The sequence below is a fragment of the Camelina sativa genome, chromosome 20 (genome assembly GCF_030686135.1).
Source record: "Camelina sativa cultivar CO46 ecotype springtype chromosome 20, ASM3068613v1".
NCBI classification, from domain to species: domain Eukaryota; kingdom Viridiplantae; phylum Streptophyta; class Magnoliopsida; order Brassicales; family Brassicaceae; genus Camelina; species Camelina sativa.
In genome coordinates, this window is record NC_141899.1 from 8,362,068 (window position 1) to 8,601,643 (window position 239,576).

The window sequence follows — 239,576 nt, forward strand, 5'->3', positions numbered from 1 at the left end:
GCTATTTTATAAATTTACACATCGTATTTTTTTTTTTTTTTTTTTTTTTAGTTTAAGCACAATATAAAATATGTGTATGTGCTTTTAAGTGTATGTTAGAAATTGCAAATTAGAATTGGAATTTAAGTTTATAAGTATAAATTGCAAATTAGAATTGGAAATTTTTAAAAAAAAAAATATTAAGTGTGCCGAAAGTAGCCAGCCAACTCTCGTAAAATTGACAGATACAAAAAAGAGCCCACCACACCAAAGTCATTTGTTTTGCTGTAAAGAAAGAAGCTTAACAACAACAATAACACATTAGCCCACTCTTCTGCTTCTTCTTCTTCGCTCGCCATCTTTTTTTTGTATAGTCAACCATTTTCTTCTCTCTCTCTCTCCAATTCCAAACCTCCGTAAGGTAACCTCTCCTCCGCTTTTCCATGGCTTCCCCACGTCCTCTCTCTCATTTCGTCTTACGAAAGTGTTTATTTAAAAAAAAAAAAAAAAATCTTACTTTTTGATTTTATTTTGTCCGTGATCTGTTTTGCTCGTACCACCCCGGTGAGTGACTTCATCACCGTATACAGATTCTGTGTATATTGGTGTTTTACAATTTCTGGATCTGATCCTCGATCTCTTTTGTCTATGATTCGCTTTCTGAGCTCTTGTGCGTTAGATCCGATTTTAAATGTTATGATTTGATCTGAAAATTTTGTATTATGATTTGAGTTGGATTCATCATCTTGTTTGTTTATCTCTCAATCTTCAAATTACGATTCAATCATCTGATTTAATTCTTTTTACAGAAACGACCTGGAAAAATAAAATAAAGAGATGATCAGTGATCGGTCGGAGTTCCGAGTTCAGATTCGGAGATTAATTGTGGTTATGATCAGAACGATCTACAGATGGATTTGCAATCATCCCTTTCTTCTGGGCTTCGTTGGTTTTTTGTATTTCCTGCATAGATATTGTCCGCTTCTGTTTTCTCCGTTGGTGACTGCATCTCCTGTTTTGGTGTGTACTTTTGTTTTGCTTGGCACGATTTTGAGTTTTGGAGAGCCAAACATTCCTGAGATCGAAAAAGAAGAACCTGAAACTACTACTCTCCACGAGGCTGCTGCTCTTTTTAGAACAGAGGTATCGAGAGATGCTGGTAATGCTAATGCTACTGTTTTTGAGAGAGGTGATAAGAGTTTTACGGTTGAGAGTTTTGTGAGCAAGGAGGAAGACGTAGTAGTTGAGGATGGGAATGATGATGATACGGATAGAGTTGGGGAAAGCTTACTCAGTGAGGTTGAGGACGATGTTCGACCGTTTGATTACAGGCCTTTGGTTGATGAGACTCTTGATGAGGTTAAACGGGATACTCAGGTCAGGTTTGAGGAAAAAGCATTTATTTTGGAGTTGGACAAGAGGGGTGAAAGAGTTGGAATAGACTGATTGACAATGATGGGATGCTTGGTTCGGTTGCAGAACGATCAATCGGTGGATCTTTAGATGATATGGTTGATGATTCGAAGGAAGATCAGTTGGATGTATCTCCAGTTTCACCTTGGAGACCAATGAGACATGAGGAGGATGAGGATGATGATGCGGACCGTGATGACTCGCTGGATTCTGAGTCTGATGGTGCTGAAAGCTCTTCACCTGATGCTTCTATGACTGACATCATCCCGATGCTTGACGAGCTTCACCCGCTTTTACACTCAGATGCCCCAGCTCGTGGTATCGCAGATGGTGAAGGATCAGATGCATCTTCAGAGGGGCCACACAGGAGTAGTAGTGATGAAGGGATGGAGTCTGATGTTGACAGTGAAAGTCAAGGAGAAGAAGGCGACAACGAGAATGATGAGGAGGACGAGGATGATGAAGAAGAAGAAGAAGACGAGGAAGAAGAGGTAGAGAAAAAGAAGGAAGATAAGGACGATGAAAGTAAATCAGCAATCAAATGGACAGAGGCTGACCAAAAAAATGTTATGGATCTAGGAAGTCTTGAACTTGAAAGAAACCAACGGTTGGAGAATCTTATTGCCAGGAGAAGGGCTCGCCACAACATGAGACTGATGGCAGAGAGAAATCTTATTGATTTTGACAGTGCTGATATTCCCTTTAATATGCCGCCCATCTCAACTGCAAGGCAGAATCCGTTTGATGCTCCGTATGATTCCTATGACGATATGGGATTACCACCTATCCCTGGATCTGCCCCGTCCATCATGTTTGCGAGGAGAAACCCATTTGATCTTCCATATGAGCCAAATGAAGAAAAGCCAGACCTCAAGGGTGACGGTTTCCAGGAAGAGTTTTCTTCTCAACAACCAAAGGATGCAGTGTTCAGAAGACATGAAAGTTTCAGTGTGGGCCCATCGATGCTTGGAGGTCCCAGGCATGATAGGCTACGACCCTTTTTTGTGCTAGAAAGATTAGCAAATGAGGGATCGAGCTACTATCCATTTGAAAGGCAGCTCAGTGAAGTTAGTGAGTCAAAATTAAGTTCTGTTCCTGATACTGAATCTGTGTGCACAGTACTGGAGGATGACGAAAAGAAGGTGGATGCTGATCGAGAAACCGAAATCGCTAAAGATGATGTGGCTTCTGACAATGATGAAGAAAAAAGCCATTCAGCTTCTGATCATGATGAAGAAAAAAGCCATTCAGCTTCTGATCATGATGAAGAAAAAATCCATTCAGCTTCTGATCATGATGAAGAAAAAATCCATTCAGAAAAAAGCCACTCGTCTGAAGATTCTGACTTCGATGAACAAGCTGATAGCAGGAATCTTCATCATGATGTGGCTGAGATAATACTGGGACGTGCAGAAACACACCAAGATCAATCAAACATAATGGAAGGAGAAACTTCTGATAAGAGAAAACTTGATGAAGAGGAGTCCAGTGATAGTGATTCATCTTTATCAGAGAAAGAAGAAAAGATACCGGATATTAGTGAAGATGAAGCAATGTCGATTTCGGAGCGGAAAGTTGATCTTCATGAAGAATCAGGTGCTTCTTCCAATCCTTCTTTTGGAGAATTAGAAGTCCATGAGGTAAGGGGGATGGAGGATGATTATCACCATGATGGACCTCGTGCTGAAGAATCTTTCATTACTGCACATCCCTCGCTTGATGAGTCTGCATTCCAAGCTCTTTGTGGTTTGGTGGACGGCCACCACGAAGAACCTGTTTACGATTCGAGTCCTCCCTCAGGCAGTAGATTCCCATCATTTTCTTCTGTATCATCTGATTACAAACCAGAACTACCTGGAAAGAATGGGGAAGAAGTAGAAGAAAATGAAGAACGTGAAGTTTATTCTGAAAGTATAGGTCATGTGGAAATTCATTCCACTTCTGGTGAGACTGAAACAAGTACAAGGGAAGTAGGAGAGACTAGCACACATGTTACAGGAGAGGTTGGAATTGATGGTCAAAATAACTCAACTGTTTCAGGGTCTGAATTTGAGGATGCCATTCTTGATCCATCTTCTCTGACTTTTAATATGAACGAGAATGCTGATCACCAGGAGGATGATCCTTTATCTGTGTCTAGTCAAGTTGACCTGGAAGAGCTGCATGAAGATGTGAGAGAGGCTGTAGATACCAGAACGCAAGATGTTAGTGCATCTTTGGTGGAATCTGTTTCTCCTACAGAAGAGGAAGTAGTATCTACAGGGATGGTTGAACAACATCTCCCAATTGAGAATACATGTTCACCTTTAGGATCTGGTGATACGAGGGAGCATGTGGCAACACTGGAAGAATCACCTGATGTGGTACATGACATAGCTGAAACTTCTGTAAACAGGTCAGTAGCTGAAGAGATAGTGCGCGAGGAAGAACAAGCAGGGAAACAAAAAGATGAAGCCAGTCCTCAAACATTCAACGCAGACATCCCAATAGACAGCTATGCCACTTTGTCTTCTGGAGCAGTTGAGTATGTTGAGACACATTCATTTAATGACGAAGATGTTCTGCAATTGGAACAGGAACCAGTTCAGTCATCAATTCCTGATACAGAGGAAGAAACTCACCCTGACCAAACAATGGATATCGAAGTAGACTCTGTAAATGCCAGTGCCCAAAATGTGGGATCTGAAGAAACAACTCCATCTGAGTCAGATAGAGAACTGACCTGGTCAGATAAATCTGTGGTAGAACAGTCATCTCTTGAACCTGGTGAAGATGAAGTAAGTCAACTTACTTATTTTCTCTCATAGATACACATCATTACAACACTTTTCGAATGAGTATAATATATTATTTTCTGCTGCTATCGTCTAAGTTTAAGATAGTCTATGTGATATACTTAACTTCACAACATACTGAATAATAGAGGGAATATACGGTTTCAATTACTTCATGATTCATTGATTCATGTGCAACAACATACTTTCTTCTTATTGGATAATGGTATGTTATCTAGATTTGTGGTTTCGTAGCTGGAACTGGAAATAACAACAGGCTGATACCTCCAAAACTTTTGGACTTTTTTGCTCTTTCTACAATATGTTAATCAAGAGATCTGTTTCTTACTGTGCTGCGTTATTGCAGGTACCAACTCGTGCAGGTAGTGTTGTCTTTTCCCGCAACATCACCTTCCATGAGTATCACGATGCTCCTGAAGATACAGAGGAGTTATCTTGTTTGACGTCTGATGCATCCTCATCTCCAGCAGAATCTCCTGAGTACACGACACCTATGGTTGGTGAAGGCTCAAGGGCAGAGTTCTTTCGAGATGGTGTTTATGAGGAGCTTGACTATGTGGTGGAACGATTAGATCAGCTTCCAGACTTGCATGCAATACCTGAAAGTCCTCCTGAAGTTATCACTGAAGAGGCAGACGAGATCAAAGAGATTGATGAAGGATTATTATCTGAACTTGATACGATTGGAGACTTTAGTATTAAGGAAGTTGTGACAGATTCTGAACCGGGGCCATCTTCAGTAGGACCAGACACTGCCAACGAATTGACCGAAGCTCTGCCTGTTCTTGAAGCGAGATCGGTTGAAGACATAGATTCTGCTTTCCAGCAGATCCATGAAGGATCTGAGGTTGAGGATGTTATTCTTCCAAGCGCCGTTCAAGATCAGTTGGCTCAAGAAAATTATGGAAATTCGACAGAGACCAATTCAGATTTAGTAGTTGTGGAGGCTACATCGAAGGAAGATCTAGATACTGCTATGAATCAGTCTGTTGTAGAAAGCATGGGCGTGCAAATAAAGTCACCTGAATCAAATGGTGGGTCTGGAGAAACCAAGTGTGCAGTTGAAACCGAACCATCAGAGTCCTTGGTTAAAGAAAGATCTCTTGATGATACAGCTGTTCCTCTGAACAACACACCCGAAAAAGAAGAAGAAAAAGAAGAGGAAAGTAGACCAAAAGAGATAACCACATCTGACGTCTTGCCTGTTGAAACTCGATCCCTGGAGGAAATTCCCAAGCCTTCTGAACCAAAAGCGGAGATGTCAATGGAAGTGATCTCTGAAAGAGTGGTGATTCCCACAGAAGCCGCTGGTCCTAGTAATGTAACGCCAAGTGATGAAGTTGTGATAACCACATCTGACGTCTTGCCTGTTGAAACTCGATCCCTGGAGGAAATTCCCAAGCCTTCTGAACCAAAAGCGGAGATGCCAATGGAAGTAATCTCTGAAAGAGTGGTGATTCCCACAGAAGCCGCTGGTCCTAGTAATGTAACACCAAGTGATGAAGTTGTGATAACCACATCTGACGTCTTGCCTGTTGAAACTCGATCCCTGGAGGAAATTCCCAAGCCTTCTGAACCAAAAGCGGAGATGCCAATGGAAGTAATCTCTGAAAGAGTGGTGATTCCCACTGAAGCCGCTGGTCCTAGTAATGTAACACCAAGTGATGAAGTTGTGACCGAGGAAGCGAAAGGTGAGACTGAGAGCAAAGCAGATGCGAATTTACAGGGTCCTGAGTCCAAAGAAACCCCAGCGAAATTGGAGGAAAACATTGCAGAGCAAAAAAGGAAAGAAGGAGAAGAAGAAGAGTAAGTCCAATTCTTCAAGCTCGAGCACAAGCTCAAGGTCTAGTTCGAGTGACTCAGACTGAAAAATCGAAGGGTAATACATCTCAACTCAAGTAAATATATCTTTGTGACATGGTAATGATAGGGCACTTCTGGAGTTTTGTGTTTTTCATTAGACTGTGTGCTCTGTTTTAAAAGGGGCAAGAAGAAAGCCGCTAATCATATTTTTGTGTACCAAGTTTTCTCCTTTGTGTTGGTTTTTTGTTTGTCTGTGTTCCCTTTTTCTCTTCTTTCCAGCTTTCATATTTATTGATTCGATTGATTTGTATCTCTTGAAACTATTTTGAAGTTTTTCAGGGTTTTTGGTTTGTGACTTCAAATATTTTCTCCTCTGTTTTTTTGGGGTGGGGTTTGTTCTAAATTATTTTTGTATTGGAATTTGAGAAATGTGAAGTGTACTGCCGTTTGGGTTTTCCTATGAGCTTTGTAAAATAAATGGACTCTATCTGCGACGGTAATGCTGTTGAACTGACTATATTTTTTTGGTGGTTCCATATTCAGTTGTAAATCTATTATTTACTAGGAAGCATTATTGCCTTGTGTTTGAGATTTTTACGTAAATAGAACTTTTGAGTCTAGATATATTCATATATAATCATCAACAACTTTTTGATTCACAGCAGAATGTGTGCGTGTATAGCTTTGATTAATTCACATGTCTAAAAGCATGCCTTTTCATAGTTTAATCATAAAGTTTTTATAAGGCAGCAATATGAAGAATACTTTTGGATCTTGTGATTCGTGTATTAAAACGATTTAAAGGTACTACATGATTTACCAAACTTAAGCTGGCCAGAAAAAAAGTTGGTAAACACGTATTTTATTGATCCAATCAATAATTCGTTATACTAATACAATTGATACGATTTAGTTCAGTAGTTTAGTTCTTTAAAGTGTTTTCTTTTTTGAACGTTTGGATTGTTAAAAAAAAAAACGTAATTCTGTCTGTCGGACACCAAGTAATATTAAAAAAAGTGGAAGTATCACTTTCACTTTCAATAAATGGCTGTGTGATTATCTTTATTAGTGTGTGTACATACTTAGATCTACATCCACCGACAACTCAGTCTCGAGGAAGCATATGCAACTGTCCTGCAGACTTAAAGTCCTATGTAATTAATTCTTGTTCAAATTTATTTCTTGTGATTACCGGTTTTGAAAGTTTTAACTTACACAAATCATCAAACATACTATATACTATATAGGGAATTTAGTCTAATCTACCACATTTAATATAAAATTTTCCAATTCTACCACAATCATAAACTCCTTTTCTATTCTACCACAAGTGGCATTACAAATGTTGAAAATACCCTTATGGTACTGTAGCGCTGAACAAAAGAAAAATCATGTTTGATTTTTTATGGGTAGACAAGTTCCGATTTGTTGAGGCTGTAGACAAAAACTATTTCTGTAGACAAGTTGAACATATAGATAACTTATCAAATTCATTGAGATAGACAAGTTCCAATTTATTGGGTCAATGGACAAGTCGTGAAACTAGTACTATACAGGTATAACTTGTCCACAAACAACAAAACCAACTTGTCTATAAACAATAAAACCAACTTGTCTACCAAAAAAGAGAAGAGATTTGGTCCACAGGAACTGGTTGGATTGTGGACAACGTCTTTCATAGATGTATCATTAGATCTGGTCCATCTCCTTCGGCTTCAATGAAGATTCACGGCCATTGAAGATTGTCGGTGGCAACAGCAACAACAACAACAACGCTAAACCATCGGCGAATAAGCCTCCGACGGGACAATAGCCGCCCTTTCTTTAGGTATAGCAGCGGCGGAGGCCGGAGCAGTTATAGGAGCTTCAACGTTTCTCACTTGAGCATTCTCTTCCTTCTTCTTTCTCTTTCTACATAGACAGAACACAATCAGGAGAAGCAACAACAAACCAACAACACATTCGATTACGATTCCGGCAATAGCTCCCGCGGATAACTTGTCGCTATCTTTTTTCTCCGGCGGCGGATTGGGTTCTTGAGCAGCGTCACCATCACAAAGATTCGAAGAAACATTGAATTGCTGAAGAGGAGATACAAATAACGGAGAAGAACAAAGTTTTTTTTATTAATAACAAAACAATGGTCATTGTTTGTAAGGCTATAATGGTCATTGTGAAAAACACTTGTGGTAGTCCTTGAAAGAGATTTTCAAATGTGGTACATTGGAAAAAACGAGTTTCCAATATGGTAGACTCGTTAAAAATCTCTACTATATACTTGTTTATAATTATCCATTCTATGTTACATTAAGCATTTTTTTTTTTTGGTTTAATCGGTTTCATAGAAGCATTTCGCTGACGCCGACTTTTTAAAAGCAAAACTTCAAATTTTGTTGACTAATTTGGTTTTGTTAGCAGTAACGTCTTATTGATCAATTCCTTTTAAACTCGAAATTGACCTACACTATTTCCCATACAAAAAGGAGGAAGATACTCCAAAATTAGTTGTGGAAGTGGTTGAAGCTGAAGACAATTTTATATTCCAAGCTTAAGAATATTCCTGTTGATTTCGCAAAAGAGCTTATATAGAATTCAGAATTGATGATAATCACTACGTGAAACACATATATAGTTACCAAACTTTACCTTAAGGATTTAAGAAGAAACACAAAAAAGTATGAAGTTGATAAAGGTCAAGAATCAAAGTTTGGTAGCCAAATTTTATCAGCAAAACAAAAAAGATTAAGACCATTCATCCATCGCGTATACTCAATACACCGTGGGTCCGTAAACCTCTGTTTCTTTACCTACTCTAACTCTATTTACCTGAAAAATGTTACCACTTGTGTGTGTTTTTTAGTTTTTACCAAATCTGACACAACAATGGGGACTAATGGCCAGACAAGATCGTCCACACCGGTTCAAGTAAAAAAAACTTGTGTGTTTACTGATTTGGCTACCAGCACAATATTCGAGTTTCTATTAGTATATTCTTTCTTCAAATAGTAGTAGATAGATGTATATAATTGATATAGTCAAAACGCTGCGGAACAGGCCCTTAATAAACGATGTCGTATAATATGTAATAGAACTGTGAAAAAAAAAAAAATAAGAGTGAATCTTCACCAACCTCCGTGGGTCCCATTGCCACCCACTCACTAATCTATCCCACGTATACACCAACTCCTCTTCACGTTTTTAATCCTCTTTTTAAATTATTTTAATCTCTTAATTCACTTTATTTATTTATATTTATGCGTTAATTAAATGATTAAACATTTATAATCCTTATTCATTTTTTAACCTCCGAAAAATCTAATAGACATTTTCAGTTAAGATATTTTCGTCAGTTAATCAAGATTTTATTTATAAATATTTTCTTTGATTTTGAAAAAAAATAAAATTTCTTTGATGTTTTAAAAACTAAAAATACATACCCAACTAAAATTCGTTTTTAAAAAAAAAAATGTTATAAATAAGTTCATAAATCAATCCAATAAAAAAGTTAGGAAAGCATTTCGTAATTTAATTATTCAATAAAGATGGAAGTATTGATTTCAAGTTTTAAAAAATTAAAAATATGATATATTTTCTATCTTCTTAGATCTACTAATAGTACCTGTTTGAAAAAAAAGATCTACTAATAATACCCACAAATGATTATTTCTACATTTGTGAGAAATACTGTACTCAAAATTGACAATTAAGAAGAAAAAAAATATTTCCTACTACAACAATACTCAACTTTTTGTCGAAAAATAAATAGTAGTATCAATTTCAGAAAAAAATACACATAGGCCAATAAATAATAAATGGAAATTAAATATAATAATAATAAAATACCGAAAATATCACACCACCAGATCTACACATATTTTTATTTTCCTTTTTTTTTTTTATTATTATTTTTTTTACACAGAGAGAGAGGCCAACGATCTATCATTTTGGAGAGTGTGTGTTGTGTTTTTGGCTATAAATAAACACACACAGCCCACTCTTCTTCCTCGCTCTCTCTTTCGCCTTCTCCTCTTAGCCAACCCTTTTTTCTCCGATTCTTCCTCCGTGAGGTACGTCTCCGAGTTTCTTTGGCTTCCCTACGTCTCTCTTATTTAGTTTCTTTTCTCTGTTCGTTTCATTTTCGTCTCCTCGTTAGTGATTCGTTTCTATCTCGTTTTTTTTTTTTTTTTTTCTTTTTGATTCCGCGATCTGTTTCGTTCGTAGTTTATATACCGAGATCTGATCGGTGAGTGAGTTCATTGGACTCAGATCTGGCTATTTCATGTTGTTCGATTTGTAGATCTGGATCTGATTACGATCTGTTGTCATCTTTTGAAAATGATTCGTGTTTTCTCTGTTCTTATAAGTTAGATCTGATTTAAATCATCTCGTATCGATAAAAATGTCGCATGTGAATCTGATCTGAAATTTTTCGATTCTACTCTCAAGTGTAGTGGACTCATCTTTGTTTATCTCAATCATTGAACCGACAAAAAAAGCTGCATAAACTTTTTTTTATATACACGTGAATTGTAATTCTATCAGTTTCGTTTCGTGCTTTACGGCTTTCTTGGAGTTTGTGAATTTATTATTTAATAATTAAACAAGTTAAACGTATTATTATATGATATTAATCTTTTTTGATTTGGTGTTTGTGTAAATGCAGTTAAAAAGTAAATCAAAATGGCTTCACACATTGTTGGATACCCACGTATGGGCCCTAAGAGAGAGCTCAAGTTCGCTTTGGAGTCTTTCTGGGATGGCAAGAGCACCGCTGAGGATCTTCAGAAGGTGTCGGCTGATCTCAGGTCTGCCATCTGGAAACAGATGTCTGAGGCTGGGACTAAGTTTATCCCAAGCAACACCTTTGCTCACTACGACCAGGTTCTTGACACCACCGCCATGCTTGGTGCTGTCCCACCAAGGTATGGATACACCAGTGGTGAGATCGGGCTTGATGTTTACTTCTCCATGGCCAGAGGAAATGCCTCTGTTCCCGCTATGGAAATGACCAAGTGGTTTGACACCAACTAGTGAGTCTCCACCGCTCTGTTCTCTTGCATTGACATTGCCTTTTTTTTTTTTTGAGTTTGTGTACTAATGTAATATTGCTTTTGTTGATGCAGCCATTACATCGTCCCTGAGTTGGGCCCTGAGGTCAACTTCACTTACGCTTCCCACAAGGCCGTAAATGAGTACAAGGAGGCCAAGGCAGTACGTATCTTTCTTTACTATTTATCTATTTCGTAGGCAATGACTGTCCGCTAGATGATTAATTATTAGAGATCATAGGCATTGAGGATTTAGTGTTTTAGCTTAGATTTATTGAGCCGTGTTTCACTGAATATATGCTGATATGTTAGTTGATATAAAAGTTGTTACAAATTCATCTGTCTCTGATAGTCTTATGTATACCTAAAGTAGTTTTTGTTTTCCTGCTATTTTAAAAATTCTAGTCTGATATACTTGATTTTTTTGCAGCTTGGTGTTGACACCGTCCCTGTACTTGTTGGTCCAGTCTCTTACTTGTTGCTTTCCAAGGCTGCCAAGGGTGTTGACAAGTCATTTGATCTCCTTTCCCTTCTCCCAAAAGTCCTCGCCGTCTACAAGTAAGAAATCACTTTGTTATTTCTTTTTAGTGTGCCATCCATATCCTTGATGTTATGAATGATCCTCTAAATGACATTGATATGATGTCTTTAATTTGTGTACAGGGAAGTGATTTCTGAGCTTAAGGCAGCTGGTGCCACCTGGATTCAGCTTGACGAGCCTGTCCTTGTTATGGATCTTGAGGGCCACAAACTCGAGGCCTTTACCGCTGCCTACGCTGAACTCGAATCAACTCTTTCTGGTTTGAATGTTCTTGTGGAGACCTACTTCGCTGATATCCCTGCTGAGGCATACAAGACCCTAACTTCGTTGAAGGGTGTGACTGCCTTTGGATTTGATTTGATTCGTGGCACCAAGACCCTTGATTTGGTCAAGGCTGGTTTCCCCGAGGGAAAATACCTCTTTGCTGGTGTTGTTGACGGAAGGAACATCTGGGCCAATGACTTTGCTGCGTCTCTAAGCACCTTGGAGGCACTTGAGGGCATTGTTGGTAAAGGTAATACGTTCTTTCAGAATCATCTGCCTTTTACCCGACACTATTGGGGAGTACTGAAAAACAAATAATTGAATTGTTTATCTGATATCTTTTTGTATTTATGCAGACAAGCTTGTGGTCTCAACCTCCTGCTCCCTACTCCACACCGCTGTTGACCTTATCAACGAGACTAAGCTTGATGATGAAATCAAGTCATGGATGGCGTTTGCTGCCCAGAAGGTCGTTGAAGTAAATGCATTGGCCAAGGCTTTGGCTGGTCACAAGGATGAGGTATTCTTTGCACCCACATGCTTCTCTTTCAGTGGACTGTTGAATTATCTGTAGAAATTATTTTGAAAACACTAGAAATCTAATATTTCTCTTCTTTCAGGCCCTTTTCTCTGCCAATGCTGCGGCTTTGGCTTCAAGGAGGTCTTCCCCAAGAGTCACCAACGAGGGTGTACAGAAGGCTGTAAGTTTGATGTCAAACCTACACTGTTCTCATTCAGTGATTTAATTTTTCTAATCTTATATTGATTGTGATTCTTGTTATCTCAGGCTGCTGCTCTGAAGGGATCTGACCACCGTCGTGCGACTAATGTTAGTTCTAGACTAGATGCTCAGCAGAAGAAGCTCAACCTCCCAATCCTACCAACCACAACCATTGGATCCTTCCCACAGACCGTAGAGCTCAGGAGAGTTCGTCGTGAGTACAAGGCGAAAAAGTTAGTCTCCTAAATTCAATTCTTGGTCAAACGTGTCACACATTTCCTTAAATTCTTGTTGATGCTTATGGTTTCTGTAATTTTTCGTTTACTAGGGTCTCTGAGGAGGACTACGTCAAGGCCATCACGGAAGAGATCAAGAAAGTTGTTGACCTCCAAGAGGAACTTGACATCGATGTTCTTGTCCACGGAGAGCCAGAGGTGAGAATCTTCAAATCATTCTACGTTATTGCCTGTGCCCTTGAAGTGGTGGGAATGTACAAAAGTTAGTTCTTGTATTTACTGTTTCTGATGCGACATGTTTTCACAATTTGTAGAGAAACGACATGGTTGAGTACTTTGGGGAGCAGTTGTCTGGTTTTGCCTTTACTGCAAACGGATGGGTACAATCTTATGGATCTCGCTGTGTCAAGCCACCAGTTATCTACGGTGATGTGAGCCGTCCCAAGGCAATGACTGTCTTCTGGTCTGCATTGGCTCAGAGCATGACCTCTCGCCCAATGAAGGGTATGCTTACCGGCCCCGTCACCATTCTTAACTGGTCCTTTGTCAGAAACGACCAGCCCAGGTACGTAAAATTACTATAATGTGAAACAAGCATAGCTACCAAAAAAAAGAGAAGAAAATGGCTAAGACATGCTTGGAAACTTTGTAGGCACGAAACCTGTTACCAGATCGCTTTGGCCATCAAGGACGAAGTCGAGGATCTTGAGAAGGGTGGAATCGGTGTCATTCAGATTGATGAGGCTGCACTTAGAGAAGGACTTCCACTCAGGAAATCCGAGCACGCTTTCTACTTGGACTGGGCTGTTCACTCCTTCAGAATTACCAACTGTGGAGTCCAAGACAGCACCCAGGTTTGCTTAAAAAAACAATATACCTAGTCTCACGTAGCGTAATGCTTTCATGGATTGCTCATAACTTGTGTTCTTCTGGTGGTGTTTTTTTTTTGGCAGATCCACACTCACATGTGCTACTCCCACTTCAATGACATCATACACTCCATCATCGACATGGACGCTGATGTTATCACCATTGAGAACTCCCGATCTGATGAGAAGCTTCTCTCTGTGTTCCGTGAGGGAGTGAAGTACGGTGCTGGAATCGGTCCAGGAGTGTACGACATCCACTCTCCAAGAATACCATCTTCAGAGGAAATCGCAGACAGGGTGAACAAGATGCTTGCTGTCCTAGAGCAGAACATCCTTTGGGTTAACCCTGACTGTGGTCTTAAGACCCGTAAGTACACCGAGGTTAAGCCCGCCCTCAAGAACATGGTTGATGCCGCCAAGCTTATCCGTTCCCAGCTCGCCAGTGCCAAGTGAAGAAAAGTTTGATTTGAACGTTTTTTCCTCTTTCTCTATAAAATGGTTGTGTTTTGTTTGGTTTTTAATAACTTTCTTAAAAAGAATATTTTAGAAGTTAGATTATGATGCATATGGTTTTTTCCTTCTCGTTGAGAGAGAGAGAGAGGATATAGCATCCTTTGGGATTTGCTGCAATGTTTGTGATTTTCTTTTTTTTGTCTCCTATATATTTCTTTGATGGAATGTCTTTTTTCTAAAGTCTCTTGAAAAGGAATAAGAGGATTTATTCTTATACAAATATTTCTGTTTGCGTCTTCTAAATTTGTGTACGCTACTGAAACAATTTGGGAATTTTGATCGTAGGAAAGTAAGAAAATATTGGTCTGAAAGAAACGGCCACTCTCAGTACTGCCACCTTTTTAGGTCACAGTCCACAAATATTCTCCGTTAACCTGACGTCAAACATTTTGGGCGCGTGGATTTCTTTTTACTTCTTCATCCAACGCAATCAGTGTAGCCGCTTTGTAGCCTGTTTGTAATTGTATTACTATTCTATGTGGCTCTTGTATCAAGATTTTTTTTTGTTTTCTGCAAGTTGCTTTATTGCGTTGGTCAAAAAAAATAAAATCTAGTAATTGCCCCCACAAAGAGAGTGGTGGTTGATGTTCGGTTGCAGTCTCATGGTCCACCACTTTGGCTCGTAAGATTTTTCTTTTGCTTTTGGAGAAAGGCCATATCGTAGTATTAAAATGGATTATAAAAGCAGCAATCACTGTCACTGAATGATGATGATATTGGATTGTAGCTAAGTGTACATGCACAGAAACCAGGTTTTATCTTTATTAAGCTTTACGAATCTCGCTTCTCGAGTCAAAACAAAAAGGTTTGTAACCCAATCTCTCTATAAAAAAAAATCTTCCGCACTTGCATATAAATTTTAAATATTGTTTCCTTCCTCTAGGATCAGAGAGAAGATCAACCTTTCATCAAAGATGGAATATTAGAAACTTAGAAACTTAAATTAATTTAAGCTACAAAAAAGTTTATGTCGAAAGAAAATGTGTACAACGTACAGATGCTAAGACAATATCAGAGTAGTGAACTCTTAAGAGCTTCAAAAATTGTAGGCCTTTTTATGGCAACAGAATCACATGAGCAATCCTTCTGAGTTGTTTAGAGCTTCTTTGGCTTTCCTGAATTTCCCAGAGATTGCCTTGTTATTTTTCACAACATATTCCTTCACAAAGAATTTGATTCCATCGCGTAGAGCTTCATAGTCTGGATTCAAGGCTATGCGCGTGAACAAGTTCCACACTAGATTCTCGGGTTGCTCAAAGATGGCCTCAAACAACATTCGAAAGTGCATGATTCTTTTTGGAGTTAACTCCACTGGATTTGCCAAGTCCACCGATTTGAGAACCGCAAGAGAAAGATTGAAGGACACAATAATCTCTGTCACGAATTTCGCCAGATTCATCGATCTCTGGAGTGACATTGACTCCAGTTCTTTAAAATGGTCCCAAATGCAATACTGCAGGAAAATTGTGATTAAAGATATAAGCACCTAGATGAGTAGAGAAAACAAAATCGTAAACATAGTCAACTTCAGCTATATAAGATAGTAGAAAAGTACCTGCAGAGTAAACTTATGATTCTTGTCGTGCTCACACAACTTTGAAGCAAGAACTGTGTAGTACTTGTTAAATATTTTCTCCTGTAAACAGCACTCAACTAGAACCCTCATGATTTCTCTGTCCTGCTTTCCTGGCAGATCCAATCTAAGAAGTTTCTCAAATGCATCAATGTAGTCCTCACTACTCATGATCACACAAAATATAGCTTTTCTGGAATCCGTATTCATCCTCTGTGCATCAGCAAGCTTTAACATTTTCTGGGCCTCAACAACCTCTGCATCCATCGTTTGTGCTACATCTTCAACGGTGTTAGTGTTCACCACCAAATCGCCAGATAACCACCACTGACCCAACTTCTCAGGGTCAAGCAGCTTGCTCCATGTTAGACCTCTTAATAATACTTCCTCCACTCTCAACTGTGCAAATTATAAGAAAATGTTTACAAACTGACTGCATTTTAGTTAAACTTACTCATGCAAAAGGACGGTAATAACCAGAAGTATACATATTTATGATTATCATGATAGTATCCATTAAATATTACCTTCTGAAGCCACTTCTTTACCCTCATGTTCTGGACGGAATCCTCTTTGGTTCTCAGCTTGTTGTTCTTTATTGCAGAAATGGTTTCAAGCATCTTTTCCATCTGCAAATTTCTTGTAAGAAACGACTTTTAAAAATCATAGAACATTTTCTTCTAAAAGACAATCTTTCTTAGAATCCCTACCAACATGTTTTTCATTTGTGTCTGGCCTTCCGAGGAGGTTTTCATTTCATTTGCCTTGCTCTGGATGCTGATGATGAATGTTTTCATAGCAAGAGGATCATCACTTCTTATTTTCATTCCACAGCCTAGTCAGAGCATAATCAAGAACTAAGAGATGGAACATAAATATCTCAAAACGAAGGATAATAATAATAGTAGCAGTAGTAAAGCTTACAATCTAAAACAGTTGTGATAATGGAAGCATCAACTTTAGTCAGTCGTTTCCCCAATGTCATTAAGAAATCATAGATAAGATCACTGCAGAACAAAAATATAGAGATTCATAATCCATCCGAAAATAACAATTTTTTTTTTGTTTATGTTATATGAGAAGATTAGAGATTGTTTTGGGTGTTTGGGTAAGAATATATAAATATATCGCTGTCAAAAAAAAACTAAAGCTAATAATATACGCCAATCACTCATCAAGATTTTGACTAACATTTGTGTTTAGATAATCGGTTTGACAACCAGATAAGCAAAACAGCATTTGACTCAATTCTGAAAAATTCAAAACAGTGAAGAATAACTACACTTTCTTATAGCGCTAGGCCGCTAGATTAAACTGATATAATGTGTAGTTGCAGAAAATTTTACCTGGAGCAGACTCCCAATATGCAAAGATAAGAAAGCAAAAGAGAAATTCCATTTAAAGTGAGACTGTCTTCTTTCTGATATTCATCCTGAAAAATATATTTACAGATCGTGGGTAAAGCATTATTTCAAGAAATACGGTGAAAAGAAATGTAATTATGGAGAATCAAATCTTACGGATATGACTGAGCAAACAATTCATACAGAACAAAACTCAAGGACATACCTCGAAAGATTTAGCTAGTGATGCAATAAGCTTTGCACTAAAATCCATTCCAACTAGACACGCCATGCCAGCTATAAAAGAAGCAAATACAGAGTACCTTAACAAGGAAATAAAAAACGTCAGACACATTTCAAGTAATATGCACGTCATTGTAATCAAGGAGTTCCACACATGATTATATGGCTAGCAGTATCATGAGCGGAAACACAGAGAAGTTGTACAAATCTTAACTGTTCATTGCCTCTGGCATACATTGTCAAAACCTCTTCACAGAAAATCTGAGAGGACACACTTCTCGCAGCAGTCTACATTAGCAAGTATTACAAAGGTTACTACAGAGCGAAGCAAATATAACATGTAACTTGTAAGCACAAAAACAAAATGGAGTTTTAGCAACTATGATGATCACAAAATATCAACCATGCAACTACTGGAGGAAAAGCTGCGAAGGATAGAAGCTTACACGATAGATTGAGGCAAGTTCTGCTGTTATTGTTTCCACATTGGATTCAGCCATCTTATTAAGAAGACCTGTAACACAAACCAAGCACATCAAACAAAGAATACAGAAATACAAACACAGAGGATAAACAGCTTTCGTTAGCTATACCTTTTATCCGTGTACGCATTTTAGTGTGTTCTTCAGATTCGCTTTTGGCCTGAGATCTCAAATGAGGAGCAACATACTTGCTGCTGCTCTCTGGCTTATACTCATGCAAAGAAGGTTCCACGTTGTCCAAGCTTGACGGTGTAATAGTCTCTGACTCACCATTATCTGTGATTTCCATCGGTTCATTTTCTAATTCTTCATCCACTGACTTCTTCTTCTTACGTCGTTTACGGTCTCTTTTTCTTTGAGGCTCTTCTTCGCTTTCCTCATCAGAAAAATCAGATCCTTCATGCTCCAAAAAATCTTCATTTTCTTGCATATCATCAATCTCAAGGTCCTGTTCTTCTTCGGACCTCTTTTTCTTACGTTTCTTACGAGAATCACCAAGTTCAGATCCCATAGAATCAAATACAGATGGAAGCCCTTCGAACAAATCATTCATCCCATCATCCAAGCCCCTAAGCTTTCCTTTCTTTACCTTGAGCTTCTTTGCGAGCCTCCTCTCAAGTTCAGCATCCTGGTCACGAGATATCACAGTTGGTGTATCCATTTCAAGAAACTCTTCAAATTTCGTCTTCTTCTTTGGTCTATTCAGATCTTTCATCCTCTGAAATTTTTGCATCTTCTTCTCCTTTTTGATTCTAATCTCTTCTTTCTTATCTAAAAAAGACTTTCCATCATCTTTGTTTCCTCTAGGCCTGCTTGATTCCAAATATTCAGTATCACTATCACTTGTCTGGTGAAAATCTTCAGACTTGATCACGTCACCAGTCTTCTGAACTGATGATGATACTTGCTTATCCTTTTGCGACTTCTGAGATCCAGCAAACAAACATTACTCATCAACAAACCCCTTAAACAGGAATCTATACAGTAGTTATAAAAACAAAGATTGCCTCATCATACCTGACGCTGAAGCCAAGATTCATGTTTTTTCTGGTTCTTCTGCAAACGAGCCTCTTTACGCTTTTCATGACGTGTGCCCCCTGCCGAGCATCAAAACCAAACAAAAAGGACATTCTTTAAAAATCATAGCTCCAACTGATAAAATAGCTAAAAGCATCACTAAGACAAAAAAAAAACATCAAGCTTACCCATGTTAGCTGCCTCCAACAGATTCTGCAAACACCAATAACAAAAAATCAGAAATTTAGCTTTCTGCTAAAACATAGAAGTGCGAGAGAACACACAGATCAGATAAGTTGACCATTTAGCCCTTATAAGCAAAACCCTTGTTTTCTTAAACCTTAAAACTTAAGCATTCACAGCAATTCAAACCAAAACAATGAAACCTAGCCGACAATGTAAAAGGCAGAATGTATAATTGCAAAAAGAACCAAAAGACGTGATTAATTGAAAACGCCAGTTCTAGAAATCGAAACAATGATCAGAAACAGACCAATTCAGAATAAAGCAACGAATAAATCGACAGAACCCAATAGCCTAAAAACCACATAGAGAAAGATGGAACAATACTTGAAACACGTGAGTTAACTCTTTTCGAATCTTGTTCGTTTTCGCTCAATGTTGATGATTGAAGCAAGTAGGAAACGAATGCTGAAAGGAGTGACTTTTTTTTTTTTTAGGTTCGACGAAGATGAAATTTGCAGAAAATTAGGGTTTTTTTTTTTTTTTTTTTTTTGTTGTTGTTGAATTTTAAAAAAATTATAACGAAGAAGGAGAAGCAAAGCCCGCCAAGTTGTTGGGCCCTAAAAACCCATATAAACTTTTTCCACGACCATTGACTTAATGTCAATTTCTCTACATACAATACAATGTAGACACAAGATTTGTATTATTGTGTTTGTGTCCACAAGAATTGTCAATTTCTCTAAATACAATGTAGGAACCAGACACAAGGCATGTGTTATTGTGTTTTGTGTCTACAAGATTAAATAAGAACTTATGAGCTGGTTTAACATAACCTTAAAGACATTAACCGTACCAAACAGTGCATAATGATTCCTCTTTCCCTAGATATAGAGATGAGACCCATATCAGCTAGGGTTTGTATCCCTTTCTCCACGTCCCAGTCTCTCTCCGAAAGCGAGAATATGGCGTCTTTCACGTTCACACCGAAGCTTATATTTTCTGTTAACAGATTAAACAAAGTTTTGTGTTTCTCGGATAAACCATCATACGCAAATCTAATTGCTTTCTCAATCTCTTTGTCGTCAAGATAGGTTTCTAGTTTAGCTGGTGTCTTTAGCCACTCCTCTTTGCTCTTCCCACGTAAAGCCGATCCTAAGACCTTGAGACCAAGTGGAAAAGGAGCAACAAGCTTCGCTACTTCAATGGCATGCTCCATGCAACCTCTTGGTGGAGAGCTCTGCCCAAACGCAGAGTATGAGAAGATTTGTTGAGCCTCTTCGCTTGATGGGAAAGCAACTTTGTAAATCTGATTGATCCCGTTCCTCCTAAATGTATTTAGGTTTACATTCGTCACAATAACCTTACTTCCGAATCTAAGATCCTGAATTAGGTTTTCCAAAGCTTGTAACTCCCATGAACATACATCATCAAGAATGAGAAGAACTCTCTGGTTCTTTAACCTAAACTGCGCCTCTTGTAAGTCTGGTATCTTCATTTCCCGATGATCTAACACTCCAGAGAATATCTCGTTTTCCAAATGATTTTGCAAGCCAATGTGGTCAAGTGTGAGCAGCTTATGCGTTTCCTCAAGATTCTCCTTATAAAACTTGAGCTGGAAGTTACAAGACACTTGTTTGTATAAAGCTCTAGCTATTGTGCTTTTGCCAATACCAGCAGGACCCCAGATCCCCACCATCTTAACCTCATCTGATTCTAAACATATCATCGATTTCATATGTTCTACATGAGTTTCAATCCCAACTAACCGATCAAAGTCTGAAGAAGGCAACTCGTTTGAAACATCCATGACAATTTTCGATATCATAGCCGCTTCACTAGCCCTACAAAAGACAGTTACATATATGGAGTTAGGACACTACTGTATATCTCAATACAAAAAATGGTGAAATAACTTCATTATACCATGAAACAGAATGTTCTCCAGCAATAACCGCAACTTCAGTCAAAGCTTTTCTCCATCTCTGCTTTTCTTCCTCTGTCTTACCACCACAAGTTTCCTCAAAGGCCTTCCCAAAGTCTCCTGTCTGGTTCCTGACATCAGATGGATCCACGTCGTAGAAGATTGTCATAACAGTCTGTCCTAAAGTAGACCTGCACTCCATAATTAGCTGCAGCTCGTTTAGACACCAGCATGAAGAGGCATAATTCTTAGAGAGGACTACCACGGCGATCCTTGATTCCCTAATGGCTTTTACGAGCTCAGAGTTGATAGACTCGCTCTTCATGATCCCATTGTCTATGAACGTGATTATTCCATTAGTTTTTAGCCCTTCAAGAAAGTGTCTGAGAAAGCTTCTTCGGACGTCTTGACCGGAAAAGCTTGGGAAGACGTCGTAACTGTATTGACGTGTGTATGAGGATGGTGAAGAAGGAGGGATGAACGGATGAATAAAATTGTAATCAGTTCTTGATTCTTTTAAGATCAACGACATAGACTTGAGGATTCCTGTGAAGAACATGTTTTCTGCTTTGTACGATGACCAATAATATCGTTGAAAGAAGACTTTAGGATGAATAGCTTCTTTCTACATAATATATAAGTGCCCCTACAATCAATTTAATCTTGTACGTGCTTACACGTTTTCAAACTTCAGCTGATGTTTAATCAATGAAATAAGACATTGCACGTTCGAAATCTTCCAAGAAAATAAGAGTTTTTAGTCAATAAACTTTGTTTCTAAAACAATCAGCGTTATGTGGCTGGTGACATAATGGACTATATAGAGTTAGTCTAGTCGGGACAATCAAACTGTAAGCTTACACATAACTACTTTTACATATGTTTTTCAACCGAACAAAGGATTTAAGAAGACGATTCCGGCCTTTTTATTAATCACAATCTAAAGAACTTTTACAAAGCAAAAAATAGATTTTTGCAGACAATGAAAATCACGGTAATAACTACTAAGAGATCTCCTAAAAACAAAGTCTTCATCGGAGTAGGACAGAAGCAAAAAAAAACAGAGGAATTGAACAAACACAGAAGCAAAAGCCAGAACTGAAGAAAAAAAAAAAAAAAACAACTTGGTCGAACATGATGCAACCTGGTAAGCGTGTTCAACCAACAAGAGTAATAAAGATGCAATGCATGATAGATACAATAACTAGTAAAAAAACATTCTATCGACTTTTTAAAAGACACCAAGAACAAAGAGTCCTCACGTCGACTTTGAAGTAAGTGGAACCCCGACAGCGATCCTCACACCCACTGCAAATCGGTCGAGTGCTACTCTTGTTGCCAAGAACTTCCGCCATGTCACGATAGTTATATTTAAAAGTAGAGCCAGGCTTCATATAAACATACCATCCGAATAAGCAAGGTAGATGAATAGTGATACAACATTTGTTGCACGTGTAGAACCATTCTGTCGGCTTCACTTCCTTTTCGCATTCTTCACACCAATACTTGTCGTCCGTGTCTTCTCCATAACAAAGAGTGAGAGGATGTTTATCATATTTGTAGTGTAACTCATTTGGAATCGTAGCGCATTCATAACAAATGGAAAACTCGCATAGAGTACTACATTGTAGACGATTCTTGGTAAGACCTCTCTTACAACCATTGCAACGAAAAGGTTCGTAGTCGTAATTGAATGGAGCGATGAATATAGGATGTTCATGGACTTTGTTCGTGCTATACTCAGGAACTAAAAAGCAGCAAACATCTATCTTAAACCAGTTAATCTGGCAATCCTTTTTATCGCACTTATACTTGAAACCAGTGGACAGTCGAGAACAAGCCGAGCACTGCAGTTTGCCATCATTGGGTAGAGGGTCGAGGATGATAGAATGATTATGCAAAGCATGATCCACTTTCTTAGGTAGAGAAGCACACACTACATGGAGAAAAAAGTCACATTGCATACAGTTGTAGAAATCATGCAAGTGGATAGGAAGGACACACGCCTCACATTGTTTCCTTGCGTCTCGTACACTATCATACTTCTCGAGATTTAGATGATGTACGTGACTAAAATGTTCTATCAAACCATCACCTACCTTCTTGAAAGGTGAAATATCTTCAATTTCACCGGTTTCTTCCGGTTCCCATTCGAGTTCTTTCCCGTCCCATGTCATCACATGTGTTGCACATTTCGTATGGACTACGTAAGAGCAATCCTCGTCTTTACAAGAATACTGACCATATTTAATGTCGACGGTCTTGTAGCAAACCCGACATAATGACTTTGGGGGTGGAAGGTAAGGAGAATAAGAGAGACGGTGAGGATGGCGCGTGATCTTTATGACGCGTGGTAAATCAACACAATGTTGATGGACCATATAATTACATTGGAAACAAGCATAACTTGCTTCCGAAGCATTGACCAATCCACAAGCATCACAAGGAACTAATAGTGGACGGGGGAAAAGGGCGAGTGAATGGTGATGGCCTTTTGGGTTTTCAATAGTAAGAGGTGGTTTGGTTTGTGTGCACATGGTATCCAAACAAAAGTTACAAATAGAACACCGATAGAAAACTGTCATTCTTGGATGTGAACTTGGTGTTGGTATGTAATTCCCACACCAAGTACAGTTATCAAATATGCTACCCCATCCAGACTTACCAGGATCTGCAGATGTGCCTTGGTCTTCATAAGGGCCTTGGTCGCTTATATTGCTGCCGTCGATGATATTTTCATGCTTTCCATAGGTTAAAAAGAGAGGGTGTTGGAGGTGAAAAGGATGTAATATTTTTCTAGGAATATTTACACATTCTTCGTGAAAATCCACTTGGCAGATAATGCAGTGGTAATGGAAACCTCGAGAAGATGTGGATACTTGTTTCCCGCATGTAAAGCAATTGGACTTATTGTTTTTGCTGAGTTTAGGGAAAAGGGTGTGAGGAAGAGTCGGATGAGCCAAACGACATCCTTTTGTATATAAAGCAGCAGGGTGTAGATGCCTATTACTCTCTTCCATTTCTTTTCTGCTTTGGGGTTGATGGATGTTTCTGCAAATTGACAACCACCCTCTATATACTTCAAGAACTGTGAAAATCTGTTGAGTAAAAGAATATTTTTCTAGCTAAATTTTCCTAAAAAATTATTTGTTTTTTCTTCTTACAAAAAAAAGTGCTTATTTATGGGCTTGTAAATAAAATATGATTTATTGCAACTAGTGACCATATGCAACCAATGGATGAATTTTGATTAAAAGAAGCTGTGTTAATTAGCAATAATCCAAATACATGATCTTATTACTTAATCAAGATATGCCACTTGCAAAGGGAGGGCACATGGTCACTTTGACTAGTCAGATAAGACTTGACACGATAATTTAGATAAGATCGTCATTTCATTTTGTAAGGGAAGTTGAGTCCAATGAATGACAGTAAATGTATGAGTCAAGTGAGCTTGATTCGCTAGGCCATTTACTTTTCCAAAACTCGTCCTGAAAAGACAAAATAGGTAATAACAAAATATACATCCAATAAGTGAGAACGTGCATTTGCTTAGAAGACCACATCGGTTTGGATTAAATAAAACTGTGAGGGTAAAAGTTAAGAATGTTTTTGCTCTGCTGACGTGGCAAGGGTGAAAAAAGGCGATTAGGGTTTCTTGCGTTTTCGTCAAGGATGTTGCCGTCGGCGACTTTGCCGCGTAGTTCCAAGGTGGATCTGGTGTCGGGGGAGGGTCTTGTGAAGGATGGTTTGGGAGGTAGTAGTTCAGGGGGGATCGTTGTGTCTCCGGTAGAAGTTCAATCTGTGGATGGTCCCGGTCTTCACTCGGGATCGACGGGGGTTCAAAGTGGGAAGCGTTCTTTTTTACAAGTAGCGACAAAACGAGTGTTCACAAAGCAACGTTTTGCTGTAACGGAGGTGGATGGCAAGGAGAAGGTTGTCGTCCCAAAGGAAGTGTTTCAAGGGGCTAAACCATTATGGGAAGATTTTGTGGTAGGGAAGTTTCTCAACTCTAAAGCTCCTCATGTTGGTAAGATTCACATGATAGTAAATAAAATTTGGAGGTTAGGCGACAAAACGTCGTTGATAGATGTCATCGCGGTGAATGAATCAACGGTGAAGTTCCGTATTCGCAATGAGGGTATGAGGCACAGGGTGTTAAGTAGAGGTATGTGGAATATCACTGATCTGCCTATGATTGTCTCGAAGTGGTCTCCCTATGCGGAAGATGCTCAACCGGTCTTGAAGTCTATTCCTCTGTGGGTTACACTCAAGAACATTCCTCCCACGATGTTTACTGACAAGGGTATTGAATTTTTAGCAAGCGCAGTGGGAGAGCCCATTCGGCTGCATCCAACGACTGAAGCATGTTCTTCTTTTGAGGAGGCAAAAATATTGGTACATGCTGATTTAACGAAAGAACTGCCCCGCGAATATGTTTTGGCGGGTGAAGAAGAGGGTGAAGTTGAGTTTGTGGTCACCTATAGTTACCCTCGGCTCCCACATCGGTGTACGTCTTGTCACAAGTGGGGTCATCTCAGTTCATCCTATCTGTCAGTGGTGGATAATGGTTTGGAGAAGCAACTTACAGCAGCGACTCAAGTTCAACCTGCTCAGGATAAAGCTCTTGCACATACGCAATCTAGCTCTGTTTTAGCGGAGGTCCGTGCATCTGCAGACTTGGCTGTTTCCGATCCTTCTGCTGCAGGGTCTGTTCGGTTGGATGAAGTGGGGGTTTCGGGTAGTGGGGAGGATGTGTGGATCACACCAAAAACAGGGCGAGGTAGTCCGGGGAAAACTCAGCTGGCTCCTACGCTTGGTGAGGGCTCTCTTCTAAAAATCTCTTACTCGGTTCTAGAGGAGGATGCAGACTTAGGAGATGTTCCGGGTGAGGATTCGGTGGTAGAAGGGGTCTCTCGAGATCATCCTGATAACCGAAATGTAACAATCAGACAAACAGGTACAGCTGCAAAGCGGGGTAACCTGTTGGACCCCCCAGTGAAGACCTACTTGCTTCGTGGTAATCGAACAGCTGTTAAGCCTACTTCAAACCTTCTTGCTCCTTCTGCTGGGCTTCCCCCTAAAGATCAAAGCACGAAGCCTCTCCTCAAACATTAATATGTCGGGTTTTTGCTGGAATGTCTGTGGTTTAAATCGATCTTCTATGCATTTAGCAATAAAAAAGTGGGTGGAGGGAAGTAATTTTCAGTTTGGTTGTTTGTTGGAGACTCGAGTGAGGGAAGGGAAAGCTCAACGGTTGGGGCGTAGTTTGTTCCCTGGTTGGACTATTCTAACGAATTATGAACATAATAGACGTGGTCGAATTTGGGTTCTATGGAAAGGATCTGCAAGGTTGGATCTGTTTTACAAAAGTGAACAGCTCATAACCTGTTCCGTGAAGTTAGCGGACAAACCTCATGAGTTCTTCTGCTCTTTTGTTTACGCACAGAGTACGGCAGAGGCTTGGCGGGAGTTATGGCAAGAGATTAAGGATCATCATGATTCCCCTCTTATCCGTAACAAGCCGTGGATTTTAGTTGGTGATTATAATGAAACGTTGGATCTGTGTGAACATTCACGGGTTGATGATCACCCGATCTTGACAGGAGGAATGCGAGCATTTCAATCTGTTGTTAATCATTGCTCACTCTCGGATATGTCTTACCATGGTCCCCTGTTCACATGGTGTAATAAGAGAGACAATGATTTGATCCTTAAGAAACTTGATCGGGTTTTGATCAACCATGCTTGGAAACAGGCGTTTCCGCAGGCTTATAGTGTGTTCTCTGCGGGGGGTTGTTCAGATCATTTAACTTGTCGAATCATGGTATCTGGCGGGGTCGGTGCACCAGACAAACGACGTAAGCCTTTTAAGTTTGTCAACCTCTTGAGAGATATGGAGGAGTTCTTACCCATGGTTGGTTCGTACTGGGAGAGCACTCAGCCTCTGTTTTTGTCTACTTCTTCTCTCTTCCGGTTCTCAAAAAAGCTGAAAGCTTTAAAGCCAGGACTGCGATCTCTGGCTAAGCGCCGTATGGGTGATTTGGTTCGGAAAACAAAGGAAGCTTATGAGGTGTTATGCCATGCGCAACAAGCTAATTTGGGGAATCCCTCTCCCCAAGCAATGGCGGAGGAGAATGCTGCTTACAAGAAATGGGAGTTTTTGGCTGGCCTAGAGGAGAAGTATCTCAAGCAAAAATCTAAGTTGCATTGGCTTCAAGTAGGTGACCGAAATAACAAAGCTTTTCATAGAGCAGTTAAAGTGAGGGAAGCCGTGAATACTATAAAGGAGATACAATGCCATGATGGTAGAGTGGTAGTAGAAGCTGATGAAATTAAGATGGAAGCTGAGAGGCACTTTCGTGAGTTCTTGCAAGTTATCCCTAGTACTTTTGAGGGCTCATCGGTGGAGGAGCTAGAGTCTCTCTTGCCTTTCCGCTGTTCTGCGACTGATCAACTAGCTCTCACCAGGGAGGTTTTGGGTGAGGAGATTAAGAGGGTGCTCTTCTCAATGCCACATGACAAGTCGCCTGGCCCGGATGGGTTTACTGCTGAGTTTTTCAAGTCCACTTGGGGAATCTTAGGAGCAGATTTTGTTTTTGCGGTTCAGTCGTTCTTCGCTAAAGGATTCCTACCTACAGGGTTAAATGCTACCATTCTGGCTCTCATCCCCAAAAAAGTGTCTGCTGTGACCATGAAAGACTATCGGCCTATTTCCTGTTGCAATGTTGTTTATAAAGTAATCTCTAAGATTATTGCAAACAGGTTGAAGAGGGTGTTGCCGAAGTTTGTGTCAAGCAATCAGTCTGCTTTTGTGCAAGACATGTTGTTAATTGAGAATGTGTTGCTGGCCACTGAAATTGTTAAAGATTACCATAAACCCTCTCTCTCAGGACGTTGTGCTATTAAGATTGACATATCGAAGGCGTTTGACTCTGTTCAGTGGTCCTTCCTCTCCAAGGTTCTCTCTGCTATGCACTTTCCTCCCACATTTATCCAATGGATTATGTTGTGTGTTACAACTGCTTCCTTCTCGGTTCAAGTGAACGGTGAGTTAGCGGGGTTTTTTTCGGAGTTCTCGTGGTTCTGCGTCAAGGTTGTGCATTGTCACCGTATTTATTTGTCATATGCATGGATGTTCTCTCCAAACTTTTGGACAGGGCGGCGGGTGAACGGTTGTCTGGTTATCATCCACGATGTCGCAACTTGAATCTCACGCACCTTAGCATCGCGGACGATTTGATGGTATTGTTTGATGGTAAGCTTCGATCCATTGAGGGTATTATCAAGGTAATTGAACAGTTTGAGAAGATATCAGGTCTTTCAATTAGTATGGAGAAGTCCACGCTCTATTTGGCAGGGGATGTTGCTCGCACTTTCGACTCTGCTCAGGTCCCGTTCGAGTTGGGTGTTTTGCCTGTCCGTTACCTGGGCCACCCGTTAGTTACAAAATGTCTCTCCCTTACAGATTGTTTGCCGTTGTTGGAACAGCTCCGAAAAAGAATTGGATCATGGACAGCGCGTCATCTTTCTTTTGCTGGACGGTTTAACTTGATCTCTTCGGTTCTGTGGAGTGTTTGTAATTTCTGGATGGGTGCATACAGTTTGCCTAGTGCTTGTCTCGATGAGATAAATTCTATTTGTTCTGCGTTTTTGTGGTCGGGAACAGAGATGAATCCGCGCAAAGCAAAGGTTTCATGGTTGGCAGTTTGTAAGCCAAAGGTTGAGGGCGGGTTGGGGCTGCGGTCACTACAAGAAGCTAACTTAGTGTGCTCTTTGAAGTTGGTCTGGCGGTTAGTTTCGCAGGGTGACTCTTTGTGGGTGAAATGGGTTAATACCAATCTGTTGAAGCAGGTTTCTTTTTGGTCAGTGAAGAGTACCACAACACTAGGCTCTTGGATTTGGAAGCGTTTACTCAAGCATCGGGATCTAGCAAAGACTTTCTGTAAGGTGGAAGTGGGGAATGGGGAAAAAACATCTTTCTGGTATGACAACTTGTCGGGGTTAGGCACTCTCTCGGATGTGGTGGGGGATCGGGGAGCTCTGGATATGGGGATAGCTTGGCAGAGTACTTTGGCTGAGGTTTGGGCCCATCGTAGAAGAAGAAGACATCGGGTTGATCAGCTTAATGCAATTGAGGAGGCGTTGCATCTGGCGTGGCAGCACCGTCAAACACAACCTGATCGAGCGGTCTGGCGTGGTTGAAATGACATTTATCGAGCGAAGTTTTCTACTCGTGACACTTGGAATCATGTCCGAACAACCTCAAGCACGATTGCTTGGCATCGCGGGGTGTGGTTTGGTCATGCAACTCCCAAGTTCTCTTTCTGTGTTTGGTTAGCTGCCCTAGATCGTTTATCCACAGGGGCTAGAATGGTACCATGGAATGGAAACTCTGCTGGCATGTGTGTCTTCTGTCAAACTACTATGGAAACACAGGATCACTTGTTCTTCCAATGCTCTTTTGTCTCTTCAGTCTGGTCGGCACTTGCAGAGGGTCTGCTTACAACACACTATTCGACTGATTGGTTGACTCTGCTTGGTTATCTATCTGACCCACGATTGGAGCTGGTTCGGGGGTTTCTCAGCCGCTATGTGTTTCAGGCGGTGGTCTATGCGATTTGGTGTGAACGCAATGGTCGACGGCATGGCGACGCACCACAGAATGCAGTGGCTATTATCTCCTCGATCGACAGGCAAGTTAGGGACCGTCTGCTATCTATTGGATTACTGGGAGATCGAAGATTTGATGAAGCTTTGCAGCTCTGGTTTCAGTCCCGTTCCTAGTCTCTGTTTTCTAACTGTATTTCTATTCAACTGAGTCAGTGAAAATGCTCTACAACAGTTGCACCTAGTTGTAAAAACAGTTAATTTTTCTTTTGAATATAATTTAACATTTTATTCAAAAAAAAAAAAAAAAACTGTGAGACTTAATGCCAACACACACTGCAGAGGATGTTTCCCTGAAGTTGGGAATTTTGCCAAATATGCCACATTTTTAAAAAAACTTTTGGGAAATGCCATATTTGCTTCATCTTTCTAAAAATGCCACATTTTTACTGTTCACATATGATTAAAACACAAAAATACCCTTGTATGAAAGAGAGTGATTGTCGTGGACAAGATCTGATGGACAAGTTATTAGAGAAAATCATAGACTTGTCCACGCATTTTATTTTTATAACTTGTCTACGAAATTATATTAACGAAGTTGTCCAAGAGTTCAAATTAGTTATCCATATTATTAAAGATAAATTGTCTATGAAAGATAATTAGACAAGAAGGGTAAAGTAGTCGAGATGGTGGACCAAAAGAAGATGTCGATGATGATAAACCAAAAGAGGATGATGAACCAAAAGAGGATGATGTGGATGAGGATGGATCAAAAGATGATGTGGAGGATTGGGTTTCTCCATATCATCTTGTCTGTCATCCGCATCTTGTCCATCATCCACACCTTTTTATATTTTGTATATTGTCTATCATCCGCATCTTGTTGATTATCGGTATATTGTCCATCATCCACATTTTGTCTATCATCGTCATTTTGTCTATTATCCACATCTTGTCCATCATTCGTATTTTGTCTATCAACATCATAGTATTCATCGAGGGACATTTACGTCTTTTCAAGTTAAGATTGTGACATTGTAGAAAAGAAAAGAAAAAAGTGGCATTTTGACTAAAAAAGTTACTGTTCATGGCAATTTTATTAATTAACTCATGTTCTAAGGTTCGAACTTACGGTGGACCAACTACAATGATATAGCCCTTGGTTGAAGTTTACTTTCAACTTTTCAACTCCGTACTGCAATAATGTGAAAACTCATGAATAAAACATTGAGTTTATAAAACACCTGAGACTATAGTCTATACCTCTATAAAAATCCACTAATGAACTAGCATAAACTTAATACCAATGAAGAAGACACCAAATTACAACAATCCATTATGTCTGCAATGCGTTACCACGTCCACAACCAATATCGTTTTAGAACACTAACACAAATCTGTTTTTTTTTTTTCCTTGAGTTAAAAAAAAAAAAAAAACAACATCAGTTTTTCTCAACCCTTTAATATTTGGTTAATCAGTAATAGATGAGTGAATCCATTGAAAGAAACAGGAGCTTGATTATTAGCACCGCCAGTGTTTGCTGTTCAAATTAGAATCAGAAAGAATATCCATACCTAACATCAATGTGATGGTATCTTCAGAGTTCTACTCATCATCAAATCCTCAGATTCTTGCTTGTTCTCTCAAGTCCTTCTGCAACACTTGACCATTCTCGTTTCTTGCTTCTACTTGACTCTCCAACGTTGTTGTTGTTGCCTTCATTGTCCTCGAGTGGAAGAGACGATAGCTCAGGGTGAGCTTTCGAGTCATACTCACAGGAACAAGGCTTTAAGAGTTTTACACCACACCCCAGTATTTTGGGTGTTACAGTTTCTGGATAGTTTTTCTTCTCCAAGCATTTGAACTCAAAACGCATTTTTCTTTCAGGGATGTTGTCTTCCTCCAGCGTGAAATAAGAGTTGAGTACAAACATATGGTTTCCACGAAGCTGACAATGTGCATATATCTCTGGCCATTTATACACAGTGATAAAGCGTCTGCCTCTGACGTAACAAGATATTTGGAAATTACTATAAGGCACAGCATCAACCTCATCTCTCCGGTGGAGCACAACGCAAGCCTTAAATCTCAACGATCCATATGACTTCCTCCGGTTTAAATGAATGGTTAGAGAACTTCTTCTAGCTTGATGAGGAAAGTAGTCGGGAACGTTACTACGAGGTAGGACCGCATATCCGCAAGCCCATTTCTCAATGATTAGTTTACGCGCTTGTTGGTCTAGGTTCCAACAGTTAATGAACTTGAGAATGAGCTTTGGGTCATGAGATGAGCCATAGGGGGTGACAAACTTTCAAGAGACGCACAATTATCTGCGTGCAGTTCTGACAGAGAGCCCGGAAGCTCTGGCAGCCATCTCAGATCTATGCAGTTTGTAAGGTCAAGGTAATGAACCTGCCGTACAACATGATGTGTAATACTCTCAAAATCATTCCCAAGCAAACTCAAGTGTAAAGGGAAATCGTGAGTCTCCTCAGACGTAAATGTAGGTAAGCTGTTCTTGTCAATGTAGTCCAATGTCAAATCGAACTCATGCCACAAGTAGAAGCTCTGGAAGATTTCTGCTGGGAAGGATTTTACATTCATGCAGCCTGTAAACTGAAGTAACTGGAGCATTCGTAACTCACAAATTCTTGGCGAGATCTTACGCAGCTTCACACAATATGACATCGTTAACTGTGTGAGCCTATAGAGATCCGAGATCCACGGAGGAACTTCTCGTATTCCTGTTGAATCCAAATGTAACTCAGAGACCGTGTGCGGAACAAGTGGAAACTCTGTAACGTTTTCACAACCAGTCAAATCCAATGTATGAAGAAAATCCCAAAGGTCAAGAGATGGAGACACTTGTGGTATCATGGTAAAGGACACATTAAGATGTTCAATGTCACTAGAAATCTCTGGAAAATCTTTGAGTTTTGGGCAGTAGCTAACGTTGAGGTAGCTTAGAGACTCCAAAGCGTAGTTTGCTGGAAGAGGCTCTAAATTTCTGCAGGCTTGAAGGTCTAAGAAATCCAACATAGTAAGTGTCCAGATAGAGGGAGGAAGCTTCAGCAAACTGTGGCAATCCCTCATATCCAAATGCTCCAAATTTACTGCTTCTGAAAGATTAGGAAGTTCTTCCAAGCTCGTAGAGCCACTCAATTCCATCTTTTTTAGGCTTCTATGCATCTGAAACCAAATCCAGGGAACAAATTACAAAATTGTTGTTATTTGGAATAAACTCATATCATTCACAGGTGAAGCTTGTCAAGAAACTTACTGGGACTCCTTCCCAAAGCTTCTTTAGTTTGCTCTCTTTCATCTTGATTTCAATGAGACATTCTGGACGTAAGGGAAAAGACAAACTTTTCATAGGACATGATTCCCAGTGAAGTAACTTGAGTTTACGAGGTAGAGGCAAACAGTCCAACTCTTCATGTAAATGCAGTGTGGCCTTGTCGGACCACCATTGTTTATAGAATCTTATAAATTGGAGATTGTCCATCCCTCTAAAGGCTTTCTCCTCTAGGAACAACTCGCGGCTTTCAGACATGTTTAATGATATGCCTAAGACACTTCCTGTACCCTGAAAAAAATATGTCATGACGTAAATTATAATAATTTGATATGCCTATGTGAATGAGATGATGTATTTATATTTACACATATTTACTTACAGTGCCATCAGAAAGAACATCACGAATCTCCTCAGATTCTAAAAGGAACTGACGTTTCCCAGGCTCATCAGCATTTTTTTCTCGTGCGATTCCTCTTCCCATTTGTTGTAGCAAATGGTGCATCATGATATGTTTGCCACTTGATATAGACAAAAGCGCTCTTTCGACAAGAACACCAAGTCCATATTTAACGTCAATAATGCTATTTTCAAGAAGCTGAATCACCCGACCCTCTTCTTCACCATTGAATAAACACACGATATGGAGAAATATAGTTTTACATATATCACCATCACCTAAGCTATCGTAGCCGACTCTTAATATCTTAGAAACGTCACCATGAAGATTGGCTTTTAGGTGACGCAGTTCATGTGCCCACTCAACTTTGCTTTTACGTCGTAGTGAAGAGCCTAAAACACATAGTCCTAATGGAAGATGATTAGTGACTTGTGTAACTCCAACTGCAAGCTCCATGAATCCTTCCGGAGGAGAATCTTGTTTGAAAGCGGATCGAGAAAAGATTTGCAGAGCTTCATTGCCAGATGGAAACTTCACCTCATATATATGCTCGATATCATGTCTCTTGAAAAGGTCTTTGTTTTCAGTGGTCACGATGATCCTACTTCCAGCGCCAAACCACATAAGTTCATTTGCTACAGCTTCTAGTTGCTCTAGTTTATCAACATCATCAAGAACAATAAACACTTTCCAGGAGTTTAGCCTCTCCTTTGCCACACCTAAATGATTTATCCTCATATCCTTGAGGTTGAGGATTTTAGAAAGAAAATATTCTTGCAACTGCAACTTAGAGCTGTAGTTTCCTTTGACATTCTCCATAAAAACACTGAGCTGAAAGTCGCTGGAAACTAGATCGTATAACGCTTTAGCAATTGTGGTTTTCCCAATTCCTGCAGGACCCCAAATCCCTACGACTCTCACTTCATTAGATTCCATGCATAACAAAGAATTCATCTTTGCTATATGAGGTTCCATTCCAACTAAATGATCAAATTCCCTCGACGGTGTGGAGTTCAACATGTTAGTAACGTCTGTAGCAATTTTTAACATCATAGCAGCTTCGCTATCCCTGCCAGGAGAAAAATCATTTCTTTATCAAACTTGGAACAAGAGTTTGATACACATACAGAGAAATTAATTAGGAGTAAAAGATTTTAACTTTTAACCTTAGAACAACTATGTCTTTTCTTATATAATTTCGAAATTCACACAGGATTATAAGCTGTATCATCCTATGTGACAGATATTGTAGATAGCTATTGCCTATCAACAACACATTCAATCAACATTCATGCAAATATTTCCTAAAAATTCAAGATAGCAAATGAAGAAGTCTCATAATACTAACAAAACTGATCCACAAGGAAGATGAAACACTAGTGGAGAGAAGAATACTAACCAATTATGTGAATGCTGGCCGCTTATGTTGGCAACATCAGTCAAAGCTTGCCTCCATTTCTGCTTCTGCTCCTCTGTTTTCCCCACACAAGTTCTCTCGAAAACCTCCCCAAAATCTCCATGTTGTCTTCTTACATCAGATGGATTCATTTCGTAGAAAATTGGCATCACCTTTAGACCTGTAGTGGTTCTACATTCCATAATCTCCAACAACTCGTCTAAACACCAACTTGAAGAAGCGTAGTTCCTCGTGAGGATGACGATCCCAATCCTCGATGCTCTTATAGCTTGTACAACCTCAGGGGCGATGGACTCGGTCCTCCTGATTTGATTATCTACAAACGTGTTGATTCCTTTGCGATTAAATTCACCGAGCAAGTGGCTGAGAAAGTTTCGACGGACATCTTGACCACTGAAGCTTGGAAAGACATCGTATCTCCGTTGACTAGGGGACAATGAAGAAGAAGACGAAGAAGCAGACATGATGGATGATGATACCTAAGCACGAGGCCTAGACAATCCAAAAGCCTAAACCAAAGTCTAGCTTCTTTCAACTAAGATCCGAAAAAAAATAACTACGAAGAGAATTTCATTGTAACCAAATCAGCCCGGAGAAACCATGGTACTCATCTTCTGTTTATATTATTGAGTGAAGAATCTTGTTAAAAGTCAAACCCTTCATCTCCATTATTTCCTGAAGATTTCCACAAGCTGGTTGACTTGAGATTATTTATACCAAGTCTCGTCTTGGAAGGTATCACGAAACTTCTGAAAAGTCAAACTCTTAAGAAACATGAAGCTGATCATAAAAAACTCAGATGTTACAGGGAAATGGTAAAGTGGATTTAACTGTATTAAAATGAAATATTCGTTAAAATATGTCATCAGCCATGACGATTAGTTCAACAAGTTCAGAGAATTGGTCAGAACAGAACACAACCATAGTTATGTGTTTATAACTTTATATAATCTCAAACATACCTTCAATGGTCAAAAACACAAAAAAAATTCCAAATCTATATGACTATGTTCCAAATCCATTCTCAACCAAACCAAGGCCTAAAATGACTGAAGCAACTGATAAATTATAAAGTAGCAGAGCAGCTAACAAAAAAAAAAGGAAAAAGCAGAGCAACCACCTTTTTCATGTCAATCTATGGATAAACTCATCTTGCTATGTTAGTCTGTCCCATGAATGTGGACTAAGCTAACCCATTAGAATTTTAAGGTGAAACCCATGGGGGTAAAACACCATAAAAGCTCCCTGCCGAGTATCAAAACAAAGAAAAGGAGATTCTTAAAAATCCTAGCTCACGCAGATAAATGTCTAATACCATTTACTAGAGAGTAGTAGAGACTAAAACCAACTTACCCATTTCAAATGGTTCAACAGGTTTTATCAACAACAAAAGAACAACTTTGTCACTCCATGTTAAAAAAAGAAAAATAGGATAGAGAAAGCAAATCACACCTTTGTTTTCCACTAAACAGCACATCTCAAAACGAGGGTCTCACTATCGTGTAATAATGAGTTGAACCAATAATATCTATAAACGATAAACTTGAACCTTATCTGACTATATCTGAACCCCTTGATGCCAAGATTTTAAACCAAAGAGATGCACTCTAATTTTAGTAAGCTCAAGTATTCACAATCATCTGAAATTCAATATCGTCGACAAAAAAAAAAAAAAGCTCAAAAATTCACAACTCAAACCTACAATCAGACATCACCTAACGAATCGCACATGAATAGAGAGAAAAAATAAAAATTAAATCGAAGCACGATAACATAATTATATATGAAATCGATGGAAGCCATTACCCATCACAAACCAAACCCTGGTTGAAATTTTTCAAGCAGAAGAACAAAAGTGCTTAATAGAAAAAAAAATCGAATTTGTTTTTTTTTTTTGGCGAAAAAAAGGTCGAACTAAGCTATGTTCCTTTAATTACAGTATTACCCTTTGACTGGGTTATACTTTAAAGAAACCAAAGTACCAAATTACAGTATTACCCTTCGAATGTACTAAATAGTGTATCATGAGTTTTCCTTGACGTATCAACAAGGGTTTGTATCCCTTTCTCCACGTCCCAGTCCCTCTCCGAAAGCGAGACTATAGCCTCGTTCACGTTCTTACCCCAAAGTCTAGAATCTCTTAACGAACCAAGTATCAGTTTATGTCTGTTATCCAAACCATCGTATGCGAAATCAATAGCTTTCTCAATATCGGTATCGTTGTCAACAAAATTTCAACTGACCCTAAGCCCAATCCTCTCCGTAGCGGATGTATGCTTTTTCGCTTTATATAAACACCGACATTTAAAAAGGGTTGTGCATGATGATGCTCTCTTAAAAGTCAGTTCTCTGTTTAACCTCTTTCTTGTGCTGAGCTGATAGATAACATGATAGTTTTCTGCATAACCTTTGAAAAGCCTTGTCGAATTATGTCTGAATATTGGAGATCTCAAGTGTCTGCATAAGATTCTATTTTGTTGAGTCGAGACAACCAGACATCTTCGCTATTCTGCATGTTGATGAGGGTAAGGAACTCGATCATTGCATCTGCCTGTAGTAACTGGAAGGATCGAACAACACGTTACTTAGCCTGCTCTGTTCTGCAAGTGGTGGTCTATACTATTTGGCATGAACGAAAAGCATGGGGAACTTCCGAAGCCGGCTGCACACCTCATCCACGTTATCGACAAACAGATGAGAGACCAACTCCTTGCTATTGGCCTCCTGGGGGATCGGCGTTTCGACAACGGTCTCATCACTTGGCTAGAGACAAGTTATTGATCTCCTCTTCTAATCTGATTTCTATGTAAGACCATCAAAAACTCAAAGCCTTGAAGCACCAGTTGTACAAACGTATTTTTATTTTTGAATATAATTTAACATTGCATTAAAAAAAAAAAGATGAGGGTAAGGAATTTATTAAGGCTTGTCTAAAAGTAATCCAAAGATTGCTTAAACTCTATTATCTTGTCGGTCCAAGACAACATGATGTAAAAATTTTATCGTATGAACTGGTGGGTGAATGCATGTAATGAAGATTGTTGGATGATGCTCAAGACTAACAGATTGACATAAACTCTATATCGTCTTGATTGAAGAAGTTAATGGACCAAATTAGAGTCACAAATAACATCAATTTTAAAGATATATATACACACATGAAGAGTAAATGTTGGTTACTTCAGATTTTTTCCCCAATCTTTCTCAGTTAGTAATTCTCCGATACTTGCTTGTCCTCTCTAGTCCCTCTACAACACTACACCGCTCTCGTTTATTGCTTCCCCTTGTCTCTGCAACGCTGTTGTTGTTGCATTCAACTTCCTCCTCGAGCGAAGTAGTTGACAGCTCAGGGTGAGCGTCTGAGTCATATCCACAGGAACAAGGCTCCAAGAGTTGTACACCACATCCCAATATATTGGAGAATATGGTGTCTGGATATTCTTTCATTCCCAAGCATCTGAAATCAAAAAGCATCTCACTTTTGGGGATGTTGTCTTCCTCCAGCGTGAAATATGAGTTGAGTATAAACAGATGGTTCTCCAAAAGCCGATCCTCTGAATCATCCACATCTATCTCTGGCCATTTATACACGGTAGTGGAATGTCTGCCTCTCACGTAGCATGATATTTGGAAACGACGAAACGTCCCATCATCGAACTCATCTCGTGGGGGGAGAACAACACAAGCCTTGAATCTCAAGGATCCATATGAGTTCCCCTGGCTAAAAGGGATGGTTAGAGAACTTCTTCTAGCTTGGTGAGTAAAGTAGTCGGGCATTTCACTACCAGGTAGGACCGCATATCCACAAGCCCATTGCTGGATGACTAGTTTACGTGATTCTTGATCCAGTTCTGAGCAGTTGATGAACTTGAGAATGAGCTTTGGATCGTGAGATGAACGAGAAGACTGAGATAACCTTTCAAGAGAAACACAATTATCCGCGTACAATTGTGACAGCGAGCCAGGAAGCTCTGGCAGCGACTCAAGTTCTCTGCAGTCTCTGATATGAAGGAATTTTACCTGCTGAACGACGGAATCTGGAATACTGACGAAGTCATTCTCACTCATATACAACCTTAAGGGGAAATCTTCAGTCTTCTCAGGAGTATAAGTAGGCAAACTGTTCTCGCCAATGTTGGCCAATGTTAACTCCAACTCATGCCATATACAGAAGCTCTGGAAGATTTCTGCAGGGAATTCCCTTACATTGTAGCAGCCTTTAAAATTAAGTGACCTGAGTTGTCCTAGCTCACAAATGTTTGGCGAGATCTCTCGTAGCTCCGTGCAAAATGCCATCGACAACTCTTTCAGCCCATAGAGATCCGAGATCCATGGAGGAATTTCTTTAATTCCTGACAGGTGCAGATGTAACTTAGAGACAGTATACGGCACACGTGGAAATTCTGTAACGTTTCCACAACCAATCATTTCCAACGTACGAAGGCAACTCCAATGCTCTACTGATGGAGGCACTGCTGGTATCGGGGTAAAGGACACACTGAGTTTTTTAATTTCACTAGAAATCTCTGGGAAAGCTACATTTTTTGAGCATTCACCAATGTTGAGGTAACTTAGAGAATCTAATGCATAGTTTGCAGGAAGAGGCTCTAAATTTCTGCAGCCGTAAAGGTGTAAGAAAGTTAACCGACTAAGTTTCCAGATAGAGGAAGGAAGCTTGACCAAACTGTGGCAATTCTGCATATCCAAATGCTCCAAATTTAATGCTTCTGAAAGGTCAGGAAGTTCTTCCAGACTAGTGGAGCCACTCAATTCTATCTTTTTTAGACTTCTTAGCATCTGAAAGCAAATCCAGGGAACAAATGTCAGAACTGTTGTTTATTTGGAACAAAATCATATAATGCAGATGAAGCTTGTCAGGAAACTTACTGGGACTCCTTCCCAGAGCTTCTTCAAGTTACTCCATTTCATGTTGATTTCAATGAGACATTCCGGACGAAACCGAAAAGACATATGTTTCATAGGACATCCCTCCCAATGAAGTAATTTAAGTTTACGAGGTAGAGGTAAACAATCCAAACCTTCATGTAAATGCACTCTGGCCTTATCGGACCATAGTTTATAGAATCTTAGAATTTGGAGATTATGCATCCCACTGAAGGCTCTCTCACCAAGGAACAACAACTCCCGGATTTCAGACATGTTGAAAGATATGCCTAAAACACTTTCTGTACCCTGCAAGAAACACCCAGGAAATGAAATAAACAAATTGACTAATTACAATGAAAGATATGCCTACAACACTTTCTGTAGACTTGAGATATTGACAAAGCTATGAATGTTATATATAGACTTACAGTGTTATCAGAAAGAACATCATAAATCTCCTGGGCATCTATAAGGAATTGACGTTTCCCAGGCTCATGAGCAGATTGTCTACGAACAATTTCTCTGCCCATTTGTCGTAGCAAATGGTGCATCGTGATACGTTTGTTACTCGATATATTAATAAGAGCTCTATCGACAAGGACACCAAGTCCATATTTAATGTCAAGAGTGCTGTTTTCAAGAAGCTGAATCGCCCGATCCTCTCCTTCACCATCGAATAAGCATGCAATATGGAGAAACATGGTTTTATATTTATCATCATCACCTAAGCTATCGTAGCCGACTCTTAGTACCTTCTCAATGTCACCATGAAGACTAGATTTTAGGCTAGGCAGTTCACGTGTCCACTCACATTTGCTTTTACCTCGCAATGATGAGCCTAGAACACAAAGTCCTAATGGAAGACGATTAGTGACTTCTGTAACTCCAACTGCAAGCTCCATGAATCCCTCTGGCGGATAATCTTGTTTGAAGGCGGATCGAGAAAAGATTGGCAGAGCTTCATTGCCAGACGGAAAACTCACCTCATAAATATGGTTGATACCATGCCCCTTAAAAAGGTCTTTGTGCTCAGTGGTCACAATAATCCTACTTCCAGCACCAAACCACCGAGGTTCATTTGCTAAAGCTTCTAGTTGCTCAAGTTTGTCGACATCATCAAGAACGATAAACACTTTTTGAGAGTTTAGCCTCTCCTCTGCCACACCTAAATGATTTATCCTCATGTCCTTGAGGTTGAGCATTTCCGAAAGAAATTGTTCCTGCAACTGCAATTTCGAGCTGTAGCTATCATTTCTGTTATAATTTCCTTTAACATTCTCCATAAAAACACTAAGTTGAAAGTCGCCAGACAGTCGGCCGTATAAAGCTCTAGCAATTGTGGTTTTACCAATTCCTGCAGGACCCCAAATCCCAACGACCCTCACCTCATTAGATTCCATACATAACAAAGAATTCATCTTTGCTATATGAGCTTCCATTCCAACTAAATGATCGAAATCCCTCGACGGTGTGAAGTTCAATATGTTAGTAATATCTGTGGCAATTTTTAAAATCATAGCAGCTTCGCTATCCCTGCCAGGAGAAATATCATTTCATTATCAAACTGGAATAAGAATTTGATACACATACAGAGAAATGAGTTCACAATATCATTTCTTTATCAAACTGGAATGAGAATTTGATACACGTACAAAGATCAGGAAAGCTTTAACTTTTTACCTCAGAACAACTATGTTCTTCCTTGGACGATTTTTGATATGCACACAAAAAACATAAGCAGTATCATCCTATGTATATCTAGATTTCTATTGTTTAACAACACAATCAACAAAAACTTCAAGCATGTTTTTCCCAAAATTCACTCACGACTAAGAAAACTGATCCACATGAAAGATGAAACACAAGTGGAGAGGACTAACCAATTATTTGAATGCTCGCCGCCTATGTTAGCAACATCAGTCAAAGCTTGCCTCCATTTCTGCTTATGTTCCTCTGTCTTCCCCACACAATTTCTCTCGAAAGCCTCCCCAAAATCTCCATGTTGTCTTCTTACATCCGATGGATTCATTTCGTAGAAAATTGGCATCACCTTTAGACCTGTAGTAGTTCTGCATTCCATAATCTCCAACAACTCGTCTAAACACCAACGTGAAGAAGCGTAGTTCTTCGTGAGGATGACGATGCCAATCCTCGATGCCCTTATAGCTTGTACAAGCTCAGGGCCGATGGACTCGGTCCTCCTGATTTGATTATCTACAAATGTGTTGATTCCTTTGCGATTAAATTCACCGAGCAAGTGGCTGAGAAAGTTTCGACGAACATCTTGACCACTGAAGCTTGGAAAGACGTCGTAGCTCCGTTGACTAGGGGCCAATAAAGAAGAAGACGAAGAAGCAGACATGATGGATGATGATACCTAAGCACGAGGCCCAGAGATTTTTAAAAGCCTAAACCAAAGTCTAGCTTCTTTCAACTAAAATCAGCAAAAAAGCTTTGTAAGAGAATTTAATTGTAACCAAATCAGCACAGAGAAACCATGGCACTCATCTTCTCTTTATATCATTGAGTGAAGAATCTTGTTAAAAGTCAAAACCTTCATCTCCACTATTTCCTGGGGATTTCCACAAGCTGGTTGACTTGAGATTATTTATACCAAGTCTCGTCTTGGAAGGTATCACGAAACTTCTGAAATGTCAAACTCTTGAGAAACATGAAGCTACTCACAAAAAAAAAAAAAACTCGATCTTACAGATAAATGGAATGTAAAGATAAACTAAAGTAGATTTAATTGTTTAAAAATGAAATATTCGTTAAAGGTGTCATCAGCCAAGACGGCTAGTTCAACAAGTTCATAGAATTGGTCAGAATAAAAAACACAACCATAGCTATGTGTTTCTATAATCTCAAGGGGAATTAAACATGGTCAAAAATACAAAAAACTATATCTACATGACTCTAGAATTGCTCCTATTGTCAACCAAACCAAGACTTAAAATGACTGAAGCAACTGATAAGTTATTAAATAGCAGAGCAGCTAAGAAACAGAAAAAAGGCAGAGCAACCACCTTTTCTCATGTCAATCTATGGATAAACTCATCTTGCTCTGTCAGTCTGTCTCTTAACAGGTTAAGAACATGAATGTGGACTAAGTAAGGCTAACCCATTAGAGTTTAAGGTGAAACCCATGAGGGTAAAACACAATATAGAGCAAATCACACCTTTGTTTTCCACTAAACAGCACAATTCGAAATGAGTTTAACCAATAATATCTATAAACAACACACTAGAACCTTATCTGACTATATCTGAACAAAGAGATGTATTGGTTATCTGACTCATCTTGGTGCCGAGATTTTTTTAACCAAAGAGATGCATTCTATAGCAAAACCCTAATTTTAGTAAGCTCAGGTATTCACAATTATATGAAATTCAATATCGTCGAAAAAACAAAATGCTCAAGAATTCACAACTCAAACCCTACAATCAGAATCAGACATAGAGACAAAAATGAATATAGAAATTGAAGCACGATAACATAATTATAGAAGAAATCGATGGAATCCAAATCCTTGAAGAAGCCATTACCCATCACAAACCAAACCCCTGGTTGAAATTTTCCGAACAGAAGAACAAAGCGCTTAATAGAAAAATCGAATTTGTTTTTTTTTTTGCGAAAAGAAAATCGAATTAATTTATGTTCCTTTAAATTACAGTAGTACCCTTTGACTCGGTGATACTTAAAGAAACCAAAGTAACCTTTTACACATGGCATGTACCAAATAGTGCATCATGAGTTCTCCTTCCTCAGATATAGAGATGAGAGACGTATCAACAAGGGTTTGAATCCCTTTCTCCACGTTCCAGTCCCTCTCCGAAAGCGAGACTATGGCCTCGTTCACGTTCTTTCCCCATAGTCTAGACTCTCTTAACGAACCAAATATCAGTTTATGTCTCTTATCCAAACCATCGTAAGCGAATCTAATAGCTTTCTCAATATCGGTATCGTTGTTAACATAGGTTTTAAATTTAGCCGGTGCCATGTTCCACTCTTCTTTGCTCTTTCCACGTAAAGCCGAGCCTAAGATCTTAAGACCAAGTGGAAAAGGAGCAATAAGGTTTGCTACTTCAACAGCTTGCTCCGAGTAACCTCTTGGTGGAGAGCTTTGCCCAAACGCAGAGTATGAGAATATCTGTAGAGCCTCTTCGCTTGATGGATACGTAACTTTGTATATCTGCTCGATTTCGTTATTCTTCAACGTAGATAAAATCTCATTCGTCACGATCACCTTGCTTCCAAAACTAAGACGCTGAATCAGATTCCGCAAACCTTGTAGCTCCACTGAACTGACAGGGTTAAGAACGAGAAGGACTCTCTGGTGCATTAACCTATCGTGCGCCTCTTTTTTGTTAGCTATCTTCTTGTCTCTATGGTCTAACATTCCAGACAGCAACTCGTGTTGCAATCCCGTTGTGTTAGAGCCAGTCTTCCAAGCTGGCTCTCTAAAAAACTTGAGTTGGAAGTAACTTGAAACTTGGCTGTATAAAGCTCTAGCTATGGTCGTCTTGCCAATACCAGCAGGACCCCAGATCCCCACAATCTTCACCTCGTCGGATTCTAAACATATCTTCGATTTCATCTTTGCTACGTGAGCTTCAATTCCAACTAAATGATCAAAATCCGTTGATGGCATCTCGTTAGAAACATCCATGACGATCTTCGATATCATCTCAGCCTCACTAGCCCTAAATATACATTACATATATAAAGTTATAACACTACTAATACATGGGTTTGCATTGTATGAAAGTTTGGAACATTACCATGAAACAGAGTGTTCTCCAGCAATAACTGAAACCTGAGTCAAAGCTTGTGTCCATCTCTGTTTCTCTTCCTCTGTTTTCCCATAACAATTTTCCTCAAACGCTTTTCCGAAATCTCCAGTCTGCTTTCTCACATCAGAAGGCTCCACGTTGTAGAAAATAGTCATCACAGTTCGTCCTAAGGAAGCTCTGCAGTCCATGATCAGCTGCAACTCGTTTAGACACCAGCTCGAAGAAGCGTAGTTCTTAGATAGTATCACGATAGAGACCCTTGATTCTCTGATAGCTCTTACAAGCTCAGAGTTGATTGACTCGCTCCTCATGATCCCATTATCTATGAACGTTTTGATTCCCTTATTTTTCAACCCTTCAAGAAAGTGGCTGAGAAAAGTTCTACGGACATCTTGACCAGAGAAGCTTGGGAAGACATCGTACCTGTATAGACGAGATGATGAAGAAGAAGAAGAAGAAGAAGAAGAAGAAGAATCCATTCCTATGGAAAACACTTTCTTTTTGGGTACAGTGATGAGTCTGATGACCGAGGACTTGTTCTTTTAGTTATGCAAGTGGGTTCCAAATAACTATGTATTTAAGAATTAGTTTATATTTTACGTGGTTTACACGTTTTCTAAGACAGAGGCTGACGTTTCTACAATACAAAATTGCACGTCAAAATCTTGCAAGAATGGAGACAATTTTGAATTTGACTACTATCATTTTTAGCCAATGATCTTGCGACATAAATAGGCATCCTTATGGTATGGTATGGAGAGAAAAAAGCATTCACTTGGACTGCGTCTCTCAGTGTTCATGTTCATCTGAAGCATTTACTCGATCTCTGCTGCTTTCAACTCCCTCCAAAAAGTCCTAAGCTCCTAATGAGATTGATAATGATCTCTGGTACCTAAAAAAAGCTAGCTGCATTCTTGAAGCCTAAAAAAGAAACCACTTTCATAAAATTTTGCAAATAATAAATTAATTAGCACGGCATTTTACTACTAGAATCTTAGTATACAGAACCAACTTGCTTTGAACATCGTTTTCAGTATTAGACTCCACTACCACGAGTCGTGAAGACTGAAGGCAATCATGGAAGACTCAGTTATGCTCAATTAAATGGGGTTTAATAAAAGGGAATTACAGCTCCTCTGTTCCTGGATTCAGTTGCTTATGAATTATGTAAGCCTGATAGACCTTTATAAACAAAAACGGGTTTCTTGAACCAAAAGTGTGTAACTCAAGCGTATTCAAGGAAAGGTATAAACTTCTTTATTAGTCAAAACTGGTGACGATACCTCGTATACTAATTTTGCGTTATCGGTTGTGTATCACTGAGAATATGTGTAATCTAGACTAAGTTAAGAAATCTTAGATACAGTTGGTGATGGATGAATATGTTTATCCTCTGTTTTTGGACTCATCAATGCTCTGTTTTTTTGGTCTCGTTCCATGCTAGTTTCTTTTATTTAAGCAACCCTTCACATCAAGACTTCCGAGATCTCTTGTTTTAAACTGAGACCAAACTGACTGAGACAACATGTCATCCAAACTTATGTAAGTGCGCAGAGCGTGTAAACACGTAGAAGATTAACTAATCGTAGGTGTGGTCTTATATTATTATTTAGAACCTATACCCATATGCATAGGGGGAAAAAACAAGTCTAGTTAAAAAGTCTTGAATAGTTTTATTGGTAGTCAAACTCATCAGCATTATACAAAACCTATATTCTTAATAGGAGTGACAGGTCCAAACTCGATGTTGGGGAATTAAAAAAAATACTCCCTCCGTTTTAAAATATAAGATGCTTTGGAGAAGTTTATTGTTTCATAATATATGATGTTTTCAAATTTCAATTCAACTTTTAGCTTAGTTTAGTACTTTATATTATGCAGTATTGTTTCTGATTGGTTGAACTTGTTAAAAGTAAAGACTTCTTAATCTGCGTACTTTGTTTAAAACATTCTATATTTTGAAACGGAGGGAGTATAAAACTTGTTATGCAAATAACTTGGTCTTTAAATTCAAAAAAAAAAAAAAATAATAACTTGGTCTTATTTTATGTCATTTCACAATATTCACCAAAAAAAAATTGTCATTCCACAAATGTAAGTCTACCACTCCAAAGCATTGACTGTATCAAATCATGCATCATGATTTCTCCTTCCTCAGATATAGAGATGAGAGCCAGATCAGCTAGGGTTTGTAACCCTTTCTCCACGTCCCAGTCTGTCTTGGCAAGCGAGTAGATGGCGTTGTCCACATTCTTACCCCAATATCTAGAGTTTGCTAACGATTTAAATAAAGTTCTGTGCTTCTCAGACAAACCATCGAACGCAAATCTAATTGCTTTCTGAATATCCGTGTCGTTAAGATAGCTCTTGAGTTTAGCTGGTACCATGGTCCACTCCTCTTTGCTCTTCCCACGTAAAGCCGAGCCTAAGATCTTGAGACCAAGTGGAAAAGGAGCAATAAGTCTAGCTACTTCATTTGCATGCTCCAAGTAACCTCTTGGTGGAGAGCTTTGCCCAAACGCAGAGTATGAGAATATCTGTAGAGCCTCTTCGCTCGATGGAAAAGCAACTTTGTATATCTGCTCGATCCCACAATGCCTCAATGCAATATATATATCTTCAATCATCACAATCATCTTACTTCCGAATTTAAGATACTGACTTAAATTTTGCAAAGCTTTTAGCTCTTCAGTAGTGACATTATCAAGAATGAGAAGGACTCTCTGATGCATAAACCTATATTGCGCCTCTAACATGTTAGGTATCTTCATGTCTCTATGATCTAATATTCCAGATAGCAATTCGTTATACAATTCCATTCTGTTAGAGCCAGTCTTCCAAGCTGGCTCCCTAAAAAACTTGAGTTGGAAGTTGCTGGAAACTTGATTGTATAAATTTCTAGCTATGGTGGCTTTGCCAATACCTCCAGGACCCCATATCCCTACAATCTTCACCTCGTCGGATTATAAGCATATCTTTGATTTCATATTTGCTACATGAGCTTCAATTCCAACTAACTTATCAAAATCCGTTGATGGCAACTCGTTAGAAACATTCATGACGATCTTCGAGATCATCTCAGCCTCACTAGCCCTAACGACATGACATATAAATTTAGGAGACCACTAAATTAAATGGACACGAAAACAAGACTGGATTGGAACATTACCATGAGTCGGAATGCTCTCCAGCAATAACTACAACTTCTGTCAAAGCTTGTCTCCATCTCTGCTTCTCTTCCTCTGTCTTCTCATGACAAGTTTCCTCAAAGGCTTTTCCAAAATCTCCGGTTTGTTTTCTTACATCAGAGGGATCCACATCGTAGAAAATAGTCATCACAGTTTGTCCTAGAGAAGCTCTGCAGTCCATGATCAGCTGCAACTCGTTTAGACACCAGCTCGAAGAAGCGTAGTTCTTAGAGAGGATCACGACAGCAATCCTTGATTCTCTAATAGCTCTTACGAGCTCAGAGTTGATAGACTCGCTTCTCATGATCCCATTATCTATGAACGTTTTGATTCCCTTGCTTTTTAACCCTTCAAGAAAGTGGCTGAGAAAAGTTCTGCGGACATCTTGACCAGAGAAGCTTGGGAAGACATCGTAGGTGTATTGACGAGTTGATAACGATGAAGAAGATGAAGAGGACGAAGAAAAAGGAACAGAAGAAGCCATTTGAGGGTACATAGAAGAATCACTATCTTTTCTTGATTTTCCCCAAACCGACTTGAAAATTCCTTTCAACGACATGTAATTTCTATGTAAATTTGAGTGTGATGGCAAATAAGATCATTGGACTTTTAGACTTTGCCTATGCAAATGGGTTTTAAATACCAATACAAATTATACAATAGTCGATCTTCTACCTATATTAACGCGCTTTCTGACTTCAGCTATTGTTTATAGAATATATAGAATAAGATATAATAATATTGTACGTTCAGAATCTTGCAAGAAAAAACAGAGTAGTACTTAAATGAGTGAAATACTGCCAAAACTATTTTAGAAATTACGTAACTTGGAAATTACCAAAAAATTTGTTTACTAATACTCTAATAGTCTAATACTTTGTATATCTGTTTGCGTACAGCCATGCGAGACTTGAAAAAGTCTTCCCATAGGTTTTGTAAGTGAAAAGAAACATTGACAGGGACAAGAAATCAGCATTGTATGAAAAAAGAAAGAAAAAACAGAGCAAGTATACGTTGACTTTTTTTAAAACATATATTAGAGTCATTTGTTTTTTGTTAGGTTTAAGTCTTTTTTTTTCTTTCTTTTCTTAATGACCAAATCCCTAGATTCAAAGGAAGCTTCATGTCTAATTCGACGAGATGATGAAGAAGAAGAAGAAGAAGAATCCATTCCTATGAAAGACACATTTTTTTCGTACAGTGATGAGTCTGATGACCGATGACTTTGTTCTTTTACTTATGCAAGTGGGTTCCAAATAACTATTTTATTTAGAGTTAGTTTATATTTTACGTGGTTTACACGTTTTCTAGCTAAAACAGAGGCTGAAAATTGTGTAACTCAAAACTATTCAGTGAAGAAGAAGGATATCAACATATCAATCAAATCATTGATTGCGCATGTTAAGGTTCTATATATGTATAGTCGTATATATTCTAATTTCTCATTGATTACTTTGTAATACCCTAGCTAGCTCTACCCTCTGTATAAATTCAGACTCTTTCAATGATAATAAACATGCATCACTTCTTCAGTATAATTGAAACTTTTTGATTCTTTTACCACAACTTAATTGAAACTAGTTAACCTTTTACACATTAACTTAACGAGATAATGCATCATGATTAAATCCCCGTCCCCCCTAGATATAGAGATAAGAGCCAGATCAGCTAGGGTTTGTACGCCTTTCTCTATGTCCCAGTCTCTCCACTTATACGAGTTTACGGCGGAAAGCGAGTATAAGCCGTTCTTACCCCAATAAAAAGAATCGCCTAACGAGAGAAACAAAGTTTTGTGATTCTTAGATAAACCATCGTACGCAAATCTAATAGCTTTCTCAATATCCGTGACGTCAACATAGGTTTTGAGTTTAGCCGGTGCCATTGTCCACTCTTCTTTGCTCTTCCCACGTAAAGCCGAGCCTAAGATCTTGAGACCAAGTGGAAAAGGAGCAATAAGATTAGCTACTTCATTTGCATGCTCCAAGTAACCTCTTGGTGGAGAGCTTTGCCCAAACGCAGAGTATGAGAAGATCTGTAGAGCCTCTTCACTCGATGGGAAAGCAACTTTGTATATCTGGTCGATCCCATTATGCATCAATGTGAAAAAATTTTCATTCGTCATGATAACCTTACTTCCGAATTTAAGACACTGAATCAGATTTGCCAAAGCTTGTATCTCCTCAGAACAGACATCATCAAGAATGAGAAGGACTCTCTGGTGCTTTATTCTAAATTGCGCCTCCTGCAAGTCAGGTATCTTCATGTCCCTATAATCTAAAATTCCAGAGTGTAACTCGTTTTCCAAATGATTTTTCAAGCTAATGGGGTCAAGATTAATCCTCCTAAACATTCCCCCAAGATTCTCTTTGTAAAACTTAAGTTCGAAGTTGGTGGAAACTTGATTGTACAAAGCTCTAGCTATGATGGTTTTGCCAATACCTCCAGAACCCCAAATCCCCACTATTTTAACCTCATCCGATTCCAAGCGTAGCATCGATTTAATCTTTGCTACATGATCTTCAGTTCCAACTAACTGATCAAAATCCATTGATGGCAACTCGTTTAAAACATCCATGACAATTTTTGATATCATTGCAGCTTCACTGGCCCTAAATGACATGGTATACAAAGCTTAGAACTTAGAATTACTAAATCAACCTGAAAAAAAAGTCCTATGAAATACAGTACAGAGACAGTGCTAAATTAAATCCGGCAACGATTAAAATGGTTGTGTTTGTTGAAATTGACAGTATGATAGTACCATGAAACAGAGTGTTCTCCGGCAATAACTGCAACTTGATTCAAAGCTTTTGTCCATCTTTCTTTTTGTTCTTCTGTCTTCCCATGACAAGTTTCCTCAAAGGCTTTTCCAAAATCTCCGGTTTGGTTTCTGACATCAGAGGGATCCACATCGTAGAAGATTGTCATCACAGTCTGCCCAAGAGTGTCCCTGCACTCCATGATCAGTTTCAGCTCGTTTAAACACTTACTCGAAGAGACGTAGTTCTTAGAGAGGATCACGACGGCAATCCTTGATTCTTTAATAGCTTTTTCGAGCTCAGAGTTGATAGAGTCGCCCCTCATGATCCTATTTTCTGTGAATGTTTTAATTCCTTTGCTTTTCAACCCTTCAAGAAAGTGGCTGAGAAAGGTTCTCCAGACATCTTGACTGGAGAAGCTTGGGAATACATCATAGATTTTTTGCCGAGTTGATAAAGAAGAAGAAGATGCCATGAGAGGATGAAGAGAATTTGTATTTCTTCTTGATTCTCTCAGAATCGATCGACTTGATATTCATTTCAAGAACATGGTTTCTCGAAGACTTAAGACTTGTTATTTGCCTATGAAAATGGGTTCTAAAAAAAAAATTAAAGAAACACCTACTATTGGGCTCATGTTACCTATTTACACGCTTTCTTACTTCAGCTGATGTTACACAATAAATTATGGTATTGTTCGTTCAAAGTCATGCAAGAGAGAAAAGTTCTGGTTTTCCTTTTTCACCAAGCAAGCAATATAAAAAATAATTTACGTTGGAGAAAAATAAACATTTAAAAGGACTGGGTCAAGCTTTGTTACTTCTTAAGATTCTGACTTATGCGTTTCTCTGATCTGTGCTGGTTTCATCAGTTTACAACTCAAAAACAATTATAAAAGTATTTCCGTTATGGGATCCCTAGAGATAATGTTCGTCTAGGTATCTTGACCACCAAATTATTTTGATTGTAAGTTACTCTAGGCTCTCTTTTCATGTTTAGTTTCATAGCTAGGTTTTCACCTCAAAACCTATTGACAAATAATGGATTGACTCATATCCCTTACATACTACTCAAGTCTCTTCCATCTTTCAGATATGTGACCATCCTTCACATTCCCTTTCGAAATAATAACTCTTTTAATCTCGACAAAATCCATCAAATGTTAGTATGGCTTTTGTGATTGTTTGAGTTAAAAGTTTATAAAAATTACTAATACAACATCAAAAATAAGAAAAAACTGTGTGTTAGAAAGGCATATGCTAGTATGCTATGATGATCATTGTATGTGTAACTCACAAAAGAAGAAAGATAAAACCATGTAATAAGAGCTCTAACTCTAATGCTGCACAATTACATGGAAAATTAAAAGACTAAAATTTTTCATAGTACTCCATGGTTCAAGCTACTAAGTACTAATCGGGCCACATGAATTTTTTAGCACAATACTGTACCAAATAATGCATTATGATTCTTCCGTCCCCTAATTTAGAGATGAGCGCCATGTCAGCTAGCGTTTGTATCCCTTTCTCCACGTCCCAATCCCTCTGGGCAAGGAAGAATATGGCCTTGTTCACGTTCTCATCCAAATCAATTCCACTTTGTAACTCGTAAAGTATATATTTATGTTTATAGGATAGTTGATCATATGCAAATCTAATTACTCTCCAGATATGCTTGTCATCATAAGGAGAGGTTCTGAGCGTAGATAGAGTCACTATCCACTCATCTTTGCTCTTTCCACGCAAATACGAACCTAATACTTTGAGACCAAGTGGAATTGGAGTAACAAGCTTCGTTACTTCAACGGCATGCTCCAAGTAACCTCTTGGTGGAGAGCTTTGTCCAAACGCAGAGTAGGAGAAGATCTGCATAGCCTTCTCGCTCGATGGGAAAGCAACTCTGTAGGTCTGGATCTCGTTGGACCCGCATTCTCTCAATGTATCTATATCTTCACTGGTCACAATCACTTTACTGCCGAATCTAAGACCCTTAATTATATCTCCCAACGCTTGCAGCTCCTCAGGAAGCAAATCATCAAGAACGAGAAGGACTCTCTGGTGGTTTAACCTAAATTGCGTTTCTTGTAAGTCAAGTATCTTCATGTCTCTATAATCTAATACTCCGGAGAGCAAGTCCTTTTGCAAATAATGTTTCAAGCGGATAGTGCCATGTATAAGCACTTTTTTCTTCCCTTCAAGATTCTCCATATAAAACTTAAGCTGGAAATTGCTGGAAACTTGATCGTACAAAGCTCTAGCTATGGTGGTTTTGCCAATACCTGCAGGACCCCAGATCCCTACTATCTTAACCTCATCGGATGCTAAGCTTAGCATCGATTTCACCTCTTTCACGTGAGCTTCAATTCCAACTAACCGATCAAAATCTGTTGATGGCAGCTCGTTAGCAACATCCATGACAATCTTCGAGATCATCTCAGCTTCACTAGCCCTATGAAAATACAGAACAGTGCTAAATTAAATACGGAAACGATTAAAATGGTTGTGTTTGTTGAAATTGGGAGTATGATAGTACCATGAAACAGAGTGTTCTCCGGCAATAACTGCAACTTGATTCAAAGCTTTTGTCCATTTTTCTTTTTGTTCTTCTGTCTTCCCATGACAACTTTCCTCAAAGGCCTTTCCAAAATCTCCGGTTTGTTTTCTGACATCAGAAGGATCCACATCGTAGAAGATTGGCATCACAGTCTGCCCGAGAGTGTCCCTACACTCCATGATCAATTCCAGCTCGTTTAGACACCAGCTTGAAGAGGAGTAGTTCTTAGATAGGATCACAACGGCAACCCTCGATTCCTTAATAGCTCTTATGAGCTCTGAGTTGATAGATTCGCTCCTCATGATCCCATTGTCTATAAACGTTTTAATTCCCTTGCTTTTCAAGCCTTCAACAAAGTGGCTGAGAAAGGTTCTGCGGACATCTTGACCCGAGAAGCTTGGGAAGACATCGTAGCTGTATTGACGAGTTGGTAGCGATGATGATGATGAATAAGAAGTAGAAGAAGAAGAAGAAGATGCTATGGGAGGTTGAAGAGGATTGCTTTTTTTACTTGGTTTTCCCAAAATCGACTTGAGAATTCCTTTCAGGGACATGTTTTTTTTCTATGGAATTTTGCATGTGATGACTCTTATAGACTTTGCCTATGCTAATGGGTTTTAAATACCGATACAAGAGCACAATTAGAATAAGTTGATCTTCTAAGTTTTACCTATTTACACTATTTCATACTTAAGCTGATTTTATAGAACTTTATTTTTTTTTATCAAGGATCTCGCGACCTAAAGAAGTATTTATTTGGAGAAAAAGAGCCAAGAATTCAATAGGACTGAGTCAAGCTTTACTTCTTTAGATTCTTGTGTAGCCTCTCAAGGCAGGACTAAGTCAAGAGTCCTGCACTGAATCTTATATTATGGCAGACCGATTCACATGAGTTATCTCAGCTTCTTGATTTAATATTAACTAGAGAAATTGAGAATGATCTCTGGGTAGTAACAAAGACCTAGAAATTGAGAAGTTGGAGATTTTCCAACTTAGAAACAAAAAGAATATTATTTCTTGTTAGTCTACTAACTTTGTATATTCTGCTTGCATACCGTTTTTCAGATGATGTAAGAAGGTTTTTTTTTTTTTTTTTTTGTTAAAAAGATGTAAGAAGGTTGCTTAAGCGAAAAGAAACTTTCAACGAGACCACAAAAAAAGAGTATTATAGGGCGGGGAAAAACAGAGCAGGTATGTTATTTAAAATTATATATTTGAGAGTTTAAAATTATTTTCATAAAGAATTTTTAACTAAAAACTCCTACATTAAGCTGAACTCCTCAACTGAGTTGAAAATGTCAACTTTGCATGAGGTATGAGGAGAAACGAGTCTATTGATTATTGATGAGCTTTATACAATCGGCTTTCTTCTCCCAATGATGACGTCGAACTGAATCTTTTCATGGAGAAAAATTAAGAACCACTTGGCGATGGATGAAATTTTTAATCCTCTGTTTTTTGGACTCCTTATTCCTTAATGCTCTGTTTTTCTTTTGACTTGATAGATGTAAATATTTTTGCCTAAGCAATCTAAACATTGAGGTTTCAATATGTCATCATATTTTGGCTTGATACTGAGACAACATGTCAATATGTCATCATAACTTTGGTAATCTAAGTTCGTAGACCGTATCAGAAGAACCTCTATATGTCATCATAACCTTGGAAGACTAGAATTTTCAGGCTACAAACCTATACCCATATGCATAGGCAAAAAACCATGTCTAAAAAGTCACGAATTATTTATCTTGGTCCCAATTCAAGACTAAACAAGTTCGAACTAATTAAATACTTGTGTCAGAAATTATTATTGGTAGTCAAACTCATCAACATTATACAAAAACCATATTTCTCAATAGGAAATTACCAAACTCAATGTTGGGGAATCAAAAAGAGACTAAACAAATTCCTAAATTCCTTCATGTGATCATATTAGTATATTGCATATGTATAGTTCCTAAGCAGACAATACATCCAAACATAATATATCTTGTCTTACATTGGAATATGGGTGAGGTTGATTGAGAGTAGCTATTTAAGCTTAAGGTCGGTGAGATTCGAGAAAAAAGAAGAGACAAAGAGACCAATCACTTTTTGAAGAAAGAACAAAAGCAATTTGCTTAAAATCTGACATATCCTTGGTGGCATTGAGTGTCTTCGACCACCTTCAATCTCCTTGTGTACACTAAAGTCTAAAGCTATTAAAGAACCATAAGAGAGAATCTTCAATTAGTCAAAAGCAACTTAGGAAAACAAAAGCCGAAAGTAAAAGAATTACGTAATCTATATAACCCGGAAAGAGATATATATGAATGTATTTCCAATTAACAAGCGAAAAAAGGGAAAGCAAAAAGACTGCAAAAGAAATAGAAAACAAAGTGTGAATTGACAGGAGTTGCTTCTAAATCAAGTTAAGTATCCCACGTATTAGAAAACAGAGGAAATTGTTTATGGCTTAACTCAAAATAAGCAAACTCTTTTACACTCGATACAAAAATAAAAATTCACAAATCCCTTTACACACTGATTCAATTGCACAGTTTTAATGAATGTGCATGCAACACATCTTGGACATCTGTCAACTATTTCTTTAATTCTTACAGTATCTTCAGTGAATATCGCTATAAAACTACAGTTCACATTCATTACTATATTTTACATTTGTATATGAACACAAACACAGGCTCATTCCTATCAGATACACCTAAAACTAAAAGAATTAATGTCTCTTACTTTTTGACTCGTCGCTTTTGATTCTTTCCCACTCTTTTCTTAACATAAGCCACTAATCCTGCAAATCAAACCTCTTCTGTTTTTTACTCTCTCCTCTTTCTCTCATTTTTTTCACAAAGCCTAAACCTTCACGCAAATTCAGCTCAATCCCATGCATGCGTTGAAATAACAGTTTCAATAAGACAAAAAAAAACATGGCAACAAATCGAAAACTGGTAGTAGAAGTAGTAGACGCAAAGGACCTTACACCAAAGGATGGCCACGGAACGTCAAGTCCTTACGTTGTCGTCGACTACTACGGCCAGAGACGAAGGACACGAACCATAGTCCGTGATTTAAACCCTGTTTGGAACGAGACGCTCGAGTTCAGTCTCGCAAAGCGACCTTCTCATCAAGTCTTTACCGATGTTCTTGAGCTTGACATGTACCATGACAAGAACTTCGGACCTACCAGAAGAAACAACTTTCTCGGTAGGATCCGACTCGGGTCGGATCAGTTTGTTGGGAAAGGAGAAGAGGCTTTGATATATTATCCCTTGGAGAAGAAGAGTTTGTTTAATCTTGTGCAAGGTGAGATTGGTCTAAGGCTTTACTACGCCGATGAAAAGCCTCCTCCTTTAAAACCTGCGATAGCTCCTCTTGAGACCGTGGTGGAGGAAAAAGCAGAGGAGGTGAAGACGGAAGGTCCAGACGAATCTCAGCCAAAACCGGAGACTAATGACAATACTCCTGCTGAAGTGAAAGAAACAGAGGAACCATCACAACCACCGCCGCCTGAGAATCCGCAAGCCGAGGATCCTAAGCAAAACGAGGAGGCCTCACCGTTGTTACAGGAAAATGCTACGGTTGGTGAAGAAGATCCAGCGCCGGCGGAACCAAAGAATGAACCAGAGGCGAAACCAGCGGAAGAGCCACCAAAGAATCAACCAGACGGTGAAGATATTATGCTTGAGTCAGAAGATTCAATGAGCTGGGCTTCAGCGCCACGATCACCGTTACCAGAAGTTACCATATCGAGATCAGTCTCCGGTTCAATACCAGAAACCAAAACCGGACCGCAACCACTACGTAGAAGCTTGTCGGAAACTGCAAGTTACACTTCAGAGATCTCCGACGTCTCCACCATAGAACGATCCACGTTTGACCTAGTGGAGAAAATGCATTACGTCTTCGTCCGCGTCGTAAAATCTCGTTCTTTACCAACCTCAGGTAGTCCAGTCACAAAAATCTCACTCTCAGGCACAATGATCCAATCAAAACCCGCCAGAAAAACAACTTGCTTCGAGTGGGATCAAACCTTCGCCTTCCTCCGTGACTCGCCGGATTTATCATCCTCTCCGATTCTTGAGATCTCCGTGTGGAATGATTCATCGACAACGGGAATCGAAACTAGCCAATTCCTCGGTGGAATTTGCTTCGACGTTTCGGAGATTCCGCTCCGTGACCCGCCGGATAGTCCGTTAGCGCCGCAATGGTACCGTCTCGAAGGAGGCGGAGCTCACCACAGCGATCTAATGCTTGCCACGTGGACAGGAACTCAAGCTGACGAATCATTCCCCGACGCGTGGAAGACAGATACAGCTGGAAACGTAACCGCACGAGCTAAAGTCTACATGTCGTCGAAGCTGTGGTATCTGCGCGCTACCGTGATCGAAGCTCAAGACTTGTTACCGCCACAGTTAACGGCGTTTAAAGAAGCGTCGTTTCAGTTAAAAGCTCAGTTAGGTTTCCAAGTTCAGAAAACCAAATCCGCCGTTACTAGAAACGGAGCTCCGTCATGGAACGAAGACTTACTCTTCGTAGCCGCCGAGCCATTCTCCGATCAGCTTGTTTTCACATTGGAGTATCGAACATCGAAAGGACCAGTCACCGTCGGGATGGCTCGCGTGCCGCTCACCGCAATCGAGAGACGCGTCGACGATCGCTTGGTTGCTTCGAGGTGGTTCGGATTCGAAGATCCAAACGACGAGAAGAGAGGAAACAGATCTAGAGTACACCTAAGGCTCTGTTTCGACGGCGGTTATCACGTGATTGACGAGGCGGCGCACGTGTGCAGCGATTACCGACCTACGGCGAGGCAGTTGTGGAAACCGGCGGTGGGAATCATCGAGCTCGGTGTAATCGGTTGCAAGAATCTGTTGCCGATGAAGACGGTGAACGGGAAAGGTTCGACGGACGCGTACACGGTGGCGAAATACGGTACTAAATGGGTCCGTACCCGAACCGTATCGGATTCTTTAGATCCGAAATGGAACGAGCAGTACACGTGGAAAGTATACGATCCGTGTACGGTTTTGACCATTGGAGTCTTCGATAGTTGGGGAGTATTCGAAATCGACGGTGGGAAAGAAGCCACGCGTCAAGATCTAAGGATTGGAAAAGTTCGTATACGTATATCTACGCTGGAGACTGGTAAAGCGTATAGGAATACGTATCCGCTTCTGATGTTAGTTAACGGCGGCGTGAAAAAACTTGGAGAGATAGAGATAGCCGTTCGATTCGTGAGATCAGCTCCACCGTTGGATTTCTTACACGTGTATACTCAACCGTTGCTGCCGTTGATGCACTACATCAAACCGTTGAGTTTGTTTCAAGAAGAGATGTTGAGGAACACTGCCGTGAAGATCTTGGCCGTACATTTGTCACGGTCTGAGCCGCCTCTGAGGCCGGAGATCGTGCGGTACATGCTTGACGCCGACTCTCATACTTTTAGTATGCGTAAAGTCCGAGCGAACTGGCTCCGGATAGTGAACGTAGTTGCTGGAATGGTTGACGTAGTGCGGTGGGTTGATGACACGCGTTACTGGAAGAATCCGACATCGACTCTCCTCGTACACGCGCTTGTCGTGATGCTGATTTGGTTTCCCGATCTCATCGGTCCGACATTAGCGTTTTACTTGTTCGTGATCGGCGCGTGGAATTACAGGTTCAGGTCACGTGCTGGTCTACCGCATTTTGATCCAAGACTCTCGTTGGCTGATGCAGCGGATAGAGAAGAGCTCGACGAGGAGTTCGACGTCGTCCCGAGCAACCGACCTCCGGAGATGGTTAGGTCGAGGTACGATAAGCTGCGAGGGGTGGGAGTTCGAGTCCAGACGATTCTTGGTGAAGTGGCTGCGCAAGGAGAGAAGATGCAAGCTTTGGTGACGTGGCGTGACCCACGAGCGACGGGTATATTCGTGGGGCTGTGTTTATTCGTGGCGTTGGTGTTGTATCTTGTGCCGACGAAGATGGTGGCGATGGCGTCAGGGTTTTATTACTTCCGACATCCTATTTTCCGTGATCGGAAACCATCTCCGGTTTTAAACTTCTTCCGGCGACTACCTTCGTTATCTGATCGGCTCATGTGATCGATCTTTATTAGTATTTTTTTTTCTTGTTTGACGCTGATGTGTATATATTTTTGGGTCGTTTAAACTTATAATGGGCTTTATTGGGTTATAAATGGGCCACGAAATAGGGATTTTATATGATTTTCCTATACAGTACTACAGATGCTTTATTTGACCATGTGTATTTTTGGGTAAAGAAAGAGGTGTTTGGAAATGGACTAAAAAAGAGGATGAACCTACTTTTTTTGAGCAGAATGGTAAATGTGCGGAAATAAAGTAAGTACGTACCGAAATCGTTGTTGGTGGTGGTGACTATGAAAAAAAAAGAAGGCAAGTTATCCACTGCTCAACCTTTGTCAACTACCAACCAACCAACCACGATTTATTCTCGTATTTGGAAATTTCATAGGGCCCTCCTCAGTCAAAAGCTGCATCAGTTTTAGAAGACTTCTAATCATAATACATCCTCTGTTAATGATGTTTTAGAAGTCTTTTGTATTTCATAATAATATAAAATAAAATATTTTCAAATTTTAAAATAATTTTTAGATTAATTTTATATTTTATATTATTTATTTTATACAGTCTTGTATAATTAAATAAATATTTTTTATTATGTGTATTTTTAGAACGGATGAAGTATTAGGAACAATAATAATATTTAAATAAACCAAACTACATGTACGCCTCAACTTTGACGGTCTAAAAAAGAAAAAAAAAATCCAAAAAACATCTGATAGGAATTAAAATACTAACTGGAACACTTTTTTTTTCTTAATTTAATTTTAAGTCAAGTTCGACAACCCTTTTTAATCCAACAGTTATAAAAAGATTTGGGGGCTGTTATTGGATAGATGATTTCTAATTCCATATGGAATTGTAAATTCTAGAAATCAAAAGACATTGATTTTGAAATAACATGTTTTATCCTTGGATTTGGATCCTTCTATTTTACACTTTCAAATCCATACAAATCCATTTAAAACATAATGTGGATTTTGAAATCCAAAAACAAATCATTAAATGAATAAGATGGGATTTGAACAAGTATTTGTAAATCATAAAACCAATAACACATAATTTTGATAATTATTTTAAAATCAATGATTGAATAACACATGATTTTTGGTTAGATTTCTAAATCCATTAAAATCATAGAACCAATAACCCCTCTTGGTTTAAAGGCACTACCGCACTAGACACGAGGAAAGATCATCTATTGTAGAAATCTCTTCCTCGTTCATTTTTTTTTTTGTCGAGTTTGTGTGTTAAGCAAACGAATCGAGAGATGGTTTTGGCGGTGGCGGCTACGAGCTCCATTGTTTCCGGCATCAAGCTTTCAGGGATCTTAAATTCGTTCAACGCCGTACATGATATGTCCATTACTAGTTGCGGAAAAACCAACCTGACCGGAGTTAGAATTTACTCGGCATTGAATCGCCGACGACTCTCATCGACCGGAGCTGTGTCCCCAATTCGTGGGCACGCCCAATCTTTCTTTAGTCGCAGGTAAAAGTCTCGATTTTTTTCGGTTTAGGTGTCTTTTAAAAACACGTCCTTTGAAATTTTTTGTGTGGGTTATTTTGATTTGAATCTAAGAAATCTAATTGTGCGGTGCTCTTGATACCGTGAATTGCTGCAGCAGCTCTTTCTCTTGCTCTCAGAATCTCAATGGCTTTACTGCACCTGAAGCTCTGCCAACTGCTTGTGAAAATGCTAGCCTTTCTTCCATCAAATCTTTCAACCAGGTGATTTTTCAATTTGAGTTTGTGGTTCTATCAAATGTTCCCGAGTCTTCTTAATAAATCTACTAGTTAACGTCTGTATCTGTTTTCTGAGTTGGATTGAGTTATTATTTGCTTCATGCTGACTAAACATGTTTGGTCATGTCTGTGTGTTCTTCAAATTTCATTGTTTTGTATGGCTTGATGGTATTATGGACTTGATTATTAATAGGTTTAAAAGAATTGTAGTTTTATTGAGCTTCCAACAGCTTTTGAAGACAGAGATTTAGATAAGAAGATTACTATGTTCTCATTATGTGTTTGCTCTGTTTTATGATTATTTCTCAGTTGATTGAAACTTTGATTGATCGAGTGGATCTCTCTGAAGATGAGGCGGAATCATCTCTCGAGTTTTTGCTGAGCGAGGCAAACGAGGTCTTGATTAGTGCCTTCCTAGTTCTGCTGAGAGCTAAAGGAGAGACATTTGAGGAAGTAAGTATCAATTAAGTCAATCTAAGGCATATGATACATACTTCACTTTAGTAAAACATCTACCATTTATATAATCCGGTGTTTGGTAGGTTGTGGGGTTGGCTAGGGCAATGATGAAACATGCCAGGAAAGTTGAAGGACTAGTTGATGCTGTCGACATAGTTGGAACAGGTGGTGATGGAGCAAACACAGTCAATATATCAACTGGATCTTCAATACTTGCTGCAGCTTGTGGTGCAAAAGTAGCAAAGGTATAACGAGTGAGAAAATCCTTAATAGAAATGATTTGAGTTTAGCATGCGAATATTTGCATTAACAACGATAAATGATCTCTCATCTGTTCTTTGGTCATGTAATTATGGATATTTATTTTGCAGCAAGGGAACCGTTCGAGTTCTTCTGCATGTGGAAGTGCTGATGTACTAGAGGCACTAGGAGTGAAGCTGGACTTGGGACCAGAGGGCATTAAAAGATGTGTTGACGAATCCGGGATTGGTTTTATGATGTCACCTATGTATCATCCAGCTATGAAGATTGTGGGTCCTGTCCGGAAGAAGCTTAAAACAAAAACCGTTTTTAACATATTGGGACCTATGCTTAACCCTGCTAGAGTGTCTTATGCTGTCGTTGGTGTATACCACAAAAATCTGGTACGTTTACTTACTGTTGAAAATAGCTAGTTCATCAATAAAAAAAGAGACATTTAAAATTTACTGTTGCTTGTGTGGTTTCATAGGTTGTTAAGATGGCAAAGGCGCTGCAGCGATTTGGAATGAAAAGAGCACTGGTGGTTCACTCATATGGTCTAGACGAAATGAGTCCATTAGGTAAGATTATCCCTTCCCAAAATTGATGACTTTGATTATCCTACGATTACTAACTAATCATGGCTTAACAAAAAAAAAAACAGGAGGAGGGTTGGTTTATGATGTAACGCCGGAAAAGATCGAAGAATTCTCATTCGATCCATGTAAAAATTTCTCTTTCAACTGTCTTACCTTTTCTATTCCCTCTCTAAAATGAAGATTGCAGAAGCAACTTGGTAAAATGGGAGAGTTATTTATTTCAAAGCTCGTCTCTTTTGACAGTGGACTTTGGTATTCCTCGTTGTACACTTGAGGATTTGCGAGGTGGAGGTCCAGACTATAATGCGGATGTGTTAAGACGTGTGCTTTCAGGAGAACGTGGAGCAATTGCCGATTCATTGGTATATATTGTTTTGCAGATTCAAACATTCTCTTTCTCCCTGAAAACTTTCCTGCTTTTTTCTTGAACTTCTGTAATTTCTTCATCTTTTGTCACAATCTTGTTTCAGATCCTAAACGCAGCTGCAGCTCTTCTGGTTAGCAACCGAGTTCAAACACTAGCTGAAGGAGTAACCTTGGCACGTGAAGTACAATCGTCTGGGAAAGCTATCAAGACGCTTGATTCATGGATAAACATCTCGAACTTAGCTCATAAATCTCAGTGACCAGAGAGGCTTATGCATTGTTTTTAATGGAACAGATCACCCTTGCAATTGTAGATGAAAATCAATGCTCTGTGCCAAAGTAAGACGCTGGAATCATTTGTAACTTTAGTTTCTTTTTCAAGCAATAAAGAGCAGAGACCACAGAGAGATAGATACGTTATCATCATGTAAACATAACAACAATAATATTTAGTACAATAAATGAATCAGTTTTACTCAAACTGAGATCAGATTTATCAATGGATACAAGATCACACTTAAGCAGTAAGTAGATAGAACACAATTATAAAATTAATCCTAACATTGAACCACAGACCATAATGTTGCTCTAAACACAAGTTCTTCACTCAGTCTCCAACTACACCTCACACATCATCAATCATCAGGGAGTCTATTCTTTGGAGACTTTGACACACATCTCGGTTGGTTCGATGAGCTTGAACGTGCAAACATCTCCGACCTCTAAGCCTAATTCTTTGGCGAAACGACTCCATCCAGCAGAGAATCTTGACTGCACATCAGTGACAAAATACGTAACCTCCCATGACTTCTTTCCCCTCGGATGATGAATCTTGAACACCTTTGTCTCATTTGGCATATGCATGTCCGCAAACTTCTTCGGGATCCCCTAAATCACAGTTTTGTATTAGATTAGTTCACATATATAAATACAACCATTTTTGACAGTGTGAAACTGGTTTTGTCTTGCTTATCTTACCAAGAACAGGAGGTGTGATTTCTTGATGGTGATCTTGAATTCTGGAACACGAGATGAGGTGCCGGCTTCAGAATCATTAGAAACAGTATCCACCTTCCTGTTCTTACGCTTCTTGGATTTGGTGGTTTCCTTGGTTTCCCTTTTTCTCAAGTTAAGCTCCTGTTTCTGCTTCGATCTCCCACTTGTAGATTCAGCCGTTTTGAGAACAGGATGGCCTGATTCAGAACAAGACTCTGTCTCTACTTCTTTCTTCACATCTATGAAGATGCTCTTCCTCTCTTCTCTCTTGTTCCGACCTGTATTCATCAAAATCAACCACAAAATGAATGAACGACTGTCTTCTTCTTCTTCTTTGTAAACATTTAAAAAGCAATCACATAGATGAAGACTTACCGGAACTAGAAGTAATGGTAGAAGATTGTCTTGGTCTAAGCATCTCCTTACCATTTGACTCGTAGATGTTTACACTGAAGCACATATTTGCCTCATGAGTGAAGGTAAGATACTCATTTTCACCCAAACCATTGTCATTCACAAACTGGTTCCATCCACGATCTTCCATGTAGTGAAAAAATGGGTTCTTGGAGATTTTGACTTGCCATGAGCATCCCCACGGCACTGTTAAGACCATCTTAAACGACAAAGACTTCTCGGAGATGCTTCTTATTAAATGATGAGGAATCATTCTCTTCAGAGGGAAAACAACAAAATCAAGAAATATCAACCCACCTCTATATTTGCCTTTTAATTCTATTTTAGATTAAAATTTACTTCAACCCATCTTTATTTCTACTTCTATAATAGATATCTATATTTTTTCCTCTATATATAAAGGAACTCTATTTTTTCCTCTATAATAGAGTTGAACTTTTTTTATTTATAAAGTGGTTCTTGAACTTTTAACACTTTTATATTTATGATCAAAATAAATAAAATATATATTTAAATAGTTTAATAATAATTTAATGAAGTGGAGGTTTTGTATTTAAATAATATTTATGAATGTTAAAAATTTAAATAATATCATAATTTTATGAAAGTTTCACAAATACTAAAATAAATGGGTTAATTTGTAACTTTTATAAGTAGAAGGTATTAATAGTTAAATAAAAAAGGAATCTCTACGGAATATTCTTTTTTAGAGAAAAAAATAGAAGTATCCATTGGAGCAAAAGTCACCTCTATTAGGGCATCTCCAACCCACCTCTATATTTGCTTTTTAACTCTATTTTAGAGTAAAATCTACTTCAACCCATCTCTATTTCTACCTCTATAATAGAGATCTCTATTTTTTCCTCTATATATAGAGAAACTCTATTTTTTCCTCTATAATAGAGTTGAACTTTTTTATTTATAAAATGGTCCTTGAACTTTTAACACTTTTATATTTCTGATCAAAATAAATAAATTATATATTTAATGGTCCTTAAACTTTTAACACTTTTATTATTTTATATGATGCAATGTATTTCTTTTAATAAATGTGATATTTAAATAATATTTATGAATGTTAAAAATTTAAATAATATCATAATTTTGTGAAAGTTTTTCAAATACTAAAATAAATGAGTTAGTTTACAACTTTTATAAGTAAAATGTATTAATAGTAAAGTAAAAAAGGAATCTCTACAGAATATTCTTTTTAAGAGGAAAAAATAGAGGTATCCATTGGAGCAAAAGTCACCTCTATTATAGAGTTCCCCTATTTTAGAGGTAAAAATAGGGAAAACCATTGGAGATGGTCTTATAGAGTTCCTCTATTTTTAGAGGTAAAAATAGAGAAAACCATTGGAGATGGTCTTTGTCATATGTATACGTAATATTTGGCTCGATCTAGTTCAGAAGACTGTGGATATTTTGTAAATGTACTTTGAGCAAGCAAATAATAAAATTCAACATTTGTTAGAAGCAGAGCAAATCATTAATACTAAAAGTTTGAATACTCTCTGTTTATATTAAGGTAAATAGATATATGTATACCATATATCTCTATAAATTTAAGAAATTGTAAAAGTATTGTTGTGAAAAAAATATTTCTATATATGGGTTAGAAACTTAGAATAAGGAAGAAAACCGAATCAAACCGGATATGAAAATCTCGGTTAAGAGTAATAAGAATCCTTAACCAGGGGCAATGCAGCGAAGGCAATTAACAAAAAAAAATCCGGATTAAAGTTCGGGGGATTGAACCCGACGTGAATCGAGCACGCAACCTTCTGATCTGGAGTCAGACGCGCTACCATTGCGCCACGGATCCGGATGCTTAATACTCAACTTAGTCGCATTTATTCATAATCAGTTATACTGAAAATAGATCTTCAATTGGTTTGGTGTTTTGTCTTTCTTTTTCAATGATCGATCCAAAATGTATTGCAATGTATCGTGTCTTTCGCATAAAAATGGCATTTACACAATCACACTCTAAACTTTTAGAACAACTCTTTCAAGAAGAAAGAGCAAAAATACTCAGCTCAGCTATTTACAATTAGCAAGTCTATTTCTAAACTAGGAAGAACAAAAAATGTAGGATCATCATCAATGGAGACGAGAAGTCACATTGATGAAGGTATCTTCCGGACAAGGAATCGTTAAGCTACCCATCGGATGGTTGAACCCAAACTCTTCCTCGGATTTACTGAGCAGAGCTTGAAACGAAGGCTGGCTCAAATATGAGATTGGCACCAAATATCTCTTCTTCTGGCTCTCCCCTACGTACACCGCAAGAAACCCTTTTGGTGCTGCCGAAGCTGCTACGGTGGAACGGCTTAGAATCTTCTTTGCTCCCAACAGACTTCTCACCAAGGCCATTGCTATTTCTTCTGGTCTGAAAAGTTTGAAATCTTTTTAAAGCTTTTGAACTGAAGATGTATGAAAAGATTCAAGTTATTGGATTGCTTGTTTGGTTGATGATGATAGAAAGAATGAGTTAAGTGTGTATATATAGAAAGATCAACGAAAGGAGTAGCAACTTCTCTGAAAAATCATTGAAACTTGTGGTTTACAAATGTGGGACAGACTAGAACAGAGTACCACATGGTTCTGTCTTTACAATCTGGAAAAGATGAATTAATGCAATTTGTCTACTTGGATAATCTCCATATGAAATTCACAAGGGCTTGTTTTCTCAATGTTTCTGAGATAAGACGTGCCCTATATATATTTTTAAGAGTTAAAGAGAAGCAAGTTCTGTGATGATTAGGTGGCTGGTTCTTTGTCCTATAGTACTCTACTCTTAATGGATTTAATTGAAAGTTGAAGTGGGGACCTGATGTTGTTTAACAACATAACAACAAGTCTCTGTCACTGTTTAAGTTGTTCTTATGATATACACACATGACAAGACTGAATATCTCATATCTTCACTTAATTTATTATACAGACTTGGAGAAAACAATCACTTATGAGTTGTGAAGTGAAGATAATGCTCATTAGCGTGCGTTTCTTGTCATCTATCATACTTAAAAAACAGAACCATGTTCTCTGTTCTAGTCTGTCCGACACTTCAGGATCACAAGTTTCAAGGATATTTCAGAGAGGTTACAACTTCTTTCTATATATACACACACTTAACTCATCATTTCTATCATCAACCAACAACTTGTATATCTTCAGAAGCTTCGAAAGAATTCAAACTTTCAGACAAAGAAATTGAAATGGCTTTGGTGAGAAGTCTATTGGGAGCAAAGAAGATTCTAAGCCGCTCCACCAGAGCAGCCTCAGCGACGGCGGCACCAAAAGGGTTTCTTGCAGTGTACGTTGGAGAGAGCCAAAAGAAGAGATATTTGGTGCCAATCTCATACCTAAACCAGCCTTCATTTCAAGCTCTGCTCAGTAAATCCGAGGAAGAGTTTGGATTCGACCATCCGATGGGTGGTTTAACGATTCCTTGTCCTGAAGATACCTTCATCAATGTGACTTCTCGGCTCCAATGATGATATTTAAAAGATAAACTAATGTATAATATAGGTTAGCTTACAAAACTCAAATGTGAAAACCAAATTTTGTGTACGAAACAATGATGTCAATATGAATCACAGATGGTCATTTGACAAAAACTTCATCTTGCTGTTGTATATAAACAAAGTCTGCGGCGAGAAATTAAGTTGTGAGAGCTAGCGTATATATGTTTTTGCATCCGGTAGACAAAAACCATTTTATACCTTCACTAAGATTCTTATCTTCTCTCTATTTAACCTAAGATTACCAACCATCGATCTCAGTGATCTTATTCCACTATCTGATTTTTCAATTTTTGTTTTTGTTTTGGTTATAGAAACTTGAAAACATAAGGGAAAACAAACGAAAACATTGAGCGATGAAAGGCGCTGAGTTACAAAGACATGAGACTCTCGATATGATTTGGGAAAACATCTATGCTGTATATACTGAATTTATCAAGTCCATAACGGCATCTAAAGTCATCACCCACAATTCCTTCAAACAAAGCTTCTCTAATACTGTTACTCCTCAGATCGAAATACAGAATATAAAACGACTTAGATAATGACCATCGTGTAAAGATAAGCTCACCGGCATCACTAACACCACTGAAAGATAGGTTATTCCCCCGTAATGGGTCGTCTATCTCAGAAAGAGGTAAAACGAATATTTTATGCTTCCATATGTGTCTATCTCCATCTTTCAAAATCCAAAGATTAATAGAAGATAAACTTGCAACCTTAACTATGGCTACCCTTCCCTTATAAGGTATCATATGAATTTGCAACCTAGAATAAAAATCTGGGAGTTTTATCGAAGTGAACTTTTCAGATCTAACATCAAAGCTCATTATACGGCGTTCACCACCATCACCAATACGAAGATAGGCATCATAATAGAGAATTCCATTAATGCATTGCCCATGATGATCTCCAATAGGAGAATGTAAAGGAAAATTACCTTTGGATATTACTCTCCATGATTCTTGAGCTCCCAATGTAAGAACCCTAGGCTGTTCGGAATCTTGTTTAGATACGCACAGTACTTTGTGTTTATCCTCCAATGGATCGTATCCTAAATAAGACATAACGTAACTCCCTTTATCTATGTTTGTGTTTGTTGTGGGGCTTGGCAAGGTTGTAAAGCGTCTCATGGTTGGATTCCAAATCACTGATCCTTTTATTCCTTTTATTAAAACCAAGCCATGGACAGATTCCGAATGATTCCAGAACCAAGAGTCTTCGTTTGTCATCTGATAAATGTAGGCCGGAGGATAAGACCCGTCAGGATTCTGGTGTTGAGGAAACGAGAAAACGAATCGCTTTAGGTTTTTTGAGAAGGTGACGAGAAGACTCGGTGGCAGAGCCGAGCGCCGTGTCGCGAACAATTTGGTAAAACTTGGTAATGTGGTGAAGGAAGACCAGAGTTTTGACACGCAGAGAGATCTAGCAATCGACTTCGGAGGAAGTCTTGAGAGTATATCTAAGGCTAGATCAAAAGGAATCGAGTCTCGTTGACATCTATCATCATCTCCATCATTATCATGTGTTGCTCTCTCCATCTTTGTTCTGTTCTCCTCTTGCTCATCCATGGTCGCTTTGCCCAATTGTTTAAAGAGTTAAAACCCTAATTTTGTCAACCCTAATTGTTCTTTTGTTTAAAACCCTAAGTCTTTCTTACATTTTTATAGTCCCCTTTGTATTTTATAATAAAAATTAAAAAACGTATTCTTTTACTAAAAAATTGAAAAAAAATTGTGGAAAACTATATACATATTCCATATTTGTTTTAAGGGTGTCGTACGCTGCAAGAAACCCTTTAGGCATCCCTGAGTGAATTTAAAAACCTCTCTGAAATCTTTCGAATCTCTTGGTATGTAAGAGTGAGACAACATAAGAAGAGTGTTTTACGTGGTTATGTCATCCAGATGCTAACGTGATAAATGAATGTACATCCAAAAAGAAGAGCAACCATAAGCTAATTAAACGAGACTTCATGATCAGGGTTTGTTTATGATCGTTGGCTACATATGCGTATGGTAGTTGGTTGTGATTCTCTGGTTGCCTTTGTCCTGATCTTCAATATGAAGAAAGAAAAGTGGCGCACTTGAGAAATGCTAGAAACAGACCGTACCAGCCTCGGATATTAAGGACTTATATATGCAATGGTGGTCTGTAGCATCCGCATGGTTATATATATAACATGTTGTGATAGTAAAACCAAAAAAAAAAGAACGTGTTGGGATGGATTCAACTTAATAAATTTCACTAGAAAAATCAAAGACATAAGTCATGTCGTTGAAAGGAAAAACAAAGAAAGTGCAAAATTTGCAACAAAGACACGAAGGGCACTACTAATTTACAACAAAGACACGAAGTTCTCCATGTGATTTGGGAACACATCAAAGTCGAATGTACTGCTGTACTTACTGTTGTAGTCACCAAGTCCATAACGGCATCCGAATTTATTACCAAAAATTCCTTCAAACAAGGCTTCTCTAATAGTGTTTCTCCTTGGCTCGAAATATAAAACATTAAACGAGTCTGTCAATTCCATTGGTGTAAAAACAAGCTCACCAGCATCGCTAACACCCTTTAAATTTAGGCTACAACTACTCCTCCATCCTCTCCTAGGAGGTAAGGTAAAGCTTTTACACGTCCATTCGTGTCCATCTGCATCTTCCAAAACCCATAGCTTAACAGATATATTCGGGGAATATCCAGTATCAACTAAGGCTAACCTTCCTTCCTCATAAGGTATTATCATAGAAGAACTTGAAGGTGAATAACCCTCTGGATAATTTATAGGATTGAACTTTTCAGATCCGACATGAAAGCTCATTATACAGCATTCACCACCAATACCTAAAAAGGCTCTATAATAGATAACTCCATCAATGCAACCATAATATCCAGTACAAAAATGTATAGGGGAACCTTTGGGTATGAATCTCCATGATTCTTGAGCTCCCAATGTAAGAATCCCATGCTGTTGTTGTGAACTTACGAGCAGAACTTTGTATTTACCCTCCAATGGATCGTATCCTAAAAAAAACTGTCCCCGTATATTGAGTGTTCTTGTGGCGCATGGAAAGTGTAAAACCTGTCCCGTGGTTGGGTTCCAAATCTCGTTTCTTTTGAAAAGAATAAAGCCCTGGATGGATGCTGATGATTTATAACAGTTCTTCCGTCTCCAAGTGTTTGCGTTTTGTATCTCATAACTGTATACCGGAGAATAAGACCCGTCAGTATTCTCGTGGTGAGGCAAAGAGAAAACGAATCGCCTTTTCTTTTTGAAGAAGGTGAGCAGAAGACGACGTGGCCGACTCGCGAATGAGCTGATAAAACTTGGAAGCGTAGTGAAGGAAGACAAGAGCTTTGATACGCAGAGAAACCTCACAATAGATTTTGCAGGAAGTCTTGAGAGTATCTCCAAGATTAGATCGAGTGGAATCGGGTCTGGTTGAGATCTGTACTCTTCCTCTTCTTCTTCTTCATCATGTGTTGCTCTCTCCATCTTTGTTCTATTCTCCTCTTGCTCAGGTCGCTTTGCCCAATTGTTCAAAAGTTAAAAACCCTAATTTTGTCAACCCTAATTGTTTTTCCCTTGTTTTAAACCCGAACTCTTTTTTATTACAGTTTTAGTCCCCTTTAATTTGTATCCTACTATATTAACTAGGTATCGTGCCCCCGCGATCGCGGGGAGCTTATTTTAATAAAATAGTTATTACAAATTTTTTTAATTATTTATTTTTATTAAGATAATTAATAATAATGTCAAAAAGTAGAAACTTTTGAAATTTTCTTCATAGATTAATTGAGAAATATTCTTAAAAACAATGTTACCTTCACATGTAATTAAATAAATAATAATTAATGCTATAGACATATGATTAAAAAAATCTTTACGATTAATTAAATAATGATTAATACTATAAACATATGATAGATAATTGCATTTTTTAAATAAAATTTGATGTACTCAAATCCACATATCTAAAAAAAGAACATAAAGAAGAGTTGTAATGAAAATATGACATTTTATAAAAGAAAATGTTAGCCGGTTATAGTTAAATATAAACAATCAAAACAGAAATATACGATAAAAAAAAAACAAACCAAAAATTGCAGTTGTTAGACAAATAACTTTAATTTAATTAAATGACAACAAAATTTTTTTTAATTATATTTTAGTATCATAGACACAACTATAAATATCAAATTTTCCAAAAGTTGCAAAGGATTCACGATAGAAATGGAAAGCTTTAATGGTTCATCAAATAAACTAAATTTATTGTGGTTTAATTAAAAAGGTTGTAATAATTCATTTAAATATATTTTTCTAATTAAAATCTAGTAAATAATAATTTATGAAGATTTTATCCAAGTGATGTGATCTTAAATATTAAATATAGCAAATGTTGCAATGATTCAATTAAATAGGTTAGAATAATTTAGTTTAATATATATTAATAAATAAAAATCATAGTTTATGAAGAATTATACTCAGATACTGAATATAATTAATAATTACTTCATCTGTCTCTAATAGATTGATGTTTTAATATTTTTCTTGTTTCTAAAAGATTGATGTTGCACACTAAGATACTAAATTATTTTTTTTACTTTTTATTTTTCTCCACATGACATGTTATCTAAGGTTTATATTTTCTCTTTCTACCAAAAAGTATTTATAAATTAACTTATACATAAAATTTAATTTTTTCTTAATATATGTGAAAAGGTCAAAACATCAATCTATTAGAGACATAGGGAGTACAATGATTCATAAAATAAATCAAAATTGCAATAGTTTTCTCACAGTGATGAGAAGTTATTTTTACATCATTGTTAAAATTATGTATGTTGATAAATAATTTATAGAGTAGAGAATAGACGTTAAAAATTGAATTTCAATTTATTTTGATTCATCATATTATGAAGAGAAATAAATTTTTAAAGAGACGCAACCGTAGAACTTTCTGTCAAAAAAAAAATAAATAAAATATTTGATGAAAAGGTATAACGAAAAGATGCAATTGTTATTTGCATTTATTCAGATTTATGAAAAAATAAATCTGTGTTGAATAGAAAATTTGAAAATTTCACAAAAGAAGAACTTATATATAGATGTTTAAAGATTTCTTAAAAAAGAACGAATATATAGATATCTAAAGATGTAAACATTTGAATAGACACAATTCTTTGTAAGAGACACACCTTTACATTTTGTAAAGAGACACAACCAAAGAAGTTTCTGTCTAAAAATAAATAAAAAAAATATTTATAAAAATGTATAAAAGATGCAACTGTTCTTTGCATTTATTCAGATTCTATGAAAAATCATTGTTGAATAGAGACACAACTTTTTATTCAACAGATGCAACTTTTTTAAAAGACGCAACCATAGAATTTTTTGTCAATAAATAAAATATTTTATGAAAAAGTATAACGAAATAAATAATTTATAGAGTAGAGAATGATGTTGAAAATTGAATTTCAATTTATTTTGATTCATTATATTATGAAAAGACGTAAATTTTTAGTGAGACGCAACCGTAGAAGTTTCTGTCAAGAAATAAATAAATAAAATATTTGATGAAAATGTATAAGGAAAATATGCATCTGTTCTTTGCATTTATTCAGATTTATGAAAAAAAAATATATGTGTTGAATAGAAAGTTTAAAAATTTCACAAAAGAAGAACATATATAGATGTTTAAAGATTTCTTAAAAAAGAACGAATATATAGATATCTAAAGACGTAAACATTTGAATAGACACAATTCTTTGTAAGAGACACAATTTTACATTTAACAGACGCAATAAAGAGACACAACCAAAGAAGTTTCTGTCTAAAAATAAATAAATAAAATATTTATAAAAATGTAAATATCAACAGCTTTTAAATAGAAAGCATCTTTATTACCATAATGAAAAGTCAAATCCAAAAACTCACTATGTAATCCATCTAACTCTTGGAAAAACACTCTTGGTATTTTCATTAAACTTTTATATTTAAAATTAACTAAAAAATGTAAATTAGATTCATCATTCCAAAAATCTTTTGTTAAATTAAGAATTAGAAGAATTTCTTGACTTTTAAAAGAATGAATGTTAGAAAATAATTTAGAATGTAAAAACCGTCGAGATTGAAACTTTAGTTGATTTTGTGTCATGACCAAAAAAATGAAAACAGTTCAAATAGACAAATATATATATATAGATTTCAAAAGATACGAATGTTCCAATCAACACAACTTTACAGTGAACAGTTGTACCTTTTATAAATAACTGTTTTAATGATCCATCACGACTATTCAGAAAATAGTCAAAAGGTACAATTGAAAAAACACAACTGTTAATCGCATTTTTTCAATATTCAAAAGGTACGATTGAAAAGACACAACTGTTGGTCGTATTTTTTCAGATTGTTATTATTATATAGATTGAGAAGTACAAATATGAAGCTAACCTTAAAATATGTAAAAATTTACATTCAATTGCCATTAGAAAAATTAATTAAGATTAATTAATTAATTAAATAAATATAATTAATTAAAAAACGAAAATCCAGGACACATCAAATAAAATAAAATGTAGAAAAGTAAAAAAAAATCTATTAGAATCAAAACTAATTTTTATTTAAAAAACAAAATTTAACAGCTAAGATATTTCTCAAAACTTTGTATTTCTCAAAATAAATGGATAAATTAAAGAACAACAACAAAATAGCATTATATTAAAAAAACAAAACAATATACAGTATATGTATGTATGTATGTATTCACAAATTCAACAAAAATTTTGGTGGCCTCCCGTATATCTCGTCGTATGTAAAAGGTGAAGGCTTATTCAATTTTTTCACCTTTTCTCTTGTGCTTCCACGATTTGATTAGTTTTCTGTTTAATGTGTTTCTATTCCAAGTTTTTTTTTTTGCTTGGAATCCTATCAAGGTAGAGGCCAAGCAATGGAACAAACGTTAATTAGTTCCTTTTAAAAGAAAATTGGCTCATTACAACTGAACTATTAATGAAACTTGAAGTAATTAGAGACAAAAAAAACAGAAATTAAAGCATGAGAACTATTGTAAACACCTCTGGAATTTTTGCCATTCATATTCTTTCTCTTTTGTGGGACATGCAAGTCAAAGATAAAGTGATAGTTAAAAGCGTTTAAATTTATTCATAAAATAAACCTTGGAAAATTAGGCATGCCTTTTTACTCTGGAATTTGCCGCAACCTGGAGAGTTTTAAAAGTGAGTGAATCTCATATACATCAAAGTTCTCAGTAAATGAAACAAAAGTTAAATCAAAAAGTTCAGAACTTTAAGATGTAAACCTGACGGATAGGACCAGCCAGAAGATATTTCAAGTTCTTAGCAAGAAGACCAATCTCCGTCGATATCTCAGAGCAAAATCTTTTCCATAGGTATTCAAAAAACAAAGACAAATCAACTCAAATAATCTGAAGAAAAACAAAACCCAGGATTTAGAATTAGGAGAGAAACAAAATCAATGAACCTTGGAAGATTCACGACGAATGTAAAAGCGTCATCTTATTCTTGTTGATTTTGTTGTAATCTTCTTGACTTGTGACAATCAGTTCCATTTAAGTAGAGAGCAACGCAACAAATTGGGTCAACATCATCATTAATCAACCTCCAAAAAGAAACTCAATTTGCCAGAACCTTCTCTTTTTAATGGTGTTCATGTAACTTGATCTTTACAAAAATTCTTGATGTAAAGAACTATAGTTCTGCAAATTCAAAAACCCAATAGAGAAAACATTTGGATTTCCCTAATTAGATGTTCATACTGTCCATAATGAGTGGGGTAATCTCTTGAACCATCTCTATACTTTATTTCTTTTTTTATTTGATGATTTTGGTGTTTGAGTTTACTAAATTGTAATCAAAGGTTCTTTTGAAGTCTTGGCTTTATTTTATTTTCAATAATAAATCACAAAATGTATCAACATGATCCTGCAACCTGCACAATCAAGGCATTTCACTTATAACCATTTTTTTTCTTCACTTTCTCACATCTTAGAGAACTATATATTCTGTCCAAAAAAAAAAAAGAGAACTGTATCAAGGACAAAAAAATAATATAATCCAAAATGTACCAACTTAAACCTGCATAATAAAGAAGCTCATCGTTTTTTTAAGGGTGTCGTAAGCTGCAAGAAACCCTGTTGGCATCCCTGAGTGAATTTAAAAACCTCTCTGGAATCTTTCGAATCTTGGTATGTAAGAGTGAGACGCATAAGAAGAGTGTTTTACGTGGTTATGTCTCCTGATGCTAACGTGATAAATGAAATGTGTATCCAAAAAGAAGAGCAACCATAAGCTAAACGAGACTTCATGATCAGGTTTTGCTTATGATCGTTGGCTACATATGCGTATCAGCGTATTGTTCTTGGTTGTGATTCTCTGGTTGCGTTTTTCCTGATCTTCCATATAAGGAAAAGTGGCGCACTTGACAATAGTGGTCTGTAGCATCTGCATGGCATGTACAACGGTGGTATTTAAAGGGTTGGTAAGGGATGCTTTATGATAAAAATAAATCATAATACATAATAAAAGTTAAAATCGATTTTTATCTCATATGTGTCAGCTTTCGCTTGTGAAATTAACAAAAGAAAGAAAAAAAAAATTCCACCGAAGCTTTCGTTTTCTTCCTCTCTGATCTGCTGACCGGAGTTTCATCGCGGACGCCGAATTCTCACTCTCTTTGGTGCTGGTGACTTCGTTAGGTAGATCTTTGTGAAACCCATATGCATTAGGGACTACAAATCTTAATCGGATACACATATAGTTTAGTTAGATTCAGAAACCTCACAATCGATTTCAATTTTTTTTGTGTTTCAGATTTTCTTCTTCCTAAAAATGAAGGTTATTATACTATAATGCTTCTCTGCTACTCGTTCGCCTCCTCTTCTGGGGATACGACTATTCACACGAACAATCAGTAAGTTTTTCTATAGGTTAAGGGGTATTTTTTATTAGTTTGCCCAGGGACATGTAATATGTTTAAGCCGGCACTGGTTCCATTGACTGCTGAAGAAGACTATTCCTCAGCTGCTTTAGATGATTCATTCAGAGTAGTTTGTAAACAAGTTGACACGCCTTTCACTCTAGAATCTTCTCTATATACATGAGAATTGTGGTTTTCACCATCAGGCGCAATACTATCATCTGCAACAATAGACATGGTTTGTGGATCCTCCTGTCCAGAATGTGCTGATATCTCAACCAGATCCGGATTGGCCAATGCATCTTCACGACAAGATGAGGGTGAGAGGTTACTGCATCTTGTGTGAAGATCTTTTGGAGTATCTAACATTAGAGTTCTATTTTCTAAACTGATTTCAGAAGTTGAAATATGTTTAAACTGTTTAGGAACCCAAAATTAGGATCTACCATTGGAACATGCCATTTTACAGTTTTTTAAAAAAGTTTTTAACTTATTTCCAAATATTAAAATTACAAACATGCTTAAAAATCTTTTTTTAGCATTCACTGCTCTATATAACATGTTTGTGATAGTAAAACCAAAAAAATAAAAATAAAAAACATGTTGGGATGGATTTAACTTAATAAATTTCACTAGAAAAATCAAAGACATAGAGAACTTTCATAAATTTGAAGTGTCGTTGAAAGGGAAAACAAAGAAAAAAGCATTAAAGAGAGAATTTGAGCGATGAAGGGCGCTACTTTACTACAAAGACATGAAGTTCTCCATGTGATTTGGGAACACATCCAAGTTGACAGTATTGCTGTACTTACCGTTGTCGTCACCAAGTCCATAACGGCATCCCAATACATCACCAAAAATTCCTTGAAACAAGGCTTCTTTAATAGTGTTTCTCCTTGGATCGAAATATAAAACATAAAACGAGGCTGTCAAAACCATTGGTGTAAAAACAAGCTCACCAGCATCGCTAACACCCTTTAATAATAGGTTATTACTACCCCTCCATCTTCTCGTAGCTAGAGGTAAGGTAAAGCTTGTATACGTCCATTCGTGTCCATCTGCATCTTCCAAAACCCATAGCCTAACAGATTTATTAAGGAAAAAATATGTAGTATCAACTAAGGCTAACTTTCCCTCCCCATAAGGTACTATCATATGAAAACCTGAAGATGAATAACCCTCTGGATATCTTATAGGATTGAACTTTTCAGATCCGACATGAAAGCTCATTATACAGCATTCACCACCAACACCTAAAAAGGCTCTATAATAGATAACTCCATCAATGCAACCATAACATCTATTACAAAAATGTATATGGGAACCTTTGGGTATGAATCTCCATGATTCTTGAGCTCCCAATGTAAGAATCCCATGCTGTTGTAAATTTACGACCAGGACTTTGTATTTACCATCCAATGGATCGTATCCTAAAACAGACTGTCCCCGTCTCTTGAGTTTTCTTGTGGGCTTTGGCAAGTGTAAAACCTGTCCCGTGGTTGGGTTCCAAATCACGTTTCTTTTGAAGAGAATAAAGCCCTGGACGGATGCTGATGGATAATAACATTTCGGCCGTCTCCAAGTGTTTGTATTTTGCAACTCATAACTGTAGACCGGAGAATAAGACTCGTCAGTATTCTCGTATTGAGGGAACGAGAAAACGAATCGCCTTTTCTTTTTGAAGAAGGTGAGCAGAAGACGACGTGGCCGACTCGCGAATGAGCTGATAAAACTTGGAAGCGTAGTGAAGGAAGACCAGAGTTTTGATACGCAGAGAAACCTCACAATCGATTTCGCAGGAAGTCTTGAGAGTATCTCCACGATTAGATCGAGTGGAATCGGGTCTGGTTGAGATCTGTACTCTTCTTCTTCTTCTTCTTCATGTGTTGCTCTCTGCTGGATTTCTCCCCTGTTCTCATCTTGTTCATCTATGGCAGCTTGCTCAACAATGCCCTGTATCAGCGAGGAAGATTGTGATGTTCCGTGAATCTCTCCCGTTTTCTCTTCCTCTGAATCCATGGCGGATCAATCTTCAAACCCTATGTTTTTATCCTTTGCTAGAAAGCCTAGAAATATATTATTAATTACCTTTAGATAAACCCAAAAGTATGTACTAACATTACAAATTAGGTCGAAATAGGGATTATTCCGGAACCGAAATAAGGCAATGGAAAAGGAAAAAAATGAACTGAACAATACTTGGGTTCACCCATAGGGCTGAACCTCTCCATTCACCCCTTTATAAAATAAGTAAATAAAATTTGTATATATTATTATAAAATTAAAAAATTTAAACCGCTCTTTAATAAACCCAAACCGACATATATAAAATCTAAACCCTAACCATCTCATTTGTGAACCCAAACCGATATATAATTTCGTTCTACTTGTAAAATCTAAACTCTAACCATCTCATTTGTGAACCCAAACCGACATATAATTTTGTTTTAATCGTGAAATCTAAACCCTAACATCTCATTTGTGAACCCAAACCGACATATAATTTTGTTCTACTTGTAAAATCTAAACTCTAACCATCTTATTTGTGAACCCAAACCGACATATAATTTCATTCTAATTGTAAAATCTAAATCCTAACCACCTCATTTGTAAACCCAAACCGACATATAATTTCGTTTTAGTTGTAAAATCTAAACCCTAACCACTTCATTTGTAAACCCAAACCGACATATAATTTTATTCTAATTTTAAAAATCTAAACCAATCCAATATTTAAATTTCCTTAATTAAAAGTATACAGAATTTGTTTCCTTAATTTGATTTGCTTTTTAATTTAATTTTGATTTATTTTTTAAATGAAATATTAGATGGAAGGTTCTGATTGGCTGAGAGAAGAGGGGGTGAATGGAGAGGTTCACCCCTAGGGGTGAACCTAAGTATTTTTCAAAAAAATTTCGGATATTAACGTTCGGCTAATTGAACCCGACGTGAATCGATCACCATTGCGCCACGGATCCAGATGATTATTCCTCAACTTATAATTGTACTTATTCCGTTATTAGTAATCAATTATACTATAAACACCATTGTGTTTTACGTGGTTATGTCTCCAGATGCTAACGTAGGCATGTCAATTAGGGCCAAAGCCCGCGGGCTGGTCCGGTCCGGCCCTGAAAAATAGCGGGCTCGGACTTTAATATATATGTCCAGAAAAAATCGGGCTTTTCGGGTTCAGCCCGTTTGGGCTATAGGGTTTTTCAGATTTAGGATCGGGCTCGGACCAGCCCGAAAAGCCCTTTAATAAATATATTTGTACTTTTTTTCTTAACATATTTGTTTGATTGTAATATATGATTAATAATTTATTGTAATTAAAGTTTTAAACTCTAATCCTAGTTTTTATATTTACTTAATAACTATACTTAATACTTTAAAAAAATTTATCCATGATATTTTATATGAATTATATATTAGTTTATTTAGTTAAAGTATCGAAATTTTGTTTAGTCTTAATCTTTTTATTTTAAATTAAGTTGGTTGTAATGAATATAGATGAGTTATTAAATTTTTGATTGATTTTTTTATAGTACACCTTCAAACACTGTTTTTTAAGGCTTATAAGTTTGAATTTTTTATCAGTAAGATAAGCCCGAAAAAGCCCGAAAAGCCCTATAACCCTGTTAGGACCGGGCTCGAGCTTTGAAATATAGGCTCGGAAATATTTCGGGCCAGGCCGGGATCAAACATATGCGGGCTTTACGGGTTTCGGGCCGGGCCGAGCCAGGCCAGCCCGATTGACACCCCTATGCTAACGTGATAAATGAAATGTGTATCCAAAAAGAAGAGCAACCATAAGCTACACGAGACTTCATGATCAGGGTTTGCTTATGATCATTGAGTTTGTCCTGATCTTCAATATGAAGAAGGAAAAGTGGCGCATTCGACAAATGCTAGAAACAGACCGTACCAGTTTCGGATATATATGCAATAGTGGTCTGTAGCATCCGCTTGGTTATATAACACTAGATAATGACCCGTCCGATGTGCGGGTTTAAAATTTTGCAAAAGAAATTAAATTTAATAAAAATATATTAAAATCTATTGTATATTATTTATAAATTTGTTTTGCTATAATACACTGAATTATATCCACATACAAATCTTTTATGTATGTTACCATTAAAAGTGTATGTAACACCCGCAAACCAATTTTTGGTATTTTGGTAAGGGTGTCGATCGACACCTTCTCGTGAGGCATCGATCGACACCAATTGTGACCGGTTTGGTCGGTTCAATTTTATTTGTCCGGTTTGCGTGGTTGGTTTAGGGAATCCCTAAATCGTGTGTAAAAGGGGAAAAACGACCCTAGGTCGTATTATTTGTTTGTACTCGCCGCTTTTGAGAGAAAAAGAAAGGAGAGAGAGTTCTTAAGCTTTTGGGAGAAGTTTGGGAGATTACTTGCTGTTCTTGAGAGTTTTGGAGCTGGGAAAGAGTTAGAAGCTTGCTAGGAGTGAGGATTTCGTTCCTACTGTTCAGAATCTTCCTGGAAAGAGGTGAGTACTTGACCATGGTTGATTTAAGCATGAGATCTCTCTTGTTTGTGTGTTTTCTTTGCTGTTTGTGTTGTTTTGTTGCTTGGGTTCGTTGCTTTTGTGATTCCTAGTGATTTCTGAGGTAATTGGGTGAGTTTGGAACGGATTCGGAATGGTTTGGAATCGGGATTCGTCGTTCGTGCTCGCGCAGTTCGCGTCTGCAGATATGGCATCGATCGACACCATTCGAGCATCGGTTGACACTGTTGGTGACAGCATCGGTCGACACCCTTGTGGCATCGGTCGACACCCTTGGTTCAGCATCGGTCGACACTTTCTGGGGCATCGGTCGATACCAGTCTCAACCGAGACTTGTTTTCCTGGTTTGATGTATTGCTTGTGTTTTGTTTGCTTGCATAACTTGAGGGTCTCATATGCTTGTGTGTATAACCTAGTAGATGGGAGGACGGCCTCACTAAGTATTTATGATAATACTTACGCATCTCAATTGTTGTTTGTGGTGTGCAGGTAAAGGAAAAGTGTGATCGTGGAATCAAAGGCAATGAGGAGGAGGGTGTTCTAGAGACTTGATTGATTGTGGTCTAGCTGATGTTAGGTTGCTAGATTAAGTCATTGGAACATTGTTGGATGTTAGCTTTTGGTTATTTTCTTTGTTTGGATTATGATGTTATTGGTTATTGGATTATTTATGTTGGAATTCTATTGGAATTGTTTTATTTGGTTATCCGCGGTTATTGATTGTTGTTAGGATGTTAGTGGGTATGGGACCACTAGTAAATTAAGGCATAAAAAAAAAAAAACGGGAAGGGTTGTTTCATTTTGGTATCAGAGCCCTTACGGTTCTAGGTCTAGGGTTCATTGTGTTTTTTCTGCTGATGTTTAGGATTCCATGCTATGATTGGTTGTGTGAGTTGGTCAATTGTGTGTGGCATGAAGTCCTAGAACATCCTCTTCGAGCCTGTGTTGTGATTCCACGGTAAGATGTGTTTTTGTGTATTAGAATTATTGTTTGCTTAGCCTTCTGTTCTTGGATGATACAGATGGTTAGGGGTGAGGATGCTGTTGGTCGCGGTCGTGGTCGTGGGCGTGGTCGTGGTCGGGGTCGGGGACGAGGTCAGGTTCCTGAGGCCAGTGTGAGTGTGACCCAGAGCATGGCCAGTGAGGAGGTGGCGGAGTCACAGGTTCATCCTAGTGTGTCTGGAGACCAGGCTAGTTTGGGTGACGGCAGGGCGGATGGGCCCGGTGTCGGTCACGGTGTTGCCCCGGGTGTGGGGGTTGCAGCGGGAGGTGCTCCAGGCAGGGAGGATGTCTTGATGGACTTGCTAGCTCAGGTTTTGCAGTGACTTCCAGCAGTTGTGCCGCCAGTGGTTGGTGGGCAGGATCCAGTAGTGCCACCAGTGGTTGGTGGGCAAGATCCGGTAGTACCGCCCGTGGGTGGTGGGCAGGGTCCAGCGGTGCAGCCTGTGGCGGGTTTGCAGGCAGGTGTGCAGCCGGGGGCCGAGGTAGTGGATGCTCAGTATGTGCGGATGATGGAGCAGCTGCGGCATGTGGGAGCAGGGTATTTCTCAGGAGGTACCGATCCGAGTGTAGCGGATGAGTGGAGAGAGCGGATGGAGGATATTTTCCTTTCGCTTAGGTGTCCCGACCGGTACAGGGTGGATCTGGCAGTGTTTTACTTGTCAGGAGATGCTCGTGTGTGGTGGAGGTCGGTGACAGCACAGAGGGTGCAGAGGGGTATGTCTTGGGGAGATTTTGTGGGGGAGTTTAACTCCAAGTATTTTCCTCAGGAGGCTCTTGATCGTATGGAGGCCCGGTTCTTGGGTTTGACTCAGGGGGACCGTACAGTGCGGGAGCTGGATGCAGAGTTCAGTCGGCTTGTGGGGTATGCAGGCAGGGCATGGGAGCCAGAGTCGGCTCAGGTGCGGAGGTTTTTGTTGGCTCTGCGGGATGATTTGAGGACTCGGTGCAGAGTGAGGAGCTATGCTACGAGAGCAGAGTTGGTTGAGGTTGCAACTGGGATAGAGGAGGACTTGAGGTCACAGGTGGTTGTGGTCGGTTCTTCGGTGCAGCCACAGCAGTCTCAGCCGCTTTCTGTTCCTAGCAAGGGCGGCAAGCCTGCGCAGGGGCAGAAGAGGAAGTTTGATGTTATGCAGAGATCGAGGCACGGGGGTGCGAGATGCTTTGGGTGTGGTAGCAGGGACCACAAGGTGACTAGCTGTCCACAGAGAGGTGAGCAGCGGGCAGTGACAGAGCAGCGGGCGGTGACGGAGCCGCGGATAGATACTCGAGTGTGTTACTACTGCAGAGAGACGGGGCACATCAAGCCTCGTTGTCCCAAGTTGCAGCAGAGAGCTGTAGCAGTGTTGCAGGCTGGAGCTCAGCCAGGGGTGCAGCAGGGTGTGCAGCACGGTGTGCAGCCGGTGGGTTGGATCGAGCCGACGTCTCAGGCGTACGCGACTCAGGAGCCCGGTGGCACTAGTGCAGGAGCGATCACAGGTATAACTTCTGAGATTCGAACTTAGTCAATTCAAAAGTTCAGATTATATTTGTTTTTGTTTGTGGTCAAGTGTTAGGTTCTCAACACATGAGGTTTGTGTAGGGACCTTGTTGGTGGGCGGGTTTAAGTCCCATGTTATGTTTGATTCTGGATCTTCTCATATCTTCATTACTCCGGAGTGTGCCGTGAGTGCGGGGATCAGAGGGGATTCTGGAGAGCGTTCAGGAGTTGTCAGAGTTGCTGGAGGCAAGTTTCTGAGGGTTATTGGACGAGCTGGAGGAGTTGATATTCAGATCGCAGGAGAGTCGTGGCCAGCGGATTTGCTTATCAGTCCAGTGGAGTTGTATGACGTTATTCTTGGTATGGATTGGTTGCATCGGCATAAGGTGCATTTTGGATTGCTATCGGGGTAGAGTGGAGTTTGAGCATCCAGGAGGGAAGTTGGTTTTTCAGGGTATTAGACCGACTTCGGGGAGTCTCGTGATCTCAGCCGTTCAGGCAGGGAAGATGATCGAGAAGGGCCGTGAGGCCTATCTAGTTACTATATCTATGCCAGAGTCAGTGGGGAAGTCTACGGTTAGCGGTATTCCGGTTGGGGAGGACTTTGAGGATGTGTTCCAGTTATTGTAGGGATTACCACCATCTCGGTCGGATCCTTTTACTATTGAGCTGGAACCGGGGACGATGCCGTTATCCAAGGCTCCTTACAGGATGGCTCCAGCAGAGATGGCAGAGCTGAAGAAGCAGCTGGAGGATTTGTTGGGCAAGGGTTTTATCCGTCCTAGTTGTTCACCGTGGGGAGCTCCGGTGTTGTTTGTTAAGAAGAAGGATGGGAGTTTTCGGTTGTGTATTGACTATCGGGGTTTGAACCGAGTTACTGTGAAGAACAAGTACCCTCTCCCGAGAATTGATGAGTTGTTGGATCAGTTGAGGGGTGCTACTTGGTTCTCCAAGATCGACTTGGCTTCAGGTTATCATCAGATTCCTATACATGAGGCAGATGTGAGGAAGACAGCCTTCAGGACGAGATATGGGCACTACGAGTTTGTGGTGATGCCATTTGGGTTGACAAATGCGCCAGCTGCGTTTATGAGATTGATGAACAGCGTGTTCCAGGAGTTTCTGGACGTGTCAGTCATCATTTTCATCGACGACATCCTGGTATATTCTAAGAGTCCTGAGGAGCATGCAGTACATTTTTACTCAGCCTGAGCTGAATTTGAGGCAGAGGCGTTGGATGGAGTTAGTAGCGGATTATGATTTGGACATAGCTTACCATCCTGATAAAGCTAATCTGGTTGCAGATGCCTTGAGTCGGAAGCGAGTGGCTTCGGCTCAGGAGCAGGATATGGAGGCGTTGGTAGGTGAGATTAGTGCATTGAGTTTGTGTGCTATCTCACAGGAACCTTTGGGTTTGGAGGCAGCTGATAGAGCGGATTTGCTGAGTAGAGTGAGGTTAGCTCAGGAGAGCGATGAGGGGCTGGTGAATGCCTCTAAGGCTGCGGGTGCAGAGTATCAGGTTTCTGCTAATGGTACCATCCTTGTGCATGGTCGGATCTGTGTGCCCAAGGGTGAGGATTTGAGGCAGGAGATACTGAGAGAGGCTCATTCGAGCAAGTTCTCTATTCATCCAGGAGCGACCAAGATGTACCGTGACCTCAAGCGGTATTATCACTGGGTCGGGATGAAGAAGGACGTAGCTGACTGGGTGGCGAAGTGTGATACTTGCCAGCTGGTGAAGGTGGAGCATCAGGTTCCTGGTGGTTTATTACAGAGTTTACCCATTCCAGAGTGGAAGTGGGATTTGATCACGATGGACTTCGTGGTAGGTTTGCCTGTGTCGAGGATGTTTGATGCTATTTGGGTCATTGTGGACCGTTTGACTAAGTCCGCGCATTTTCTGGCCATCAAGAAAACTGATGGAGCAGCGGTTTTGGCCAAGAAGTACGTGAGGGAGATAGTCAGATTGCACGGGGTGCCTGCTAGTATTGTGTCTGATAGAGATTCCAAGTTCACTTCAGTGTTCTGGAAGGCATTTCAGGCGGAGATGGGCACGAAGGTGCATATGAGTACAGCCTATCATCCTCAGACGGACGGTCAGTCAGGGAGGACGATCCAGATTTTGGAGGATTTATTGAGGATGTGTGTGCTGGATTGGGGTGGTCATTGGGCAGATCACTTGAGTTTTGTGGAGTTTGCTTATAACAACAGCTACCAGGCTAGTATTGGGATGGCTCCTTATGAGGCCTTGTATGGGAGGCCGTGTCGTACACCATTATGTTGGACTCAGGTGGGGGAGAGGAGCATATTTGGTGCAGATTTTGTTCAGGAGACCTCGGAGAAGATTCGGGTTTTGAGGCTGAACATGAAGGAGGCTCAGGATCGGCAGAAGAGCTATGCTGATAAGAGGAGAAAGGATCTTGAGTTTCAGGTTGGTGATAGAGTGTACCTCAAGATGGCCATGTTGCGGGGTCCGAACAGGTCATTGACAGAGACTAAGTTGAGTCCGAGGTACATGGGACCGTTCAGAGTGGTTGAGCGGGTGGGACCAGTGGCATACCGGTTGGAGTTGCCTGAGGTTATGCGTGCGTTCCACAAGGTATTTCATGTGTCAATGCTGAGGAAGTGTCTTCACGAGGGTGATCAGTTGTTGGCTAAGATTCCTGAGGATCTTCAGCCTAACATGACTTTATAGGCGAGACCAGTGAGGGTGCTCGAGAGGAGAATCAAGGAACTTCGGAAGAAGAAGATTCCTTTGATGAGAGTCCTGTGGGACTGTGACGGAGTAGAGGATCAGACTTGGGAGCCCGAGGCGAGGATGAAGGCAAGGTTTAAGAAGTGGTTTGAGAAGCAGACCGCGGCTTGAGCTTGTCTAGCCGGGTCCGAGTTGTAGTCCGTGGCTGGAGCGGGTACGGAGTATTCCAGCCCATCTCTCTTGATATTTGGACGCTTAGGGGTGGTTGGTTGTGCGACTAAGTATCAAGATGAGGTGGTGCTCGGGATGCGGGTTGTTGGCTCCGGTTGTTGTATTTTTTTGGCTTTTTCTGATGTATGTTCGTTGAGATTGTAACGATTATGACATTTTTGAGATTAATAAGATGAGTATTTTTCTTTATGTTTGACTGTTGTTGTCATGGGGAAAGAGAAATAGCTCGGGTGTCTATTTTTGGAAAGTTTCCATAAATAGAAAGTTTCCACAAAAGGAAGGTTTCCATAAATAGGAAGTTTCTAAAAAGGGAAAGTTTTGTGGAAATGTTGAGGTAGATCTAGCCAGTAGATACTCGTTGGCATCAGTGTTTGATTTTGCTCAAGGCCGTGCGGGCCCAACTCACGTGATACCGATAGCTCGATGGACTTTGTGGCCAGAGAGTGGGAGTGGTATGTTGCTTCGGATGACGATCCGAGAGCGCGCTTGAGGGTGACGACCCAAGAGCGGGATATGTGAGGCTCCCTGGATACCATAGCTGTGAGCCGCGGCTCGGCAGTGAGCCGGTATGTCTCGAGGGTTGCGACCCGAGAGCGGGGGGAGTGGGCGTGTGAGACTCCCTGGATACCGTAGCTGTAGACTGTGGCCTGGCAGTGAGCCGGTATGACTCGAAGGTTGCGACCTGAGAGCGGGGGAAGTGTGTGTGTGAGTGACTTCCTGGATGCCGTAGCTTAAGGCGGTTGGCCTGATAGCGAGCCGGCATGATTCGTTGGTTGCGACCACGGACGGGGGAAGCACTGAGTTGTGAGCAAATAGTATTTATGATGCGAGTATATTGGCTAGAGGGAGACCTCGAGGGTCAGTCGGAGGTGTGCGGGCTGTTGCGACAGTGGCACGGGAAACCTTGGCTGACGGTGTTTAGTCCGGTCTGGGGACGTGCGGGCCGTGCTGACGGTGGCACGGAGGTCCTTGGCAGGTGGACGGTATTGCGGGATTCGGGGACGAATCCATATTGGTGGGGGAGAATTGTAACACCCGCAAACCAATTTTTGGTATTTTGGTAAGGGTGTCGATCGACACCTTCTCGTGAGGCATCGATCGACACCAATTGTGACCGGTTTGGTCGGTTCAATTTTATTTGTCCGGTTTGCGTGGTTGGTTTAGGGAATCCCTAAATCGTGTGTAAAAGGGGGAAAACGACCCTAGGTCGTATTATTTGTTTGTACTCGCCGCTTTTGAGAGAAAAAGAAAGGAGAAAGAGTTCTTAAGCTTTTGGGAGAAGTTTGGGAGATTACTTGCTGTTCTTGAGAGTTTTGGAGCTGGGAAAGAGTTAGAAGCTTGCTAGGAGTGAGGATTTCGTTCCTACTGTTCAGAATCTTCCTGGAAAGAGGTGAGTGCTTGACCATGGTTGATCTAAGCATGAGATCTCTCTTGTTTGTGTGTTTTCTTTGCTGTTTGTGTTGTTTTGTTACTTGGGTTCGTTGCTTTTGTGATTCCCAGTGATTTCTGAGGTAATTGGGTGAGTTTGGAACGGATTCGGAATGGTTTGGAATCGGGATTCGTCGTTCGTGTTCGCGCAGTTCGCGCAGTTCGCGCCTGCAGATATGGCATCGATCGACACCATTCGAGCATCGGTCGACACTGTTGGTGACAGCATCGGTCGACACCCTTGTGGCATCGGTCGACACCCTTGGTTCAGCATCGGTCGACACTTTCTGGGGCATCGGTCGACACCAGTCTCAACCGAGACTTGTTTTCCTGGTTTGATGTATTGCTTGTGTTTTGTTTGCTTGCATAACTTGAGGGTCTCATATGCTTGTGTGTATAACCTAGTAGATGGGAGGACGGCCTCACTAAGTATTTATGATAATACTTACGCATCTCAATTGTTGTTTGTGGTGTGCAGGTAAAGGAAAAGTGTGATCGTGGAATCAAAGGCAATGAGGAGGAAGGTGTTCTAGAGACTTGATTGATTGTGGTCTAGCTGATGTTAGGTTGCTAGATTAAGTCATTGGAACATTGTTGGATGTTAGCTTTTGGTTATTTTCTTTGTTTGGATTATGATGTTATTGGTTATTGGATTATTTATGTTGGAATTCTATTGGAATTGTTTTATTTGGTTATCCGCGGTTATTGATTGTTGTTAGGATGTTAGTGGGTATGAGACCACTAGTAAATTAAGGCATTAAAAAAAAAAAAAAAGGGAAGGGTTGTTTCAGTGTATTTTTTACACCTAGGTATATTGTATGTTACAAATATATTATTTACCACCACCTAGAAAACGTCTATATAATCAAATTAAGCCAACTATTATATGTCTCTTTACATTCATTTTTGCATACTTTCTTTAATCACTAAAATTGTTGGCTCAAAAAATTTAATAAAAAACAAATTACATCACAATACACTTATGGAGAGAACCTCGGTTCTGCATTCCTCCCTTATGGAGAGAACCTTGCGTCCAATCTCATTCACCATGGAGAGAACTTTCGCTCTGCCTTCCTCCCTTGGAGAGATAACTTTGCATCCAACCTCCCCCATCTTCCTCCCTTGGGGAGATAACCTTGCGTCCAACCTCCTCCACCATATAGAGAACCTCGGCTCTGCCCTCCTCATGTGTGGAGATAACATGTTCACGTCTTTTAACTATCTCAAAGTGGCTTGCTCCATCAAACAATGAAACTAAATATCCTTTTCAAACTTCACAAAATCTTTTGATAGTAACTAATATTAAATTTCTCAATGTACTCATGGAAGTTTCTTTGACACACCATGATGTAGCCTCTGTCTCCAAGCTCCTATGGATCTATCAACAAAGATTTATGTTTTCTAATCTATCTATGTTTGTTGTAGGCTTGTATTTGATTAGCCTATTTTATCCAACCATTAGGTTGATGACCTTCTCCTCTTTATCTCCTTTTGAGATTGAACGAATGGTAAGAATTATGTTTGCACAAAAAAAAAGGTCTATGACCAACCAATCAAGGTTGAAAAAATAGAGGAAAAGTAATTTGACATAATTAATAAAATAATAGAAAATTATAAGCACGGTAATATATGAATCTCAAATAATTCAAAGATGAAAATATAAATTAAATAAAACAATCTAAAACTATTATAATAAATCTTAAAATACAGTATTAGAAAAAAGATGCATATATTAATCTTCCATTTTTTTTTGTCAACACATTAATCTTACCTATTCCAAACTGAAAAGATAGAGTTAGAAGTATATTTTGGTTTAAAAAATTAAGAAAAATTTGTCTTCCCATTAAAAAAGTTTGACCAATAGAACAAAGTTGAAAGCAATATTTTTGAATAAATTATTTTGTTAGATGAATAATATGAGATGATCTATGTTTATATAGAAGTGAGTATTTACATTTTTTTAGAATTAATAATTTTCTGTATATTTTCCTTAATCCCTTTTGTATTTTATGAGAAAATTTATTCCAATGAGCTCATTATGTTTTTAAAAAATTTCTTGCTTCCCACTTTCTTGTAAGACGTACTATCTTTCGATGATAAGAACGCTTTCTGTTTAGTTGATATAGTGTTATATACTCTTTGTTGTTATCTTGCATTTGTGTATTCATATTTTTTTATACAACCTGTCCTGCAAATTAATAGAAATGATAATAACAACGTGAAAATTTTGTTAATCTCAAAAACCTTAGTTATTAATTATAAAAAACTTTGTTAACAATTCATAGTTAAAGATTGCGTAGTATGCATTATGAAATTGAGAAACGAAACAAAATTCAAAGAAACGACGACGAAAACATGTGGTAATATCTAGGAATCTTTATATATAGTTATTATGATTAGACAACAAACAAATTGCCTTCCAGACTTGTTCAAGAACAATGATGTGTCAAATAAAAGGTTAATAAAAAACAAAAAACAAAATTTTACCAAGAAAAACAAATCTAGTCGAAATTATAATGTTTCGTGAAAAATATGTCATCATATATTTGCTTATATAGTGGGGTGTATTTACAATCCTTTTCCTTTTATGATTAACAAATTTTTTTTAATATAATAAAATGACAATGATCTTATGCATCGTTTTACCAAACTTGAAACCTGTGATTTCTGATCGTTAAAATTGACACGTGTCACGATCTGATGAATTACTAACTTGGATATTTAATCGTTAAAACTGACACGTGTCACGATCTGGTGAGTTTTTAACTTTGATCTCCGATTGTTAAAACTAACACATGTCTACTAACTTTAAGAACCAAACTTTATATAATAAGATATTGTGATAGCAAAACCAAAAAAAAAAAATCATGTTGGGATGGGTTCAACTTAATAAATTTCACTAGAAAAATCAAAGACATAGAGAAGTTTCATAAATTTGAGGTGTTGTTGAAAGGGAAAACAAAGAAAGTGCAAAAAAAGCATTAAAGAGAGAATTTGAGCGATGAAGGGCGCTACTTTACTACAAAGACACGAAATTCTCCATGTGATTTGGGAACACATCCAAGTTGAATGTACTGCTGTACTTACTGTTGTCACCAAGTCTGTAACGGCATCCGAATTCATCACCAAAAATTCCTTGAAACAAGGCTTCTCTAATAGTGTTTCTCCTTGGATCGAAATATAAAACATAAAACGAGTCTGTCAAAACCCTTGGTGTAAAAACAAGCTCACCAGCATCGCTAACACCCTTTAATAATAGGTTATTCCATCCTCTCCTAGTCCTAGGAGGTAAGGTAAAGCTTTTACACGTCCATTCGTGTCCATCTGCATCTTCCAAAACCCATAGCTTAACAGATATAGTAGGGTAATATGTAGTACCAACTAAGGCTAACCTTCCCTCCTCATAAGGTACTATCATAAAAGTATACAAATTGGAACTACCCTCGGGAAAATGTATAGGATTGAACTTTTCAGATCCGACATCAAAGCTCATTATACATTTTTCACCACCAATAACAAAAAAGGCTTCATAATAGAGAACTCCATCAACGCAACCTAAGTATATACCAGGAAAATGCGAAGGGAAACCATTGGGTATTAATCTCCATTGAGCTCCCCATGTAAGAATCCGATGCTGTTGGGAGTTTATGACCAGAATTTTGTATTTACCCTCCAATGGATCGTATCCTAAATAAGTCTGTCCCTGAAACAGGAGATTTCTTGTGGGCTTTGGTAACTGTAAAACCTGTTGCGTGGTTGGGTTCCAAAACACGTTTCCTTTGAAGAAAATAAAGCCCTGGACGGATTGAGACGGATAATAACTGCAGCTCCGCCTCCAAGAGTTTGCGTTTTTCATCTCATAACTGTAGAACGGAGAATAAGAACCGTCAGTATTCTCGTGTTGAGGGAACGAGAAAACGAACCGCTTTTTATATTTCAAGAAGGTGAGCACAAGACGCCGTGGCCGACTCGCGAATGAGCTGATAAAACTTGAAAGTGTAGTGTAGGAAGACCAGAGCTTTGATACGCAGAGAAACCTCATAATAGATTTTGCAGGAAGTCTTGAGAGTATCTCCAAGGTTATATCGAGTGGAATCGGGTCTGGTTGAGATCTATACTCTTCTTCTTCGTCTTCATCATGGATTTCTCCCCTGTTCTCCTCTTGTTCATCTATGGCAGCTTGCTCAAAAATACCTTGTATCAGCGAGGAAGATTGTGATGTTCCGTAAATCTCTCCCGTTTTCTCTTCCTCTGAATCCATGGCTGATCGATCTTCAAACCCTAATACTTTCTTCAAAACCCTATTGTATATGGTTTTGTATGAACTATTTTAGACTGAAAATTTTAAACCAAAACTTCCGGTTAAGAGATACCGAACCAGAGAAAGGAAATAGGCAATAGAAGAATTAAAAAAGAATCCGGATTAAAGTTCGGGGGATTGAACCCGACGTGAATCGAACACGCAACCTTCTGATCTGGAGTCAGACGCGCTACCATTGCGCCACGGATCCGGATGATTAAAACCTCAACTTAATTGTATTAATCGTAATCAATTATACTATAAATAGTTATAAATAGTTAGTTATTCAATTGGTTTGGTGTTTGGTCTTTCATTTTCAATGATTGATTGATCGATCCAAAATGTATTGACATGAATCTTGTCTTTCGCATAAAAATGGCATTCACTCTCTAAACTTATAGAACAACTCTTTCAAGAATAATTAAAGAGCAAACATGCTCAATTATCTACAATGAATAAGTCTATTTCTAAACTAGGAAGAACAAAAAATGTTGGATCATCATCATTGGAGCCGAGAAGTCACATTGATGAAGGTATCTTCAGGGCAAGGAATCGTTAAGCCACCCATCGGATGATCAAATCCAAACTCTTCCTCGGATTTACTGAGCAGTGCTTGGAATGAAGGCTGGTTTAAATATGAGACCGGCACCAAATATCTCTTTTTCTGGCTCTCTCCTACGTACACCGCAAGAAACCCTTTTGGTGCTGCGGTGGAACGGCTTAGAATCTTCTTTGCTCCCAATAAACTTCTCACCAAAGCCATTGCTATTTCTTCTGGTCTGAAAAGTTTGAAATCTTTTTGAAGCTTCTGAACTGAAGATGTATGAAAAGATTCAAGTTATTGGATTTGCTTGTTGTTGGTTGATGATAGAAAGAATGAGTTAAGTGTGTATATATAGAAAGATCAACGAACAACCTAGCTCTCTGAAAGATCATTCACACTTGTGGTCTTGAAGCGTCGGACACACTAGAACAGAGAACATGGCTCTGTCTTCACCGTTTGGAAAAGATGCATTAATGCAATTTTGTCTTGAATGATAATTAATTGAGTGTGGGACAAGAAACTAGAAACAAACTCCATGTGCAATTCACAAGGGACTGTTTTCTCAATGTTTTTTTAAGATAAGACATGCTATAGTCAATAATAATGACCAGCTAGTTTCTCTTCTCCATGTTCTGTGATCATCCTATTCTCTAATCTCTGTGGTCTAAATTGTTTTCATAACAACTTCAAAGTGGGGACCTGAAGTTTCCCAACAACAGAACCATAAGTCTCCGTCACTGGTCAAGTTGTTTTTTTTTTCTTATTATATCCACAAATAGAATCACACATGAAATTTAGTAAAAGAAGATTCTTGTGCAGTGGTCAAAGTTGTTCAATAGAGGGGCTATGTTTCGGTTCGTGGTAAAGTCAGAGTCTGAGACAAGAAGTCAAAGGCATGTGCTTTGATTAAAGCAGAGCCAAGTTCCTTCTTAAGCCAGAGATCAAGGTATATAACTTTCTTGAAATGCACCATTGTTGTGAATATCAACCTGTTATTCAATTTTCAAGACTTAAAAAAAATCATCTCTCACTTATCGATTCCAGAAGAGTAACCAATCTTTCGTTAGCGAAAACGGAATAAAGAACACTCATGCTCACATACAACTGAATTTCGGTAATGAGATCTTCAATACCTTGCTTGTCTCTGAACCAACATAATTTAAGTACCTAAGATGTTAACATTGGTGAGGAAATCACTGTGACATTAGCCTTAAGATTAAGATCAAGTATCTTCATGAAGTTAAGCAAATCCTCTCGGTGATAACGATACACCTTATATGTATACATCAAGATGAAGTATTATTGGCGCCATTGCTTCTTACAAAAAGCATGACATAATTTTGAGTTTTGTAACGTCTTGAACAACTCTTTTTCGAAAGAAAAGCAAATATTGAGTATTCTATCCGTAAATCGTGCTAACTAGTGTTAGTTTTTCCTTTTTCCAAATATTTGTTCTTTTCCGACCTGGTCTTCGTTAACGTACACCGCAAGAAAACCCCTTTGGTGCTGAAACTGTCCTTTTGCTTGTAGCCTCTACAGAAAATCCGATAATTATCTTTGCACCCAGTAGGCCTCTGAACCAAACCAGTTCTTGTGTCTTAAGCTTTTGAGAAGAAAAAAAATTGATGCTCAGATTCAAGCTTCGGGTTCTTGGTGGTTTGAAGAGTTAGTTCTATCTCTGGGATGTATAAATAGATTAATGGACTTCAAACCACTGGATGTTTTCAGCACTTCACAATATTATAAATGCAGAGAATAATAACTTAAACCCTTGAAAGAGATCACTTGTTGTTCTGTTGTTGAGCCACTTCAGGTCCCCACTTGAAAGTCTTATTAAAATACACCTCTGAGATGAGAGAATATGATCATCACAGAACATGAAGAAAAGACACTTGCTGGGCCTTATTATTAACAATAGCATGTCTTATCTTATAAAACATTGAGAAAACAGTCCCTTGTGAATTGCAAATGGAGTTTGTTTTTAGGATCTTGTTACAAGTTCCATTAATTATCTCATCAAAACCAAATTTCATTAATGCATCTTTTCCAATTGGTAAAGACAGAACCATGTGAACTCTGTTTTAGTGTCTAGTCTGTCCCACACGCTTCAGTACCACAAGTTTCAATGATTTTTCTCAGAGATGTTTCAAGTCCTTCATTGATCTTTCTATATAAACACACTTAACCCACTCTTTTCCATCATCAACAACCAACAAGCAATCCAATAACTTAAATCTTTTCATTCATCTTCAGAAGCTTTAAAGAAAATTCAAACTTTTCAGACAAAAGAAATAGAAATGGCTTTGGTGAGAAGTCTATTGGGTGCAAAGAAGATCCTAAGCCGCTCCACCAGAGCAGCCTCGGCGGCCCCTAAAGGGTTTCTTGCGGTGTACGTAGGAGAGAGCCAGAAGAAGAGATATGTGGTGCCAATCTCATACTTGAAACAACCTTTGTTTCAAGCTCTTCTCAGTAAATCGGAAGAAGAGTTTGGGTTTGATCATCCGATGGGCGGTTTAACGATTCCTTGTCCTGAAGATACCTTCATCAATGTGACTTCTCGGCTCCAATGATGATTATTCAACATTTGGTTCTTCCTAGTTAGAGATAGACTTGTTCCTTGTAAATAGAGGATTTTTATTCTTTCTTTTTTTTTTTTCTCTTTCTTCTAGAAAGAGTTGTTCTTAAATTTTTTGAAATGGATGCCATTTTTTATTCAATAGACACGATCATGGTTCATGTTAAGAGTTGTTCTAACAAGGAAAGAAATTATTTTTAGCTAAACTGAACAGTGCAATAGATACTCAAGTTGACCAAAAGAAAAAGAGATACTCATGTTAAGAGTTAACTCAAAACTCAAAAGTAAACGGCTTCTGCTTCAATTTTAGTTTATGATTGCATTACTATTCTACCTTTCGTTTTACTTTTAATCAACCAGTAATTTTCTTCATTTAGGTAATTAATCTTCAGTTCAATTCTTGTTTAACAGTAATCTTCAATCAGGTAGCAAATAAACGCAAATAATATGGTATAAAATAATAGCACCAGAATCATCATGAAGAAATATGCTTCATTTAGCTAATTAATTTTCAGTTCAGTTTCTGTTGAACAGTAATGTTCAATATGGTATAAAATAATAGTACCAGAATCATCATGAAGAAATTAGTATAAGGTCTAAATATCTTTTGTATAAACAATATGACATGTTGTCTTGCCTTTTTTTGGTTCTGTTTCTTGAGATTTGCTCTGTTTCTCTCTTCCACCATTTGCTCTGCCTCTCTTTAATAAATTTATGACTTACAAAGCATCTGTTAGTTTGCTAAGGATGCAAGCTTTATTCAGATACTTCAGTGTATCATAGATTCATAATACATTAGATGAAACCATATTTTATCCTCAAACAAGAAAATTGTTACTGTTTATAAGAAATTGAAAGCTCATAAGAACTTTAATGATCTATCATCTCTATGTCTTTAAATAAACAAGAAAACTTATGATATTGTTGTTCATAAATAAATAAGTCTACTAGGAATTTTCAAACTAAACTTAGAATTGAAGTAAAATAAAATAAAAGTAGAAGTCATCCTCATCACTGACATTAACCAAAACACTGAATCATGGTCCTTTAAGGTGGCAGAGAACATGATTTTGGAATGAGCCACCATCAAGGGTATAGAATTCCGTCATGGTCCAACCACTCGGGTTGCTCTCACCTTTGACGTAGAAACTAAAACTCCTCTTCTTCCCAATCACCTCACGCTTATCTTCTGATACGACATTACTCAGCTTCCCAAGGGCTTTCCAACGTCCCTCACACGTCTCTCCTTTGACTTTGCGGCTCTTCCCAGTCCGTGTCACGAAGTAGTACCACTCGTTAGTTTCGAAAAACTCTGTCTCGGTGTGAGTCAACCGCCACGGCTCTTTGGCATATAAATCGGTCTTGTCTTCTAACTCTAATACTTTATTCGATGTTTTGGCAACCTTATTACGCCCAAGACAATAGCGGATGAGTTCCTGCTCCGTAGGATGAAACCTAAACCCAACAAACTCTTGTTGCTCTTTCTCGTTGTATTTTTCAACCATCGACATATTCTTTTCTTCTTCTGCAAGACAAAGAAACGCAAATAATATATGAGACCAAAAGTTTAAGATCTATATGTTATAACAATAAAACAAACGAATGATCTTTAGAACAAAACTGAAAAAGCTTATGGGTGTGAGAGATATATAAGAGATGTAGGAAGAATAATTAAAACGCGTTAAAGACTTTGAAGCTCTTACCTGAAACCTGAAGCTAGACAAGAAAGTAGCCCACGCGATGCGTGGTTTATGTATGCGTTGTTAACTTGAAATATAAAATAAAGTAGTTATTAATTATATGAAATGTACACATGTAATTGTTAACATACTAGGTCTGAACCCGCGGTACACCGCGGGACGAATCTGATTTAATTTTTATTAGTACAATTTATTTCTATATATTAGTAAAATGTATGAAAGTGTATTAATATGTATTGTTTTAATTTTTCTCATCTGCTGAATAGTATTGTTATTTTATGATACCGCTGGTTCAAATCTTTGTGGAGTGTGTTTTGTATTGTTTTAGTTGAACTGTGTAATTGGTTGTTTGTTAAATATATGGTTGTTTGTTAAATATAAACCATGGGTACTTAATCTGGGATTGAACCCGCAGTATACCGCAGGATAAAAATTTATTTTTATTATATTTTAATATTTTTAATTATTAAAATGTTAGTCGAATCAGTATAAATAAAATATTTGTTTTTTCTTTGACATGTGTGTATATTTTGTAAGTATGGATAAAGATGGATATCATTTATAACTTAATTAATTCCATTTTAAATATATAATATATGAAATATTTAAATAAATAGTTTTAGTGTTGGTTTAATAGTATAAATACATATGCTATAGACCCGTCCCACAACAAATTGGTTTAAAGATCTTTAACCTGTAGAAAAACAGATTACAATAGTATTACAAAATAACTTTTTGATTAAAATATTTAAACCCACAGTCACATCCACCCAACGTACTTTAGTTTAATTGATAGATCTAAATGTGGATACTAATTAACATGCGATACATTGTAGTATACAGTAGAACCTCTATAAGTTAATACTCAATAAATTAATAACCTCTATAAATTAATAAAATTTTCCGGTCCCAAGTTGGGACTAGTGTAATTTTGGACACTATTCGATAATATAATAAAATAATAATTTTTGTGGAACTCCTTTGTAAATAAATAGTCTCATCAATAATATAAATTAATAATTATATAAAATTATCTAAATATATGTATATATCTACACATTATTTTTTTATTAGAGTTCATTTTTAATAATTTTACTATATAAAAATCTTTGAGTACTATCTTTAAAACAAGATAATTGTTAATTTCATTGTAACTGATTTTATAAAAATATTAGTTATAAAGATTAAATCTTATTTTTAATATTTTTTACCAAATTAGGAAAGTCTCTCTATAAATTAATAATTATTAATTTATCGATAAATTAAAACCTCTATAAATTAATAAAATTCTATGGTCCTGACTTTATTAATTTATAGAGATTTTACTGTAACACTTTTGGTTTAAAACAGAAAGTATTATATCAATGTTATACTATATTATTAAAAATAAAAGATGATCATATATTTTCAAAAATGCTAACTAATTAAATTTATTAATTATGTAAAATCCTAGTGCTATTTGCAAAAGAAACACAAATTACATAACCCGTCTCAAAAAACAGAAAGATCTTAGTAGAGAAACCTATTTATGTCCCTATGGCTTCCTATTGACACTGTTGAAAATTTAAAACCAGTTCTATTGTCCGTGTCAGTATAATTTGTACCAAAATATATAAACAATATGACAGCACAAATAAAATTTAACAATATGAATAACGTCTTTCTTTTCTTTTGGGACAAATGAATGTTAACAACATAACATGCAAAATAGCATATTTTCTTAATTTTTAACAAACTAAATGATAGATATAAACGTAAGGTCGATAGTTAGTTGGGTACAAAGAAAATAAAAACATAAGGTGGAGAGTATTTCTTCTTCTTCTTTCACTTAGTGCGATGACCTGCTTCAACGTTTTTATAGAATTTTAGTGCTTCTTCCGTCATATTGACTCAAGCCAAAAGTTGTGACCTTTTTTGTCGAGAGATGTGTCCGTTGCTTTTATATTGTATACCTGGGCGCTTGTATGAAACTCCACAACATACTGGTTCTGATAATCTAGTCCCAGTGTTCCTGAGGTTGCAAAAAAATCTTATATGAGAATGGAAGTTTAACAATCGTTGATTTTATTCTTGGTCATTCAGTTGAATCAGTTAGAGCAAATGAAACGCCTAGTAGATAAATTTAGAGATAACATGAGTTACTTACGTTGCTATGCACATCTCACAGTTCGATCTGAAAGTCTTCTTCCCACAGGTTCTCCAGCCACTCCGTATAAGTCCGTATAAGTCTAGAGCCAGAAAATGCATTTCAAAACAGGCTATATAACAATATCAATACAAATAGATTAATGTTAGTAATTTGACTAATTATAAAGTCTAGGCACAAAGAACATAATATGTTTGCACCTGGCTCTAATTTAAGAGCTTTCGTATTTAAACAATTGATTCATTAATAATCACGAACACCCAAGAAACCATCTAATTATATCACATGATTTTGTCATTTGATGGTAAACCACTAAATGTTTTCCAAACACGTACTATACCATGGACTGAAGAAGTCAGCATTACCGTCTTTTTAGGATGTTTTACTCATACTTGTCATCTGACTGAAAAAATAAACAACCCAAAAAACAAAATTTCAAAATCAATAATAAAGGTAAAAAAATCAAACGTCTTACAAATCAAAGACATGAATCTTTACCACTAAATCATCAGCTCAAAATTACGAAACCACTTCTGTAACTACCAAAATTTGTATCCTCTGATCCAATCCATCTTCTGATCCCCCAATGAGACGTGTATCCATATTAGTGAGGCAACAATCGTTTTAAAAGACTATTACACACAAAACAAATAGTCATTAGTGTTGTAACAAAGATATAAATTAAGAAGCTACAATGGATTATGGTTAACACTCAAACAAAATCCTGCAAATACTTTCACACTCAAACATGAACCATCATACTAAAACAATCAAACTCAATATTCTGTCTATATTAAAATGCATCAAGCCGTCAACAGATAGATACACCCAATGATCCAAACTGAACAACAAAATGAAGAAGAAGAAGCAGTTAAACAGAATCTCAAAAAAGAAACATTTCAGATCAGCTAGGCTTACTTTCGAAACACCCATCATTCCCGTTTAATCTTAGCCTAGCGAATCAGCTGCTCGATCCATAGTGTGTACTGAAGAAGATGGCTGGCAATGTAAATCCAGTTCCAACATCATTTGAAAGTCCGTCCAGATGTTCATGTCTGTCACAAAATTTATGTTTCCAAACGAAGAGACAATAAGGGACCAAATAAACAATGAGTTTAGTTAACAGTTTCAACAAAACAAAACAAAAAAAATTTATCAAATGAGACCTGGTTTGGCATCACGAAAAGTCCAAATGCTTCCTGAATCTTTGCCAAAAACTTGTAATAAGCACAAAAGACGAACTACTAAAAAAAAAAAAAAAGTAGTGTATAAGTATACCACCTTCATCCATGTCAAAACATAACGTTTATAAAATGGATTCTTCATGTATAATCAAACCGTATCAATTAGTCTGGACCAAAAAACTTACAAATAACAGGTTAATTATGAAAAATAAATTTTGGTTTTTTACCTTCTAATCTACAAACCCAGAAGGAAGCTTATCCATGATTTTCTCTCACCATCTATCTTCTTTTACATCTGGTGGAATATGCACGCAATCACCGCCACAAACTCATCACAACACGAAGACGGAGAGATTCTCGAGAGATGAAGTAGAAAGAAAAAAATAAACATATGAACGGGATCTGGGAAGACGGCGATCGAAAGGAGAAATTTTTTTTTAGGTCAAATAACAATTTTAATGTCTTTAATCGATCGAAGCCCTCTAAATTACAAACCGGGTTATTTTTGAGAGGACGCTGATCCTTTCTCCAAACGGGTCGGGTAATGTCGAATGTGTATTTTTGTCCAAATTACCCCTTTCAATTTTAATAAACACTCTCATTTACAACTAATTGAATGGTAATTTTGGAATTTTTTGGCAATTTTTGAATTTGTACTTCTCTTTTACTTATATAGAAATGTCTTAAAGAATAATATATTTATAATAATACGGTTCAACTACAATTTATAATATATATATGTTATATAGTTTTTCATAGAAGGGTCATGAAAAAGAGGAAAGTCAAAGTACATATTACTAAATATTTTTGATTACAATGTATTGTTGAAATTAGTTTAACAGTATGTTACTAACTTACTATAGTAATAAGACCATTACTTATAGCAAAAGTTAATTAAATATGGTATTTTCTTTAAATAGTTAAGATAAATTATATTTTTTTTTCTTTTTTTTGGAAAATATAAAACTCATAAGTAGTCTAGAAAGAAAAGCGTAAGATCTTACTTAATTATTTTGATATAATTTTATGTTGTCCTATATATTAATTTTATTGTCATCATCTAAAATAATAGTTAACAAAAAAATAATTTTATATATGATAAGTCAATTTTAAAATAATTTATTAAAACGATATCACAAAACAAATATCTTATATTATAAGTTTAACCAGTTTTTATAAAAATTCTTGAAAAGAAAAGTGTGTCAAATTTAATATATTTTTACTTTCTATATATTGTCTCTATTTCTAATCATTTAAAAATAAATAGTACAATTAACAATAAATTATGTTTTGAAATTATTGTTTTCTGTTATATCATAGGGTGATAAACCAATTATGTTATGATACCATTATGTTTTTTTTAGTACATATGTTTTAAAGACAATCAAACAGTAACTTATAAATTACTATTAAATACAAATTTGAGTTGTGTCTTTAATACAATATATATGATTATTTAATATAATGTGAGTTTTTTATATATTAGAAAATCTTTTATATTTTTTAAACTAGTCTATCATATAGTAATAGGACAATTAGTTACATCAAAGTTAATTAAATTTTGTATGATTGTTAAATAATAAAGAGAAATTTATTTATTTATCGTTTGTTTTTTTTGGAAAAAAAAACTGATAAGTATTCTAAGAAAAAACGTGTAAGACCTTACTTAATTACTTTGATAAATTAATTATGTTGTCCTATATATTAATTTTATTTTCATATCTAAGAGTAATAGTTAACAACAAATAATATTATAATATGAAAGTCAATTTTAAAATAATTTTATTAAAACGGTATCACAAAAAACAAATATCTGATACTCTAAGTCTAACTAATTTTTTATTAAAATTTATGAAAATAAAAGTGTGTCAAATTTAATCTAAATATTTTTTTCTTCTATAAATTGTCTCTATTTCTAATCATTTTGAAATAAATAGTACAATTAACAATAAAAAATTATTTTGGAACTATTGTTTTCTATTATTTCATGCGGGAGATAAAACAATTATGTTATGATACAATTTTTTTTTTAGTACAAGTTTTAAAGACAGTCAAACTGTAACTTATGGAATATTATTAAATACAAATTTATTGTGTCTTTAATACATTATATATGATTATTGAATACAATGTTAATTTTTATATATATATATATTAGAAAATCTTATATTATAAATTATTTTGATTTCAGTTTTTACTTTAAAAGTATGAAAATATTTTCTACTTTTATTTGGTTTCAAATTTGTTTATATTTTTTAGTTGGGTTGATCAGTATTAATTTTTTTAAGGTTCTATGGTGTATGCTTTCATTATGAAATGTATTAGATGTTAAAAGAAAAAAATGGAAGTAATATATTTTTGTTACAATGTTGAAAAAATCGAAAAACAAACTATACAATTTTTTTTTTTAACAAACTATACAGCAGATACAAATAAAAAAATTTAAATAAAAAAAATAAAATGTTAAATTGAAAATTAGTAAGAATGACATGTGTCACAAAAGTAGAGTGCTAAATGTCACATTGTTAGGCAAAGCAAAAAAAAACCTTATAATAAGATATTGATTTCAAGGGCTATTAGGAAAACAAAAAAAGGAAAAAAAACAGTTAGTCGCACGTGTAATTAAATCTACTTGGTAAAATAAAGCGGGTAAAAATTAGATTTAGATAACTATACTACACCAACAAATATCACAATTTTTCTTTTAAAATACAATATTATTAGTTTCCTTATTATCTAATAATGAAGACCGGATGATGAATATGGTAACTTATATTTGTCTAATTCTAACCATGATTTTTAACTATAATTAAAGGTTCTTCGAATGTTGTGGTCTTTAGTTTTCAAAGATTGTTTCAAAATGTCTTGAAATTTTGTATGATAGTGTCAGCTCCATTAAAAAAAGGCATCCAATCTCTAAACAATTACACAACTCTTTCAAGAAGAAAGAGTAAAAATCTATATACAATGAATTAGTCTATTTGTCTAACTCGGATGAACTAATTATCATCATTGGAGCCGAGAAGTCACATTGATGAAGGTATCTTCAGGACATGGAATCGTTAAGCCACCCATCGGATGATCAAATCCAAACTCTTCCTCCGATTTACTGAGGAGGGCTTGGAATGTAGGCTGGTTCAAATATGAAATTGGCACCAAATATCTCTTCTTCTGGCTCTCTCCTACGTACACTGCAAGAAACCCTTTTGGTGCTGCCAAGGCTGGTGCGGTGGAGCGGCTTAGGATCTTCTTTGCACCCAGTAGACTTCTCACGAATGCCATTTATGAAATTATTTGTTTGTATGAAAGTTTTTGAATTCGTTTTGAAGCTAAATCTGAATTCGTTTCTTGTTGTTTGTTGATGATAATACGAATGGGCTATGTATGTATATATAGAAAGATCAATGGATGAGTTGAAACTTCCCTGAAAATTTTTTTGAAACTTGTGGACTTGAAGCGTGGGACAAACTACACCAAGAGTTCACATGGTATTGTCTCTACCATTTGGAAAATATGCATTAATGGAAATTGTCTTGATGAGATAATTAACTGCGTGTGGGACAATAAACTAGAAACAAACTACATATGCAATCCACAAGGGCTTGTTTGGTCAATGTTTTTGGTTTAGATAAGACATGCAATTGTCAATAACAACCAGCAAGTTCTTATTCTCCATGTTCTGTGACGATCCCATTCTCTAATCTCTGTGGTCTAAATGGTGGATTTAATATTAAATTGAAGTGGGAACCTGATGTTGTTCAACAACAGAACATAACGTCTTATATCATCAAGACAAATTTCATCAATGCATCTTTTCTAATGGGATAGACAGAGCCATGTTCTCTGTTCTAGTCTGTCCCACACGCTTCAATACCACAAGTTTTAAGGATTTTTCAGAGAGGTTTCAACTCCTTCATTGATCTTTCTATATATACACTCATAATCCCATTCTATCCATCATCAACTAACAACAAGCAATCCAATAACTTGAATCTTTTCATTCATCTTCAAAAGCTTTTAAAAAGAATTCAAACTTTCAGACAAAAGAAATAAAATGGCTTTGGTGAGAAGTCTATTGAGTGCAAAGAAGATTCTAAGCCGCTCCTCAGCGGCACCAAAAGGGTTTCTTGCAGTGTACGTAGGAGAGAGCCAGAAGAAGAGATATTTGGTGCCAATCTCATACTTGAATCAATCTTCGTTTCAAGCTCTTCTCAGTAAATCAGAAGAAGAGTTTGGGTTTGATCATCCGATGGGTGGTTTAACGATACCATGTCCTGAAGATACCTTCATCAATGTGACTTCTCGGCTCCAACGATGATGATTATCCAACATTTGTACATCTTCCGAGTTAGAGATAGACTTGTTCCTTGTAAATAGAGGGTTTTATTCTTTCTTCTTGGAAGAGTTGTTCTAAATTTTTTGAAATGGATGCCATTTTTTATTCAATAGACACGATCATGGTTCATGTTAATTACATTTTGGATCGATTACCAAGTGAGAGTATGAATAATCTTATACATTTGCTTAACTTAACCAATTTCTTATCCATCGAAATACTACTTCATCTAACAAAAAAATAAATGATTTTTAGCTAAACCGAACAAGGAAGTAAAACTCAAGTTGGCCAAAAGAAAAAGAGATACTCAAAACTCAAAAGTAAACGGCTTCTACTTCAATATTAGTGTATGATTGCATTACTATTCTACCTTTCGTTTTACTTTTAATCAACCAGAAATATGCTTCATTTAGCTAATTAATTTTCAGTTCAGTTTCTGTTGAACAGTAATGTTCAATATGGTATAAAATAATAGCACCAGAATCATATGAAGAAATTAGTATAAGGTCTAAACATCTTTTGTATAAACAATATGACATGTTGTCTTGCCTTTTTTTTGTTCTGTTTCTTGAGATTTGCTCTGTTTCTCTCTACCACCGTTTGCTCTGCCTCTCTTTAATAAAATTTCGACGTACAAAGCATCTGTTAGTTTGCTCTGGATACTTCATTGTATCATAGATTCATAATACATTAGATGAGACCATGTGTTATTCCGTTTATAAGAAATTGAAAGCTCATAAGAACTTTAATGATCTATCATCTCTATGTCTTTAAATAAACAAGAAAACTTATGATATTCTCCTTCAACGTAAATTTTGTTCATAAATAAATAAGACTACTAGGGAATTTTCAGACTAAACTTAGAATTGAAGTAAAATAAAATAAAAGTAGAAGTCCTCCTCTTCACTGACATTAACCAAAACACAGAATCATGGTCCTTTAAGGTGGCAGAGAACATGAGTTTGGAATGAGCCACCATCAAGGGTATAGTATTCCGTCATGGTCCAACCACTCGAGTTGTTCTCACCTTTGACGTAGAAACTGAGAATCCTCTTCTTCCCAATCACCTCACGCTTATCTTTTGATACAACATCACTCAGCTTCCCAAGGGCTTTCCAATGCCCCTCACACGTCTCTCCTTTGACTTTGCGGTTTCCAGAGACCTGAGCCAGTGTCACGAAGTAGTACCACTCGTTAGGTTTGAAAAAGTCTGTCTCTCTGTGACTTAACCGCCACGGCTCTTTGGCATATAAATCGGTCTTGTCTTCTAACTCTAATACTTTATTCGATGTTTTGGCGACCTTATTACGCCTGAGACAATAGCTGATGCGTTCTTGCTCCGTAGGATGAAACCTAAACCCAACAAACTCTTGTTGCTCTTTCTCGTTGTATTTTTCAACCATCGACATCCTCTTTCCTTCTTCTGCAAGACAAAGAAACGCAAATATATTAAACCAAAAGTTTAAAGATCTATATGTTATAACAATAAACAAACGAATGGATCTTTAGAACAAAACTGAAAAAGCTTATGGGTGTGAGAGATATATAAGAGATGTAGGAAGAATAATTAAAAACGCGTTAAAGACTTTGAAGCTCTTACCTGAAACCTGAAGCTAGGCAAATTAGACAAAAGTGGTCTCGTCGTATTTTATATATTGATTTCAAGGGCTATTAGGAAACGAAAAAAAGGAAAAAAAAAACATTTACTCGCACGTGTAATTAAATCTACTTGGTAAAATAAAGCGGGTATAAATATCAGAAATTTTATTTAAAAAAATATCACATTTTTTTCTTTTAAAATACAATATTATTAGTTTCCTTATTATCTAATAATGAAGACTGGATGATGAATATGGTAACTTATATTTGTCTAATTCTAACCATGATTTTTAACTATAATTAAAGGTTCTTCGAATGTTGTGGTCTTTAGTTTTCAAAGATTGTTTCAAAATGTCTTGAAAGTTGGTATGATAGTGTAAGCTCCAAAAAAAATGGCATCCAATCTCTAAACATTTACACAACTCTTTCAAGAAAAAAGAGTAAACATCTATATACAATAAAATAGTCTATTTTTCTAACTCAGATGAACTAAATGTAGGATCATCATCATTGGAGCCGAGAAGTCACATTGATGAAGGTATCTTCAGGACAAGGAATCGTTAAGCCACCCATCGGATGATCAAATCCAAACTCTTCCTCCGATTTACTGAGGAGCGCTTGGAATGTAGGCTGGTTCAAGTATGATACTGGCACCAAATATCTCTTCTTCTGGCTCTCTCCTACGTACACTGCAAGAAACCCTTTTGGTGCTGCCGAGGCTGCTGCCGTGGAGCGGCCTAGAATCTTCTTTGCACCCAGTAGACTTCTCACAAAAGCCATTTATGAAATTCTTTCTTTGTATGAAAATTTTGAATTTTTTTTGAAGCTAAATCTGAAAGATGTAAGAAATGATTCAAGTTGTTTGGTATATTGCTTGTTGTTTGTTGATGATAATAAGAATGGGATATGTATGTATATATAGAAAGATTAATGGTTGAGTTGAAACTTCCCTGAAAAAATCCTTGAAACTTGTGGACTTGAAGCGTGGGGGACAAACTAGACCAAGAGTTCACATGGTTCTGTCTCTACCATTTGGAAAAGATGCATAAATGCAATTTGTCTTGATGAGATAATAAACTGTGTGTGGGACAATAAACTAGAAACAAACTACATATGCAATCCACAAGGGTTTGTTTGGTCAATGTTTTTTTTTAGATAAGACATGCAATTGTCAATAACAACCAGCAAGTTTCTATTCTCCATGTTCTGTGACGATCCCATTCTCTAATCTCTGTGGTCTAAATGGTGGATTTAATAATAAATTGAAGTGGGAACCTGATGTTGTTCAACAACAGAACATAACGTCTTATATCATCAAGACTTCCAATGGGATAGACAGAACCATGTTCTCTGTTCTAGTCTGTCCCACACGCTTCAATACCACAAGTTTCAAGGATTTTGCAAAGAGGTTTCAACTCCTTCATTGATCTTTCTATATATACACACACAACCTCATTCTATCCATTATCAACTAACAACAAGCAATCCAATAACTTGAATCTTTTCATTCATCTTCAGAAGCTTTAAAAAGAATTCAAAGTTTCAGACAAAAGAAATAGAAATGGCTTTGGTGAGAAGTCTACTGGGTGCAAAGAAGATTCTAAGCCGCTCCACCGGAGCAGCCTCGGCGGCACCAAAAGGGTTTCTTGCAGTGTACGTTGGAGAGAGCCAGAAGAAGAGATATTTGGTGCCAGTATCATACTTGAACCAGCCTACATTCCAAGCGCTCCTCAGTAAATCGGAGGAAGAGTTTGGATTTGATCATCCGATGGGTGGCTTAACGATCCCTTGTCCTGAAGATACCTTCATCAACGTGACTTCTCGGCTTCAATGATGATGATATAACATAGTGTTCTTGGAGTTAGAGTTGTTCCTTGTAAATAGAGGATTAGTTCTTTTTTTTTTTCTCTTTCTTCTTGAAAGAGTTGTTTCTAATTTTTTTTGAAGTGGGTGCAGCTTTGATGCTATATACACAATCACAATTCATGTGGACACATTTTGGATCGATTATTGAAAAAAGGACAATGCCAAATGAAGAACTCTTGTATTATAAATTTATAATATAACCCTTTTTAAATAAAACCAAGTGAGGTTATATATAATCCGGATCCATGGCTTATTTTAACCACTTTATCCATTGAAATATTTCATCATACAAAGAAGGAGATAATATTAAATTAAATTGATCATGCAGTGCAAAGCAAGAAAAGTAAACCACTAAAACTTGAACAATATAATCTTCAGAATTATGCAAAGAAGATTATTTGCTGCCTTGGTGGCGCCACAAGGATCCTTCTTGCATATGTTTGAGAATGCACCTGAGATTTCTCTGTTCTGTTCATAATTATTTTGTCCGAAGGTAATTTATATTACAATCTCAAGCTAGCTTTGGCGTTTTCTGTAGTGAGATCACTGAAATTTTTTATCTTATGATTGAGTTAAGTCAGCAGAAGAAGAGAAACTTAATGAAGATATAAGCAAATACTCAAGAAATTGTCAACTAATAAGAATATTTATGCATTATATATACAACAGCAAGATAAAGCTTTTAGTAGAAAACTTTCTGCAATTCGCATTAACACCATTGTTTCTCACACAAAGAATGACGTTCACATTTGAGTATTGTAACCTTTTACACAACTCTTTTCTTTGAGGAAAAAGGTTGACCTATTTACACTGAATAAATTATATCTCTAACTCGAGCTAACAAATGTTAGATCTATATCTTCTTTACGGATCATCTTCCCTGTAATACAGAAGTTACAGAGATGAAGGCATCTTCAGGACAAGGGATCGTTAAGCCACCCATAGGATGATCGAACCCAAACACTTCCTCGGATTTACTGAGGAGAGCTTGAAATGAAGGCTGGTTCAAGTATGAAAGTGGCACCATATATCTCTTCTTCTGGACCTGGTCCTCGCCAACATACACTGCAAGAAACCCTTTTGGTGTTGTAGCTGTTACAGAGCGGCTCAGAATCTTCTTTGCGCCCAAGAAACCTCTCATCAAAGCCATTTCTAATCTTCGAAAATGTAAACTGAAGATGGATTAGCGATAACAAATTGATTGCTCAGATTCAAGCCTTGGAATGGTATACTACTTGGTGATTTGAAGAGTTGGTTTTGTTTCCGGATGTATAAATAGATCAATGAAAGAGTTAGAACCACCCTACAACCAATGAAACTGTGGTATACAAGCGTGGGACATACAAGAACAGAGTTTCACATGGTTTTGTTTTCCAGATAGATAGAGAGATAGATGACAAACGATGAAAGCTAATGAACATTAGATGGTGCACTTCACAAGGGTTTGTTTTCTGAGTGTCTTTATAACTAATAAAGAGATAAGATGAGATATTGAATCTTCTCTTGTCTATAATAATACATTAGAAGGTCTGATTTCTTAATTATGTGGCGGGACAATAAGTTGCCTACCAAGAGAACATGAATGACACATTCATGTTCAAAGGACATAATCTCATGGGATGGAAACTTAAATTTGATTGAAATGTAAGTGTGACTAACCTGTCAGACATCCATGTGGATATCTCTACAAGAACTTCAGCTACTTCATCGAACCACTACCATCAGATGGGGCCTTATGAGGTTGAAATGTGGGGCAAGACATGACAAACCATGTCTCAGTACATATTAGCTACGCTTCTCTGAGCCTGAAAAGACAGGTTAGTTATCTACTTATCTTAAAGTGGTATAAATCTATAAAAAGAAGTCCCCAAACCCTTAAACCACATAAGAACTTCTCATATCTTCTTCAGGAAACAGCAAGATCTTTCTCTCTGTAATCATCTTTAAGTACAAAATAAAAAAAGGAAAAGATAAACACATACCCATCAAATGGTTTAATGGCTTTCAGAGTTCCTCGTGTGCTGCAATCAATGCAATTCTTCCGGCAAGCGAAACTGTTTGCAACCTCAAAGTCTGCTGATGTTCCAAAGGGATACTTTGCAGTGTATGTTGGGGAAAGCCAAAAGAAGAGATACGTGGTTCCGATATCGTTCTTGAGCCAAGCATCGTTTCAAAATCTGCTAAGAAATACAGAAGATGAATTTGGGTTTGATCACCCAATGAGTAAACTAACGATCCCCTGCAGTGAAGAAACTTTTGCAGCTTTCACCTCTAGTCTCCAAAACACACATTTTACTCTATAGATTATTCTTGTTAGACAACATCTTGTACATATATAAAGCTCTCCCACAAGACTAATGTAACATTTTTCCTCGCTTTTCAGCGAGTTGTAAAAGATCTCAAGCTCCTAACAAATCAAAGAACATGTTCTCAAAGTTCCAATATAATCAAACTAAAAAGATGAGATATTGAAGGTTCACATATACTAACAAAGAGCTAATCTTTCTTATTCCACAATTTTAATAGAGCTTCTAAGCGTAAACCAAGTTAGCTTCTCTCTAATACTCAAGACAAGCAACCAAACAAACCAGCACGCAAGAAGAATAAAAAAACCCAAAGTTTCTATAAATTCTTGGGAAGGAAATCTACTTGTAAACTGTTCCTCAGCTTTCAACTAAACGAAACCCTAATAATCGCAATCGGCAACTTTCCCATTGCACTACTCAATTTGACCAAAATACTTCATCTAACAGACAGATATATTGGTAAAACTGAGAAGAGCAAACTGAAAACTGTCGTTTGGAACTTGAGATCTAATCAGAGAACCAAACTGTTCATCGGACGTTCAAAGAGCGAGAGAGAAGAAGAAGTTAATAAGCGAAGAAGACCGAGAAAAGGTCAAGAGATCTGACTTCGCTGGAGAGAGACGCAGGAGATGAAAAAAGGAAACAAATAAATAAAAATGCTTCCTTTATGTCAAAAATAAAATAAAAAAGCTTCCTTTACGTTTTATTTGGTTCAATTCTACTCTCTGTTTCTCTCACAAAGCGCCATGGACGAGATCCAAATTGCTTCACTCCTCAAATCATCTGAGCTTTTCCCAATTCCTCAAGGCCTTAAGCTATCGTATGGAACAGCTGGGTTCCGAGGCGATGCAAAACTGCTTGAATCGACTGTTTACAGAGTTGGGATACTCTCAGCTCTCCGATCGCTTAAGCTCGGATCAACCACCATCGGGCTTATGATCACAGCTTCGCACAACAAAGTCTCTGACAATGGCATTAAAGTCTCAGATCCATCTGGAGGTATGCTTTCTCAGGAATGGGAGCCTTTCGCAGATCAGATCGCTAACGCAGCCTCTCCTCAAGAACTCGTTTCGTTGATCAGAGCATTCGTGGAGAAGGAAGAGATTAAGATCGGTGGGGATAAAGGTGCAGAGGTATGGTTAGGAAGGGATACTAGACCTAGTGGTGAGTCGCTTCTCCGAGCTGCGGAGATCGGAGTTGATTCAGTTTTGGGTTCTGTTGCGGTTGACATTGGGGTTTTGACAACTCCGCAGTTGCATTGGATGGTTAGAGCTAAGAATAAAGGTCTTAAGGCTACTGAGAAGGACTACTTTGAGAATCTCTCTACTTCGTTTAGGTGTTTGGTTAATCTTATTCCAATTAGTGGAAACAATAAGTTTGAGATTAGCAAATTGCTTGTAGATGGTGCTAATGGTGTAGGTGGACAGAAGATTGAGGAGCTAAGAGCGTCTTTGAGTAATCTTGATCTTGAGATTCGTAACACAGGTAGAGATGGAGGTGTGCTTAATGAAGGTGTAGGTGCTGATTTTGTGCAGAAAGAAAAGGTTGTGCCTTTAGGATTTGGGTTAAAGGATGTAGGGATGAGGTGTGCGAGTTTGGACGGCGATGCAGATCGGTTGGTATACTTTTACGTTCCTTCAGATTCTACTTCTGATGTAAAGGTTGAGTTACTTGATGGTGATAAGATTTTATCTTTGTTTGCTCTCTTCATCAAAGAGCAACTCAACGTTCTTGATGATGGTAATGAAGGGAAGCAGTCTCGTCTTGGTGTTGTGCAGACAGCTTACGCTAATGGTGCATCCACGGATTACTTAAAGCAGTTGGGTTTAGATGTTGTTTTTGCTAAAACTGGGGTGAAGCATTTACATGAGAAAGCAGCAGAGTTTGATATTGGAATCTACTTTGAAGCTAATGGCCATGGGACTATACTCTTCTCGGAATCTTGCCTATCTTGGTTGGTTACCAAACAAAAGGATCTAACCGCCATAGGTCAGGGTGGTTCTGAAGAGCACAAAGCGGTTTCTAGACTAGTGGCGGTGAGTAATCTGATTAACCAAGCGGTTGGTGATGCTTTAAGTGGAGTGCTCTTGGTTGAAGTGATTCTGCAACACATAGGATGGTCAATACAGAAGTGGAATGAGCTATACAAAGACCTTCCTAGCAGACAGATCAAGGTTGAAGTTCCAGACAGAACAGCGGTTGTGACCACAAGCCAAGAAACCGAGGCTCTGAGACCTTTGGGGATTCAAGATGCTATTAATTCTGAAATCAAGAAGTACTCGCGTGGCAGAGCTTTTATAAGGCCATCGGGTACTGAAGATGTGGTGAGAGTATATGCAGAAGCATCCACTCAAGAAGCTGCTGATTCTTTGGCTAACTCTGTGGCTCAGCTCGTCAAAAGCTTCCTTGGTTCAAGCTAAAGATCCATCTGAATTTCTGCGAGAGAGTGTTAGTGGGTTTTTTTTTTCGTTTTTCTTGTTCATCTCTTAGCTTTCACATCTTTTGTATAACCCAAATGACATGTCCTCCTGTCTTTCTTGTCTGCTTCATGTGATTGACTTTGTTTCTCTTCTAGCTCTTCTGCTCCCTCTCCTCAACGCCATTACTACTTTTCTTTTTAATGAAGCTCTAAGAATAGAATATTCTTATCCTGAAACTGTGCAAGTGAAAGATAGTTGTTAAGGAATCAGTAGCAGCTACTTATAGTAAAACAATGGTGTACTTGAAGAAAGCTTATGGCTTAATCTCTTGCTGAAGGGGAACCTAGATTATGCCTTTGTCTTTCTGCCTTAATTGTCGACAACTTTGTCTGTGACAGCAACTTCACCACCAACCTAGCACAGAATCTTCATTTACGTATACTGTCATGTGTGATCCTATTTGTGTATATGATAAAAGAACCAACTGAACTAGTGACAGAGACTTATTGTTCTGTTGTTGAGAAACTTTAGGTCCCCACTTTTAAGTTGTTATGAAAACCATTTAGACCACAGAGATTAGAGTATACGATGATCACAGAACAAGGAGAAGAGAAACTTGCTGGTCATTATTATTGACTATAGCATGTCTTATCTAAAAAAACATTGAGAAAACAGTCCCTTGTGAATTGCATATGGACTTTGTATTTAGTTTCTTGTCCCACACTCAATTAATTATCTCATTCAAGACAAAATTGCATTAATGCATCTTTTCCAAACGGTGAAGACAGAGCCATGTTCTCTGTTCTAGTGTGTCCGACGCTTCAAGACCACAAGTTCTTAGGATATTTCAGAGATGTTTCAACTCCTTCTTTAATCTTTCTATATATACACACTTAACTCATTCTTTCTATCATCAACCAACAACAAGCAATCCAATAACTTGAATCTGTTTATTCATCATCCGAAGCTTTAAAGAGAATTCAAAAAATTTCAGACAAAAAAAAATAGAAATGGCTTTGGTGAGAAGTCTATTGGGAGCAAAGAAGATTTTAAGCCGCTCCGCCAGAGCAACCTCGGCGGCACCAAAAGGGTTTCTTGCAGTGTATGTAGGAGAGAGCCAGAAGAAGAGATATTTGGTGCCAATTTCATACTTGAACCAGCCTTCATTCCAAGCCCTCCTCAGTAAATCGGAGGAAGAGTTTGGATTTGATCATCCGATGGGTGGCTTAACGATTCCCTGTCCGGAAGATACCTTCATCAATGTGACTTCTCGGCTCCAATGATGATGATCCAACATTTTTTGTTCTTCCTAGTTTAGAAATAGGGATTATTCATTGTAAATAGCTGAGCATTTTTGCTCTTTCTTCTTGAAAGAGTTGTTATAAATGTCATTTTTTTATGGAGCTGACATTATCATATCAAATTTCAAGACATTTTGAAACAATCTTTGAAAACTAAAGACCACAACATTTGAAGAACCTCTATTTATAGTTAAAAATCATGGTTAGACAAAATATAAGTTACCGTATTTATCATCCGATTTTCATTATTAAGATAATAAGGAAACTAATAATCTTGTATTTTAAAAAGAAAAAAAAAATGTAATATTTGGTGTACTTATCTAAAATCTTATTTTTACCCGCTTTATTTTACCAAGTAGATTGAATTAAGTTACGTGCGAAGTAACTGTTTTTTTTTTCCTTTTTTCGTTTTCCTAATGGCCCTTGAAATCAATATACATACACAATATTATAAATACGAGTATACGACGAGACCACTTTTGTTCTATTTGCCTAGCTTCAAGTTTCAGGTTAGAGCTTCAAAGTCTTTAACGCGTTTTTATTTATTCTTCCTACATCTCTTCTCTCTTAACCCATAAGCTTCTTCATTCGTTTGATATATTTGCGTTTCGATCTTTGTCTTGCAGAAGAAGAAAAGAATATGTCGATGGTTGAAAAATACAACGAGAAAGAGCAACAAGAGTTTGTTGGGTTTAGGTTTCATCCTACGGAGCAGGAACTCATCCGCTATTGTCTTGGGCGTAATAAGGTTGCCAAAACATCGAATAAAGTATTAGAGTTAGAAGACAAGACCGATTTATATGCCAAAGAGCCGTGGCGGTTGACTCACACAGAGACAGACTTTTTCGAACCTAACCAGTGGTACTACTTCGTGACACGGACTGGAAAGAGCCGCAAAGTCAGAGGAGAGACGTGTGAGGGACGTTGGAAAGCACTTGGGAAGCTGAGTAATGTCGTATCAGAAGATAAGCGTGAGGTGATTGGGAATAAGAGGAGTTTTAGTTTCTACGTCAAAGGTGAGAGCACCTCGAGTGGTTGGACCATGACGGAATACTATCCCCTTGATGGTGGCTCATTCCAAAATCAAGTTCTCTGCCACCTTAAAAGACCATGATTATGTGAGTCGTCGTTTGGTTAATTTTAGTCAAGAGGATGATGACTTCTACTTCTTATTTTATTTTACTTCAATTCTATGCATGTATAGTTTGAAAGTTCCCTAGTAGTCTTATTTATTTATGAACAAAATTTATATTTAAGGAGAATATCATATGTTTTCTTGTTTATTTATGACATATAGATCATTAAAGTTCTCATGAAGAGTTTTCATAATCGGGACAACATTTATCTTTGTTTTGAGCTGAGGAAAAGACATTGTCTCATCTAAAATGTCTTAACAAGAACCATGATTGTGTCTATTGAATAAAAATATGGCATCCATTTTCAAATATTTTAGAATAACTCTTTCAATAAGAAAGAGAAAAAAAGAAAGAATAAAAATCCTCTATTTACAAGGAACAAGTCTATCTCTAACTCGGAAGATGTACAAATGTTGGATAATCATCATCGTTGGAGCCGAGAAGTCACATTGATGAAGATATCTTCAGGACATGGTATCGTTAAACCACCCATTGGGTGATCGAACCCAAACTCTTCTTCGGATTTACTGAGAAGAGCTTGAAAAGAAGGCTGGTTCAAGTATGAGATTGGCACCACATATCTCTTCTTCTGGTTCTCTCCTACGTACACTGCAAGAAACCCTTTTGGTGCCGCCGAGGCTGCTCTTTTACTCATGGAAGCAGCTGCGGTTGAGCGGCTTAGAATCTTCTTTGCGCCCAATAGACTTCTCACCAAAGCCATTTTTGTATGAAAAGTTTTGAATTCTTTTGAAGCTTAAGATGGATGAAGAAAACTCTAGTTATTTGATATATTGCTTGTTGCTGGTTGATGATAGGAACAATGGGTTAAGTGTGTATATATAGAAAGATCAATGAAGGAGTTGAAACATCTCTGAGAAAATCATTGAAACTTGTGGTATTGAAGCGTGTGGGACAGACTAGACACTAGAACAGAACTCACATGGTTCTGTCTTTACCATCTGGAAAAGATGCATTAATGAAATTTGGTCTTGATGAGATAATTAATTGAATTTGTAGCAAGAAACTAAAAACAAATTCCATATGAAGTTCACAAGGGACTGTTTTTATAAGATACGACATGCTATTGTCAATATAATAAGGCCCAGCAAGTGTCTTTTCTTCTGTGATGATCATATTTCTCTCATCTCTGAGGTGTATTTTAATAAGACTTTGAAGTGGGGACCTGAAGTGGCTCAACATAAGAACAACAAGTGATCTCTTTCATTCTTCTTTGCATTTATAATATAGACATGGAGAAAAAAATTGTGAAGTGGTGAAAATATGTTTGTTAGCTCCAGGGTGGTTTGAAGTCTGCAGACTGCATGTATGTTCTTTATTTAGTTTTCTCTAACGAAAGATTATGTATGACATTCATAATAATGGTGCATTTGAAGAAAGTTGTTAATGTTATACCTTGTTCTCTGGCTTAAGAAGGCACTTGGCTCTGCTTTAATCAAAGCGCATGCCTTTTGCTTCTTGTCTCAAACTCTGACTTTATCACGAACCAACATGGCCCCTCTATTGAACAACTTTGACTACCGCACAAGAATCTTCTTTAACTAACTTTCATGTGTGATTCTATTTGTGGATATAATGAAAAAGAAAAGAACAACTTTACCAGTGACGGAGACTTGTTGTTCTGTTGTTGAGAAACTTCAGGTCCCCACTTATAAGTTGTTATGAAAACCATTTAGACCACATAGATTAGAAAATAGGATGATCACAGAACATGGAGAAGAGGAACTAGCTGGTCATTATTATTGACAATAGCATGTCTTATCTAAAAAAAAACATTGCGAAAACAGTCCCTTGTGAATTGCATATGGAGTTTGTTTTTAGTTTCTTGTCCCACACTCAATTAATTATCTCATTCAAGACAAAATTGCATTAATGCATCTTTTCCAAACGGTGAAGACAGAGCCATGTTCTCTATTCTAGTGTGTCCGACGCTTCAAGACCACAAGTTTCAAATGATTTTTCAAAGAGGTTGCAACTCCTTCGTTGATCTTTCTATATATATATATATACATACTTAATTCATTATTTCTATCATCAACCAACAACAAGCAAATCCAATAACTTGAATCTTTTCATACATCATCAGTTCAGAAGCTTCAAAAGATTTCAAACTTTTCAGACCAGAAGAAATAGCAATGGCTTTGGTGAGAAGTCTATTGGGAGCAAAGAAGATTCTAAGCCGTTCCACCGCAGCAGCCTCGGCAGCACCAAAAGGGTTTCTTGCGGTGTATGTAGGAGAGAGCCAGAAGAAGAGATATTTGGTGCCAGTCTCATATTTAAACCAGCCTTCATTCCAAGCTCTTCTTAGTAAATCCGAGGAAGAGTTTGGATTCGATCATCCAATGGGCGGCTTAACGATTCCTTGTCCGGAAGATACATTCATCAATGTGACTTCTCGTCTTCAATGATGATGATCAAACATCTTTTGTTCTTCCTATATAGTTTAGAAATAGGCTTATTCATTGTAGATAACTGGAGCATGTTTGCTCTATCTTCTTGAAAGAGTTGTTCTAAAAGTTTAGAGAGTGAATACCATTTTTATGCTAAAGACACGATTCATGTCAATACATTTTGGATCGATCGATCATTGAAAAAGAAAGACAAAACACCAAACCAATTGAAGAACTATTTCTACTATAATTGATTATGAATAAATAAGACTAAGTGGACTATTAGGCATCCGGATCCGTGGCGCAATGGTAGCGCGTCTGACTCCAGATCAGAAGGTTGCGTGTTCGATTCACGTCGGGTTCAAATCCCCGAACATTTAATCCGGAATTCTTTTTTTTATTATTTAACCGAAAGTTTTGGTTTAAAGTATAAAATAGTTCAAACAAAAACCATAGGGTTTTGAAGAAAGTATTAATTAGGGTTTGAAGATCGATCCACTATGGATTCAGAGGAAGAGAAAACGGGAGAGATTTACGGAACATCACAATCTTCCTCGCTGATACAAGGTATTTTTGAGCAAGCTGCCATAGATAAACAAGAGAAGAACATGGGAGAAATCCAGCAGAGAGCAACACATGATGAAGAAGAAGAAGAGGAAGAGTACAGATCTCAACCAGACCCGATTCCACTCGATCTAACCTTGGAGATACTCTCAAGACTTCCTGCAAAATCTATTGTGAGGTTTCTCTGCGTATCAAAGCTCTGGTCTTCCTACACTACACTTCCAAGTTTTATCAGCTCATTCGCGAGTCGGCCACGGCGTCTTGTGCTCACCTTCTTGAAATATAAAAAGCGATTCATTTTCTCGTTCCCTCAACACGAGAATACTGACGGTTCTTATTCTCCGTTCTACAGTTATGAGATGAAAAACGCAAACTCTTGGAGGCGGAACTGCAGTTATTATCCATCTCAATCCGTCCAGGGCTTTATTTTCTTCAAAGGAAACGTGTTTTGGAACCCAACCACGCAACAGGTTTTACAGTTACCAAAGCCCACAAGAAAACTCCGGTTTTGGGGACATACTTATTTAGGATACGATCCATTGGAGGGTAAATACAAAATTCTGGTCATAAACTCCCAACAGCATCGGATTCTTACATGGGGAGGAGCTCAATGGAGATTAATACCCAATGGTTTCCCTTCGCATTTTCCTGGTATATACTTAGGTTGCGTTGATGGAGTTCTCTATTATGAAGCCTTTTTTGTTATTGGTGGTGAAAGCTGTATAATGAGCTTTCATGTCGGATCTGAAAAGTTCAATCCTATACATTTTCCCGAGGGTATAAGTTCAAATTTGTATAGTTTTATGATAGTACCTTATGAGGAGGGAAGGTTAGCCTTAGTTGGTACTACATATTTCCCTAATATATCTGTTAAGCTATGGGTTTTGGAAGATGCAGATGGACACGAATGGACGTGTAAAAGCTTTACCTTACCTCCTAGGACTAGGAGAGGATGGAATAACCTTGAATTAAAGGGTGTCAGCGATGCTGGTGAGCTTGTTTTTACACCAATGGTTTTGACAGACTCGTTTTATGTTTTATATTTCGATCCAAGGAGAAACACTATTAGAGAAGCCTTGTTTCAAGGAATTTTTGGTGATGAATTCGGATGCCGTTACAGACTTGGTGACAACAGTAAATACAGCAGTACATTCAACGTGGATGTGTTCCCAAATCACATGGAGAATTTCGTGTCTTTGTTGTAAAGTAGCGAGCGCCCTTCATCGCTCAAATTCTCTCTTTAATGCTTTTTTGCACTTTCTTTGTTTTTCCCTTTCAACGACACCTCAAATTTATGAAACTTCTCTATGTCTTTGATTTTTCTAGTGAAATTTATTAAGTTGAATCCATCCCAACATGTTTTTTTTTTCGTGTTACCATCTTCATATATATAACCACTATTGCATATATTAGTCCTTAATATCCGAGACTGGTATGGTCTGTTTCTAGCATTTGTTAAGTGCGCCACTTTTCCTTCTTCATATTGAAGATCAGGACAAACGCAACCAGATAATCACAACCAAGAACCATACGCATATGCAGGCAACGATCATAAGCAAACCCTGATCATGAAGTCTCCTTTATCTTATGGTTGCTCTTCTTTTTGGATACTCATTCATTTATCACGTTACAACAATACAGCGTTAGCATCTGGATGACATAACCACGTAAAACACTCTTTTTATGCGTCTCACTCTTACATAATAAAGTGAGTTTCTTTATTATTCAGGTTCATGTTGGTACATCATATTTTTAAATAATACTAGGTTATTAACCCGCGTTATGCGCGGGTATATCTATTGCAATCAATTTAAAATATTTTTGGGCATAGTAATCATTCAAGTCGCAATACATTGAAAGTTTTACACAAAAGTTCTATAATGATTTTTTAATTTATTTTCTTAACACAAATATTTTGAATATCATTTATGTTGTTTAAAAGAGAAATAAAAAGTAAAACTTATGTAAGTAAAAAAAAATTTATAAATATGTTGGTAACATTTTTAGTTTCAAAAATTTCAGATAATTATTTGAGAATTTTTGAAAAATGCATCTTTCCCCATGTCCCACAAAAGAGAAAGAATATGATTTGGTATCTCTAACCGAAAGTTTTGGATTAGAAATCTTAAGCCTAAACCAGTTCATACAAAACCGGGTAGTGTTTTGCATGTTTTATTTTTGCTAAAATGCCTTACCACTTAAACTCTATAAAACATTCTCAATACTGTCAAATCAACTATTTTCGCAAGTGAATTTGCTAAATAATTTATAAACAGTTTTCAAACTTTGACATTCTATCTCATGTGAAGAAGAGTGGGGTATCTTAGATCTGGTTGAAAATTAAAATTAATTTTAATCGAAATTTTGAATATCGAGTTACCAGAAAGAGGAAAAAGATATTATCATAGAGATTCCAACTTCTGTCACATTATTATCCTATAAATAACAACATCACATTATCTTCAGAAATTACATTGACACGTAACGCATGAACTATGGATTATATGCACGTTACATATACCCCACCATCTCATACAATGCATCTGTTCTGAATTCTCAAAAGTTTGATCTGGTTAGCGTAGATTGAAAAGTAAATAAAATTATATAATTCAAGTAATAAATTGGCTGTATCTCTGTAAAGAGTAGTTAAGTTAAGTGGAGAGTAAATGAAGTAAATTAGTCACTGTCATTGTAGTAAATCGAATTACTAAAAGTAGTAAGTTTTTCTTTTTGCGTGGCTATGAAGTCATAAAATCAGAGAGACTGATAAAGAGAGAGAGAGATTAGAGTATAGGAAGATCACAGAAACTGAGTCATAAAATCAGAGAGAGAAATTGATTCATTAAGAGAGAGAGAAGTTGTAGAGAGAGAGTGGTTGAAGAAAGTGAGAGATGATGAACAGAGTTTTTGGTGAGATGATTGATGATGCAGAAAAACCCGGATTCTTCAAGATCCTTCGAAGGGGAGATTTGTCGTCTGAAATCATGGTAATAACATTCTTGATTTCCCCATGGGTCTGATCTCTTTACTTTTTTCTTTTTCCTTGTCGTCGTCTCATGAACTTAGGTTTGTGTGTTCTTGGTGAGAATTTGCTCTGTTTTTTTTTTTTTTTTTTTTTCCGTTTCCTTGTTGGGTTCATGTGTGAAATGATCAGACCAAATCGATTAAGGTCACAAAAGGTTGAAACTTTGGCCTCAATGTGCTTTTGTGGATGTAGAAATTTTCAGTGATTGTTACTGAAGTTGTGAAATTGCACACTTCTTTCTTATTTTATAAACAAATCTTGCTCTTTGTGTACAGAGAGGGATTCCTCTAAACTTCATCAAAAGCATCTCGGAGGAGGATTTATCGGCTAACATTGTGTTGAAAGTTTCATGGGGAAGCTCATGGACAATCAGAATTTCTAGAAACCTATGCTTCTACTTCATGGAGAAAAAGGGATGGGATCAGTTTTTGAGTGACAATGATTTGGGCGATAACGAGTTCCTTACCTTTACGCACAAAGGACATAGGTGTTTTAGTGTTGACATCTACCAGATAGACGGCATGGAGCTGCTTAGGCCACGCAAATCTGCACCTACCGTTGCTTCTAGTTCCGGTAAATTGTTCTCATATCTATGTGGTTTGCTTTTGTGATGCTTATGGGAAAAGAATAATTAAGAAGACAAGTCTTGAATCACTTTTGTGGTTGAATTTGATCAAAACAGGTCTGAACAAGACAGAACAAAGGGAGAACATGTTTGAGCACTCTTCGTCTGAATCAAGCTATCTTGGTCTCAAAACAGCTGAATCAACAGGAAGAAGACAAACTGAGAAATCAAAGAAGAAGAAGAAGATGAAGGTGGAAAGTATTAGTGACGGTTCTGAAGACGACACTCTTATTGTTCCGGAATTTACCATCACTATAAAGAAGTCATACCTCATATTCTTGGTAAGATATAGGCACAATGTTATATTGGTTTATGTAAATATGAGAGTTACTGATCCAAAAAGAATTTTATGATTTTTTCAGGGGATCCCAAAGATGTTTGAGCAGTTGCATATGCCAAAGGAGACAACAATGTTCAAGATTCATGATCCGGAAAGGGAAACGTCATGGGATGTTATGTATAAGTTCATTAATAATAAGCAATCAAGATTCTGTGCTGGATGGATCCGTTTGGCTAAAGATTTAGGTTTAACGATTGGAGATGTTTGCACCTTCACGCTCGTCAAGCCTACCGAGATGGTTGTTACAGTCACCAGAAGAGAGATCAATCTCTGAAACTTTAGTTTAATATGTTAGCAGAACCCATCTTGATTACATTGTTTCTCTTAAAGACTTTTGTATTAGCACTACTTGGATACAATGGTTCTTCTTTCCGGTTCGGAATTAATTCGGTTTAATATAAATAGTTCCGGTTCAATTTTGTTTTACTTCTTTTAAAACTCTTAACCGGAACACAATTCAATTTAATCCGATCGATTCATCAATCACATCAGTTCCAAAACACAGAAGCGATGATGGAAGCTCCTAGAGGCAATCTCAGAGCGGTGGCTCTTATCGCCGGGGATAAAAACGTCCGAGGATGTCTTCAGTTCATACAAAACATTTCCGGTGATCTGTCTTTATCAGCGTGGAATTTTGTAATTGATGAAGATATTTTTTTATTTCACTCAATTGAGTTTTTTTGGGTCTGTGGTGTGTTTTGTGTGCTTTGCAGGGACTACTCATGTTACAGGGAAGATCTCAGGACTCTCTCCTGGCTTCCATGGATTTCATATTCACTCTTTTGGGGATACTACAAATGGCTGCATCTCTACTGGTTCGTCTCTGTCTTTGTTACTGTACATTTTGAGATTAAAATTAGATGATTTTGTTGTTGGTTTGTTGTGTACAATTGTGGTTCTGCTGAGTTTTATTAGCCTTCTGATGAATTGGATTTTTTTTTGGTAGCTTGTTCTACTTACAAGTTCTTAAGAATCTTCATCTGAAACTGAAAAGAGTAATCTTGCTTGATATAGGTGTAACTGTATTGGTTTGGATCAGATTTTAGATTGGCTCCTAGTGTTTTCAAAGAATTAGCTCAAAGAACGATTTTAGATAACTTGACCTTGGTGTAATTGGATTGGTTTGGATCAAATTTAGTTTCCACTGGCTCTTAGTGTTCCCAGAGAATTATCTCAAGGAACCATTAAGATAGCTGATAGCAGAACCAGAAACCAGCCTTCGTGTCTCTTTGTCAGCTATAGATGCTTGCTTTTACTGGTTTTTCTTCTTTGATATATATATATAGCTGAGTTCTCATGGAAATGTTAACTTTCAGGACCTCACTTCAATCCATTAAATCGAGTTCACGGACCACCAAACGAGGAAGAGCGTCATGCAGGCGATTTGGGTAACATTCTTGCAGGATCAGACGGTATAATCTTTGTTCCTTTGTTATCTTCATAGTTTTTGTGCCCTTTGAATAATGATGCTAGTATTTTTGGTTGAGACTTGTTTTCAGGTGTTGCTGAAATCTCAATCAAAGATAAACAGGTAAACGATTCCCTTCTTTAACCATTTAATCTTGACATTTAATAAACATTTACATTTGTTCGGTTGGTTTTGCAAGCCCCAGCACACACTTACCATTTACCATTTCCCACTTATCTCGTCTTCTCTCTGAATTCACAGATACCGCTTAGTGGGCAGTATTCTATACTCGGGAGGGCGGTTGTTGTACATGCTGACCCTGATGACCTTGGGAAAGGTAGGAACTGTTATAGTCTTTAGTTATAGCTCAATGTCAGTATATGCAAAGTGAGTTGTAGAAATTTAAGGGTAGAACCTCAAGACTGTAGTTTCATGTAGCATTCATCAAGTACTTGGCATAGTTCTTAAAGAACCACGATCTCTTGGTGATTGTTACTGTGCAGGAGGGCACAAGCTTAGCAAATCAACGGGAAACGCAGGCTCGAGAGTTGGATGCGGTATTGCTACGAAGCTAAGATCTTTGGAAAATATATAGATAACGCCATTTTCTCTTGATTCACTCTAGTTTTTGATGTTGAACCAGGTATAATCGGACTTCAATCATCTGCCGAAGCTAAACTATAAATGTTGAGATCAAAGGACTATCCAGACCAGTGCCACACTCTTTTTCTAATCTGTAGATGTATATTAAAGACCAAAATGCGAAGTGAAATTGTATATTGACATATACTGTTACTGTTTAAGACTCTAGTCATAATGTAAACCAGTACTCGATCTCAAGTTTCTTTGAAAATGAATCCTTGCAAGTTTTTAACAGAAACCATTGAAGGTGACAAGATCTAGAAACAATAAAACGACTGAACACCTACTGACACAGAAGCAGCCGGGTTTTTTTTTCTGAAAGTGTAAGCCTCCGGTACAGTATGGTATTGGATACAGGGTTCAATCCAGATATCTTCCCAGGGTTGCAGAAGAGCTTCCCAAATCTTCACCACGTTACATGATACAACCGTCCACTTCAGTTTATCCTCTCAGCCATGTGTTTCTGTAGGAAGAGTTGTCGCGAAGAGAAGCATCATGGGGCTTGTATTCCATGACATATGCGTTAGGTAACTTCAAATGCCGCTTGATTGAGTCTCTCAAACCCATCACTGCCTGTTAACAGAAAACATTGCACTATGTAAGTACCAAACAAAAGTAACGCGAGAAAGACGGTTCTTATTGCTAATAGTTATCTCACCTTATGATCAGAAGCATTGCGATTCCATACACTAATGATGTCCTCATTGAAACGGACACTCAGTACTGCCCCACAGATGTTATCAGCATCGTCAAGTTGGTCACCTACCAACGCAAGAAGCTGAAGAAACAAGTCAATGGATGAGTATAAAAAACATTCTCAGATACAAAAACCTCGACACCAAGTATGAGTGATGGACAATAAAGAACATTTACAAAAAAATTCCTTTTGAATGAAGTAGAAAGGGTGTCAACACTCAAAAGAAGTGTCCACAAGAAAATAAACTCACCAGATCCTCCCAGAAGCGAGCAGATACAACTTTAGAGAAACGTATTATCCACTTTCCTCCATTGCAGTTGGCACCATCCTGTAGGAGATGAATTAAGCTAGTTTAATTGGTTTGTTGTAAGAGATGAAACTTTCGAGAAACCTTTGTCATGTAAATTGTTTTCTTTTTTATTGTCGATGATACACATAGGAACAAACACAAGCAAATGGAAACACCTACCTCCCACAAGGGGCGAACTCCATCCTTAAAGAAGTGAAGATCTGTTGGACTAGGCAAGAGAGAAGACCGAGCAAGGTGACAGTAGCAGGCCCAAAACCCTTCAACCTAAGGTTACCAAAGCCAAATCTCAGAAATGAACAGTATAATAAACTTGTGAACCACTTCAAGAATGGACTTCCATTAGTATATATTTGAGCTTACCGTGCTGAACTCCACAATCTTCTTAATGTTATCCTCATAAGATGTCTGGTTCCGAACCCCTGGTGTGCGACGGGTGTACCATATTGCATACTTGTACTGCACATTCCCAAAATATATAAACGTACAGCCACAGAACCAGTATCTGAACTTAACAAAATGGTATCAACGATCTCATTTCCTCTAAATCAATCTGACTCGTTCTTAGCTAAAATCAGTACCACAAAATCTGAAAATCCAACTAGAGTATATAATCCTATAACATTTGAGCTAACACACATCTAATCAAAGTCGCGAAACCTAATCTGAAAACACAAAAACTCTAACAAACATCGATTTAGAATCCGAATCTTCCACTACTACCCTAACCCCAGCTATAAGCCGTCATCTATAAAGCTCGACGCACGAGGATCAAAGTTTCAGCTAATTTCAGATTCAAATTGGGGAAAAAAAAATCAATCGACACTAGGGATTAAGAGAACAAACCCGTAGAGGATGGAGACCATCCTTGAGCTCACGAGAGCGGCGTTCTTCAGAAACAGAGTCGGTAACATAGTGAGACTTGATAGTGTCCATGTTTCCAGAGTCCCTGATCTCCTCGTCCCTCCTATCGGCAACCTCCATTTTTGTTTTTCTTGATTTGAAGGAGCTTTCACGCGTTCATTCGTGCTTCAAAGCCCTAAAAAAAATCTAATCAGGAAGAAAGAGGAGAAGAGAAGAAAGAAACAAACTCTTTTTTTCTACTTCTCCGTCAAATACAACATTGAAGGTCAAATCCTAAAGAAAATGCTAATTAATGGGCCTTACTGGGTCTCAGTAATGGGCCTTATTGGGTCTAACTAATGGGCCTTTGATTTTCCCAATTTTTTTTTTTTTTTTGGGGACAGTATCAGTGAGTCGTTGGTGTTGTTATTACATAAACTAATTTAACAGCAAGGACATATGTATGTTTAAGAACACATGCACCTATCACACGGCAAGATAAGTGGTGTAATAAGTGGAGAAAAAAAAGAAAAAATAAAAAAGAAAAGAAAAAGGAAGGTGACGACGACTGAGAGATTTGTCAAAAGAAGAAGAAGAAGAAATTAAAAAAAAAAAGAATCGATCTTTGGCGTTCTCCATCTGTATGTATGTTTCTGCAAAATCAAGTGACAATAAATACTTTTTTTCTCTTTTTGTTTGTGAATGGATCTGAGACTTTCCCCCAAATTTATATTTCTGAGAAAGAAGACATTTTTAATTTCCCCATCTGTAGTTTTCTCTTATAAAAGTTATTTTCTTTAAGCTCTCGTTTTGCTCAATCTAAGGTTTTCCCTTTTGGTTTGATCTCGTAGCTTTTCTCCTTCAATTTCAATCTGATTTCACCTTTGATTTTGTGAATTGTTAAAAAAAAGTTTCTTGTGTGGATTCTGTATCTTTTGCTGTAGATTTAGGTTTTCTGATTTGATGAATTTGTGGGTCTCCGTATTCCTCTTCTCTGCGATAGCTGGATTAAGCGTACCTTGTGGGTTCGCTTACGTTGACGATTACGATCACGACTTGGTTGTGTTCCGATCCGGCATCGAGCAGAAATGTCCTCGCTCTCTTTATCCGACCCCTCCTCTCGAGGTACACGTCTTCACACTTGTAACAATTTCTATGATTTGTACGTCTTTTAAAATTTTCGATTGGATGTGGGATGCTTTGCGTTAGATGTGAAGATCCGTGAGTTGGGTTTGTAAAGTAGTAGAAGAGGTTGTGATTTCATCTCTTGAGAAATTCAGATGATAAACTCTTCCATAAATGTGCGAGGAAAGAGCCCTCCTTTTTACTTGTTTGGCATGTCCCTTTAGTGTTGTGGGTGGAGTTAATTGTATCTTTCGTTATGCAAGCGTAAGCTCTTACCAGTTCATACAAGTACTTTAGGAGAATGAATGGTATAGGCTTTGTAGCTTTGCTCCACTATTTTATCGAGGTTAGTAGGTCTCTGAGGGTTTTGCCTTTTTCATTTTCTTTACCTATTCATAACGGTGGAGTTCTTTACTATCATAGGAAGCTGATAGAAATATGTTGTCAGGAAATTTGTGTCTTTGTTTAGGAAGGACTATTCTATAACTATGCTTTATTTGTGACCTATCAATGATCAGACTTTGTTGTTTCTTAGAGATATTTAGGATCTCTTTTATCTCAAGACTGCAATATATGTAAAGTTCTTTAACACTGGTCTTTCTTCTACCAACACAACTTCATCATGTAATATCTGCACATTCTTAGTCAGTTGCAGCAAATATGATATAACATATGTGTTTGATTCTATATCGGGTGTGTGGACTTGGATCTGTGCTTGCTTTTGTAACTCAACAAGTATCAATATTTGTATTTCTGCTAATGCAGGTAGATGGAGACTTGCTAGACAGACTCATGGATGCAAACCATGGATTTACTTATACATCCATACTATTTTATACCAAACGGTGCCAGTTTTCACGTGCAGTACGCCCCAAGTTTGATGTTCTGAGTTCAATGTTTCCTCACATTAAGCACCTAGTTGTTGAGCAATCTCAGGCTTTACCATCGTAAGAAGTTTCTTCGTCTATATAATTTTGTGTATAATTCCATTTGCATCTTATCAGACATATTGAGGCCAGGGATCATTTGAATCACTTACGATAAGAAATTTGGGTGTTAATATCTTACTTGCAGAAGAAAAGAATGATTTTTAGTTGCATGTCAGATTTTTTAATACTTACTTGCCTGTAATCAGTGTTTGACCCTACAGTTGGTAAAGTCTCGTCTTAGTGAGTTAGTTTTACCAACACATGACAAATAAGGTAACAGAAAATGAATGACGCTTTCTATTTGGGTGATCATCAAATGTAGATTAGTTAGTTTGTTGTCCTATAACCTTTTTAGCCTTATGAAGTTTATTTCATGAGTAGGTCATCCTCCAAAATACCAAATGTTTTAAGCCTTTTCTTTCTGGCATCTTCTTTGGTCCATGTTAATTGATCTCATGATTTTCACTATTGCAGCGTCTTTTCTAGGTATGGTATTCATAGCTTACCGTCAATCCTGATGGTGAATCAAGCAGTGAAGGTGCGATACCATGGTCAAAAGGATCTTGAATGTCTGGTTCAGTTTTACAAGGAAACAACAGGTGAGAGCGTGTGCTTCATGAAATGCGAGACTGGCGTCTCTGTTTATACTTCTTCTCGTATTTTCAGCTGTATCCCTCGAAGAGACATGAATGGCTGGGAAATCACTTAATTCAATTTTTGTTTTAACTAGCTCTGCTTGGTGTATCTCTGTGGCTTTTCAGGTCTTAAACCTATCCAGTATATTGATGAAGGTGAACCAACAAGCTTGGAAACCGATGGTGACCTGATCACATGGCTACTCAACGGGTCATCAGTCAAAGAAATAGCAGAAAGAGATCCATATATGGTACTTGCATTGATGTTTCTGTCTTTGAAACTGGCAATTTTGATCTTCCCCATCATGGGATCACGCTTGAAAACATTATGGGCAATGTATGTTCCGCATCTGAGCTTGGGAATACTTGGGGAGACTAGCCAACTGTTTGGCCGTGCCCTGCACATGATAGACGTGAGGAGGCTATGGATGAAGCTGAGACTCACCAAAACAAGAAACTTTCAAGAAAGGGCAAAGAACGCACTTGCATCGGTCTCGCTAGGAAAATCATCATCACAATCAGCCTAAAAGGGTGATTTCAGAAATACTTCGTTGTCGATGAGTTTAGTTTAGATTACTTTACTTTCTGTGAGAGTTCCTTTACTGACATGTTTCTGTGACTTTGGAGTTCCTTTGTCCTCTGTATGTAAATCATGTTTTGCTTCATTTGTGAATATTTTTCTTCCTTTTTTGAATATTCTTGTTCTGGGTCTACTTCGTTTTGCATTACATTTTGTCTTGTATTGATTATTAATGGTTTGGTTTAAGTGGTGTTAGAGGTGGACACTTGGGTCGTATAAACTTGTCCGACTTGTGGATCACTCTGGTTCACATGTTGAAGTTTCGTTTTCCTGTCGTTTTAGCGTGTGTGCATGACAGTTGAATCTTTCTATTTAGATATTTTCAGTTTCAACTTAGGAATCCTGAGTTAGTTGAGAAGCTTATACAAATATGATTCTTTAGTTTATTACGAATTTAGATGGTTTAAGACTAAGCTTAATTCCACATGTAAAATAAAGCACAATATCAAAGAAAGCAATCTTAGGAAACAAAGAAGTGAAAGAAAAAAGTAGAACAAATGTTGATATGTTATGAACGGTTATTTGAGTCTTTTTATTTGCACTTTGATTTTGCAATGACTTTGTTTCCAGAAGTTACAAAATCAAACAAAAATATTAATTTTTGCCAACTTTTTATTAACACTTATAGATTGACTTGGTTTGTATAGATAAACTTACTAATCTTTTTTTTTTTTGTCAAAAATAAACTTACTAATCTAATCTCTACCATTATTTATTTATGTTATCATTTATGTTAGAAGGATCATATCAGGATGATGGAAAATTTATAATAATAAGAAAAATAAATGATTATAGGTGTTCTTTAACGACTTCTGCATATGTTACACTTGTTAAATGAAAAATTCGTTGCTTTTGCCATGAATAATTCACTAGTAATTGCGAGCAAGCAACCTCCACTAGTATCTGTTTTATCATTTTCCTCCCTAGAAAAGGACTTTAAACTTGTGACTTGTATAACACATCATCTTCTATTTTTCTTCGATCTTTTCGTATTTTGGTTAATTACAAAAGTTTGGTAGTTTACTTAAATGTAAGGAAAAAGCACCGAAAATATATGAATAACATTCATGTGTTGGTATCAAGTTTGTGCTTGAAGTCTTGTCCTCTCTAGGTCTCTCTATCTAGAAACATCAATAAAAGTTACCTATAAACTTTGTGTTATTTTATTAGAAATTTAAATACCTCCCTAGGTAGACGTCTTAATCTTTAAACTTATAAACTCGAAACTACCATTCAGTTTTCAATTGCAAAATTTAGTACGAAAGATTCTTCATAATCATTATCTAACTAAAATCAAAGGGAACAAATAAAATATCAAAGGAGAGAAGGGACCTTGTCAAAGAAGACAATCGATACTTGTTAACGTGGCGGGTCCTAAAAAATGGCAACATCTTCTTTTGTCACTTCATGCGTAGATAAGCTCTACATGACTTATCTCGCCGCCCACGCCTTCATCAAATACATTAGCTTTATATTTCCACAGTTTCACCAATATAGTAGTATAAAATTAATACAAGGTTATTTACTATCTTTGCAAGTTATTAGTATGTTTTTTTAGCTAAGAGAAACATTATGAATTTTGGTTGTAAGTTTGAGGGTGAAATAGTGATATGCGTTTTGTCGGTTGAGTGTATTTTTGACTTCTCAATATACCAATCATACTTTTATATTTTAACATGGTTAAAATAACGTTTAGCTTAATTATTACATCTATTTAAATATCTACGCAATATACATACATATATGCATCTTCTTTGAACAATTCTATTGAATAATTATCATTTTTAAAAATCACTAATTGCCGACAACCAAAAAAATCACTAATTAATAGTTTTATAACTTAATGTAGTTTAACAGTGACTACACTAGATGCGCGCGTCAATCTCGCTTATACCTACTCCCATAGTTAAATCAACCATTTAAGAGTTTCCGTCTCTTCTTCTTACTCTTAATGCTATGATCATCTATTTAAGGATCTAGAAACCTCTTTATAACGACGATGGAGAGAGGTCTCTCCTCAAAATTACCAAAACTCTATTAGTTCCAATAAGTTGAAAAGAAAGAAAAAAATATACGCTCACCCAAACAAAAACTTTTCTAAAAACCTCTTTTTCTAAAACCCTAATCGGAGAAATCAATCAACAAAGTAGGAGGGAATGGATCTAGAAGAGTGGGAATTACTCCCTAGAAACAACTACAAGGGTCTCAATCTTGATCTTGATCTCGATCATGACGAGGATCATGAAGCCAAGAAGATGATGAGAAACACCGAGAAAAGCTTCGACAATGATTACTACATCTGCCCTATACAAGATCCTGTCGGAAAAACAGAGCTTCTTCATGAGAGATCTAGCGTGGTCCCCACACAACTCCTCCATATTCCCATAACTTGGGAACCTTTATCCCCCGTGGACGACAAAGATCACAAGAAGAAGTACCCGGATCCGGATTTCTCGGAGCCAGACCCGGAACTTTTGACGGAGTCTCTTCCGTCGCCGAGAATAACCTTCAAGAAAATGAAGGAAACCGAATTTGCCGACATGAAACTAGACTCACCACCAGCGAGGTTCACGAGTCCCCTGCCTCAGCAGAACGATGAGAAACATTCCGAGTCAGGAGGGGAGTACTATGATGAGATCGTGGGATCAGATGTTAAAGAGAGTAGTGACTTGAGTAGCAAGAAAGAAGTTGTTTGGGACGAAGGTAAAAATATGAATTTGTGGAAGAAGGGTCTCAATGGAATTGGAGCTATATGTTCATTTGGTGTTGCAGCTGCTGCTGCCACCATCTGTGTCTTCTTCCTTGGACACAACGGTAGCGTCCAAGGTTGTCGTAACAAGAACCAGATCCTCAGGTTCCAGATTTACTCTGATGATAATAAGGTAACTTCTTACACTTAATTATGATTCATATTTCAAGTTGAATTGTTTCAAAAATTTATCTAGATTGACATTACTGTGTTTAGTGTTTCTAATGTAAAAGATTTAGGTGCTTTGATAATGAACTACAATCCGATGAATCCTTATTCACAAAAAAAATAAAAGAAGTAATATGAGATTTTTTTTTTCTATTTTGATAAATGAAAACTATACAAATGGTGATTAAGATTAGCAAACTTCTTTTAGCTAGTGGCGATATTGTGTTATTAAAGTTAGATCTCAGCTCTATACAAATTATTTACGTGTTTGGTTGGATGGGCTGTTGATTAGAGAAGTTTTGTTTGTGTCTTTGATATACCGAAAGTGATAAGGATGCGTTTGGCGGTGTGGCCTATTACGTGTCTAAGGGAACAATCAATAATTGTATCTAGAGAAAAATTCTTATTTTTTCCTTTGTACGTTTTGTGTTTATCTTTTCTTTTGCGTCACCCTCACACTTCGAACCAAAACACGTTTATAATTAATAACGTCATTGTTCCTTTACATTTACTTTACAAGTTATATCATATGCGTATTAATCTATATCAGCTAGGGGCTTAAAGATTTTTTATGTCTGTTTTTGAAAGTTTATTTATATGTATACATAATTTTGTTTGACAGCGAATGAACGAAGTAGTGAAGCATGCAACAAAGCTAAATGAAGCAATCTCTGCGATGAAAGGTCTTCCGGTGGCAAGAGCTCAGATATCTTTTGGAGGATACTACGATGCACTTTAAACAAATAGCCCATCCCCCGTTTAGAATCACTAAATCAGTACATTCAGATCCAATGTCTTCTGCTTTAAAAAACCAACGGGATCTATAGCTTATATATTTATGAATTTAGGAAAATGAATAAATAATGTTTGTATATTTTATATTCTTTGTAATAATAAACCAATGCATACGAGACTAGGCCTACATTAGTACTACATACTACAACAAGTAATAGTTAACCGCGAACGACGATGTTGTGGTTATTTGGTAAACGATATACAATATACAAGAGGAAAACAACAAGATAAAATACATAAGAAAAGTATAAAGTAAATTTAAATTTAATGTTTTCAATTGATAATAAAGTCTCAAACGATGTATTTGATTTTGTTAGTGATTTTGATTCAGTGATTCAAATCCGCATAATGCAGCAACATGTATAATGAATGTGTGTTTGAACATTAGTGATGATACAATAACAACACTAAATCACCAGGTAACATATTGTAGTCTTTGAGTAAAACAAATAAATTTGTGAGTAATGAATGTATCAATTAAGCATTTAGTTCCTTGGGGGTTTGCAATTGCATACAAGCTATATCAAACAAAAAGGGATTTTGGCTAGAAATGCCACTTTTCTCAAAAAACTTGGCAAAAATGCCACTTTTAAATTTCCTTCTGAGAAATGTCATTTTCCAAGTAAAGGAGAGATGTAAGAAGACTAAATTAGTCTTGCTTTAATAACTGAGAAATGTTGCACGTGGGAGAAGTGAGAGAGGAAAAAAAATTTGAAGTGTTTGTCGCCATTAATGCCGATTGGACATTGCATTAATGGCAGCGCCGTTTGGTCCTTCGGTTGTTTATGGAAAAAATGATTAATTAGAGTTAATTGAGCAGTTGGGTAAAGTAAAGAAAAAACAGATTTGAAAAAAGAGATTAAGGACAAGGAGGAGGAGTATTGTGGTCGGAGAAGGAGGTATGTCTCCACATTTAATACAATGAAACATGTACTTTGACATTGCATTGATTTTGGTCTATAAAGCACATAAACACATGTATTATGGTGTTAGTAAGGCACATAAAGCCAGTTAGATGGACAAAAGCTTGATGGACTTGTTGCTCGAATGCAGATCCTGGTCCATTAATGGATCACCGCTCCCAGATGGGCCTTCTGCATTAGGAGACCTGCATTAATAGAAACGAGGAGAAAGACGGTGAGTTCTTGTGTTAAAAGGGAGGCACAGTAAAGATTGACAACACAATGAGTAAACAATTAAATTGGTCTATCTCATTTTTCTAGTAATACATAACATAGGTGGACAACATAATGGAAAGACAACTAAATTAGTCTGTCTAGGCATACACAATATAGGTGGACAACAGAATAGATAGACAAGTACATATGTCTATCTAGTATCTTCAAGTCATACACAATATATGTAGACATTAAATGTTGAGAAAAACTTGGTTTCAGGTCTATATAGGCTTTACTAGACGTGGTGGTGGGCAAGCTTGGCTTACTCCATCGCTTTTCTAAACGTAATCCTCAAAGGACAAACGTGGTGGACAACAAAATGAGTAAACAACTAAAATTGGTCTATCTAGTCTTGTCTAGTAATACATAATATAAGTGGACAACATAATGGAAAGACAACTAAATTGGTCTATCAAGGCTCTTCAAGTCAAACACAATATAGGTAGACAATATGATGTGGCTTATGACTAGAAGGACATGTTTGGTGGACAACAAAATTGTATGGTCTATCTAGGCTCTTCTAGGCATACACGATATATGTAGACAATAGAATGGGTCGTGGTGATAGACAATATTAGTGGACAACGTTATCTTTTGTTGACGTTTAATCCAAGTAAATACGGATGGACATCGCAATTATGCTTCGTCTACCCTAACAGTTTTCCAACATAACAACAAACCAAATAACGCAGAGGACAAATGATGGTGGATGGACAACAGATTTACCTCTGTCCAGCGGCATTCGTAAGATCTCCCTTAATAATATCGGCATCTAGTAAGTCCAAGTCACGACTGAAACAATAAAAGTCAGGGTAAATAGAAGAAAATAAGAGGAAAAAACAATTAAGATCAGTTTCAGTTAAAATCATACCAAGCGTCGGGTGGCTGCAGATTGGAACGCGATTCCGGAACTTCCCCCGTCGCGGTGGCCGAAGGCAAAGGAGGAGTTGGCCCGACGAAGGGTCTGGATAATGAAATTCATCATTTCCAGTCGAGATCTCTGATTTTGTGAGAAGAGAACGAGTAGGACTTGTCGAATGGCTAATTTGGTTCAATTTTGTGAGAAGAGAATGAGGATGTCGAGATCTCTGATTTTGTGAGAAGAGAACGAAGAAAACGAGGAGGACCAATAGAGATCTTTTTATTTTTCTTCACTATTAAATTTTGAGAATATTGGATAGAGAGAATGGAGGAGGGCATAATAGTATTATCACTTTCTCTTTACATTCTCTTTGTGGCAGGCGGGAGAAGACAATTGGGTAAGTGGCATTGGAGAGAAACGCATTATTTGCAATATTCTCAAACAAAAACATAAAAGATCAAGCCCAATATCTAAAGGCCCATTAATATGGATGACCCAAAAAGATCCGATAATCTGACCCGCCCAGTAATATTTAACGGCCCTCCGTCAAAGCCGCTTCTCTTAACGTCAGTGGTCCGTTGACAAACAGAGCTGTGTGGTTGTGACTGGTCAGTGTGGGAAGAAAGAACTCAAGAAGATAATGCAGACTCAGCTTCTGGTTGGACCCATCCCACTCAAGGGCTGCCGTCGATTCTCATCCTCTTCCTTCACCGGCGATCTCCTCCTTCCGTCGTCTAAATATTTCGGCCGAGACCTACAACAACACCACCACCACCGTCGAAGGCACCGCGACGGCAGATCTCGCTCTCACCGTAATCGCTCCAAAACCACAATTACTTATGCGGCGTATTCTTCTTCTTCTTCGTCCTCATCTTCGTCTTCGGCTTCTAATACCGGCGGACAAAACCACTACGCTGTTTTGGGGGTCGCTCGTAACGCCACACAAGTTGACATCAAGAAAGCTTATCGCCTGCTCGCAAGAAAGGTAACTTATGTTTTCTTTTGCGTCGTCGCTTCCAAGAAAGCACTCATTTTGCAACGTTGATTTGATTGATTTTTGATGGGTATAGATAAAGTTAAGATCTTTGTGTTTGTATGAGAATCATCTAGAGAGTTATGTATGGTCCTAGTTTACTCAGCTTTGTTTTGGGTTATGTTTTGTGACTGTAATCTTCTTGTGTTGCAATTGTAGTATCATCCTGATGTGAATAAGGACTCTAGAGCCGGAGAGCTATTCAAGACCATTCGTTGTTCCTACGAAGTCGGTATTCCTGAAATTCACAAGTTTCTGAGTTCTTCTTGGGATCCAATGTTACATCAACTGATAGAGTCTTTATTTTTACGTTTTTGTTTGCAAAAAGGTACTATCTAATGAAGCTGCAAGGACTCAGTACGACCGAGCACTTAAAGTTGAAGAAAACGCAAGGTTCCATAGAGTGAAAAGGCAAAACTACACCACCACTGAGGTTGAAGATGCCATGAAGTATTACAACAGCTGGGTTGAGATAAGACAAAGATCCAGACACGAGAGATTCCACGGACACTATTCTTCTACATATCCAAACTCAGATTTCTACTCCGAGACAGAGCCACTAGAAGAAGAAGAAGAAGTAGGAAGAGCACAAGACCAGCGAGACTCCTTTGTCGAATCTCTAAAATCCACCTTCTTATCGATGTTTCTTCTGTACTCGCTCGGTCACCTAGCATCTCTCACATTTAGCACGTTCACAGCTTTGCTCGACAAGGAACTCGACATGGGTTACAAACTCGGGTTCATGATCGCATGGATACTAGGAGGAAAAGGTGGCATCCTTCTTACTCTGTGTCTAACGTTCGCAAGCTGGCTGTGTGGGAAAGCAAGCAGCAGCGTTGTGGTTCTTGTGGTAGTTGCGATGTGGGTTGGTTCCAATTTAGCTAGACATGCTCCTCTTCCACAAGGTGCTCTTCTCACCCTCCTCTACATGTCAATCAAGCTTCAAGTCGACTCAACCTGAAATCTTATTCTCCCTCGGCTTCTTCACTACGTTCGGTATAATCTCATTGTTTAGGTTGTAAATAGCTAAAATCACATTGTTCTCTTATGTGTCCAATGATCTGGAGAAGATTGAATAGTAAAGAGAAGAAATTGCTTGAAAAAGTTACAAAAAAACTCCATTTTTCTTTTTTTTTTTTGCAAGATTACAAATCAATTAATCAATCAAAAGTTACAAAATTCATGTGAAGGATTCATTATTAACTCGTCTTGTGTGACCAAAAAGATGAAATCTTTAGTGTATTCATTGATCATTCATCGTCTTCATTGAGTACTCTCTTTAATCTCCTTAAGATTCCTCCAAAGGTATCTTCCGCTAGCCATATCGACGAACACCCAAAACCCATTCTCCATCTTCTGTTATAATTCGCCAATTGAAACAGAGAAATTTCAGAACAAATCCCCCCCCCAAGAAATCAAAATTTGAGAACATTAACGAAAAAAAGGCTTTACCTTTTTGAAATCGAGTCCTTCTTTCTCATTCAATTCGACAGGCGAGTCGTCAGAGATGAGCTCAGGCGAAGAACTAACCGTCTTCCATGCGAAATAACCGGCGAGTACAGCTGAGAAGAACACCAATAAGAACCTCAACGGACACATTGAATGATTTGGAATCTAATCTCAATGTGTTGAAGAAGAATGAGAAAAGTTTATTTTAGGGTTCGTGAGATTCTGGGGAAACGAATTGTGTGAGAGAGAAAACAATATCAGAAATTTTAAAGGGGGGTGAGATTTTATTTACATATCTTCTCCATCTCCATCCACTACGAGGAAAAGGAAACGCGTTTCTGAATATTTCAGCAATGTGGAAAAAATTGAAGAATTGGTGTTTTCATATATACGTCAATAACATAAATGTTTTATGTGTTTTGTAAATTAGCCCCAATACTTTTAATTGTTTCCAAGGAATCCTTGATTTTTGCTAAATTTGTCTTGGATGAAAATAATATAAGAGATATTTAACAATTATACCACATTGGAAACTCAATGTTTGCCAATGTACCACATTGGGAATTCCTTTTTTAATGTACCACATCACAGTTTCTCAAATGACGATTGTACCCTCCTTTCTTTCAATATTAAAAAACAATTGAAAAGTTTTTTTTGGTCCAGCTTTATTCTCTCTCTCTGGTCTCTCCGCTTCCTTTCCAATTTCAACTTTTCTTCTTCTCAATTTCTTTTTGATCTCTCTCTTCGACTCCGTCAGTTTTATAACAGTTATGACCTCTTTATCCAAAGATCTCCGCATGCAAATATGAAACTCTTCCATGGATGCAAGCAACGAATCAATTTCGGCTAACCAGAAAGTGGCTTTGCTCGATTTCGTGGTCGCAAATCAACTGTAAGTACAACACACAACAGTTTCCACCAATTTTACCCTAATCGTTTCAACCCTAATCGTTTCTACCAATTTCGTGGTTCCCAAAGGTTTAACAGACATGATTTGGGAACCAACACGGTCACGGTTGGGATGGAGAGAAAGAACCAAACGTTTGGACCTACTCCCAACTTCGTCCTCATTCCAGAAAGTCAAGATGAGGATATTCAGTAAGTTTTTCCACTTTTAATAAGTGGTTTCTGTTTAACATTTATGGATAAATAGATTCTGAAACTTTGGTTTTGTCCACACAGTGAAAACAATTGTCCTGTCAATGTAATGGGAACAAACTCTCAGGAAGTGGATAAAGAAGACAATATTATGTAAGATTTCTCTGTTTGGCGTCTTATTGACCAATTGTTGTGGACATGTTTTAAAAGTTTGGTTGTTGTCCACATAGTAACGACTCCAGAAGCAATTTTGGTCTTCCCAATGATATCCCTGTCCCAACTGGTGTTTGTGAAGTTCAACAAGCAGATTCATCTCTAAGCACCGATAACAGTGCCACCAACACAATTCAAAAACAGCAGTCGGAGGACAATATCATGTAAGTTTTCTCTGCTTGGCGTCTTATTGACAAATTGCTGTGGACATATTTTATACGTTTTTGTTGTTGTCCACACAGTGACGACTCCAGAAACAGTTGTGGTCTTCCCAATGATATCTCTGTCCCAACTGGTGTTTGTGAAGTTCAACAAGATATCCCATCTACAGAGCGTGGACCACTTCCGCGTCGTCAGTTGAAGTGACTGAAAGATTCTTGTTTTGGTCGTCTTTACTTCCTGTTCGCAAGAGTTCCTTATCCGGCAAGCTTGTCCACCAATTCCTTTGTCGCTGCCTTATCACTTGGAAGAAACATGAGATGTGGTTTGTTTATGGGGACATCCAATCCGTTTTTCTCTACGGGAGTTGGTATCTTAACAGGGCTTAATTGTGGTCCACTACCTTCAGATGAAGAGGAATCATCTGCCACTGACGTTGCTTTTGTCTATGTGACATTTTCCACCATCATTAATACTTTTGTCTACACATAATTACGCTACACCCAATGGGATGATAGTTGTCTACGTGTTAAAAGTAGAGTTTCGTAGATAGTAGACATAAATAAACACTGCTTCTCACAATAAATTTGTCCATCAAACGGATAGACAAAAAAAAAGTCTACGGGAGCAACACAATTTTGAAAGGGACATTGTCCACCGTCATTAATCGTTGTCTACGCATAATTACTCTAAACAAAATGGCCCAAAATGAATGTCTATTAACAGACAAAAAAAAAAAAAACAGACAATTGAAACTCTATTAACTTTGTCCATCACCTAACATGTCCCTTTATCCTAACATCCCAAAAAAAAAAAAAAATTGTTCAGGTTTTTGTCCACAATAAATGTCAAGACATTGTTTTTTGACCTTCTATCGCCGAAAAAGATCAGAAAAAGGCTGTCGCATTTTACGAAACAACATAAAATAATAAAAGACAGATTCTCTTTGTTATATTAGCTGAAGGGTAAAAATATCATTTTATGTAACATTTGTGGTAGATCGAAAAAGACATTTCAACTGTGGCAGATTGGAAAATTTTTATGGAAAATGTGGTACATTGAACTAAATTCCCATAATATAATTGAGTAGGGGATGCGTTGAGGTAAACTATGAAAAATAAGGGGTATATATGAAAATAGTTACTATTTTAATGTGGTAAAAGAAAAGAAAAGACAAAATAAGTTGTCTAGAAGAAGAAGAGGCTGACCTCAACTACCACTTATGTAGTTGTATTATTGTATCATATTATCACGTATCATGAAGCTTTTGTCAACGCGACGCACACAATTATAGAATTGGAGTAGCTCTCTTTTCTCAACATAAACACAAAAAATTAAAAAATTAAAAAAGTCTAGCTCTCTTTTGTACAGTTTGAGGGGCGTTCTAGATATTGTCAATATCATATGTAACAAGAGTTATCTAGCTAGTTGTCATATCTATCGATTGTTTTGGTTATGTTTGGGGCTCTAATGCAAATTTTTGTTTGATAAAAATAAAAAAAATGATTATTTGGTAGAACATCGTGTTCTTCTAGCTCAAATGTCATGGAAAAATAACTAAAAGTAACCTTTTCCATCTTTTCATTGGAGATGTATCAATGGATTATGTTTTAGTTAGCCATAATGAAGTAAGGGACCCCTTTCCATTGAACTGTTTTTACTACCTCTAAAATAACGTTTCTTTAGTGGTTGGGTTTTCTAGCATACCACAACATACCAATTTGAAAAGGTCATTTCAATTTTCAACCATAAACTAAACTAAACCAAATCCGATTGCTTTGTGAATCTTTGTGTACTGTATATAGGTTTGAGTTTAGCAGTTTCACCGAATCTTTACCTTTAACTATAACCAAACCCATTAACTTTGGTATATAACTTTAGCATTTAACCGTAATACCCGGAATAGAGCTTTATATGGAGCTTTCTCTCTCTCAAATTTTTAAGAGAGAGAAAGCTGATGTATTATATTTCCAGCGACTTTTGTCGTTGTTTTTTGTTTCCGGCTAAGTCCAGTTTATCTTTTCTCGCTTAAATGCGAGTTCTTCTTAGCCCTTATGGCTAAATTTTGTGTTTTTTTTCCTTTTGTAGAGCCCGATAGATCTCTTTTAAGTTGAAAAGGTCAAGGCCGAGTGATGTTACAGAGATTTTGGATCATTAGAATGCTCGATTCTAATCAAGAGGAGAGTAAATCCTCATACACATACTAGTGGCCATGATTGGCATCGTATGATGGTTTCTTCTTAAGTTTGTGAATCGTGATGGGAGGAATTCTGTGGAGGGTGAAAACAGTTTAGGAGAGCAAAGTTTTGCAATAATCTGACATCTAGCCATCTCACGTATTCCGGTGCTTCACAGATACGAAGATTCATGAGGCTCTGTTTCTTAAAACTCGGAGGAAGCTGCATAAGGAAAGGGGTGATATTCGGAGCAAAAAGCTGAAGAACGACGGATCCCTGTGCTGGAAAAGATGAATTTGATAGCCAGAATTTTTGGATCTGATCGGAGACTCGGCTCCGGTGGAAGGCGGTGTCGACTCGATCGTTTTCCACCCCAACTTCGTAGTTTAACACGTGTTCCAATACGTGTCTCTTTCTAAACCTATTTGTGCTTAGCTGTATTTTGTATTAGAGTATTTAGGTTAATGATTGGGCTTTATTTGTTGGGCTCCGTTTTCACTTTGTATCTCTTTTTCATACTGCCCGTCTTGGGCTTAATTAATGAAAGTTGCCGACAAAAAAAAAACCGTAATACCCGGAATACTTTTATCTAATTGGACGGAACAGTTCAAAGTGGCAGCCTAGAATTTATGGTTTTAGTGAATTGTTGTTGTTGTTGTTACACACTAGATATTGAGCTCCGCAATATTGCGGGGAACTCATTTTAATAAAATAGTTATTACAAAATTTCTTTAATTATTTAAATTTATTAAATTATTTATTAATAAATTCAAAAGGTACAATTTTTTAAACATTCTCTATATATTAACAAGATTAGGCCCGCGTATTAAAAAATATGTGAAATTTTAAGTTGTATTCAAAATATTAATTTTTTTTGTCAACCAACAAAAAATATTAATTTTATTTTATTTGATTTAAAAAAAAACTAAATTTAGAGTTCACACACTCCATCTTACAATAAATTTTCTTTGTATATTACATGATAATAAAATTAGATTTTAATTTTATGCACTCAATCCAATGACTAACATTTCTATTTTTCATATAAAAAATGTGCATTGCATTAAATTTATATCTTACTTAATATTTTTTTAAAAACTAAAAATTAATAAAACATAATTCTCAAAGAAAAAACTGAAAACTAATTTTATCTCATATTTGAAAAAGTAACAATATCTTAAATATATTTGTTTCAAATTTTGTAATCTCATACGTAATAGTTTTACTACTTTTCCAACTAATTTAAAATAAAACTATATTAACATTATCAAAAATTGATCAAAAATTCAAAGATGTTTTTGGAGAATTTTTTTTTATGTAACGATTAATTAATAACTGACAGTATAAATTATTTAAGGTATTATAGTAATATATTGTATAATTTTCTTAATTCTTTTTCTTAGAGAATTAGTAATTTAAAATTAGAATTAGTATTACTTTTTATATACATATATGAACTATCTTTTATATTTATTGAGTAGTTTAAATTTTTAATTTTTTATAATTTACAAATATGTTAAAACAATTTTTTTTGTACATAACACATCACAAATTCTTTAATTGTTAAAGTTGACACGTGTCGCGATAACATGAGTTATTAACTTTGAAAACTAATGTTTACATAATAACATAATATTGAATACGCTATCAAATCATTCACCGATTTAAAAACTTAAGAAAATTACATTAAATTTTTATTTTGATTATCTTATTTTTCTTATATTATGTTAATCACTAATTTTAACACATTAAACCTTTTTATACTTTATTTTTTTCTGTATAAAATTCTTTTTACTATATGATTATAATAAATAATAAATGCAATTAAATTGCAAATATTTTTCTTATTAATTGCACATATTTTCCTATTGAAATTAGTAACTCAATAGATAACTTTCCTATATAGTAGATTACTTTTGGTTTTATATACTTTTCAAAAATATTAATTGTAATCCTATTAGTTTTAGGATTTTGAAATTTCTGATAATTATTAAATAAAATTTATTTTCACACATATCAAATTATTATCAATATACTTGACACATGTCTCAATTATATGAATTACTTAACTTTGAAAACTAACTTTGAAAACTAACTTTGAAAACTAACTTTGAAAACTAAGATTTATATAACAAGATTGAAATATATTCTTAAACAACTTTACCTTCGCATGTAACTAAACAAAACAATAATTAATGCCAATGGCGGACATAGAAACCTACCGCTGTTCGTACGGCAGCTTGCTGAGTCGATCGTGAAGATGGGAAGTGTGGAAGCGCTGACGGGTTATGCCACCGCGAGATCAGAAAAAACTGCAGGGAGTTTAACTAGAACTAGATTTTAATCTGCGGTACACCGCGTGCATATAGTTATATTATTATTTATATTTTATATTCTATTTGTTTGTTAAATATTGATGTTTTATAAATAGAGAAATAACCTAATTTTCCGGCCGCTTGTGCGACTAAATGTTTATATTAATTTTTTAACATGTAATATACTATATGACCATTTTTATTATATTTAGTTTGTTTTGTTTAGTGTTTGAGATTCTATTTTGATTTTTAATTATTATAACAAAAAAATAAGGAATTTAAATACATAATAAGTCATTTATATGATGTGATTAAGTCACATTTTTTCTAATGAATTAATTATTTTACACAATCTTAAGTAAAACAAATTGATTTTATATGTTAGATATTATAATATTTCTAGTGTTGGCAAATAATAAAATGAGGATTAACCCGTGTTAGCACATATTTAATAATATTTTATTAATTCCAACATGTCCTTTTTATAACCACATTATATAATATTTTAATTTTTTTTTAATTTTACATATACATAATATTTTTAATTTTCTTAAATTTATATATATATATATATATTAATTATACTATTTAAATAATGGTAAAAGGAAAGAAAGACAAAATAAGTGTCTAGAAGAAGAAAAGAAGAAGAGGCTGACCTCAACTACCACTTATGTGTAGTTGTATTATTGTATCATATTATCACGTATGATGAAGTTTTTGTCAACGCGACGCACACAATTATAGAATTTGGAATAGCTCTCTTACTCTTCTCAACATAAACAAAAAAAAAAAAGTCTAGGTTCTCTTTTGTACAGTTCGAGGGGCGTTCTAGAAATTGTCAAATATCCTATGTAATAAGAGTTAGCTAGTTGTCATATCTATCGATTGTTTGGGTTCTAATGCAAAATTTTGTTTGATAAAAAGAAAAAATGATCATTTGGTAGAACATCGTGTTCTTCTAGCTCAAATGTCATGGAAAAATATAACTAAAAGTAACCTTTTTCATCTTTTCATTGGAGATGTATCAATGGATTATGTTTTAGTTAGCCATAATGAAGTAAGGGACCCCTTTCCATTGAACTGTTTTTACCTACCTCTAAAATAACGTTTCTTTAGTGGTTCGGTTTTCTAGCATACCACAACATACCAATTTGAAAAGGTCATTTCAATTTTCAACCATAAACTAAACTAAACCAAATCCGATTGCTTTGTGAAATCTTTGTAAAGGCTTTAATTTTCGTTAATGCTTCGGTGAGTTTAGTAGTTTCACCGAAGCTTTACCTTTAACGATAACCAGACCCATTAACTTTGGTATATAACTTTAGCATTTAACCGTAATACCCGGAATATTTTATCGAATTGGACGGAACGGTTCAAAGTGGCAGCCTAGGATTTATGATTTTGTTAAATTATTTAATAATGAATTCAAAAGATATAAATTTTTGAAATATTCTTTACAAATTAATTGAAATCTGTTGGATACAATCCAAGTCCCACATCTGAAGTTTGAAGGGACTATCATTAATATATAAAGGGTTAGGGTCAATCTACTAATTGCCAATTGGTTTTTAGTTAGAAGCCCAGGATAAGCCCAAATTTAACATGGTATCAGAGCCCAAGGTTAAAAATCCTGGTGGATTTAGAAAAGTGGATAAGGACATGCCTCTTATCAACCCGAGTAATGGGGGCCCAAGAAGGGGTTTATTATCGGTCCAAGTGGGATCGGTTCGAGATGGAGTTGTCATCTCGAGGAGGCGTGGTCCTTGGGTTGAAGGGGAGATTGTTGGATACAATCCAAGTCCCACATCTGAAGTTTGAAGGGACTATCATTAATATATAAAGGGTTAGGGTCAATCTACTAATTGCCAATTGGTTTTTAGTTAGAAGCCCATGATAAGCCCAAATTTAACATGGTATCAGAGCCCAAGGTTAAAAATCCTGGTGGATTTAGAAAAGTGGATAAGGACATGCCTCTTATCAACCCGAGTAATGGGGGCCCAAGAAGGGGTTTATTATCGGTCCAAGTGGGATCGGTTCGAGATGGAGTTGTCATCTCGAGGAGGCGTGGTCCTTGGATTGAAGGGGAGATTGTTGGATACAATCCAAGTCCCACATCTGAAGTTTGAAGGGACTATCATTAATATATAAAGGGTTAGGATCAATCTACTAATTGCCAATTGGTTTTTAGTTAGAAGCCCAGGATAAGCCCAAATTTAACATGTGAAATGTTGGATAATTCCAACTTGTGGAAGAAGCTATCTCCTAGGAAGTTGCCAAAAGAGATAGAATAGGAAAAGGAAAAGTTCCTAAGATCAATAAGTTGTAATATGTTAATTCTAATAGGTTTAGGAAAATAAGAAACCTATAAATATAAGAGTCTATGGAGAGGTGTTCCATAAGACTTGAGAGAGAGATTTAGTTTTGAGAGAGTTTTCTAAATCAATAATATAAGAGAGGTGTTCTTATATCTTCAAGTTCTTTTGTTCTTAGATTTGGTATCAGAGCTAAGGTTGTAGCTCAGATCAAGGTTGTGAAGGAGAAGCTGTTCATAACCAAGTATGGGGGACGACTCAAATCTGTTGCCGCGAACCAAGGACCTTGGATCACCATCCATCCAATGTCCGATGTTAACATCGACAAACTATACCGTTTGGTCGATGCGTATGAGAATCACGCTTCGAGTTAGCGAGGTGTGGGAGACTATTGATCCTGGATCCACCGATCAGAAGATGAACGATGTTGCAACTGCTCTACTGTTTCAATCCATCCCCGAGTCACTCATCCTGCAAGTTGGAGATCAAGGTTCGGCTAAATCCCTATGGGAAGCCATACGAGCACGTCACCAAGGTGCGGAACGTGTGAAGGAAGCAAGGCTTCAAACCCTACTTGCAGATCTTGATCGGGTGACGATGAACGATACCGACTCCGTTGATGACTTGTTTGTGACAGGAACTTCGCAAAGAGTCATTGATCAGTTCAAAAAGGATATGTCAAGAGAGTTTGAGATGTCAGATCTCGGCAAGTTGACATATTATCTCGGTATTGAAGTAATACAAGGAGCAGATGGGATAAGAATAAAACAAGAAGGTTATGCTCGAGGTTTGTCGATACTAAGATGGATTTGTGCAACTCAGCGCACATACCAATGGAGCCTGGTATGGAGATATCAAAGGCTGAGAAACAACCTGAGATTGATGCCACAAGATATAGAAGAACAATCGGGTGTTTGAGGTATCTGCTTCATACACGACCCGATTTGGCTTTTGCTGTAGGAGTTTTAAGCCGGTATATGTAGAGTCCGAGAGTGGTACATGGACAAGCTCTCAAACATTTGTTAAGGTATGTGAAAGGAACCACCAACTTAGGCTTGTTCTACAAGCGAGATGGGTTGAGTAAGGTTGTTGGATACAGCGACAGTAGTTACAAGGCTGATATCGATGATGGAAGATGTACTGGAGGTCATGTGTTTTATCTTGGTTCATCATTAATCACTTGGACCTCACAGAAACAACATACAGTGGCGATGTCATCATGTGAAGCAGAGTTTATGGCAGCTACAGAAGCAGCAAAGCAAGCCATATGGTTGAAGGAGCTGCTAAGAGAGATACTTAGTCTAGATAAGAAGATCTTACTAAGGATTGACAACAAGTCAGCCATATCTCTAAGTAAGAATCCAGTGTTTCATGGAAGGAGTAAGCACATACTCACAAAGTACCATTTCATTCGTGAGAGTGTGGAGAATGATCAGATTGAAGTGGAGCATGTTCCTGGTGAAGAACAGAAGGCGGACATCCTTACTAAGCCACTAGCAAGAATCAAATTCAGAGAAATGAGGAACCTGATCGGAGTACAAGTGATTGAAGCACCCGAAATTCAAGTTGGAATTAAGGGGGAGAATGTTGGATAATTCCAACTTGTGGAAGAAGCTATCTCCTAGGAAGTTGCCAAAAGAGATAGAATAGGAAAAGGAAAAGTTCCTAAGATCAATAAGTTGTAATATGTTAATTCTAATAGGTTTAGGAAAATAAGAAACCTATAAATATAAGAGTCTATGGAGAGGTGTTCCATAAGACTTGAGAGAGAGATTTAGTTTTGAGAGAGTTTTCTAAATCAATAATATAAGAGAGGTGTTCTTATATCTTCAAGTTCTTTTGTTCTTAGAAAATCCTTTATATAATATTACAAAAATATACAACTTTTTTTGTAGACTAAACGTATCCTACTATATTAATTGAGAAGTACAAATATGAAACTAACGTTAAAATGTATAAAGAATTACATTAAATTTCCATTAGAAAAAATTTATTAAGCTTAATTGACTAATTTAAATATATATAATTATATTAAAAAACATTCACAAATCAAATATTAAAAAATCTAAAAATATCTAAAAAAATATTTTCTCTCTCTAATAAATTATGGACAAATTTACTAATTAATTTTTTAAAAAATATATAAAACAATCAGAATTTTAAAAACTAAGATTTTATATCTAAGTATACAATACAATTATTTTTAATAATTAAATTCGAAAATTTTGTTAAAATTTTAAATTATGATTCTCCTAACATCTTTATTTTATTTTATTTACAAACTGTTTGAAATTTTTATATAATATTTATAATAAATAAACTGCATTTTTTTTTGCATATGTTGTGGTTTGAATTTTTAAAAACGAAGATATATTACTCAATGTATAAAAATGTGTGTTTTAATTTCCACATTGGCGGGTTGGTAAAACTAAATTTATATAGATGATAAATTAATAATTTTTATTTGCTCACAATTATAATATTAAAATTACTATTTTATATTTCATAAAATAATGATGCAAATACAACAAATAAACAATATAAAACTGTAATAATACGTCAAAAATAAAATACTATAATATTCTAAAATAATTGGTATTCAAATAGACTAATAGATTTACATAACAATTAAAAATAAATTATCTTAAACAAAATATTAAAAAAAAAAATTATTATTATATTATAATTTTTTTTAAAATGTTAACCCGTGCTTTAAGCACGGGATATATTCTAGTATAATATTACAAAAGTACTTAATCTCTTTCGCGGATACCATCATTTCTTTAATTATACCGTTAGATCTACTATGTCATGTTTTTATGTAGGAACTTTTATGTGTAATTTTATGATGATGAAATAAAAACCATGAATAAATATACTTTGTTTCATCAAATTAATATCAGTCGTCACTCACCTACCACTCACCAGAGAATGCTAATATTTTGATAATGATGAATTCCAAACAATAATCATGGTCGTGTTAAACTTTATAAAAGAAAAGGTAACATAAATGGCATCGTTTTAAAAATCATTTATCAATGATAAAACTTGTTATCTTAGTCACTATGTTTCAAAACAAATACTTTTTTAGACAAAAATATTATTTTGACTCGTTATACAACTAAGATATCATTTATCAATGATAAAACTTGATAAACATGCATGGGTTACAACTCGTTAAACAAATACTTTTACCATTCATCAACAAAACTTGTTATCTTAGTCACTATGTTTCAAAACACAAAGAAAACTTGTTATCTTAGTCGACTCAACCGCCACTCGTTCGTCGGAAAAAGCTGCCGGAGCTAACGGTAGCGTTAGGGAGTTCGAACTGATCGACCGGATCAGGGCTCAGCTGCAGTGCCCTGCCAAGTCCGTAGAGGCCTAAGGCAAAATTTTAGAATGAAGCTTCACATAATTTATTTTTAAGAGAGATTTTTTTTTTTGTTATAAAAAAAAGAAATATTATTAATTTTTTTAAAAAGAAAACTTTAAAGAGTAAGATATAATAGCTTATGTAAAGGAAAAAACAAATTAATGTGAATGTTGAGTTTTGTTTCCAAAAATTTCCTAAAACATTACATAAAAAATGTTCAATCTAGTTTATAGATAAAAATGTGGCCTGATTTTTTTATTTTTTTTGTGGCCTTAGGCAAATAAATGCCTCTTTTGCAAAGCATAAGGCACGGCTATGCTCAGCTGGAGTCGGCGTGTCCCTCTACGGTCTCGCCTTAGCGACTCGCGACTCTGTGGCTTTAGTCGGTGGACCGACCTACAGCGTACCGAGGGGAAGACGCGACGGTTTGGTCTCGAGCGATGTCGAAGTTGACTTACCTGGTCCAACGATCTCCGTCACCGGAGCGGTAACTTTCTTCCCATGACATTGCCACATTAAATAAACATACCACAAAAGCTCATATAGCCATATTACGTGTCAGCTCTTAATATCTGTTTAATTACTAATGTCAGCTCTTAATATAAATTTAGTTAGTTTGATCAAAAAAAAAATATCTATTTAATTACTAACACCTGGGCTGTTATATAATCACTGTTCTATTTTAAAGAAATAACATAGATTAACATGTTGTTATTATTTTAGTTTTTTATTTACATCAAAATATTTTACTTATGTTTGACTTATAGCTTACATAATTTTTGCTTATTTTTTGCTTATTTTTTGGTTAATTTTCTTTTTCATATAAAAAATATATGTAACAATGTAAACTTGTCATATCAGGGCATGAGCTTATGTATTTATTAAAACGTCTTAGATTTGTTATCATTTTAGCAATGAATCTAATACATTACATTAATAATGATATCATGCATTTTAAATGTTTGATTTTTCAGGTTTTTATTATATTTTAATATATAAGTAGACCAACATATGAATTTTAATTACAACTTTTTACTGGGCTATATCAGTGTATAGATGTGGTTCATTTGTGAAAGTTAGTTTTAGCAGGCTTTAATATCATATTAAATATTCACATCATGGGATAAAAAAATTTTACACTTGTGTAACTAATTATTAATTGCATAATAATAATAAAACAATTTGTGTAACTAATTTCCTTAAAAACAATAATGCTTTCACTTTAAATACGTTTTGCTGTTTGCATTATATATCAGAACCCAAAATAATTATATTATTATAGGACATGTGTCCTATATTATTATAGGACATGTGTCCATTTCTTAGAAGTATAAGTTTGATAAGAACCCTTTCATTTACCTAGATTTAATCCAGAGTTCAAGGTAAAACAATATAATAATTAAAATAAATGATAAAAAGGAAAAATATGCTGGAATAATATCACTCATATACATTTTTAATATAAATTTATAAAAGATGAAAAATAATATATTTGGATTTGATTTTTTGATTATAACTGAAAGTAATGAAAACAAATAATTATAAAATTTAATTTTAGAAGATGACACATATCATAAGGAAGAATGTCTATTTGTCAACTTATTAGAGTGTAGAAAAAATATATTTACTTTATACTACTCTCTCCATTTCATAATATAGGATGTTTAGAGGATTATTTTTGTTTCATAATATATGATGTTTATAATTTTCTATGCAACTTTTAGATTAATTTTATACTCTCTCTGTTCCAAAATATAGAATTGTTTAGCCTTTTTTTTGTTCCAAAATATAGAATTTTCTCAGATTTCTATGCAAGTATTAAAACAATTTTGGTCAAACAATTTTAAAATTCTAAATTCTACTACATCGTTATTTGTATTGTGTCATTACTCCATTTTTGCAAAACTTATCGTCTTCCAAATTCATGGGTTTAAAAACTGATCTTTTCATAAACAAAAAAAAAAATCTGAGATAAAAAAATGGAAAAAAGAGAAAGCAAATCAAAAGAAGTTCAACCCATTAGCAAATCAAATCCTCACAAATTTGATTTAAACAAATATCCTCATGATGACGAAGAAGAAACTCCTCCCACCGAAATACCAGAACAAAAAGAAAGCATAGCAAAAAAACTTAAATCGATCAAAAAGGCAGTTTATGGGACCATTCATCAATTCGATCTGAACGAACCGTATTACGACGAAGGAGCCTCTCATCTGGAAAATTCATGGGAAGAAATTAAATTGGATATGTTGAAGATATTGCTCCCTGCATATTCTGAGGTTTGTATCATAATTAAAATTTCATGTGATGCAGTTTGATGCAGTAGATAATCTTATTGATAGTCTTATAACTTTTTTTTGTTTTTTGTTTTTTCTCTTTGGATATTGTTCCACTTGCTATGAACGTAGAGGACTAGTGGAGTATTTTTCTATATTTGGATCACTTATGACAACCCAATACATGTATACAAAAGAACACAAGTATTACCCTCAAAGATGCATAGAGCTTAAGACGGTAAACTTTGACGGTTAGAGGATCTTCACTCGCCTGTACAAAACAAAGCACATGGTTTTCACACTGAGAGAACAATAACTTGATAAGCAGAGAAACATGTGGAAGGTATACACACAGCTTCTGAATTATAACCTCTTTACTTTTCATGAACTTTTAATCCTTTAAAAAGAGATACTTCCATTAACTGAAGTAGTAAAAATGAAGGAAGTGTATTGGGGCTACAGTGTAGAGTGTCGCTGAAGTAATAAAATCCTTAGAACTGCAGAGGTATCATCAAGAGTTTACAAGCAATAAAATCCGATCTGAGAATGTTCACAACCAAAAAAAAAACAGAGACAAAAGAAGACCATTTCTACTAATTTGACGACCTGAGAATGTTCAACACCTGTTCCAGCAACATAGCATCACAACTTAATTGTTTGGGAAGAAGACCATTTCTTTCCAATGTAGATTTCTTCATATGCGGTATCTTGTACTTGTTTGATCCTCCAACTTTCATGATCTCTAGCATACAAGATTGAAAGAGTAAAAAAGATACTGTTTACCTGATTTGTAGGATACCTTTCAAATGACTCTTCTACCGCACAAACAAGATCTTTTATGGTTTTTGGACATGCTTTATGTTGCAGCGATTGAATGGCACTAAAAAATCCAAGATCTAAAATATTTAGATCTGGCGAGTTCGGTGGTTGAGACTTCAACTGTATGTCAAAGCCATATCTTGACGCTGCTTCTTGAAAATCTGTATCCGAGCATGCGATATGTGTCCTTGCATTGTCTTGTTGGATAAAATAGTCTTTCCCCTATCTTCTCTTGGCCACTTTTCATAAATTTTGGGAAGAACTTTTTCAATCAAGCATGCCTTTATATCCTCCCTCTTAACAGAAGTTGATGCTTTTAGTTCTAAAGTTCCTGCATCTCTATTCTTACTCCGCCTCTTGGCTGCTTCCAAAGTAACAAATGGAAAGATACCAATTTTTCCAGAAAATACCTCATTTCCTTCCTCATCAAATCTTGGACGAGCCATCGCCGCTAGAAACATTACTTTCCCAATAAAATTCTTACTTTGGCATGTACGATGTGGATCGTCTTCAACCGGAAGTAGATAATATTTCTCGGTCTTCTTCGTCATATAAAACCACTTTTCATCGATATGCACAATATTGTACATATCAACAAACTTTGGTTCATGAGGTAGAGTATTCTTATCGAGCATAGAAATGCAAAATTCTAGTCTACCTTTCAGATTTGCTTCCTTCAAATGTGGTTTGATCGGATTGGTATGACGTCGAATAGCTCCTTCTTTCTTACGCCTATGTAATGTTCCAAGACTCATGTCCATAGCTACGGCAAACGTTCTCAAAGTTGTGTGCTTCTATAATGGAATGGTGGCAACTTTATCCACATCAAGTGCAATTTTCTTACGACCACAATTTCCAGTTCTTCTATGAGATACATCAACTTTTCCATCTTTAGTTGTTTCTTTTGCTCTTCGCCAAATCTTCCGTACGATTTGTATAGGCACTGAAAAAAGATCTGAAACTTCTTTTGTATGATATCTGTTGACATATATATATAGTTTTTAGGACATATATATATAGTTTTTAGGACATAGTTTTCCTGATAAAACCTTTTGATGAGCAAAATTATTTCTTGCAAAAAGATTTGATTTAATAATTTTGTGAAGAATCTAAACCTGATTTTATTGCTGATTTTTAACCTAGAATTTTACAAAGAGATTTGGATTTTCTGGTTTTAAATTTAGATATTATTTGCAGTGAGAACTGATTTAATTTACAAAAGTGTTTAGAGTTCTAGATCTGTTCTTAATTGTTTGAATCCTATTTATTTCCTGATATAATATTTCATAATTTCCTGAGAAATTCCCTATGCCTAGCTTTTTGATCTTTTGAATTTACAACAGCTTTTATTTAATATATTGCATTGCTTTTATTTTAATTCAATTTAATATGTTTAGCATAATTGAAAAACTCTACAATTTATTGTGTAGTCTTGAGTCTTTGTGGAATTCGACCCCTAAGTACTGCAGTGATCTCTTAATTTGAGAGAGTAGCTCTAGGTTTAATTTGAGCATATCAATCATCTTCTTCTATCCTTGGAATTTGGTTTAAATCAATCAAAACTTCTGCCTCATGATTTAGGATTGGAAAATTCAAATCAATATTGTACTCCATGAAAAATTTGGTAAATCATTGTTAGACCAAAGAAATTATATAGAGATAAACAATTGGAGTTTCTTGGTTCGTATGGCTCCATAGTGAAAACTTTGAATTTTAGTTTCAAAGTGTTTACAAAAAAATGACTCGCATCTGAAATTTTTTTCTTGTAATTTGTTAACAACCCCTATTTAAGTGGAATAAAATGTGTCTCTTAATATTCTTAATTATCCATTCTATTTTTTTCTTTTTTTGTGGTCAATTAATGAGTTATTTGTGTTAAAATTTTCCTTAATAAGCATGCTTTTAGCCAAACAATTCTATATTTTGGAACAGATGGAGTATTTTCTATTATGCAGTCTTGATTATGATTGATTAAACTTTTTAAAAATAACTTTTTCTTAATATGCGTGTTTCTACTAAGACATCCTATATTTTGAAACAAGATCACAATCAACACTAAGAAGAAAGTTGTTGCATTTTAAATCGCGGGCTTCCCAAAAATGGATTAGACGAATAACAATGTTTTATTATGTGTCTATGGACTCAACAACTTTATCAAGTTTGAGATAGGAGAAAGTAGGGCCATGAGTGTGAGGATCTTTTGGAGAAATTAGAGTGTTTTTTAGTAATCGAGGAAATGTTTTTTTGGGCCTTTCAAATAGTAGTACAAATCCATTATACAATTTCTATATTCTCCTTCTAAAACAAAAACTACAAAATGATATCAAAACAAACCAAAACGATGTTCTTTTTCTTAACTCTGATCTCTACTTTGATTTTCCGACCATCGGAAGCTCAGCCGTATGATAAATGTTTGTCTTCGATAAATAACGTAAAAGGATGTTTTGAAGTGGTGAAAAATGGGCTCAAGGATCAATTCAATGGTCTCACTAAAGAATGTTGCAATGTGGTGGAACATCTTAGTGATGCTTGTTTCTTACTTCTCTTTCCCGGATACCCTCCTTTCTTTAATTATTCCGTTCAAGCTACTTGTGTTTTCAGATTTCCTTGCCTAATGACTACGTCAGGTTTTTATGTAGAAACCTTGATGTGTAACCTTATGATCTTGAAATAAATACAATGAATAAATTTACTGTTTCATCAAACTATTATCACTCACCACCACGCTAATATTTTTTTATAATTACTAACATAAGCTGTTTTAGTATAGAAAGATTTGGCAATCAGAAACAGAACTCGTTCTTTTAGTTTTGAGAGTAGGACAAAGAAGTAGCATTACAAAAACATCAAGAAAAGAACCTTGTAGCATCTGTTAGAAACATGTGAGATTCTGTTCTTGGAGATCACAAGTTTGACTCTGAAGCAATTGACTTTTGGGGGGATGCATATAAACACGTTCGCTTACCTCATCCTCCTTACAAAAAAAAAATGGAAACTGAAGGGTGTTTACTGAAGCTGGTAAATTATAAAAAGACAAAAAAAATAGAAATCATGAAACTTATACTAATATGTATTATTACCAATTTACTTAATTTGTTTTTGCCTTTTTCTCAAATTTACCTGATTTATATAACGCTTGAATGTAGCAGACGGAAGAGCAAATAAACGTTCAAAGAAGACGAACGAACAAATTAGAGAGTTTAAAGAAAGTAAGATTTTGGAGCAATTGGCCATGGACGAACAAGAAGAGAAGCAGAGAACAACACAATCTTCATCTATATCGAAGACAAGATCCTCACATCGTAATCACAAATCTCAGTCAGTTGCTAACTCGATTCCTCTCCACATAACCGTCGAGATACTCTTAAGACTTCCTGCGAAATCAATCGTGAGATGTCGCTCTGTCTGTAAGCTATGGTCGTTCATCACCACCACACCAGAGTTCATCAATGCTCGGTCCAAGAAGACATCACCACCGAGTGTGCTACTAGTCTTCCGAAAACACGACAAGCTGATCGTTTTCTCGTCTCCGCAACACAAGGATACTTATTCTCATGTGGAAGATTGTCAAATCACAACCCCAAAGATTGGTTTCGTCCGTCGTTTTGATTCTGTTCACGGTTTGATTTGCTTAGAAGGTTCTAAAAGGCTCGAGATTTGGAACCCTACCATGAAACAATTCTTCACTTTACCTGAACCTCAAGGCACCGGAGACGGATACTACGTAGGAGGGTTTTTAGGGTATGAACCGATTGAAGGGAAATACAAAGCACTGTGCATTGTCAGAGGATGCAACACTCAAGTTCTTACATTAGGAGCTCGAGAATCATGGAGAGTAATAACCAAAGGCAGCCCTATCCACTGGCCTGCTAAAGACAGTGGGAGATGCATTAATGGAGTTATCTACTATAAAGCTATTTGCATGCCTTATAGGCATGCTTTAGTGAGCTTTGATCTGAGGTCTGAAAGTTTCGGTTTGATCGAGTTTCCCATGCGTGATTACGTTCGTTTTCTCATGGTATCTTATGAGGGAAGGTTGGCTTTGATAAGTTCCATTGGCTCTGTTGTTGAAGTATGGAGTTTGGAGGATGCAGAGAATGGAAAATATTGGTCGTGTAAACAGTTTCTTTTCAGTCTTCCTGCTAACAAAAGATTCAAGTCTTTGGATCTGAAGGGTGTTACTGATGCTGGTGAGCTTATTTATACGGGAATGAGTTTGAATGGATCGTTCTGTGTTGTGTATTTTGATCCGAAGAAAGACAGTATAAGAGAAACTAAGTTTGCTGGAATTTCAGGTAACGAGATTTGGCAACCTGATAGACTTGGATTTGATCTTGTCAATGACTTGTATGTTTTACCAAATCACATTGAGAGTTTCATCTCATTGTAAGAGAGCTCTCATCTTTTTAAATGGAATGACAATAAATTTATGAAGTGATTTCTTTAGATATTTCTTGTAAATTTGGTTGATTGATCCCATTGGGGTATTTTGCCATGATTTGATAATTTCTATATGTTTCAAGTATGTGAGAGACTTTACTATATAATTTATAAACACTCTATGGATATAGAGGCAGAGTCTGTAACATGTGTTAAGATAGCAGCAAAGAATCTTCTGTTCTGTCTGTAGAATGACATCTAATTTATACTATATATTTTTATTTTCTTGAGAACTTTATCCATTCCAATGGAAGGGCTTTGTCATAAATTGATCATTACTTTAGTTTTGAATATACCACAACAAGTGTGGGCCGGGTTCTGCAGACGATGGCATATATATATTTATGCAAACGACTCAGTCTCTTGGAAGTTGGAAGTTAGAAACAATGGCATTTAAGTTTTAGTTGATGATATGTAGAACATTCATAAGCAAACTAGAGATTCTTCGATATAATACAGTTAAACCACAAATCTATCGATTAAGAACAGAATCAAACAATATATTTGAATTGGCGTTCATAAAACGCAGATTCAACTTCTCATGTTAGAATCCATAGAAGGATCTCAATCTAACAATGAGGAACACACACCAGCAAAACTAGAAAGAAAAAGAATTACAATTCTCAGATTTTCACATATTCTTCACAAACGAACTCTTCCTACTCTTTATTCTTCAGTTTCCTCAATTGCCAACGAACATCACGTCATTTACTCTTTTTCCTCCAATCAAATCTTCTTAAATCTCCACGTCAGCTTCACTCTCCTTTTCCTATATCACGATACGTGTAAGAGATGAAGGCCTAAGCTACTATTATAGGCTGCGTAGGTCAAATACACATGCCTTTGTCTTTTTGTTTCCTTCTCTTTCAACAACCTAGTCTCAAACGGTGTGACTTCACCACGAATACAACATCAATCCAACACTGACAAGAAAAAACACAATTAGATCAATTTTCATACCACACAAATTAAGATAAGATCCATCTCTTGAAATGGTCAATAGCCTCTAGAAGAAGCAGAACAAGGATATTAGTTTTTGATTTATAAATAATCATTCATGGGTGGCATATGGGTCGCAAAATGTAGTAATTAATACACTCTCAATTATACTATAGTTATAAACTTTAACGAAAGTTTTAATTTTAAATATGTTGAATCCGTACATGTGTGTTTTGGACGCATATTAATTGCCAATTGCGATGACAAAGAGAAACATAGTGGATAAGATTGTTTACAAGTCAACAACATACACCAATTAAGAAAAATCAAAGAAATTACGATTTAATGCGAAGATGACTATGCAACGATATCTCTCTATCCAAATCAAAAGATTATTAGTATTATGTGTTACATTCCCCACTAATTTCACTTAGGAATATATATATATATATATATATATATATATATAAAATAGCATGAGATGCCATATAGTAATTAATAACATGTAACGTTTTATGAATGTTCGTTCTTAATTCGGCTCAATTATTTCCTGACAATACATAGCACAAATGTTTAGTTTTCCCAAACTGTTTATTACATTTTCGGAAAAACATTTCATTGACACCCCAAATATGTCGACATCCCTACTATTATTTTGAAACACAGTTTATGGACTAAACCTTCGTTTTGTAAGAAATTACAAGGGTATGTCATTAGAGTTATGACCAAATATTCGATTTTTTTAGAGGGTAACAACGAAATTTCACACCCCTCTAAACGGATAAACACGCGGATCCTAAACGACCCATTTTAAGAATTTGGATCCTTTTATTTAATCGTGACCGTTGATTCATTTTTATGGTGTCCGTCGATTTAAAAAACCTAAAAAGGTGTTTCTCTCTCTATACTCTTTGTCGCCGTCAATCACTTACACAAAACTTTTTTCTTTAGCCTCTCCTCTCTCGCCGTCTCTCCCAAATGGATTTTTTTTTTCTTTTTGTCGACAAAGTCGAAGAGATGTAGTCATGTAGAGGAAGAGAAGACGGCAAGATTTCATGGCTAAGGTTTTTGTTTCTCTTTTAACTAAATTTACATTTTAAGTCTATGTTTTATGAGTAAATTCTAAGTTTAATTGGAATTTTGTTTCAGAATCTTGATTTGTATAATGATTTTGTGTTTGTCTGATCATCATCACGATTTTGAGATGATAACTCAACCTCAGAAACATGCGTGATTCATCTCTCCGGTCAAGTAAGCCTTGCTCTGTCGCCGCCGTCAATTTATGGTTTCATGCTCGCAAGAGGTAATATACCGTTATTAAAGATTATGTTTATGCAGAAGATTAATTCTGAACTAAATTACTTAAGGCAATAGAGAGTTTCATAAATGTTTACATGTATGACATGTAGTTTTTTTGGCCATGGAAGGTGCAGAGGATTTCCTTAGAATATGAAACATTTCAATATTATCAAGCTCTGGATGTGAAAAGGTTAATTTCATTTCTTTAAGCCAAATTTATAAAATATATATTCTACCACTTATAGAACAAACGTTGAGGTTTAACCTAACTTAAGGGACTTTTTGTCTCTAGGATTAGAGAGGTGACTTATAAGAAGAGAGGTGAAGATGATTCGGTGATCAATTTGAAGAAGAAGAAGAAGATATCGACTCCGAACATGAGTCCAACCCTCAGCCTAAGCCTAATTACGCTTCTATAAATCTCTCCGTCTTCTATGTCATTTAATTCGCCATGTTTTTTTTTCTTTTCAGTTTTTGCATATTCATGGGCAATGATTTTTTTTATCACACGTTGGACTGATTTCATATGCAATGGTTTTATTTAGGTGAATCTGTATGCAAGCTATTATTAGTCCATATTTTACTCCGTTTTCTTACTTTCAAGTATAATCTTCTTCTTGACCTTAGTACACGTTGAACTTAATTCACTAAGGTTAGTTTTATAAAACATTTTTCTTTTAATAGTAGGGATTGGTGATGGTTCACTATCTGTATATTTATACATCCTTGAATGGTTTTAGATTTGAAAAACCGATACTTATAAGTAAACAGATCCTTATGATATTGGTGATGATTCGGTTTGTCTAAGTTGTATATTGCATGTTTTGGTAAATTAATTTGCAGAGTTTGGTTGTATCAGTTGCAGGTTCTGTTTCTAAGTTGTAGGTTTATTTTGAAATATAATTTTGTTTGGTTTACAGGCTTGATGATTCACGTTTACAGTTGAAATTTGATTTGCTTTAGATGCGTTTAAGAAATGCTAGGAAACATGATGAGGAACTTGACACAAGTGGGACAACAATTCTCGAGAGTGCATCTAATTCCATTAAACGATTTGCAGTCCATCTAGCTCATCCTCTTAAGGTTTGAACTCTTTAACCAAATCCCAAAATCTTGATGTGATATTTCTCTTATCTTCAATCTTTGAAAGGTACTGATTTACTTCTGTAACTTCAGCAATGCAGAGTCCTCCGGGTTGGAGAAGAAATCGGGATACACATACCACCACTCCTCACCATTTTCTTTGAGGTACGTATTACTATTAAATTCTTTTTGTTACCTTTTTCCTGAACCATTGTTAATATTTCTGGTTTCTTACCTTTTTGTTGTGTAAGTTTGCAGGTTTTAGTTAATTATTTTGTAGGGTTCGGTTAATTAATTTGCAGATTTTGATTATCTAAGTTGCATGTTTGGTTTGTCTAAGTTATTATATAGATTGCAGGTTTCGTTTGTCTATGTTACAAATTGTAGGTTTTTGTGAATTAATTTGGCTTTATAAGATGCAGGTTCAGGTTTGAGAAAATGCAGGTTTTCTTTGCAGGCTTGATGATTCATGTTTGCAGATGAAATTTTATGTCCCATAAATGCTTTTCAAAATGACTAAATGAGGAACTCGACATAATTGTTACATTATATCTTCTTAGCAGACTTCAACGATGCAGGGTTCTCCAGGTTATGAACTGGGGAAATTTACAAAAAATATGTCAATGGTCGAATATGTGGAGCTGTAAGCTGCTAGCAAAAAGACAAGTTTCGTTTTTGTTTTTTTCCATTATACTCATTCTCTCTGTTAAATTATTTTGGAAATCATTAATGATATTTTATATTTTGTGTGATCCAGTTATCAAAATTGAATTTTGATCCATATTTTGTTGAAAGTGGGATTCTATATGGTTAATGTTGTTATAATGTTTTTGTACTCGAATTAATTTGTGAAACCAAGACTTTTTGATATGGGAAAATCATTTATGATCATGTGTCTTTTGTCGACAATTTCCTGAGAAACCGGTTTGGACGACCTAAGAAGTAGCTTTAACAGAGAGAATTATAAGAATATGTAGACAAACAAAACCTTTAATGGAACAGGCAAGTTAACCCGGTCTTTTAAATTTAATCCGTCAATTTACTGAGAAACCGGTTTGGACGACCTTTAATGGAAAATCGTTAATGATCTGGCTCTATGGTATTATTTTTATATAAATGTTTGTAGAACGGGTTAATTATTTTATCACTTTAATACGTTAAAACTGAACTTACAATTATTTAAACAAATAACTATATAAATCTTTGATTTTAATATATCAATGTTTAAAATGTTAATAAGATATGTCAATTAAAGTATATAAACAAATTTATTAAATAATTTTTATTAAGATTAAAATTATACTGTTCAACCATTAAAAAAATATTAAACTTTACAATTTATGTTGTCTACTATGTAATTATTTAAATGAAAACATTAATGGAATATAAAATTTCTAACGGGATGGATCGAGACGAGATGGGATGAGACTGGACTGGACGAGATTTAACATCCCATTAAAAAACTTATTTTAACATTTTCAATAAAAGCGGGGTTTGCTTGATTATTACGGATGGATTGCAAAAAAAAAAATATTTTCGAGGTGATGAAGATGATGATCATGTTTATTTTCGGTATGAGTAGCGGTATTCTACATATACACTAAAATATTGACAAAACACCGTAAAAGAGTGGCCAAGTAATTTTTATGGAAAATTCTAATATTATAGAATTAAAATTTTACAACCTAAAAAGGTTTATTATTTGACTGAATATATGTTATACCAGTGTGTTTTTGAGTAATTTAATTAACTAATTAAATACATATACTTTTCAAAAAATAATAACTAAAATTTGAGAAGAGGTTCATTCTATTTATGGTATTAAGACGAGAAATAATATGTAAACTGAAACGGGTAATTCACATAATGAGAACCAATATATTGAACAATTTTTTTTAAAAAAAAGGTCTTAAATTTTAGATAAAAATAGGAAATTAAAAAATATAAGTAGATAAAATTCAAATGTCAAGTTTTCACTAATTTTGATACGGATTGACTATGGAACATATAACTAACTATTTTGGAACAAGCAATTTTAAAATTTTGGTATTTTTGAAAACAGTTATATAGTTTTTGAAAATTATAATTTTTTGATAATTTCAACTTACTAAATAAAATTATATTCAACGAAGAACTCTGGTATCCCATTTTTATTATTACCCCATCTCTTTTAGTAAACATTGTGTAACAATTAATAATTTTTTTTAAAACGAACATTAGACAAAAAATTATGATTGATACGAGACGAGACAGGACTAGACGAGACGGGATGAGATGAGACGAGAGAGGATGAGTTGTGATGTGAGGAGATTGGACAGGACAAGACGTATTTCCTGTTCCAAAGTAAATACGTTTAGGTTTATTTAAAAAACAATCACATTAAAATAACGCATCTTTGCTACAACACCTGGATTAATATAATTCTTAGTCAACACCTGAATATTTTGTCTCGTGCTGTAGCACGGGTTACTACTCAACAAGTGACAATGAATTTTTCATTACCAAAATGACAATTGCTTTGGCTATATAACTTCACTAGAATTCCAAAATTTTAATCTTGACATTTTTTTTAAAAAAATGTTAAAACAGAGAGTTGTCCTTACATAAGTTAATTTTCCTATCTTTTTATGTCTATCACATAAAATATAGATAGTAAAACTTTTACTGAAATGTTAGTATTCCACTTATGAATTAAGCCATTCAATGTTTTTTTTTAAAAGAAATATATTATTGGAAAATTATTTACCCTGTTAATTAACACCGATATTAGAACACTGATTTGAACATGCTTATATGTCAACCACATGTCCTAATATGAAAAAGGGAAATGACAATGATCAACACAAAAATAATCACTATATTACATACTAAAAAAAATAAAACTATAATAAGAGATGCGGCGAGACAAGACATGATAAGATGTGATGTATTTTCTGTTACAATTGAAAAAGACTATATAATTTCAACCAAAATCTAATTAAAAGACGATTGAAAATATTTAATCATAAGATTTATTTAGTTTTTAAATATACTCTTAATATCACCAGAATTATCTTAATGTTTCTGCACATAATTATATAACAGAATGTAAATTAAATTATAATTAAAAGTCCAATCTATTTATGGCATTACGATGAGAAGTAGTGGATATGAGACATAAATGAGTAATTTGTATAATAGAAAAAATGGTACTTAAACGATTTACAAAAAAAAATGTTGACTCTGTGACATGTAAATAATTACTTTGAGACGGGTAATTTGAGAATTTTAGATATTTTTGAAAATATTTGAGAATTTATGAGAATTACAATTTCTACTAACTATATAAATTAAACATTCAAATGGAGAATACATGTATTTCGTATAAAGTTTTTAGCCAAAATTTATTAATAACATTATTATATGGATAATTATTTAAAAGAAAATGGTTATGGGACATAAGAATTATAACAGAATGGATTAGGACGGGATGGGATGAGATTATACAAGATTTAACACCCGTAACCAAATTCCTTTAATATTTTCAACAAACACAGACTGTGATTATTATGGATGGAATGCAAAAAAATATATATCTTCCAGTTGATGAAGATCATGTTTACTTTCAGTACGAGTTGCACTGTTCTATATATACACCAAAATATTGACAAAACACCGTAAAAGTGTGGAAACCTAATTTTTATGGAAAATATTGATATTATACAATTAAAATTTTACGACCTAAAATGGTTTATTATTTGACCGAATATATGTTTTACCAGTATTTTTTATGTAATTTAATTTACTAATTAAGTACATATACTTTAAGAAACAATAATTAAATTTTGAAAAAACCCAATTTATTTATGGTATTTATTAAGAAATAGTATACGTAAACTGAAACGGGGAACTTTGGTATTCCATCTAAATATAATTTTTGAAAATTATAATTTTTAATTTCAACTAAAATAATAAAAAAATATTCAACAGAGAACTCTGGTATTTCGTCTATAAAACTTACCCAATCTCTTTTTGTAAAAACTGTCTAAATATTTTATATACAAGATAACGAACGTATGACAAAAAATTCTGATGAATACGAGACGAGACTAGATGAGATGAGACAGAATGAGATGGGATGGGTTGGGATGTAAGGGGATGTGACAGGACGTTTTTCATTACAAATTAAACATGATTAGGTTTAATTTTTTAATTTACACATGTGCTGTAGCACTTGGATTAATATATTTTTTAGTCATTTATATGAAAATATTTTGTCCCGTGCTGTAGCACGGGTTACTACCTAGTCCAACAGTAATATGAACTCAAAACATTAATGATGATGAGTGTCCAAAGAAATTAGTCTAGTTGATCCCAACATTAGTCTAATTAAATCTAAAATCTAAAAACTCTTAAGAGGTATATATATCAATTAGTTATTTTTTGTTGTCTTTGAAAAAAGGGGAAAAAAACGCTTCAGTTATCTTAAAGGGTGTTTGCCTAAATTTATCAAAAAGTATATCTTTCTTCATACTTTTAAAAGAAATTTAATGACCAAATGTAACCTCTAATCCCATTAATTATCGTCTCTTGGATTTTTGAAACTGCCTCAATCAGCTCCTACATACTTAAAATCAGCTCCACCCTCCACTGAATCTTACCCAAGCATCGATCACGTGCATGTTATGTATAGACACACACACCCTATTAGTCTATTAAAGTGTATAAATAAATACACACTGACTTAACAACAAACACTGACACCAATCTTCTCTTTTCAACAGTCGTTTTATTACAGCGCTCTGATCAAAGCTCATTCGAAGTAAAAGTCTACACACAGAGAGAGAAACAAGAAGAAAGAAGAAGAAGGAAGCGATGAATGCTTTAGCAGCAACAAACAGGAACTTCAAGTTAGCTTCAAGGCTTCTTGGTTTGGATTCTAAGCTCGAGAAAAGTCTTCTTATCCCCTTCCGTGAAATTAAGGTTCTCATAATTTATTTTTTCACTCCTTTCTTTTAAACTAATTAACCTTGATCGGCTGATTTTGCGGCCTTTTCCGGCGGCCGGAGTTGATTCTTGGCCGGCGGATTTTAATGAAAAAAAATTGATTTTTGAATGTTTCGGGGCATTTCGTAACCCGACCCGCTAATTTCTGATCCAATTACAACCCTGATCCGGTTACTGAATTAGATAACCGGAAGAATCAATTTTAATCAACCGGTTTTGTAAATATTTTTTGGCAGGTGGAATGTACCATACCGAAAGACGATGGGACATTAGCATCATTCGTTGGGTTCAGAGTGCAACACGACAATGCTAGAGGTCCCATGAAAGGTGGAATCAGATATCATCCCGAGGTTTTTGACTTTTTCACTTTTGTAAATTTTCTCTTCCAAACCAGAATTCAATTTCGGTTCTTGGTACGAGATGCTAAACCGGTTATTGTGTTATTATTCTTTAATTGAAAAGGTTGACCCGGATGAAGTGAACGCATTGGCTCAGCTCATGACTTGGAAAACAGCAGTGGCTAAGATTCCTTACGGAGGAGCCAAAGGAGGGATTGGTTGTGATCCAAGCAAGCTCAGTATCTCCGAGCTCGAGCGGTTGACTCGAGTTTTCACTCAGAAGATTCATGATCTTATTGGGATTCATACTGATGTTCCAGCTCCTGATATGGGCACTGGTCCTCAGGTTTAACTCTCTTCAAAACGTTTCCATTAAGTTATTGTTCTTCTTGAGTCATCATCTTTAATTTTTTTTACCTTGGTGGTAAATTTGTAGACAATGGCTTGGATTCTTGATGAGTACTCTAAGTTTCATGGTTACTCGCCTGCAGTTGTGACTGGAAAGCCCATTGTAAGTAACAGTAGTTACAATTATTGTGTTGCTAATCACTGTTATAAGACGTTACCTGAGTGGTAAAATGATGGTTATGAGCCAGGATCTTGGTGGTTCGCTAGGGAGAGACGCTGCTACTGGAAGAGGAGTGATGTTTGGAACCGAAGCTTTGCTTAACGACCACGGCAAGAGCATATCAGGGCAGCGTTTTGTCATCCAGGTGAAGTTTTAAAAAATCTTTCTTTATGTTTCTCGCGGAACCAGAGAGACTTTTTCTCAATCGGGTTAAACTGTTGGCTATTTAGGGGTTTGGTAACGTGGGTTCTTGGGCGGCGAAGCTGATAAGTGAAAAGGGTGGGAAGATAGTTGCGGTGAGTGACATTACTGGAGCAATCAAGAGCAAGGACGGTATTGATATCCCGGCCTTGCTCGAGTATACAAAAGTACACAGAGGTGTCAAAGGGTTTGATGGTGCAGATCCAATAGATCCAAATGTCATACTGCTCGAGGATTGTGATATCCTCGTCCCTGCAGCACTTGGTGGTGTCATCAACAGGTTCAAGCTTTTTTTTGCTACACAAACTTACATTTTGTTTTAAAGTTTCTCTAAAACTTATATTAATTGTGTTTTGGTTGAAGGGAGAATGCGAATGAGATTAAAGCAAAGTTCATCATAGAAGCTGCTAATCATCCAACTGATCCAGACGCCGATGAGGTTTGATTTCCCTATATTTTTACTTCGCAAATTCTCAATTCAAATCTGTAATGGAGACACTTGTATTGCAGATATTGAGTAAGAAAGGTGTGGTTATTCTCCCAGACATATACGCAAACTCTGGAGGAGTCACTGTCAGTTACTTCGAATGGGTTCAGGTATGAGTCTCTAAACTACTAACCTTGGACAGACCAAGTCGATAGTTGATCAAGTGGTTTTGCTGGTATTGGTAATGTGCAGAACATACAAGGGTTTATGTGGGAAGAAGAGAAGGTGAACGATGAGCTAAAGACTTACATGACTCGCTCTTTCAAGGACTTGAAAGAGATGTGCAAAACTCACTCCTGCGATCTCCGGATGGGAGCTTTTACTCTCGGTGTTAATCGTGTGGCTCAGGCTACCATTCTCAGAGGCTGGGGAGCTTAAAGATACTCTGTTCTTTATGAATCTCCTCCTTAATAAAACGAGCCAACCTTTTCATGTTTTTATTTTCTAAACCTACTTTGACTTAGAGGTCTTCTTGAGTTAACAGATCTGTGTGTTATATAACCAGATGATGCTTTCTGTATGTAATAAAACCTTGAAATCATATGATTAATGAACTTTTCTTTCACTCTTTTCATAAAGCTAAGTATCAAAAACTAGAATCTGAAAAACGATTACCATCATTATGGTTGTTAAATAAGCATTTTTATGATCCAAGATAGTAAGGAGGAGTTACATAAGGCTATATAGAATATGAATCTACCCTCTCCCTCGGCCTCTGAAGGCTCCACGAAAACCACCTCTTGGTGGAAACCCTCTACCACGGGGTGCACCTCCGAAATTGCCTCTACCACGGGGGGCACCTCTACCACGGGGAGCACCTCTTCCACGGGGAGCTCCTCTACCACGGGGAGCACCTCCTGATTGCCCCCTGCAACAAGTACAGAACAAGAGTTCAACAAAGTTTGTTCTACTACTTAAAAGGGACCTAAGAAACTGATAACTCAACAAGTGTAAATGTCAGAAAGAAGCTATCTTTTTAGGAAGTGTAGCTTACTTTGGTTGAGGAAGGAATCTTGATAGATGTAAAAGCTTCTCAGGGTTAATGAAGAACTTGTCGCCTTGATTATAAGAGGTAGCTACAATACCTTCCATCATTTTGATAGTAAACAGCTGGAAAAAAGTAAAGAACCAATGCTTTAGATATCAGAGAGCAGGGCAGTAAAAAAGAAGAAAGCAACAGATGGAGAGAGAGAGAGAGATAACACGTACAGATTCATTAATGGGACCAAAGATTTCATCAACTCTCCCAATCTGTGTCATGTTTTGTAGGTAGATTGGGGCATTGAAATGTGGGATTTTCGGATTTGTTAGCTTGGTCACAGCATCTCCCTCACAAGCATGTAGAAAAGTTGCAACTTCTGTATAACCAAAGAAACAAAACTTTATTCATAACGATTGACAATTCCACAAGTTTGTTCCTTTGAATTTAAACTGTCACAAAACCTAAACTCTAAAGATTAATCTAACAAAATCCTAATAAGAAGAACCAATTTATCAAGGGAATTATACTCAGAATTCAGCAACAAAACACTCATTAATTTCAAAGCTTGATCGGTAAAGCAAGTATGAGAATCGTCAAAGAAGGTTTAGAGAACGAACCAACGACTTCGCTGGGAGGTCCTTCGTCACGATAACCACCACCAAAGCGTCCTCCGCCACGTCCGCCGCCGCCACCAAAACGTCCACGTCCGCCGCCGTCTCTTCCTCCCCTTCCCCTAAAATTCCCGCCGCCGCGTGGTGGTCTCATCTTTGGTTCTGTTTCTTCTTAACAGCGCTCTGTTCCTCAGAAGTTTTTTAGGGTTTGTAGCGACGGAAGCAATTGGAGTGTTCAATAAGTAGCTTTTTTATACAAAAGTATATATAATAATAAAAAAGTTGTGAATGTACGTATACGTATTAGGGTTTTCAGCAATTGAACGAAAATAATACAATTTTTTTTTTAGTTAATTAGTCAATAAATTAATTAATTATTAAAAGGATTTTTTTTTTTTTTACTGAAAGATTATATTAATTGATAATAATAATAAAAGGTTACAAAAAAGGATCAAGGGCAATCAACCCAGCTACCAGGCTAAATCTAACCTACGATTCTAGCCATATCATCTACAAAAATCTTTTGAAGCCAACACGGAAAGCCAGTTACTACATAAGATTGACGGCGATCCTCTCTTGTTACACTCTTTGCTATAAGATGAGCGCCAAGATTTGAGTTCCTGTCTTCCAAAAAAACTTTACATTCCAGAACATTACCCAAGGCTGCTTCCAAGGACCTGGAATAAAACAAAAAGAAAGGCCAAGCTTTTGGCCGCTGAAGAGCTCCAACTAACTCTAAGTCTTCTGAAGCGAATATGATCTTCCCAAGATTGTGGCTAATCATACTCTCTATAGACCAAAGCCAGCTTTGAAGGCAAGCATCCATTTTAGAATGAATCATAGCAAAAGACTTTCTGCTATGTAATAAAACTTCACCAGTTTCATTCCTCAAAACCCATGCTGCTCCACTAACATTGAATTCTTTATCCCAAGATGAAGCCAAGTTACATTTTAGCCATCCAAAGGGGGGAGGAGACCAGTGCTTTTTAACCTGAGTTAGGTTATGGCTCGCAGCTTCTGCCTCCCGTTCCTTCAAAGATTGAGCATGAAACCATTCCTGGACATTTTCTCTGATTTTTGAGATTGTCACAGGCGCTCTAAATCTTTTGCCTTCAATACTAAACAAGTTTCTGTTTTTCCATAATTGCCATAAAATCCAAGGGAAGGCTTTCCTTATCTCAACCTGCACTTTGCTATCTTTGCTCACAAGGATCAAGTAATACAAATTCTGATACAAGGATTCAGAATCAAATCCATTAAGCGGATTCGGATAGCCATATAGTGCCCAAATTTGTCTAGCAACCGAGCATGTGAAAAGAACATGCTTTGCTGATTCTCCTTCCATCCCACATCTTTGACATCTTGAATCGGTTTTCAAACCTCTGTCAATCATTTTATCAGCTACCGGAATGCCCCCGAAACAGCTTTCCACATAAATGTTTTGATCTTGGGCTCTGTACTGCATTTCCATAACTGATCTTTTATATGGAGGATGGACGGTTGCATTGAGGCCTCTGTTACCAGATCAATTTTCTCGCTTTCATAGGCAGCCCAATAACCTGATTTTACTGAATATACCCCACTTTTTGTGTGTTCCCATATGAAGAAGTCATTTGATCGAGGAACTGGCTTGAACTTGCAGATCAGCTCTACATCTCTAGGATAGAAGTGGTAATGCAGTTTGGTACGATCCCAAGAGTGAGATTCCACATCAATTAAGTCTTTCACTTTTAAGTCCAGATTGAAGATAATATTCTTCATTAATGGTGCTCGCATAACACCATCCAATATCCATCGAGAGGACCAAACCATAACAGACTCCCCATCACCAATCATTTGTCTAAGCCCTCTTTTTAGCAGATCTCTCCCGTGGAGGATGCTTCTCCATGCATAGGATGGTCTCTCTCCAAGGTCTGAACTTAAGAAATCACCCTCTTCAAAGTATCTACTTTTAAAGAAAAGAGCAAACAGACTATTATCATCCTGCAAAATCCTGGAAGCTTGTTTTGCCAAAAGAGCTTGATTAAAGATTTGGATATCTTTAAACCCCAGTCCTCCTAGGTGTTTAGGTAGGCATAACTTGTCCCAACCAATCCAGTGCATTTTCCTTTTGTCCTCAATGGAATCCCACCAGAAAGCCGACATAGCAGAGGTCAGATTTTCACAAGTCTTCTTGGGGAGCTTGAAACACGACATTGCAAATATAGGCATCGCCATAGCCACTGCTTTCAGAAGAATTTCTTTCCCTCCTTGTGAGAGAGATCGGGCAAACCAACCAGACATTCTGCTTTTCATGTTATCATGGATATAGGCCAGCATGTCTATTTTTGAACAACTAAAACATTCTGGTAATCCCAGATATTTGCTTGCTCCACCTTCTTTAACAATCCCCAGCTTCACTTGGATCTGATTCCTGATACCATCCTCAACTTTGCTCCCAAAAGTAATAGAGGACTTTTCAAAGTTGATCATTTGACCTGTGACATCACCATACTCAGATAAAATTCCTTTCAGAGTTGAAGCTTGTTCCACCGATGCTTTTATCAGAAACAAGCTATCGTCTACAAACAGAGGATGATGGATCGAAGGTCCTTGAGGTGAAAACTGAATCCCATTAATTTGACCCGCAGCTTCAGCTTTGTTTAGGAGGTGAGTTAGACCCTCCGCACAAAGAACAAATAAGGCAGGGGAGAGAGGATCTCCCTGTCTAATACCTCTTTGCGGGTTTATTAATCCAAAAGGCTGTCCATTTATAAGCACCGTGTACGTGACTGTTGTAACACAAAACATGACCATATCCACCCACTTCCTATGAAATCCCAGGGCCAAAAGAATAGCTTCCAGAAAACTCCATTCCATTCTGTCATATGCCTTTGACATATCTGTTTTTACTGCCATGAAGTTCTTTGAAATCTCCTTGTGAGTACGCAGACCGTGGACAGCTTCATGAGCAATAAGAATGTTGTCTGAAATCAACCTTTCAGGGATGAAGGCTGATTGATTTGGGGACATAACTGTGAAGGCTGATTGATTGAGAGGCTGTAGTCTGGCCATTAGGATCTTTGCTACCACCTTGTATAGAACCGAACACAGGCTTATATGTCTCAAGTCACTCATAAGAGGTGAGTTTAGCTTTTTGGGGATGAGACATAACTGTGTGAAATTCCATTCTTTAGGGAATACTCCATTGACAAAGAAATTGGTTACCTCACTTGTCACCTGCTCTCCAACTATATCCGAGTACTGCTGGAAGAATAGACCAGTCATACCATCTACTCCAGGCGAGCTTTAATGTTTGATTGAGAATATTGCATTCTTCACTTCCTCTTTTGAGACTGAACCCAAGAGAGCTTGATTCATGTCCTCCGTAACTCTGGGAACAAAACCATCAAGCATTGATTGCGTATCAACAGGTGTGGATGTCGAGAACAAGGATTAAAAGGGATTTGAGTGACATATATATAATTAATTAGAAATTATTTTCCCATTTATTTATGGTTGTGTTGGTTTAAGTTTGGTTTGGCTTTCTCTCACACATTTCACTTATTAGACGCATGAAACAACGCAAAGTCGCAAAGGATAACCAAAAGAAAAGAGAAAAAAGCACACTTGAAGGCTTAAAAAAAGCCTTCAAAACTTTCTATTACTAATTCAATTTTCTCCGTTACCTTCGTTTCTATCTTTTTTCATTACTTCTACATACATACGTAGACGCATCCATTTCATTACATTCAACAAACAGGTTGCGTCTGGTTTCACCTTTTTTTGATTGTGTACTATGATCTTTATGTTCCAAAAGTCTCTTTTTCCCCCTCTTTGCAACAGACCATATGACTGATGCTAAGTATCTCTCTCTCAGCACACTGTCCTCCCAAAGCATATTGATGCAATGTACAGATTTTTCGCCCATTTCTCCTGAAATTCACAACCAACACCGTGTAAGTTCTAATTTCAGTTATACGGAAACAAACCATATAAATCCAACTTTTTGTTCAAAACTAAAGAAACACACCTTAACGTGAGTGCTTGGAAAGGCGGTGGTGCGAAGAGTCTCTTGAGTTTCATCCATCATTTTACGTTTTGGTACACTTAATATAAAAGCTGCTTGATCTGCAGTTGCTGCCATTGATGTTATCCTATACCCACTTTCCCACCTCCTATGTATCCCATCACTTGGGTACAAAAAGTCGAGCTCCACGACCTTTTCACGCAATAACCAAACAAGATTATTATTAAGGGAGATGTCACCATGTTGTATAGGGAAAATGTAAAAAATGCTTTTAAGGTTAAGAGATGGAAACATACCTGATCAGAGTAGCCCGAGTTCCTCGACATTACCACACCCCAACGGTTCCCAGCAGTTGTCATGGAGGTTACATGAAAATCTTCTTTCCATTTCTTATTTATCCACTTGAAAGGAAATGAGTCGCTGACTTTGTAAGATTGCTGAGTATAAGAAGTACCTACCAATTTGAAACGAGTAGAAATAAGTAAAGAACCCTTCATCTTATAAGTATGACACTGTTATAGTTAACTGTGACATAACTACCATTAAAACCAACCTTTTGACATGATAACTAATGAGCTCCCGTTATCTGAACCAGCTATGGAACTGATATAGTAGTTTTTTTCCCACTGTTCCATAATCCAGTCCTGCAAAAATAAAAACACAAATGGTGAGTTACTGCAAAATTGATTGATTCCTAATTGCTTCCAGCAATTATTATTACCTTGTGAAGGAAGACCGTTGACAATTCATAAACTTGAGAGGTGAATCCAGTCCCAGCATCCATTATGAGGGCCCAGAGATTAGCTGCTGATGCTACACAGCTAATTAAAAGGCCATCCTCGTTACCTTTCTGAACATGTTGGTGCAGCCTTGTGTCTGCAACGTTGTAGTGATATCTACACGAAGAAAATGACATTAGTGAGAAATTTGATGAACAAAGGTTTTTGAAAATTTTCAAGTGTCTATGCAAATTTTACCTCTGTTTCATTGGACGACGAGCATTATAGACGGAGATCCACTGACAAGCAGGACTGCCAATTCTGATTTTCTTCTTTGGCTGTTCATCCTCTTCCAAATTAAGAAGTAATCTTCCTCGTTTTTGTCCAACCTATGTACCAAAAGAAGCAAAATCAGCCTTTTCAGAAATATTTATAATAGTTGAATAATGAAGCATAAGAAGGGGGGAAATAGCCAGCAACCTTAAGAGCCCCATCAATTCTAATTGGTCTAGATAGAGCACATGGTTCAATAAGAGAATCAAAAATGGTTATAAGCTTTGCATAGTTGGGCTCTTCGTCAAACTTCATATTAGTAACTGCCTCGAGGAACAACTTAAACGGTGGTGGAGAAAAACAGCACATTAGTTCAGGAGAAGTTGACATCTTTTTCTTGCAAACAAGAAAGCTCTTATTGTCACCCTGCAAAAGACAGTAAACGATATTACATAAAAATTGACAGACATAATGAAGAAAACGAATCAGATATAGTTGTAAGGGCAAGTAGTGAAACATAAACAGACCTGATATCCTTGCCATGGCAGTCTTCCCTTCAAGAGGAAAATTAAAGTATAAGCCAATGACTCTAGATCATCTCTCCGACTTCCAGTACGGCCTAGATGTGCATGAACACTTGCATACCTTATTGTTCCCCTGCATGTGAAACATAATAACCATGTAAGAAAATATGAAACATTTATATAGAAAGAATAACAGAAACATACAGTAATGAACATACCTGAACACATCAGGTCTTTGATCATATTCTACATGCTGGCCGGAGTGCGTATCTTTCCATCTAGATGCTGAAACAAAAGAAGATTATGTGAGCAATAATGCAAATATCAAATAAGAGAACCAATATAAATATCCCATAAACGTTGTAGACACAGAAGAGGAGAAACTAGTACTAATGTTTAAAGTTTGTGTAAACATATAATAACAAACTCACCAAGACCAAGATCAATAAGGTAGAGTTTTTTCTCATCTGCTGTCCCCGGCTGACCGAGTAAAAAGTTTTCGGGCTTCACATCTCCATGGACAAACCTAATTTGACAGGGGGATTGAACATAGCATGACAATCAGGTCAATAAAAGAAAATTGTGACAGTAAATTGTAATTACCTCCACGAAATGAATGAAACTATTAGTCAAGAAGTTACCAAAAATATATTTTAACTTACCCTTTCATATGAAGTTTCTCAAGAATAGATATGGACTCAACAGCAATGCAGGCTACCATGTTCGGAGACATCCTGCAACATGTTATGAAAATGAATCATACGAAAAATCTTGCAAACAGATCAAAGTGTGGTGAAAAAAGAAGATTGCTTACGATTGCCCCGAAGAATTCCAAACATCCCACAGACTCGGACCAAGCATGTCCATGACCTGAAATATTTATTAAAACGTTACTCAATACATAATAACTCAATCAATCTCAAAGTAAATTTAATAAAGCTCATACTATATTACATACAAGAATGTAAAAATCTCCTTGACGACCCTTGTGATGTACCGCAGGAACTCCATAGCAACCATTAAGCGTACTTTACAACAAGAGGAAAAAAAGAAACAAATGAGATGACATAAATTTCATCAGAGAAACTTGGCAGAAAAATTCAGATAAAATGCATTCAAGTCTTACTTGTACACTTGCCACTCGTAAGGTGGGCCAAAGTTGCAGCCTTTGCTATTGCGGTGCTCAAATTTCAAAGCCACCTGAAAAAGAATTACACAAGAATTTTTGTTACGATATGACTTCCTTTGTCTATAATCATCATGAATCTTCACTTCAGTAAGCTTCACTACAACATACCTCAATTGCATCTGCCCCAATCCTATCACTTCCACCACTCACCCTTCTACCAACAAATACTTGCCCAAAGCCTCCTTTACCGAGTTTCCTCTCAGTCTTATAAACAGGAGAATTTCCAACTTGTACCTACACAAACATATGAAATCAAAATCAATACCCTCTCAAACAAAAAGCCTAGTACTTAAATGTCATAAGATCAGCATAAAGTTATACCCTTTCAGGGACTGGAGCTGTGCTGGAATCTTCTTCAACACCAACTACCTTCTCTGCGCTACCACCTTCCATAGCGATATCCTTATCAGCTACCCCTTCAACTTGATTAAAAGCAGGTTCACCTACTGCTGGACGAACCTCAATAGGTTCAGCCTCTAAATCTATTAACCTGATGCCTCTACCCCTACCGGCAGCACCAGTTGGTCTAGGAGGTGCAGGGGCTTTTGCAGCAGCGTTTCCCCTTCCTCTACCACCACCTCTTCTCCTTGTTACAGGCTGAGGAGGGAGTTCAATGTTTTCGGCCTGATCAATCACCTGAGGGCTAGGTTGTCTCAATCTACGTGCTCCACTTCTTAACTCTGGCATTCTTACTCCATACAAAGAGTAAGAAAAGATTGTTCTTTCGGTATACCTTCTTTAGCTAACCTGCAACACAAACAGAGGTAGCAGAGAATGTAAGTATTTAATTGAAATCAAAATGAGAGGACACAAATCTAAATAGATTAAAAGAAACAGTGGCTTTGCAACTCGGAGCATTGTCTTCCCATCAAACAAATCAATTGCCATCCTTACACAGAAGCAGTTTCCAATCAAACAGAGAAAACAATCAAAATCACAAACACAATAAAGTCATCAACTTTGGCTCAAGAGTATCAAAATCATCATTACTGTTACAGGATGGCGAATACATCAAAATACAAAAACAGCAGGTGATGATTCTCATCTTCACAGAAACATACAAACATAGATTCAAAAGAATCAGTGTAAACCAAGCGACAGTTTTGAATAAACTCGATCATCATCCTAAAGAAAGACAAGATCTTTCCAGACAAAACATAAAAAAAAAACACACAACAACCCGGAACCACCAAATAGAAAATCATACCAGATTGAAGGATTTAGGATTAACCTTTCAGAAGGAAGGATGATCGGACTATGGAAGACGAGAAAACCGATCCAGAAAAAAGAAAAAAAAAAATTGAAACTTTCAGATCTCCTTTTCGGAAATTTCAGAGAATGAGAAAACCGACGGCTTTCTCAAGAATTTTTTTATTTTTTTTTTTTTGGGTCCAATTTTTTTTTAGTTTTCTTGGATGGATTGATCAACTTTAGAAACAAAAAAGAAAAAAAAAAAAATGAAAAATTCTGGCAAATATTTGGTAAAGATATTTATTTATTTTACCGTTCATTGATTTAAAATTTTTTTTGAATAAAGTTTATAAATTTGAGAAACACTAAAAAAGCTTTTGTGTACTTCTTGGTCTTTCTCGAATGTTTAATGGTCTTAATATTGCTGCTTACTTCGGTTTCCTCGCATGATTTTTTAAATTTATTAATATATACTAGTATTAATTTTTTACAAGTGCGTATGAATTTAAAAAAATGTTTCGTACGTATGTGTAGTTTGTATGTTGTGTATCCAGTAAAGCGCACGTGTTAGGGTCCTTAAGTGTAATAAACCACATCCTTTATGTCTTGTGCAAAAGTTACAAATTGACGATTAGTGTGTATGTAAAAATAATCTTGGCAGTTTAGGTATCATAGTTTTATTTTATTTATCTAGGGTTTGGTCGGTAACCGCTCTTACCGCAGCAGTAAAGAACTAAAAGATGATAAACGTTTTGATTACTGATTAGGGAAAAATATATACATAGGTATATACTACCATATTATTATTATGTTTTATCGTTGTTAACTATTTTGATACATTTGATCGATATTTTCTTTGACCGTTTTGTTTTAGGGCTCAAATATTTTGTTTTTGGACTTATGCGATAATAACTAAAAAAATCTGATAGTTTTGGTTTGATTATTTATTTTGACCGTTTTGTATTATGGATTAGTTTTCTATGTGATAGTAATTAAAAAAATCTGATAGTTTTGGATCCATATTTGTTTCGACCGTTTTGTATGATGGATTAGATTTGTATGCCATAGTAACTAAAAATATGATAATTATGAATTGATATTTGTTTCGTTTGTATTACTGACTAGATATTTTTGTTTTCGACTTATATGATAGTTTTTGAATTATAGTTGTTTCAACTGTTTTGTATTACCGATTAAATTTTTAATTTTCAATCTGATAGTTTTTGATTTAATTTTCAATTTTTGAATTTACCGATTATATGTGTCATTTTCTGCCAAACACGCCTTAACCGAATATACGAGTTCGGTTCGGCGTTCGCTTTGGATTGCACCGATAAATCCGATTTGGAATATCTTCGAAACCATTATTAGGTTTGAATTCGTCCTTAAAACCATTGGTTCCGGTTTAATTAAACCGGGATCACCCATTCCTAAATTTCCGTCCAACGCCAACGGTAACGAAATCGCACAAGTGTCGACGCTACAGATCACACAACAGAAAGAGAAAAATGACGTCACCGAGTCACACCCCAAATCGCGGCGGCGAATCGGTCGAGACTCAGTCTCCTGAGCTCAGGAAAGATCCGGTGACTAACCGCTGGGTAATATTCTCTCCCGCCAGAGCCAAGAGACCGACCGATTTCAAATCCAAATCTCCCAACAACCCTAACCCCAAACCTACCTCGTGCCCCTTTTGCATCGGCCGTGAGCAAGAGTGTGCTCCGGAGATATTTCGTGTGCCGGATCATGACCCGAATTGGAAACTCCGGGTCATCGAGAACCTGTACCCGGCTCTAAGCAGGAATCTCGAGACCCAATCGACGCTTCCCGAGACGGCTACGACTCGGACTATACCCGGATTTGGATTCCATGACGTGGTAATCGAATCTCCTGTTCACTCGATCGAGCTCTCCGATTTAGATCCGGTTTGTATCGGCGATGTCTTGATCTCGTATAAGAAGAGGATCCAACAGATCACTCAACATGATCCCATCAATTACATTCAGGTAAAGAAACTAGTTTCCATAGATCGATTCCATCAATGTATTATCAATGCTTTTGTGCTAAGTGTCTTTTGGGTTGCTTACATTTGTAAAAAAGGTATTCAAGAACCATGGTGCGTCAGCTGGAGCATCAATGAGTCACTCCCACAGTCAGATTATGGCTTTACCAGTTGTTCCTCCAACAGTTTCTTCACGCCTTGATGGTACTAAGGAATATTTCAACGAGACTGGGAAATGTTGTCTCTGTGAAGCTAAATCAAAACACTTTGTGATTGATGAGTCGTCTCATTTTGTTTCCGTTGCTCCTTTTGCTGCTACGTATCCTTTTGAGGTTTGGATTGTTCCCAAGGATCATTCTTCCCACTTCCATCATCTTGATGACGTTAAGGTTACCTTTTTACTCCTCTACTTAGTTCTATTTATGAACTGGTTAGATATATGCAAGTTCTTGGATAATCATTACCTTACTTATTTACAGGCTGTTGACCTTGGAGGACTTCTGAAACTCATGCTGCAGAAGATAGCTAAGCAACTTAACGATCCGCCGTATAATTATATGATCCACACTTCCCCTATCAAGGTCACAGAATCACAATTACCTTACACGCATTGGTTCTTACAGATTGTACCTCAGCTTTCTGGGGTTGGTGGGTTTGAGATTGGGACAGGGTGTTACATAAACCCAGTTTTCCCGGAGGATGTAGCAAAGGTTTTGCGGGAAGTTACCCTTACTTGAACCCCGGGTTTAAAATATGAGGAAAGTGATTAGTGTGGAGCTATGGGCTCAATGTGAAGGTCTTCAGAAAACACGATTCATCATTATATGGTTCCTCTGTTGAAGAGGAAGATGTTTCAGTTTGATTCAAATAACACTGCTGTAGACAATATATGTAGTTCTGTTGTAGAAGAATACTCTATACTCATCTTGTGTTCTTCTTTACTTCTAGTTCATATCATTGCAATAAGAAGTTCCTTTGATTCTCTCTTACTTCTCTTTTTGAAAGGTAATTTCAGGATTTTTTAACTCCTAAGTAAAGAATCTATTAAGGGTCTGCTTCTTATACTGCTTATGCCTTATGGTTTGGCTAATTTTGGGTTTTACTTTACTGTCTTTCTCTACAAACTTGTCTCTGATTGTCAGGCTAGACAAATATGACATCTCCTAACTTACAGAAAGCTTTGAATTTGTGCCTAAAACACGCGCAGATAATACCGGCCTCAATGCAATGGAGATCACAGCTTCTCTGTACACTGGACATGGATCCGGAAACCCAAAATTCGGCGTCGATTCAGAGGAAGGTGTTTGTAAAGACGTCTCAGATACAAAAGTATGGGATCTTTATTCCACCAAGTAAGTTCTCTTTTTGTCACTCTGCAATGAAATCTCTCTGTTGTACTACATTCCTTTGATTAAGAAGCCAAGTCTGTGTGCTCTTAAGAAGCTAACATGTCTCTTCTATAACGTCATTTAAGATCAAAGAACAGTAAATTAATATTCCATTTTTTTGCACATGCCAAACTGATTATCCATTGGCTTTAATCTTCTGTACCATTTGGTTGGTCTCAACAAGACAAACCCGATGCTTACATTGTTGAATGTATACAATATGTGACTAACTGTAATGTTTGTAAATGGCAGATTATAATGGCCAAACTAGCTGGTGGGCCAAGGGGAGAAGCGGTTGCAGCTGCTGGTGCAGGCATGGACGAAGACTAAGCTCTTATAACAAACAGCTCTTACCCAAACTCACTCTCTTCTTCTATAACTTATTTTTTCTTAATCTTTCATAGAAAAATTTGGTAGCAACAAACACACCCTACTTGTCTTTCCTCTGCCTGTGGAGTGGTTCCTTGCAAGTTGCAACATTAAAATTGAAATTGAAAAGTTGTGATGACAACAACATTGACAAGTTTAAAGTTGTTTTTTAGACAAAACCTGAAACGACACCGTGCAATGTTCCACAGTCAAACAGAGTACACTCACACACAGTCAACGAAAGAGCTGAGTCAAATTTTGTGTTTGACCAATTTGGTTCCTCATCATGGCTGCAGCTTCGTCAGTTCCCTCTCTCGCCGACCGAGTCGCGATAGTCACCGGTTCATCTCGTGGTATTGGCCGAGCCGTAGCCATACACCTCGCTGAACTCGGCGCCAAGATAGTCATCAACTACACCACCAGATCCACTGAGGCCGATCAGGTCGCCGCCGAAATCAACTCATCCGCCGGCGCCAGTTCGGAACCAATAGCCGTCGTGTTCCGCACCGATATATCAGAGCCGAGCCAGGTCGAGTCTCTCTTCGACGCAGCGGAGAAAGCCTTTAACTCGCCGGTTCAAATCCTAGTTAACTCAGCTGGAATCCTCGATCCAAATTACCCTACCATCGCCAACACTCCAGTTGAAGTTTTCGATCGCATCTTCAAGTAATCAAGAAACATTATTATAAATGATCTTGCTTAAGAATCAAGAATCAAAAATTGAGTGATTCTTGAAACTGTTTCTGTTTGTTCACTGTTCAGGGTGAACACTAGAGGATCATTCTTGTGCTGTAAAGAAGCTGCAAAAAGGCTAAAACGTGGAGGTGGTGGGAGGATTATACTGGTAACGTCTTCATTAACCGAGGCTCTGATCCCAGGGCAAGGAGCTTACACAGCATCAAAAGCAGCTGTGGAGACAATGGTGAAGATTCTTGCTACGGAACTTAAAGGTTCAGGAATCACTGCAAACTGTGTTTCTCCAGGGCCTGTTGCGACTGAGATGTTCTTTGATGGGAAGAGCGAGGAGACGGTGAGGTACATCATTGATAATAGTCCTTTTGGTAGGCTTGGTGAGACTAAAGACATTGCTTCTGTTGTTGGTTTCTTAGCTAGTGATGGTGGTGAGTGGATCAATGGACAAGTTATTGTTGCTAATGGTGCTTTCCTCAAATGAAACAATGTTTATGATTCTGAAACTAAAAGTATCGAAACTGTGTTCTGTTTCTTCAGTTGCTAGTGATCTAATTCAATCTTTTTTTATTTGATGGTGACTCAAGAATCAGCAATATACAAAAAAATGTATAAACAATGCCAAAACTAACCAATAAGCAAAACCGGAAAGCTCATAGTGCCAACAACATACTCACCAGACCGACCCCAATAATAGAACCAAACCTATGGTTATTATGATCACTATGTCCTGATGTTGGATCACCGATTTGAATAGGGAAATTACATTGTTCTCGAGAAATATTGTGGGTAGTGATTATGGCAAGTCCCTCAAAGTCACACGCCTCTGCCTTCTGATCATGTACCTGAAAATACATATTGAACGCATAGGAAGCGTTGCCGACCTCATCAAGATTACCACAAGATGTACCATACCCCAAAGCGGTGCAGTCAGAGAAAGTACACGCGTAGTTTACATTATCCCCAAGCTGGTTAGTACTGTTACTAAAAGTGTGGGCATTAGGGTTTAACATACACCATTGGTTTTGCAAATACTGAACACTTTGAGCTCCATTCAACATCTTCTTTTGACCTTCCCCTGACAAATCCGCCGGAAACTTCGGTTGACCATCGTATTTGAATATCCCCCAGTGACGTTCAAAGTTACCAGGAGCTATACTCTTTGCATCTTCATCGATGAACCCGAAAAGATAAACTTCGATGTAACCGGGACGCATAGGTGTTCCTTTGTTGCCTGCTAGCTTCGGAAGCAGACCTGAGTAGAACCGTTCCGCGTTTGGGATATTAGCGTTCTTGTCACCATCCGTTGGCCAACCAACTTCTCCGACTATAACCGTCATGTCTCCATGACCTAAAGCTCTAAGCGAAGCCAAGAGGGTATCGAAATTAGCATCAAAGACGTTTGTGTAGATAACGCCATTATCACTAACGGTGTTTTGACCGTTGAAGAAGGCGTAGTCGAAAGGGAAGTCGCTGCTGAGGTAAAGACTTAGGAAAGGGTAAATGTTGACAGTGAAAGGAGCTTTGTTATGAGCTAAAAAGTTGACTATGAGTTTCATCTCTTCATAGATGTCTTGACGGAAACTTCCTGCGGAAGGAACTGGATTCTCCGGTGGAGAGTTGTAGACGTCAGCGTTTAAAGGTACAGTGGCTTTGATGAAATCTCCAACTCCGGCTTCGTTTAATGCTTTTTGGATGTGGAAGAGTGCTGGATACGTTAGGTTTATGAATGATCCATTGTAAGCTGTTAAAAAGGGTTCATTCCCAACGGCGACGTATCTGCAAAGAAACTAAGTTTTTAGTATCCAAAAACTAATGAATCTTTTGATTTGAGGTCAAAGTTGTTTACTTGATTTTAACGTCGTCGTTGAAACGAGTGATGTTTCTTCGAACCCAATCTTTAGCTCTGTTATAGCTTCCCATGGCTTTGAGCTGATCGTTAGGGATCGCAACCATAACTTCGATGCCGGAGCCAGCAAGAGCTACCATGGTGTTTGTGTCGGCATCGAAAAGCTTAACTTTTTTAACGTTGTTGTCTTTTAACATCTGTACCACCGTCTTTGGAGGGAGCTGGTGAGTTGCCATCGTACCCCAGTTTACTCCCAAGGCGAATACGTCGCGGGAGTTTAAATATACGGTGGAGATGGTGATGTAGAGGGAGATGATGGCGGTGGTTCTCTGTTTCCGTCGGTTACTCATTTTGGGTTTACTCTGTTTTTGGCGAAGATCAATAGAGTATAGAATAATGATTGTAATAAATGTGGATCTGTGGAGGTCATATGATATGATGTTCCTTAATCTAATGTATATATTTCTTTGGTCGGTCTTTTGAGAGAAGTGTTATTTTAATTTTTCAGCGAAACGCAAAGTGTATTGCTTGGAGTCTAAGGGATTGGCACGCGAAACAGCGAAACGCGCCGTTTTTAAGGTAAAAATTCCAATAGCGACACACTCCACGTGCTTGATAATGGCTAAATTTCACCGATCCGCTAAACAAGCCCCATACTCATATGGTCACAACATAACTCGTTTTATTTTTCGATTTTATTAAATTGACGTTGCATAATCTTAAGGTACATGCACACTTCTGAATTTACTTTCCTTTTCTCAGAATATTCTTAATATGAATCCAAACTTGACAAAAAGGTTTTGGTTAATACATGTCGTCATACTCAAATTATTATATATCTTCTTTGATTAGTCTTCAATCAAATTATTTAGAAAAGTCTTGGCCAAATTCCCTTTATCATAAAAAGAATTCGTGAGGAGAAGGGTGAACAGCAGCGTCAGAACCAAACAAAAAAAACCAAACCAGCAAAACAGCAGCGTCCGAACCCCACAATCAAAAAGCAAAAACCAACACAATATAATAATACCAAAATTAGCAGTTGAGGAAAAACCAACAAAAAATAATAATTGTTTTATATTATTATAATATTAATTCTATATTAATTGTAAAAATGATTTGTTCATCTTTATGAGTAAACATGTATTTGTCTGTAAAAGACAATATATAACTATTTCTTATGATAATGCAAATTTTGTTCAAATGATGCAGTATCATGGAATTTAGATGAACTTACATATGAAAACTACATTTATAAATTTGAGAAACTGACCTTACAGATCAGATATTGGAATAAAGGAGATTAAGGCAGTTTTACATCTATAGTTGCATTTTATTTAAAATAGTTATGATTTACTATGTGGCCTTAAACGTCTTAATGACTTGACCCAAAAAAATACCATCTAAATGATCATGTTATATATTTGTTTTCTGTAAATTTTGTTCATATTCATTTTAGTGAAAATATACCAGTTTGACACAAATTTGGTAATTAATTGCTAGACTAACACTCTATCCTATCCAATAACTAGAATGACACAAATTTTAGATAAAAAGACTAAAAACCCAGAATTTTGTTTTTTTATTTTTTTTTGGAAAAAAACGAAAAACCAAAAAATATAATAGTATTTGGTATTTTGATTTAAAAATATGATTAATGAAAAATAAAAATGTTTAAAAATATGATGTTTTGTATTTTTAATATAATTTATAAAAATAAAATATGATTTAAAATATAATTTATAAAAAATATTCAAAATTTTGTTTATAAAAATATTATGTATAAAGATATGATTTAAAAATATGAAGTTTAAGATGATATAGTTTAAATAAGTTTTATAAAAAATATAATGCATGAAATTATAACTAAAAATAATGTATATAAAAATATAAAAATAATTTTATGAAAATATAATATAAATATATAAAAATAGGATTTAAAAGTATGATGTTAATTTTTTAATATGATTTATGAAAATAAAAATGTATAAAATATGCTTTAAATATATGAGTTTAAAAATATTATTCATAATATGATTTATAAAAAATATAATTAATAAAAATATGACTGAAAAAATATAACTTAAAATAAATCTGTTGTCAATATATTTACATTTTACAGCTAATAAATCTGTTATCAAACACCAGATTTTTGGAAGCAAACAAGAAAACTGTCATAACTTAAACAAATCTGCCATAACATATGATATTCACATAGGTCATTTTAGCAATATTTTTAAAATGTTATAAATCTGTTATCAAACGACAGATTTTTGTTTAAATTTAAAAATCTGTCGTAACTTAAAACAAATCTGTTATCACTAGAGGTTAACCAAGTAATTATTTATCTGTGAAAAAATCTGTCATGTTACGATAGATTTTTAAACAAGAAAATAAATCTGAAATAACTGTGGAAAATAAATCTGCCAAATATTATATCAAATCTGTCATATATTGTGAAAGTCTGTGGTGTCTTTATAAATAATTCTGTCATAAAAAATAAATCTGTCATCAATTATAAATCTGTCATAACTGTAATTAAAAAATCGGTCATCCAAAATAAGTCTCATAAAAAATATGTCATACAAAAGTTAAACCGGTTGTGCAAAAACAATTCTGTCATACACAAATTAATCTGTCACAACTACTCCGGCAGACTTTTGAAAATATTTTGATTTTTTTAAAAAAATTCTGGGAGGGTAAATTTGACTTTATTTTTTTTCCTAACAAAGTAAACAAGGGTATTTTAGGCAAAAAAATAACTTATCTAACCCTTACATTTTATAAGTTACTTTAGTAATTAACCTCCTAATTTGGGTCAATCTAGTTTTTTTCCCTTCATTTTATTCCATAATTACCATTATCCTGTTTATTTTGTCTTGTTTATCTCATTCTTCAAATTAATACATACTCAATCAAGGTACTTTCACGCCGTTAAACTGAATATATAAAAGCATGTTCATTAGTAAATCTCTCATAAAGAGACTCATTAACAAAGACATTAAAAATAGTCAAAAAAAATAAGAGAAAGAGTTTCTCGTTTGAAAAGTTCGTGAAATATCTGAGTGACACTTGTCTTTACCAGATAATTCAATATATTTTAAATTAAATATTATGATTTATATATTTACCTGATTCAAAATAGTTCATTGCTATAAACTGAAAAAAAAAAGTTGTGTATCACACACAAGTAACATTTAGTGATGACTCAAATTAGAATCTGTTTGAAACGTCCAAAAAAACTTGAACATATCTCTTTGAAAGTCTGTACTAGTGGTATCAAAAAATAATTTTGTCTCATTATAAATATTGTTTTACAAAAACGAAAAAAATTCTGTTATTAAATTCACTAATACAGTTTTAAGCTTATTTTTCTAAGTAAACACCTAAAATTATATTCCCTATGTTCTTTCTTAGATATTTTTTAAAACTTATTTTTTGTTCTAAAATAGATGATTTTTCACAATTCTATGCAAAATTAATTAGGTATTTCCTCTTGCCGGTTTTTTTTTACTTAGCGTTAAAGGTTTTCTCACACATATTAAAAAAATTATTAAATTTTTTGTTTTGCGTCTTATTAATATATTTTATAATTTTTTCATTGGTCAAAACTTTAAAATAATAGGGATAAAATTGAAATATTCACTAAACATCTGCATCAAACATCTAAATGACAACTATTACGAAACAAAATTTTAAGTCCTATAACGACAACTAAATTAAAATGGAAGGAATATTAGTTTTAACAATTTATATTATGCATATTGTTTTCTCATTGGTTGAATTATGAGTAAGTAGATATTAAATGATTTTTGTTTGAAAATAAAAAAAAATTAAATGATATTTTAATTTGTATGTACAACTTTAAAATAATCATCTTATTATATAAACCTTATTTTCAAAGTTAGTAATTCATATAATCGTGACATGTGTCAAGTATATCGATAATATTTTGATATGTGTGAAAATAAATTTTATTTAATAATTATAGGAAAATTAAAAATCCTAAAACTAGGATTACAATTAATATTTTTGAAAATCATATAAAACCAAAAGTAATCTATAGGAAATTTATCTATTAAGTTAATAATTTCAATAGGAAAATATGTGCAATTAATAAAGAAAATATTTGCAATTTATATTTGCATTTATTATTTATTGTAATCATATAGTAAAAAGAAATTTATACAGAAAAGTGATTAAAGTATAAAAATGTTTAATGTGTTAAAATTAGTGATTAACATAATATAAGAAACAAAATAAGAAATTAATGTAATTTTTTAAAGTTTTTCAATCGGTGAATGATTTGATAGCATATTTAATATTATGTTATTATATAAACATTGGTTTTCAAAGTTAATAACTCAAGTGATCGCGACACATGTCAATTTTAACAATTAAAGATTTTGTGATGTGTTATATACAAGAAACTTTGTTTTAACATATTTGTAAATTATAAAAAATTAAAAATTTAAACAATTTAATAAATATAAAAGATAGTTCATATATGTATATAAAAAATAATACTAATTCTAATTTTAATTTTAACAATTAAAGATTTTGTTATGTGTTATATACAAGAAACTTTGTTTTAACATATTTGTAAATTATAAAAAATTAAAACTTTAAACAATTTAATAAATATAAAAGATAGTTCATATATGTATATAAAAATAATACTAATTCTAATTTTAAATTATTAATTCTATAAGAAAAAGAATTAAGAATTATACAATATATTAATATAATACCATAATGAAATAAGTAATACTGTCAGTTATTAATCCTAAAAGAAAAAAGGATTGTAGATACTAACCTTTACATAAACAAATAATTTTTCTCATAATAACATTTTTGAATTTCTGATTAATTAATGATAATGTTAATATAGTTTTATTTAAAATTAGTTGGACAAGTAGTAAAACTATTACGTATGAAACTAATATTTTTGAGATATTGTTACTTTTTTAAATATGAGATAAAATTAGTTTTCAGTTTTTTCTTTGAGAGTTATGTTTTATTAATTTTTAGTTTTTAAAAAAATATTAAGTAAGATATAAATTTGATACAATGCACCCTTTTTTATATGAAAATTATGTTACTCATTAGGATTGAGTTCATAGAATTAAAATCTAATTTTATTATCATATAATAGACAAAGAAATTTTATTGCAAGATGGGGTGTGTGAACTCTAAATTCGGTTTTAAGAAATCAAATAAAATAAAATAAATATTTTGAATACAACTAAAAATTTCATTATTTTTTTTATAGTATAAAGGGAGAGAGTAAGGATTACACCAGAAATTTTATTTAAAATTCCTTATGTCAAAAAAGTATTTTTTTTTGAAAACAGAACGAAGTCAATAATTATTATAAATGTAGGAAGTAATTAACTTTTAAGGCCAACAATTTTTGTAATTTACAGACTGAGGGGAAAAAATGCTAGATTAACGATTATTTTTACTAATTTTCGTTGAAATATTCGGCTTTTAGGAATCTGCGAAGAGACTCTGGTTTTAGTTGAGAGCCATCAACGAAGAATTCAAACTTTGAAACTAAAAGTAATTACTGTAGTAATTTATTGCAAAGAAGACTACAAATAGTGAGGCAGGAAACAGCACTTCGCTCAAGAGTATATAACATACATATTCTCTATTCTATACGGCGAGTTCATCTTCAAGATAACTGTATTCAAACGTGAACTCGTTTTTGATCCTCTGACACCTACACAGACATAAGAGAGAAAGCATTACACGATTATCATCTCTGATGACAACAACAAAAACAATAGATGATCAGAAAACATGAATCAGATCATACCATCCTCCCTCTTGATTCTCATCTTTGGGGGTTTGGAAATCGAAATAAACATAAGCTCCTTGCTCATACTCATCGGTTGCAATCTTCGGCTCTTTATGTCTCTGAAACCAAGTGTTGAACTTTCTGTGGTATCTCCACGACTGTTTCTTCAGCTCTTTTGCAGCTAGATATTGCTGATATGAGTTCTAAACAAACCCAGGGAAAAGAAAAAAGCCGTTAAGGCTGTGCTGTGAGGAAAAGAAGATACATGATAAGAGCATGGAACAGAGCGTTGAGATTTTGGTACCTGCTGATAGTAAAACGCAAAGAACAAAGTATCCGTCCCATAAGCGTCGCTGCCTAAACGTTCCCAGAGCACAGGGTTGTTTATTATTGGTGCTTGTGTTTGGGGAAATGTTGAAGGTGTGATTGCTGGGTTCCTCTGTTCAAAATCATAGGGAATATGAAATTTAAGCGGATATTAATAAGCAGAATTCAGAAGAAATGGTGTACCGGAGTATAGGGTCTAGGACGTTCTGAATCTGCGGGTTGAGGACGTTTATGGAAAGCAGCTTCAAGCATATGGAGATTGTGCATTTGATCATGCATTGGCCCTAAAGCTGAAGGGTCACCAATGGCTCCTAATTCAGAGTTACTCCTCCGACCAATGACCCCAAGGCTACTTGAAGATTGACCCGGTTGTATGGGTTGTCCAGGAGAGAAATCGGGACCGCTAGATACCTGTACTGGATCCAACATGTAGCTGGGCATTCCCGACTGAAGATAAAACAGAGAAAAAAAAAACAAAGTAGGTAGGATAAGAGGCCATACTTAATTATTTGCTTGGTTAACTAGAATACAGCTATTATTATGTGTATTCCATAGACCACATTGACAATTGAGTGCATATGTGAAGTTTAAGTGAAGGAATGACACATCAAAACACTCACCAACACCAACAAAGACAGAATAATTTTACTCAATTTTTTGTTACCAAACTATCTGATGGAAAGCATATATATCATATATGTCAAAGAGATACTAACGACTAGTAAAGGTGAGCACAGATATATTCATGCATACCGGGGTATCAAATAGGACTTTAGAATCATCCTCATTTGGAATTGTTTTTGATGCTGTTATGGAAGTTGCATCATCAGGTAAGTTTTGCTGCGGTTGATCATCATTTCTTGGATGGTCTACATCTGTACAAACATCAAGAACAGGTCCCTTATATTGCGAATATTTTTCATCTGTATTATCAAAACTCGAATCTAACAACTATAAGATTTAAAAGTAACTGCCACTATGTGTAGAACTCGTTCACAAAGTGGTTTAACTTCACAATAGAATGACTATCAATAATATAAATCTTATGTTACTATAAATGTTAGCTTCTAAAACCTGAAATAGTGTCTATACACAGTCATACCATAATTCAGACGGTGAATTTACCTGCAACAGAAGACTGGTGACCCAATTGTTGAGTCATTACATTTGACTGCTGCTGTAAGGAGGCAGAGTTCATGACATTAAAACCTGGTGCCTGAACTCCGATTCCCAAGCTTCCATGAGGAGAGATGGCAGAGCTCTGACAAACAGATTAGAGAAGATAATTTCTTATCATGATGGAAATGTTTTGAGTACTATTAAGCATGTGATTATTCCATACAATTCAAAATGAACGTGCTCAAGCCCTGGTAAGTACACACAACATACAAACAAAATATGCTACCTGCTGTAAGAGAGGATTTTGCTGTTGTGAAGAAAACTGCTTCTCGTTTCCTCCAGATAGAGAAGGCATGCCTAAGAGGTTACCATGGCCTTGCTGTACTTGCTGTAACCTCTGTAAAAATTTCTCTCTTTGATCGGGTGCTATTTCAGTTCTCCCACGGACCTAAAAGCCAAAAACATTTGCGTACTTAATAGAGAAAAAGAAGACAGTAGAAACTAACAAACAACATAACAGTAAACCTTAACCAAGCACAAGGGATGTATAGCCCTAGGCATACATCTTAGGATTATGTTAGAATGTAAACCCAATTCTACACAGAGTTCCACATTAACGGGTCCCACATTAAAAGAATCAGAAGTTGTTTCTCATATATATTCCAGAATACGAGAGAAACCAAGTACCAACTTAAATACACGCACCGTTTCATTCTGATTCTGAAAGGGACTACCAGGCCTCCACTGCGAACCAGATACAATAGATGGTGAAAAAGCTCTACCAATACTAGCCGCAACATCACCAGGGTTACTATCAGAGACAGTTCCCTCATTAACCTTCACAGTTGGTGGCAATACCATTTTGCTCAGTGGAGAAGTTAGAGGTTGGATGTTGCTCTCAACTCCCATTATATTTCTCTTTGCAACCTCAGCAGCTGAAGTTGCACTAATGCGAGACCCATTAGCTGGAATTGGAGACGGAGGCTGGCTTGGTTGGGGCTGGTTGGGGATACTAACTCTCCCAATGCCCCTTAATGTAGCATCAGCAACAGATGAGGGTGGTTTACGAGAAAGCAAGGTTGCTGCGTCTTCTTCCTTGGCAGCCACAGGAGACAAACTTCCCATGCTTTCTGTGGAAATTTGAGCAGGAATAGAAGTTGACAAGGGAACTGATGCATTTGGAACATTACTAGGAGGCACGTTCAAACTTGGACGTCCCCCAGCAGGTGTTGATGGTGCTGAGTGAAGGCCTGCGCCATTCTTTGGGGGAGGGGTTCTCGGAACCGTCTCAGCGTTGCTATCTGGTAAAGACGTATCCTCTGTTTTATCTTGAGAAGTACTCTGATGATGAGTTGGCAAACTTATGCTCTGAAACAACGCAATAATAGAGAAACTTATTATAAAAAAAAAATAATAACAATAATTCAAGCAAAGTGATATACGAATACTTACCCGAACTTGAGATGCTGTTGCTGCCAAAGAACTCTTCATGCTCAAAGGAGTACCCTGAAACATGTAAGTCATGTTAGTTCTTAATCTATCGCTAGATGACTGGTAGTTACAGAGAAAATGTCATGAACACCAAATAGATTCCTGAATTTCTGCACTCTTTTCGCCAGACAGATACAGCATTTCCTATTTCCATAGAGAGGTGAAATTATGCAAATAGAGATATTGCAAAAAAAATCACCTTTACAAGGGGGCCAGCAGTAACTAGATCTTCAAGACCCTCCACCTCATCTAGTGGCAATGTGCTATAGAGCTCATCGACATCACTGAATTCGTCAAAATCATCCTAGATAAAGGAAAGTTAAACACAATCAAAGATAATATCAGCATACATGCAAATATTCCAGGTTATAGATATAACAGACCTGATTTCGTTCCACATAATCGTCCAGAAAATCTTTGACGTCATTTACTTGTTCTGGACTTAATTCATCATTGTCCAGAAGCCTCAAGATCAGTTCCAACTTTATTATGTGATCCTTGTGCCTTGTAATAGATGTCTCAAGATGAGTCTGAAAGAGGAAAACAAGCCAAATGACATGATTCACCACGAGAACAGAAATTAGAGCATTTGCATACCAATGCATATTTTTCAGATCTTACCAATCTGGGTGGTCTTGTCTTTCCTTTTTTGACAGATAGTCCTTCCAACTCAGCTTCAAAGCTATCAATCTGCGACTCAAGTTCACTCACCTATCAAAAGCAAGAAAATAAGTAATGATCAGCTACAGCACTGATTGAAGATGATCCACAAGGACCAAACTACCTAGAGTCCCTGGCATATCAAGTATCAACCATATTTCAAAAACACCATTAACATTACTAGGGTTCAAGATTCAATAAAGAAGGCAGGAACACGCCAAAACAACTTACCACATTGTTCAACCAATCCCTTGTCTCTGACTTTGCTTTTTCTTTTGGATCCTATAAAACATGAAGCTCACAAAATCAGTAGCCTGAATGCCAGAAAGAGTTTTCACTAATATATATAACCACCCAGGAACTCCCAAAAGATTTCACAAAACCAGAATGTTTTGCTAGAAACCTAATGCTGTGTTAGAAGAAAATATTGTTTATATCTAGAAAAATTTTCATTGATACTTCCTTGTCCAACATCTCACATAAACATGAGCAAAAAACAGCTTCCACTATACTGCTTATGTAAAAAGTTGACCGCAAGTATTTTGCTATATAATTGGCAGTCTGAACAATGCATGACAAATTTCCTTAATCAGATTCACATGAACAGTAGAAGCAAAGACTAAACAGATCTTCCCTAGCAATTATTTGGAGTTCGAACACTTCAATTTTATATAATTACTTATGGGAAAATGTAAATAATGCAGCGAAAAAGTGCAGAAAAATTCTTACAGTTTTAGGTTGCTGACCCAGTCCTTCCTTAGAGAAGGCTTTTGTCTTAGTCTCTTTCTCACAAATTTTAAACCTCTCCATCTCTTTCTCAATAAGCTTCCGAGCGTCAACCAGGGATTGCTCATATGACGCACTGACCTAAAAGTCAAATGACAGACATTCTCCTTAGTTTCAGTCTAATAAAACGAATGGATATTAAGATTCATACAGCCTATATGAAACCACCGGTGCAAAGAACCTTTACTAAAGATGTTCGGTTTGGTTATAACATGATAATATTGAAATCACCACAATGAATTTAGACAATAGAGATAACTAAACAAAGCCACAGCTAACGAATCGCAGATGCAATTTAAGAGAACAAAAGCGAGCCATGTAAGGCGTAGAAGATGGAGAAGAAGACTGACTTTTTTATCTTTGATCTCACTAGACTGAATCCAAGTCTTGATCTGGTCTCTGTAGCGCTGCAACTTCTTGATTTCCTTCTTCAAGTCCGCTTCAAACTTTTCCTTTTGGTTGACATTGTCTGTATCATATACCTGAAACACCAAAAAAGTCCGTGTTTTTTTTCCTCTGTCCAGTAAAAAACTTTTCTGCTTCGAAAACAAACATTCTGCTCACATTCCACTGCATAAAAAACAAACGGAGCTCGATATTGAGTTCCACTGGGAAAATTTTACCTCACAAAACAAACAAACAAATTGTTTATTAAATAACAACAAAACAAATCAAATTCGACCAATGCATAAAACAAAAATCGCATCCCAAATCTACACACAGTGATCTCAGCAAAACTCAATTCGATCAAGGGCCCAATGCATAAAGCAACAATCGCAATCCCTAATCTACTACACACAGTGATATCATCAAATTCAATTCTATATTAACACGCTGAAATGGTACTAACACAGTTCCTAAAACACGCGAATCTAAAAAGTTCAATTCTATACATCTTCCTGCATTATCGATTTAAACAATCAATAAAATTGAGGAAAAGAGAGGAAACGTTACCTTGTTCCAGATGCTGTCGAAAACATCGACACCTTCTTGAACCTTCTTAAGCACCCGATCTATCTCGCCTTGTAATTTCCGGCTCGCACCCATCACAGCCGAACCAGAGAAGAGACTTCAGAAAAAATAAAAAGGCTAATACGTCGGATTTTGGGTTTGGGGAAGTAGCGCTGACAGTATTTAGGGTTTTTTTTTTTCTTCGGATTTTATGAAAAAAATGAAAAATAGGGTTTCGCTTTCAGAGGTGGGGCGAGAGGAAGAAGAAGATGATGATGTGTAAACCAGATGATGAATGGATTTTTGATTGGATCGTTAAGTTTGATGATATATAACAAACAAAAAAAAAGATCAGAACGAGTTTGATTAAACGAGTTTCGAGTTCGACATTGACGGCCCAACTTTTTTATAAAGAGTACCGGGCTTTTTTTTTTCCACCGATTTGCCCCCTCGTTCTTTTATTACTTTCGGATTGATACCCTTATTTTTTTTGGTCAAGTTTTCTCAGATGAAAGTTTAATAAATTTATGGATATAAAATTCATTAAACAAAATAATGAAAGTGTTTATTTTTAGGTATGAAGAAAAAACATATAAAGGCAATTTATTTATAAATAGTTATGGAAGATTTGAATTATGGCGCGCATATTTCATGGTTATAATTTTCTCGTCTAACAGATTTTTAATGGTACTATTTAACCACTCATATTAAGTACGCTTCAGCTTTTTTCAACGAAACCACGATTTTTCTTTAACTTTTTCAAAAAAATAGACCTGTACTCAACATTTGTATTGGAGGTATATCCATTTACATAAAGAATCTGAATTTATATACTACCATTTAGTAATTCTTGTGACGATTTATATGTTTACTTAAATACTATTAATTAAATTCAAAACTACATAAAGAAATTAGTTAAAAATAAGTACAAAATATTTGAGTTATAGTGGTTAATTTTTCCATCTAACAAATTTAAAAGATATTATTTTACTGCTCAAATTTAAATAATAAATACTATTAGTATTTTCTATTACTATTCCAATTGATCTACAAACAAATTCAATTTAAAAATTTATCGAAAAAGTGAAATAAAACTCACTTACTCAATGATCAGTATTACCGCTTTATCTGAAAGAATTTTGAATTTAAATATACCTTATTAGTAAATTGTACCACTGCTATGAGATATTATTAATTAAGGCTATGAGATATTATCAAAAAAAATTTGAAGACTTCAACAAGATCACCAAAAATGAATAAGTGAAAGATTTTTAATGATCTATTAAAGAAATTATAAAGATTTTTTAGGATTGTTAGAGAGTATTTTATAGTTTTGTTGATTGTTTTCTAAAATCTTGTAAAATGCTCCGAACAATCTCTATATTTTTGTGATATTTTTCATGACTTTATTTTGTAAAGAAAGTGTATAAAAATCATGAACCAATAACATAATAATTGAATTCATTAATAATCCTAGGTTTTTTTGTTTTAATTGAATAACACAAAACTTTTAATGGCTTTATAAAAGTCTGAATTCAATAACCAAAGTTTTTAAAGATTTTAAATGATTTTTTAGAAATCACAAACTAATAACACTAAACTTTAACAGATTTTAACAAAATATTGGTCTAATAACAACATATTCTACATAACATTTAAAGTCTTTAAAACTCTATTCAAATCTCAAACCAATAACTCCCACTTACAAGTGTCATATCTTGCTAAAAACAAACACTAGTTTATCTGCAGCATATTAATTGACAAAAATAATTTGTATAATTTTTTTACTTGTCAGATATATCATATTCGTATCATTAATATTAATTTTTTCATTTAATATAGTCAAAATATATGTTCAAAATACAAAACAAATGTCAACAACTTTTTGACTCAAAACAATTTTATTAGCATAAATGGAAAAACATTTAATAGCAAAATTGAACAGATTGGGAAATATGAGATCCCAAGAGTAAAATTAATTATTTAAGTGGAATCTCTCTAAAAGATTAGCATAATCTTATTCAGTTAAATTTATACAAAAAAATATTATCATCATGGGTATCACAAAAGCTTTGGTGATTTTTCAAATTGTCATATTAGCAATTTCGTTGTCCAACCATATTGTCATTGCCTCAGGTATATTTAAATCTTTTGTGTTTGTGATTGTGATATTCTAATAATCATAACTTTTGGAGTCTATACAAAACTCTAAATAATGTATGGACATGTTATACGTAAATATATATACAAATATACAATACACATACTTGCATATAGTAGGGCCGGTGTAAAAAACGCAAAAAAATGTTATATTCTCTGTTCAAGTTTTGCAAAATGGGCCTTAATTACATAGATTTTTTTTGAAAATTATTTATGAGCCTTAAAATATATGTAAATTTAGTATAGTCCCAGTGCAAATGTACTTGTTGCACATGTCTATCACCGGTCCATGCATATACATATTTTAATAAATATTTTTGGGTGGTTTTGTGTAGATGCAGAGATCAACAAAGTTTCATTGGATGATTGCATCGCTGTGTGTATTAAAGGACATGGGTATGGGTCAAGATTAATATTTGGGTCACGAGAATGTTTCGCAGCCTGTACTAAAAAGGGATACCACAACGGAGATTGTGTAAAGACGGGTATCGTAGATAGTTGTTGTTGCTATTAGTCCCCTAATGCTAAGCAATTCAAACTTTGTATTTATACAATTCTAGCATCGGACTTATGATTATTGTGTTAATTTACAATAAATAAAATGAAATAAAAAGAAATGTTCCACAAGAAGAACTCAGCCTGGTCACATCCTCCAAGACCAGAGCATAGCCTCACGCCTCTCCATTTCGGATCTGCCGACCTCACCGCCACATAAGCGAGATTAGCTCCCAAAACATGAATGCGATCAGCATTGAATCTCACTACTTTTTTTTTGCTTCTCACGCGCAATAACGTTTACGAGTTTTATCCAAAATATGCATATGTGGTAAGATCTCTTTGCATCACCAACTTTGATGTTAATTAAACCAGAGGAGAGAGTCTTTGGAACTGGAGAGCTTCTAACTTTGATGGCTAATGAGAAAATTCTCATGTGCAGTTTGATCCACCTGAAGTAATTCTCCAAGTCTCTTCTTTTATTTGATTTTAGCTAAAAGTTAAAACATGATTCAATTCAACAAATTGTAATCGGTTTAGTTCATCTAAAAGCAAACTGGAAATTGCAAGAGTTGGGTTTTAATCAGTCATAAGCTTTGATAAGGAAAACACTCTCAGAGGAAAAGAGGGGTTGCCGTTTAGTTTGTCGAAGAGTTTTAAATGCTCTATTTTCCTACTTGTTCTGTTTTGAGTTTACACAAGTAAGTAAATTACATTATGGCCATGTTCAGAAGTGAATCGCTGTCAAAGCCACCATCGACCAAAAATGTGCATTTACTTTTCATTTCAATACATGTTTTGTTGGTTTTTTTAGACTTTACCGAATTTATAATTAACGAATTTGATATTGCACCCAAACCAAAATATAGTACCGACTACGGGTCGAAATCAGAGTATGAAATTAAGTAAAATAAATATATAATTTTATACAATATATAGAATAAATAAATTTTCTATTATTTTGTTACAAACAAATCTAAATTTAAGTAAATATTTCCCCAGGCTGTAGAGCGTGGGTCACTATCTAATTGGACTTATGAGGCCAAAGTACAAACATTATCATGTTGATTATAATAAATGGAATCATATAACATAACAAATTATATTAATGTGTTCTTAATCAAATATTTTGTGTGTGTAATGTAACAATAAGAACTTAATAAGTCAATCTATTGATTCAATTTAGTTATGCCATAAGTTACTGTTGACCAAACTTACAAGTGTCATATCTTGTTAAACAAAAAAGTACTAGTTTACCAGCAAAAATAATTTATATACAATTTTTACTTGTCAGATCTATCATATTCCTATCATTCATTGATATTAATATTTTCATTTAATATAGTAAAAATATATAGTCAACAAAAAAAAAATATACAGTCAAAAGATATGTTCAAAATACAAAATAAATGTCAACAACTTTTTGGAAAAACATTTAATAGCAAAATTAAGCAGATTGGGAAATATGAAATTACCAAGACTAAGATTAATTATATAAGTGGAATCTCTCTAACAGATAGCATCATCTTATTCAGTTAAATTTATACAAATAATAATTATCATCATGGGTAACACAAAAGCTTTGGTGATTTTTCAAATTGTCATATTAGCAGTTTCGTTGTCCAACCATATTGTTATTGCCTCAGGAATATTTAAATTTTTTGTATTTGTGATTGTGATATGCTACTAATCATAACTTTTGGAGTCTATACAAAACTCTAAATAATATATAGACATGTTATACGTAAGTATATATACAAATATACAATACACATACTTGCATATACACATGATCGGTGTAAAAATTGCAAAAATTGTTATACTCTATGTTCAGTTTTAGAAAAATTGGCCTTAATTACATATAAATATTTTGTGAAAATTATTTCTGAGCATATAAATACATTTATATTTAGTATAGTGCCAGTGCAAATGAACTTGTTGCACATCTCTATCACCGGCTATACATATACATATTTTAATATATATATTTTTGGTGGTTTTGTGTAGATGCAGAGATCGACAAAGTTTCGGATAATTGCATCGCTGTATGTATTAGAGGACATGGGTATGGGTCACAATTAGTATTTTGGTCACGAGAATGTTTAGCAGCCTGTATTAAAAAGGGATACCACAACGGAGATTGTGTAGACCAAGGTGGCCTAGAACGTTGTTGTTGCTATTAATTGGTGTTCCAAAATTTGTAAAATTTAATTGTTTTCTGTTTTATGTAATATAAAACATTTAAATAATTGTTTTATCATTTTAGATAATTAAAGTTTGATAATTAATAAACACAAATTAAAAAATTATTATTTAAATGCTTGAGTAACCTTTTTTGGAGTTCTCTAGTAATAGAATGATTTTGCTTAAGTTCTTTTAGGATTGCTTTGATTAATTTAGTATTAATTATATAATTAATTAATATGAGAGTAACTTAAAAAGTACCCACCACTAATGATGGTCTTAGTCCCCTAATGCTAAGCAATTCAGACGTTGTATTTATACAATTCTAGCATCGGACTTATGATTATCGTGTTAATTTACAATAAATAAAATGAAATAAAAAGTAATGTTTTTTTTTTCTATGCCTTCGCAATCAAACTTAAAAAAAAAAATCATAGTGGATATGAGTTATATGATTAATTTTGTATATAGCGGGTTTCTATGAGTTGGTTTTTTCTTTCTAACAATAAAAATAACTTTACCCCGAACAAAATACTCGACCACCTGATGGTTGTGCCTAAGTTAGCCAAAATGAAACATTCGCATGGCTGTCCTCATCAACAATGTTCTGAAAGCTCCGCAAGAAGAACTCAGCCTGGTCACATCCTCCAAGACCAGAGCATAGCCTCACGCCTCTCCATTTCGGATATGCCGACCTCACCGCCACATAAGCGAGATTAGCTCCCAAAACATGAATTCGATCAGCATTGACTCTCACTTCTTTTTTTTTTTGCTTCTCTCTCGCAATAACGTTTACGAGTTTGATCCAAAATATGCATATGTGGTAAGATCTATTTGCATCTCCAACTTTGATGTTAAGTAAATCAGAGGAGAGAGTCTTTGGAACTGGAGAGCTTCTAACTTTGATGGCTAATGAGAAAATTCTCCTATGCAATTTGATTTACATGAAGTAATTCTCCAAGTCTCTTCTTCTGTTTGATTTTTGCTAAAAGTTAAAACATGCTTCAATTCAACAAATTGTAATCGGTTTAGCTCGTCTAAAGGCAAACCAGAAATTGCAAGAGTTGGGTTTTAATCAGTCATAAGCTTTTGTAAGGAAAACACTCTCAGAGGAAAAGAGGGGTTGTCGTTTAGTTTGTTGAAGAGTTTTAAATATTATGTTTTCCTACTTGTCTTGTTTCGAGTTTAAACAAGTACTTAAATTACATTATGGCCCTGTTCAGAAGTGAATCGCTGTCACAGCCACCAGCGACCAAAAATATGCCTTTACTTTTCTTTCAATCCTTCTTCATCTTCTTTTCTTCTTCCTCATGCCGTTGTGACTGAAATCCCATTTGGAGTGGCCAGATGATATATTGACACCACATATACCTTTGTTTTGAAGGAGCTAATGTCGCTGGTTTGAACTATGTACAAAGATATACGGAGAATATGATCTGAGAAGATATTTTGTAACCTAAAAAAATTCGAGTTTTAATTGGGAATTTGCCAATATTACAATTATACCCTCTTATATATTAATAATTACAATATGTTGTTGTTACTAAAAGAGTCGATGGTTTGAGTGGTGCAACCAACAAAAGAATACGCCGATCGTCTAATTTGAGGCGGCGGGACTTGATTGTGATGTAGGATGTGCAAGGTGCGGGGCTGATGAGGAGACTATCAATCATGCTATTTTTGTGTGTCCTCCAGCCCGACAGGTCTGGGCTTTAGCTCACGTACTGGTAGGGCCACACCAATTTCTGACGGAGTCTGTGTTTGCTAATGCAAATCATTTTCTGGGTTATAAAAATCTGGGTTCACAGGTAGCGGTTTTCCCTTAGATTATGTGGTATATTTGAAAAGCGAAGAACGCTCGTGTTTTCGAGAATCATGTTGAACAACCCGACGAGGTTGTCCGGATGGCGGAAGGTGGTTTTCTTTACAAACAGTTTAGATTTGGTAAAGATGGTGTCTTTCCCTCACGATTTGCCGGTCTTCGCAACATATTTAGACGACATCAAGATTGACATGGAGAAGTTTTCTTCTTTTTCTTTGATTTAAGTTTCTCGAAATGCAAATGTAAAAGCGGATTCTTTTGGCACGCCAAGCATGTACATCTCCGCATCATGTTTTGTTTGTAAACAATTTTCCATCTAATTAACTCATATGAGCTGATATTTTGTTGTAAAAAAAATAATAATAAAAAAAATCGTACACCAAAAATATTTTTCGTGAATTAAACAAAAAAACTTGATATATTTTGTCGATAACAAAATTGCATGCTTAGTTAATTGGTCCAAAGAAAAAAAATATTATTCATAGTCATTTTACTAATGCATCAATGAGTTTGCTACTCTCGGATGGACTGTTCTAAATACGGTATGAGTTTTTTTTTTCCGTGTCACCTCTATTTCTCTTAATGTTCAGTCAAATGGATCCATCACTTAAAAACGTTGTTGTTATTTATTTTTGGGCTTTGGTGATTGTAAAATGGTTATAAAGGAGTATGGTAATAATCCTACATATACTTTTGATGTGAAGACAATTTACGTCAAATGTTGTTGTTGTTGCAGGTTGATATATTTGGGGGCTTATGGGGTTTCAACATATTTTTATGTGTATAAATGAATTTTTTGTAGGGTAACAAGCTCTCTTTTGTTACTTTGATTTCTTTAGGGTAGGAAGAAAAATTATAAAATTACAACATTATAAGTTTCATAGAAAAAAGAACAAAAAATAAATATATCAAGATGAGATTATAAAATTACGATAGTTAAATTAAATTTCATGTGAATCCAAAATTTTTGGTGAAACAGTTATTATTTCAAACGTTTAGAAATTTGATGAAGGTAAACCAATATAAATTTATGTTATAAATGCTATACTAAATAATTATATTTACAAATAAAATGATGTGGATGCAAATCTTTTACTTACTTCCTTATTTGTTGGACTTAAATATACAATCTCAAATTTATAAAATATTATTAAAACTACAGTTATAAGATAAAAAAAAACAGGACATACCGTATATGGGACGGGACGGGTTCCCGGAACAGACATAAACAGATATACTATCTTTCTCTTACTATTTTTTAATTTACTTAAATTTAATCATCTTTTTTTCTAAACCAAACTGAAAATAAATTGGTACAAAGTTGGATTATGAATGATAATAACATTTTTAACAAATACATTTACAAATGTTACTCCGCATAGTCCAAGCCTAATTGCAAACTTAGGTTTTTTTTTTATAAATTAACCCTGCAGGTATGTGGGGGTCCAATCTCTAGTATATATATATTTAGAAGGTACAAAGAAACACAACTTTAGCCAATGAGATAAAAGTATTAGGATTCAACTAGTTTGAACATGTTTTTACCCAACTTTTTCTATTGGTATGGAGTTGGTATGGAGCTTTTATGGAGTAAACTGAAATAATCGGACTAATAGTATAATTTATATAGTCTGCGGTTTTTTTTTTAATTCCAGACTAGTATGAAGATGTATAGTATGGAGAAGTGCATACTAGTCTGGAATGGTGAATGGCGTACTAACTCCGGACTGATCCGACTTCAGTCTATTCCGGAGCGTAGTGCACAACCATTCACAACCTTTGTGTAAAAAATTAAGAGCCTACTAAAACTTCAGGGACGAAACGTGACATTGGAAACAAATGAGGTAAAAACCCGACCAAGATCTACCAGACCCGACCCGGTTTGCAAGAAAGGCGTCGGACAATCCCACAATCTTCTCGCCTCGTTGTGCAGCCGTTCGTTCCTCACTTTCCGGTTTCTCTCCGATTTGCTACGATGCGTCTCAGACTCTCTACTCATGAGGTGTTCTGAAACGCATTATACGCAAAGGCATCGATGATCTCTCTATCTCTGCCTACACATGTGTAGGTATGTTTCTTACTTTGTTGATGATCCGAATTTGATTTAAAGCACGGAGCTTTTACGTTCTTATGAAGTTTAGTAAATTTATCTGTATTACTATATATGGTGAAGATGAGATCATAACTAGGCAAATCAATAATGTTGTACATTTTTGCACAAAGCTTCGACTAATATAATTCAATCTTAGACGAATCTCTCAAGCTAACAAACAAACCAAATCAAAGGTTCTCTTCTTTGAGGCTTTTTTTTTTTCACTTCCTGTGTGATCGATCATAAAAAGGTTGATGCTTGATGTTATAGCCTTCTTAGTTTCGTCTCAGTTCCAGCTGAAACCATTCAAATCAAACTGTTTCGTACGCGTTGTTGTGCCATAGTTTTCATCGTGTGTGTTAAGATCTAGCGTTGTTCTTGTGTGTGTTTCCATCTTGCAACTTTCACCATTCTCGTTGAATCTTTCTTGTGTATACTCACTGTTGTTGCTACTCCCTCCTCTGTGTTCATGTTGTAAACCCACTCCTATTGACAATCTTCCAGGGCTTCTTCTTGAAGACGAGACTCTTGGTTCTGCGTTGTTGTTAACCATTGTGGAAATATATGGTGGTTGCCTGTTATTATTCTCTCTGATGCTTTCTTCTTCTGCCCATGTGAGCTCCATTCTATGGAAGAATGGTTCTTCCATTACCTCTTTCTGCTCTGAAGTTGAGTCTCCGATGTATGTTCTTAGTCCCAATCTGTTGTTCTCAAGCATCTTTGGTGCTTTTTGGGTTCCTTCACTTGAGGTTAGGCAACTGTCAAGGGAGGAGTTAGGCGGATAAGTTGTTTGCATCTGTTGTTGATGGCGTAGATTCTGCACTTCTTTCGGTTCTAGGAAACTAGATTCTGGATACTCTGCTGACACTTTAGATACTAATTCTGAGAGTTGAGCTTTTGTTGCTTCGATCCCAGCTGCGCCTAGGTTCTGTCTTCCAAGTGTTTCTTGTGCTTTCTCCAGGATCGACTGCAGGTACTTTCCTTGAGCCTCTATCCTGAGCTGCAAATGTCGCTGTACCTGACTCAGTATAAAATATTTTTTAATGAAATTGTAACTAAATGCTTTCTTGTTCTCTCTGTTTCGATATGGTTGTTCTAGCCTCTATTGATGGATGCTCTATTGTACACTATACTTATGATTTTCATTGTTTTATGTGTGTTTTTAACATGTTTGAGCACTGTTGTTACCAGCACGGATAGCTACTTTAAACAGATTAAATCCACGAAGTACAGTTTATGATACCTCAAGCTGCTCGTGTAACCTTCTCTGAACTTCTATTTGCATTTGAAGTGCATCACTTATAGGCAAGTTCCTGGGTGCACAAATATATATAGGTCATTTATTTGAAAATGCAATACGTTAGAATATGTAAGAAAATAGCCATATTTCTTACATGCTCGGCTGTGGTCCAATGCTTAGACTCTCACTGTGACTTTCCTCTGCTTCAGGGAGGTTTTCTTCTACCATGGTCATCACACCTAAACCAGGTTACTTTAGTAACTTGTAGGTAATACTTTGGAAAAAGGAAAATGAGTCTTTAGATTGAAATATTCTTGTATTCGAGTAATGAATAACTAAGCTTACTTGTCTTGTTTAAACTGCTGTTGGCTTGTCCATTAAGATTCTTGCTCAACCTATATTTCTGGTAGTCAAATCTGGAAATCAATAACTTTTGTAAAAGCAAAATCAAATATTACAGATCTTTACTTCTTGACATATCATCATTTTTGTTTTTCTGTAACAGTTTTTCTACGAAGCAAATTCATCAACGAGTCATGTATAGAAACCTGATGAGTTTATGCATGTCTGTTGAAAAGTGTTGATAGATTACCTGAAGGTGACTCTTGAGATGGTATAAGGTAAGGCCTGGAATACCCATGACTTTCATGATTGTCTTAGGAGTAGCTTCTGCAGAGACAAAAGTATACACATTAATACTGATCATGTCTAAAAGCCTGGTTGTCAAGGATTGGTTCGTTTGCTAATAATATAACGTACTATCTCCTCCGCCAAGCTGGTTGACCGCTTCAACAAATCTCTCGTGAAGATCTGGAGTCCATTTTAGTCGTGGCTTTGCATCGGTTGAGAGGATCAGTCCAGAATCTCCTGTGCCATTTCCTCGGAGGAATGGATGCCTTTCAGAAGGAATGGGCATTCTCGATGAAGAGAGGATGCTCTTTCCTTGGTGCTGGTGTTGGTAATACATAAGTCTGTCTTCAAAATAAAGTAATGTAAATTTATCCACCTAGTAATACGGCATTAATAATGAGTGTAAAGACCAAATGTTTTTCTTTTACCTGACACAATCTTAGTTTTTAAGTTCAGCCTGCAGCTCTCAGTTCAGAGATACACTATGGTCTGCAACTCCACCAACTTGGGAAGATGTCGTTGCTGCTTTCCTTATTTATGCTCTTTTTCAGGCCGGGTCTCTCAAGAGTAAAAAGTCTTTGCAACTTTGCTTTATATAGAAAGTTGAATGGGAAAAAGGCAAACTAGAGGATGATAACTAAGGTATGGAATATGAATAACTGGTCCAATCGTTGCTTTGTTATTTGTGTTCTTATCGTTTATACTGTAGGTTGTGTGCTTAGATTATTTTTTTCATGTTTTGATTCCTCTGGACTACAACTTTTCAGTGCAATTCAAGCCTTGCATTAGATACCAGAATTGATCCAAAACTAATGCATCATATGCGCATTCTTTCACCATTCTGGTATATGAAAGTATCTTATTCTCCAAATCTTTTTGACAACTTTTCTACTTGGGCAGGGGAATTCATTCTTTTTCCTTATTCCTCAATTTTTTTCAAAGTCCACAGCTCTAACCTCTCTATCTCTTGAGGTATATTCTCAATGCTTTCCACTTGTCTGTATTGTTTTTGTTCCTACTTGAAAGTCATTTTTTTCCAGTCTCTAGATGCATCTTTAGTCTAAACATTTCTATTGAAACTTTAAGATAGATTTGATCAAAATCAACAATGGCTTATTTGGCCATGTTTCAAGAGTTTATAGTGATGCTATTTGTATGATTTTATGATGAAGAATACCCAAATATGTTTCAACATTGTTTTGTCTTCAAAGATAATTGAGAAAGCGAATGTAGAATATTTCATGCTGTCTCCTTCAACAAGTGTAGTACCTATTCTCTCTAAACAGTACAATATTAGTGGGGGACCCATAGCTCTCATTCTTTGATTGGCACAACTTATTTGGCCTATCTATGCATGTGTTATCTCTGTATGCATGTATGTATGTATTTATGTGTGTGTGTAACGTTTCCTGTCTGTTCCAAATGCAATTCAACATGTCTTCGGTGCAATATTTGTATGTTTATGTGTGCATATGTATAAGTTCGTGAAGCATATATGTATATAATGTTTGGCTGCTTTCTTACAGTGTACTTCCCTGAATCTCTTTAGTGATGACTACGGCTCTAAATTCCATCATCGATCATATTGTGGTGTTGAATCTGATTTTGATTTTGACTTCACAAATATATTTCTCCTGCCTGATTAAGTATAAAGATACTTTTCTATATGATATACAGCTATATAGAATAAGTTCATAGATAAAGATATATAAATATCAAATATAGAAGTCTGTGATTGCCAAATGCTGAAATGATGGCTTCTCTATGTGCAATTGAGAATATATCCACTATCTAGTATAGAGTCTCACATATCTTAATGAGTTTGATAGATGCCTTACAAAAAGAAATTAAAAAAACTAGGTGAGAAATATGGTCTATGGTTTTAAAGGAAAATGTCAAAAAAAAAAAAACACAAATCTTATGTTCCTTGAATGATATCTTTGCATTTTTTTCAATCTTTTTTTGGTGAAATCTCATGGTTCTGATTTCTCACATTAGCACTTTATTCTGTTTGGTGAAGAACCTTTTCATAACCTTCAGTTAAAAGTATTTGAGCATATTGCCAAAATAGTTGATTGGCATGTGGGTGGGAATATGCTTCCACAAAGAGAGGCTTCACATTGTGTGCTCAAAAGTCTATTTTGATGAAGATTAGAATACCATCAAAAGCAAATTAAAACAAGCAAAATGTGTGTTGGAACTCTTTTGATTGATTTCACTTTCACCATATATATATATATATATTAACTCATATGGGCAGAAGATAATTCTCTGTTCTATATCAATTGTAGTTTCAGAAAAGATCAAATTTTGAGTATGCTTTTTGTAGCAGGTAACTGATATGAGATGCTTTGTGTTTTTGCAGAACTAGAGCTTAACTCATTTTACGATATGTTATCGCCTGTTTTATAATTGTTAAATTGTAATCACCTATGTGTCTTTCCTTTACTTTGCTGATTGATCGTTGAAATGTCACTCTTTAAGTAGTCATATATATAAAAGTAGAGTTTCAGTCTCTCTTTATTGGTCCACTTGGCAATGCAATTTTAACCAAAAAAAAAATAATATTAAAACACAAATTTAAAACAATTAATTTTTACATTTAACTCACATAATATAAAACTGAAATCTTTATAGCTTCTCCCTATAAATTATGCATTAACTTTATTTCTCCACTAAGTTGTATTAATCAATTGTATTAAAACAAAACTATAAATTAGAATTGTAACTCTCATTATTCTAAATGTAATTTTTCATCATTTCTCTTCCTATAAATACTCATTATCTTATTCTCTTAGTCTATCACTCTTTCATTCTCTCATCTTCTTCCACTACTCTCAAATCTCTTTTTTGTTTTGTTTTGTTTTGTTTTGTATTTTTTTTGTTATTGTTGTTGTATGGGTTATAAAAAATCAAATCAAATATCATTGTAAAAGCTTAGTTTTAGAGTTTGTATGATATGTATATCTTATATATTTATTTTAATCTTTTAAAATGTTTATCTCCATTTTCTATTTTATATTAACATCTTATAAGTCATTATCTTCATACTTCCTTACAATATTCACCACACAATAAGATCATAAAGTTGAAATGATCCATATATAATTATCTATTATGTCTCTGGTTATCTCATATTCATGTATCATTTTAAATAATTTATAAAGATCAATATAATATTTAAAGATCAATATAATATTTAAAAATCAATATAATTATCCATTTATCCATTTATAAAGACTATTTTGTTTTGTGATCCAACTGTTAAATCTGCAGAGATCAATATAATATATATATATATATATATATATATATATATATTTTTATGATGTGAGGTTTTTGAAAACAAAAAGAACATAATTAAACAATTGGTTTTTTGTGTCTTTAATCAAAATAAAAAATGATCCAAAAAACAAAACATATTCAACTGGAACTTAAATAAAAAAATAAAATATAATTTTAAAAATATCATTTCACTAAATTCTCTAAAGATGAAACCATTAGTATGAAATCTAGCACTATAAATTAAATTGATGAGTGAAAACCAAAAAAAATATAAGTTATCCTTGGGATTTTAAAAATTATTGAGATTGAAGAATTCATATAATTTATAAGAAAACTAATTTAGTTTGTCACTTAAAAAGTAATATTTTTTATTTTGAAATATTATGTGTAAGTGTTGAGTTTATATCAACAAACAACCAAATCATGTGAATTTTGATTCAGCCACTTGGTATTTCTTTTATTTTAGGTTATAAAAAATTAAAATATTTATTTATAATTAAAGACATGTAACTCCATTTAACTCAAATGTAACTCCTATCCAATAATTGTACATTAATTCATTCCTCCTACTAACTTATTATCTTTCAAGAGAAATTATTTTTGGTTAAATTTTAATATTTTTTATTTATTTTGGTTGGCTAAACTTATATTCATATTTTGGTTGGCTAAATTAATATATTTCTCATGTAAAATTATTGTTTATAATATATTTCTCATTTCAAAGTTTAAAGCAATATATCATATATATATAAGTAAGGTTTTGGTCTCTCCTTATTGGTTGATTTTCATTTAATGTTTTCTAATTTTCTTTTTTATTTTTTTATTTGCTTTCTAATTGCTTTAAACAATATTTAAGATCCAATAAACACAATACATTTAACTCACACATTAAAATAAAATTATAACTGAAAATAAAATAAATTATGCATTAATCATATTCTACCACTCAATTCTATTCAAACACAATAAATTACTATTGTAGCTCCATAGTTCTAAATGTAACTTCCATCATTTCTTATCATATAAATAAGCATTCTCTCAATCTATCATTCTCTCATATTGACATTCTTTTACTATCTCATTTTCACATTCTCTCATTCTCTTCTACAATACCTCAAATCATTTTTCATTTTTTTTTTTGTTATTTTTGATTTCTTATTTTTGTTGTATGGGTTGTAAAAAAAAATGAAATATCATTGTAAATTGTTAATGCTAAATTTTAATTTTAGAGACTACATGATATATATTTTACATTGTTCTTATTTTAAAAGATTTATCTCCTTTATCTAATTTGGATTATTATCTTATAAGTAATCATTCTCTCTTCCTCTCCCACCAATATCAAATGTTGTTATATCTCATATGTGTTGTAAGAGTTTGATTCTATATTTTAATTTAGAAAGTATTATATATATATATATATAGATATTACATTGTTCTATTTTTTAAAGATTCATCTCCATTATCTAATTTGGATTACCATCTTATAGTAAACATTCTCTCTTCCTCTCCTACCAATATCAAATGTTGTTATATCTCATATGTGTTGTAACTTGTAAGAGTTTGATTCTATATTTTAATGTAGAAAGTATTATATATATTTAACATTGTTTTCAATTTTTATTTTATTTATATAAAAAGTATTTCTTTTATATTTCTTGCCTTTCTAATCTATTCATATTTATTTTTAAAATTTGCATAGTTAAATTTAAATTCACATATGTTGGTTTTAACAAAACAATCAACTTTATTTGAGAATTAGATGTTCCTATTCATTTTTAAACGATCAATATGTAACATATAAGCATTTTGTCTTGCAATCACAAGTTACATTTCCACTGCTTAACTCCATGGTTAAACTATAATATATGTTGTCCTATTTGTAGGAATAACAACATACTTATTTAATTTATTTAAAAGAGCAGATGATTAAATGAAATAAACATTTCTCCAAATTTTATAATTCAATCAGTGAGTGTACTTATTACTTTGAAAAACTTTTACATTGAAGTTCATAAAATCGTATAAGAAAACTAAAATACTATATCACTTCAAATTTGGAAGGAAACACTTGGTATTCCTTTTAAAAAAAGTCAAGACACATATAAAAATTTATTAATATTTAACTCACTTTAAAGACATTAAAGGTCATTTAACTCAAAAATAACTTCTATTCAATAATTTCATACATTCTTCCCACAAATAAAAATATATATATATATATATATATATATATATATGTTCAAGATTGTATTTAAATATTACATAATTTTTTAGTTAGCTAAATTTATAGTCACATATATACAATATATATACATAAAAATTTATATTACTTATTAACACCATAATTCGACCCATTATTTGCTTAACTCAATATTGGTTTCAAAGCCAACTAAAGAAAAACAGAAACAATCTTATTGATATTAGACCAAAACATGGGCATACAAACATAATCACTTACACGGAAGATATTCTAAAAAAATAACTTATTATTGCAACATCAACGTATGAAGGGTTTACATAAACAATTAATTAAAAAATCTATAATACAATAAATGTATTGGAAACAATATCAGTCAATGATAAGATTGGATTCTCAAAAGCAAGAAACAACATCTTCATAATTCATAAAAAGTAAACGCCACAATTATACACATCTGAACGAAATGGTATAAACATATAGTGTATAAATAAAAGTGACGGCAAAGCCCGTATATGCCTAATTAAAACGAAATAATACAAAAGAGAAAACGAAAAAGACCAAAAAAAAACAAGAAAGTGTCAACTACACCACAACCCACGCATTGCGTGGGGAAGCACCTAGTAAATAAATAAACAAAAGAGTGATACAGAGTAAATGTTCTTCCTTGTACGTTCATTTCCCTTTGACAGATTCTTTGTTCTTATTTACTAACTTTTTTACTGTTTGATCATCTTCCGTAGGGAGCATAATGCAACACATGGGCTGCATCGTGGGATTGTGATTCGCTTAATCGAACAAGAGAGAGGAGGATTGGATACATATAAAACAAGAAGAAGCGGGAAATGACCGCGGAGGAATTATATTCTTTTGGAGAGAGTAAAAAGTGGGTTCATGAGATTCCAAAGAATGAGAATATGAGAATCTAAAACTAAAGAAAAGCTTGGTGAGTCGCATTCTCAACACTCTAGAATCATTTTTGTTCATCTCAACCCAAAAGACTATTTCGGGTCTATTTCTTTCCGGTTTTGTTAGTCTCGTTTTTTTATATGTAGATATTTTAATGAATTATGATTCTTATAAGCAAAGCACAACAAAAGAAAGATTGTGAGAATCATTGAGAGAGTTTTGTGTGTTTCACCACAAGACAGTGGTTGTCTGCATCCAACCGAAAGCAAATGTAGCAGTTTTGTGAATTTTGATTTGAATATTAGTATGAAACAATTGTATAGTATAAAATAAAACGCGACTGGTTTGCTAAATTCGACATCTCGTATCCATTGTTATAAAAGAATGATTGTCTAGTTGCAAGTAGTTGGTATAGTATCCATTCTTGTTTTTCTTTCTTCTTTTTCAGTTTATACATCATATTTTGTTCGTTTACTTTCTGTTATATTCGTTTATATACATTTAAATCATCAAAAAGTTGTTTATAATAACCCTTTGGGAACATGGAGAAGTAAGATTCCATGGATAAGCAAAACTGCAAAAAAACAAACCACCTTTCATCTAAAAATAGATGGTACTGAATTTAAACCGGTTCTGACCAGATACTTAATTAATATCTTCACAGTTTGACGGTTTGGATCGACTCGGTTTGTTTAAAGATGACGTGTCGACGGATTAGTCTTTCTCGTCGAATTCACAGAGAGAGAGGGGCGAGAAGCAAAATAGTAAAACAACAATGGTATAAACCCTACGGACCCAAAAAAAACAAAAAGTTCTGATTTTAGGTTTCTCGAGCAAGGAAAATGACGGATTCTGGACATGAGATCGAAATCAGATGCCATCATTGCGCTGGCCCTCTTACGAAAAATCTGGTCTTTTGCCCAAATCTTTGCATTTACAGATTGCTGAAAATTTTGGCTCTTCTTTGTTTTTTTGTAGAGCAAGATTTGTTCTTTTTTATTAAATTGGAAGTTGATTGGTTTCAGGAAACCAGTGATTGGACTTTGGCTCCGTTCATCAGGGATAGCTTTTCTATGGTAAAAGAAAACTTTGGTTTTTTTATTCGGAAGACAAATTCAACTCTTTTAGCCTAAAACTGTATCTTTAAAGTTCTACTTTTTATGGGTTTTTATAGATTGGATCAGCTGTTGGTGGTACTGCAAGTGCATTCATTGGGTTCAACCATGGTATCTCTGACTTTAATCTTTCATTGATTTGTTATCTTCTTGTGATTATTGCTTTCATTTCTCTGAGTTTTGTTCTTCTCTTGTTGATTGTGTCTGCCTATGTAACGAACTTCTACCTTCTAATATGCGCTAGTTATGAGATTCTTGTATGACTTGGAGAAACAAAGAGTGTTGGAGTGTCAGTGTGTTAGAATGTCTCAGTACCTACGAGTAATCATAGTTTTTCTAGTCTGTCACTGAGTGCATTTGATTCCACTGCTGTAACAGTCGACATTCTTTTATCAGTATTTTGTTATCTAGCTATGTTTTAGTTATATTTGGTTGCAGTTTAAAGCTTGCTCGAAAGAGTGTGAATCTATATGTACTATATTTAATGCTCTTGTTAATGGAAACAGCAATGCCAATTGTACGCAAGTGGATAAAAGGACCCATGTGGTTACATTTTCTTGTTGGGGTAAGTTATCAACAAAGATGCTGAATTCCATTTTTGTGTTACATACATAAACCATCCACGGAAAAGACCAATAAATTGTTTAGTCAATTGATGTTTCTTCGTTTTGGTGTCGATGCAGGCACCGCCTGTTATAGTTCTTTCATCAGCCTGTGCTGGACTAGCAGGTTTAAGATCTTCTTCTCCTCCTCCTCCTTCACTGCTTTTTACGATCGTATCATTACAGGAAGAATGAAACCAGTATGATGTTGACTTGATTTTGTGTCAATAAGCCTTTAAATCTTTAATTCTACATATTTCTTTGTGTTTGAATGTTTGCAGGTGGCACTGTACCGGCACTGGCACAGCTCGCTTCATCCTCATATCGAGCAGCAGTCCATTCGTCTCAGCCACCAAAGACACAAGAGAAGAACAAAATCCACAAGTCTACGACTTGTCCTCTGTAAAACACATAGCACATCACTCTCTCTTGTTCATTTTTTTTCTCCATTTTGTATGTCAGTCTTTTGTTTGAGAGAGAGCTTCTTGGTGTAAATACCTTCTATTTTATACAAAACTCTCTTTTTTGCTAAAGAAAGCTTTAGCCATGTCAAGAGATTCATGGTTTTGGTCCATTGTATCTCCATGGATCCTTCTGGTCACTCTCATAAAGCATAGGTGCTAATTTATGTTGTTTCAGAACCTGTGGGGTTTCTTAATAAATTTTGAAACAGTTTTGGATCTATTTTGTTAATATATCTTTTTACACAAGGGGTAGTCTTGGAATTTACGGGATTAGGGTTAGGGTTAGGGTTTTGAACCGAAGACATTATAAAACTCAAGCAACTTCGATTCTCTGAACTTCAAAACTACTTGATCTTATCTGAGCTGAGAAAAAGGGTTTATCGTTAGGGTTTTAGATCTCTTCCGGCCAACGAGCAACCCCATTGTCCTTCCTTTACGAGGGGGATATGGTCCGGCTGCTCCGGTTACGGAAGAGTTTCGATTGAGCCTAATCGTTAATTTCCCCCTTTGTTTTCTGCGATGAAGACTGCTTGCTGCCTGAGCGTTCGATTTAACTCGCCGCTGTGATGGCTATTGCGAGCTTTAACAACCCCCAACAACAATACATATTTGTTTTCGAAATTGTTTTTTGATTTGTTTTCTGAGTTTTGGTTTTTGTTTTTGTCCCCTGTCATCGACGATACGAGTCTGTTGATTCTGGTATCTTGTTTTTGTTTCTTTCTTGTTTGAGAAATCCAGATTCACGACAATGATACTTGTCAAGAGAAAGTTTTGTTTTTGTTCCATGGTTTTGTTCTTACTAAGCTGAGGAAAATATGAAACTCGTTTATATAGCCTGCAGTGCAATACAGAGTAGGATGATTTAAACTGGTCTACAGATTAATTCAAAGAATGCCTATTGCTTCTGTTTAATAGTGTTCGAAACATACTTGATAGAGAGAAGATGTTTAAAGATTCTGTTTTCTTTGGTTGTAATAGCTTACTGAATGGTTAACATTACGATTAGATGCAAGTAAGAGTTATAGAAGAACCTAATAGAACCGGGCCATGTTGGTTGGAGTCTAGGTAGAAGATGAGAAGCTTATATTCAAACAGCAGCTGAGTTTTTCCCATTTGTGGCTTCTTCTCCTACTGTGTCTTCTTTGATTGTTGCCATTGCTAGTGTTACTTGCTGTCTCTGGCCTTACTGCTGCTGTGTGGCTTCTTCTGAGAGATCTCAGAGCCATTTGCAATGTTTCAGGGGCTATCAGTGGCTGCTCCATTGTTCCAATGGTGTTTGAGCAGACAGGGCAAAGTGGGTCTCGGGTTTGAGCTGTTGGAGTCACTTTGTCTAGACATTCGATATGGTAGACGTGGTGGCAGGGGAAAACACCAGCGGCTGGCATGTCTCTGGATCTCAGTATCTTGTTTGAGCACCATGGAGATTTCTGAGATAAAAGCTTCTTGCAAACACCGCATCTCTGGTGTGTTGGTGAGTCTGGTTCGAATTTTGGGTTCTCGACCTCTGTTTCATTGGATCTTTCTACATCTAGCAACATGTGATTGCTATTTGAGTTTGGTGATGCTTCATCCACTGGTGAGCCTTGATGGTCTCTCGTGGACATCACAAGACTGGAGTCGGGATTTGTGGAGGAGTCTTGTTGCGTGTTATCTGGTTCAGGATTACCGAAATCTGAAACCGGGTTACAGAAGACTTGAGAGTAAGAGCAGTGAGTAAGGTTGAAAGGCTGCTTGCTTGGAGTCTCCCATGGATCAGATGACTCTGGGAGAGACAGCAAAGACCTAAAACTCGTTGAGATGGCTGTACTGTCTCTATCAGAACCATTCTCCTGAGACAAAGTGACATCAAGAGGAGCTACAAGGTTCAACCAAAGACGAAATCATGAATAAATACAGTGGAAATGTAAAGAAGACTAACTTACCTCATTCAAGCATTGAGGATTTGAGCTAGTTGGTCTTGTCGGTACACCATTACTAACAATGCAGGGTTGCTGTTGTTCATTCCCACCAGAAGCAGACGATGTTGAATCCCATCTTGGCGATTGCTGAAATCTGAATTCCAAACTTTTCCTATGTCTACAGCTGCTCGATGATAATGCAAAACCGTCTTGACCCTCATCGGTCAAATCCTGTTCCAAACCGTCTCTAGTATATCCAGCAGGTGAGAAGCTGAAATTTGTCCGCCATTGAAGAAGGGCATCATCATCTTCCCTTCCTCTTCGGGGTGGTGATGATTTTGTTGTAGTAACCAGTGGCCTTGAGGCCACAATACAACAGAGTGCACCCGTTGTGAGCTCTGTTTGATTCTCACAGCTGTCAAGTCCAAACAATACTGCCAAAAGGAAGAGAATTCTACATAAACAAGGATATCAGATAAAACCAAAACCCTTTTGTAACGTTGTAAACACTGTGGAAAGCCGCCGAGTCACTGATTGTAATCTTAATTATATATATGAATGAAATTCTTGATTATGAAGCTAAATCCAAGAATTTAGACTTTACTAAAAAGTATTAAGAAAACATTTTGGAGCTGTAAAAACAGTAAGTAGCTAAGCTCTTATCAAAACACCAAGTAAAAGAGAGTCACAACCGAGTTTAAGACAAGAACACTTAACTTCATAACAGCTGTTTTTGAGCTAAAATGTAAATAACTGGAAAAACGGATGTAATTGAGAGAGTAAAAAAACTTTAAAACATCATCATCACAACTCGAACAAGATTAAGCATCGTTTTAATGTAAAATTTATTTCAGTAACAGAGCAAGCAAAATAAACAAAACCTATAAAAGATTTCGAGAAAGATAATCAAAAGTGTCGGTGAAAGCAGAGGACTATATATATATTTATACAGAAAAGGATAAATTTTTGAAAAAGAAAAAAAAAAAAGAAGAATACAACACACACACCTTCAAACTGGAAAGTGACAATCTGGGTTTGAGGTATAAACGGCGAGAGCTGGCTCAGAGGAGAGTAGTAAGGCAAAAACCGCACTTCTTCTTTTTTTTTAACTTTTTTTTCTCTGTCTGTCTCTTTTGTTTCTTGAAAGAAGAGAAGACAGAGACGACGACGGCGACGGCTATATGATGGACTTATGTAATGAGAGAGAGAGAGAGAGAGAGATTGGCCAATTATTAACCCATTATTATTAATCTATCTAATCCTTTCTTTTCCTTTTTTTTAATCTTTTATCATTTCTACTTTTTTTCTTTAATTTGAAACTTTATTTTATTTTATTTTATTTTCTACATAACATAATATTCTGTAGTGCTTCTGGTTAATCCACTCTCAAATGATTTTTGTCGTTGTTTTTTCTTAGTACCACTTCTAAAAATGGGAATCATCATTCATCACTAATGGTTTGGTCAATAGGGTGATGATGTGATTCGGGGTTTAACTATTTGCTTTCATTATGATACATAAAAACTATGTTCATTAGGATATAGATTAGATAGTGCTTAATTACTCTTAATATTTGATCTTTCAGGCCTCCTCCTAGATGCAGTAGTTTGCTACTTCTCACAGCAATTAACGCCTCTGATTAATAATTACATTAATCAATCAATCATTCATTAAAACTCTTACTTTATAACTTTTTTTTTTTTTCACTTGCTTTGGAAAACAATTTGTCTTTTTCTTTGCTGAAGATTAATTTTAACGTTAAAACATAAAAAATTAGTGGCTCTTCACCAAAAAAAAAGAAAAAAAATAATTAGTGGCGCGTACGATTCAATGTCTGTATGTAAAGGCTAATTGAACTAAAAAAAAGCCCATAGACTTGACATTAGTGTTAATTAAGGCCTTCATTTGTCAAACTCATGGGCCATTTGCATAGCTGTTTTATTGTCTTACCTGCTCGATCTAGATAAATTAAAATGTTTAATATCGTTTGTATATGGGTTGTTTTCTTATATTATAACTTTACAAAAATATGTAGTATGAAATCGTATTTTATAATTTAGTTATGAAACAAATCCTCTGTTACTTCGTGAGAAGAAATAGACAACAAAGAAAACGAGGCGATAGTAAATCATCTAGAAACCCATTAAAAAAGGGTAAGAGAACAACGCAGAGGGGGTTACCGGGGTTAGCTTTGCTGCAAGTATCGATCTAAATAAAATGCTTCGCTTTTAATGGAAAGTTTTGTTTCTATGCGCATTATAATATTATCCTGATCACATTCATGCATATTTTTTTTCTTCCCAAAACTAATACTACTATTTTATTCATATCATTCATGAAAAGAATAACATAGGACATGAACCACTTATATAATCTACCAATTTCTATATAGAGTAGCCCACTTAAGGTATAGTAAAGCCCTTTTGAAAAAAACAAAAAGGAAGACAGAAAACTATAGTGGAAATATGAAGAATAATCTTATATATGAAAAGGAATAATCAATATCTATTGTGGAGGAAGATATATATATATATATATATATATATATATATAGTAAACTTGTAACTATTGTAAAGCAATTATAAGTTTATGATCAAGTACAAGTCCAATATTAAACAAAAATAACAATAATCAGATTTGTGTCCTGAATTTAAGGTGGAAGAGACTCACACGCTTATTTTCAATTTCAAATCATCATAGTACAATGAATCAGAGAGACATCATTTATTTACGTACGGTTAACTGAGTTGTTATTATATATAGTCCGTTAAATGATTATCTTATCTCTCTAAGTATGAACGTTCGAAACTTTATTGAGAAGCAGTTAAAGTTAATAAGGGGATAAGAAAGAAAATCTATAAAATCAAAGGTATTTAATTTGTAAACTATGTATTGGCATGGCGTTATGTTTATATTTTATATATATCTACAACGTTCATGATGCTTTTTATCAATAAAGCTTTACTAAGATTTTATTATATATTCATTCCTTTGGTGTTCTTCAAATCGGTGCTTTTTTTTTTTTTTTTTTAAATGTATGTCTTTGTCGTTTTATATATATATATAAAAGAATATCAAGAATTCAAAACAAAGAATATTATATAGTACATGATCAAGTTTCAACAAAAAAAAAAAAACAGATCTGCTGCCAAATCTTAAACACAGATCTGCAGTCAATATCTTATTCTATGTAAAGACAAGCTTTGTGCTTCGGTCCCGAAGAAAAATATACTCCTAATTAAGATATTTTATATATACATTTCTTTATACGGTACTAGTAGTAATAAATATAAAAAATGACAAAGTGCTGAATAATGTAAAACGTACTAATAACTTTCAAATGTTAAAAAATTAATTAGGAAAACGTAATGTGATTGATCATCGATGTAATTAATAACCAAGTTCCTTAAGACATAAGATTTAGGGATCTGGTATTGTATTCTTACAAGAAACCTATATCATTAATCACTGTTCTTAGTTGAAATGTTTTTTTCTTTATGTTTATACTAAATGAAATACATTAACAAGTGTGTCATACATTCATAATAATCTAAATTATTGGGCATATGAAAAGGCTAATATGCTGCCCAGATTCGGGGAACATTCACATGCTTCATGAGCTGTGTTTATTTCTTCTCTCTCAGTTTTTTAAGATTCCATCTACTGTATATGCATTTTTTTCTATATTAATCTCTCAAAACGTTAGATATGTTCAATTGTTTTAGTTTTTTGGGGTAAACATAAACATTTGTGGCGTACTTGTGTTTTTTTTTGTGTGTGCAAAGTGGCGTACTTATGTTATTATCCGAATTCAAATGCAATTTTTCATTGTAATTTATCAACCGTAAAATAAACTACAGTACAACATGACATTCACGTACGTAATCACCATCGTTTTCTTCTGTTTCTAAATGGGAACGTTTCTACTTGAGTTTGGATGGTATATATATGTCAACTTGTTATAAATGTGAAATCATATTTTCATAGCATTAGCGTAAGTGTAACCCAATTGCAGCTAGTATGAGTATATCAAATTGAACTAACAAGGCTATAAATATCGTAAATCTTAATAATTAAAACTCTATAAGAAACCATATAAAGCTAATTTATACGTATACCAATCCAGTTTACATTGAGATATTATAACATATGCACTAAAATCCCAAATTACCACAATCCTTGTTTTTCCTTTTTTTCCCCACACTATATAAACTAATCAAACAATCAACTAATTAAATAATATCAATGAAGTGAAAATAACTAGGATTAACCCTCTAGTAAATCCTATACGTAAAATGTATATTAACTACATGATTTAAATCCCAACAAATATACTCTTTCACCAAAGTTAAATAATAAATTAGTAGTCCCATAAGAACCCCCTCAAGTCACATAGATCTTCATACGACTTGCTACCATTCACCATTCCCATCATCCCCATCTCTTGTTTCATTACCGGACCCGAAGATACCTCCGTGGTTGCTGTCGTGGTAACGTTCACATCTGAGCTCAGGCATGTTTCTTGAGATACACTAACAAGCGACTGCTCCACCTTGATCATATCGTTGTTGTTGTTGTATGTAGAGCCTGAAGCAGAGGCAGAACCAAAATCCTGGTGGTTGAACATTGACTGGTAAGAATTGAAGTGATGGGGTTGGATTGGTGATGAGATATTGTAAGTTGGAGGGTTGATGGGTTTGAAGTTGGGTTGTTCGGTTTGACTTGTAAAACTTGGATCTATGAGAGGAGGAAGAGATGAGAAGTCTAGGAGATGATCAATGTTCTCTAGAGAATCCGTCCTCGTGAGATTTTCAATGGGTATTCTCGTCATTGGTTGGGTTGTAGTAGAAGGATTGTTCTTGTGAAAAACCCTACACACGACCCATTCGTCCTGTAATCAAGATCATAAACAAACAAAAAGTATAAATTAGATTTTTACTTTATTTTTTTAAGTTTGGGATTCAATCTTTATTTGGATACATGAAAACGAATCAAACTCTTTTGAAAAGGACTTATAGTTTCCACCAAATTTAACAAACTTTTGGTTTAAGAAAACTAAGAATAATAATTAAAATAAAATCTTTAGAGCTTTCATCTTTTGGAATCTATTTCGAAAACACTTTGTTAGAATGAACTTACCCTTGCAGATTTGGGGAGATTGTGATACGAGTATTTGCCTTCAAGACGATATTCATGCATGACCCAATTAGTCTTCTCACCTCTTGGAGCTCTTCCTCTATAAAACACAAGTGTCTTCTTCATCCCAACGAGACAACCTTTGCCTTTGAAGATCTCCTTATCCTTCCCGGTCGCTTTCCAATATCCTGACTCGGTCGCACGGTTCGTCCTCATCCCGGTCGGATACTTCCTGTCCCTTTGACAGAAGAAGTAGAACTCTTTCTCCCCCATCTTTGCCCTCTCTAATATCAACCCAAAAAAAAAAAAAAAAACAAGAATCAGAAATCTTGATCAAGAAAGAAGCCTTTTGTGTTTTGAAATGGTCAAAGAAAGTTTGAAAATTTGTTTGGCTTTGAAGTTTTGAAAAATATAATTGGATCAAAAAAAAAAAAAAAAAAACAAGCTAAACCTCAAGAATTGATAAATCTTACTCAAGAAGCTAAAGCCTTTTGTGTTTACACTTGGATGGTCAAAGAAGAATCGGAAATTTTTTTTTTTTTTTTTTTTTTAAGGAACTACAAAACTTACTTGGCAAATCCCAAGGCTCGCACTTGTTGAGATCAGCTTCTCCCATGGCCACAGCCGTGAATCGGCTGTTTAAAACCTTCTCCTTGAGGTAGCATGTAATGATCTCTTCGTCTGTTGGATGAAACCTGAAACCAGGTGGCAAATCAACAAGCTCTTCACCTCCATGATTCAACACCACGCCTTCTTCCACCACAACCGCCATGATCACTTACTTTAATTATATGTAACAGTAATTCTATATATATATATATACTTTTAAAGATTCAAGAAACAAGAACAATATGTATATATATCAGAAACCCAGAAATGTTTGTAACAGTGATATGCTTATTTAGAAAGAGAGAGATCTACAAGAAGAAGAAGAAGAAGAAGAAAGAAAATGAAATTGTAGAAAGCTATAGCTGTGGGAGAGAATCTTTTTAGGCAGTTAAAGGCAGAGAAATTAAAGTATTGAAAGGGTGGAAAAATGGCTTTTAAATAGAGGAAATGGAGGAGCTTTTTTTTTTTTCCCTTCTTCTTTTTTCCTTCTTTTTTGGTGATTTAGATAGATACGTAGGCTCCAAGCAACTTCCTGAATTGTTGAACAAGTTTCACTTAGACAACAATTCGATTATTATTTATTTTGTTTAATATATATACAATTTTTTTTTTTTTTAAATATCTAATATATTAAACCCAAAACCAGTCGTTGATAATACATTTAACAAACTGTGGAAATCAAAATATTATTTGGTACTCAAATTTGTATTTGAAGTTGAAAACGTCTCTATATCGAACAATAATTGCATCTAATCTATATATACATAAAGTTAATTATATGTTGATTGTTTTCATGTTTTTAGATTAACTGGTTTTAAATACAAAAACTGTGGGGGAAAGAACGCTTGGAATAATTCATATCAAACAAAAAACGTGTTGAAAATATAAATTCACTAGAAAAAGGGTTATAAGTTATAACTTTTGATGTGTGGACCCGTCATTGTTCTTTATTTTAATTTGATTATTATCATCATCCTTTAGAAAGAAAGCCCTAATTAAGAAATCTCATCTTTTCCTGTAGTTTAGTTATATTTATACTTGAGTTTCCTATGTATATCTAAAAGTTGTATACAGTATAATCATCATCCGATCCGTATTATTCTATCGTTTCCATAAAAAGTCGAGACAAAATAATACGGTTGTAAAGTATACGTTTTCGTGTATGTTAACTATATATAGAGAATTTATAATTAGCTGAGTATCATCAATTATTAAATTGGTTAGCACCGCTTCTTTCCTCTACTCAAAAGGTTGAGGTCTTTTTATGGGGTGTTTGTTTTAGCCTTTCCAATGAAGCCGAAGAAAGACGAAAATTATATTAGTTAATCAACTGGTAGCAGTGTAGTTTAATCTGGATTTCATATTCTATTAGTATGTGTTTATTATTCCCTAAAAATAAAAACATCATACCAAACTTGTAACTTGTTGCAATTCATATAGTAATAACACGTGATATATATAATTTATTTGTATGATTGCTTGGAATCCGTGAAATAATTAGCTATAAGTTATATAAGTTGGGTTAACTAACCTGAAATTATCCCAAGTCGGTGAATATATTATACTGTATTGACTAGTCAAGCTCAAGTCGCAAAGTTCTTGACAAAAAATCACACGAAGTTAAGATTTTGCATATATTTTGTAAACTCGGTAGAATTAAAGAGAAATATCAATATAATGGACTACTCTACTCTTGTAGAAATTTTAATTAGGTCATAGCATATATATCGACGTCAAAAACAAAACATAAATTAGGTCATATACATATATCATCAAAATATAAAAAGTGTGGCTGTGTATTCTAAGTGTTTACTACGTCGTCTTGACTTTTTTTTGGTGTGTAAAATACTGAGAAATACTCCCCACCAATGCAACTAAACAATCAATACGAAAATAATTATAATTCTACTGATTTTGTCAATGTCCTTACTACATTTGTATATGTTACTCTGTTTGGATGAGTTTTGGCGCGTTGACACGGTGACTCAGTTAATGTAGCTAGATTCGTCGCAATCGCGTTATACTAGTAGACAAAGCAAAAAAGTAGCCTTAATCTTCACTTTGTCAAATTATCAGAAATCTTTTGCATGTCATTTTCTTCTTATTTTTAACAATTTTCAATTTTGTATATATCAGACCAAAATTTCCTTGAATTTAATGAAAAATTAATGGCACCTTAGTTATTACACCTAATCTCCAACCAAATTAACTGTATAATTGTCTTTACTCGTTATTATATTGCACAGTCTAGTCTAGAGAATAGTTCAAATATGTTCTATGACCGTTCATCGTTTTCTTGCACAGTCTAGTAATACATATTGCAAAGTGTTGTATATGATAGGAAATCCAAATATAATTACAATTATGAAATAAAATTGTACATATTTTAACAAAGAATAATATTGCTTTATAATATTGTTTGTACACATATAAAAAGTTAAAATACATTCGATTTTACAGCCTGTCATTGGCGAGATATTAACATGCGACAAATATTATTAGTAATCTTACACATTGCCGACACAGATCAAACTGGAAAGTCGTTCTAGTCAGCAAGCTGTAACGAATCACCGACTAGTTTCCAACATTTTGAAAAATTAATTACTCATTAATTCATATTTATTGCATCTTAGCTCACTAATATATACTGTAAATAGTAGTAATCTTAATTTATTTTGTTTGATCTGTTCGTTGTATTGACCGACGAACTAAAACATGCACCAGAATATGATATACATTATAGGTATTGACATTTTATTAGTTGAATGTAGATTATTGTGCTATATATATATATATGTGACATTCTTATATATAAACAACAGCAACAACGACTCACCGTAGAAAATGGTGTTTTGTTTTGTTTTTTTTTTTTTAAAATACAGTAGTCATATTTTAGCCAAGAAAATTATAATACAGTGATCAGTTGTCATATATCAAAATTTGATTCGTGAATCGTGAGATTTTCTTTTAACATATAAATACCATTAGATTTTTAATCACTATTTTGTCATAAAATTGGTTTACATAACTGTTCTGTCAAAAAAATAAAAAAAAATTGCTAGTCCAAAATTGCAAAATAAATGTTGGCAGTATGCGTTTTCTTTTTCTATCAGAGTGTCGCAATCTTAACATTGTTTGTTTTGTCTGAATTTTATTAGTCCGTAATTATCTCGGTTAAACGCGTTTGTGGTCATATATTGCCGCATGGGAGCATATATTAAGGGAAATGGATAAGAATAATACTGTAATTCAGATTAAGATTGGTTTAAAAATATATAATGATGTGGACCGAAAGATATGGAATGAAATCTGGGATTAAAATTAAAACTAAATACTGTTTCTTAATTCCTTCTTGCTAATTTTTTTTTCCTAGAAGACGTGTGGGACCCCTTTGGAGGGAGCAATTATAATATGTATGTGGGTGTAGCTTAAGAAGGTTGACTTTTGCTCCCAGGAGACGAGACTGCAAAGCCAAGGAGCCATATCATTGGTGGGATGAGAGCTCTTTGACGTCAACTTTGACGTCATCACTATCCCTTTTCAACGGATCTTAATGGGCCACGTGGACCCACCATAAGCCGTTGATATGTGCGGCCCGAGATTATTTTTCTCTTGTATTTTGTTTGTCATGTTTATGAATTTTAAAATAACTATAACCTAAAAGTTAAAAAAAATTATGTATGTATACATCGTGGCTTCTTTAGTAGTATAATTTTGGATGATACGAGTCACAATGTAGTGATATGATTTAACACCAGCAAATTAAGATTTTTCATAAATATATTTGTATATGCTAGTAGTTGTTAAAAAAACATATACAGTATGCTTATATGTGAAGTTGGTGTAATGTGAATCAGTGAATATGTATATATAGCCACATGATGTAAGTATGTAACATAATAATGAAATAATGATGATGGATATGATGTCATTCAACATTGCTCAAAGTCATGGCCACCACCACCACAACCATATATATATCAGGCATCCGTATCTCTGTGTGTGTATATATAATATTTATGTGTAAATTGGAAATCTTAGAAGCTAATCTCACTAATTAAACAAATACTTAGTTTATATAGGGACTTGTGGATCAAATTGACGATATTCTTTATTATAAGTATAGTCCAATCAATAACTCAAATAAAATATACACCCCAATTATTTGTTTCGTAGTTTGAGACAGACCACATATGTATCTTGCAACTACAAGAAGTTAGGATCGATGTTATTGTTATTGTTGGTAGGAATCTAATTAATACTATATACTACTGACCCGTGCTATAGTACGGGTTGAAATTCTTTCATTTTGTTTATTTTGGTAATTTTTATTTAAAATATCGTATATATAATTATTTTATTTGTTTTAAAAGGTTTTTTTGGATGGAAATACTATGGCATGAAATCATATACTGAATATGACGTATGAAAATAATGTCTATTCTGTAAGTTATATTCTAGTATATCTAGATTTTGGCCTGTAGTATAACGCAAATTAAGTTGTAAGATAAAAAAATTAATTTTTGTTTGTTAATTTTATTTGATTTGTTTAGTGTTTAAAATTATATATCATATTTTGATTGTTAATTCTATGACTTAACCTATAGTATTGCGTATATTAATTTTAGGACCAAATATGTAATGTATATTTGTCAAAATCATCGTGACCGAGAAAACCTACCAAACAACATTACTCCAAACTTAAATTTAATCTGAGAAATCATATTTTTGAAATATTAACCCATGCTCTAGCAAAAAATCATATTTTTTGAATTTTTTTTACATTATAGTGACATATTATTTACCCGTGCTATAACAAATCAAATTAGAATATTTATAATTTTTAACTTTTTGATCTATCATATATTTATGATATTCTTAAAAATATCAAATTAAACTATTTTTAAAGATTCCAAATTAAATTATTTTAAAAGTTTATTATAGTATATAAAACTATACAATTCAACAAAAAGAAATATATAAAATGAATTTAAATATTCAAATTTTGATCTATTATTCAGTCAAAATTTTCTGATAAAGTTAAGTAAGATTTTATTTTTTAGTATAATCGGAAATCACTTGTAATCTACAGAAGAGTGATTATTTTCTATTAATTAATTCTGAGATTTTTTTGTATCTATGTATGGTTAGTTAAATATTTTTTGAGATTTTATTTTATTCTTTGGAATATCCTTTTTAAGAGGATCCTAATCTTAAATCTATATAACCTATCAAATAATTAATCCATATAATCTATCAAATAATTAATCTTAGTTATAACCAATATTAATATTATATGGTCTACCAATTTGAAGTCGTATACTTCCATTTTATTAAATAGAGGATATTTAATACTCCATCTGGTTATTTCGAATTTAGCAGCTATGTCTTTGAATTTTTTTAACAGCTATATATGTGATTAATGTCTATACTAATATTTTTGCAGCAGTTTTTACTCAAAAATACATTTTAGAAAGTTTTTACATTTAATGCATTGACTTTAATATTAGTTACTAAAACTTCAAAATTATTTATAGGTAAGATTTAAAAAAATAAAGAAATCTTTCTACTTCATTCAAACATAAATATATGATTACCTTTCATTTTTATTTGAATTTATATTTAAATTATCTTGAATTATTCTATAATACATTTAGTTAATAAAAATTGGGATTTTTTTTCTGCATATGATGTAATACAAAAATTTAAAAACGGACATATATTACTCAATAGATAAATAAAAAATACGGGTACAATATCTCACATCGTCTAAAAAAAATTGGGCAATGGTTCAGAGTCATACTATAAAAAAGACCAAAATGATTCCGAATACAAATGAGTAGAAAGCTTAATTTATCATGCATTCAAATTTTAAAAACTTTTATTTGATTTATTCCGGTTCTTTATTTTAAATATTTTTAAAAGATTAAATATGAAAAATATTTAAAACTTATAAAAAGTTAAAAATGATAAATATTATACCGTAGATACACAATAAATATTAAAAATTAAGATGATATAGTGTGAGTTAAAATATCTCAGAACGGGGTTATATAGCGGGACGGGTTTTATCGATATTTATATAAATTAAAAAATATCACTAATTTGGTGTTACACGGGTAAAACATCATTTCATTATTTTGTTAACACTGTCGGTATCAGAGAATAGACATATCTAATTAAATTGATTAAATAAATATTATGTAAAAGAATAATTATATTGCGATATTATATGGTTTATTTAACAATTATTATATAATTATAACATATTTAACCAAAATATACAAATTATAATTTAAATATTTTAGTTATAAATAATTTTGCCATATGGTATACCGCGGATCCTAATCTAGTTATAAAGTAAAAAAAACCTTAATTTTTTTTTTTTTACTATCGCAGTTTGGTTAAAAACTTAAAATTCAATGCACACGATACCATCTTAAACCATTTGTTTGGCTAGAAAATGAGTAGTGAAAAAAATAAAAGTAAAGAAGAAAGACTATAGTAGTATAGTCAAAATATTTAGATAAGATAAATAAGATAGTTAATTACGGTGTAAATAACTACCAATATTATGTTGTGCGCGGATATGAATGATATTGTAGTTCTATACGTCGTTTCTATTTTTTTAGTTCTATTCATTTTCGTGAATTTAGTGAGATTACTTTCATCGTGCATATCAAATATTGTAACAAAGTTACTGTTACTGTTAGTGTTATTACGTACCAACGTATTATACAAAAAAAATGTATCGTAGAAATGTGTTGTGTTTTGATTTTTTTTTTCTGCTCGTCTATGATCGTATGTTTTTTTTTCCGTGAAAAATACTCATATCAAACACAACATTAGCATACGTTATTAACTTATTTGTTTTCGGAATAATTATATGTCTTAACTTATATATAACTTTCTCTTTTAAATTTGTTTTTCTTATATTGAGCCATTGAGGCTGTATTTATCTTTGAGACAAAATAATTTAGATGCATTTTTTAGATGTTTATGTGTATTATAGTCAGCTAGTATACATATTTATCTTATTATCTAATAAATTGTGGATGAAGATACATTTAATTAAATGGTTCAAATCTAAAAATGTTGACAGTTGTATTTTAAACATTAGAGTAGTTTTTTAGTAATCCCATCTGTATATTCACTAGAACATTCAATATGATGGGCAGTCTTGCGTCATTTGGAGAAGAAGAACAAAAAAGATAATATTGTTAAACGATTATTTAACATACAATTAACGATTATCTTATCAATTAGTTTGGAAAATTAGATTTGTAAATTTTGAAAGTCAATTTGCCAACTTTTTTCCTTCGAGGGCTTTGCTGCTAGTTAGCGGCTTATATAGACTAGACTATTCTGTCATACATGTTCCACCTCACCATATTCCTACGTATGTATGTGTATACATTCACATTCGTATATATACATTTGAAATTCTTAATGTTTGGAATAATATAGACATGATAAAGTATATATCCTCTCTGTTTCATATTAACTGTAGTTTTACATTTTTTAAAAAAATATTTCAAATTAAGTGCTGCAATAAATCATTATATTCTGATAGTTAGTATTACTCTTTGTTTCACAATAAATATCTGATAAATGTAGTTTTGATTTCATACAATTAAAGAACATGTTAAAATTTAGTATCTGATACTCTTTCAATTCAAATGAATTTCTTCTATTTATAATATACTTAAGGTTAAATTGGGATTTTTATACCAATTTTTACATTAAAAAGTTAAACAATACTTGTTTTAAAACACACAAATAATCCTAAAATAATGTAAACAGAAGGAATAATTTATGTTATATAGACCACACAATTAAGATCTTCTGCCAGTGGATCACATTTATTTTAACTATTTTGTTCATCTTTGATCTTTCCGTAAAACTCGTTGTATACGTCGTCTAGTGTTATAGATCATCAGATTTTGTTGTTTTAACATCATTGAATAATAACTATTGGTTAATATATCATTCATTCTAAATTTATCCTGAGTGGCGAAGAAGTTAACTGTTTTTAGAATTTGTTTATTTAAAGTATGTTAAATACGTTAAATCACTTATTTTGAATTCAGAAAGAAAATAAACTATTCGCAAAATAAATTTGAGCCCTATCATGCTTTATGTGTATAATTGTCATAATCTTCATGATTTCATATATTTCGTCATTCTAAACAATATTAAACTGAATTTGATTTGTAGTTAAGTTGTTTGTGATAATATTTTTGATATGACATCTCGTAAATCCAAATATGCATATTGTATGTTATTGATAAAAGAATCTTTTGAAATGGTTCGATATGCTTGTAAATCTCTTCTTCGATATGACATCTCATAAATCCAAATTAATATGCATATTGTATGTCGATTGAGGAAATTTTTATCCAAAATCATTATGATCACATACGCATATCGTATGGTTGAAAAAATATGATTTAAGTAGCAACATGCGTTTAAGAAGTATACATGTACGCGTGTATTCATTGTGTCCTTAACACGTATATATTTAGTTAATTAAAATGAGTTTATACGTGCAAACAATAGCATAAGATTTATGCCGTAAAGATCATCATACCCAATTAGGGGTATAAAGCCTCTCATCATATTTTTGTTTTAATAAACCAAACAATTAGCACGTCCAAAATTGTTACTTACAACTTACTAGCATCGACCGTTAAAAATACTATCAATATGATTTTGATTATAAGACTAGACTAAGACAATTATATTTTCATAAACTTACATACCTAAAATTTTAAAAGGGTAATCCAAAAGTGTTTACGTAACACAATTTTCTGATATATATGCTTATATACTTTTATTATATGGCTATATATATTTGTTTACAATAAAAATGAGAATTCATAATAGAATGAACGCTGTCAGAAAGCTATGACATAAACATAATAGTTTACGCGGAAATTTTGTCATATTTTTGACAGTGTATTAAATATATATTGTCAATTTCGATCATTTTCATTTAATTAGTTGATCAAAGTCTTATATCACTCAAATTAATTCGTGATTAACCTTAATTAGAAAACGACTTATTTGATCTTCGGTGTAATTAATTGCTCCCCCATTGCAAGACAACTAATCATCAACAATACATGTATTTAAACGTCACACATGCACATATGTGGACATACAAAGGAATAAGCATGGAAATCAAACTTATTTCAGCGAATGATAGTTTGATCAAAAAAAAAAAAAAAGATTTTAGCAAATGATACAAATCCAAGTGTGTTGTGTGCATCTACACCAAAATATGTTAAACAAAATGAGTAAAGAGAGGATGATATTTCCACAGTTCAATTATTTTAGCTAATGCATGGATCATAATAAGTAAGTGTCACATCTATAAACTATTTAGCTCACCAATCAAAACCTGATACTTATTCATGCGTGTTCATCGAATAATCCCTAAAAAGGTTATTTTCTTCTTTTTCCTTTTATTATAATTAGGTTCAAACTCAGATTTGTTCTACGTAGGAAGAAACAATCGTCTCTTTAGTCTAACTCCAATGATTCAATTTCATTTTTGTTTTAATATACAAAAAACTTTCATATCAATATAATCTTCTACATAAGATTAATCATTAATCTCTGAAACGTTTGTTGTCACCATAATCAAACTACTGAACAAAACTAGAGATTGATTATCATTTCATCAAGGATAAGTCTTTTCAATATGTGAAAGGTAACCCTTAAGATTCTTCGTTGAAAATAAATGTGTTATATGTCGTCATTTTTATGGACAAATTAATATTATTGGGTTTGCTTTATTCTATTTCTTAAAATTCAAATGATGCCCCAATAATTCATTGAAAAATAAAACTTAGCTTCACCATGAAGCTTGAAAATATGCCCCCCTTTTCTTACGTAAATTTTTGAATCCCGATTTTCTTTTTATATCATGTGATTTAACCAATGATTAATATTTAATTTGCACATGATATCATATAATACGTACGTTCATTATATACTGAAAATATTATAAATTTCCTCGCTATGTAATCCTAATCCAAAAAACACTTCAAACTTTGAACTTAGGTCATGAACCCAGTATGCTGCCTTTTGTTCTAAAAATTAAATCCGTCGCCATGTAGCTTATATATGGGATCATAATTAACGTGCTAAATTTTCTTTACAAACCGAAATTTGGTTTTTAGAAGTTTTCTATATGTAAACATGGTAGATTTATGAGTGAAAAACCCAAACTAGTTTTTCAAGTCTGTAAGACGGTAAGAAATAAAAATAAATAAATATATATATATATATATATCTTTAATATGTCTAGAGAAAAAAAAAAAATCAAAACGACTTTTGTAAATGGTGAAAGTCTATTTTTGATAGGGCGATTAAATAAACCTTTGCAAAGAAAATTTTGTTTAAATTCAGAAAAGGTAAACGACTTATTTATTTTTGTTTTTGTGTAATTTTCGGGAAGAAAAAATCCAAACTGTTTCAGAACTCAGAAGCAATAATACATGCATGGCTTTTTTAAGCTGGTTCTATCAGAAATTCAGAATGGTTTTGGAATTTGGAGCAACATCATTCTTCAGTGTTCATAATGTTTTTTTTTAACAGAGTAGGATATATGTGCCTTCTCAGTCTCAGGCCATACAAAATACAAAAGACCATTGAGTATTATTTTGTAATTCTTCTGAATACCTTTTACCTATATTTTTTTGTTTAACCTATCTTATTATTACAAAGGTTGAAATCTTCGTGTATTTCATATATAAGGTTAAAATGACAGTGATTAAAGTGACATATAATAAGTTTAAAAAACATGCTACGTATGAAAAAAAGAAAACTTGCTACGTAGATTTCATATTTTTGAAAGGTATATTTCTTTCGCCAACCAAACTTTTTTTTTTTTTTTTTTACTATTTGGTCGATTAATTAGATTACTTCGTGACACAATATTTAAAAACAGTTTAAAATTTTTATGAAACTTATATATATATATATATAATATTTTTTTTAAAAAGCCAAATAAAAGGATGAATCACCATTTGTTGTGTGCAAGTAATTGCCTATCTTTCGAGGGACAAGAGCGGGGAGACAATAATTGGAGTGCAATCACCACGTGGATTCACGAAACACCACAATCACAACAGACGTCCTTTTCACAATTATTTAACTGAAAACATAAACATGCGAAACTGTAATATTTTTATGATAGTTATTTTTTTATTATTAGACGAAACTGAAATATCATCTGTGTTGTTCCCATATCCAAAAAAAAAAAAAATGCTAGAGACAAAAATAACAAATTAAACTCATGATTTGTTCTGGAAAATATAATTTCATGACCAAATACACGAACTAAAAAAAAAAAAGAATGTTGCAATCTTTTCATAAAAATATAACAAATCGAGACAAAATAAGGTTACGCTATTTTACAAAGAAGAATCAAAGATCTGAAAAAAGGTAGATATGTATATTAATACTGTATAAGCCAAAAAAAAAAAAAACCATTTTCTCTAAATACGATTATTATAATAAAAATGATAAGTTGCTTTAAGGATGATAAAAATTGAGGTAAAGAAGAAAAAGCTTTGGGAGAAATCAAAAGAATTAAGGTTTTTGTCTAATTCCCAAAATGCTCCTCACAGTGAGGATACGGCCTCGATGGCGCTACCTAATGGCCACGCGGCTTCCACGGCGTGTTCTCCGTATTTTACCTTTTTCACTAATGTTATTGTCTGCGATGGCTCCAATCCTGTTTTGTTTTAGACCACAAGAAAAGCAACAATAGACAAAAATGAAACAAATACTTAGTAATTATAAATAAAAATACTTGAAACTTGTACTGCAGGACCAGACCATCCTAAACCTAAATTTATTCGTAACTTCGTTTCTTTATGTTTTTTGGTGTAATCATATATACTAAACCTAAACTAAATTTTTTAGATTCTATTGACCGTTGAAATTGGATTGTTGTTTTTATGAGTTTTAAAGGAGATACTAACCGAATCCATCAATGAGCAGAGTGTATTGGTAAACAAGATCCATGCACAAGTAAGGCAAATTATCTTCCTCCACAAGCGGGAACTTTGATTTTCCCTCTTCCAGATTCATACTACAAGCTTTCTTTGCTGCTTTCTCAAAGTCCTTGGGACGAACTGTAGCAACCGGTTGCTTTGGGTCAACAAATCCAGCCTGTGTCAAATACCAACCAATTGTACCGCGTTTAACAAAAAAAATTACAGGTTGTGTGTGAAAGCCTTGAGAAACAGTGTTTTTAGTTCAATTACCTCAGCAGCACGGTCAAAGAAAAATGAAGCAACAAACATATTCTTTTGGCCACCACCTCGACCACCATTCCAAACTCCACCGAATGTGCATTTCATGTGGGTACACAATGTATCATTCACTTTTAGTGCGTTGATGGTTATCCTTCGGCATTCATCAAGACTCGCACCAGATGGTGAAGCAGTGCCTTTAAATTCTTTTCCTCCATACTTGTACTTACCTACAGTGAATAAAGTATGTTAGAAGAAACCGAGATATTGATCCAATATTCTTAAACGCAATTGCATATCCAGAGATTTTCTTGCAAAGGATCGAGAAGATAATGGCAATAATGAAAACATGTGTCATATGATGAGAATATAATGCAGACAACTCTAGTTGGAATGCTCTCATCACAAAACAATAATCTCTCACCATCATAGCCTGTCACGATGCAGGGGTTCTCCGAATCGTCAGAAACTTTCAAAATCTCTGCTCGGGCAGCCAGTAATCCGTAATGTAGGTAACTACAAGCAAGAAGAAGCCAATAACAACAACTCACATTAAGGACTATAGATGAACAGAAGACCAGAATATCTAATGAGTATGGCAGTCTAGAACATATACAAATGAAGAGGAATAACTGCCGGCTCTTCGGGAGTCGTTAGTATCAGACAATTCAAAGACGCTTTAAGTCAAGAAAACCACAAGAGGTGACAAACCTGTGAACATAGAGGAAATACTTCCGCCCCTTAAGGTACATTTCCCTGACATATGAATCCTCTCCTTCTAATGGTTTTGGTGCACTTGCAGCATCTTCCTCAGATATAGCATATGCCATTTGAACAGACCCCCCTCCAAGATCAACCACTCCAACCGTATCTGAGTATGGTTTTCCTAAGTTCCTTAGCAAGTAGTTAATTGTCACCTGCAAAGTCGAAGCCAAATAAGATAAAATGCCAGCTTGATTAGAGGTTGGTTCGTGCCCAACAGCTTGAAATATAATACTATTTTACATACTATACTTCAAACTATTACAGTTGCCATTGTGAAACATTTCTTATTGAATGATTAAGAATTAGAAAGATGGCTCTTCGTAAGACACTAACAAATGTGGGAGAACATACCCACTGATAAGAACCTTCCTGAGTACCATCGAGTACAGTAACAGCATTTGCCTCAGTTTTCAGCATGCTTCTATCTCTCAAGAGTTCCCTAACCTTATAAACAAAATCATAATAAAGTATAAGAGCTAAGGGACCTAGCGAATGTGACTGATAATATATTGAAATATAATTACCGCTTGCAAAATGTTCTCAGATGCTTCATGACCCAGCGTCCTCAAACCTGCCGTTGCCTGACAAGATATACAGAAAATCACTTCAGATGATTCACAAAATAATATGAAAGAGCTTCAATTATCTATGCGGGGGAGAATTCATTTCCATACTCCAACTCGGACAGGTGTCTTTGGACGCAACTCGCGAGGAACAGAAGCTTCTGCTTTGTCAAGAAGAGACACCAAAGAGTTTGCTGCTTGCCGGGGATCAGTAGGATATGCACTCAACCCTGGTTTTAGCTGAAATCAAATCAGTAAACAGCTTAGAGCCAAAATTCCAACAAGCACCAATAAAGCGAAAACTAAACAAGAAATTCAAGCCACTGCGATATAATGAAACAATAAACTAAGTGATGCTAGTTAGGTGAGTTCAAGCTTCATGTTAATTCCGAAAACACAGAGTTCATGTCCATTCTATACATTGAAAGAAAAGTAATACGCTTCCGGTTTATCTAGTTGAGCTCTGCTCAGGGCGAGGCAAGATATTGCTATGATAAAATCTAGAGGAGGATCAAATATAGAAACTTACAGAACTTGAATACCCTCTTTATGAGTCAAACAAACAAACTATAAAACATACTATAGTCTCATTCTTTCAAACGATTTCGACATGCCCGTGCGATTGTTAGATCAAGGAGATAGAGTATGAGTGAATCACAGTGAAGCTCTATCCAAACAGATATGAATGAATAAGCTCTGTTAACACAGTCCACGTCTTTCCACACACTAATAAGTAACAACCATATGAGCTTAAATAACACAAATGCACCATAAGAATCTGAATCAAGTCTCAGAAAACGACACAAGATCTATCAAACAGTGCAGGTAAATGGTAACTCAAAGTGTCAAATCCAGTAGGAAACGGAAACAATGAATCACACCTGTAGAAAGAGCTCAAGTTCATTGCCGAGAGGGATAAGATCCAAGTTCTGATCAAAACAGTAAACATGTACACGGCTACCAGAACTCCCAGCATCAAAAATCACAGCGTAATTCTTCGGACCTCTCGAATTAGGACCTCCCTTGCGATTAAGCACATTGTACTCCTCAACGACGGAATCAGAAGTCGATCTCCCAGGCATTAGCAGAAGAACAAGAGCGATCAACACAACGGGAACCGAAATCACAAGCACAAGACCACGGTGGCGCTGGATCTTGTCAGCGATAGATTCGTGCCGCCCAATCCCACCACGCTTCGCCGTCATCTTACCTCCGTCGGCAGAGTCAGATGTAGGAGAATGGTTACCTGACTCCAGAAGCTCAGTTGAAGAAGGCGAACGGTAGCGTATCTTACCGTTGCCGTTGCCGTTTCCGGTGCCGGATGACGCCGTGGTCTGCGGCGGATCCTGTAACGGCTCCAGATTCGACGGTGGATTATAAGAGGCGGCTTGAATTCGCCGGATTTGATCTGGAGTATAAAAAGCCTGGATCCAACACTTTGTGTGCTCGCTCCCAGATCTGTGTTTTTGTATTTTTCAGTAAATAGATAACAAACAAACAAAAGACGTTATGGGTTACGATTGCGGGAGATGGTAACTCCCGTAAAACTTTGTTACAGTAACTCCCACAACGAGCTTTTACATTAACCCAAAATACTTACTGTCATACTGTGTATAGTTTTATCAGTAACAACCCCTAAATTTTCATAACTCGGTTGAATCGAAATTCGAAACCATATCAGATCGTAAACTAGAACCGGATTGACATAACCACAACCAAACCAAATAAATGATAAAGCTAAACCGATAATACTAAACCGGACGAGAGTGAAAAGATTACGTACAAACCGGAGAAATATATGACGTGACGTCCATACGAATTCACGAAGAGAGCAAAGAAACATATATTAAAAGTCTACAAAGTACAAACGATCTACAGTACGAGGACGAATACAAACAAATGTTGACTCAAATACTATTCCTCAGGCTTTCTTCTGTTTCTTCTGGACCAGACTTGGCGGCGGAAATAGAATTCGGAATAGCATCGCAGATAATATAGCTCCCGTGAAGGAGCTAACCCAATGCACATAGAAATGGTCCCATGTATTGTGAGACTTGTATATATATGCCCATCCAAATGCCTACATATATTGCAATATAAATTAACCACAAAGACTATATAATTAACAAGATCAAATGTCAAGATATATTAAGTAGCTAATGAATGATAATGAACTTACAATGGCAGGATTCATGAATGGTCTAGTGAAGTTAGATCCTACGACAAACACTGATACGGTAGCGAGAGCGAGCAAGAAAGTTTTAGCGAGCAGTTTTCGTGGACCTCTTAGGATTATTAGTAACACCAAGAATGTAACACTGAAACTTAGAATCACTTCGGCGATAGCTCCAATGTGTGCATCATCTTGATACGAAGGCTTTCCTCCAATCATAGTCCTATACTTTTCAGGTATCATCTCCATGATCGTTATCGCACCTCCTGCCGCACCAACTGCCTAAGATTAAAACATAACATCACATAAGGAAACAAACATGCCAGCTGGTTCCAGTTGGGCTAAAATCTAAAAATCTCAATGTCAAATTTTTTTTACTCAAAAAGACATCACACAGCATGGACACACACAAAAGAAACTTCACAAAAAGCCAAACAAACCAAAAAAGATAGTTTGATATTCCTGCTCTAAAAGTTGATCAACACATTGTTGATTTTTCTAACCAAAATAAATGTAAGAACATTCAACTACAATGTGTAAAGATAATAACTTTATTAAATAATTCTAATTCGAAGAGACCGACAAGACACACGAAAGCGAATACTTATATGAAAAGATGTCACAAAGTATTAAAGGTCGGTCATAACAGAAGGAGAACTAGGTTTGGTTTCAAAATCTAGTAAGTTTAAATCATAGCCACACACCTGAGCAGGAGATCTAATGGCCAAGGAGAAGAGAGAATCTCGAGAAACGCCGGCGGTATAAAACGCAGCGTTTCCACAAGGATTGAAGCTAGCGCCACCAAGAACGTCTCCGATAACAGTAAAAATCGAGATGGAGACGAAAACAACCAACGTTGAGATCACCAGAGGTGCCCAAGTGATACCATGAAACCCGGCTGCGGAAACAATCGCCGCCGTCTGTATCCCAAACGTCGCCGAGAGAATAACCCACAAAAAGGTTATCACCATATCGCCTAACGCCGACTTGACCGCACTCATCGTTAGTAACGTACCTCTTCTTCTTCTTCTCTTGATCGTATTGGTTTAAGAAGATCGTTGTTATATTGGTTTTTTGCTTCTTGAAAATCAGATGTTTTTTTAGTCCACTCAAAATTGTATTCTTTATATTGCAGAAGGAAAATGATATGTATGAGTGACTCACCTAACTGATAAGAGTTTTTGGGGAAATTAGTGTTTCGAGATAACGGGTTACTGATTATCCCAAATAAAAAGTTTGAAAAAGATAAATAAAAAGTTTGTAGAGAAAAAAGAGTATTATGCTTATTACTAGAGAGGGCCTATTTATTTCCAAAATGGGTTTGTATATAGATCTAATGAGTTAATTTGGACCATTAATCTTATCTCTTACTTTGCTTTGTTTCACTTATCCTTTTTAATGTACAAGTATATAATTCCCAAATGAATGAAGACACTATAAAGAACAGATACATATTATATTACCTGTCGATATGAATTGGGCACATACAAAAATTTGTTGTCTTTTCCTTTTTTCCAATATACTAGTGTCATAGTAAAAACAGAGTACTATTTGACTCTTCTTTGTTGAATATTTGACTGTCAGTAAGATTTGTTAAACAAAATAACAAAGGAAAAAAAAGCAAGACGAGGATAACGGAACAAACTAAATTAGCTTAACTATTATAAACAAACTTTTGTATCATTAACTGGTTAAGCTTTGTATAATCGAATTTTAAGTTTGTTAAATTAAGATTCTTCTCCGATCCTCGTTTCTTTGTTCTATCTTTTCGGTTAATCGGAGTTTGTTATAGCATAAATTCGTTAAATGATATATATATATATATATATTAGCTAATACTTAATCTATCCCTGATAGATTGATGTTTTAGAAGATTTTATTTGTCTCTAAAAGATTGATGTTGTGTATATTTTTAATACTAAAAATATGGAAAAGTGGAAAAGTGGAAAAAATGTCAGTAAATTAAGGATCCGATATCATCACACAGATATATGAATGACCACAAATAAAAACAAATAAAATTATCAGAAAAATAAATAATTATTGTGAAAAATTTAGTGGACTCACTAGACCGGCCCATCTATTAGCCATGGAGTCTCGGTCCATCGGCCATACTCAGTCCATACAGCTTCGGCCCATTAGCCGAAGCCTTACTCGGCCATTAGTTCTTAGTCGGTTTAAGCTTTAGCCTTTGTACTCTACTATATATACTTGTAACCTCGAGCATAATCAATAAGAAGAAACACAAGAGCTTTATTCCTAAACTATATTCATAACAATAATAAAATAATTACATTCTCTCTCTGTCTTGCATGCATGGATTTAAACCAACAAGAGCTTTATTCCTTAGATTTTGTTGTCTTGCATGCATGGATTTAAACCAACAAAAGCTAACAATAATAAAAGAGAGACACTACGGTCGTGGCCGTGGTGGCAGAGGACGTGGTGGTCGAGGAGGCCAAGCCAGCCGCAGACGCGGTAGTAGAGGCCGTGGTATCTCCAAGCCACAAGCTAAGGCAAAATCAGGTTGTCACCGATATGGTATGGCAAACCACTGGATGAGAAACTGCAGAACTCCCAAACATCTTATTGATGCATATCAAGAAAGTTTGAAGAAAAACCCAGAAGCTAACTTGGTGCATCTCGATGATGAAGGAGACTTCGATCATGAGAATGATGACTCCCTAGAGACTTCCGATCTCCTTAAAGAGGATGAATGAAATTTTCGGTTTTATTTTGGTTTAAAACTATGTTTTTTTATGCTTTGATTGATTTCTATGTATTGGATAATTGATTTGGTTTAAATTCAAGGATTTATTTTATATAAATTATTTGCCTTATTGAGTTAAAACACAAATGTTGTTTTATAGAAATGGCTGAGGATATGAGTGAACTAGTGGTGGATAGTGGATCCAGCCACACTATATTAAGAGATAAAAGATATTTTATCAACCTCACCATGAAAAATGTCAATGTTAGTACAATTGCGGGTATAGCAAATCTTATAGAGGGCTACGGCCAGGCTCACGTGTTGTTGCCTAAGGGAACACACATTGAATTGAGTGATGCCTTATATTCACCCAGCTCCAAGAGAAACTTGTTGAGCTTTAAAGATATAAGATTAAATGGTTATCATGTGGAAACCAAGGGTGAAGGATCTAAAGAGTTCCTCTACATTACAGAAAATGTGAAAGGACAAAAGAAGATCCTAGAGACTATACCTGCACTAGCCTCTGGTTTATACCATGCTAAGATTAACATGATAGAGGCTAACTTGGCAAAGCATAGAATGTTTCATGAAGAGTTCACTTTATGGCATGACTGGCTGGGCCATCCAGGTTCGAACATGATGCGTAAACTGATTAAGAGTTCGAATGGGCACAACCTAAGTGAAAGGAAAGTTATCCCTAAACATCTCACGTGTGTAGCATGCGCACAAGGGAAACTTGTCATAAGGCCTTCACCAGTAAAAGTCACAAGAGAGACTTTAAACTTTCTGGAAAGAATACTGGGAGATATATGCGGACCAATACACCCATTTAGTGGGTCGTTTAGATATTTTATGGT

General features: G+C 35.6%; 45 protein-coding genes, 6 long non-coding RNA genes, 3 other non-coding genes and 15 pseudogenes across 97 annotated transcripts; 30 read left to right on the forward strand and 39 right to left on the reverse strand.

The window, feature by feature from the left end:
* Positions 1–259: 259 nt before the first annotated feature.
* LOC104770113 (uncharacterized) lies at positions 260–6,490 on the forward strand. The gene is given in 5 exon segments (XM_087504761.1): positions 260–400; positions 789–1,411; positions 1,414–4,169; positions 4,534–5,967; positions 5,969–6,490. Coding segments are annotated over 4 exon segments (4,872 nt in total). The 5' UTR covers positions 260–400; positions 789–816; the 3' UTR covers positions 6,056–6,490.
* Positions 6,491–9,754: 3,264 nt separating this feature from the next.
* On the forward strand, positions 9,755–14,402 carry LOC104770114 (5-methyltetrahydropteroyltriglutamate--homocysteine methyltransferase 1). 2 transcript variants are annotated; one of them, XM_010494468.2, is made up of 12 exons: positions 9,755–10,057; positions 10,654–11,020; positions 11,114–11,201; positions 11,469–11,596; positions 11,702–12,093; positions 12,200–12,363; positions 12,464–12,544; positions 12,631–12,797; positions 12,893–12,998; positions 13,115–13,365; positions 13,453–13,654; positions 13,754–14,402. In XM_010494468.2, the coding sequence occupies exons 2-12, from the start codon at positions 10,671–10,673 to the stop codon at positions 14,120–14,122; spliced, it is 2,298 nt and encodes a 765-aa protein (XP_010492770.1). In that variant the 5' UTR covers positions 9,755–10,057; positions 10,654–10,670; the 3' UTR covers positions 14,123–14,402. The 2 variants fall into 2 exon arrangements, with proteins under 2 accessions (XP_010492770.1, XP_087360891.1); XM_087504765.1 differs by having other exon boundaries at positions 9,944–10,233.
* A 700-nt stretch (positions 14,403–15,102) lies between these two features.
* On the reverse strand, positions 15,103–19,627 carry LOC104770115 (uncharacterized). The gene is made up of 13 exons (XM_010494469.3): positions 19,411–19,627; positions 19,029–19,053; positions 18,841–18,920; positions 17,935–18,748; positions 17,788–17,855; positions 17,556–17,629; positions 17,325–17,421; positions 17,102–17,187; positions 16,680–16,762; positions 16,466–16,590; positions 16,283–16,384; positions 15,738–16,154; positions 15,103–15,635 (listed from the first exon to the last, which is right to left on the reverse strand). Exons 2-13 carry the CDS (start codon positions 19,030–19,032, stop codon positions 15,252–15,254), a joined length of 2,334 nt encoding a protein of 777 aa, XP_010492771.1. The 5' UTR covers positions 19,033–19,053; positions 19,411–19,627; the 3' UTR covers positions 15,103–15,251.
* A 57-nt stretch (positions 19,628–19,684) lies between these two features.
* On the reverse strand, positions 19,685–21,525 carry LOC104772329 (putative disease resistance protein RPP1). Its single transcript, XM_010496959.2, has 2 exons — positions 20,950–21,525; positions 19,685–20,867 (listed from the first exon to the last, which is right to left on the reverse strand). Exons 1-2 carry the CDS (start codon positions 21,504–21,506, stop codon positions 19,850–19,852), a joined length of 1,575 nt encoding a protein of 524 aa, XP_010495261.2. The 5' UTR covers positions 21,507–21,525; the 3' UTR covers positions 19,685–19,849.
* A 324-nt stretch (positions 21,526–21,849) lies between these two features.
* Positions 21,850–23,988, reverse strand: LOC147918610 (uncharacterized). The gene has a single exon (XM_087504766.1). The coding sequence runs from the start codon at positions 23,965–23,967 to the stop codon at positions 22,168–22,170; it is 1,800 nt and encodes a 599-aa protein (XP_087360892.1). The 5' UTR covers positions 23,968–23,988; the 3' UTR covers positions 21,850–22,167.
* Positions 23,989–30,872: 6,884 nt separating this feature from the next.
* LOC104770118 (putative disease resistance protein At4g11170) lies at positions 30,873–36,610 on the reverse strand. The gene is given in 5 exon segments (XM_087504764.1): positions 30,873–31,853; positions 31,856–32,750; positions 32,842–33,147; positions 33,239–34,325; positions 34,656–36,610. Coding segments are annotated over 5 exon segments (3,447 nt in total). The 5' UTR covers positions 35,138–36,610; the 3' UTR covers positions 30,873–31,176.
* Positions 36,611–37,739: 1,129 nt separating this feature from the next.
* Positions 37,740–43,193, reverse strand: LOC147918611 (putative disease resistance protein At4g11170). 2 transcript variants are annotated; one of them, XM_087504762.1, is made up of 5 exons: positions 43,107–43,193; positions 41,441–42,237; positions 39,989–41,093; positions 39,561–39,866; positions 37,740–39,470 (listed from the first exon to the last, which is right to left on the reverse strand). In XM_087504762.1, exons 2-5 carry the CDS (start codon positions 41,920–41,922, stop codon positions 37,878–37,880), a joined length of 3,486 nt encoding a protein of 1,161 aa, XP_087360888.1. In that variant the 5' UTR covers positions 41,923–42,237; positions 43,107–43,193; the 3' UTR covers positions 37,740–37,877. The 2 variants fall into 2 exon arrangements, with proteins under 2 accessions (XP_087360888.1, XP_087360889.1); XM_087504763.1 differs by lacking the exon at positions 43,107–43,193 and having other exon boundaries at positions 39,989–40,786; positions 40,946–41,093; positions 41,441–43,051.
* LOC104770119 (putative disease resistance protein RPP1) lies at positions 42,931–44,904 on the reverse strand. The gene is made up of 2 exons (XM_010494481.3): positions 44,343–44,904; positions 42,931–44,264 (listed from the first exon to the last, which is right to left on the reverse strand). The coding sequence occupies exons 1-2, from the start codon at positions 44,831–44,833 to the stop codon at positions 43,259–43,261; spliced, it is 1,497 nt and encodes a 498-aa protein (XP_010492783.3). The 5' UTR covers positions 44,834–44,904; the 3' UTR covers positions 42,931–43,258.
* Positions 44,905–46,327: 1,423 nt separating this feature from the next.
* LOC104770120 (putative disease resistance protein RPP1 pseudogene) lies at positions 46,328–48,137 on the reverse strand (annotated as a pseudogene).
* A 950-nt stretch (positions 48,138–49,087) lies between these two features.
* Positions 49,088–50,945, reverse strand: LOC104770123 (putative disease resistance protein RPP1). The gene is made up of 2 exons (XM_010494485.2): positions 50,304–50,945; positions 49,088–50,151 (listed from the first exon to the last, which is right to left on the reverse strand). The coding sequence occupies exons 1-2, from the start codon at positions 50,774–50,776 to the stop codon at positions 49,110–49,112; spliced, it is 1,515 nt and encodes a 504-aa protein (XP_010492787.2). The 5' UTR covers positions 50,777–50,945; the 3' UTR covers positions 49,088–49,109.
* A 583-nt stretch (positions 50,946–51,528) lies between these two features.
* On the reverse strand, positions 51,529–53,534 carry LOC104770121 (putative disease resistance protein RPP1). Its single transcript, XM_010494484.2, has 2 exons — positions 52,834–53,534; positions 51,529–52,749 (listed from the first exon to the last, which is right to left on the reverse strand). Exons 1-2 carry the CDS (start codon positions 53,406–53,408, stop codon positions 51,714–51,716), a joined length of 1,611 nt encoding a protein of 536 aa, XP_010492786.1. The 5' UTR covers positions 53,409–53,534; the 3' UTR covers positions 51,529–51,713.
* A 1,244-nt stretch (positions 53,535–54,778) lies between these two features.
* LOC104770124 (multiple C2 domain and transmembrane region protein 16 pseudogene) lies at positions 54,779–59,177 on the forward strand (annotated as a pseudogene). The gene has a single exon (XR_015592029.1). The product of XR_015592029.1 is annotated as a multiple C2 domain and transmembrane region protein 16 pseudogene (transcript).
* Positions 59,178–59,979: 802 nt separating this feature from the next.
* Positions 59,980–62,827, forward strand: LOC104770125 (anthranilate phosphoribosyltransferase, chloroplastic). 2 transcript variants are annotated; one of them, XM_010494490.3, is made up of 9 exons: positions 59,980–60,428; positions 60,565–60,667; positions 60,992–61,135; positions 61,225–61,386; positions 61,513–61,785; positions 61,872–61,962; positions 62,046–62,105; positions 62,224–62,342; positions 62,451–62,827. In XM_010494490.3, the coding sequence occupies exons 1-9, from the start codon at positions 60,208–60,210 to the stop codon at positions 62,604–62,606; spliced, it is 1,329 nt and encodes a 442-aa protein (XP_010492792.2). In that variant the 5' UTR covers positions 59,980–60,207; the 3' UTR covers positions 62,607–62,827. The 2 variants fall into 2 exon arrangements, with proteins under 2 accessions (XP_010492792.2, XP_010492791.2); XM_010494489.3 differs by having other exon boundaries at positions 60,090–60,428; positions 60,562–60,667.
* Positions 62,754–64,126, reverse strand: LOC104772331 (B3 domain-containing protein At5g18000-like). Its single transcript, XM_019242541.2, has 3 exons — positions 63,718–64,126; positions 63,325–63,620; positions 62,754–63,234 (listed from the first exon to the last, which is right to left on the reverse strand). Exons 1-3 carry the CDS (start codon positions 64,007–64,009, stop codon positions 62,998–63,000), a joined length of 825 nt encoding a protein of 274 aa, XP_019098086.1. The 5' UTR covers positions 64,010–64,126; the 3' UTR covers positions 62,754–62,997.
* Positions 64,127–65,509: 1,383 nt separating this feature from the next.
* Positions 65,510–65,581, reverse strand: TRNAW-CCA (transfer RNA tryptophan (anticodon CCA)). Its single transcript has one exon. It is a non-coding gene; the product is annotated as a tRNA-Trp (tRNA).
* Positions 65,582–65,692: 111 nt separating this feature from the next.
* LOC109131450 (auxin-responsive protein SAUR21 pseudogene) lies at positions 65,693–66,413 on the reverse strand (annotated as a pseudogene).
* Positions 66,414–66,946: 533 nt separating this feature from the next.
* On the forward strand, positions 66,947–67,379 carry LOC104770126 (auxin-responsive protein SAUR21 pseudogene; annotated as a pseudogene).
* Positions 67,380–67,532: 153 nt separating this feature from the next.
* On the reverse strand, positions 67,533–68,950 carry LOC104772332 (putative F-box protein At1g50870). The gene has a single exon (XM_010496962.2). It carries the CDS (start codon positions 68,852–68,854, stop codon positions 67,655–67,657), a length of 1,200 nt encoding a protein of 399 aa, XP_010495264.1. The 5' UTR covers positions 68,855–68,950; the 3' UTR covers positions 67,533–67,654.
* Positions 68,951–69,531: 581 nt separating this feature from the next.
* LOC104772333 (putative F-box protein At1g50870) lies at positions 69,532–70,819 on the reverse strand. Its single transcript, XM_010496963.2, has one exon. The coding sequence runs from the start codon at positions 70,777–70,779 to the stop codon at positions 69,622–69,624; it is 1,158 nt and encodes a 385-aa protein (XP_010495265.1). The 5' UTR covers positions 70,780–70,819; the 3' UTR covers positions 69,532–69,621.
* Positions 70,820–76,851: 6,032 nt separating this feature from the next.
* Positions 76,852–78,304, reverse strand: LOC104772334 (putative F-box protein At1g50870). Its single transcript, XM_010496964.2, has one exon. It carries the CDS (start codon positions 78,259–78,261, stop codon positions 76,987–76,989), a length of 1,275 nt encoding a protein of 424 aa, XP_010495266.1. The 5' UTR covers positions 78,262–78,304; the 3' UTR covers positions 76,852–76,986.
* A 12,303-nt stretch (positions 78,305–90,607) lies between these two features.
* Positions 90,608–91,868, reverse strand: LOC104772335 (putative F-box protein At1g50870). Its single transcript, XM_010496965.2, has one exon. The coding sequence runs from the start codon at positions 91,866–91,868 to the stop codon at positions 90,627–90,629; it is 1,242 nt and encodes a 413-aa protein (XP_010495267.2). The 3' UTR covers positions 90,608–90,626.
* Positions 91,869–92,046: 178 nt separating this feature from the next.
* TRNAW-CCA (transfer RNA tryptophan (anticodon CCA)) lies at positions 92,047–92,118 on the reverse strand. Its single transcript has one exon. It is a non-coding gene; the product is annotated as a tRNA-Trp (tRNA).
* Positions 92,119–92,270: 152 nt separating this feature from the next.
* LOC104770127 (auxin-responsive protein SAUR24 pseudogene) lies at positions 92,271–92,872 on the reverse strand (annotated as a pseudogene).
* Positions 92,873–94,636: 1,764 nt separating this feature from the next.
* On the forward strand, positions 94,637–95,193 carry LOC109131453 (auxin-responsive protein SAUR20 pseudogene; annotated as a pseudogene).
* An 853-nt stretch (positions 95,194–96,046) lies between these two features.
* LOC104772336 (NAC domain-containing protein 30-like) lies at positions 96,047–96,665 on the reverse strand. Its single transcript, XM_010496966.3, has one exon. The coding sequence runs from the start codon at positions 96,535–96,537 to the stop codon at positions 96,064–96,066; it is 474 nt and encodes a 157-aa protein (XP_010495268.1). The 5' UTR covers positions 96,538–96,665; the 3' UTR covers positions 96,047–96,063.
* Positions 96,666–98,365: 1,700 nt separating this feature from the next.
* Positions 98,366–100,537, reverse strand: LOC104770128 (uncharacterized). 10 transcript variants are annotated; one of them, XR_015593763.1, is made up of 7 exons: positions 100,284–100,537; positions 100,039–100,113; positions 99,791–99,927; positions 99,371–99,504; positions 99,238–99,275; positions 98,873–98,954; positions 98,366–98,737 (listed from the first exon to the last, which is right to left on the reverse strand). It is a non-coding gene; the product is annotated as an uncharacterized LOC104770128 (long non-coding RNA). The 10 variants fall into 10 exon arrangements; XR_002037127.2 differs by having other exon boundaries at positions 100,039–100,116; XR_015593762.1 differs by having other exon boundaries at positions 98,873–98,984; positions 100,039–100,116.
* A 2,390-nt stretch (positions 100,538–102,927) lies between these two features.
* LOC109131454 (auxin-responsive protein SAUR20 pseudogene) lies at positions 102,928–103,407 on the reverse strand (annotated as a pseudogene).
* A 599-nt stretch (positions 103,408–104,006) lies between these two features.
* On the forward strand, positions 104,007–104,502 carry LOC104770129 (auxin-responsive protein SAUR20 pseudogene; annotated as a pseudogene).
* A 665-nt stretch (positions 104,503–105,167) lies between these two features.
* On the reverse strand, positions 105,168–106,005 carry LOC104770130 (NAC domain-containing protein 96-like). The gene is made up of 2 exons (XM_010494495.3): positions 105,993–106,005; positions 105,168–105,815 (listed from the first exon to the last, which is right to left on the reverse strand). Exon 2 carries the CDS (start codon positions 105,799–105,801, stop codon positions 105,322–105,324), a length of 480 nt encoding a protein of 159 aa, XP_010492797.1. The 5' UTR covers positions 105,802–105,815; positions 105,993–106,005; the 3' UTR covers positions 105,168–105,321.
* Positions 106,006–106,332: 327 nt separating this feature from the next.
* LOC109131452 (auxin-responsive protein SAUR24 pseudogene) lies at positions 106,333–106,879 on the reverse strand (annotated as a pseudogene).
* Positions 106,880–107,441: 562 nt separating this feature from the next.
* On the forward strand, positions 107,442–108,073 carry LOC109131432 (auxin-responsive protein SAUR24). Its single transcript, XM_019242454.2, has one exon. It carries the CDS (start codon positions 107,553–107,555, stop codon positions 107,823–107,825), a length of 273 nt encoding a protein of 90 aa, XP_019097999.1. The 5' UTR covers positions 107,442–107,552; the 3' UTR covers positions 107,826–108,073.
* Positions 108,074–108,537: 464 nt separating this feature from the next.
* LOC104770131 (auxin-responsive protein SAUR21-like) lies at positions 108,538–109,657 on the reverse strand. 2 transcript variants are annotated; one of them, XM_010494497.3, is made up of 2 exons: positions 109,517–109,657; positions 108,538–109,009 (listed from the first exon to the last, which is right to left on the reverse strand). In XM_010494497.3, exon 2 carries the CDS (start codon positions 109,005–109,007, stop codon positions 108,729–108,731), a length of 279 nt encoding a protein of 92 aa, XP_010492799.1. In that variant the 5' UTR covers positions 109,008–109,009; positions 109,517–109,657; the 3' UTR covers positions 108,538–108,728. The 2 variants fall into 2 exon arrangements, with proteins under 2 accessions (XP_010492799.1, XP_010492798.1); XM_010494496.3 differs by having other exon boundaries at positions 108,538–109,014.
* A 743-nt stretch (positions 109,658–110,400) lies between these two features.
* On the forward strand, positions 110,401–112,813 carry LOC104770132 (phosphoacetylglucosamine mutase). Its single transcript, XM_010494498.3, has one exon. It carries the CDS (start codon positions 110,910–110,912, stop codon positions 112,581–112,583), a length of 1,674 nt encoding a protein of 557 aa, XP_010492800.2. The 5' UTR covers positions 110,401–110,909; the 3' UTR covers positions 112,584–112,813.
* Positions 112,814–113,481: 668 nt separating this feature from the next.
* LOC109131434 (auxin-responsive protein SAUR24 pseudogene) lies at positions 113,482–114,037 on the forward strand (annotated as a pseudogene).
* Positions 114,038–114,421: 384 nt separating this feature from the next.
* Positions 114,422–115,167, forward strand: LOC104770133 (NAC domain-containing protein 40-like). The gene has a single exon (XM_010494499.3). It carries the CDS (start codon positions 114,525–114,527, stop codon positions 114,996–114,998), a length of 474 nt encoding a protein of 157 aa, XP_010492801.1. The 5' UTR covers positions 114,422–114,524; the 3' UTR covers positions 114,999–115,167.
* A 132-nt stretch (positions 115,168–115,299) lies between these two features.
* LOC109131430 (auxin-responsive protein SAUR21 pseudogene) lies at positions 115,300–115,841 on the reverse strand (annotated as a pseudogene).
* A 1,221-nt stretch (positions 115,842–117,062) lies between these two features.
* On the forward strand, positions 117,063–117,586 carry LOC109131433 (auxin-responsive protein SAUR24 pseudogene; annotated as a pseudogene).
* Positions 117,587–117,720: 134 nt separating this feature from the next.
* Positions 117,721–117,792, forward strand: TRNAW-CCA (transfer RNA tryptophan (anticodon CCA)). The gene has a single exon. It is a non-coding gene; the product is annotated as a tRNA-Trp (tRNA).
* Positions 117,793–117,979: 187 nt separating this feature from the next.
* Positions 117,980–119,203, forward strand: LOC104772337 (putative F-box protein At1g50870). Its single transcript, XM_010496967.2, has one exon. It carries the CDS (start codon positions 118,037–118,039, stop codon positions 119,195–119,197), a length of 1,161 nt encoding a protein of 386 aa, XP_010495269.2. The 5' UTR covers positions 117,980–118,036; the 3' UTR covers positions 119,198–119,203.
* Positions 119,204–120,526: 1,323 nt separating this feature from the next.
* Positions 120,527–122,398, forward strand: LOC104770134 (B3 domain-containing protein At5g18090-like). Its single transcript, XM_010494500.3, has 4 exons — positions 120,527–120,979; positions 121,293–121,590; positions 121,700–121,923; positions 122,005–122,398. The coding sequence occupies exons 1-4, from the start codon at positions 120,884–120,886 to the stop codon at positions 122,254–122,256; spliced, it is 870 nt and encodes a 289-aa protein (XP_010492802.1). The 5' UTR covers positions 120,527–120,883; the 3' UTR covers positions 122,257–122,398.
* A 3-nt stretch (positions 122,399–122,401) lies between these two features.
* Positions 122,402–124,243, forward strand: LOC104770136 (superoxide dismutase [Cu-Zn] 3). The gene is made up of 7 exons (XM_010494503.3): positions 122,402–122,589; positions 122,696–122,797; positions 123,299–123,394; positions 123,482–123,513; positions 123,652–123,727; positions 123,894–123,947; positions 124,034–124,243. The coding sequence occupies exons 1-7, from the start codon at positions 122,493–122,495 to the stop codon at positions 124,072–124,074; spliced, it is 498 nt and encodes a 165-aa protein (XP_010492805.2). The 5' UTR covers positions 122,402–122,492; the 3' UTR covers positions 124,075–124,243.
* LOC104770135 (eukaryotic translation initiation factor NCBP) lies at positions 124,151–126,472 on the reverse strand. Its single transcript, XM_010494501.2, has 6 exons — positions 125,883–126,472; positions 125,400–125,495; positions 125,199–125,303; positions 124,980–125,057; positions 124,691–124,810; positions 124,151–124,605 (listed from the first exon to the last, which is right to left on the reverse strand). The coding sequence occupies exons 1-6, from the start codon at positions 126,018–126,020 to the stop codon at positions 124,474–124,476; spliced, it is 669 nt and encodes a 222-aa protein (XP_010492803.2). The 5' UTR covers positions 126,021–126,472; the 3' UTR covers positions 124,151–124,473.
* Positions 126,333–129,334, forward strand: LOC104770137 (5'-adenylylsulfate reductase-like 7). 4 transcript variants are annotated; one of them, XM_010494506.3, is made up of 5 exons: positions 126,333–126,524; positions 126,824–127,004; positions 127,770–127,951; positions 128,408–128,532; positions 128,695–129,334. In XM_010494506.3, exons 2-5 carry the CDS (start codon positions 126,843–126,845, stop codon positions 129,093–129,095), a joined length of 870 nt encoding a protein of 289 aa, XP_010492808.1. In that variant the 5' UTR covers positions 126,333–126,524; positions 126,824–126,842; the 3' UTR covers positions 129,096–129,334. The 4 variants fall into 4 exon arrangements, with proteins under 4 accessions (XP_010492808.1, XP_010492809.1, XP_010492810.1 ...); XM_010494507.3 differs by having other exon boundaries at positions 126,341–126,520; XM_010494508.2 differs by having other exon boundaries at positions 126,492–126,716.
* A 1,559-nt stretch (positions 129,335–130,893) lies between these two features.
* LOC104770138 (uncharacterized) lies at positions 130,894–132,981 on the forward strand. Its single transcript, XM_010494510.3, has 2 exons — positions 130,894–132,030; positions 132,688–132,981. Exons 1-2 carry the CDS (start codon positions 131,305–131,307, stop codon positions 132,802–132,804), a joined length of 843 nt encoding a protein of 280 aa, XP_010492812.1. The 5' UTR covers positions 130,894–131,304; the 3' UTR covers positions 132,805–132,981.
* A 704-nt stretch (positions 132,982–133,685) lies between these two features.
* Positions 133,686–135,181, reverse strand: LOC147918612 (uncharacterized). Its single transcript, XR_015592114.1, has 3 exons — positions 134,910–135,181; positions 134,765–134,830; positions 133,686–133,968 (listed from the first exon to the last, which is right to left on the reverse strand). It is a non-coding gene; the product is annotated as an uncharacterized LOC147918612 (long non-coding RNA).
* A 115-nt stretch (positions 135,182–135,296) lies between these two features.
* Positions 135,297–137,641, forward strand: LOC104770142 (uncharacterized). Its single transcript, XM_010494512.2, has 3 exons — positions 135,297–135,885; positions 136,093–136,161; positions 136,262–137,641. Exons 1-3 carry the CDS (start codon positions 135,541–135,543, stop codon positions 136,892–136,894), a joined length of 1,047 nt encoding a protein of 348 aa, XP_010492814.2. The 5' UTR covers positions 135,297–135,540; the 3' UTR covers positions 136,895–137,641.
* On the reverse strand, positions 137,037–137,532 carry LOC104770141 (uncharacterized). The gene is made up of 2 exons (XM_010494511.3): positions 137,386–137,532; positions 137,037–137,289 (listed from the first exon to the last, which is right to left on the reverse strand). The coding sequence occupies exons 1-2, from the start codon at positions 137,530–137,532 to the stop codon at positions 137,197–137,199; spliced, it is 240 nt and encodes a 79-aa protein (XP_010492813.1). The 3' UTR covers positions 137,037–137,196.
* Positions 137,642–138,041: 400 nt separating the features above from the next.
* On the forward strand, positions 138,042–139,387 carry LOC104770143 (uncharacterized). Its single transcript, XM_010494513.3, has 5 exons — positions 138,042–138,274; positions 138,361–138,480; positions 138,565–138,633; positions 138,711–138,857; positions 138,936–139,387. Exons 1-5 carry the CDS (start codon positions 138,201–138,203, stop codon positions 139,057–139,059), a joined length of 534 nt encoding a protein of 177 aa, XP_010492815.1. The 5' UTR covers positions 138,042–138,200; the 3' UTR covers positions 139,060–139,387.
* Positions 139,388–148,627: 9,240 nt separating this feature from the next.
* On the forward strand, positions 148,628–149,537 carry LOC147918613 (peroxidase 57 pseudogene; annotated as a pseudogene).
* A 2,364-nt stretch (positions 149,538–151,901) lies between these two features.
* LOC147918614 (uncharacterized) lies at positions 151,902–153,122 on the reverse strand (annotated as a pseudogene).
* A 2,237-nt stretch (positions 153,123–155,359) lies between these two features.
* On the forward strand, positions 155,360–156,517 carry LOC104772339 (F-box protein At5g18160 pseudogene; annotated as a pseudogene).
* Positions 156,518–158,365: 1,848 nt separating this feature from the next.
* LOC104770144 (uncharacterized) lies at positions 158,366–160,640 on the forward strand. 20 transcript variants are annotated; one of them, XR_764494.3, is made up of 6 exons: positions 158,366–158,570; positions 158,656–158,809; positions 158,916–158,995; positions 159,098–159,888; positions 159,982–160,053; positions 160,346–160,640. It is a non-coding gene; the product is annotated as an uncharacterized LOC104770144 (long non-coding RNA). The 20 variants fall into 20 exon arrangements; XR_015593615.1 differs by having other exon boundaries at positions 158,729–158,809; positions 160,452–160,640; XR_015593624.1 differs by having other exon boundaries at positions 158,729–158,809; positions 158,934–158,995; positions 160,467–160,640.
* Positions 160,641–164,416: 3,776 nt separating this feature from the next.
* On the forward strand, positions 164,417–167,046 carry LOC104770145 (glutamate dehydrogenase 1). Of its 2 annotated transcripts, XM_010494516.3 has the most exons (10): positions 164,417–164,554; positions 164,652–164,850; positions 165,111–165,224; positions 165,337–165,558; positions 165,649–165,723; positions 165,809–165,925; positions 166,011–166,261; positions 166,345–166,420; positions 166,492–166,578; positions 166,661–167,046. In XM_010494516.3, exons 2-10 carry the CDS (start codon positions 164,743–164,745, stop codon positions 166,844–166,846), a joined length of 1,236 nt encoding a protein of 411 aa, XP_010492818.1. In that variant the 5' UTR covers positions 164,417–164,554; positions 164,652–164,742; the 3' UTR covers positions 166,847–167,046. The 2 variants fall into 2 exon arrangements, with proteins under 2 accessions (XP_010492818.1, XP_010492817.1); XM_010494515.3 differs by lacking the exon at positions 164,417–164,554 and having other exon boundaries at positions 164,585–164,850.
* Positions 167,047–167,069: 23 nt separating this feature from the next.
* On the reverse strand, positions 167,070–168,340 carry LOC104770146 (putative H/ACA ribonucleoprotein complex subunit 1-like protein 1). Its single transcript, XM_010494517.3, has 4 exons — positions 168,068–168,340; positions 167,678–167,826; positions 167,463–167,578; positions 167,070–167,336 (listed from the first exon to the last, which is right to left on the reverse strand). The coding sequence occupies exons 1-4, from the start codon at positions 168,213–168,215 to the stop codon at positions 167,165–167,167; spliced, it is 585 nt and encodes a 194-aa protein (XP_010492819.1). The 5' UTR covers positions 168,216–168,340; the 3' UTR covers positions 167,070–167,164.
* A 205-nt stretch (positions 168,341–168,545) lies between these two features.
* On the reverse strand, positions 168,546–169,454 carry LOC147918615 (uncharacterized). The gene has a single exon (XM_087503604.1). The coding sequence runs from the start codon at positions 169,452–169,454 to the stop codon at positions 168,546–168,548; it is 909 nt and encodes a 302-aa protein (XP_087359730.1).
* Positions 169,455–171,655: 2,201 nt separating this feature from the next.
* LOC104770147 (casein kinase 1-like protein HD16) lies at positions 171,656–176,465 on the reverse strand. The gene is made up of 17 exons (XM_010494518.3): positions 176,007–176,465; positions 175,097–175,522; positions 174,884–175,009; positions 174,713–174,786; positions 174,545–174,614; positions 174,401–174,456; positions 174,249–174,320; positions 174,018–174,112; positions 173,805–173,871; positions 173,590–173,719; positions 173,270–173,488; positions 173,048–173,178; positions 172,792–172,966; positions 172,624–172,714; positions 172,367–172,524; positions 172,074–172,262; positions 171,656–171,976 (listed from the first exon to the last, which is right to left on the reverse strand). Exons 2-17 carry the CDS (start codon positions 175,460–175,462, stop codon positions 171,917–171,919), a joined length of 2,079 nt encoding a protein of 692 aa, XP_010492820.1. The 5' UTR covers positions 175,463–175,522; positions 176,007–176,465; the 3' UTR covers positions 171,656–171,916.
* Positions 176,466–177,261: 796 nt separating this feature from the next.
* Positions 177,262–178,957, forward strand: LOC104770150 (ADP-glucose phosphorylase). The gene is made up of 3 exons (XM_010494521.3): positions 177,262–177,972; positions 178,067–178,357; positions 178,448–178,957. The coding sequence occupies exons 1-3, from the start codon at positions 177,475–177,477 to the stop codon at positions 178,703–178,705; spliced, it is 1,047 nt and encodes a 348-aa protein (XP_010492823.1). The 5' UTR covers positions 177,262–177,474; the 3' UTR covers positions 178,706–178,957.
* Positions 178,958–179,897: 940 nt separating this feature from the next.
* LOC104770151 (NADPH-dependent aldehyde reductase-like protein, chloroplastic) lies at positions 179,898–180,985 on the forward strand. The gene is made up of 2 exons (XM_010494522.3): positions 179,898–180,391; positions 180,488–180,985. Exons 1-2 carry the CDS (start codon positions 180,012–180,014, stop codon positions 180,897–180,899), a joined length of 792 nt encoding a protein of 263 aa, XP_010492824.1. The 5' UTR covers positions 179,898–180,011; the 3' UTR covers positions 180,900–180,985.
* LOC104772342 (glucan endo-1,3-beta-glucosidase 8) lies at positions 180,968–182,669 on the reverse strand. The gene is made up of 2 exons (XM_087506201.1): positions 182,265–182,669; positions 180,968–182,194 (listed from the first exon to the last, which is right to left on the reverse strand). The coding sequence occupies exons 1-2, from the start codon at positions 182,612–182,614 to the stop codon at positions 181,069–181,071; spliced, it is 1,476 nt and encodes a 491-aa protein (XP_087362327.1). The 5' UTR covers positions 182,615–182,669; the 3' UTR covers positions 180,968–181,068.
* A 5,036-nt stretch (positions 182,670–187,705) lies between these two features.
* On the reverse strand, positions 187,706–194,778 carry LOC104772343 (uncharacterized). 2 transcript variants are annotated; one of them, XM_087506200.1, is made up of 16 exons: positions 193,402–194,778; positions 192,798–192,929; positions 192,391–192,528; positions 191,893–191,943; positions 191,623–191,712; positions 191,385–191,531; positions 191,201–191,305; positions 190,963–191,016; positions 190,216–190,878; positions 189,797–189,958; positions 189,517–189,652; positions 189,145–189,266; positions 188,575–188,838; positions 188,369–188,503; positions 188,083–188,267; positions 187,706–187,986 (listed from the first exon to the last, which is right to left on the reverse strand). In XM_087506200.1, the coding sequence occupies exons 1-16, from the start codon at positions 193,492–193,494 to the stop codon at positions 187,920–187,922; spliced, it is 2,544 nt and encodes an 847-aa protein (XP_087362326.1). In that variant the 5' UTR covers positions 193,495–194,778; the 3' UTR covers positions 187,706–187,919. The 2 variants fall into 2 exon arrangements, with proteins under 2 accessions (XP_087362326.1, XP_087362325.1); XM_087506199.1 differs by having other exon boundaries at positions 190,216–191,016; positions 193,402–193,777.
* Positions 194,779–195,329: 551 nt separating this feature from the next.
* On the forward strand, positions 195,330–196,175 carry LOC147918616 (uncharacterized). The gene is made up of 2 exons (XR_015593947.1): positions 195,330–195,534; positions 195,894–196,175. It is a non-coding gene; the product is annotated as an uncharacterized LOC147918616 (long non-coding RNA).
* Positions 196,176–201,712: 5,537 nt separating this feature from the next.
* On the forward strand, positions 201,713–203,317 carry LOC147918617 (uncharacterized). The gene is made up of 2 exons (XR_015593775.1): positions 201,713–202,127; positions 202,656–203,317. It is a non-coding gene; the product is annotated as an uncharacterized LOC147918617 (long non-coding RNA).
* On the reverse strand, positions 202,196–204,584 carry LOC104735880 (myb-related protein 1). 6 transcript variants are annotated; one of them, XM_010494526.3, is made up of 7 exons: positions 204,450–204,584; positions 204,151–204,362; positions 203,984–204,060; positions 203,737–203,794; positions 203,546–203,630; positions 203,395–203,464; positions 202,196–203,151 (listed from the first exon to the last, which is right to left on the reverse strand). In XM_010494526.3, exons 2-7 carry the CDS (start codon positions 204,356–204,358, stop codon positions 202,438–202,440), a joined length of 1,212 nt encoding a protein of 403 aa, XP_010492828.1. In that variant the 5' UTR covers positions 204,359–204,362; positions 204,450–204,584; the 3' UTR covers positions 202,196–202,437. The 6 variants fall into 6 exon arrangements, with proteins under 6 accessions (XP_010492828.1, XP_010492826.1, XP_087362331.1 ...); XM_010494524.3 differs by having other exon boundaries at positions 202,196–203,169; XM_087506205.1 differs by having other exon boundaries at positions 203,737–203,807.
* Positions 203,599–205,256, forward strand: LOC147918618 (uncharacterized). The gene is made up of 4 exons (XR_015593774.1): positions 203,599–203,659; positions 203,897–204,378; positions 204,478–204,663; positions 204,922–205,256. It is a non-coding gene; the product is annotated as an uncharacterized LOC147918618 (long non-coding RNA).
* A 5,887-nt stretch (positions 205,257–211,143) lies between these two features.
* On the forward strand, positions 211,144–212,669 carry LOC104770153 (uncharacterized). Its single transcript, XM_010494527.3, has 6 exons — positions 211,144–211,326; positions 211,441–211,491; positions 211,590–211,641; positions 212,037–212,095; positions 212,214–212,259; positions 212,414–212,669. Exons 1-6 carry the CDS (start codon positions 211,258–211,260, stop codon positions 212,536–212,538), a joined length of 402 nt encoding a protein of 133 aa, XP_010492829.1. The 5' UTR covers positions 211,144–211,257; the 3' UTR covers positions 212,539–212,669.
* Positions 212,670–213,401: 732 nt separating this feature from the next.
* Positions 213,402–215,936, reverse strand: LOC104772344 (uncharacterized). The gene is made up of 4 exons (XM_087503605.1): positions 215,847–215,936; positions 215,502–215,745; positions 214,519–214,928; positions 213,402–214,425 (listed from the first exon to the last, which is right to left on the reverse strand). Exons 1-4 carry the CDS (start codon positions 215,934–215,936, stop codon positions 213,658–213,660), a joined length of 1,512 nt encoding a protein of 503 aa, XP_087359731.1. The 3' UTR covers positions 213,402–213,657.
* Positions 215,937–218,578: 2,642 nt separating this feature from the next.
* On the reverse strand, positions 218,579–220,649 carry LOC104772345 (NAC domain-containing protein 87). Its single transcript, XM_019241729.2, has 3 exons — positions 220,201–220,649; positions 219,634–219,914; positions 218,579–219,385 (listed from the first exon to the last, which is right to left on the reverse strand). Exons 1-3 carry the CDS (start codon positions 220,400–220,402, stop codon positions 218,855–218,857), a joined length of 1,014 nt encoding a protein of 337 aa, XP_019097274.2. The 5' UTR covers positions 220,403–220,649; the 3' UTR covers positions 218,579–218,854.
* Positions 220,650–231,605: 10,956 nt separating this feature from the next.
* Positions 231,606–235,449, reverse strand: LOC104770154 (apyrase 2-like). Its single transcript, XM_010494528.3, has 9 exons — positions 234,718–235,449; positions 233,948–234,076; positions 233,798–233,854; positions 233,625–233,717; positions 233,220–233,425; positions 232,933–233,024; positions 232,521–232,738; positions 232,236–232,425; positions 231,606–231,985 (listed from the first exon to the last, which is right to left on the reverse strand). The coding sequence occupies exons 1-9, from the start codon at positions 235,039–235,041 to the stop codon at positions 231,873–231,875; spliced, it is 1,422 nt and encodes a 473-aa protein (XP_010492830.2). The 5' UTR covers positions 235,042–235,449; the 3' UTR covers positions 231,606–231,872.
* A 116-nt stretch (positions 235,450–235,565) lies between these two features.
* LOC104770155 (putative aquaporin SIP1-2) lies at positions 235,566–237,385 on the reverse strand. Its single transcript, XM_010494529.3, has 3 exons — positions 236,714–237,385; positions 236,016–236,291; positions 235,566–235,916 (listed from the first exon to the last, which is right to left on the reverse strand). Exons 1-3 carry the CDS (start codon positions 237,008–237,010, stop codon positions 235,758–235,760), a joined length of 732 nt encoding a protein of 243 aa, XP_010492831.1. The 5' UTR covers positions 237,011–237,385; the 3' UTR covers positions 235,566–235,757.
* Between the last annotated feature and the right edge of the window lie 2,191 nt (positions 237,386–239,576).

Excerpts from the sequence above, each read along its gene's own strand:
- LOC104770114 (XM_010494468.2), top strand. The coding sequence starts at position 10,671 with ATGGCTTCACACATTGTTGGATACCCACGTATGGGCCCTAAGAGAGAG. Across the intron at positions 12,798-12,892 it reads CGTGAGTACAAGGCGAAAAA|GGTCTCTGAGGAGGACTACG; the intron begins GTTAGTCTCCTA and ends TTCGTTTACTAG. Across the intron at positions 13,366-13,452 it reads GTCAGAAACGACCAGCCCAG|GCACGAAACCTGTTACCAGA; the intron begins GTACGTAAAATT and ends GAAACTTTGTAG.
- LOC104770115 (XM_010494469.3), bottom strand. Across the intron at positions 17,188-17,324 it reads CACTAGCTAAATCTTTCGAG|GATGAATATCAGAAAGAAGA; the intron begins GTATGTCCTTGA and ends TATATTTTTCAG. Across the intron at positions 16,591-16,679 it reads TATCACAACTGTTTTAGATT|GCTGTGGAATGAAAATAAGA; the intron begins GTAAGCTTTACT and ends TGCTCTGACTAG.
- LOC104772329 (XM_010496959.2), bottom strand. The coding sequence starts at position 21,506 with ATGTTCTTCACAGGAATCCTCAAGTCTATGTCGTTGATCTTAAAAGAA. Across the intron at positions 20,868-20,949 it reads GGAGAACATTCTGTTTCATG|GGCTAGTGAAGCGGCTATGA; the intron begins GTATAATGAAGT and ends TGTCTTTTGTAG.
- LOC147918610 (XM_087504766.1), bottom strand. The coding sequence starts at position 23,967 with ATGGAAGAGAGTAATAGGCATCTACACCCTGCTGCTTTATATACAAAA.
- LOC147918611 (XM_087504762.1), bottom strand. The coding sequence starts at position 41,922 with ATGTCTGCTTCTTCGTCTTCTTCTTTATTGGCCCCTAGTCAACGGAGC. Across the intron at positions 39,867-39,988 it reads ATGTTCTTTCTGATAACACT|GGTACAGAAAGTGTTTTAGG; the intron begins GTAAGTCTATAT and ends TGTTTCTTGCAG. Across the intron at positions 39,471-39,560 it reads AGCTCTGGGAAGGAGTCCCA|ATGCTAAGAAGTCTAAAAAA; the intron begins GTAAGTTTCCTG and ends ATTTGCTTTCAG.
- LOC104770119 (XM_010494481.3), bottom strand. The coding sequence starts at position 44,833 with ATGGATTCTTCTTCTTCTTCTTCTTCTTCTTCTTCTTCATCATCTCGT. Across the intron at positions 44,265-44,342 it reads GGAGAACACTCTGTTTCATG|GGCTAGTGAGGCTGAGATGA; the intron begins GTAATGTTCCAA and ends ATGTATATTTAG.
- LOC104770123 (XM_010494485.2), bottom strand. The coding sequence starts at position 50,776 with ATGGCATCTTCTTCTTCTTTATCAACTCGGCAAAAAATCTATGATGTA. Across the intron at positions 50,152-50,303 it reads GGAGAACACTCTGTTTCATG|GGCCAGTGAAGCTGCAATGA; the intron begins GTACTATCATAC and ends CATGTCATTTAG.
- LOC104770121 (XM_010494484.2), bottom strand. The coding sequence starts at position 53,408 with ATGTCCCTGAAAGGAATTCTCAAGTCGATTTTGGGAAAACCAAGTAAA. Across the intron at positions 52,750-52,833 it reads GGAGAACACTCTGTTTCATG|GGCTAGTGAAGCTGAGATGA; the intron begins GTACTATCATAC and ends GTATTTTCATAG.
- LOC104770125 (XM_010494489.3), top strand. The coding sequence starts at position 60,208 with ATGGTTTTGGCGGTGGCGGCTACGAGCTCCATTGTTTCCGGCATCAAG. Across the intron at positions 61,136-61,224 it reads AAGGAGAGACATTTGAGGAA|GTTGTGGGGTTGGCTAGGGC; the intron begins GTAAGTATCAAT and ends GGTGTTTGGTAG. Across the intron at positions 61,387-61,512 it reads GTGGTGCAAAAGTAGCAAAG|CAAGGGAACCGTTCGAGTTC; the intron begins GTATAACGAGTG and ends TTTATTTTGCAG.
- LOC104772331 (XM_019242541.2), bottom strand. The coding sequence starts at position 64,009 with ATGATTCCTCATCATTTAATAAGAAGCATCTCCGAGAAGTCTTTGTCG. Across the intron at positions 63,621-63,717 it reads TACCATTACTTCTAGTTCCG|GTCGGAACAAGAGAGAAGAG; the intron begins GTAAGTCTTCAT and ends TGATGAATACAG. Across the intron at positions 63,235-63,324 it reads AATCACACCTCCTGTTCTTG|GGGATCCCGAAGAAGTTTGC; the intron begins GTAAGATAAGCA and ends ACTGTGATTTAG.
- LOC104772332 (XM_010496962.2), bottom strand. The coding sequence starts at position 68,854 with ATGGATGAGCAAGAGGAGAACAGAACAAAGATGGAGAGAGCAACACAT.
- LOC104772333 (XM_010496963.2), bottom strand. The coding sequence starts at position 70,779 with ATGGAGAGAGCAACACATGATGAAGAAGAAGAAGAGGAAGAGTACAGA.
- LOC104772334 (XM_010496964.2), bottom strand. The coding sequence starts at position 78,261 with ATGGATTCAGAGGAAGAGAAAACGGGAGAGATTCACGGAACATCACAA.
- LOC104772335 (XM_010496965.2), bottom strand. The coding sequence starts at position 91,868 with ATGGATTCAGAGGAAGAGAAAACGGGAGAGATTTACGGAACATCACAA.
- LOC104772336 (XM_010496966.3), bottom strand. The coding sequence starts at position 96,537 with ATGTCGATGGTTGAAAAATACAACGAGAAAGAGCAACAAGAGTTTGTT.
- LOC104770130 (XM_010494495.3), bottom strand. The coding sequence starts at position 105,801 with ATGTCGATGGTTGAAAAATACAACGAGAAAGAGCAACAAGAGTTTGTT.
- LOC109131432 (XM_019242454.2), top strand. The coding sequence starts at position 107,553 with ATGGCTTTGGTGAGAAGTCTACTGGGTGCAAAGAAGATTCTAAGCCGC.
- LOC104770132 (XM_010494498.3), top strand. The coding sequence starts at position 110,910 with ATGGACGAGATCCAAATTGCTTCACTCCTCAAATCATCTGAGCTTTTC.
- LOC104770133 (XM_010494499.3), top strand. The coding sequence starts at position 114,525 with ATGTCGATGGTTGAAAAATACAACGAGAAAGAGCAACAAGAGTTTGTT.
- LOC104772337 (XM_010496967.2), top strand. The coding sequence starts at position 118,037 with ATGGGAGAAATCCAGCAGAGAGCAACACATGATGAAGAAGAAGAAGAG.
- LOC104770134 (XM_010494500.3), top strand. The coding sequence starts at position 120,884 with ATGATGAACAGAGTTTTTGGTGAGATGATTGATGATGCAGAAAAACCC. Across the intron at positions 120,980-121,292 it reads ATTTGTCGTCTGAAATCATG|AGAGGGATTCCTCTAAACTT; the intron begins GTAATAACATTC and ends CTTTGTGTACAG. Across the intron at positions 121,591-121,699 it reads TACCGTTGCTTCTAGTTCCG|GTCTGAACAAGACAGAACAA; the intron begins GTAAATTGTTCT and ends TGATCAAAACAG.
- LOC104770136 (XM_010494503.3), top strand. The coding sequence starts at position 122,493 with ATGATGGAAGCTCCTAGAGGCAATCTCAGAGCGGTGGCTCTTATCGCC. Across the intron at positions 123,395-123,481 it reads CATTCTTGCAGGATCAGACG|GTGTTGCTGAAATCTCAATC; the intron begins GTATAATCTTTG and ends ACTTGTTTTCAG. Across the intron at positions 123,728-123,893 it reads CCCTGATGACCTTGGGAAAG|GAGGGCACAAGCTTAGCAAA; the intron begins GTAGGAACTGTT and ends GTTACTGTGCAG.
- LOC104770135 (XM_010494501.2), bottom strand. The coding sequence starts at position 126,020 with ATGGAGGTTGCCGATAGGAGGGACGAGGAGATCAGGGACTCTGGAAAC. Across the intron at positions 125,058-125,198 it reads GAGTTCGCCCCTTGTGGGAG|GATGGTGCCAACTGCAATGG; the intron begins GTAGGTGTTTCC and ends CATCTCCTACAG. Across the intron at positions 124,811-124,979 it reads CTCGCTTCTGGGAGGATCTG|CTTCTTGCGTTGGTAGGTGA; the intron begins GTGAGTTTATTT and ends TTGTTTCTTCAG.
- LOC104770137 (XM_010494506.3), top strand. The coding sequence starts at position 126,843 with ATGAATTTGTGGGTCTCCGTATTCCTCTTCTCTGCGATAGCTGGATTA. Across the intron at positions 127,005-127,769 it reads ATCCGACCCCTCCTCTCGAG|GTAGATGGAGACTTGCTAGA; the intron begins GTACACGTCTTC and ends CTGCTAATGCAG. Across the intron at positions 128,533-128,694 it reads GTTTTACAAGGAAACAACAG|GTCTTAAACCTATCCAGTAT; the intron begins GTGAGAGCGTGT and ends GTGGCTTTTCAG.
- LOC104770138 (XM_010494510.3), top strand. The coding sequence starts at position 131,305 with ATGGATCTAGAAGAGTGGGAATTACTCCCTAGAAACAACTACAAGGGT. Across the intron at positions 132,031-132,687 it reads TTTACTCTGATGATAATAAG|CGAATGAACGAAGTAGTGAA; the intron begins GTAACTTCTTAC and ends TTTGTTTGACAG.
- LOC104770142 (XM_010494512.2), top strand. The coding sequence starts at position 135,541 with ATGCAGACTCAGCTTCTGGTTGGACCCATCCCACTCAAGGGCTGCCGT. Across the intron at positions 135,886-136,092 it reads ATCGCCTGCTCGCAAGAAAG|TATCATCCTGATGTGAATAA; the intron begins GTAACTTATGTT and ends TTGCAATTGTAG. Across the intron at positions 136,162-136,261 it reads CCATTCGTTGTTCCTACGAA|GTACTATCTAATGAAGCTGC; the intron begins GTCGGTATTCCT and ends GTTTGCAAAAAG.
- LOC104770141 (XM_010494511.3), bottom strand. The coding sequence starts at position 137,532 with ATGTGTCCGTTGAGGTTCTTATTGGTGTTCTTCTCAGCTGTACTCGCC. Across the intron at positions 137,290-137,385 it reads AAGGACTCGATTTCAAAAAG|AAGATGGAGAATGGGTTTTG; the intron begins GTAAAGCCTTTT and ends GAATTATAACAG.
- LOC104770143 (XM_010494513.3), top strand. The coding sequence starts at position 138,201 with ATGGATGCAAGCAACGAATCAATTTCGGCTAACCAGAAAGTGGCTTTG. Across the intron at positions 138,481-138,564 it reads AGTCAAGATGAGGATATTCA|TGAAAACAATTGTCCTGTCA; the intron begins GTAAGTTTTTCC and ends TTGTCCACACAG. Across the intron at positions 138,634-138,710 it reads GATAAAGAAGACAATATTAT|TAACGACTCCAGAAGCAATT; the intron begins GTAAGATTTCTC and ends TTGTCCACATAG.
- LOC104770145 (XM_010494516.3), top strand. The coding sequence starts at position 164,743 with ATGAATGCTTTAGCAGCAACAAACAGGAACTTCAAGTTAGCTTCAAGG. Across the intron at positions 166,262-166,344 it reads CTTGGTGGTGTCATCAACAG|GGAGAATGCGAATGAGATTA; the intron begins GTTCAAGCTTTT and ends TTTTGGTTGAAG. Across the intron at positions 166,421-166,491 it reads CTGATCCAGACGCCGATGAG|ATATTGAGTAAGAAAGGTGT; the intron begins GTTTGATTTCCC and ends CTTGTATTGCAG.
- LOC104770146 (XM_010494517.3), bottom strand. The coding sequence starts at position 168,215 with ATGAGACCACCACGCGGCGGCGGGAATTTTAGGGGAAGGGGAGGAAGA. Across the intron at positions 167,827-168,067 it reads ACCTCCCAGCGAAGTCGTTG|AAGTTGCAACTTTTCTACAT; the intron begins GTTCGTTCTCTA and ends TTGGTTATACAG. Across the intron at positions 167,579-167,677 it reads TTGGTCCCATTAATGAATCT|CTGTTTACTATCAAAATGAT; the intron begins GTACGTGTTATC and ends ACTTTTTTCCAG.
- LOC147918615 (XM_087503604.1), bottom strand. The coding sequence starts at position 169,454 with ATGATTGACAGAGGTTTGAAAACCGATTCAAGATGTCAAAGATGTGGG.
- LOC104770147 (XM_010494518.3), bottom strand. The coding sequence starts at position 175,462 with ATGCCAGAGTTAAGAAGTGGAGCACGTAGATTGAGACAACCTAGCCCT. Across the intron at positions 174,787-174,883 it reads TTGGGGCAGATGCAATTGAG|GTGGCTTTGAAATTTGAGCA; the intron begins GTATGTTGTAGT and ends ATTCTTTTTCAG. Across the intron at positions 174,113-174,248 it reads GAGAAACTTCATATGAAAGG|GTTTGTCCATGGAGATGTGA; the intron begins GTAAGTTAAAAT and ends CTGTCAAATTAG.
- LOC104770150 (XM_010494521.3), top strand. The coding sequence starts at position 177,475 with ATGACGTCACCGAGTCACACCCCAAATCGCGGCGGCGAATCGGTCGAG. Across the intron at positions 177,973-178,066 it reads ATCCCATCAATTACATTCAG|GTATTCAAGAACCATGGTGC; the intron begins GTAAAGAAACTA and ends TTTGTAAAAAAG. Across the intron at positions 178,358-178,447 it reads ATCATCTTGATGACGTTAAG|GCTGTTGACCTTGGAGGACT; the intron begins GTTACCTTTTTA and ends ACTTATTTACAG.
- LOC104770151 (XM_010494522.3), top strand. The coding sequence starts at position 180,012 with ATGGCTGCAGCTTCGTCAGTTCCCTCTCTCGCCGACCGAGTCGCGATA. Across the intron at positions 180,392-180,487 it reads GTTTTCGATCGCATCTTCAA|GGTGAACACTAGAGGATCAT; the intron begins GTAATCAAGAAA and ends TTCACTGTTCAG.
- LOC104772342 (XM_087506201.1), bottom strand. The coding sequence starts at position 182,614 with ATGAGTAACCGACGGAAACAGAGAACCACCGCCATCATCTCCCTCTAC. Across the intron at positions 182,195-182,264 it reads AACGACGACGTTAAAATCAA|ATACGTCGCCGTTGGGAATG; the intron begins GTAAACAACTTT and ends GTTTCTTTGCAG.
- LOC104772343 (XM_087506199.1), bottom strand. The coding sequence starts at position 193,494 with ATGGGTGCGAGCCGGAAATTACAAGGCGAGATAGATCGGGTGCTTAAG. Across the intron at positions 191,017-191,200 it reads CTGCTGGCCCCCTTGTAAAG|GGTACTCCTTTGAGCATGAA; the intron begins GTGATTTTTTTT and ends TACATGTTTCAG. Across the intron at positions 189,267-189,516 it reads TCACCAGTCTTCTGTTGCAG|ATGTAGACCATCCAAGAAAT; the intron begins GTAAATTCACCG and ends ATGTTTGTACAG.
- LOC104735880 (XM_010494524.3), bottom strand. The coding sequence starts at position 204,358 with ATGTATTACCAACACCAGCACCAAGGAAAGAGCATCCTCTCTTCATCG. Across the intron at positions 204,061-204,150 it reads CCAGCTTGGCGGAGGAGATA|AAGCTACTCCTAAGACAATC; the intron begins GTACGTTATATT and ends TTGTCTCTGCAG. Across the intron at positions 203,465-203,545 it reads ATTGGACCACAGCCGAGCAT|GAACTTGCCTATAAGTGATG; the intron begins GTAAGAAATATG and ends TTGTGCACCCAG.
- LOC104770153 (XM_010494527.3), top strand. The coding sequence starts at position 211,258 with ATGACGGATTCTGGACATGAGATCGAAATCAGATGCCATCATTGCGCT. Across the intron at positions 211,642-212,036 it reads ATTCATTGGGTTCAACCATG|CAATGCCAATTGTACGCAAG; the intron begins GTATCTCTGACT and ends TAATGGAAACAG. Across the intron at positions 212,260-212,413 it reads AGCCTGTGCTGGACTAGCAG|GTGGCACTGTACCGGCACTG; the intron begins GTTTAAGATCTT and ends GAATGTTTGCAG.
- LOC104772344 (XM_087503605.1), bottom strand. The coding sequence starts at position 215,936 with ATGATTCCCATTTTTAGAAGTGGTACTAAGAAAAAACAACGACAAAAA. Across the intron at positions 215,746-215,846 it reads GAAGCACTACAGAATATTAT|ATTAATAATAATGGGTTAAT; the intron begins GTTATGTAGAAA and ends AGGATTAGATAG. Across the intron at positions 214,426-214,518 it reads ATCCTCAATGCTTGAATGAG|GAGAATGGTTCTGATAGAGA; the intron begins GTAAGTTAGTCT and ends ACTTTGTCTCAG.
- LOC104772345 (XM_019241729.2), bottom strand. The coding sequence starts at position 220,402 with ATGGCGGTTGTGGTGGAAGAAGGCGTGGTGTTGAATCATGGAGGTGAA. Across the intron at positions 219,915-220,200 it reads CGAGCCTTGGGATTTGCCAA|AGAGGGCAAAGATGGGGGAG; the intron begins GTAAGTTTTGTA and ends GGTTGATATTAG. Across the intron at positions 219,386-219,633 it reads ATCTCCCCAAATCTGCAAGG|GACGAATGGGTCGTGTGTAG; the intron begins GTAAGTTCATTC and ends TCTTGATTACAG.
- LOC104770154 (XM_010494528.3), bottom strand. The coding sequence starts at position 235,041 with ATGACGGCGAAGCGTGGTGGGATTGGGCGGCACGAATCTATCGCTGAC. Across the intron at positions 233,426-233,624 it reads AGGAAGGTTCTTATCAGTGG|GTGACAATTAACTACTTGCT; the intron begins GTATGTTCTCCC and ends TCGACTTTGCAG. Across the intron at positions 232,426-232,520 it reads TCTTTGACCGTGCTGCTGAG|GCTGGATTTGTTGACCCAAA; the intron begins GTAATTGAACTA and ends TATTTGACACAG.
- LOC104770155 (XM_010494529.3), bottom strand. The coding sequence starts at position 237,010 with ATGAGTGCGGTCAAGTCGGCGTTAGGCGATATGGTGATAACCTTTTTG. Across the intron at positions 236,292-236,713 it reads CCATTAGATCTCCTGCTCAG|GCAGTTGGTGCGGCAGGAGG; the intron begins GTGTGTGGCTAT and ends TTTTAATCTTAG. Across the intron at positions 235,917-236,015 it reads CATTCATGAATCCTGCCATT|GCATTTGGATGGGCATATAT; the intron begins GTAAGTTCATTA and ends CAATATATGTAG.